The sequence below is a fragment of the Neodiprion virginianus genome, chromosome 2, assembly GCF_021901495.1.
Source record: "Neodiprion virginianus isolate iyNeoVirg1 chromosome 2, iyNeoVirg1.1, whole genome shotgun sequence".
Classification (NCBI taxonomy): Eukaryota; Metazoa; Arthropoda; class Insecta; order Hymenoptera; family Diprionidae; genus Neodiprion; species Neodiprion virginianus.
Window position 1 is genome coordinate 24,462,600 of NC_060878.1, and position 244,149 is coordinate 24,706,748.

At 35.2% G+C, this 244,149-nt stretch overlaps 10 protein-coding genes and 1 long non-coding RNA gene across 24 annotated transcripts; 5 read left to right on the forward strand and 6 right to left on the reverse strand.

Annotated features, from left to right (window-relative positions):
* Nucleotides 1-15,584: 15,584 nt before the first annotated feature.
* On the reverse strand, nt 15,585-123,234 carry LOC124298024 (venom metalloproteinase 3). 9 transcript variants are annotated; one of them, XM_046749574.1, is made up of 18 exons: nt 123,018-123,234; nt 122,052-122,278; nt 67,658-67,755; nt 57,732-57,795; nt 53,784-53,995; nt 47,716-47,805; nt 45,856-46,060; nt 45,579-45,708; nt 45,257-45,386; nt 42,288-42,430; nt 33,854-33,909; nt 30,375-30,501; nt 27,230-27,394; nt 25,558-25,684; nt 24,633-24,737; nt 23,944-24,095; nt 21,447-21,898; nt 15,585-18,640 (listed from the first exon to the last, which is right to left on the reverse strand). In XM_046749574.1, the coding sequence occupies exons 3-18, from the start codon at nt 67,715-67,717 to the stop codon at nt 18,504-18,506; spliced, it is 2,355 nt and encodes a 784-aa protein (XP_046605530.1). In that variant the 5' UTR covers nt 67,718-67,755; nt 122,052-122,278; nt 123,018-123,234; the 3' UTR covers nt 15,585-18,503. The 9 variants fall into 9 exon arrangements, with proteins under 9 accessions (XP_046605530.1, XP_046605528.1, XP_046605526.1 ...); XM_046749572.1 differs by having other exon boundaries at nt 122,052-122,346; XM_046749570.1 differs by having other exon boundaries at nt 122,052-122,367.
* On the forward strand, nt 42,430-45,550 carry LOC124298040 (homologous-pairing protein 2 homolog). The gene is made up of 2 exons (XM_046749597.1): nt 42,430-42,669; nt 43,979-45,550. The coding sequence occupies exons 1-2, from the start codon at nt 42,520-42,522 to the stop codon at nt 44,429-44,431; spliced, it is 603 nt and encodes a 200-aa protein (XP_046605553.1). The 5' UTR covers nt 42,430-42,519; the 3' UTR covers nt 44,432-45,550.
* Nucleotides 123,235-136,184: 12,950 nt separating the features above from the next.
* LOC124298028 (ornithine decarboxylase-like) lies at nt 136,185-168,193 on the reverse strand. Of its 2 annotated transcripts, none has more exons than XM_046749582.1 (9): nt 167,792-168,190; nt 154,311-154,490; nt 153,961-154,218; nt 152,147-152,223; nt 151,863-152,036; nt 147,810-148,149; nt 145,752-145,966; nt 144,808-145,016; nt 136,185-137,740 (listed from the first exon to the last, which is right to left on the reverse strand). In XM_046749582.1, the coding sequence occupies exons 3-9, from the start codon at nt 154,145-154,147 to the stop codon at nt 137,524-137,526; spliced, it is 1,419 nt and encodes a 472-aa protein (XP_046605538.1). In that variant the 5' UTR covers nt 154,148-154,218; nt 154,311-154,490; nt 167,792-168,190; the 3' UTR covers nt 136,185-137,523. The 2 variants fall into 2 exon arrangements, with proteins under 2 accessions (XP_046605538.1, XP_046605539.1); XM_046749583.1 differs by lacking the exon at nt 136,185-137,740 and adding an exon at nt 140,784-140,801 and having other exon boundaries at nt 167,792-168,193.
* Nucleotides 168,194-171,255: 3,062 nt separating this feature from the next.
* Nucleotides 171,256-179,381, forward strand: LOC124298026 (39S ribosomal protein S30, mitochondrial). Its single transcript, XM_046749576.1, has 4 exons — nt 171,256-171,903; nt 176,577-177,175; nt 178,589-178,982; nt 179,107-179,381. Exons 1-4 carry the CDS (start codon nt 171,449-171,451, stop codon nt 179,312-179,314), a joined length of 1,656 nt encoding a protein of 551 aa, XP_046605532.1. The 5' UTR covers nt 171,256-171,448; the 3' UTR covers nt 179,315-179,381.
* An 8,193-nt stretch (nt 179,382-187,574) lies between these two features.
* Nucleotides 187,575-195,905, reverse strand: LOC124298023 (eukaryotic translation initiation factor 3 subunit C). Of its 2 annotated transcripts, none has more exons than XM_046749565.1 (7): nt 195,749-195,905; nt 195,430-195,535; nt 195,159-195,291; nt 194,808-195,083; nt 194,580-194,680; nt 190,935-192,873; nt 187,575-187,834 (listed from the first exon to the last, which is right to left on the reverse strand). In XM_046749565.1, exons 2-7 carry the CDS (start codon nt 195,520-195,522, stop codon nt 187,710-187,712), a joined length of 2,667 nt encoding a protein of 888 aa, XP_046605521.1. In that variant the 5' UTR covers nt 195,523-195,535; nt 195,749-195,905; the 3' UTR covers nt 187,575-187,709. The 2 variants fall into 2 exon arrangements, with proteins under 2 accessions (XP_046605521.1, XP_046605522.1); XM_046749566.1 differs by having other exon boundaries at nt 195,430-195,548; nt 195,749-195,884.
* Nucleotides 195,906-196,786: 881 nt separating this feature from the next.
* Nucleotides 196,787-202,079, reverse strand: LOC124298032 (TBC1 domain family member whacked). 3 transcript variants are annotated; one of them, XM_046749587.1, is made up of 6 exons: nt 201,736-202,079; nt 201,220-201,369; nt 200,349-200,511; nt 198,598-199,165; nt 198,223-198,492; nt 196,787-197,250 (listed from the first exon to the last, which is right to left on the reverse strand). In XM_046749587.1, exons 3-6 carry the CDS (start codon nt 200,495-200,497, stop codon nt 197,134-197,136), a joined length of 1,104 nt encoding a protein of 367 aa, XP_046605543.1. In that variant the 5' UTR covers nt 200,498-200,511; nt 201,220-201,369; nt 201,736-202,079; the 3' UTR covers nt 196,787-197,133. The 3 variants fall into 3 exon arrangements, with proteins under 3 accessions (XP_046605543.1, XP_046605544.1, XP_046605545.1); XM_046749588.1 differs by lacking the exon at nt 201,220-201,369; XM_046749589.1 differs by lacking the exons at nt 201,220-201,369; nt 201,736-202,079 and adding an exon at nt 200,849-201,169.
* A 325-nt stretch (nt 202,080-202,404) lies between these two features.
* LOC124298033 (serine/threonine-protein phosphatase 4 catalytic subunit) lies at nt 202,405-207,903 on the reverse strand. Its single transcript, XM_046749591.1, has 6 exons — nt 207,753-207,903; nt 206,970-207,145; nt 205,971-206,123; nt 205,520-205,771; nt 204,615-204,853; nt 202,405-204,184 (listed from the first exon to the last, which is right to left on the reverse strand). The coding sequence occupies exons 2-6, from the start codon at nt 207,117-207,119 to the stop codon at nt 204,055-204,057; spliced, it is 924 nt and encodes a 307-aa protein (XP_046605547.1). The 5' UTR covers nt 207,120-207,145; nt 207,753-207,903; the 3' UTR covers nt 202,405-204,054.
* Nucleotides 207,904-210,368: 2,465 nt separating this feature from the next.
* Nucleotides 210,369-212,372, forward strand: LOC124298035 (thioredoxin-related transmembrane protein 2 homolog). Its single transcript, XM_046749593.1, has 5 exons — nt 210,369-210,718; nt 211,097-211,277; nt 211,574-211,760; nt 211,830-212,025; nt 212,097-212,372. The coding sequence occupies exons 1-5, from the start codon at nt 210,575-210,577 to the stop codon at nt 212,193-212,195; spliced, it is 807 nt and encodes a 268-aa protein (XP_046605549.1). The 5' UTR covers nt 210,369-210,574; the 3' UTR covers nt 212,196-212,372.
* A 75-nt stretch (nt 212,373-212,447) lies between these two features.
* On the reverse strand, nt 212,448-225,239 carry LOC124298020 (probable ATP-dependent RNA helicase kurz). 2 transcript variants are annotated; one of them, XM_046749559.1, is made up of 17 exons: nt 225,004-225,239; nt 224,736-224,915; nt 224,396-224,668; nt 223,175-223,762; nt 222,753-223,104; nt 222,434-222,665; nt 221,430-221,631; nt 220,308-220,540; nt 219,512-219,735; nt 219,195-219,440; nt 218,912-219,101; nt 218,667-218,807; nt 217,427-217,630; nt 217,125-217,343; nt 216,878-216,975; nt 213,079-213,161; nt 212,448-213,008 (listed from the first exon to the last, which is right to left on the reverse strand). In XM_046749559.1, the coding sequence occupies exons 1-16, from the start codon at nt 225,076-225,078 to the stop codon at nt 213,085-213,087; spliced, it is 3,534 nt and encodes a 1,177-aa protein (XP_046605515.1). In that variant the 5' UTR covers nt 225,079-225,239; the 3' UTR covers nt 212,448-213,008; nt 213,079-213,084. The 2 variants fall into 2 exon arrangements, with proteins under 2 accessions (XP_046605515.1, XP_046605516.1); XM_046749560.1 differs by having other exon boundaries at nt 212,448-213,161; nt 222,774-223,104.
* Nucleotides 225,240-226,096: 857 nt separating this feature from the next.
* Nucleotides 226,097-226,812, forward strand: LOC124298047 (uncharacterized). The gene is made up of 2 exons (XR_006906715.1): nt 226,097-226,197; nt 226,607-226,812. It is a non-coding gene; the product is annotated as an uncharacterized LOC124298047 (long non-coding RNA).
* A 7,393-nt stretch (nt 226,813-234,205) lies between these two features.
* LOC124298037 (farnesol dehydrogenase-like) lies at nt 234,206-239,908 on the forward strand. Its single transcript, XM_046749595.1, has 5 exons — nt 234,206-234,628; nt 237,652-237,778; nt 237,873-238,005; nt 239,347-239,499; nt 239,638-239,908. Exons 1-5 carry the CDS (start codon nt 234,328-234,330, stop codon nt 239,674-239,676), a joined length of 753 nt encoding a protein of 250 aa, XP_046605551.1. The 5' UTR covers nt 234,206-234,327; the 3' UTR covers nt 239,677-239,908.
* The last annotated feature ends 4,241 nt before the right edge of the window (nt 239,909-244,149 follow it).

A 244,149-nucleotide genomic window follows, 5' to 3' on the forward strand; every position in this document is an offset into this window, starting at 1 on the left:
TCGTTCCACAACAACTGGCGGGTCACGCTCTTTACCCAATTTGGCATGATTCTATTGCATATTACGGCAATAATATTACCAGCTCGCCTTATTTCTAAGGTTCGCATATCTGGCTGAAATCTATCTGCGAATATTATGACAAAATTTTCCTGGTTTGCCAAGAGCTTCATCTGCAAAATCGAAATGTTGATATAATAGTTGAAATCATAGTGTTGATGAGGATTATTAATTGCGAGCGGTTGGTTTTTAACGGGATTTGTGTGGTTGGGTATGTCTTCTTGGAGTAGGGGAAGCGTGAGTTTTAAAATTTTTGGAGTTTATTCCTTAAGAAACTATTTGAGTTATAAGGCTTGGTACGGAAATTTCAAGTGTAACGTTCGGAAGCTTGAGGCGTTAAGTAGAAAGAGACAAATATATATGTAGCTGTAAGATTGAACGTGCAAAAGAATGAGATGGGATATATTACAAAGCGTATCCTATACTCGGGGTCTCCTCTTTGTGCGGTGCTTCGTAGTCTGACTGTATAGTTCACTACCTCTGGGCTGAGAGTTGAATGTGTGCGTATGTTTGTACGTGTGTTGTGTGCGTGCGCATTACGAAGTTCTGCCGCAACTTGTACGTTGCTGCTGAGTACAGGGTATGCATGCTTAGTGCATCCTAGATTATCGCCTGGTAGGTGGAATATATCTGCATTTGTTCGGATTAAGTTATAGACATTTTCTTTTTCCTCGGCGTTTAAGTGTTCTAATCTCAATAAGGATTCCAGAAGCTTGACCCTGGCTTTAGCTAAGTTATGAGAATTTTGGACCATAAATAATCGTTTTATTTTCGGGATACTTATTCCATTAGATCGATTTGTGTTTTGTGTAGAGATATTCCGTGGGATTGCGCGCGTTGTCTTCCTTCTGTACTCGTCTCCGATTTTTTTCATATAGGGCATAAATTTGCGGATTCGCGTGGATTTCTTTATTTCTTGTCTTCTTTTATATTTATTTGTCTCTCGGTTTTCATTGTATTGATTTGCCTTTTCTTTAAATATCGACGTGCGTTCGTTTATTACAGCCTTGTTCGCGGTGTCGGTAATATACTGTCCTATTAGTTTGATTTTATTTAATTCATTCGTTGGGGTTTTAATTGATTCGCTCAGGTTCACTATAGAATTATCATTTCTTATGGATTCTTCGGATTCGTCGGAATTATTTTTACGCTTATTGCTCGTAGTTTCATTTTCATATTTCGTGGATTCATTGGGTTCACTTGGTATTATCGTAGTTTCATTATTATTTTTCATGGATTTATCATTATCTTTCATAGGCTCATTGGATTCACTTGGATTTATCGCAGATTCGTCGTTATTTTTCACGGATTCATTGGAATATCTCGTAGATTTATCATCGTTTTTCACAAATTCATTAGATTCACTTTGTATTAACGTAGATTTATTATTATTTCTCATGGATTTATCATTATCTTTCGTAGATTCGTCGGATTCACGTGGATTTATCGCATATTCATCATTAATTTTCATAGATTTATAGGAATATTTCGTAGATTCATTATCGTTTTTCACAGATTCATTGGATTCATTTGGATTTATCGCATTTTCGTCATTATTTTTCATCGATTTATCGTTTTTCACAAATTCATTAGATTCACTTTGATTTATCGCAGATTCGTCGTTATTTTTCACGGATTCATTGGAATATCTCGTAGATTTATCATCGTTTTTCACAAATTCATTAGATTCACTTTGTATTAACGTAGATTTATTATTATTTCTCATGGATTTATCATTATCTTTCGTAGATTCGTCGGATTCACGTGGATTTATCGCATATTCATCATTAATTTTCATAGATTTATAGGAATATTTCGTAGATTCATTATCGTTTTTCACAGATTCATTGGATTCATTTGGATTTATCGCATTTTCGTCATTATTTTTCATCGATTTATCGTTTTTCACAAATTCATTAGATTCACTTTGATTTATCGCAGATTCGTCGTTATTTTTCATGGATTTATAGGAATATTTCGTAGATTTATTATCGTTTCTCACAGATTCATTGGATTTATTTTGATTTATCGCAGATTCGTCATTATTTTTCATAGATTTATAGGAATATTTCGTAGATTTATTATCGTTTCTCGCAGATTCATTGGATTCACTTGGATTTATCGCAGATTCGTCGTCATTTTTCATGGATTTATTAGAATTTTTCGTAGATTTATCGTCATTTTTCACAGATTCATTGGATTCACTTTGATTTATCGCATTTTCGTCATTATTTTTCACGGATTTATTAGAATTTTTCGTAGATTTATCATCATTTTTCACAGATTCATTGGATTCACTTTGATTTATCGCATTTTCGTCGTTATTTTTCATCGATTTATTGAAATATTTTGTAGATTTATTATCATTTTTCACAGATTCATTGGAATATTTCGTAGATTTATTATCGTTTTTCACAGATTCATTGGATTCACTTTGATTTATCGCATATTCATCATTATTTTTCATAGATTTATAGGAATATTTCGTAGATTTATTATCGTTTCTCGCAGATTCATTGGATTCACTTGGATTTATCGCAGGTTCGTCGTCATTTTTCATGGATTTATTAGAATTTTTCGTAGATTTATCATCATTTTTCACAGATTCATTGGATTCACTTTGATTTATCGCATTTTCGTCATTATTTTTCACGGATTTATTAGAATTTTTCGTAGACTTATCATCATTTTTCACAGATTCATTGGATTCACTTTGATTTATCGCATTTTCGTCATTATTTTTCATCGATTTATTAGAATTTTTCGTAGACTTATCATCATTTTTCACAGATTCATTGGATTCACTTTGATTTATCGTATTTTCGTCATTATTTTTCATCGATTTATTGGAATATTTCGTAGATTTATTATCATTTCTCACGGATTCATTGGATTCACTTTGATTTATCGCAGATTCGTCGTTATTCTTCACGGATTCATTGGAATATTTCGTAGATTTATTATCGTTTTTCACAAATTCATTAGATTCACTTTGTATTAACGTAGATTCATTATTATTTCTCATGGATTTATTATTATCTTTCATAGATTCATCGGATTCACTTGGATTTATCGCAGATTCGTCGTCATTTTTCATGGATTTATTGGAATATTTCGTAGATTCGTCGGATTCATTGTCGTATTTCATACATTCGTCGGGATATATTTGATATTTCGTGGGCATATTCTTATAACTAACGGTTGCTTTTGCATTCTCACTTTTGATTTTAAAATTTTGGGTATCTGATTTTAAGGAGTCCTCTGTTTCACTTATTTCTTCCAGGATTTGCGGTGGAATCCTCAGTCTTACTTCCGAGTCTGACGTATTAATTGCATAAAGGTACGCTTTATCATCTCGGTTTGTCACTAACGCGTTCCCTATGTAGACGTTGTCACCTGCGTCTATGAGAGGTACGTACCCTTCGGTTAACTCAGTTTTTTCGAGATTGATACGGATGCCAAGCCGTGTCCTCGATGGAATTACGATAACATCTTCCGGATTTTCGACCTTTTCCTTTCCTTTAAGAGGTTCGGAAATTTCCGCCGTTAAATCGGATTTTGTATAACCGACACACCCATTAGATTCTACATCCAGGAGCGGTAAAACCTCGGTGCCTAGTTCGGTCTCCGCGAGTTTGTCGCAGTTGCCAGTCTGCGCTCTATACGGAGTCGTTTTTTCCTGCTGGTTTAGGAATGGGATTTGTACGTTACCGAATTCTAATGTGCCCTTATCGAAATTTATCTGAGCTCGATTTTCATTGAAGAACTGGGATCCTATTATTCCGTCCTGTGGGATTGGTAAATTTTCCGGAACTATATGGAATTGAGCTTCGGTTCCTATTACGTTTATGGGAACTTCTCCCATAGTTTCTACGCACGCGGGGACTATTCCGCTAAGATTAAATTTCTTTTGTTCGTTTATTTCGATTTCTGACCTTACACAGTTATTTTTTATAATGTTCAAGTCGGAGCCTGTATCCAACATGAAAGTACTCGGATTTTGTAATTCGCTCGCTTCTAATTTGATCGTGGGGATTATACTCTCTGGATTTATGATCGTATTGATTGATTTGTCATCGGAATTTTGAGGCGGATCTATAATTATTTGTTCCATATCGCTTGTAGCCAACGTCGCTAGTTTTCTATCGGTACGCCCTGTATAATAGATAAGGTGCGGTTGGGTATTTTGAGAGCCTCCGAGGTCGCACCGTCGTTCGGCAGGCTCTCCCCGTTTCCCGAAAATGAGACTCGATTTTCTCGCGGTATTTGATTTGATCTATCATTTCGCTGTTTAATTGGACATTCGCTGATTGAGTGACCGTAATTTCTGCAATATCGACAGTTTTCGCGTGGTTGTTCTGTCTGGTATTCGTCAGGTCGGTTCGAATTGTAGGGCTGATAATTTGTTTGCGGGGTATAACGTGTTTGTCTAAATATTTGATTATCGTCGTACTGATTTTGACGCTGGTTTCCCTGTCTGAAATTTGGTTGTGACCTCTGTGGGCTAGGGTCCCTTGGATAAGTTCTTCCGCGGTACGAGTTATTGCTGGGATAAATGTTTCCGCGGTATTGATTGTTCCCTTGATAGCGATTTTCGCGATACTGATTATTTCTAGGATAACCTTGTTGATTAGGGGAGTTCGACCTTCGATTACTGTAATTGTCTTGGTTACTAAAATTCGGAAGTCCCTGTTGCCGATTGGGACGATTTTCTCTTGAATCGTAACCGGGTTGCGGTTGGTAATTTATTTGACGATTTTGATATTTCGGAAATTGATTTCTCGAGTTAGTATTATTTTGAAGTTGGTAGGTGTTCGAGTTACGTCGGGGATCCGAATAAGTATCTCTCGAATTATAATTATTCCGATAGTCTGCTCGATTACCTTGGATGACATAAGTTTGATTCCGAGGTTTACGGTGGTCGTAATAGCTTTTATCCGAATTGTATGTGCAATCGTATTTATCGTGGTCGTTTGCTCCACATACAACGCAATTATATGGTTGAAACATCGCGTAATTTATTGTAGCGTCCTGAATTGTGCTAGGTTGATCTCCTCGTCTGAGTTGGATTTTAATTTTCTCCTGTTTTTCTATTTTCATAGCCGCGTCGACCAGTTCTTTCAGAGTACCGGGTATTGTGGGGATTTTTCCGTCGATTTCAGGTCTTAATCCGCGCAGAAAAGCGGCTTTGCCGTCCGCTTCGGTATTTCGCGTAAAAATTTCGAAATCGTCTGTACGTTGTTCTTGCAAGAATGCCTGTCTTATATTTTCCATCGCTTCGCGTACCCTTGAGGCGTACGTCACGACGTCTTCATTCTGTCTTTGGAAAATTTTCCCTAGTTCACCCTGACACAGATTAACGGATTTCGCTGGTCCATAAAGCTCATTTATTCGCGCGGTTAATTCGTCTATGGTGTCGAACCGTTCGTTCTCGATCACACGTCGAGCTACTCCCTTGATTTTATTACGTATTATTCGCGCGAGGCTTAATTCAACTTGAGGCGGGACCATTTCGCGTGCATCCTTGCATCCCTGCACAAAACTTCTAACCTGGGACGGATTGCCGTCAAACACTGGGACTGCCTCTAAGGCATCCTTAATTGAGATATAATGATAAGTCGGTGCGGGTAAGGCGGTTGCGCCTGTACTTGCAACGGGTTCGCTCACCATTTTAAATTCCTGAGGAATCTTAATATGTGTTTGGGATTGGTTTTCCGAATCAGGCGTTTGAATAAGTATTTGAGTGGGTTTTTCTGTTTTTCTCGAGTTCTCCGGAGAATTTTTATTCGTTGAATTAGAGTTTTGGCTGGAGATTTGCGACTGTTCAGGAGTTAGTCCTGAGGTTCCCGACGCGTTCGTCTCCACTAAATTTTCTAATTGTCCTTCGAATAATTGGGTGCCCTGCGTACTAACTTGTGATCTGAGTCGTCGGTCTGAAGGCGGACTATGTACTACGGCTGTGCGTTTTTTATCGGTAGGAGGGTCTTCCTTTCCCATTTAATGTTGGGATTGCACAATCTTTTGTTAATAAGGTTTATTTTAAATTTTAGATCCCGTGTCGGAGAAAAAGGAGGTAGGAATCGTTGGAAGTTTGAACGGGAGGTATTTAGAAAGAATTTTCGCCTTTTTCCTAATCTTTGCGTCTTCTTCGCTAATCGTTCTGGGTCGCGTTGGGGGCTCGAACAGCTTATTTCTTTCTTTTATTCGTTCTTCTGTATCTCCCTCGTAATAGCAAATATCTTCAGAAGTTCCGATGGTGTGGTTAGAATTCTGTGGTTTATTGAGATAAGGCTCCTTTACAGAGTCTGGGATTTCGTGCGGATCGCTTAATATAATCGGCTGAGTATATTGTTCCCAAAGCTTCGCTATGGTTCCGCGTTTTCCTCCGTTTATTTCGTTCGATTTCGGGAGCATTCGTTATGAGAACAAAGGGTATTTGTCAGAGATTTCGATCAAAGGTTGAAAACTTGGTTCGACAGGGTATTTCGATGAAAACGAGGGATCTCGGTGATACAAGGTCCCAGTAGTTGCGATATTGAAGAAATATTTGAATGGGAAATTTCCAGAGCGGATGGAAAAATTCTTGATTGACTCATTGATTTTTAGGATTTTGGCGAGTTAACGGGTATTAAAATTCGAGTTTGTTTAGTCATTTTATTAGACCGAGCGAGATTAGGATGATTTTCAGTTCGTGTCGGTGGCGCGCAAAAATTCCGCCGTCCGTCGGTCGCTACTCGCGTCACAAAAAGTTTTTCGCGATTATAACGTTTGGTTTCCCGGCCGATGCACCAGAAAATTTTTATATGATATGTGACGTCGGAACGGTACCTAGTGGAAATCTCCAGATGTTAGACACCGGAAACATTCACACGCAGCTACAGCCAGACTCACATCAGTAGTTTGGGTCACCAATTACCGATTAAGTATTGAAATACACCGGACAACGGGCATTCTGTCGCTCTAGTCGAACGAACCGAAGAGGGAGAAATTGTTGGATAAAAAGATTTAATTTGGCTTACCTTTTTGAGAATATTCTGGATGCGATGACTTGTAGATTGGTGAGAGGTTTTAGCGGAATAACTGACTTTAATATTTTTGGATATTTTGACTAAGTTTGGTTTATTTTATAAGTTTTGATATTTAAAAGTCACAAACGCAGAGTTACACAGTGTAAGATCTTAAACTTAGTATGACAAAAAATGGAGTTGAAGCTCGCTAAACTTTTGGGCAGAGTAACGTTGTATGAAAGTTTTAATGCAAAAGGCTAAAGGATTTTACCGCGAGACTGTACCGGAACTAGATGACGAATCTGGAGGTAGAAACACAAGAGAGCGATCGAGTGATCGGTCGCCCTTTTTATAGGGGTCGATCGTTGCGCAGAACGATCCCCCTCTCTAGTTTTTTGGTCACCTTTGCGCACCTCCCCTCTTTTTCTAGGAATTTCTAATTAGGTCACGACATCCTCGCGCATACACGCCCGTTATCTTAGTTCTTTAGCTATTACTATATCGTAGGTTTTTACGTATGGTGTATCGCTGTTTGGTGCGGTGGTGTAGGTGCGTGGACTTGGTTCCGTAGTTCTCCGAACTGCGTGGGCTTTTCGTTGTGGCGCCAGCCCCCTTTGTGGCGCCAGCCCCTTTTGTGGCGCCAGCCCCCTTTCTGGCGCCCCTCAGCCACTTAACTTCCTCCTGCCTACCTCTTAATGTTTTTGCTATCTTGTTCGTTACAAAGCCCATATTTCATTCTGGTTACCTGTCGTTTGTTAGTTTTATAGCTATATCTATATAGAATTACATATGTATTATAGTCGACTACTGTCGTTGTTAACCTGGAGTACAATAGCAATTGTTTATGAACATAGTTTGTTATTTGTTTAACATTATTAGAATCGCGCTGCTGCGAATATCCTTAGTTGTTTGTGTTATAATTATCTTAACAGATTTAGAGTATTTAGTAATTTGATGATTCATAGCTTTAGAGCAGGTTTACATGTGTGCTTTTGTATATGATTCCCTTCTGTGGTTGTTAATTCTTATATTGATATAAATCGGCTTGGAAGCTTCTAGAACGTTTTCGTTTCGTCGGTAAGTTTCCTAATGTATTCTCTAGGTAAGGCTCTGTATGGTTCCACATTGGAGATCTGCATTGCCTTCAAAACGTAGCGCGTGTTGCCTACAATACGGCGTTGCGGAATAAGGTATAGTTCATGCTGGGTAATTAGCATTCACGGTTTGATGGTTTTGCAGTCTCTGGTTTTGTGGGTTATTGCAGCAGTGCTATCTTTACATTATATTGGTTATGCGTTTATCTATGGTTTTACAGTCTTCTATACTCCAGGCTATATAGTAAAGCGTATATTGCTTATAGTATAGCTCTCAGCTCCAAATGCACAAATGGCATTGTTGAGTGCTATATAATAATTGGGTATAATTGTGTTAGTTAATTATAGTGTTAATATGATATATAATAACGCATAATAGTATTATAGTTCTCTGTAGTACGAAGATCTCGTAACATGGTTTTTAAGCCTTGGCTAGTGAATTTCATAGTTATTTCCATCTAGGGATATTCCAAATAGTTAGACAGTTGTTTTAATTTCTTATGGTTACAAGATTCTCGTACTTCGAGTTTGGTTAGTTGATAAAAGTAACATGCAGTAATAATAGTCGATAAAACATACGGACGTTCCGGTCGGATGTTACAAGGGAACTGTGGCAGTTCAGTAATAGTATATTTTGAATTTTATGACTAGCGGTTGGTGATATTTACTGGTCATTTACTGCCAAAGTCAGAGAGAAACCTCAATTGGCAGGTAAAAATAAAATCCACATTTCAGAATAAGCTGCCGCTATAATGCTCTTCCCTACCAGCAATTCTGGCATTTACTTTACCGATAGAATCAGCTCATACCCCCTCAATTGGTCGCCTTTCGTTTACAGCATTTGCCGCTGCGTTCGTGCTTGTCGCTCAAGGACCCTAGATTATACAGGTCAAGGCAGGCGTGGGAAAAAAAAATTAGTGAGAATGCGCCAAATGTTTCGTATGACAATGGTTGCTTTCTATTTAGAGCACAATATGACACGTGTAAACATTTCTGGTCCATTCCTTTGCCCGGATTGGTCGCTTACAATAGAAATTTGTACACTGTGTCACACTGTGCTCTAAATGGAAAGCACCCGCTGTGGTTCTGATTCCCGACTTGTCACAATGATTAACCTCAAAATATATACGTGCTTCTATTTATTTCGTGAACGTCAGGGCACTAAGGACGTAACTCGTTAATGCTTAACCACAAAAAATTGAGCAAGATTGGTCAAAACCACGGGCTTATAGACAGGTCTGGGCATTCCGGCTGTAAAACCGTGCTCGAAAATGAAGCCGATGTTGTGAATTTTCGCCGCTAGCGCTAGTGAGGGAGAGGCCTACTTAGTCCGTGTTCGTCAATTGACTGACAGTACAGAAAATTCGCTAGGACAGAGTCAGAGCTATTCAAGAACTTGGAAGTGCAAAAGAGATAAAAGATTGCTGACAGTACTGTCAGTCAATTTTCGAACAAGGCCTTAGTACGCATACACCGGCCTTGGAGATTGCAGCGCTCCGGTCTTTGGTGCACAAATTGAGAAACACTGGCTTCAAGACGGTCACGCTGCGTTATATAGGAATGGGCTTGGAGTGCCCAGACCTGTCTATAAGACCGTAGTCAAAACCAAAAAGGCTAGAGACAGGAGAACGAACTCGGGTGGTGGGGGTAGTTCCGTTATGACCGCTGCCTGGCGTCGTTGCTAACCGTAGCATACATGCGCAGTTTGGTACTGCGCAGTCAAGTAATTCGAGTCCCCCCGTGGTCTCCCGTCTCTCCTTGCGCTTCGTTCTTGCTTGCTCGTACGATTTAAGGTTGCGTGTATGCACGACGCGCGTGACGCGGGCGACGCAGGCCAGAAACAGAATGAATGTAAAGGTGCGCAGTATCGGAGTGCGCATGTACCCTACGGTTAGCAGCGACGCCAGTCGGCGGTCATATATGGGCCCACCTCAAACTCGCATTACAATAGGAGTTCGGTCACCTGTTCTCTAGCCTTCTTGTTCAAAACTGGTTAATGCGGTAATGTAAGTTTGATATTTTTTGGGCGAACGCGCATAGAACACTTTTGCCCACGTTAAAGTAAGAAAAACTGGAACACGCGTGTCTTGACCTTCCTAATCTAGGGACCTTGCAAATTGCCCGCAGCTGTAGCGCTAAACAGCGTGCCGTGGTTGAAAGCAGTACTAAACAGCGAACCTGCCGGCTTCTAGGCCCTGGTCACCACCCTGGCTGTAGTAGCACCTCCGCGGTGCACGCGGCAGTGAATAAAAAGCACGGTCTTACATACTGGTCTGGCAACGAAGGTAGTGGGGGTGGTTCATTTCACGGCCGGTCATTTATCTCACTTTGTGGCCGCCAGGCCGGCGTTGTGATCGAGGGATGGATAATCAACGCGTGAGCAATGCAGCGCCAACGTAATAATAATTTTCATCCCTACCATTCCTACCCCACGTACATCCCTAGATAATAGTACCGCGACATGGCTATTTCAAACACTAAAAACCACGCACAGCAAGAGAATCACGCCGCTCTGTAGAAAATTGGCTTTGTTGCCAGACCTGTATGTAAGACTGTGTAAGACCGTGACAAAAAGCGGGGAAAACTTAAATTGCTGTTATTATTTGTTATATCTATAACATACTGCAGGCATTTGATGAGTGAATAATATGTTGGAATAAGTTTAAAAAGCAATGTGGGCTGGACAATCTAACCTACTCATTCAGTAGTAGGATCACGAACTCAGGTTAGTACTAATTATACGATCGTAAAGTATGCACTACTGCTCTAACCTGAGGTAACCTAACCTATTACAACCTAATCATTACTAAACTCGCCTTCTAAATTAGCGAGCAGTAACAGGAAACATTTAGAAATATTACTCACAGCTGACGATACTCAAATGTTGAGAAAATCGCGTAGAGCAATAACAAAAATTGATTAATTTTCGGAACTTTTGTCGCATGTTGTGAACTTGCGACAAAGGAGGCAAGTTTTTTTAAAACATTACCGACTTATGTAGCAATTTCAAGCGCTATTTCATTGGTTGAAAATTGGTGCGTACCAGTGATTCTACAGTTATTGATATTGATTTTAAACTGATTGATTGAAAATAATAACGAACAGATTGAACATGAAATTTTTTAATTTTATTCATTTTACTCACTTATATGTATACGACACTATGTTGCTTTATTTATTGCTTTTACATTACTACCTACATTAGACTGGTTAAAACAAAATCGAAAATTTTTTTTTCAATGTCACATGTTTAACCGTTAGAGGGCTAGCATTGTTCCCTTGAAATTCGATATTTTTTAGAGGTTTCATTTATGTATATAAATAGTCAATATGTCCGGCAGAGTTTCCGAGTTATATACTGACACCTAAAAGAGCCAGGCTGGCTCTTTGAAGGTTAATAGTTATAGGAAGGGGAAGTAAGATGCCTGTTATGATTTTATCCCTTAATATTAATATTTACTGATTCCTGAATGCAATTTTTCATTTTCCATCTAGTTAACATGAGAAAATAATTTTAGTTATTTCTAAATTTTGTAGGGCAGTAACAAAGCAAGGTACATAAATGTCTAATGCATATTTTTGGGGGTATTTAATGCTCTACAAAAACGGGCCTGTATAATTTTTTGATGACTAAACTCTTTTAAAATTTATTTAAGGTTAAAGTTGAAACTATTCTAAAAATTCACTTTATTCGAGATTAACAGCAAAAATACCAGATATATCACAAAATACTGTAGATTTGTTTTGTATAGTATTTCAGTCGATATCAAATCATGATATTCAATTAATTTTCAACTTGAGCAAATATATTTTTTGCTAGGAAAGGTGCTTTTAAAGTGGAGTTACATATATTACACATTATTACTCGTAATAATTATAAAATAAATTTACTTAAGTTGGAAATCAATCGAATGACATGATTTTACAGCTATTGAAATGTTTTACAAAAGCAAAAAACAAATATTTTGTGATAAGTTTAATATTTTCGCTGTTAATCTCGAAAAAAGTAAAGTTATACATAATTTCAACTTTAACCTTGAACAAATTTTGAAAGAATTGAGTTATAAAAAAATTGCATTAGCACTTTTTGTAGAGCATTAAATTCCCTACAAAAATATATATATCAGACATTGATGTGCATTGTCTCGGTAGTGAGCTAAAAAATTCAGAAATAACTCAAATTATTTTCTCATGTTAACTAAATAGAAAATCGCGTTCAGGAACTACTAAATATTAATATTAAGGGCTCAAATTATAACAGGCGTTTTATTTCCTCTTTCTGTGACTATTAACCCTTACAACCACACAGGGTAACTAGTGAAATTATTAGCCCCTCCAGTAATTTTTCAAAATAAATATACTTTTTGAATGATCGGCGGATACTGTTATTTTTTGATGGTAGTGGTATTGTTGTGCGGACAATCCTAAAATTTTAGCCTGTAATATTGAAAAATGGCAGAGTTATGAATTTTTTTGCTGATCAAAGCCATTTTTGCTGACTTTTCACATATGGGCTATTCCGCGTCAACCGGATCAGTCATCTCTCAGATATTTTTTTAATTTGGCATGTGGATTGTGTGTGAGGAGTTAGATTTTTGTGCCAAAGCGCGAATCTCATAATGCAAAATTCGATTTTTTATTAACAATAACAAATTAGACTCCCATTTTTTTCAAAAATTCATAACTTTGGCAAAAAATTAGATACAATATATATTTTTTTTTCAAATTACGCGGAAAGCTCCATAGAATTTAAAAAAAAATACGAAATGGTAAAAAAAAGTTGTTATCAATTGTTTATTTAACAATTAATTTTTCAAAGATTTTTAAAACAGTGACTGACACGATCAAAAAATTTTTTTTAAATTCTGACATGTTCCTTGAACTGTACTACAACCTGTGAATTAATTCCAGAGGGGTGTTTTTCTTCGTTTTTGAGTAAAAAATCATTAAAGGTGTCGATGCGCGTGAAATTGCGGCGCGCCGAGTCTCTACGTAATGGCGGGCGGCCGGTTGCCGTCCACCGCTACCCCGCGGTGGCGTCGCAGCGTTATTTTAGAGTCATTTTCACGATGTAGGACATGATTGAAAAATCTGAAAAAAATACTGTACCTTCACAAGGCCTGCTCAAAGCGATAAGTGAAGTTTCAAGAATGTGTTTTTATTTTAAAATAAGTAGCAAGTTATGTAATTATTATCATTTATGTGCACTCTCATGGTGTGTATTTCGAATCTCTGTAATAAAAAAACGGTGAAAAACACATTCCTGAAACTACACTTATCGCTTTGAGCAGGCCTTGTGAAGGTACAGTATTTTTTTCAGATTTTTCAATCATGTCCTACATCGTGAAAATGACTCTAAAATAACGCTGCGACGCCACCGCGGGGTAGCGGTGGACGGCAACCGGCCGCCCGCCATTACGTAGAGACTCGGCGCGCCGCAATTTCACGCGCATCGACACCTTTAATGATTTTTTACTCAAAAACGAAGAAAAACACCCCTCTGGAATTAATTCACAGGTTGTAGTACAGTTCAAGGAACATGTCAGAATTTAAAAAAATTTTTTGATCGTGTCAGTCACTGTTTTAAAAATCTTTGAAAAATTAATTGTTAAATAAACAATTGATAACAACTTTTTTTTACCATTTCGTATTTTTTTTTAAATTCTATGGAGCTTTCCGCGTAATTTGAAAAAAAAATATATATTGTATCTAATTTTTTGCCAAAGTTATGAATTTTTGAAAAAAATGGGAGTCTAATTTGTTATTGTTAATAAAAAATCGAATTTTGCATTATGAGATTCGCGCTTTGGCACAAAAATCTAACTCCTCACACACAATCCACATGCCAAATTAAAAAAATATCTGAGAGATGACTGATCCGGTTGACGCGGAATAGCCCATATATGACTAGTTTTTAGACAGCCATCTATAAATTGACCGATAAAAATCATTAGAAACGTTGAAGAACTCTTCAACAAACATGAAACAATTGGTTCGAAGTCTTAAAACACCCATATATATGTCTTGTACAACCAGGTTTTTTAGCGTGGGGTAATGAGTTATCCCATGTGACCGCTAAAGGTTAAACATGTCACACTGGAAAAGAAAAATAGTCGATTTTTTTTAACTAGTCCAATCTACATATGTTTATACGGCATTATTCTTACATATGTATTACGGTATTCAATTATAGTACAATGCTAATAAAATTAATGCACTTCTGTCATTGAAAACTGTAAATTCGTTTGAACACATGATCATGTTTTAATTCAGGGTTTCAGAAAATACTTCCCTACCGTTTTCAAGTTTACTAATGCTACAGGTAATTTTTAAGGTGCTTAGAAATCAGACATCTCGCTGATCTTTCCATAGAACATTCAAACGAAAATTCCCAAATATATGAATAAAATTAAATTATATACAATTGACTTCTAGTTTTTTGTTAAACTCTCCAAACAGGCTGATTTCCACACACTCCTATGTCCTTTTAACAAATTTTCTTACACTTGAATGTTCAATTGTTCATAAAATAGGTAACTGTTAAGTGAATAAAATTCACTTACTTCTGAAAATTCATTTCGGCAGATTTGAGCAAGAATTTTGATAATCATTTCAAAATATTGTTCGAAAGTTTTCATAATTTTAGTGTGATTGAAAATTCTCTTTCACAGTTATATGCATATGCTTGCAGCTGCATTTCAGAAAACTTAATTTTTAATGTTTCCTATATAATTTCGAATATTGTAAGAAACCTATCCCAGTTTTTCATAATGAGGTATTGTTAGAAAATACACAGAAACGGAAGAATTTCGATTTTTCAGCTTTGGGATACAGATGAATTTCTAAGAAATATTATTTTTTTTCTACAAATGGGTCTTTCTTTCACCTCGAATCTACTTGGTCAAAAATAGTTAGACTGACGAAAACTGAGAGTTTTCCAGATTTTCAATAAAAAAAAAAAAAAGAAGTGTGGAGAAAATCTGATTTCTTTTCAGAGACTTTGCAGAATTTTTTGAAATTATTCAGACATTAGAATAATTCTAACTTCTCCAAAAATAATGCAAAATTTTCGGCAGAACTATAAGAAAAAACATAATATATTTCGTAGAAATATGCAAAACAAAAAAAAATATGTGAATATTTTTCACCAGGGATTACACCTTTGGGGTATATCAACAGACACCAACAAACCGTTGTATTTGGTATATAAACTTTCAACTATCAAAATGTCTAATTTAAAACTAATTCAATATCTTTTTCATTGGGTGATTGTTTTCAGCAACAATAAAGAATTGTTTATATCATAATAATTGTGTAACCCTTTCTGCATGAAAAGTTCAAAGTCAACTGGTCAAAAACGGTCTAACGTTGTTAGTCTTGTAATACTATAAATTCGTTTGTAACCGGTGAATAATTTCAAATGAAATTTGGCCAACTCAGTTCTATATCCAAATTACAAAGGAGCATTATGTATAATTTTTACAACCCAGAATAGTCACACATCGAAAATCCAGGTACATATACAATGAGTTATTCAGTTTTACACTCATTAGTTGCTGACGATGAGACAATCTTTGATCCGAATGAAATATTCAAGTTTATTAAGATACTTCATGAAAGAACTTAAATCTTTCCCACGTAATGATGAAGCTGAGCTAGTAGCCAGAGTTAGCAGCGCAACGTGTCAAATTTTTTGGAAATAGAAAAATGCAGTTCAGTTTTATTCTGGTAATTCTATAAAAGCATTAGGGGTTTACGGTATGTCACAAAATTTGGTCTTTCAGACTTCACTACCTTATGCGAAAGAACATTAGAACGTTTGGCTGCTAATTCTAGCTGTTAGTTTCATAATGTTCCACTGTAGTAATTACATATACGCGCAACTTTAATACTGATACATTCTCAGATACGTTCACAACACTGCATAACTTTCCACGGAGAGCCGGTCAACATTGAAAATTGGTCAGTTTTATTTTTATTTTCATCATTCATACATGTCAGCGCTTAATAAGAAGCCTAAATGGGGAAGCTTCATGAAAGTTTTTTATTTGATATTTTAGTAGTTGAGAAAGAAAAAAACTAGAACACGATTTTTCTTTTTTCATTTGTAACAACGTTGTAGCTGATACAGCAGGATAAAAAAGGTACTATGTGACTTCACCCTTGCTAAAGTACATCTACATATATAATATACAGTGAAAACAGCGAAAACAGCAAAATTCAGTTGCATTTAACTTTTGCAAACATTATTGTTAACGGAAATGAAAAAAAATTACAATAATTTATATATACTCTACTTTATGCACACATAAAAAGTAGAATTTTTTTACACGAAACTTCCCTATTGACGTTCTTCTCTTTAAATCCCATCACCTGCGAATGTGTCTAGTAGATATTTAGATTCTTTGAATATATGTAAGGGAGACCAGGGCAAAGTAGGCAGCTCAGTAAAAAAAAAAAAACATCCAAAATTCGTTGATAACGTTATTCAATATAAAGTCTTTTCCTTATTTCATGAAACAATTCCTTCGTACCTCGACCAGTGCAAAAGATCACCTGGTCCAAAAGGAGTCGTCACATCTGAATAAATGCTATTGAACGTTCAGAAAAAGGATGTTCCAGAAGGTTTACTCGAACTTTTGCGTGTATTTCCAAATTTTCAACTCATGTTATTGAATCACAGAAATATAAAAATTACAAATTAAATGTTAATACGGGAGAACAAATATTAAATTGACATAATGTTAAAATAACACGAATATTGAGTGGGCCTCACTGGAGTACAAAATGGTCGAGATTATAAAAAATTTCACGATATATGTAAAAGATTCTTAATTAAAACCATAAATCAAAAATTTTCGAAGAATTTTTCTTTGCTGAGGTACCCACTTTGCACCGGTCTCTCGTATAATCAGGATATGAATTACATGTATCTATAAATAAAGTAACATACACATTCATTGTTTACTGAGCACCAAGCGATATATCAATGTAGAAACGGATAGGGATTCGTGGTATTTGGGATCGTAAGTGTGTCCCAGGATTGACCGACGCGTTTGTCACGAGGTTCAAGTCAGAGCCAGACGTCGACCGTTAAGGTCATGTAGCACCCCTTGCTTTACCGACCGAACAAACTCACTCTTTTTCTTCCTATATCAAATAAATAAATCTGTGGAAGGGTTCAAATTTCGGCGGTGCATCGCTCTTCTGTAGCGAAATTCAGGAAACTTACTCATATTCCGAAAATCGAAAAAATGTGTATTTTTTTGACACGCGTTACTAATCCCACATTTTCCGCCTTTCAGAGGCGAAAAAGTGCGTAGCGGCGATATTTTGCGCAATTCCGTAAAGAATAAGGAGTAAAATGAGCCATCGTGAGACTGTTTTCATGTGATATTGAGGTCGCCAGACAAGAACTAGGAATTATAGTAATTTCTTAAGTAAACGATGCTCTCACGATCAGCTTAACAATTTTTACCATCGAAATTGTTGTAATTCCTAGTTGTCGTCTAGCGACCTCAATATTGCATGAAAACAGTCTCACGATGGCCTCATTTTACTCTTCATTCTGTCCGGAATTGCGTAAAGTATCTCAACTATGCATTTTTTGGCCCCTGAAATGCGGGAAATGTGGGAATAGCAACGCGTAACAAAAAGCCACACATTTATTCGATGATTTTCGAGATATGAGTAACTTTCCGGAATCCGCTACAAAAGATTGATGCACCATCGAAATTTGAACCTTTTCCGTTCGTTTGTTTATTTATTTATAGGAAGAGAAATGGTGAGTTTGCTCGGTCGGTACAGACAGGAGTGTTACATGAACTTAAGTTCCCTAGCCGGGCGGTCATTGTCGTAGCATTGTCGCAGCTATAATGACCGCACGGCTAGGAAACTCAACATCCGTACGACGTGTGGCTTTGGTTCGAACAACGTGACAGCTACGCCAGTCAATCCTAGGACGGGCTTTGATCTAAAGTACCACGAATCTCTACCAATTTCCACATTGGCATATCGCTGGTTTTCAGGAAAGAATGAATAAACCTGTATACAATATCTTGTATATGATTAAATTTAACAAGACTTTTTTTTTTATAAAAAAATTACATATTATTATACACAGAAATAAATACTATCACACTCGTAGGAGTGGTGGAAAATCTGATTCACCCTTGAGATTGCATGCTATAATTTAGTTTTATTTTTTTGAAACGAATTACGAATTAAAAATAGACATATTATTCAATAGGTTTTGTCAACATAATTTAAAACAAAAAAAAAAAAAAAAAAAAAAAACAAAGGAAAAAACAAAAATCAATTGTCGATGAGTATCGAATCTTCGCTCTTAAGTAGCACAAAGAACTTTTAGTGATGCACAGCAACGTTTTTTCACAGATTGCAAATGGCACAGCCAAGTCCGCAGCCTGCCGATCAACTCTGCGCAGTCACCTCCCGAGTCTATGCATTCATCGCCGCTTGTTTCTGAAATAATTGAAATGATATTCATTTTTTATTTAAACACATTTACCAGATCGCAGCTGCGTATGAATACTCATTAAACTCATTTCAATATATGGTGTAAGCAATAAGTTGAATGGAGAAGAACGCCTTCACTGTCTCGTGGTGAAATGGCTGAAATAAACAGTAAAGTAAGAACAGAAATGAAGAGTGATACATATGTTAATATAGTCTGATATTGGATACAGCGTTTATTGAGTCTTCTGTATAACGCTGATATTTTCATTTTCCCTTAATTCAGTAAAGTAGTTGAAATTACATAGTACTAATAAGAGTTTAGATGAAGATTGCAAACGTGTTGGAAAAATTAGAATTAAAAACTCGTGGCTAATTGTTTATTATTTACGGTTTTGGTCGTCAAATGAAATTGGACTTATGATTACTTTCACGTATCGTGAACATGTTCCACGATTTCATCGAAATATTATAGGAAGACTTTGCATTGTAAATTTGTTATAAATTTAAAATTTTTCTAACAGTGTACACAAAGATTGATTAACAATCATTTCGATAGTGGCCCAACAAAAGAATGAACGCTTTGTTCACTTCTATCCAACTATCATTTTCCACTCTCGGGCCTGAGAAATCCGACCCTGCTGGAAAGTCGGTATTTTTGGGGGGAGAAGAGAACGAAATACGTATTTGCCCACTAAAAAAATTTTATAGCTATTTGTTATTTAAACATCATATGGAAACTTGAAAGAAACACCGCAATCAAGTTAGATGGAACAAAAAAATTGAAAGATCAACTAACGGATAATTAAGCTCGTCTGCTACTGCAGAACTCAGTGTGTAGTTTTGCAACCAATTTCGAAGTGGGAGGAATGGAGGTTGAAATTGACAAAAGACAATTTCGTATTCGTCACGCTTTTGCATATCACCTACTACTTTGCGAGCGTGCTGACCTAATCAATGGTTAAATTGTAAAATACCCAGTAGCATCAATGCTCGCTAATTAATCGCAAATTCAAATTTTCTTTTTTTTGGTACATATTAACTCTGTGGTGAAATTACTAAAAACATTATACAAAGCGATGTATTTTAAATGGCGAAATCAACCCTCCTTTCGCGATCCTATAATTGATTCCACTGGGAATAAAATTTCAATGCCGGGGCCCCGTACAACTACAAACAGCACTGATTGTGCATCATTATGTTTCCTATTATTTTTTAGAGATCCTTTATTTCTGAAATGAGTAAAGAATTGTTATTCGTGTTCAATGTCGTTGTTATATACATATAGATGTTGTGTTACAGCACGGAGAAAAATTGAATTTGTCAGAATGTAGCCAAAAGTAGCTGACACACAGAATGTTATAGGTGAGAATTGTTGGAAATGTTGAAAAAACTTGAGTAGATAATAAATTTGGAAAAAACACAATGAGGATGAATCGGCCGTGCCGTCTGAATTGAAAGTTCGGAAAAGAGAAGCTAACAGTCAAAAAAATTTCCAGCAATGTTATTTGTACCAATGATATTGGACACCACTGAAATAGTATCCATGTTATGTAATAAAAATAATTGTCAGAAAATTTGAATAACTGAAGTCAAGATATCAAGAATCAGAGAGAATATCTAAAAATGAAAATTATATAAATGATTAAACTCTGTGATTTTCAGTCATTCTGAAATTGTTCGGGCTCGTTTTTCTCCTCGCTGTCCCGGTTTCCATAAATTGTGAAATTTACCCACTGTCATGGAATGTCCTCAATTTCAACAACTAAACATTGAATATATGTTTTTTAAAAAGTATCTTACCAAAATTCAAGTTCTGATTCGTTCACAATGTATGTTTTTGTTATTGTAAGGACATTTGCTCTGTTGTGCTATAACTTTGACATATTTCATCCCCAAATGTATGTTTATTGTTTACATTGTATATTTGCTTCACAATATAAAATGGTGAAAAATTGTTAACTAAACGGCAATATATAGCTCATTTCAAGTTTGTTTTGCAACGTTCTTTGAAATCAGTCCAATGACCAATTTGAATTTTGCATTCAAACAAGACACTGACTGCAGAGTCACCGAGCGGCCAAAAATTAGTGAAACTTCCCCATTATCTGAAAATCACAAAAAAAATCCTAACCATATTATAACGTGCTTATGAATAAAATAATCCCAAAAACATTAAAACCGTATAAAAGATGCCAAATTATAACCATTTTGTACATTCAGATAGTAAAACCTTTTTTTCAAATTCTTGGTATTTGAGCTTCTGTTATTCGAGTTTACTCAAAATCATTTCTATTAGCTACATGGTATGGATGTTGTTTCATTCGTGTTCAATATCATTGATGTGAATAACATTCCTCGGGACTATTACTTTTCTACTTTTTACCTTCTGATACAAACGGTACAACACATTCATTCTTGAGGCGGGGTACAGACACCTGGATTGATTCTGATACGTTCGGTATACTTAGAAATTCTACGATTCGCAGTGCTGGATGAGCACCGTTTGCATTACCGACTGCGCGCTGCAGATTGTATTGTTTGCTGCACGCCCTGAGGCGCGCGGCCACTGATCTCTATTGGTTATGTAACAGAAATCAGTGCGCGCGCCGGTAGTGCAAACGGTGCTCATCGAACACCGTCGGTCGTAGAATTTCTAGGGATATTGAATGTGTCAGAATCAATCCAAGTTACTGTACATAGAAATACAGTAGGTAAAGTTGCAGTCATAGAAATTGCCATGCTTAGGTACAAGTATTGTGTTTTGATTATTTCCTTTTGAATGATTATTTTTTTGTAATCCATTCAATCTTACCACGACTATGAATTAGCTGGCCATTAAATGCTCCAATGTTGCCGAATGTTGTCGACGGAAATGAATTTTTATACTCAAAGGGTGTAAAATTAGGATAATTCAGATCATTTTGGCTATTGTAATTCTTTACTGCCGGCGGTATTATTGTTGTTCTTGTTGTTGGGAATAAATTGATAGTCGAATAAGTTGAGTAACCATACGTTTTTTTCGGTAACTCAACATCTGTCAATAAATTCTCTGCGATTTTTTGTGTGTACTTAGAGAACACTTCAGGCGTTGCTTGCGTTTCTGGTGCTCTGAGTCTCGTCGTTGTCGTTGTTGTTGGTGATGTGAATAAATAGGAATATTTAAACGGATTGTTAGTACTCGTGAATGTATAGACATTCGGTAATTCTGGTGAAAAATTATATTTTTGTGGCAAACTGCTGCGTGTCGTTGAATCCCACTGGTACCTGTTTGGCATATAACATTGCAGTATATAATAAGAATTTTTTTTCGATAAGCATCTATTCTATGGAAAATAATATACAGAATCATCAAATCATACTATCGCAAACTTTGCAAATTGATTTACAGATACGGCGGGTGTTGGAGAAATACGTGAAACTTAACCTTCGATAACTTCTGAAATTCATTTCCCAAAAATCAAATATTTTGAAAGGTTAGAAAAATACCTTACTAAAATATGTTTACATTGTTTGAATAAAAGAAATATTGCAATTTTTAATTAATATAAAGCAATATTTCAAAGTAGCATGAGATATCTATTTTACCATAGCGTTCACTATTTTGTTTCATTTTTTTCCTTTTCATACTGAACAACGACATTCTTATCTCAGAAGGCTGAAGAATATTGCAATGTTCATAGCCTCGAGTCATTTATTTGATTCGTTTATTGAAAAAATTGAAGCCTTATAACGATTACGTAGATATGCAAATTTGGAATAATTTCGGCTTTTTACAGTATGTCGGAATTTTTGTATGTTTTTTTAGAGCTTATTGCCAGGAATCTGAAAAATTTCCTGTGCCGTTTCGTCGTGAAGGAAATTATAATTCACAAAGTTTTTGGAAACAAAACTCATTTTATAAAAATTATTTACAATATCAAATTAAGTAATTTGCTACCGATAAAAATGTGAGTATAATATTTTTCTTACAATTAGAGGTCGAACTCTAAGTTTTAACCTTCTAGTTTGACCCAAGAGTTGTCATCGGCAGTGAACGTGTTAATTTTTTTGTGATTCATCAATAGTAGTCTGTTGTTAATAGTTAACCTTTCGAAGCATACATTTTTCTTTGCAGTTAAATTCCTTGAATCTGGACTTGTAAGGGTTTTCGAGGTCGCTGATTTAAAAAATGGAGTCAGATCTGAGAAATTTTCAAAATTCAAAATGGCGGATCCAATATGGCGGACTAAAAATGTGAAAATTATCGGAATGGCTCGAAGATGCACACTTAGGAGTCTTTTTGGGTCACTAAATATGATTGGATTCGCCATTTTGAACCTCTTAATTCTCATTTTGAATTCGTTTCCAACGACCTCGAAAACCCTCGAGTATTTCAAGCGAATCAGTTCAATTTTTATATTTTCAGTCCGCCATATTGGATTCGCTATTTTGAATTGTAAAATTTTGAAACTGGAACCACTTCACTGGAACACTTTGTTTATTTATAGCGCTCATTATATTCGTGGAATCATCATGATTCCTCTTAAAATATCAACATTGACATCTTACAAGTCCAATTATACCGGGACAATCTCTTGAAACTATACATATAATGCGCATGCGCGAGTTTTATCGGCTGCACGGGCAGGCTGGCCACTCCGAGTTTCAGCTGTCAAACCCTGTTTCTGGCGTCGATGTAGTTCATACGAATTTTTAAGGTTAGAATCTCAAACAGTCGAGATAGTGACTCGGAAAGTTGATGCTAATGCTCTTTGAAAATTGGCTTTATTCGAAAACATCGCCGCGGGGCGATTTCACCGACCAATGAGATTGAATTATTTGGCGCATGCGCATTGTATGTATAGTTTCAAGAGATTGTCCCGGTATAAAAAATAATGACAGCGATACCTCAAAAATTGAATATTAATCTTGAATAACGGATACAAAAAAAGGTGTCTCATATATGAGACCCTGTACTGCAAAGGATTCATTTTCGTGAAATTTCTTCTTTTTTCACTACAAGTAATGAGAATAACAAAAGTTATTCACAAATTTCTGTTCTGAAATCGAGCATTTGAATATTGTGCATGTGCCAACCTCGTTTTACCGCACTGTTTGGAAATGGACTCACGCCCCACATGCTTTGAAAATCGAACTGTCCAAGCAAGTGATGCAAACAAAAGTTTTAACGATGAATTTATAATTTCACGATCATCTCTATTGTTTTTATCATTCACCTGATTTTTTTGATCACGATATTCACCGGATTTCATTTATCATAAGCTTTGGTATACCTAAAGATTAATTATTGTTAATTGCCACTGGTTTACCTGTTTTCTGTAGTGTTATAGTTGGAGTATATTGTACGGCTTTGGGGCTCCGTATTGTAGACATTTTCTCGGCGGATATACGTCGGTACATTTTGCGTGTAATCAGGAATTATATTTTCATGTTCTGCTACACATCTTCCATTTAAACAATACTGCGGACAGAAAACAAAATGCGCTACCATACAGTTTCATAATGGTATCATGTTAATTTGTTCAGCTTATCTTTTGGAACACCATTCTTAGATTTTTTCAAAGTTTTTTTTTTATTACAATACAATAAGGCAAAAATCCCCCCTATTAACTCAATTTCTTATTTTCTCATGCAATGTTTTTTCAGTTTTAAATATTGAAACATTTTTGTAGTTTTGTCTTCGTTACAGTTGAGGAAAAATTCTGAAATTTTCACTTTTGGTTTCGATCATTCACTGTACCCATTGGTTTCGGAAGATGAAATAATTTCAAGTTCTTCGATTTTTAAGTTTACAAGTTTTTGTAAAAACATGTGTATTTCATAATGAAAAATTGATTTTTGTTTGTTATTTAGGTTATGTATTACACACACAAGTTTTGTGGAGCAAATTAATTCCTTTTCAATACCAAATTCAATTTTCTAAGATTGTCAGCCAAATTGCATTGAATTTCTTCTCTCAACTCCATCAGTTGTTTGAAAATTGGAGCGCAAGTCTTACCTGCCCATCGCCACAAGGCGATCCTTCAGCTGCTGGTCGATAGGCAACGCAATAACCCGAACCAGCATCAAAACAGAACAATTGCGCACACACCCGATCATCTTTCTGTAATCATACATATTACAGTAGTTAAAATTCCACCCCAAAATCGCCAACAGGCAAGTAATACAATATATTTGTGTCAAAGTTCATTTTCAGTACGATAGGATTTTATGATGGGAATATGATATAAAGAAAATGTTTGGAATCAAATTTTCTCAACAATTGTCTTTTTAGTTTTTAAAGCTAGGACTTTCATACACCGTTCATAAAAATTTAAGGTTCCATATTCACTTTAAAAAGCGTGTAATTTCGAAGACGATCAACTTTGTGAATAATGTATGTAAACAATTTTTCAAAAGATCATTTTGAAGCTTAAAGCATGCTTCAAAATATTTCTTGCATTTTTGATCTACATCAGTTTCGTTCAAAGTTATCTCTTCAAACCTCAAACGAATCTGTTGAAATTTGTGAAAATTAAGTTGGACTTCTAAAAGTTGCATAGGAAATTTTTGTTTTGTCCCACTTCCAAGAGAAGCAATTTGAAGTATAAACGGCCCTTTTCAAAATCCTTCTTTCTAATTTGTTATTGACCATCTATGGAAAAAATTTTCGTAAAACTATGATGAAATCTAACAAAGGTTATATTAGAAGAAGATAAAGACGAAGAAATCATCGTAGACGGGGTTTTGCCTAAGTTTGTTCAATCTGGAAAAAACGAAAATGCTACTTTGAACATTTTATGCCTGCTTTTTTTTGCAAAGCTGAATGAATGGCGCGTTAATTTTTGCAAACAGTATCTGTATGAGAAAAATAAAAAGTAAATGGTCGGGGTCACAGGTTAGCGAATTGGGCATGAGCATGAAATCCCTTGTATTTCACTCACGAAGCATGCACTAGTGCCGCGATCTTTTCGACATTGCGCATCAAGAGATAACAGCTTTCCTGGAAGAACTCTGGGCAGTGCTTCGTCCTCGTGTGGCGCGTTGAAAAGACACGTGGCTGTGTCCCCACTGAAAATTAATATCATAGATTATTATTCAATAGAATTGACGTTTTCTTAAAATGAATATTCGGTGTGTTGTAACCTGCGTGCAAAATAGTTAGACTACCAAGTTCCGATGGACACATTAGACACGTGTGTGTATCGGACGTCTTCTCTAAATAACCAACCTTCTGTGGTCACCGCCAACCGGCGTCAGCTCATAAGGAAACGCGTAATGTGAAAAAATTCAAAAGTCTATTATTCGTTAATAAATATTATGCATTGTAATATGACCTCCGGTGGGATTTCGTTTGAGCTAGACGGACGGATAACATCTTAAGTGGTAACACCACAGTAAAAACATAAAAAATGTACAATTTGTTTTTTAATGGAAGAATAAGTAATACGATAATTATATTTGAGGGAGTTATTAGACATGTATTTAAGTATAATAAAAAAAAAAATTATTATTAACAAATATTCAAAAATGGCGACATCGGAGCCATTCTCGCGAGACATGTAGCACGCAGTGTAACTGGTGCACATTTGAATCTGGAAAACAAAAATCAATTAATCTACATATTAATAGCTACAGAAATACGTAGGTGATTTTTGCTAACTTAATTTAAACATTATTAATTAGCAGATGAGTGCCCTTTCTTTGGTCGAAAATTGAACATTTTCTTTCAAATACTCGCCAATTGCACAAAAATCAATATTTTTAAAATCTCCTACCTATTTCTCTAGCTATAGACATGTGGATTAAGTATTTTTTTTTTCTAGATTCAAATTTATACCAGCTACACTGCGTGCCGTAAAATTCAACATGTCTCGCGGGAATGGCTCCAGCATCGCCATTATTAAATATTTGTTGATAATAATTTTTTGTATTACACTTTAATACGTGCCTAATAACTTCCTTAAAGATTATTATTTTATTACCTTTCCTTTCATCTAAAGAAAGGTCAAAGAAGTGCTTTTCTTTTACTATTACAGTGGTATTACCCCTTAAATATACCACAGGTGCATCGATCATTAATAATCATGTTAATTGAATCGAATAATATTTTATTCCTTCAAAAATCACCAGTCTAGGAACAGAAAGATATTCAACCATGTTTATTGTAATGCGAACATAAAACGCAAAAAAATCTCATTGCTATATAATTTGGGAATTTCAATAATATGCTTATGATTTAGTTGAAACATTTTTTTGCTTGCCATAGCCGTAAATAATTTTTCGTTTCTTCAATTCTTCGAACGAAGATACAATAGAATATGAAGAAATAATTTGAAAAATCTAACTTGTGTACTTGTAATTTTTTTTTTCTATTTACGCCGCGATAAAGTACTCATCAAATCTATGTAACACTGTCAAAATTGTTAAATTATGCATATATCAAAGTCTTTCTATGGTAACTCAATTATTTTTTCAATGAAAAATCAAAGTTTTTCAGAAACATTCTACAAAATTTGAAAACGAAAAGTATATCGCGATCATTAAAAAAATATTTATAACGTCGTCTCGTTGGTAATGAATTCGATGCAAGTCATCGAAGCTGCCAGGACTCACTTTAAAAAATGGTGGAACGACGAGACGCTGCAGTGGGACCATTTGAAACCCTTTTCCGTGTGTCTGAGATCACTCATTATGTAGCCGTCTTCCCAACGACATTTTTCGGCGCCGGGACCACCGAGATAACTTGGTGGTGGAGAACCGTCATGGACAGCGCCAAGCCTAATGGGAAGATTTACAATTAAGTCAAAACGGTCAGCATTGCGGGCAACGAATTTTTCATATTTATTTCTTCTAAAAAAAAGGAGTCAAATAAAATACCAAGTAAATTTAGGGCGTTTTTATATTAGCTTTGAAGATAAGTAATAGTAATAATAGGTAAAATGTTTTTGAAATGAAAATCGATGAAAGAAAAAGAAATATCCGGTTCAGATGGCGTGAAATATCTCATGTACACAATAGATATTTTCGTATCAACGGCGTAAAGTGTTATGTCCGTGATGCAAGCGATATTTTTCGGCCTACCTTGACGTAAAACGGGATTTTATGATTCTGGCACGGATGTAGAATCCCGTTTCCAGCCTACTATGATGAAATGCGAATGCGAATGCGCATGCGTGGAGTACAGAAAAGACCACTTTTTAGTTCTAGGAGTTAAAAGTGGTATTTTTTATACTGTGCGCATGCGCTGTCGCGAACAAATCTGACTTACACGACTCCAACCTCAATTTCGTGGTTCGTGAAAAAATACGTAACATACTCTTGTCAAATAAAGAATCGTGTCCAACAAGGAGGAAACAGTCTTTTCGCCTCGCGTATTTGCAATATCCGTCTTCGGTTCACGTACGACTCATATTGCAAAATCACGCGCAACTTGAAAAACCCGAGTTTGCCTCCTTCATACACAACATACTATTTTGCAAACAATGCAGTTTCTTTACGCCTGTGTCTCTCCAATAGGCTGATTTTTTGTTTCGCATCTTCCCTTTATGATACGTAAAATATCTAATGAATATTGAATTCATAGAATGAAAACAAGCCGTAATAATACTACTTTTTACGCAATTTCCATCACGTTACAAACAAATTCAGTTGCTAGAAGTACCGTAAAATATGATCAAAATTTTTTTTCTTAAATAAAGGCCCTCTCTTATGAATAGTTTCGGTACTAGAGAACACCGAACCTTAAAATGTTCATCCTATTTCCAGTATTCCTTTGTGCATGGAAACTACGAATCAAAAAAATCATTTCTAATAAATAAAACTTGAGCATGTAATCGGACAAGGCCACTCTAAGGTCATGGACTCATCCACTCCTCCAACCTCAATGACTTTACCTGTAGATGAAGTTACTGGTGTGACCTGGTGCAAATAGGTGTTTTTGGTTCTCGGATTAGAAAATCGAGATTAGAGAGCGCCTATGTATACATATGTATGTATATACAGGATGAGTTTTTTACCTTGAGACATCAAAATATCTCAAGAAGTACGCATTGTACAAAGAAATGTTCGAGACTAAAACTGTTTGATTTTGATGGGGAAAACTAACCCCGTAAAATTCAATCCTCCACCCCAACCCCTGAGGGCATGAGGAGTAGTAACTTTGAAATCTTAAATGGAAACCACTATTTTTTATTGCAGATTCAAATTGTCCATGAGAAAATACACAAGTTTTATTCGAAACTTTTTAAATGCCTGCCAGATCACCAGACCTTAGGTCACCGGATTTTTATTTGTGGGGTTATTTAAAGGGTGAATTTTATCAAGAAGTACCAACGACTCGTGAGAACATGATTCAGCGAATCAGAAATGCTTGTGCGAAAATAACACCAGAGACACTTCTCAGTTGTGTACAATCATTCGAAGCGCGGATCAACAAATGCATCGAAGTGGAAGGTCACCATTTTGAGAACTTGATGTGAAAGATCACTCAGAAACAAGCAACCCGATAGTTTCCAAATCGTACTCTTGGAATCGTTTAACACGTACTACTTTATGAAAAATTTGATTTTTAATAATTACAGCGCCATCTGTATCCGATCGAAAAAAAAATTTCGAATAAAACTTGTGTATTTTCTCATGGACAATTTGAATCTGCAATAAAAAATAGTGGTTTCCACTTAAGATTTCAAAGTTACTACCCCTCACGCCCTCAGGGGTTGGGGTGGAGGGTTGAATTTTACGGGGTTAGTTTTCCCTATCAAAATCAAACAGTTTTAGTCTCGAACATTTCTTTGTACAATGCGTATTTCTTGAGATATGTTGATGTCTCAAGATAAAAAACTCACACTGTATATACATACATACGTATACATAGGCGCTCTCTAATCTCGATTTTCTAATCCGAGAACCAAAAACACCTATTTGCACCAGGTCACACCAGTAACTTCATCTACAGGTAAAGTCATTGAGGTTGGAGGAGTGGATGAGTCCATGACCTTAGAGTGGCCTTGTCCGATTACATGCCTAAGTTTTATTCATTAGGAATAATTATTTTTTTCGTATTATGTCTTAGGGGCCGTACTTAAATTACGTAACGGAATTTGAAGAACTTTTCAACCCCTACCCCCCCTGTGTATCAGATCATAACAAAATGTCAACCCCCCCCCCCCCCCGCCCCAAATTGTACGTAATTTTTCGGAATCAAATAACGAAATAGCATAAAATTTTATTAAAATCATTTGTATTTTTCATTATTCTTTTATTTATTAATTATTAATTAATTATTAAGTGTTTTAATTACTGTAAGTTGAGTGATCTAATGCCAAGAGCTACCGCGGCGCGCTAGTTTCAAAATGTTAAAGGTTTGGCTATAACAGAATCTGGCGCGGGAATTCAGTTTGAATTTTTTTATTAATTATCAAAAAATTTTACATTCAATTCAAAAAATTACGTACAAGCATCAAAAGACCCCCTCCCCCGTATCGTAACAAAGTGTAACAATCGAGTCTGACCCCCCCCCTCCCTTACGTTTGTTACGTAATTTAAGTATGGCCCCTTACACAAAGAAAGACTGGAAATAGGATGAACATTTTAAGGTTTGTTGGTCACTAGCGACGAAGCTATTCATAGGAGAGGGTCGTGTCCGCGGAGACTTTTTAAGAATGCCAAGATCTACAACATATCAAAAATCCAGATGATTTCACTAAAACGCAGGGACGCAGTTTTTTTCACAACGAAGATGATCTAGAAGTAAACTTACAAATGTCCAACTTCGTGGGCTGCGACGATAATCCCGCTGAAGCCTCCAGTATCCTCGATAATCGCGACAGAGTTGACTTTTTCAAGACGTTTGTTAACGACGCAGGCTCCACCAACATATGCAAAACCTATACGGGAAGGAGAAATCAAATTAGTCCTACTGAATTATGGGTATCATTTTGCGTTGAGATTCGTGTTTTTTTTTATCACTTGTTATTTCGTTGTTGTTTATAGGCTTTTTATCATTATTATAAGCTTTTTCGACATGATATGTTGAATTAATACCAGAGCAATGAAATTTGTTAATTGCTTTAGCTGCCGTCCCAAACGTTATCACCTGAGATTCGAAAAAAAAGAGTTGCACGAAATATGCCATAGTATATTCTATTTCAAGTGCGGATAGTGACACGTGCTATTTTTTTCAACACCTGTGAAGGAAAGTTTGATTTCAGAACCAACCAAAGTACCACTGAGAGCGCGTAAAATTCCGGTTAGGTTAGGTTAGGTTATGTTAGATAACTTACGCTCAAAGTCAGTGCGTAAAATTGAGTTATCCGAAAGAGCGCACGCGCCAACTTTGCTATACCGCACTTTTTGGGAATGGGGCACTTTACGCACGCTCCATATGCTTCGAAAATCAAACTCCCAAGCAAGTGTTGGAAAAAATATCTTTAAAAATTCAACAGTCTTTTTCTTGTATGAATTTGCCACAAGTATGTGAGTTATAATTCAACTTATTAGTGAATAGAAATATTTTTCGTATTCAAAGTAAATGAGGTGTGTTTTCGTTAATTAATCTCGGTTTTCTCGTTTGGGCCAGGTATTTATCATTGTTAATTGTTTGTAGTCTACTAAATGAGAAGGTTTATTCATTATAATAGTATAAGATTATTTGCAGCAGAATTAGTGACCCGTATACGTTGTATATAATAATAGTTATCTGTATATAATATAAAAGTATTCCCCGTATTATATACCATTATACACAAGTTTTCATTTTGTTGGTTGAAGCAGGCCTCTTTGCAAGCGACATGCATCTGGTTTCAGTTTTTTATCGTAAGAAGGTAAAAGTGTGGGAAGAAAATTTTGAATAACAAGTTTGATTGTATATCAAGTACCTTTGTAACAATAATTTAAGTTCGAAGGAATATGTCGAGAGCATGGGTCAATTATTTTGTACAGATACTTAAATAATATGGCAATTTTTTCCTTTTTTGACTCGATTTGTTCAAACAACTTCATTGTAAATAACAAATATTATAGACTGATTTTTTTCACTGAAATTATAGCTGTTTGATTTTGATGAAGTAATTCAAGAGATCAACATTCAAAATCTATTAATTATTATTACACAATAAAGATTGATTTTCAAAATCGTCGAATTATTATCAAAATTATTATTACGTTGTAGTAGTAATAACAAACTACCGATAGTTACAAATATTATTAATATCAGCGTACAAGGAAGACTGATTTCGAAATTCTGTTTTTTGCGCTCTGCCCTATTGTACACTATTTAGAGATCGGATCACCGTTTACTTTACCTGACAAAAGTGAGATCATTCACACTTTTTGGCTTTAGTTTGTCGAGTAATTGATTTTAAAAATAAATTTCTTCCAAATCATTATTAACTTGGGTACTTAAAGTAAAACTGTCACGACTCCCATCAAGATTAATTCTTTCCCGTTTCACTCACGATCTGAATTTTTATACACTTTCTCCAATGTTATAAAAAAAATTTAAATAATAAGTAAAAAATAGTCATTTCAAAAAACAATATTTTTTGAATTCAATGATAGAATAAAAATCTTACGGGAATAATTGACATTGAATTGATATTGTAAAAAATTGCCCTATTACCAATTATTTTCAAAACTTCATTCGATAGAAATATTTAAAAAATCATCTAATTTAGGAAAATTAGAAAGAACGGTACACTAAAAATGGCGCAATCATAGATATATGTGTAAATTTAGTTCAAAACGTTTCAGCCAAATGTAACGACTGATAAATATCGAGTGACCCATGATCTCAATGTTACCCGCGAATGAGAGAACATTCAAAAACTCTACCTAATTATTGACATTTTTCGTAGTTAATTTCATTCTTTTTCCAACGGCAAATACTGACAATTGTTAGTACGCATTTACGAGTTTTTTTTTTCCTAAATATGAATACCTCGTGTTTTGAGTTCAGTATTACTCATTCCGAGTTTGGATAAAGAGGACGTTCAGTCTCAAAACTTACCAAGCACGGTCCTTATCAGAAACGCGTCCAAAGATGAGAGACATTTATTAAAACCAGTATAGAAATATAGAGTACATAGAATATAAGTGCAGGTAGAATACAGTGAAATGTGAATATTTTATAACGATTTGAAAACTATAGTTTTAACCGTCCTGTCAATACCAATTTCGTTTCACGTCTAGAGCGGGCAGTCAATTGATTTCTAATCTCCGTGTAGTAAATCAGTTGTTTTAGATTTTTTGGCGGTCACAATATCCACATCGAGATATGAAAAAATTCACTGTCGATTTCGATAATTTGGTCTCCATAACTTATGATTTACACTAGATTTTAGTAACATATAATAGCAAGACACTAGTAAAAAAATTTTTATCACAAGAAATTTGGCAAACCGTTTTACTAATTAAACTTCTTCGGGATTCGTTTTGATCGACATATTTTTTGAAAAAATTCCTCCGTTGAAACGATTAAATGGATGAGTTTTTCGAACAAAATGATTTCGAGAAAAGTTTAATCGGACTTTTATTTTGAAATTGATGTATACATTCATTATCGACTTTTTGTGGATTTTGTCATGAAAATCTAATGTGCATTACAAGTTATTATGCCGAAACTGTCGACATCTCGCGCATGAATTTTTATAAATCGTAAATATCAAAAGAGCGTGTCATAAAGAAATGAAAATACGGTCAATCCATCAAACATTTTTGTAAATATAATTCTAAAAGTTTCAGTTGCGGTCACTTTTTCCGAAACAGAATTGAAACTTGCAAATTTATTTCCCATTTCCGTGTTCTTCGCGACAACTGTGATAACGCAGTGCTGAAAGGCAGGCGCATTTTTGCAAATCGTAATGTTTTCGATTTTATGACATTGATTCATGGCGAAGAATCGAGGAAGCAGTTGTAGAAAATGCGATAGGATATCGTCTGCATTATTTATACTATAATTGGCAATATTATGGAAAAGGTGAAAGATTTATTAAACAGAAATCACACTTGCAGTAGCGTGTATTAAACAGAAGTATAACATTATAGAGAACGAGTAAGGAAAAGGTAAGAAATCAGTTGAAATTTATTTGTTGACAGTGAGAAAATTGAACAACGTTCCAGTTATAAGAAAAAATGGATGATTTGAACGAAATTAAAGTATAAAAAGAAAAACACGTGTACGGAGATAAAAAATAAAATGAAAATTTGCAATCGACGTTTGATTTTTATTGAGAAACGTACCTGCAGTTCCTCTATTGCACACGTCATTCGCGTATTGCCTCCTGCACATATCTAATCTGCAACGCAACAACAAAAATGTTCTTTATCCTGTAAATTAAGTATAGTGACTATATTTCGTTTCCCAAAGTCACGAGACAATTTAATTATAACAGTAATAACAACAGTCATAAAAATATTAATAGTGATTCACAGTATAATTATTCCAAGTGCAAATATTTCAGTAATGAAAAAATTTCGTCAATCTCGGCAGCCCGCCTAGAGTCTGAGGAATGAGAATAATGAAAAAAAATTATTATTTTAGCCAATAATCGTACCTGGTGAATACAACATAAAGCTGACCAATGTATTGAAAATTAAAACATCATTTAAACTCGTCAATGTCTGCGCGTTAATCGGATTTTATAACCGTCACTGCAAAATTGTCCTTCAATTACGCTTCGATGGAATTTTATAGTAATATCCATTTGTGGAACCCGATCATCGACAATTTTCAAAACGCTTATTCCAAGTTACAACTATCGATATTAACTGACAATGAAAAGGCTAGAATAGTACTTTTCGTAGCATGCGCAGTGTTGCCAACTTGGTGAGAATATTTACCTGTTTAGCGGTTGGCAGGAAATTTGGCGATTTTGAAAGCAACTTGGCTTTTTTAGCGGGTAATTTTGTGGTTTTCGCCAACTTCACATTTTTACCGGGAAATTTGATGGTTCGATTTTTTTTTTTTATAATGGATTGATATTTACACCATTTTTTTTTTCTGCAAAAATTTAAATAAACACAAAGGAACAATAACAAATGCAAATACACTATACCCACAGTCAAATATGAAACCAAATAAACTAAAACTACAATCAGATATAAACCCAAATAACGAGTCAAATATGATCTCAAATAAACAAACCCAACATCCAGTCAAAACCTCAAATGAACAAACCCCAAACAGGTCACATAAAAATTCGAATGCATAAACAATTATTTGTAAACTTCACATTGACATTTTTCAATTTGATATCAGATACAACCTTTCTTATCATAAAACACAAAAAAATGAAATTGGTTACGCTAGCATGCTCGTTTTCGTAGGGTTTTATGTACGCCTTTTGATTGGTTTGTCGGGTTCGGTTTTTGAAGTTTGGTGTTTTTTTTTCGCGGATAACGTAGCTAGTTCCTCTATTTTGGGTGAGAAATTGTCCAGACGAGTCTAGTGGTTTTTGTTGGGATTTGACAAGGACCGTAGTGGGATTACGACAATCCGAGTTGGCAACACTGCATACATGTAAACTGAGTCTATTCCAGTTAGACCGATGTTTTCACCAGCCGTAGGACGGAGGCGGGTCATGCCGAAAACATCGCTCGAACCGAGAAACGGTTTACGAGCGCATGCAGAGGCATGACATAGTACTTTATGTGGCATGCCGCTAAACTAGGTATTTTTAGAGCAAGGATTATGATCTCAGTACGAGCTGAAGGCGAGCCAAAAGCTAGTACTGCTATCACGCCGTCGAACTAACACGTCGCCATAACCTCAATCATCTCGTGTCGTATTTGTCGACTCTTTCACGCCTGTGCCGTTAAAAGTATTGTATGGGACGCGTCCGTGGACTGTTTTTGATTTGAATAATGATTTCAGTAATAATTTCAATTATTATCCTTGCCCTGAAAAAATCTACCTAACGGGCATGCCACATATAGTAATATTTTATGGCCTAGTCATGAAAAATTTTAAGGCTTAAAAGTTTTACTTCCAATAATAAGTTACGAGTTTTATGTGAAAACGTCATAAACATAGTGAATTTTGATAGCAGAATGCAAAATGAAGAAAATATTCTGTTATGCTGCAATTTTTGAATTATAAATTTTACTTTGAAAGTAAACTATTAACTTGTTTTCAAACGCTCTTAATTATACCGGAGGATTCGGTGCATCTTGTCGATCAGTTTCAACTTACAGCGAATGAGAAACTGATTACGTTTTCGGTATTTGCTGCCATGAAAAAATAAATGGTTGCCTATCTGCTGGTGCTTATCGCTAAGGTTTACTGAATCATTTATCTCCGTTTTAACAAAATTATTACGACTATCGTAAATGTGTTTCCAATTTTTTTCTTCTTAATATTCTGCTTTTAAATACGACTATCTCTTTTGCCTAAATAAAGCAAAAATAGTAATCTTCAAGACATGTGTCGGCAAAAAATAGGATTCCAGATCAACATCTTTTCAAAGTATGAATGTTTAAACATTAAGTTTCTATCGACACATCATGCCTGGAAAAATGTTGCCAAGAATATCAAATGACTGACTTTAGCTTTCAGAAAAAAAAAGGTTTTAACCCTTACATTTTTTCTTATTCAAAGTTAACTTGTATGTTGCGAATTTGAAATCAAATGGCAGCAGCGCACTATTAGTTAGTATAAATGGTGTAACAACTCTTCTTCTTTTCTAATTTACAACATGTTAGTTCAATCGTAGATTATCGGGTCAAAGACAGGTGGCATTAACGTTATATCCCATATTTGAGTCGAGTGATGTTGAATTAGTTGAGTGATATATAGGTCATTCCATGCAAAATAATCCAGCCTGTGAGTCTCTCCTTTTGTTTCCTTTTTTACTCAGAGTCGTCAGCTCAATAATTGAAAGACAAAAATTTAAAAAAAAATAAAAAACTGGACCAAGAATATTTTCCTTAACATTTCTTAACAAATTATTCAAGCTATCTCAAAACTATGATGATTTAATTTTTGAAACGATTTACACAATTTATGATGTAAAATACTGATGTAGGATTCCCGTTCTTTGTATTTTTCCAGAGGGATTTAAACTATACATTTCAAAAATTTCGATACACTTAGTTATTTATACATTTGTGAGTGGTAATTTTTGTTACAATTTTTTATAATTGAAAAATTCAATTTACCATCATAAACCATTTCATAAATAATTATGCCGAAGTTATTGAGTTGAAAAACTGAAGTTCGTCTGTGAGCCATCGAAAAAATCGGAATTCCACTTCCGTTTTGGTTTCAAAGTATAAGTTTACACCGTAGAATTTGCGCGAACTTTTTTTTTTTTTTTTTTTGGAAATCAAATTATGGTTTTTGAAATAGCTCAAAAAATATGTAAAAACAAACTGGTTGTAAAAAACGCTGTATTTTTTTTTGTGATTTCTGCGGCGAGAATTGTTGTACACTCTTAACAAAAACTGATGTTATTTCGAAATTGCGTAACGTTGCAGAAAATACCTGCGAACAACTGTTCAAAGGATCATTTTGAAGATTGGGATATCAACTTCAAGATACTTCTTGCAGATTTGGTCTAACAGAATTACCTTTAAATTTTTGCTACTTCCTGCTAATAGCATATAATAGAAGGAAACCTAAAAATCGGTGGCTCCAATTGAACTTTTCATGTCACGTTAGTTTAGTCATTTAAAAAAAATTTTTTTATAATAAATGTCAAGAAAACTGTCATACAACGCCATCGAATTCGTCATTACTCAATTTAGTAAATGTATAGCTTGATCATGCAAATGACAACTCCGACTTCAAAAACTTCCACGGAGTAAAGTGATTTTTTTCGATTTACGAAACAGCCAATTTGAATTGTAAACTGTCGTATTCCAAATCCTATTTTTTCTAATTTCTCTTACAATTTTTTTTTTTTTTTTGTGGTGCTAATTGCCTAATTGAACAAAAAAAAATGTTTGATAAACATTGCTGAAACGTAACGAAACTCATCGTAGAAGGGTTTCTGAACGATGCAGACCGAATAGGCAAAAAATATTTCAAGACTGATACTCTAAGCTCTAAATGACTTTTTGAACACTTATTTGCATGTATTTTTCGCAAAGTTGCGCCGCATTAAAATTACAAAATTTGTTCAAGTAAAAACGCATGGCTCGCTAATTTTTCCAAGCAATACGCGCAAAAAATAATCTGAAGTGGTTAGGGTCACAGACCGGGTGGTTTGGCATGGAACTCACCATACAATATCATTGTATTATTATAGTATCTAAACTTACAAAGCCCACGCGACAGTTTATTTCATTAGTCTACATGATCCGTACGGTGTCATTGCAGCCCAGTAGTATAAAATATGATAAGCTGTGATGAATGAATTAGATTTATCTTCGGGGTGGTTCAAGTTTCGGCTATATCAAATTTATAAGTTACGAATAAGTTTCGTCGAATTTCTTTTCTTCTACTAAATTGCACAATTCATCGTCTGGCAGCCCTCATAGATAAATCTAATAATTATTGCATTTTACCCGGTTGTTAACTGTTTTTATGTATATACAAATTATTTTAAATAATCTAAAATTCAATCAGCATAATTCCGATATATATATACATGTTTCGGATTCGCAAAATATAAATTAAAGATCGGAAAAAAGCTTAATCGCTAAGTAATAAACCATACCGGCTGTTCCCTTTGTGCAGCGGCCGCCTTTCCTACGGCGGCACATATCATACCTGTTTTTCAGAATAAAAAGATCGAAAGTATGAAATTATTAATTTTATACATAATTATCGAACAAGATATACATTAGGGTTGAAAAAATATGAGTGTGTATATATTATTGTGAAGCTTCCAAATAGGACGATATCTGGTAAATCGATTGTTTAAGTACCTACAGAAAGTTTGAAAAAAATTTAGGAAACGGTAAAAAATAGTAACGTTTTGTGGTGGAACAATTATAAATTGATAAGCTTCCGCTCATTTATTCAGGAGCATGAAATATATCAACAAATGTTAATTTGGTGGAACTATTTTTGAAATATTTCTACAAATATATGATAATTTTTTGAAATATTACCAAATATTTTACAGCAATATTTCAACAATATATAAAGAAACCAAGTTGAAAATATTTCCATCAATGTTACAATATAATTTTGCATTCGTCAGAAATCTAAGAAGAAAACTAGATAATCTTACGTTATTAGCGAATCAAAGAGAAAATAAATGATTCAGAATATTTACAGAAATTGTGCCAAATATTTCACGGTAATGATTGAAGAAAATGTCTTAAAATCATTTTTAAACATTTGTAACAATATTACAGAGTAACGTATTGGAATATGATAAAAAATGTTTGAAAAATATTCTAAAACAACTTTTAACAATAGCCCAAGATGTTTTCCTAAAATATTTCAGTAATATTGTTAAAAATATTCCAGAGATCATAGAGCAAATATTTCCAGGAAGTGTTCGTGAGTTATTGAAATATTTCATGCCCTGCAGATTGTGAAAATTTGAGGGATTCGTTAATTTGTTTTTCTTTCTAATTTTATCACATCTTTGAATAGCATTTCGTGAAAAGAACACCTGGACATTTCTTTCTTGGATTTGCGAAGAGCAATTTCCTAAAAAAACAACATGTTCTGCTCAAGAGATTTCCGTCTTTTGTTCTAACTTGTTTCATGTCATAGATTGACGTTTGAAAAACACCCAATCAGAGGTGTGTACCCATCATGGACTTTTTTTTTTACTACTTTGCTTTTTAATTCGAAAACAATAATATTATTATTTCTTATATACTCTTATTTCTCAATTTTTTTATTACATGTAGCTATAGCATGTGATTACGGAAAGATTCACTGTAAAGGTAATTTTTGTATTTGTAATTTATATTGCATAAAAAAATAAATTTTGATATGCGTATTCCTTCAGAAAAAGTATTCAACTATTCATTAATCACTTGCAAATTTATTATATGGTATGTGCAATATGTATACCTATACAGGTATAATATAATGAAAAAATTGAAAGCAAGAATTCTTGATCATCAGTGATGTTGTGTTAGACTTCTTTACACGTTTGGTAATACCGTGAAACTTCTCTTAACGGACACCTCTCAACAACGGATTCCTTTTTACAATGGACAGTCTAAAAATCTCTAGAAGCACAATTTACACGTTAGTATTGTTCTGAATAGCGGACAATCCTCAATAACGGACATTATTCTTAGTCCCGAAGATGTCTGCTATTGGGAAGTTTCACTGTAGAAAAAAATGAGTTACTCCTATAGAAAATTAAATGATGAAATATCGGCTTGCTTGCACTGTTTATGGAGTGTTTGGATTGAATGCGATTTTTCAAAAGTGGCTGTACGGAATCTACACGGAGAGAAAAAACTAGAGCTTAAGGTAGTTGGGCAGTAATTTTGGAAATCTTTAATTCACGTGAATATTAGTTATGTAATTTTTTGAGTAATTCTAAATAATCCTGTAAAGTTTTAAAATGATTTACCGTTTAGTTACTGAGTTTTTTGATATTAAAGTTGAGCTATTTTATACTGTGTAGATAGGGACTGGTTTAAAAACTGAGTTTCGAGTTGGTTGTTTTAGAAGAAAATGTTTAGAACGGGGAAGAAGTATTGAATAAGATAAAATGAATGTTTAGGAATAATATATCAAATTTTTGCGAATTTTGACCATCATTTAATAATTAAAAACATAATATAAAAAAAATACGATTGTAATTTTGGTTAGGTTGTACATGATATTGCTAAAACACTTTATTTTTAGTATTTTTTTTGCAAATCTCCCATTGAATCGTAACTGATCTGACATTTTGATTTACAAAAATAAAGGTTATAGCGAGGTAAACATTAAAGGTTCAAGCAGACTACAATACAAGAAAATCACGTGACGTTGCTAAATTTATTTTCTATTATTTGAGGAATACAGTGCTCACAATTATCCATCGAATGGCTTTACTGTCGCTACCCAACTACCTCAACGAACGAACGTTGGTGATACCTCGATAGCAAGCTTTTCTTTTAGAATATACTTCTGCGCTGCTTCGGTTCATCGCAAAGAACGGCTCCACGGACAATAAGCTCGGCGTATAGAGAAAAACAACAATGTTAAAGTTAGTAACGTTATTCTAACGATTTATGCTGAGGAGAAACCATTACTTCGCAATTTTGGAATTGTTAGAAATTTAGTGAACCGTAATGAAACAAAATATACTCATATTTTGAAATCTTTGTAATTGGAAAAATGAGAAAACGGAAATTTTTTTTCTGTTTCGTAACGGTATCGTTACAAACATCAATCTCGTGAAAAGTCCCTAGAGTCACTTGGGCTAATAGCAAGGCTGTCATGCACTGTAACCATTGAGTTAACCGAAGGATATTTACAAGAGAGCTCACGGATTTTTGCCGTGAGATTCGTTGCGATTGCTTTTTAAGCGAAGCGTCTGCAGTATAAGAGGCGTGGCTTGAAACACAATCGCAAGGAGCCTCACGGAAAAAGTCCGTGGGCTCTCTTAGAAATATCCTTCGGACAACTTCATTGTTTTAGCGAAAGGCAACGTTGCTATGAATCCAATCGGTTCAGATCTTCGCATGTGCGCTGGTGCATTTAAGAAAAAAAAGGATACGTCGTGCATTAAGGTCATGAAGTACTCCTACCTTTGCCGACCGAGCAAACTCCGCGTTTTTCTTCCTATATTAAATAAACAAACGAACGAAAAGGGCTCAAATTTCGAAGGTGCATCGCTCTTTCGTAGCAGAATTCGGGAAGGTTACTCATATTCTGAGAATCGTAAAAAAATGTGTGGTTCTTTGACACGTGTTACTATTCCCACAACCAAGGAACGCTCGGCCGTGCGCCTAGCTGACCGTGAGAGCATCTTTTATTTGTGAAATTATTGCAATTTGTAATACTTGTATAGCGGCCTCAATATTGCATGAAAACCGTCTCACAATGGCTCATTTTGCTCCTCGTTCTTTCCGAAATTGCGCAAAGTATCTCAGCTATGCACTTTTTGGCCCCTGAAAAGAGGGAAATGTGACAACAGTAATACGTTTCAAAAAACTACACATTTTTTTGACGATTTTCGGGATATGAGTAACATTTCGGGATTCAGCTACAAAAGAGCGATGCACCGTCGAAATTTGGATCCTTTCCGTTTGTTTGATTTTATAATACAGGAAGAAAAGGGGGCGAGTTTGCTCGGCCGGTAAAAGTAGGGGTACTACATGACCTTAAGCCCATGAGGTCCTAGGGAATGGGCGAGACGCCTGCGGTGATCGAACGGCAAATAGTCCCTGTGTGAATCCCACAAATTCTTTTGTATTAAGCTCTAGTTTTTTCTCTCCGTGCATACTTTCACACACAAATTTAACGTGGGATTATTAATATTAACACGTGCTCAGCAGTTTGAGGAATAGTTGAAATCGCATCCTCAACTTTGTGGAAACCAGTACAACAAAAGATTCATCGAATAAATTTGCATACCTAATAATCAAATTTCGAATCGAAAGTTGAATAGTAATGCGAATAGTTTTGCGCTCAAATAAATTTGTTTGCACATTTGTTTTGTAAGATGATTGAAAAATCGATACGAACTACTTGAAGATTGTCGTTTGTTATTAACCGGTATTGATTTTGTGTTTATTTTGTTTCAGAAGTGAACACTCTTACTTTGTAACCGCTACTGCAATGTCGTAGACCGGAAGTCGCCTTTCGCGGAAAAGGTATTTCCCCATATCGGTCAAGGCAGCTGCTGAATCTATAGCATCTCGACCAACGCGATTCTGTTCCAAATACGGCGTAGCGTCTCTACCCTAGAAGAAAGAAGTTTCATTAATTGCGCCAAGTCAAAAACAAGGCTGCGGACGGTTCAAGTCTTCGCTTTACTGCGACGCCCAATGAAATGGCTACGAACGCAGTTTACCAATTTCTCAAAGTCCAGAACAGGCCTTACAGTGCGAACGACATCACATCAAATTTGCAGGAATTCAGTAAAGCCAATGTCCATAAGGCGTTAGACAATCTGGTCGAGAGTAAGAAAATATTCGAAAAGGTGCGTACGTCAAAGTAATCAGGAAAAGGTGGTAAAAAAAATTGGCCAAAAATTATTTATCAAATTATTATATCCGTAAGCTGTTAAGATATGTTTGACAATACTCGAGCTCGTCTAAGTTGCGGATTGCTCAAACTCTGAACGGTGCTAATTCGGTTTATTGATTATTCGGAACTTTGAACGGCATTCAATAATACAAATATACAAAATATTGTAATCACGAACCAGCGTTTGAATATCGATGCAATATTTCTAATGGCTTTAAGATGGTTTCAAATCTAATAGGTTGGTTCAATTCCATGCTTTGAGGCCCCATTTTGTTGGGAAAAATGTTTCCTACAAAATATTTTCGTAGATTTTTTTTAGTACATGGTCTATTCAATATTGAAATCTGTTGATCACAATCAGTAATGACACAACGTTGTCAAATTAAACATTCAACGATAACAGCGTTATAAAAAGATGGTTTCAATGTTTTGCTAGAAAATCTTCTGAATAAAATGAAACATCGCACAGAGAAATTAAACTAATCTCCTGAGTTTTGACTTATTTTGAAGTAATTTGAAATGAAGCTAAGCTTTTGTTTATAATTCCAGTATTCTCTACTTTGATATTGACAAATATATCTTTATAGCTCACAAATAAAACGATTTGACAAATATTTTAGTAATATTATTTGCGCCAGTGATAGTCAATACAAATGAAACAATATTCCTACCATGTAATAAAAATAAATCTGAGTACATTCGAACGACAAAAGCTGAGATATCAATAATTTTCGAAATGATTTTATAATTAGAACGTTCAATAATAAAACCCGAGTGTTTTTTTCATCTAATTCTAATGTTTTTGAGCTTATTTTGCTCAACATAAGGATCTCAAGAGATCGCCGAAAAATTTTTCATCAACAATTACAATGAACCATGCCTATTTTAAAAAAAATTAACACCGCTGAATACTTGATGTAACTCTTTATAATTCTGGTTTTATCCATGTGATAGTTTTATGTTCATACTTTCTCTTTATGTTCTCCGAAATTCATAAACTAATAAATCAAACAGTGTGGAAACACTCTGGCATTTAGTCCCTGTCAAAGTTTATCAGATCTGTCCATTCTTGGTACAGAACAGATCCAATTTTTTCACACCTGTCAAAGTTATAGAAATTACTGTTGATTTGAGTGAAACCTGAAATAATTCATGTTTGCTTTGGACGAATTTCTATTTATTCTCTAATCAGATAAAAACTATAAAATAGTATTGTAAGTTTCTTCAAAAAACAATTATGGATTATTTTCCACTTGTTCCAGATTTATGGGAAGCAAAAAGTTTACTGCATCGTTCAGGATGGAACGCAGGAGCCAGAAGAATTTATGCGAATTCAAAGGGAACTAGACCTTTACTTGCCGCAAATTACTTCGAAGAAACTGGAACTCGAACGAGAGCTTCGTTCAAAAGAAGCCGAACTTGCAGCGCTGAAGTCAAGCTTGTCTCTTACTGAAGCGAAAAATGAAAATACTAGACTTTTGAATTCAATTAAGAAAATGGAAGATGAATTGGAAACCACAATTAGCAAAAATGGATCCGAAAATTTTGGCGAAGTGAAAACATGCTTGCTTAAAAAAATTGAAAATTATACACGCGAGTATTCAAAGAGAAAACGACTCTGTGCTGAAATAATTGAATCTATTCTTGAAGGATTTCCTGGGACAAAAAAAGGCCTGTACGAAGAAATCGGCATTGAAACTGTAGATTTGGGATGATTCGTACTTAAAAAATTAATACTGCTATCTTATTACGATTTTTATTATCTCTTATTTCGCTTTTTCACGACGAACTTGGAGTATATTTATTTTTAGCAAAAAATACTGAAAATGTGTTTTTTTTTTTGTCGTTTAATTCAATATCCTCGACTTTTTTCCCACAAATATTTCTGAATACTTTACAGTAGAGTGTGGAAGTTTCGAAAAATAGTTTCAACAGTTTTTGAGTAAAAAACTAGACTAAACGCAACATTGCAGAACAGTCGGTGACTCGATATTTATATTAATTTTTTTTATTTTAAGCTACGATAACCATCGCACAGTAAATTTTTCCTTGAGATTTTCACTGACAATGGATTATCATGTAACATTTTTGGTAATTTTTTTAATATCATATTCTCACCTGTCCTTTTTATTTTTTATTTTTGTTTTTACTTTGAAACTGTAAAGATTACCGTTCCACAAAGATTCTTCTAATATCTGCAAATTTCCGAAAATGAGACAAGACAAGACAAAAACTGTAGAAAAAAATCTATGGCGTTGAATTCGTCGTAAAAAATTTTCTCGTCTTTTATTAGCTAAAATCATCCTACTTTCCTTTATTCAATGAATAGAAAATTATAATATGTATTTTGTAATTCAAAACTCTTTTCAAGCAGTTTAATTTAGAATCAGAATATAATAAAATAAGATATTTTTTAACGTGATATGACAACCTGAAAGAGTATCACGTATGTTCATATGTTTGATAAATAAGTCGCTGTAAGTTTTTAAGAAAAACAAAAGAAATATAAATTCTAAATTCGTGATTAATTAGTAACTTACTCTTGAAATAATAATACCCGCGATGCTGATGCGAATTTTTGGACCCTTCAATAATTTGTATCTCAAGTCAACTCCATTCCAGAATGAGACGAAGTACCTTTTAATCTGTACATTATCTCCGCCGTGTAGCCTAAGAAAATATTAACGCTCGAGTATTAATTACAGATATTATATGAGAGGAAAAATGGTGACGAAAACTTTTCACATTAAATATCTTCATTTTGTGAATTGCATATTTTTGTATGAAATGAACCATTAATTCTGATAGTACATTAAATGTGAATTTGATCAAAATTTCCGGTTGTAAAAATATTTCATTTACCTGTACCCGTCGTAATCTACGATACACAGGATTTCCGGAAAGATGGCGTATGGCGCTTCGCGCTTTGATCTACTACCGATCGATCGTTTCGATCTAAACCTCTTTCCCAGACGATCAGGCTCCATGAACGCTGAAATACAAAATATTAGATGTAATCCTGATTAGATTTCCAAAGGCACGTTGATTAATAACGCGTATAATTCATTTCTACTATAACATTACTAAATAAGGTGAAAAATGTTCAGAATGGCGGTAATAAAATACTCGAAATACCCACCAAAATCACTGTAATCGTCGTCTTGCAGTGGCTGCGATCTCTTGTAAATGACGTGATGATGTGTGTGCTTTAGGTTTCTTTTCGTACGTGTAACGTCATCCTGCTTTGATTTCCCGTGCTGCGAATCTTGCGAATTTCTCACAACATCTTTTAAAATTCGTTTTGGTAACGGTCGTATCACTAATTCTGACCCTATATTTCCTTCCTGTAAATAATCTTCAAATTATCATCCATGTCTAGGTACATTAATTTCGTGGTTACGTGAAATAAAAAATTTAATTATTTTAGCCATATTTATTTAAGGTAACTTAAGAACGCAATTTTTGCTTGTCTCGAAAGCGCAAAATACGGCCGTGCTGGTTTTAAGGTTATGTAGTACTCCTGCCATTACCGACCGAGCAAACTCACCCTTGTTCTTCCTATATTAAATAAACAAATGATCGGAAATTGTTCAAATTTCGACGTTGCATTGCTTCTTTGTAACGAAATTTCGGAAAGTTACTCGTTTCTCGAAAATTGTCAAAAAAATATGTGGTTTTTTCACACATGTTACTAATCCCACATTTTCCGCATTTCGGGGGCCAAAAAGTGAATAGCTGAGATACTTTGCGCAATTGCGGAAAGAATGAGGCGTAAAATGAGTCATTGTGAGAATGTTTTCATGCAATATTGGGTTCGCTAAACGAGAAGTAGGAATTATAATAATTTCGCAAATAAAAGATGCTTCTTACGATCGTGTGGTGGAATAGTAACACATATCAAAAAACCACACATTGCTTTGATGATTTGCGTGATCTGAGTAACTTTCCTGAATCCCGCTGCAAAAGAGCGATGCACCATTGAAATTTGAACCATTTCCGATCATTTGTTTATTTAGTATAGGAAGAACACGGGTGAGTTTGCTCGGTCGGTAATGGTAGGAATACTACATGACCTTAAAATCCAATATCGACTATCGACATTTGTTATCAGGTCAATGACCTGCTATGAAATTTCGCTCACGTGAGAACATGCTTTTCAACTTTAATATGCTAAAATACGAATGTTCTCTGTCGTAATCGATTTTGTAGTTGAACCAAACACTTTATGCAACATTGAAAAGTGTTCTTTGTTGTTCGGTATTTCCTGGGTCGCCGTCGTCGTGTATAAGTCCATCAAGATTCGGTATCGAGATTGAGAGATGCGGGAGGCGCGTTAAAGAGAGAGTGAAAGTGAAAGGTCAAGACACTTTGAGTCACTGATCAAAGTGCCTTTTAACAATGTGTCTGTGCCCTGTAAATTATTACCAACAACCCGAATCTCCGGTATTCCAGTCCTAACCAACCGATATTTTTACCTATATCGACATATTATTTTTAGATTGCAGAGAAAGCAGACGAATCGTAATTGTTGTAGTATATTTTTAAAAAACGATTCATGATTATTTGACATTTTTATAACAATTTTTTCCTGAGTTATGAACTTTCAGGAGAATTTTTATTCGATTTTTTCAACCAAATATAATTTGAAAACGAAATGAGATACTAAAAACAAGTGAGCATATGTTTTCTTCGTCTTTAGTCATGGGTTCAACAAAAATTACGAAATGAAATTGTTAATTAGAAACAGTTGACCATGAAATTTTACGAAAATTCACAATATGATAAACAATAATCGCGGTAAATTTTTTAGAAAATAAATGCTTGTTTCAACAAACAGCATGAAAGAAAGAAAATATGAAGCGTATCAAAAATTTTGATAACAAAATCTTGTCCGAATTTAAAAATAATGCCCCACCTATTAAAAACACGTTATAAAACTATTGCCTTTTGATACAATGGCGATTCGAGACTGAATTGAGAAATACGGAGCGCAGCTTACCACGAGAACTTTTCCATTTTCATCTCGCCGAAGGAGAATGGACGCCATGTTGCTCCTGTCTTGGTAAATATCGCCTATATCAACGCTTCCCTGGAAAATGAAATAAATTTCATTAAAGGACGCCGCATCGATATTTCAAAAAAACGCAAGGTAATTCTTTGGTCGTGAAGAACGTCGGAGTGAGAAAGAATTTAAATTTAGTTAAAAACCTTAACATTTTTTTCATGACCGATGAAATCTAAGTTTTGAGCTAAGAAAAGCTCCTTAGATAGAGAAAAAACCACTAAAATCCGTTTGTTCGTTCTCCAGATATCGTCCGAAAAAATAATTGATCACACAGTTAAAACTTTCGTAACATGTATACCACCTATTTTTCTTATTTATAAGAAGCGAAAAAATCTGTTCCTCAGAAAATTTACACAACGAAAATTTCAAGCCACGAATAGAAGATGAATGTTTTTTTTTTATATATAAGTTATAGTTCTTTTATTTAGAAGGTAACTGAAAACTGAAAGGATATTACTTTTTAATATCGATTAATTAATTACTCATTTGTTGACATACACACTGTATCAGTTTTTGCAGCCGATTAATTTATCTTGCAGAATTATTCTCAGATTGCGTGAAAAACGCAAATATTGAGAGAAAAATTCAATTTCTGAAACATGTTCAAAACATCTAAAAATCGTCCATACAGTGTTTCCTTACTCAAATATAGGCATTTTGAGGTAACATTTTCATTTTAAAGTGAAGGGGTCAACCATTTGTTATCAATTTTTCTAAAGTAAAACAGCCGTAACTTCTATTATTAAAAATTGTTCCACTCCCGTTCATGGTTTGAAATTTTATTTATTTCCCATGGAATTATTAAAAATAATTGAATCATGTTTTTTTACTCAAAAATGAATGAAAAATAAGTTATTGAAAATGAAACAAATTTTTTTAGTGAACTTTCGTGAGAAAATGAGATTGAAATCTCCTCCTCAAAAAATCGATTCATAGTATAAAAGTGTTTCAAAGATTTTGTCCAGAAAAATCTTCAAATATTTAGAAAACAATTCTGAAGCATTAAGAAGGTTGCAATACCCGTCAAATTTTAGCAAACCTCTGGACCAGTTTGTGTCAGAGTTTTGGATCGCTGTAGAATTTCTAACAGTGTCCGCGGAATTGGGTGAAAATTATGAGAAACGCCGAGAGTTTGCCGTACAGTTTTCATAATCTTTCAATTTTATCGAAGAATAATGCATAGAAATATATTTTCACCCGCAGGTAGAAAACAAAAGTGTTGTAAAAACGTTCTACCTGAAGCGTGAAACCGGCGATAGAGAATCCCGAAAATAGCGATTATAATCATGAAATATATTGCCTAAGGTTTGAACCGTGATATTTAATAACTTTCCGCGTTGCCCAAGGCCATTTGTTTGTACATTTATTATCGGTTGGAGAATAAAAAGAGCAAAGCCGTAAAGCATGTAATGTATGCCGTGATTTTTGTCAACTTTGCCTCGACTCGGGAGTTTCCAGGTGCAGATGTAGGCAGCCGGTATTTGCAATGAAACGTGCCGGTGAATGGTAAAAGTGAAAATTCCGTGGCCAGATGCGTGACGGAAGGAGTGCGCGAAACAAGCGAAGTAGAAATACAAAAGGCTTAAGTAATGTTCCAGAGTGACGTCACAGCTCTTGGGAAGGAAAGAGAAATCTGGCATTCATTGCGAGTTCGATGATTTAAATTCATTTCGCGTAGACGCGTCGACGTTTCCTTGGAAAATATAAATGTCGGATGAATTATCAAGACGTATAATTTCAAGTTTGTAATAATTTATGCACCGAGATTAATTCATTTATATACTCTGCTGAATAACTATTTGTTTAACGAAGGTCGGAAATATTTTGATAATTTTGTTTCCACAAACTTTAATCGTTCGTCATTTTATTCTAATTACTTTCGCGCTGTACGAATAATTTCCAAGATTTGACACAATATTTTACAGAAGGTTTTCTTCCGATGTGTTCAAAGTACCGACTAACATATCGATATTCCAGGTTAATTTTGAGTAAACATTGTAATTTCTTACAAAAGTTTCTCCACGGTCGATTTATAAGGAAGATAGGTAATAATAATTTGATAATTTTTTAGAATACACTGTCTTAAAAATAAAGATTCGAAAAAACAAACAATTCTCCATATGCTGTATTTTTCTTCCGTCGCTATCCGCGATGATTATACAGAATCAGATGCGAAACATTATTGGTAAGTACCGAACTGCTTTTCGATATATAATACACTAGCAGCCCATCCCGGCTTCGCACGGGCATATAATAATATTAAGTAATAATATAAATGTTATTTTTCTAGAAACTCACTGGAAACATTGTGTATTTTCTTTTATTATATTATTATATGCCCGTGCGAAGCCGGGATGGGTTGCTAGTTAATTTTATAGCGTCAACAACACGTAGTAATTATGCCGTTAAAATGTAGCTTATATGACACGTTCGTAGATTTACCATAGCAGCGCCATCTATTGATTACTTACTCAACCCAGTCGAAAGGTATCGACATCTGTTAGAATCATTCGGAGTTAACAGATAATTGTGACTGTCAAATAATAACAGACAAATAATTAGCAATATATTATAATTGCGACTATAATTTGAGATTTAAACTATCCTATCTCTCAAGTTGGATCGAACTGCACATGGTGTGCGTATTTTATTATAATCGGTTAAGTGGTTTAGGAGTCCATTGAGGACAAACATCGTGACACGAGATTTATATATATTAAGATATACGCACAGAGATTTCGCAAATAAAAAATCCAGTTCTCTTTCCTGTGCTCAAAAATCTTGCTCACTCAGTATATGAATACCATAATTCGTATTCCCAATTCACACCTCTTACTTTTGCTAGGTGAACGAAATAGTTTTTTACTTCTGTAATGTAACACATCACGGTGCTAATGCCAAAACGGCTCATAATTATTTTACGCCCTTTTGGCTTTAGAGAGCTATCTAAAGCCAAAAGGGTGCTTTTTTGTTTGCCAATCGTTCCGTAGACTTCTTTTCAAGCTAAAGATTGAAAAAAAAAATTTACAGGGTGTATATCTAAGTTTGAAGCCAAAAGGGCGTATATATTTTTGTCAATATTTAGCTTGAAAACAAGTCTACTGAACGTTGGCAATGAAAAAAAAAAGAAATATACGCCCTGTTGGCATTAGCACCGCGATATAATATTAAAATATGTATATTATGTATCTGACGTTCCAATCGAGCAAGTTTGATCGTGAATTCAAATTTCCATGTTTGAATTTCTATCTTAGATTTCTCTCGATTTCGAGAGTGATACCTAGTTAGCTATTGTAAGTATGAAACGGTGAAATTATGGCTAAATATTGCATTGATTCATAATTTCGTTTGCTACAAGAAGACTTTGCAATTTTTTTTCAATTTCAATCTTTACGGAGTGCGGCGTCTAAACCTTAGATTTGAATCATGTACTTGGCATCAAATCTGATTTTAATATTTTTTGTACATCAAGAAAATATTTTTGCGGCTAGCTATTAGGGCAGTCATAAAAGGTCATTTTTAATCCCGACGTTCTCCGTTCCCCCCCCCCCCCTCCCCCAAATATGCTTCGAATAATTAAAAAATAATTCCCTAATTTTTTTAGATTTTTATCTCAACTCTAATCCGTGCTGCCATAGGGTTGATATTCCCATTTAACCCATTCACCGGAAAAGTAAATCTACCAAACGGACTTCGACGAAATTTCAAATAAAGAGGATTTTTCTTTGGTCGCTGATTACGAATCTGAAATCGAAATTTTGAAATTCAAAATGGCGGATCGAAGAATGCTACCAAGTGACTTTTGGGATGTTTGTCGGCCATATGGGATCCGCCATTTTGAATTGGTAAATTTGCTGTTCCCTTAAAAAGGTTTGAATAAGGAAATCAGCTCTCTGACAGCACGTGTTTGAGTTGAGATAAGAGTCTGAAAAAATTAGGGAATTATTTTTGAATTATTTGAAGCCAATTTAGGGGATAAGACAGTTGAAATTCAAAAATAATCTTTTTAAAGACCGCCCTACTAGCTATTCCCATGTTTTTCGAGATGAAATAGAAATTTATGCAAGCATTGATCGTTTTAGTGTATTTGGCGAATGGTTTTCGCACTTGAGGTGTTTTTGAGGAAACAAGTAAGATTAGTGTACCAGTTATCGATGCTGTCCCAATTATTGACCTTTTTTTGTTGTATCTGTTCGATCCATGTAGTTCTAAAATTATCAAAAAATAAATTGGCAGTGTCTAACCCTCCAGCAATTGGTTTTAGTCATTGTTACGTCCTCCAGACCTTAGATTCTTTTGCCAGACCCTTACAGCTACCTTACACCCTGAATCTTCTTCTCATCATCATCTCACTCCCTCGGTTTCCATACCGTATCAGCAGAATGCTCCCTCTACTTATCCACTGCCACTAACCAGTCCTTTGCATCCTTCCCCCCCAAGTACTTACTCTTAAGTCATTTTTCATTCGGCCAACATCTAAATTCACCTTTCTTCCGATGCACTCTCCATATCTTTGACAATAAATCAATTATATACTCTGATATTGAATTCCTCAAAACAATAGCCGCTCGTCGCGATCTCAATCATTTATCCCGTAACATCATCGAGAAATTCATAATTTGTGCCGTTGATTTATCATTTTGGAAAATGAAAGGGCCAATAATTGGGTCTAAACGTGTCAATAACTGGTACACGTACTTTAATATCTCTATGAGTATACCAGGCGAAAGACTTATGGGATTTGCCTTTCTTGTCCATCTCTTACTTCTCGATCAAAGATATTTTTGGGGTTATGGTGTTTGAGTTGGTAAATAACCTGCTCGCTGATAAGATTTAGATAAAAAAAGGAAAAACTAGGTGCATCTGCATTTGAGTGTTCATTTGCCTGAGACTGTTACGGTATGGAGTATATTATTACTGTACTTGTACTTTCATCTGTGATATATGAATATGTTTTCAAATCATGAACCCTTTCTAATATGCATACTATACATACAGAGTCAGATGCTTATGTTTAATTCTCGGACATTCTTCGTACCTGTGAATTATAATTGTGAATCACGAAGTATGTACAGTGAGGTGTCTTAAAAAGAATTCAATTTTGATTTTTCATTCTCCTACCCCTCACGACTTGAGGTTTGATAGAAAGAAACATCCTCGCGAAGAGGGAGCTCTGCAAAAACTTTTTGGATTTATTCGGTTAGAAATTATAAAAAATCAGCAAATTTAGAATAAACAAAGTATTTATTAGATTTTTTATTCTTTTAATTTGAAGTACAATCCCTGTGATGAAATTTTTCCTTCGAGAAAGTTGGTCATAGACGTTAATTGGCTGTTGACGGGAAGAGAATAATGAGCAGCGGCTTCCACTTAAGCTACAGACCTCCCTCTACGCGCGGGTAATTTGTTCTATGAGAACTCAAGTTTTGAGGGGTAGGTGAATGAAAAATCTACATTTTCTCTTTCTCTTTTTGAGATACCCTGACGCACAGCTTGAAAAAAGTAGGTATACACCGAGAAAACCAAGCATTTGATTTGCACTTATTCGATTCATGTGAAACGGTCAAACTTTGACTAAATTTGATTTTACCAAAACAAACTGTAAGATGATAAATTATTCAGTTGGATTGACAAAGTTTAACTGGATCTGTAAAAAAAAAGCTGTCAACTCAATCGATCATTACAGTGATCGATTCCTCCTGGGCAATGAAAATTGGACTCATTCGATTAAAAAATTATTTATTTCGCAGATGGAAGGAATTATTCCATAAGGTCCATAAAAGTCGTTAGCTAGTTGAAAGTGTGAAATTTCCTGAAACGAATTAAAAATTTCAACGATTTGTTACTTCTTCAAGTCTGATAACTTTCCTTTTAGTCTGCAACGAAAAATTACGTCTCGTTTTTATTGTACACGATACTTATACAAGTCTTAAATCCGGCTAATTGTAAGAAGAACAGGACAAAAACAAAACAATGTAATTAGAATATTTTCTCAGCAGTACCTCGGATACGTCAACGTAATGAAGACCGTCTGGTTGGGAACTGTTTTTCTCGACAGTCCAAATCGGCAGATCCTTCGCAGGTAAAAGGCCACGTGTCGGCTTTAAGGAGAGATTGTAATTTTTTCCGAAAGCTTGAAGCTGCAATTCGGGCTCAGAATTGATGCTCCTCTTTGGCAACGTGTGGCGAATCGGTATCACCTCGTATTCAGGCACTGAAAATGATCGTGAGAAAAAAAAAGTTTTATTTTTTCTGTATATTTATTTGTTCTTTTTTTTACTTTTTTCTCAAGATAATGAATTAAACTTTGTTAGTTGTGTAATTTTCTTCGACGTTCTTGTTATTCGATTTATCCTTCCAATACTCTCTGTCTTTCACAAAAGTGAGTGAATTTTGAAAATTCGTGTTTCGACAATCAGCCATTAAAATCAATTCGGGTTTGTTTTATTCAAAACTATGTAGATCGAGTCTTATTTACATGTTTTCTTACTAACATCTATCAATAGGAAGCATATTTATTATTAGAAGGTTATCTGCAATAACTTTAAGGTTTTATTAGACGGGTATTCTCAACCAAAAGTGAGTCTCGGTGAGAATATTGAACACTTCGCGAAGAGTTAAAAATATGAAAAAATGATTCATAACCAAGTTAATAAGACAATTCGTTTTGAATAATAATAATGCTACAAAGTTGTTAAGAAATTGTTTAAACAAAGATTTATGTAACAAATTTTTAGTGAAATTTTTTGATTTCTACAAAATGAATCTATTGGTTATTCTGAATACCTATGAATTTTTTTGGAATTTTTGGCGATTTTGAATAATTCCGTTTTCCAAAATTTTCTAACGCTATATTTATGAAACAATTCGTTACATACCTCTAAAATTTCTTCAGTGTAATGTATAATCATTTACGAAACCCTATCCAAAAATTCAGATCTTTGATCCGTTTTTCAAAATCGCTGAAAATACCAAAAAAATGCATAGGTATTCAGAAAACTCAATATATTCATTTTGCATGAAATTTAAAAAATCTCATTAGAGATTTGTTACAGAAATTTTTTTTCGAACAATTTGTCAACATTTTTTTGGCATTATTGTTATTCAAAACGAATTATCTGATCAATTTGATTATGGTTGATTTTTTTTGGATTTTCATCTCATTACGATATATTCTCACCGAAACTGATTTTTGGTTGGGAATATCCGTCCAATAAGACCTTAATTACTTTGCTGGGTTACAGGTTTTGCCAACTGATTTACTTCAAATCTACAAACAGTATTTTTGGATAGTTTATCTTCTTTGCCATGACCCCATCTTTTTAGGTGTCGAATTTTTCATTTGTTAATTAAATTAAAAATTCGTATGTCTTGGACGAAAAATCGAATTTCAGCTTTAAGTGGCGGTCATTTTTCTGAAAAAAAATGTAGATCACAGAGAATAAACTATCAATGAATACTGTATAAATTTGTAAAAAACTGGTTGAGCAGTTTTTGAGATGTGGGCACTGCAAAATATGACACCGATCGAAATGGTTTACTTGTTCGATTTACATACTTTCGAATAAAACGAACCTAATTGAATTGAATTGAATAATTGACTGTCGAGGTATAACTTCCCAAAATTCACATTGTTTTCCAGCCGTCCACTCGTATACCTATACTTTATATAATATATTGGGTATTCTACGTAAAATAACCCAGTCTGTGACGCTGATCATGTTGAAATTTCTTATTTTGTTTGATTACACGGCAGTCCTCACCCGAAAAAGTACACAAAATTGTTTTTAAAAATTGATTTTTTCAATAATTTTTCTCTAAAAATTATTCGAGCCCTCTACGAAAACGATGATCAGACAATTTACACAATTTGTAAGATATGAAACGATTATTTCAAGCCTAAAATAAAAAAAATGGGATCCGAATTTTTCAATTTTTTTCAGAAGGATTTAAATTTGTGATCTTAATAATTTCGACATACTTACTTAGACAAGTATTTTTTATGGCCAAATTTTTCTAAGGTTTCTTAAAATTAAATCATAATACGGAAGATACAAAAGTTTTTTCATCTAATTAAGTCGAATTTATTGGGAAAAAAATGCGAATGCTCCTGGAAAAATTGAAAAAAAAAACGGAATCCCACTTTCGGTTTAGTCTTTCAATCTTCGTTGGACGTCTTAGTATTTGTACGCATTTCTGCAAAAATTAAATAATTCTTTTTCAGTTTTCTTGTATAATTTTCACAAAAAAATTGTTAACTCTAGTAGGTCACGCCTCAGTAGTATCGCATAACGCTCACACGGGGTGAAATTCACGACAAACGCAATATGTTGCTTCAAAAATGAGTTCTAAAAATCTAAAAAAAAAATATTTAGTCATTGGTTAAGGATCGCAGAAAAATTTCACTCAGTTTTCCTCACCGAAATTAATTAAAGAAAGTGCCAAAAATGTCGAAAAAAGGTCTTTATTTCGCATGAAGAATTGTGCCACGAGGTCCATTTCCACGACTAAGGGATTCTACGAGGAGTTTGACAAATGTTTGGGGTGAAATTCACCTCCAGTGACCTATTAGGGTTAAAGAAGGCTTTATACACTTTTGTTGATAGTTTATGGAGTGAAGTTTATACCGTATTGTTCACGAAAATGAAAGGTTCGTACAAATGTTGAAAGTGTCCAAGTTTCAAATGTACGTAATTAAGTGAAAAAAGTGTGTAAAAAAATTCTCAAATGATTATTTTGAAGCTAGAGACATAAACTTCAAAACGCATATTGTGCGTTTGGTTTATACCAGTTTTTTTTGCAAAGATATATCTCTTTAAGGCGACTCGCGTCGAAATTATTGAAAATTAACTTCTAACTCAAACGCCTGCATGGTGCAAAATCATTTATTATCCATTTCTGCTCATCTTTTTGTAAAACCCGTTTTTCAAATTTTAACGAACATTGAACGAAATTTCTCGGACAATTTTTTTGCGATTCATGAAAATGAATGATTGAATGATATAGCCCAATATGTAATAACTATCCTGAAGCTCATACCTCGAGCTATAAATCGATTCATCTAACACTTTTTTAAACCAATTGAGGCAAATGCGTTGAAAATGCGTCTTTTTACAGAATACTTATAATTGTGAGAAGGTAATTGTGGGGAATGAAAAAGTGGAAGTCGGTAATCTTGGGTCTTAGGGGTCGCTGAAAGCAATCCAACATCAGAAGTTCAAAATTCGAAATGGTGGTCTGAATATGGTGGACTGAAAATATAAAAATTGCTGATTCGCGCCTATTGGATCCATTATTTTGAATTTTGTAAATTTGTCAGATCTAACCCCATTTTTGAAATCAGCGACCTCGAAAACCCTTATATACCCAGTTTCAAGGAATTTGACTGCGAGGAAAAATTTATACTTCAAATGTTAGTTTTTGTGAACAGTGTAAACGAAAAAAAAAATGGACAAGACAAAATCTCAAATCGCCAGAGTCACAGTAGGCTGGGTGATTTGGCACGAGATACTTCGTCAACAAACACACGTTGCACAACGCCGACTCTAATGGGTCAATACTCTCGCAATTTGCAAATGATACGAATTACGCAGAAATTGCAAGACTGATGGAGATGACATGCGTTGTTTAGAGCTACGAATAGGACATTTTTCTGTCAGTCAGTTAACAGTTTGTCGTCAACGTTCCCACGAATTTCTGACAAATGTCGACGCGCAAATTTTTGCTTTTCGCTATTTAACTGTTCTGCGATATTTGACGAGTAAATATTGATTCATTATCGGAATGATTCACGACAGTTGTATTACAAATAAATTTTGCTTCGCCTTACGAAAAAAAAATAGCGTAAAAAAAAGAAGGAAAAATAAAAAACCGCTGCAATCAATCTTGAGTGTAAATTCATGGGGCACGTATTTATAATTTACGCTTCGACTGTAATTTCAAATCATTACCCAAATCTTGTTGCTCGGTGTGGAAAACTGACAGCATCTCTTCCGTTGTCATGTGTTTGTGTATCTGGAACATAAATAATATTTTATTTTAGCTAAATAAAATTTGTCTTTTTTCATTAATTGTAATAAATTTTAAATGCATTGGGGTGTAAAATAATAATGAACTGTTAAGGCTAGCTTAGCTGCGAAAACATTTCAATTTTGGTATACATGAAAGTTGAAGAGCATCTTCTCGCGTGTACACAATTTCAGACCAGGTCGTCGACCTCGTAAGGTAAGCAAAAAAAAAAAATTCCAAATCGCATATATTTCTGTTGAAAGTCATTGCTTCAAAACAGATATAAATTTTTAGCAGACAGAGTTTATTAAAAAACAAATAGTAAAACTTTGCGAAGTTTCAAAATATCACAGTAAATCATCAGGTTCACATCGGATCGGAGTTGGTGGAACGGGTTTCAAGCAAGTTGATAGTAGGTTACAAAACAGAAGAAATCATGAGATGAATTTTTGCGAAGACTTTGTATCAATTGAAAGGGGCGGAAATAATTTTCAGAACCTTTCAAAAATTTCAGCGATCTTACTTCGAATTTGAATTTCTGATAGTTTTACAGTTCTTTTGGGTAAAACTGTTGAAAAATTTCGCACGATTTCTGTAAGAATATTATAGAAATACATGAATTTCTTTGTAAGAAAATTTTATTTCAGCAGATTTGTAGGAAAACTGATATTTTTGGCAATTTTTAAAAACATTTTCACGATCCTAGTGTTATTCCAAATATTCGTGTACCGATGCGTTCATACTTATTCAAACTGTATTACGAAAAAAAAAAAAAATAATAATTTCGACTGTTTTTTTTAAACTTTCCACTTCCTCTCAGAAATCCATCTCAGATCTTCACAACGTGGCACCGTAAAAAAAATACACAGAAGTACCAGGACTCGGATTTTTGCGGACTTGTGATGTGGATTGAAGGTTTGAAAAAATATGAGCTTTCTCTATAAATTGGTTTGATTTTTCGCACAACTTGGTCAGGAAACCGAAAACTCGGACCTTTTGAGATCTTCATTGAAAAGAGCAGTTTGCAAAGAACCAAAGCAAAAAAAAACACCCTAAAATTTCTTGAAATCCCTAAAACATGTTAAAAATAATTTGTACTTTTCCGGGAATAATATCAATTTTTTCTCAATACTGTCCGAAAACATTGTATCATTTGGAGTAAAAGAAAAATGAGAAATTTTCATTGCACTATCATTCCATGCTCTCGCGTCTCAGGTATCCGACCCTGTTGAGAAGATGTTGGTACCTTAATAGGTTACCAGTACCCATTAGCATCAACGCACACTAATTCATTACAAATTCGGATTTCTTTTTTTTTTTTTTACAAAAATTTAGTCCTGCAGTGGAATAATTATAAATATTGTAAAAAGCGGTGTATTTTGAATGGCGAACCTAACCCCCTTTCGTGATCGTTTCGGGCTAACGTGGAGAATTATTATTTGAAAGAGATTTTTCTTCATTTATTTTGAACTGATTCAGAGGGTGGCTCAGTCAAAATTGTCCCTGGCTTATTTTAAGGATCATCTTAATGTATACTTTCATGTAAGCTTATTGTTGGTTGATCACACTTTTCTAAATAAGCGTAACAGACCTGTAAGAAAAATACACGTAGCTCTCATTCGGTAAAGTTGATAATTAAGGATGAAATTGATTTTTTTTTAAAAATAAAATTGAAGTTATGTTTTTATTTTTGCCTACCTGCTCAAACTGAATTTACAAACTTCATATATAAACTGATTTCATTACAAATAAAATTTTAATATCGGGGCCCGTGCTTTGATTCGGCACTGATAATGGAAAGGTTTTAAATGTCACCTTACAAACGACAATAAAACCATTTTGCATTACAGGTATCGACGGTTTAAATCTTAATCATCGTCTGTGTTTTGAAACTAATATTTATAGCAACAAGTGTATCACACCTCGTCACATTATCCATACAATAAGATGTCAGAATGGCAGACCAATTGGCTTTTTGAGACCAGTTTTCTGGTTAAGAATTGGCGGAATGGGCCATACGTAGTAGGTGGATTCCTGAGGGAAAACCGGCAGAACTTGATTCAATAACATTCACCTGAAGTAGTCATATTTCAAGAGCCGGCGCAAAAAAAGAAGGTTCATAATGCAATCTTCTACAGAATTGATTATCTTGTTGGAAAATTTTAAGGGGTGTCCCCTGAATGTAAAATCAAGTTGAAAAACACGTTTTGTGAAACATCTCTTGAAGCGTGCATCGTACGACAAAACAATACAGATCGTTTTTGTAGATAATAAAATTTTCCACAACTTTCAAATTTTCATTTACAGCATGACAAACTTTTTCATTTTGATGAAAGATTTCAGGAACAAAAAAAAAAAAAAACAAAAGAAAATGTATGGGAAGTTTTATGTTCTACAAATTTCATCATCGCCATTTTTACTATTTCATCAACCGTTAACTACGTATATGTTTGGCAATATCGATTTTGGAAAAAGTTTGCCGCTCTATGTATAATAATCTATCCGCTATAGAGAAAAAAGGACGGTATAAAATTTGCAGAAAATTTTATTACCCATATACAAGAAAGGTTAGTGAATTTCTCGTACGACGCTACGGTTCGGGAGATATTTGATAATACGTGTTCTCCAAGATGGCGGCCGAAGCTCACGCCTAACACTTGAATCTACATTCAGGGAACACCCGAGAACATTTTCCAAACAAGAAAATCAATCCTGTAGAAGATTGCAGAAAAAAAGTCCCTGGCTCTTGGCCTATCACTTGTGCCTAGTTTGCGTACTTGGTTAGGTGTTTCATTTGTACAATCTATGACTGAAAGAGACCTTGAAACAGAAACACAGCCGCGGAGTCTGTGAAGCGATTGGAAACTCAACGCCACCGCACAATGCAGCGAATCGAATCTTTGCACACATCGGTGTACGTATTATGTTTAACGTGTGTTGAAACTCTTGCAGCCAGTTAGTCAATGGCTTCATAATAGGCACGCTGGCGAAATAACCAACGAACTGGGTAATCGCCGAGTTGCGATTCACGATTTTTAACTCGCATTGAGACTCGATTCGTTCGTTAGCTTTTTTTCTTTTCTTTTTTTTTCCCTTATGCGGTTGAACGCTGATTATAGAAAATTATTCATTAAAAAAAGTATACACCAAGTCTTTATATTACGTTATATCAGAATTATGCAGTGGATGTACTGTGAGAAATTTCATTAGTTATAGTTGCTAAAATATTGTAGTGAAATGGGTATCGTTTTGGAAGCGGTTTCAATATCTGTGGGAATTACGAAAAAATGTGGTGCAATCGAGTAACCACCCAGTATGAATATCTATTCTCGTTACTGCCACAAAACTAATTATCATTACGTACGAAGAACTACATCTTTCGGTTTTGGTGAATAAAAGGGGAGAAAAAAAAAACAAAAAAAAAAAACAGTCAAGTACGCTACAGAAACCACAACTAGAATTTTTTTTGGTGTGTATTTATTTATCTCTTTCTGTATTAAAGAAAATATAATATAATTTACGATTTCGTTTCTGAGCATCGCGTCTCCCATTATTGAGGAATTTATTAGAAGCATTCAAGTGGTTTATTCACCGTTTGCAATACTGCGCGACAAATTTGTTTTTCCCCACGCGTAGTCTGCAAAACATTACTTGGAACTTGTCTCATTTCGCCGTCGTGAATAAATATATATATATAGTACAGCAAATAAATATAAAAATTTTAGGTAAGCAATATAAACAGTTTCCTACGGCTGCGTACTGTTTGCGCATAAATTCGCAAAACTATCACCTGTACGTCAAAAAAACATGGATAAAAGACAGACTTTACGCGGCTTCTTTACTTTGAAACCGAGGAAAAAAAAAAAAAATAGAGCCATGAGAAAAACAACAAACATTACATGGGTAATTTAATTACACTTATACCGTGTGCATCTTTGTCAGAAAACTTGCAACTATCACCGCAATAATCATTTTATACATTGTAAAGTTTAAAAAGATAAAACGCGAACGAAAATAGCTATAATATTGATAATAATAATAATTCAACTCGACCAGATCAGACTCACGTCATTTCGAAAACCACCAGCTTCGATAACTCAATTTAATTGATCGCGACTCATTCAAAGTTGAAAAACCCCAGCCGAGTAAAATTTGTGCAAACAATATGCAAATTTAATTCTAAAATATCGAAAGAAATATCAGTGTTAATGGTTTTGCATCTGTATAGTTTAGCTATCCATAATCGGTCATTTATTGAAAAATAATTTGCAATATTTGTGTATAACTGCGTCGTATATTTACTTATTTAGTACAACTACGTTACAACTTTACTTATATGTGTTTTATTACAATGTGATTAAATCGCGGCTCTTCGATAAATATAAATAAAATATACCGGAGAATGGGGTTGAAAAGGTCGGTAAAGCAATAGAACATGACCATAGATTCCGATTCATTGCACAAGAACGATAAAATGCCGAGGTTATCGAGATCTTACGACGTGTGTTGGGTTTTATAGTTAAATAAAGCGAGAGAATGCTTAAATGATTTTGAATTTCTCGAATTTAACGGTGGAAATTTACTACGATTGATGTCGTCTGCTCTGTAACCGTTATTCGAAGACGAGTACAGGACCTATCTTCTTGGTTATTACAATATTATAAATTATACTTGAAACACGGACAAGAGAATCCGTAACAGACGACGAATCAGCTTTGTTTAACCGATCGTCAAAAGCTGGACATTATTTGTTAGAAAAAAAGAGAATTTGAAAAAAAAAAAAACGTTGACGAACCGATGAGGCGCGAATAATTGTTCTAACCTTCTTTCTTCCTTTTTGCCTTCACTCACGGTTCTCGGATTCACCGATAAGTTCACCAAACCGTTCAGTGGGCCAAAATTAAGGGGCAGAACTATTTACGGGAAAATTCATATGTTTGTATAATACAATACTATACAAGTTCAATTTATGTGTTTTTAGTTGAATCCCGGAGCCCAGAGATACTAAAATACTTGACAGTCTTGTTGAGGGAAGTCTGCAGATTAAGAAACCATACGATTTTTTCCAATTGAGTGAGGAATAAGGGAAATAACACAAAAAAAATTGTAAAAGATCCCACTTTTCACATTGCTTCTTCTATAATTTGTATTCCGAAATAAAAATATCCTATCTAGTCAACCATATTCGTTATTCATACATTTCTGACATTCGGAGGATTCAACTTCACTAACTTTAGACTAAAAAGAACAGTTCTATGGTGACTAGAGGGTTAATTACGAAAGAGGTTCGCAGTTTCAATTTTTCTATCAAGCAAGGAGATAGTTTTCTCACAAAACTAGCGAGAGCTAAATTCGGTTACTTATTCTAAGCCTTTGTTTCTCAACTTCTCCGGTTTCCACGCTTTTTGACTGGACTGTACGCCCGACACATGCCGAACGTATAAATCCTTGCGAAAAATGAGAACAGTACATGTAGATAGTTGTAGGTATCCATTACTACCGAGCTGGTAAGGAACCGTTATTAAAAGTACCACATCGTGTGTAAAATAGACTGCAAGACTACGCTTTCCCGGGTATTTGTTAAGTAGGTATTATACCTATACGTAGCACTGCTCTGACAACTGTACCAGAAATGAAAGTGAATGTAGCAGGCGTGCATCTTACTATATTATATTTTTCACCTATAGAATCAGTACACCAAGCTGCAGAGATATAGGAATGGCATTTTAGAGTACTGTGAAAACAACTTTGATGACACAGGTTTGCAACCAAAAAACTGCACGGGTTTTTTTTTTTTTAATGCTGTTTCTTACAGATTTTAACTCACTGAAACGGGAAAAAATATTCAAAAAGTTCCATCGCGTCAGATTTTTTCTAGAACTAGTGTTTGTAGTTTCATTTCGAGTGAAATTCCCGTTCAACTAGAAATCTGGTATCTTATTCTTGTTGATAACAATCCTATGCAAAAGTGATTTCTTAATTCGATTTAGTATGTATTAGAGTGAGACTCGAGAATAAATACAAGCAGGGAAACAGAAAATGGAAAGCGGAAGTGTGTTCGGAGGTGTATCGAAGAGAGGAAGAAAAGGTTTCATTGGGGAAAAGAATGAACATGGAATGTTAAATACATTTCGTAAAGAAATTGTTTGTTTAATTTTATAAGAAATATTGTTTAGTTCATTGTAAAAAAATTGTCGTTTTTTCATTATTGTTATGCTTTTTTTAAACAAAGACATTGTATTTTGCAAGAATATTGTACGCGATGGACGGAAATGGAACTGATTTTTGGTTTCAGCACACTAATAACATAATATTTACCAAAAACGTCTCGTGCAGCTGGAACAAAAATATTTGTTTGCAGACCTGTGTGATCGCTCAATCGACGTTTTCGAATATGCCTAATTCGTAAGCTTCAGATTTTCCTAACAAACGAAACTATTGACGAACCTTAGTCGACAGTTGATCAATTAAAAAAAAAAAAAATTGAGAAAGTACATAATTACACCTGAGCTTCTGGCTTCAAATAAGAGAGCTAGAGATCGTTACTAATCGTAAGCGAGAGCTCGGACTACGACGGAATCCGGTTGTCGGAAGAATCTCGTTAACTTTTATCTCTGGACTTTGCCCATTGGCAGTGAAATTCCTACAGCGGTGTGGGTTTGTATATTATAACATATACGTGACATATTACACGTACACAGTGCCATCCGAAATTTTGGGATCACTTTTGGGGGTTTTCGATCGGGATAAGAAGTTGGATCTCTCAGTCAAAGACAAAACATGAACGAATGATCGAAATCCCGTTTCAAAGTAGAAGAAGGCAGGTTCGTTAGATTTTGAAAAAAAAAAAAAATTATCTCCGACTCTGTTTCGCACTCGTTGCATAATGTTGATCGTGGTTTTTCTCCTTCTTTTTTATTGTGTTGCAGATTTCATACCTTGCAGAATCTCTTTTTATAATATAGACGCCATTATGGAAATACATTTTTCCAAATCACAAAAAGAAATTTCCATTGCTATTAGCCGAGAAATTACACATAACTTTGTAAAAGTATGAAAATGGTAGTTAAGAAAAAATAAATAAATCGAGTTCAACATTACGTTGTGAATGCATAGAGAATCCTTTATGGATCCAAACGTAGAGCCTTGGATGAAATCTACTTTTGAATGCGTATGGCCCCCAAGGATTGCATCGTTATTCATTGTACTTTGGTGGAACTGGATCTGTTTCCAGATGTGCTGGCAGACCAAATGTATTTGTGCTTAGCAATGAGTATGGATTGAAACATTTTTTTTTTTTTTTTTGTAGACAAACTTATTTTCGCCAGAATTTATTGAGGTATTTTTAAAAATGAATCTTGGTGAGTAATTGTTTTGCTGGTTTCTAGATTGCAAAGTAAATTTTTGTCGTTATTTTCCACTCTGATGTACTTGGCGCAAGGTTTTTTGGAGGTGCTTCTGATGAATTTCAGTACTTGTTGTTTGCAAGGCTATTAGTTATGCGTCTAGATTCATCGAAAGTTCTACAACTTATAAAAATAACTTGAACTAGTGTATGACGATCAGGAATGATTTGTTAGTTTTTATTCGCGACTATCAGTTCACTGATGAAAAATTTAGAAATTTGTGTAAAAATTCGTATCGCTAACTTTGCTTGATCGAAGCTTTTCGTACCTTGTGCCCCCACAAGATCAGTTATAATTATACTCTTTAATCTCTCTGCTAGTTTGGCTTTTTTCACGTGGCTATGTTTGGTAAATTGAGCACTCAATGTTATTTAATCGATCGAGCTCATTAAATTTGCACAGTTTCCAGCTACCCAAGTTTCATTAATTATTTAAATGTTTATCGTGGAATCTCAATATTGTCAAAGAATTGATGTTTTGATTAAAGTTAATTAGCCGGAACTTCAAACTGCATCTCGTTTCTGAATCTAACACCACGAAATAACAAATTTAGATGATAAACGTTACATGGCACAATACTTGATAATAAAAAGCAGCACAACATCAAATGTAAAATTATCTTACCACTGTTTGCACTTTTACTTTGAAGAGATCAACATTTAATTGCTTAAAATCAACTGACGCAAAGATTCTCTCTTCCATTGACGTTACCACAATTTAGTAGAAACATTTGATTTTAGATGCTGAAAATTTGCAAATTTGACGCCTTACTAAAGCGATATCATGAAACATCTTTTGACGCACCATGAAGTTTAATAAAGAATTTTCTCGTCAAAATCTACGATAATGGCGTTAAATCCTACGACTGCGTACTCCGAGCTTGGAAATACCTTCGCTGTCCGTGTTCAATTTCACTTCAGTGAAAGCTCGTACATAGCTTTTACATCGCTAGGATATTACTGATATCGCGAAAAATTCCTATTAAAAACCATATTGGCATGAAAACCTCGTGAAATGAGTTTCACTAATAAGTTTCGGTATCGGTTCATCTTGATGTACTCCGTTACGCCTTTACACATCCTTGTGATGTGAAAATAGATTTCTCAAAACAAAGCATTATATATTTCAAACAGTTTTTCACTCGGAGTTGTAATTCTAAGAACATATATTGATCATGAATGTTGTTAAAATAATTATTCGCCAACCTTATAGCTTGAATCACCTGAGACAAAAAGTTCCAACTCATAGTGTAGGAATAACTTTGTTGGATCTGAAACTTTCTGTTTGCTAGTCGCTGAATACAGGTGAGCTAAATTTCATGATCGTGCCAAATGACAAGTCAAGCAGTGAAATACATTCGTTACATGATTACATGACCATGGTAAAATTCAGCGTTAATAAATGTCTGATTATGTTATCACCAATGCCATACCAGAGTGGCCATATTCTTTAAATCTGACTTGTTTTTCTAAAACAATGTCTAATCGGTTAAACGCTCGGTAAAAACTACAGCGCGAGGAAACTGTTTTTTTTTTTGAATTCGTTACACTCGAGTTTATAAATTAAGATGTTTTGATCAACACTTGCCTAATGCGATTGAGTTTTGAGTCGACATTAGACCAAACATCACAAAACTAGTTTATTCCTGACTCAACTGTAGTGGCCACTTTAGTGACCTGAAGAGCGGGACAAAAGTAGCATATGATTCCCTTATACTTTTTTCCTGCATTTACGGCAGAAACGTTTTTACTTCCCGGTTATTTGCTAATGGAGTAGCCACTTTTCGAGTCAATATGGCGGTCGCAGTTAAGTCAGGAATAAAATTCTATGCGCAAAACGGGAATAAAGTCGATTATTCCATTGTTGCGTAATGTACTATTTAAGATCATATGGAAAACGAGAATGCTTCAGCAGAAAGCTTTGCAGTTTTTATTCTTTTACGCGTATCAGCGTAAACTTCGTTGAAACGATATTAGATTTTTCTTGATATGTTAAATAAACAAACGAACGGAAGAGGTTCAAATTTCGACGGTGGATCGCCCTTTTGTACCGGAATTCAGGAAAGTTACTGATATCCCGAAAATCGGCAAAAAAATGTGTGGTTTTTTTCACACGTGTTGCTATTCCCACATTTTCTGCACTTCAAGGGCCAAAAAGTGCATAGCTGAGTCACTTTGCGGAAATCCGGAAGAACGATGATTGCGGAAATCCATCGTGAGACTGTTTTCATGCAATATTAAGATCGCTAGACAAGAACTAGGAACTACCTACATTAATTTCGTAAATTAAAGATACTCTCACAATCAGCTGGGAAGCATCTTTTTTTAAGTGATTGGTTACACTTTTTAATCTATTTATCCATATAGCAGCATTTTGCCATTCTGTTGAGTATCAGTGTAAAAGTAAGAATACAAAAATGTAATTAATCTAATATCTTACGAAATGTAGTGATTTTCACTTACGTTGTAGCCTTGTGCAAGAGTTTGGCTGACCATGCATAGTAAAACTAAAGTGCAAAGCATGATGTACAGAAATATCCCAATTCGGGTGCGCCAAGTTACTGAAACAGAAAAAAAACAGATTTTTATTTGTGCATGCCTGTAAACGAGGAACTGCATGTGCAGAAACATACAATTAGCTTTAAAATTCATGGACGCATAACAATTATTTATGCATACATGTTTGTGTACGACAGTCAATAACAAAAATTTACGCGCAAGTCGAAGCAGTCTTGTTATCGCTAAGAGATGCCCTTGGCGTATACGGTGAAAATATGATCACATATTTCTCTCCATTCACGGTTGACTCCAACATTTGAGAATTTTATTCAAAAAGCTGGTAGGAAGAGCTTACATTTGAGATCTGTTTCGATTCAATCAATAAGGGCGAGCTGAGAATAAATTTGATACATTTTTAATCTCATCAAAATCATCAGTTGGCTTAACAATTTTCATCGTCTGCCTTTCAGTCTAGATGTATAAGATACGCTTGAAAGTTTTATGACTTTAAAGATAACATAGCGAGGCACTGTTCTACACAGAAATTAGCAGTTTAACTACAATTGATTTACCTTGGGACATGTCCCCTAAGGCAGCATGAAGAGTTACCATACGTAACGATGAAATGAAATAAAATAAAGTAAAAAACGGAAGAAGCAAAGAAATAGATGTAAGCATACACAGCAGTGACAGATAAGAGAAAAATAACTAACAAGGAGCAAACATAAATAAATAAATAAAATGCAGAAGGAATGGACCAGCGGATAAAATGAAAATAAAGCTAGACAACAGCATTGTAAGATCGTCGTTTAAGATCGAGAAAACAGGTAAATATGTTGACCTTGAACAGCCCTACCAGTTTTCACCTCAAAAATTGCAGTAGGCAGCGAATACCAATGAGGTTGAAGTTGGTAACGTTATTGTAACGATGCGTGTTTAGGAAAGATCGTTACTTCGCACCTTCAGGATTGTCTGTTTAGTGAACCACACTAAACAAAACACATTTATATTTTGAAAAGCCAACTCATTGAAAGTTACTCTCAAATTGAACAATAGACAAGATTTCCCTGATGTTTCGTTACCGTAACGTTACTAACTTCAGCTTCGAGAATTCTGTAGGTAGCATGCCGTCACAACAAATGACCATTCATAACAGACCGTCCGGCAGAACAACACTTGTAAGCGATGGGTTTACGTGGCAAACGAGACTCCGCAGGTTTAAAAGACTCTGCCAGGTAAGCAGGACTGCCAGAGTGCAAAACGTTGAATAAGTGACACCCGATAAAATAGAGCCTCCTGTTCTGTAGGATAAGTGTAACAGAAAACAACGTCCTATCAAAGTCGAGGTGATGTAACACGGTATTGATCTTATTGCAGATTTTGTAACACGTTCGTTGTAGGAAAGAGTAGGCATCGACACGAGATCAAGACTTTTAACTTCATTAGCATAATTTATACAATGATTTCCGACTATAATAGGAGGTAGGGGAGTGGCATTGAGCTGATTTATAAACCTCACAGTACCACATAACAGCGCCTTGGTCTTGTCGTAGTTGATTTTGAGACAGTTATTCAAAGCTCAGTCAGAAATGGCCAGCACATCCTCAAAAACTCGTCTGACATCTTTATTAATGTTCACTGAAGAAAACGTGAAATAAATTTGAAGGTCATCTGTGTAAAGAATGTGCTCACAATCACACATCACCGTCGGTAGATCATTTAAAAAAATAGAAAAGAATAACGGGCCAAGCACAAACTCCTGAGGAACCCCTGATTTAATTCCAGCCCAGAAAGTAACAGAATGACCATACGAGAATCCATGGCTTATTTGACCTTACCAGTTAGTTGAGCAGGGCTGACTACATATTATATTTACACCGAAAACCCAACTTATACGGATAAAGTAATTCATGCGCTCCAGATAGCCGGCGAGCTGATAATACACAATCGTTTCAAGACCCTTGGAAAGTGCACCCAGAATAAGAATGGAATGGAAATCATCCCACGAGAGAGGGTTCTTAGTTTTGTTGATCGGTTGAACCAAAGGTTCTTCCATAAAAGGGGAAGAACAGAATTAGTAATCGAATAATTACAGATTTCCAGTACAAATGGAAACAGTGATTTCATTACAAGACGCAGATGTCTAGCACTTATGCCATCACAGCCGGAGGCTTTGGAAGTGGATGAAAGAACTAATTCAGCAAGGTAGACAGGCGTGATGTGTTGAAAATAAAAATGTTTACAGTTAAACTCAGAGTCAAGGACAATTGGAACCACAAGGCAAGGAAGACCCGAGGTACTAGTCTGTGCAAAATAGGCGTTAAGACGGTTAGGCGTCAGATCTACAGGAAGCACAACCTAGCGTTGCTTACACAAACCGAAATGTCTCAATTCACGCCATAAGGATCTGGGCGTGGTGAGTGCAGAAAAGAGATGTTGTAACAGGTAGACTCAGTGGCCCGAGTTAGCAGTTGGACGTGATTTCAGAGGGTTTTGTACCTATTGTACAGCACCAAGCACAGAGCCTTATTAAATACTTTAAAGTTATCATTACGTTCCCTCGTGAGACGCCGAATGTAGTCAGTTAGCCAAGAGGCAGGAGTACGCTTAGTGTGACACGTTTTGGACAGTGCGTGATTATCCAAGGTGTCAAGTAAGTGCGTATTAAGCAAGGCAAGCTTATCGGCGATTCCAACTCTATCGACTAATTCCTTACCCAGCACAGAGGTCCTGTTTTGGTTTAACGAATCCTGGTGGAGGGCCTGCGCATCGATCTTCTTGACGTCCCGGTAACTGAACGACTTAGGAGCAGGACGAGGTAACTTAAGCGGGTAGCCAACACAAAATCATTCGTGTCCTGACAGAAACAGAGCACCCGACTGCCCTTGGAATACAATCTTCTCACTATCTTCAACTACACAAAGATCCACCCACGTATAAGAGTCTTCAGTGTAATGCGTAGGCTCAAACGTAACGACATACAAATTATTACACGCAAATAATAGCAGCAATTGCTCAGAGTGGAAGGAGCATGACAAGAGATTCGCATTAAAATCCCCACCAATAACAAGGTTTTGGTAAACATGTTCAGAAAAAGTGTCCTCGAATCCACTCAAACACCCAATCTCACGAAGATGGTACACAACGGAAAACTGTAACTTAGACGCAATTGGAATAGCCATATCCAATATCATAAATTCTGGCTTATGGCAATACTGGCCAGGAAACCTTAGGATTACTCAAGCACTTGGATTAGAATGTACGTATACAGCTACCCTGCCTCTGCAATACATCATCGTGTCGTAAAAATAGTCTCTAAAGTAGCTAGCAAAGTTATGAAAACGAGCAACCAGGAATTGAACGTTAGAGTGGCAGAATTTCAAGTAGCCGTGACAGCGACCAGATGAAACAGAACGATCAGCTGGTGGAGCCAACGGAAGCTCACACGATAAAGAAGGACGACCACTGTTCACACGCAAAGGTCGAATGCCGATAAAGGGCTGCTCAGGCTGAACAGCCGGGAGGTCATCTAAAGAGCGAATCCGTAAAAGCTTAGCTCCAGTATCCTTCTTGAGAAAACTGCCTCACGCCTGGCCCGGAGATATTTGAAGTCGTGCCGCTTAGCATAGCCACGCACCTAGTGCAAGAGATCCTGCTCAGAAAAGGAAAGGGTTTCATGTATGTGACCACGAGATTCAAGGAGAGAACCATCAATCAATTTTGCTAATAACACTCTCATGGCATCCCGGTTTTCTAGCCACACAGATTGCGTATTACGAAGGTGGTAAATCGAACGATTAGCGATATCTGATCTCACAGCAAAAAAGATTCACCCATCGGTTAAGCTTCGAAAAATTATTTTACTCATAAATAAGTTCAATGGTCTGACGATTCTTTTCAGCATGAAAGAAGAAAATGTACATAACGCAGAACAGAATGCTTCGTATGATATATTTCCTTTCATCAGGTATCAAAGTATGCATTATTAATAATTCTCCTACGAATGACTCGAAGAAGACTACATGATTGTTTTCTATGTAATCTAAAAAGGAGTCTTATCATATCGAATCCAACCTCAATGCCTAATTAAAAATACATTCAGGGGCCGGCGATGAAAATATTCTAATTCATACACTGGAGTGTGAAAAATTCGACAACTTCCTCGGACTGTAGTTCTGATGAAGCGTTTAACCTGTTGATGTTAGTTCAGGAAATCGTGTTAGATTTACAAAATATTACCACTGTAGTATGATATTCGTGACAACGTAATCTGATATTTATTAATGCTGAATTCTAGCTTAGATATATATGTATATTAAGCAGCGAATGTATTTCGCTTTGTGGCTCGTTGTTGCGCATGGTCATGAAATGTAACTTGGCGATGAGATTGCTGCTTAGAGGACAGTCTCTAATATTGGCGAGAGATTGTACAATGGTACGTAATGTTCCGATCGGTTTCCAGATTCACATTTACCTCGATCTGGCTCACCGATTGGAAGCAACAACTATCACATCTAGTCATGTTATTCCGACAAATTCTGTTTATTCATTTCTCATCGCACGGGTTGGAAATTTGTTTAGTGCAAAACGATGAACCATCATGAAAACAGAAATCTTAAATGGGGAAGGTGTAAGTCACCTTAAAAATATACAAACTAAAGGAAAAACGTTGAAAATCTATTAATTTGGATCACTCATCAACTTTTATTGCATCAGTTATTTCAATTTATTTGTTACTTCGCACAAACGACACAAGTACTAAATATAATCACAAATACTACAAAAAAACAACCGCTAAAAGCATTAAATACTTCGAAACATACAACATAATATACTTGTGATTCGAAAGTTCATGCTTTGAAAATTGCATGCTGTAGTCCAGGGAATTTGCAAATTGCTTGAATACCTACGGCTATACTCAGTTCTAATATAAATATGTATCGAAAATTTCAACGCAATTTTCTCGAGACTATATTTCTGAGACTTTACCACGATATCTAAAGAACCGCGTGAGATATAAATTTTTTTTTTTTTTAATTCTCATACAGAAGTTGTAAAACACTACAACGCATTAATTATACCTAAAAAGTGCCAGCAAAAATTTGTGCTTACTTTTTTAATAACAATTAACTTAAATTTTTCAAAAATTTTCATTATTTAGACGCCATTTTTTTTAGGATGGTTTCATTTTTCAGGTATAATCTACAGAGGGGATATACGGAGAAGAAATATATTCGAAATTTAAAAAAATCTATATCCGTTCTATTGGAACCGTGGTAGAAGGGGATTTTACGTAATTCGCCTAAATACGTAGGAGCACCGATGCTATTGACCTTAAAATGAATCTCAATGAATTTGCCTACGCTCGATCTTTTCAGCAAACATTTCGTAATTTTCAGGAGCAAAAATTTCCGGACAGACAAAAATACACGTGTCTTCCCTTTTTAAGTATTCTTTGCGTAAAAAAAATGTCGCTCGGTTTGAAGAATACGAAGTCAATTCTTGTCAAATTTGACGTGGAATTGCCTTTATCAATAAACATAAAAAAACCTAAAAGTTCCACTGGTTATGGCAAAAATACTACCACTTGTTTCACATATTATCACATTTCAGTTTTCAATATAGCTATAAATCTAAATTACCTATAGTAATGAATCGAGTTGTGATTAAATTAAGCGATGTCTAAAAAAAAAAAACGTAAAACAAAACGTAAAACAAAAAAGTAATCCTAATATTGATTTCTAAGAGGCACGAGAGACGGGTAAATAAAGATAACAAAAAAACAAGAACAGCGTACAAGAAGAATGCCTGACTAGACATAAAACAATACGCAGATCACTGCTATTGCTAATGAACAAAGTTTGTCTTACAACAATCTCGTGTTCCTGCAATGTGATATCAAATAAGCAATGTACGTCATTATTAGCAGGTAAAAAGAGAGAAAATAGAACAAAAATAAAACAAAGCTCATCGGCAGCGCAGAAAAATAGCAGTTCGAACAACGAAATGACGGTAATTTGATCGTAAACACAATGAATCATCCTACCGTTCTCTCGAGACAATGTTTTATTTTGTTTTTTCGCGTAGTCCATTTTTGTGCTTATTGATTTAAAAAAAAAAATTACATTTTTCCTCGAATTCTCGTTGCGCATATTTTTAGAATTATGACACAGAATTTCAGTGTTAGTGAAATTTCATGGTAATTCAAGAAACGATAAAAAGACCATCATGGAAAGAAAAAAAAACCATTTCATCAAAATGAAATATCATCCAAAGCGTAACTTGGAAGTAACAGGATAAAAAAGAAAATTTCTACAAGTGTAGCTCATAAAATTTCGAGTTCATAAAACACTAGCAATTTAAATTTTTCACTTTTTTAATTTTAATTTTAACAATAAGTTTAATGTCATTTATTTCAACAATAAACGGGATGATCACATCACATAACAGAACAACAACACAGGTAACATAAACATAACAATATAGACTAGAATTAATGAATAGGAAAAAGCCCGAGCAACGGTCAATAATGGTAAAGGAAACGCACGACAGATAAGTTCCATTGGTCATAAACGAGTAACTACTACCTGCAAACGAATGTGAAGGCAGAGATAGTAGAGCCAAAAAGTTTGAGCCAATCAAAGTTAACAACAGCCAACACAAAAGTCTCGCCGTCACTGATCTATTGACCTAACTCACCATGGACTATGCTAAAACTGTTCGTAGTTGCCTCTAAGGGACATTCTATCTATCGGGGACATGAATATAAATCTTATCAACAAACGCAGTACAGCCCACTAAGTTGCTGAAAGTTTTGAAAACCAAAAGAGCATCCGAGTATGTTATACAGGATTCAACAGTGCATACATTATAGCCAACTTAACCACGTTCCCGTTATCGTAGTCCCGGACGGACATGGTCCTCTCTAACCTATAAGACAGGTGCGTCAAAACTTGTGTTGATCACGCTTACTTGCGTTGAACACACTTACCAGTGTTGAACATGCTCAAGCATAACATTACATCACTCTTGGTATGTTGTATGTATGAGGGGGTTGAGCTTCAGCCGCCATCTTGAAAAATACGTTTTCTCAAATATCTCGTGAACCGTGCATCGTACGACAAATACCTTGTTGTAACTTTAGCTATGTTACCTTATCCAACAATAAATATTTATAGTTTTCCGAGGAGGGCCCCTCTCAGGGCGAAATGTCAAACATTGACTTCCAATCGTTTGACCTTCGACACCGAGAATTCCACACATATTGTCAAGATAAGGTCGAGAAAATAGTTAACATTGTACAAAATGTTTTTTTCAGCACTTGCTCGGAAAGTAAGCTTGTTAAAGCCTGTGGAATATACGTAAGGAACCCCATTTCCGAACAGTGTGATGAAACAACGAAACAAGCGCATGCGCGCAACCGAATTGCTCGATTTTACATACTAGGGCTTTCCTTGGCGCATCTGTACCTTCGAATAACTCATTACCACGCACACTGACACACCATTGAGCGTAAGTTACCTAATACCAAACTTACGCGCAGTAGAACCTTCGTTGCTTCTCAAATAAAAGTCCCCTTTATAGGTATTGGATAAAGCAGCATGCGTCAGACTCACAGTAGCATGTGTGAATGGGCGAAATCTGACTCGTGAGATTACAGCGCTTGCCTCTGGCTCGTGCCACCAACTTCATACTCGTATTCATGTGAACGCAGCACTCGCCTTTGTGGCTTAAGTGGCAAACTTCACACGTATCGGAAATCCCTTACTTTCCGCCCTAGTAACACAATATACTATTTCTTTCCAGAATACCTTGGAGCATTGATAACATTATTTTGTACTCGAAATGGCACAACGCATTTACAGAAATAATTACGACGTCATGAAGTATATTTTTCACTAGCCAAATAAAAAGATTCTCAACATTACAATTAGTAATAAAATTTGCATAACTTGTTAAAATCTTCCCATTGATAACCGAATTTTAACAAGTATTCTCTAAGTACGATTTTTATACATCGAGTAACTTGTAATTAATTATATAATTAAAAAAATGCGATCGATCTTCTTCAAATTTTACGTGATTGGGATCAATTTTGCAATAATTTTTACAGATTTTTAAAAGTGGCCAGACAATTCAAAGTTTATCTGTTTCTAACGGTCAAACGGTGTGATGTCAAGAATCAAAAAAATGCGGATGGTTGTACTTGAGAATACCACTAATTATACATGCACCTACTCAAAGAAATTAAGAATATCGGGAATGGTGAAACTCCGTGGTATTCCTCATATACGACATACATAAGATATGAAAAAACACCATGCAACGTACAAATGAATGTGTGCAAAAACCTCCGAATTTCTGGAATTTTTGGAAATTAGTGTAACTAAAATCTGGTCAATTATCGGGAATATTGTCCTGGGAATTTTCAGGTTGACGTACATACCCGCTGCGAGTCAATCTGTTCAACTGCCTTTTACATGTTTACACGAATAGTTTATGTAAATATGTAAATAATATGTATGTATAAATACTTAGCATTCGAATAGAATAGAGTTTTATACATATCGACTCATTGCAATACATAGCAATATTTTTGTCTGCAAGTGTTTGCCGTAAAACGCGTGATTACGTTCGTTTATTATTGTGTCTACGTGTACACATTATATTAGGGCGGAAATCAAGATTTGTACGTATTCCACGACATCTTTATACGTTAACGAACATAAGGTATACAGGTACAACGACTAACGAATTTACACATTCGCGCATAATAATGTAACCGAGCTTTGTCTAACCATTTTACCAAATGGAATAACCCAAGTTTTTCACCGGCATACATAGGGTTTTGTTAATTGTGAACTGTGCCACTTTTCGCAGAATGATTTCAGAAGTCCATCGGAATTTCGAAATTTTTCTCAGATATCTGAGACTTCTTTTTTTAAATTTAGACATAATGCGAAACCCGTGGGTCGAATCACAAAATTTTTTCAACTTTTGCATTCCGTTTTCGATGGCGTAGTTTTTTCTAATATTTTAGTTATCATATTTGACCCGTTTTTTGTTGTTTCATTTGAAACACTTTTCTGCATCAAATAAAAATGTATTGGAGGGTTTTTGTTCAGGATTGCGTATAGAACGGGACTGATAAGCCTTTTTTGGAGTTTCGAATATGTGAACTTATTGTGAGATATTTGGAGACATATACGTTAAGGTCGAAATCGACCATGGCACCCCTTTAACCCTTTGAGTCACAGTGGTAAGTGTTCTGATCACCTATTTTCTATTCATTTTTTGTATATTTCGAGAAGTTTTCAACACGTTTTTTTGCGGTTTTTTTACTATTTCTGATAGTATACTAATAGGTTTTCAATAGCCGAGAGTAATTATAGCGACGGTACCTAAATTATTATTGTTAAAAACAAATTGACTGAGAAAAATTTTGAAAATTGAAGGAATTCATTTCCGAGGAAGTTATCCCTCTACACATGTACACGTTTTACATAAATTATAAGTTTTCGGTAAATTTTGAAAATTCTAGATGGTGGATCCAATATGGCGGATGAAAATTTCAAATTCGACAGAATCCGGAGGTAAAATTCTGGTTTCGGGGGTCGCTGGTTACGAATCTGAAATCAGATTTTGAAAATTCAGTATGGCGATTCCAGTCAGCAGCCCCGAAGACTCCTGCATAAAATTTTTCACCATATTCGATCAAATTTGAAATTTTTGACCGCCATATTGGATCCGTCATCTTAAATTTTTGATATCTGATTTCAGATCCGTTACCAGTGACCCGAAAAACGATAGAATAATATCTTGCTGTAAAAGTTGACCCAGCACAATACTATTTGGCTCAAAAGGTAAAGTTACAAACGTCAAAATCTTCTAAAAATTTTTCTATTCAAACATTCTCGTTCGGCTACAAAAAAATTGCTTTTCTTCCGATTATTTTAGAAGGTCAGGTTTCAACCAAATTAAAAACAGCGAGGTATCAAATTTGTTGCTTTGGCACGGAATGCCCCATGTACACAATATCAGTGTGCAAAAGTTTTAACAACTGCGAATTGCAAATGCGAATAGATATTAGAAGTGCTGGTTCGTTATTATGAATGTCGCATGTTGAGCTACAACGCTGATTGTGAGACACGTGAGTATTGCACGCATACGTAGGTACATACATGCATCATACATACATACGAGTACATACATGCATACATACATACACGTGTTATGTAGATACCTTACACAAACCGATTGGCTGCAGTCGCGAGTAAAGGGTAACTGGTTTTGCTCTCACGCAGCCAAGGAGAAGCTGATTGCGAAGTAGACAACATTTCCTCCCTGTATAAAATATGTGTCATTGTCGTAAATCCAACGATAATTGTACAGTGCGTGTTCAGTTCGTTACAACAGTAATTATCTGTCGATTTTAAACATTTGCTCTTCTACATTTCTCTCCCCAGTGCTATTGTTCCAAAACTCATATTTGTATCTTTGGACCTCTAATTACTGCCGTTAACATTTTTTTTCGAATGTTGAACTTTGCGACTACAAAAGACGGAAAAACCATCTATAAATTATCACCAATTTTTTGTAGCTTTTTTTGCCAAGCGAAATGAATAAAAAGCGTGTCAATTTTTCGATCAATTTGTATTTGTCAAGCTTTCACGTACCTTAAAAAATAATTTTCGTATAAAATTGAAAGTAAAAGATATTATTTTTTCCGTAATGATATTTTATACTTACATTGCTGCCAAATTTACAGACAATTAATTGCTCATTGCAGAGACGTTCGGTAAAAAAGACGCCAGAATAGGATTAAGCAAGATAATGTATTTAGTAGAATAAAAAGAAAAACATTGCTCGTTGCATTGGCCCCTAAATAGCCTGGCAAATGAAAACTATTCTTCGTTTCTTGGTAAGTTGGGTTTACAGAGTGTTAAATTTTCGGTGTATTGCAATGAGAGCGACCATCGTCGTTGTTATAGATGACGGCTGTTAGCCTTTTAAAACTGGACATGATTCGTTTTTGATCGCTTTCAAGCTTTCAGTTCATGTATTCAAATGTAAGTATCACACAATTTGCGTACAGAACCAGGGTTGTGAAATTTTTAGCGAAGAATTAACGAATCGACCAATCATTTTTTATTCTATAATGGAAATCATTTTCAACAAAAATTAAAATTTAATGGCTAATGGGTATATTTGCATTAAAAATGGAGAATTATTGGAACATTAATGCATTAAAAAAAGTAATGCATTACTTACAACCCTGCACAGAACATTAGTTTCTCTTTCAGCTCCATACTTTATTTGCCCCCCACCCGTTATTCGATTGTATAAATAATATTTTCTCCGTCGTAAATAAATTATAGTTCTAATGTAGGACCCCTCAAACGGCTGTAACGACAAACCATTTTTGACTGGTTTTTAAACTGACCTTTTAAACTGAGAAAAGGATCGTTCTATAACTCGATAAGGTCGGAAAATTCTCTTTTTAATCCCAATTTTGTTGTAACTTCAGTACATACCATATGGAATCACTATCGATACAGCCACATATATGAAGAGAATTATCAGGATGTTCGGGGTCAGACGTTGGTCAATTTGGCGTGGAATATCCGGTATAAACTATGCTAGTGAGATTGTCAACGGCAATTCGGGAAAGTTTTTGCAGCAAACTGTTATTTAGATTGAATTTACTTTCACTAAGATTGCACTCGCGTCAGGTTTCGTGACTATCAATTATGACTTTTTTTAGCACGCAACGCACAAGTGATGATGCATATAGGAATGAATCGCGAATCCTGAAATTATGTTTTTCGAAAGGTTCTATTTTTGGACGTGATTTAATTCCCTGCCGAAGGTTTCTGTGACGTACCAGCTGTGGTGGGTTTTTTGGTTTCCGTAACTGCAATGAAAACCGCTCAAATTTCCTCTGAAATTTGTTGAAGAACTCGGAAGAGTTCTGCGAATTTGGAACTTAAAAACTGACTCACAGAATTTCATTGTCAGTGAAATGGGTACGAAGTAATCAATTTCTAAGACTTTTAGCAAAAGTTTGAGAAAACAAATGTTCCTCAGGGAGCAAAAAGAAACGTGAACTCAAAATTGAGGTTACAACAAATCACACAAATACACAGGTATATTCGGATTACACAATGGGTACTAGCGGTTATTTCATCGATAAAGAGCCGTCCAGAAACTACCTAACGCACTTTGGAAGGAAGTTGGAAATCTCCCAAAAATGACGTTGCGTCAGCGTAACGAGAACGGACGCTTGATTTCAACTGCGCAACGCAATTGTCAAGTCATATTATTCAGTATCGAAACTTCGGTTCCGTACAGGTTAAAACGGTAACATAAAGTTAGGTTAGGTATAGTGAGGAATGTACCGATTTAAATATCCCGATATTTATATATGATTATATTATATATTTGTTTAGTAGTTATTTAGAAGATGAAAATGACTTATTGTTCAGTGTGTAGGATATGTAACGGATGTAGAAAAATTAGACGGGTTCTCGATAGGTATTTCTAGAAAACTCAGAGGTTTCTTTACGGCGTCGTCCACGTCTTTGTCTACAGTCTCACGTCGGGGTCATGAATTTTCTGTTGTTGCCACACCTGTAATTAGCTCGAAATCGTGTGCAAAAAACGGACTTTCACATACTGGTTAAAAAGAAGGTGCAGACGTCGTAAGGCCGACATTATTTTACAAGCTCTCGGTAGGAACGTACAACAATTTCGCAGCTGTGATTATAGGTTTCGTGTAATTACAACTTCGACTATCAAATTATTGATTCATTATTACTTATTCCGTAAAATCTGCCCAAGATTTCTGAAATCTAAATAAACCGATTGTGTGAGATTGGGAAAGTTTGATCCAAGGGCGATTAAACATGCGGGAACTTTTAATTAACGTACCTGAAAAAATTTCGCTTTAGTTGCAATGCTGTGCATTTGATAAATTATTTATTATTATTTGTTGATCAATCTTTGTTTGACGATATCTGGAGAAGAAATGAACGGATTTGCATGATTCTGGTCTCAATCAGCGGGGGTTTTTTTTTTAAACGCAGAACTGACCAATTTGTTGACATATTTCAATAAAAAAATTTCATTTGTTAATGTTTTGTAGGCTCTCGAACGCATCCCAGCTGGAAGTTCTTGGGCTGTCACCATCAAGATCAGGCAAATTAATCACTTATTTTCATTACTCGATGAAATTTTATAACAATTTGTAGACAAAAATTCTATCGAAGAGTACAGATCACATTTCTTTTAAATGAAATTTGGCAGTCCAAATACAATACACAAATCTTTTACTACTTTTGCCTCGGACAAAATTCAGTATGAAAATAAAATAAGTGAATAAATGAATCGAATCCGAATTTGAAATAATTGTAATAAAAAATGTTTCTCGTGATTTTCGTCGACTTTTATCACAGCGGTTACTTGGTATGTGTATAATCGCCTTGTTGTTAAAAAAAAAAAAGGTATTATGCGTAGAAGATGTGGAGGAGAAATTAATTATTCGTCGGAGGGAAACGGCAAGGATTTCGTCTGTTTTTCGGGCGAGCGGTGAATTTAGTTGCCGGCCGAATGAAAGACGACTTGGGAATGAATATACCGTGAATTTCTCTTGAAACAAGCCTTTCCAAGCCATGCGGTCACCGCCTACACCAGAGCATGCACAACTTTCACTTTGCAACGAGAGTATTTCTCCGTTACGCTTGGTTCAGGTAAAGTTTGCGGATACATCGTCGCAGACGATGACCGCGTGACATGAAAGGGTCCGTTTCCAGAGGAATTCACGGTATGGGAATAAGGATGTTGGTATGAAACTGACTTGTACTTTTTTCAGGTATGGATTTCGTTATAGTATTGAGAACGGAAGGGGGTTGTTTATTTACTTTATTACAGTTACATGGTATTTTGACTAACGTTATATCGTTGCACTTTCGAAAGATATTAACCTCATTTTTATACAATTTTTTAATAAAACCAAAACCAGCTTAAAGTCCAACATTTCACTTATTCACGATGGAGGTTTGATCGATTTCTGTTACTATTATTGCATGAATATAAAGGATCGCTGTGTCAATTAATCCAGATACCATTATTAATCTAAGATATGAGTTTTCAACCAAAAAAAAAAAAAAAAGAAATCAATTTTGGATGCAATGCAAATGGGTAAAGTATGTCGTAGCCATAGATACGCAGAAAGTTTGAGTCGGTGAACTACTGACTCAATAATAATCTTCGAAAGTTTTTGATTTCATTCCATTCAAGTCTTCGCCTACCAATAATGTCCAATCTGTAGATGTGTTTCGTAACTTTTTCCAGGTATCGAAACTCCATACTCATTGTCAGCACACATTAAGCATGGATTACTGGTGTAGAGACCGAGTTAGCTAGGTGAAAATAAGAATAGGATGCAGGGTGTAGGGTAAGAATGTGGAAAAGCTGGAGGAACGTGTTAATTGGAGGGCTGAACAGTTGACGTAACACAGCCAATTACAATTAGGGTCGTTAATCTGTACGGTAGTTTCATTCCAGGGGGTCATAATTGAAATGATGGCCCGTCTTGGAACAATTATCGAGAATTTTCCTTTTCTTATCTAGTTTTTAAACAAATTATCAAAGTAAAGATGTGCATGTATTGGGAACAACAAATTTGAGTTTAAACTCGAACATTTGCCATCGTTGTTAAGGGTATGTCAACCTCCGTCAAATATGACAAATCTTATTTTAGGTCCGCTTCTTTCTTTTCTAAATAATGAAATCTTTTCAAACTTTCGGAAATGACAGGGTTTATGATTGTGCTCGTGGATCGATTTTGAAAAGTTAGAAACTTGATGCTAACACTACAGTATTTACAGCTAGTTGTCAATTAATTTGACGTTATGGTACACTGCTGCAGCTTAATCAGATATTTTTTGCACTTTAACATTCATTTTCCGAAGTCTTCTTTACTAACCCACATGCACAATCGTGAACCCTATTGTTTGACAAAGCTTGAAGAGATTTCGTTACTCGTAAAGAGTAAGAATTGTAAAATACGATCTGTCTCATTCGACGGAGGTCCAACACCCCTTCAATGGTATTGCAAAAGTCCGGAATATGCTTGAAAAAAAGGTTGTAAAATAATTCGATGAACTAAAAAGTTCTGGTAACTCATAAATTCTGACTGAAGATTGGTGGAAATTTTTCAAACAGTTTTGAGAAATGGACGCACGAGTTTAACGAAAAAATCTAAAAAGTCTTAACTTTTTTAATGTTCCAAAACTGTTTCCAATACGTCTCTGTAAATTTGCCTTCAAATGTCAATTTTCCAAAATTAGTCTCGAATTTCAATTTCTTGATCGGGGCTCTGATCCTGTAAAACACTCCATAAATTGTTCTATCAAGACTAGAAGTGCTCGAATTATCTGATGATCAGAATAAACTAAGAAATAATCAGTTTATAAAAAAGTGTAGAAATTTGTCACACCCACTTAAGAAATAATCGTAATCTTGTGTTTCCGGTACATGATTTTTGGAGTTTCAGACTTACTCAGTTTTATAAGAATCACCAGGTCGTATGTCCCGCGTAATTGATACTCAGATGCATTTAGCCATCTGCTGGTGACGGTATTCATGGAGCTATAATTCGACACTTTTTACCAATCTTTTCACCTTCGTTCGGATGTACAAGATCCGGGGTATCAAATGATATCCGCATTCAAACGAGTGAGTCAATGATCGATAACAACGAAAAGCGAAAGTTCTGATTAAGCCTCGAAAAACTTACTTTCAGAAATGAATTGGTTCTCATCGTTGGTAAAAAAATACGACTGCCCAATTACGATTACGGTATTTGGTTGGGTTTGTTTCATAAGCTCCCAAGCCTATTTAATCGTGACGTTGACCGAAACATTTTCAGTTGCCATTCGTTGTAAAAGATACTTGCTGAAAAAAATCGTTCAATTTCAAACGCTAAAAAAGGGAATCCAATTGTAAGGAAGCAATTTTTCAACATTCATTCACTGTTTTCCTTGATTTCTGTTGTCGAATGAATACCGTTATGCTTTCGTAGTAGGAAATTTTTTCAGTCATAATCATGGAATTAAATGTAAATTTTCTTTTCCTTCTTTTTATCGATGCAGCAAACACGACGTATTCAAAATTAATTGTTTCACGTTATTAATATTGGTACAAATGTCAAAGTTGATTAAATGTTTTACAAAAATGACATAGACCCAAAGAAAGATTCCTTCAAATTTTCAAATTACGAGCCGTTAATTTACTCTCGAGCACTGTTAGAGACATAGAAACGTATTGTTTAAAAACACTTTGAAACATGAGTAGATTTTGTAGGTTTTCAATTTTAATTTTATGTTTGGTGATAATTCAACTTTCTTCATTTTTCACCCAGTGTTACCGATTTTATTAATATTATGTAAAACTTTCGTAGGCTGAAAACTGTACAAAAATGTAAAAGTATAAGGTAAAAAGGACTGAATATTCAAGACTCTAATATGATTGCAAGAAATAAAACAATTCAAAAAATGTAGAGCTTCCAGAAGCGTTACTATGACCTGAACAATTTTCATTCAAATGAAAAATCGAAACGTGATCGAATTGTCGTGGAATTTCCCATACACGATGAATCGTTTCGTGAGTTGAGTTTGTAACGCGATATATCGAAAGTGTTTCAAGCTACATGTGATTTTCTTTTTATGTAATATTTTTTTCTATCTCTCTTTCCAGTTCCATTCGTGCATGACGGTAACGAATTATACCTGTCCACTTGAGATCTTGCTGTTTGTTGTTTTTTTTTTTCTTTTTCGTATACCTGTATGTATGTATATATATATATATATATATATATACGAAATATACCCGGAATGTATATATATATATATTCGAGGTTTGAATTAAACCCAAATATGTGTGAATCTGTGTTTCCAAGCAAGAACACTGGTTCATTAATTATGCAATAACTATACTGAGAACCATAAGATCGTTCGCTTAAAGCACTTAATCGAAACGACGAACGCTTACAGTTTTGCTTACTGAGAATTTTAGGCCAGTAAATTACACATCTTCTCACGCTTCAATCCGCATACAAGAAATTAATCTCTTCAAAAGTAGAGAGAACCACGTCGGGAGTTCGGTGGATGTTTTTTCAAATTTATTACTTCAGGAAGAATTTTTTTCTTTAGACAAGGTACCTTGAATTGCATGTGATAAAACAGTTGGTGAGAATTGCTGGAACGAGGAATACGTCAACTTTCGCTTCAGAGTATTATTTTAAGTTTCTGACAATTTATTTCACCGCACGGTAATAGGAAAGACTTTTTTGAAAAAGCGGATTACACAACCATTTGAATATATATCACACAGTTCTGTTAAACGAAGATTTATAATCTAGTAAAAGTTGTTCTATTTTTGTCAATTTTTTTCATCTATCTTCAGAAAAGTAGACATTTTTGTTCTTTGTTATAGGTACTGCAAGGTCTCGACGTGTTCTATAATAAATATATGATATGTAGTATAATGTATAGCTACGTATAACGTCATGGCAGATATAACTAATTCAATGAGCCAAAACATTCAAAATGCAATAAACACCATGCAGTATAACAATACACGAAAATAAGAAAAAAATTTGACCTCCTGACCAACGCTGTGGAAGAGATAATACATTGTGTTACGAGTGCGGAAAGTGGACGAAATCCGATAAGTGTAGCCAAGATGAGCGTTGTAACCACACTAGTCAAATTTTGCCCGTCCCTACGTACGACACATGATATTTCCAATACCTGTGAAGAAAAGTTTGATTTAAGAAGCAACGAAGATGCGACTGACAGTGCGTAAAATTGAGTTATTCGAAAGTACGCTTGCACCGAAAAAAGCCTTAGAGTATCAGATAGAACACTTCGATTGTGCGCATGCGCCAAAGTTCTTTCACCGCATTGTTTGGAAATGGAGCACTTTACGTACGCTTCACATGTTTCGAAAATCAAACTATCCAGGAACGTGTTTTAACAAAAATTTCGAAACAACAAATTGATAACTTTAAAAGTTCCGTTAACTCACACGGAGTGCCATTAATTTGCGGTTGTTCGATCGATAAGAATATTACACGGATTCCGTAGGAAACTGTTGAGAGATATTTTGAAAACAGTAAACATGTTTAAAACAACACGAAGATTTGGCTCAGTGATTGAAGTCAAGGTTGACTGTAGAAACAGATACGAGGTAGGAAATGCCGAAATGTTTTCCTTTGCTCCTTCGAATTTCAGATTGCACCGCAGATTGTGTGGAAAAGTTGAGACGAAGTATACATCGGTATCTCTTCGATCTCATTGAGAAAATGTGTTGAAGAGTTGAGACATATCATATCACATGATTTCTCAACCCGATTGGGACCGTGAAAACGTCGTCTATATGTGTAAAAGCTGTACGAACCAAAGTATCTGATTATTATTGACAACAATCTTAAGGTAATTATTGAACTTGACGCCATGTTTAACTTAGCTTACACATAGGTTCATCGATATTGTCAATTTCCTTCTCCCTTGCTCCCTGTTTTTTTCTTCAACCTAACTGTTAAAAAGTCGTCTCGAATTTGCGTAAATATCAGTACGACAGTCGTGGTACCGAAGGATCCAGATGAATGCAGATGTTGGTCGCTTCAATTTTTTCGGTAAGGATGTTGCAATGTTTATTCGTTGTTGTAATTGTTGGAAGCATTTTGACAAGAATGATGAGTCTAACCTAGCTACATTATCGTTGCAGTTGCTACCTGGCTTCGCTCTTCTGGACATGAGTCGACTCCGATTAAAAGGATTTGTATTTTTTTTCGCATCGTTGTACAGTTTATATTTAAAAGGGCATAGCCGGATAAGCAGGTCGAATCGGCCCCCGCTGAATTTTTTGTCGGTACTTCAGGGATCAATTTGGACCCAAATGAAAATAATTCAGTGAAAATTTCAGCTATTAATCTTAAACGGTTTCCGAGTAATTGAAAAAAAACCTATTTTTTAGTATTTATTTTTTTTTTAATAGTAAAATTAAAAATTTTTTTTTGCTGATTTGTTTTTAAATACTTACGAGTAAAAGCTGTGAAAAAAATTTTTTTTTATGATTTCTAGACTAATAGCCGATTTTTAAACTAAAAAACAAAATTACAATTATTTTTTTTATGCCTATTTTAAAACATGCAATCACCAAATTTGGACAGAATACGTCTTTTATACCCCTCTGTACTCAGGAATTTTTTCAATTTTTTTGGTTTGGTGCAACGTCATGAAAAAAATTAAAAACCAATTTTTTGTTAATTATTTTATATTTCAACTGCTTAGAAGACTACTTACAACTAATTATAAAATGTATTTATTCATAAAAATATTCATCAAAAACGTAAGTGGTCATCAAAATATTTGTTAATATTTTCGTCAATCTTCATCACTGTCTTCATTAATAACTACACAGCGCCCGGTATTATTGAAAATGCGACTTAAAATTTCTGCTGGTCTTACAATTCTCGATAAATATCTAGCATGTGATAGGTAATAAATAATAGCTGCTACATGCGAACAACAACCAACTGTACGCCGACCGTTGGCACAATCACAGCAATATCGAGAAATTCCGTTAACTCCATTTTTGCCACGATGATACTCAATGAAGCAGCGATATGTTTTTGCATTAATATGCCGAGATCTTACTTGAAATCTAAGAATGTTTTCAGCCGATCTTACGTACTGAAGGCTTATATTATTATCTTCATCCATCATCTCAGCTAAGTATGACACTGCTTGAGAAAGCTGGTATGATCCTGTCAGTAAAATATGCAATTAAGTCGCATTTTCAATAATACCGGGCGCTGTGTAGTTATTAATGAAGACAGTGATGAAGATTGACGAAAATATTAACAAATATTTTGATGACCACTTACGTTTTTGATGAATATTTTTATGAATAAATACATTTTATAATTAGTTGTAAGTAGTCTTTTAAGCAGTTGAAATATAAAATAATTAACAAAAAATTGGTTTTTAATTTTTTTCATGACGTTGCACCAAACCAAAAAAATTGAAAAAATTCCTGAGTACAGAGGGGTATAAAAGACGTATTCTGTCCAAATTTGGTGATTGCATGTTTTAAAATAGGCATAAAAAAAATAATTGTAATTTTGTTTTTTAGTTTAAAAATCGGCTATTAGTCTAGAAATCATAAAAAAAAATTTTTTTCACAGCTTTTACTCGTAAGTATTTAAAAACAAATCAGCAAAAAAAAATTTTTAATTTTACTATTAAAAAAAAAATAAATACTAAAAAATAGGTTTTTTTTCAATTACTCGGAAACCGTTTAAGATTAATAGCTGAAATTTTCACTGAATTATTTTCATTTGGGTCCAAATTGATCCCTGAAGTACCGACAAAAAATTCAGCGGGGGCCGATTCGACCTGCTTATCCGGCTATGCCCTTTGATTGTAAATAAAATATGTGGCATTCCGCGTCAACTCGGTAAACGATCGACCATAACATTTTTTAATTTCACCAAGGATTTTTCCTACGTTAGTACGACCCGTGAAAAGGATACAAAAGAAATTTCTAATTTTTTCAATCACTCGTATCCAATGATTTTTTAAACCCATCTCAAAAACACTCAAAGTGATTTTTATGATACAGGAAACAAACAAAACGTTCGGTTTCCGAGATGAAACATTTTCACGCAAGATTCCGAGTCGGGCTTCGTTTTTTCCTATTTTTTAAAATCATTTTTTCTATTTTTGTGAATCGTTTTTTTATATTTTCATACCTGTTGAAAATCTACGATAAAAATTTTCGAACCAGAATAGCAATAAAAAGAAAATCAGTAATCAAATCGGAGATGCGGTATACATTATAATGGATTTTTGACGGGTTTGAAAATAGAAAAAACAATTTAAAAAATTGAAAAAACAGAAAAAAACGAGTTTCCACTCTGAATCTTGCGTGAAAATGTTTAATTTTGGAAACCGAATGTTTTTTGTCTTGTTTCATAAAAATCAATTTTGGGGTTTTTGAGATGGGTTCAAAAAATCGTAGGGTAAAGGCGAGTGATTAAAAATTGTTGAAATTTGTTTTCCAATATTGTCAAGGCTCGTACTAACGTAGGAAAAATTTTTGGTCGAATGGAAAAACGTCATGGTCAACCGTTTACTCAGTTAGCGTGGAATTCACCACGTACTTTTACAGTTCTGAGGAGAAAACGTAAAATGAGATTTTTGTTTCTCTGTCTCTGACCTACGATATCGAAAGACGTTACTATAAATCTTGGGGTAACTAGTTAATTAAACGCGCGGTGCGATATCTCTCCCCCTCTTTTCCGAAACTCACAGCCAGACGCTCAGCGCCCAGAGTTTGCTCGGTGAATTAAATTCTGGCGCGTATTTCGCACTCGACGAGATCAAAGTGAATGTAAAAACATGTAGAAGCGCACGTGTCAGCACGTGACATCAGCCCCTCGAGGCGTAATAATCATAGTGTAGAGGATAATATTTTATTGATACATGTAGGCCGAGGACCAGCGGCTAACCAGCCGCTTGCGATCCAAAGTCTATTTCGAGCGAAGATTTTCATTTCCAGCTTTTTCCACTTTACATGACTGCAGGCATTCGGAATAGCACCGAACTAAATTTCCTTTCCTCGCTCAGCTATTTAGATAATATAAAATGGCGTTCGCTCCAAGAGGTTACATTTTTTTTTCCATGTTAAGCTGAAAAAGCAAACAAATTTTTTAAATTTCGATCCACTTTCATGTCGAGTGTCACTTTATCGGTTGTAAAATTGTTGAATGCAAGACGGAGAGTTCAATTTATTAAATCATCCGTTTATTGAAGAACGGTATTTATTTTCACCATCTAACTAAACCGATGTTGCCGCAATAAGTTGATTTTTTCATCCTGTCACTGACAAGCAAGTAAGTTTTATCAAATTTCGATCGACTTATATATTAAACCTCACTCGACTTGTAGTTTCAAATCGTTGAACGCGAGAATTATAATTCATTTTGTTACTCCGTAAATTTCAAATTTGGTTTACAATACAGTCTCATTACACCGTTTTACTATTTTACTTTTGCAAATGTCCTAATATTTCACAGTCAACATTTCTCTTTCTTCTCAACAATGTTCCTCCCTGTGTTTTATACAGTCCACGTGATCAATAAAAACGCGCAAATTCTATTTATCGAGAGCGTGGAAAATTCCACGTAGCCGTTTTTATGGCCAAATATCTTTTTTCTCTCGTTATATTAACGTCCATTAGTTCTAAAAATTAAAATGAACGGCAATACGTGGATTGAATAAATTTACTTCTACAAATTCGCCGGCGGAATTGTTGTGTAAGGACAAACCGCAATCTACAGTCACATCAGACTTTACGACGCGACGATTTTTCCCACAGCTACAGAAGAATCAAACTCTCATGGACCTGACTAGAAACCCACGTTACACGTGAAAAGTCGAGAGTAGAAATTACGTAACATCACCCACGTAGTTTGTTTCTCGTATTCGTTATGTGGCTTCATTATGATAAGTAAGTAAGCACGGTGACTAACGTAGATTTGAAAAGGTTGTTTCATTCATGCCTCAAAAATCTCGATTAGAAACGGAATAAGTCACGGAGAGTATCATAAAGAGCCGAATAATATCTAACGAAATTATGGCATTAATTTACCGGCAGAAAATATTCATCAATTTAATGTACGGGGCATTATTTTCGACATCGGACAAGATTTTAGCGTAGAATTTTCGACAGGCGTCGTTTACTTCAAATACATTGTATCGGTCGGAAGAATAATTTGCGATTCTTTCCATATTTTTACGTCGATTTATGAATATGCCAAAATTTTCCTATTTAAATTTTTTAAATGAATAAGTTGAAGGCGAAATAAGATATTGAAATATGTCCAGATGGATTTTTTTACATGTTGGAGCATAGATTCATAAAAAAAGATGTGACAAAAATTTAATGCAAAAATCACTCACTTTTTTTGAATTTTAAACTAATTAATTTTTTTCCATCGCAAGAGTCTCATTTTATTCATTCAAATAAATTTCATCACTATTTATTTTTCCGTGAATTTTAAGCCATGTATCATAATGTGTCGATTGTTCGTTAAGCTATTTATTACTTATTTATAAACATGAATTTCATGGAGTTATTCTCAAAAAAGTTTTATTTCTCATTAGTGATCATTTTATTTTATGATATTTACAGTTGACTAAACAATAATTTAAAAAGCATTTTTTCTCCATTCAGCGAATATAATTGTTTGCATACATTTCAGCTTATCGTTAGCCAAATGAAGTTTGCATTTGATGAAAGATGATTTTTTTAAATTCAATTTATCAATTTTCTCTACGTAATAGTACCGATGATATCGCATTTTTTCAAAGTAAATATGCTTTAAAAATTGTTGTTTTTTTTTGTAACTTTAACTTTCTTAGTAACCGCTATTACGAATTTCTTCTTGCCTCATTTTTCTTGATTTCGGAAAGTTGTATTTTCGTTAAAAAGGTTGAAAAATATTATCGTTCTTCGGAAGAGACTTTTTTATTTTATTCTGGTACAAAATTTACAGATTTTTCGGCCAAACGTGTAGATTTTATCGGAAAAAAATGGCTAGGCTAGTGTATTGGAGTGAAAATAGGAAGTAATATCTACATATCGCATTATACATTACAAGAGTGAAAATATGGGCGCAAGTTGCACGCAATGATGTGTAATATTTACATTGCTGATGCTATCGTGAGATATCATTTATCTTGCTTTCATTCTCTGGGGCAGATTTTGCATATTTAGTGTAATTGATCTTGTTGTTATAATAAATGTCTCCGCGCACATTTCACACACGTACAATGTATAACGTGACTTTAATGTTACAGAAAATGAGTTTTTAACCCTTTAGTTGACCCTGGGACGCTCAGCGTTCCACATTTTGTTTTTTGCAGCTTTTTATTTATGAAACCACTTTTTTAGTAACAGCTGCCGAGTTTTTTGGTCCCACATGATCCCTGAAATATTTCCAGGCATAAAAAGAATACAGAATTTATTTATTTATTATTGCAATAACAGCACGTGTAAACAAATGGTCGAAATTTGTACTTTTTTACGAAAAAAAGTATTTTCTGTTAATCTACCGTAAATGTCCAATTGCCAATTTTTACCAAAACTTGACGAAAGGGTTAATCGGTAATGCTGCCTACGATATACGCGAATAACAATGAAGAAACTTTATGAAATAGCTCAAGGTTTTCACCGGAATAAATAACATACGTATGTGAGTAGGTATCTTTAGACGTAACACTCTATTTACAATGTCTCTAACAATAAGTTCATTCTTCGTTGTTTCGCACGTACTGAGCGACAAGTGAAAGTGTGCAAATTCGTTGCGGGGATTTACAGTAAAGAGCGTTGAGCGTCGCAATTGATTAAATATAAATAAACAAGCAAATGAATAATAAAAGGATGTATCATATACAGGGGGGGGGGGGCAAAAGAAACGTGAGTCATTTTACGCAATCATTTATTTCACGCTATTTCGCTTTCGTCCACGGTAATAAACATCTAACAATTCATTTCTGCCGTGATCACTGATGAATTTTATTTTTTATTTTTTTTTATTGAATATGTATTTTTGTCACATAAACGTTGAATACGAATTTTGAAATAATTAATTGTGTAAACGATTCAGAACGTAATTTGGTATGTTTCTGTAAATTGAGCGTGAAAAATACGAAATTGCTTCGGATTATTTATACGCTACGAGTAATGATTCTTAATGTTGAATTGACCATTAAAAGAAAAAACTGGATTTCAAATAGTTGATATTTGAAGAAAAAGAAGAAGCCTGCATGAAATTACATTGTACGTATCCAGCGGAATTTTTACCGTTTCAGAGTGAATTAAAATTATTAATCGACGCTTGTTTACAATTTTGGTATATGTTTTTGCTTGTATTATACGCAATATAATAATTTCATACGTACTTGAGGTACAAAGAAAAGGTATTTCCAACTCTTGAACATCCATAAAATAACAATCGACAATTTTTTTGTAGATACAGAAATGATGAGATAAATTACGTCTTATATATTTTTGTACAAGATTTAACATTAAAACGGGAATGATGACACAGTTTCAAAAAAAAGTTTCTCCTTCTGTCGAAACGGATGGAAAAATATTGACAAAAGTTTTCCAAAAATATCAAAGTTCGTCAAATAAAACATAACATCTCTGTTGTAATTAAATGAATGGACGTGTAGTGACGTCGACGCTGAGGCAAAACGCCTTAAGCATATTACCTTTTCAATTCAGTTTCTTAGCCTGTTACGGAATATTCCCCGCAATAAACGCTGTATAATTAAATACGAAAAGTGTCTAGGTGAAAAAAAGGAATTCACTGCCAGAGTCACATCGCGACGAATTAGTGAATATTGTAATGAATAGGCCTCAGGTGTTCCACGTTCAGGTTTCTGAAAAACACGTTTCTGGCGTATGGCTTTGCCAGATGTATCTCTCTCTCTCTCTTTCCGAATTCAAGCAAGCCTTGTACAGGGCTTCATTTTCTGCGGGCTAGTGTTCCGTGTATCTTTCAACCTTTGCTTTACTTTATTTTCTGCATGTAAATATTTTCTTTTATTTATCAATTCATCTATCTATCTATCTATCTATCAATCTATCTATCTCTCTCTTTGTCTGCTTGTACTGTTTTTCCCTTTTGTTACTCTCCACGGTCGATTTATTCAACATGCTCATTCGGTAGTTTGGCGAAAAGCTGAATTTTTTTATTTAATCTTGACAAATAACTATCATTGTCAGTCAATCAATCTCATTCTTTCTCTCTGCCTCTCTCTTCCCGTGACAACCGTAATTTCTAATTTTTATAATCGATAAATTCTTAACAATCCCGACATTCTCTCACACTCTTAAATTTTTCTCCTTATCGCGGTTATAGTTTTTTTTCTTATTATTATTCTATCTACAATACAGTACTACGCTGAAAGATCTTTTACTCGGAAGTTATCTTCCAAGTCTGTCACCTTGTTTCTTACTCATTTTATATTTTTGGGTGCCAACCCTGGTATAATAAGATACGTTCTATTCTATATATATATGTATATTATGATAGCTATGTTTTTTGCAAAAGCAAACTTTATGATTAATAAATGAAATTTTGGTTGTTATTCGATGTGTAGAATCAAAATTTATTCATCCAAATATAAACTCAAAAACAATTTTTTTTTTTTTTTGTTCACCTTTTTAACCACTTTGTACATTTAGATGGTTCATTCGGATAGTATGGTCCATTAATCTTGAAATAAGCATGTATAATGCATGGATTTCAAGTATAATCATCCAACCCTAAAAATTCTTGCTTGCTTTATACATGCATATGGGAAATTCCACGCGAACCCGACCAATGTTTGACCTTCACCATTTTAGATTTAGTTCAAAAACTTTTATACGATTATCCTAACTCTGAAACAGTACCTTGAATTATATCAGATTTTTTATCCAACCGGTTAATTATTTATATATTAAAAATTTTTTTTAAATTTCAAAAAACCGTATTTTTCATTTTGGATATTTCAAGACCAGGCCCATGATGGACCGACGTTTTTTTTAATTTTTTGCTAGCACTTGTAATTTTTTTGATCAATCAAAGCGTTTTTTGAACGGTCTGAACATTCTCGACAAATTTTCAAAACTTTAATCTTTCTATTCTTTCACTTCAAACATTTCTAGACTAGTTTTTAGGAATCTTTAGACCGGTTCAATAATGTTTTGGTTGATCAAAAAAATTAAAATCACTGGAAAAAAATAGAAAAAAAATCGGTCCATCATGGTCCTGGTCTTCAAATTGTGTTTCTCATCCGTTTCGAATGTTTTCGGACTTATTTTATTTACCAAAGGAATTTCCAGTAAGTATTAAAAAAAAAAAAAAAAAAACTTTTTCAAATTGATTTTTCCGTTAGAGTAAACTAAAAAAATTTTTCTGAAATTGTACATAATCTAGTAAATTACTTCGCGTCATAATTTTTTGTAGATACATTAAACAGATTTTGTTTTTCTTCAACAGCCAAATTATAATATCACTATTATTATTTACCAAACTAAATCATGAAAATTAAACATTTGAAAATGTCAACGTGACGGAGAAAAGTGTTTCACAATCAGTGAAATCGTAGGGAATAAACTTGCGCAGAATAGAACGACTTGTCTCAGAGTGAAGCGGTACGAATGTATGTGGCATTTTTTACGATTTTAGAAAGACTTATGAAAACTCAGTACCTGATCTGATCTTCGTAACTTCGGTAGTTTTTCCATGAAATATTGATAGGAAAATCACCGCAGCCTGCGAATATATTAGTTTGTTGAGCGCTCAACTTGTGATCATCTCGTGATAAAGTGACGAAAAAAAGTATTGATTTCCAACGGATCTCCTCAATTTCGTAACGAAGCTTGAATTATATACAAAGAATACGTATTTATATATACGTTATACATAGAATTTCAAACTGTGTGCTACGGTTTCCTTACAACATGAAACTTGTGTAAGAACATAAACACCCACACATACGTAGTGCGGAAAAAACACTGTGAAGCAAACGGTTTGTCACGCGAATTTCATAGCCGTATTAACCAGGAAAAAAAATTAAGAAAGCAATAAAATAGACACTGTCAGTAACAGGTTAATAATATATGAAGTTGAGTTTTTAAGACTAACATAGGCTTTTTTTAACCTTTCTTTATTATCCTTATTTCCATCGATAGTGAGAAATGCACTTAACGAAGCGTGCCCATTAGCATCAGTAATTACTTATTTTAATTTCAAACGAGGATATATCATTTATACAGGGATTTTTATGATCACACCGAAACCTAATGCTAAGGTTAAAGTTCGATGAGAGTATTTTATCTTTATTTTATTTTCTTCCCTATTTACCAATCGCAAAAATAAATGGTCACTGTATTTTGTTGCACGACATAGATAGAATTTTTTCACAGTAATAACCTTTCTTGAGTAACTCCAGAAAAAAACTATGAGAGATTTCTCTTCGCTCACCTTGCAAAAGATATCCGTTTATCGGGACATACATACCTGAAAGGGTATGATGGGACTGAAAATGATTATTGTGATTATTGTTGATAAAACCGGTTTTCCTAGGTTTAATTGAATCGGTTTGTATTTGGCGATGTTTTTTTTTTTTTTTTTTTACAGCGATAATTAAAGGTGCCTTTTTCTTCCATTTTTCATTTAAATAACACGTTAAAAAAATGGACAAATTTTTGTATTTTTTTTTTTTCTATCTCGTAAACGGCTCGACTTGTAAACTATCTAAATGCAAATTTTTATAGGAGATTTCACGCTCTGTACAAAAGTACTGAGATAGAATTTTCCTAACTCTAACCGATTACGAGATATTCGTCTATAAACGTTGAGTCAGCTTCAAATTTGTAATTTTTTGTATACTCACAACAGTTTATTCGTTAATTTAACATCTCATTTTATGTAAACACTGATCTTATTTGATAACCTGTCAAGTTTGTAATAAAAATATCATTATATACCGAATCTGATACGTGTAATATATATATTATAAAATACTTAATAGAAGAAGATTTGAGAAGTGAAAGTAGAGGTCTTATCGTTGCAGAAATAGAACACGGAGTCAACATGCGGGTGACATCAATGCGGGATTTAACGTTCTTTAATTAGCGCACACGCTGCAGAGAGATATCAATGCTGCCGCAGAAAGAAACACTCGTCTCTGTCCAGTACCAGGTTTGACCTTCAGGACGGTAATCACCGAGCCCGATTTTGCCTGGCAATAATAATAAGATGCAGGCAGTTCGATAATTGGCGCATATTTTTCAACTGTTTGGAACGCTCAGATTTTTGGATAATAATCTTCGAAGCTGCATAATTACCTAAGCTGTACCAATTGCATGCAGTGGTATTATAAATCAGTGTCATGTAAATATGAATAGATGCAATGTGGATTTAAATACTCACGTTTTGCGGTCGTGACAACAAGTCTGCCACATGGAGAATTCTTTGAAAATCAGGCCTCTTTTCGGAAGTTATTGAAACTAACCCCAACATCGTTGCGACGCGCGATAAAACGATAAACTATTCAAATAATTAAATATATACCTATCTGTAAATTTATGTAGGCTAAGAGAGAAAGATTTCGTAATTTTATATTCGATCGGTGAAAAAATTTTTTCAACCAACACTTCTTCAACGGTAATTTCGACATGGAGTACTGATAAATTTACTTGCTAAAAAATGGAGAACGCGGAGGCTGCGACCCAGTACAATTAACCTATAAAGACTCAAGACGCCCCTCAAAGATCGAAGGACTTGCGTGTCTCACGGAAATTTTTTCACACTATCATTTTATTACAAGAAATTCACACAGCATTTGGAGTGTAATTGTTGGTTGATGTGAGGATTCGGTAAAAGTAAAACTAGTTCTCGAGTGGCGTACTGACAAAAAAGTAAAACAACCTTATGAAAAACGATTCAGTTTTGATTTTTTTAAATTCATAATTTATCGTAGAAAAAAAAAGATGAAATATTGTAGCGACCCATCATGTAACCGATGTTGAAACCTATGAGAATTTTTTCGAAGAATCGAAAACGAGTAGGCTCGTAACCTTTATTGACTAAGCTCGACTCAAAAATGACTGCATGGTAAAATAAAAATGAAGACGTCAGAGAAGATTTTTATTTACTTTTAATTAGTTACATTTGATAAATTCAATCTTTGTTTCATCAAAAATGGTGCAGTTGAGATGACATAGAATGCCTCATACATGCCAGTATGTACGCTTTATTTATCAAATTTAAAATGCAATCTGGGTAGGTACGAAAAAAAAACAAATCGATGCCAATGTATTTTTGTGTAATTGTTGATCATTCACTAAATATCTCCAAATGATTGTAAGAGAACGATCATCAGAGTCCTTCACTCGAAGTTCCCCATTTAAGGCGTGATGTGTTCCCCTTCAAATAACCGATAAAATACACTTATTATTCGTGCCGCTGTACGATGGAAAAATTTAATTGCCTATTTTGATTTTAAGAAGAACCTTGAAGGCGCATAGCTGATGCCGATTTGAAGGCAACAATAATTACATACGGCCGTATTAAAAAGCAAACAATACCCGTGCAGTTGCTCACCGATTATGAAATGAATTAGGCAGATAACGCTCTTTCAATAAATGGCCAAGAAGCTTCGGGATTCAGAGTTTGGGGGACTCAGCCTTCTTCGACTGGCAACCGGCGGTTCTCCGGGTTGTTGCCATCGTTAGTCCCATGAAGTTTTTGTCACCAACGGCCTTGACCCGCATCCAAGAAGCGTAATCCCTGGATACACGCTATACGGTTGATTAAGAGAGACCGTGATGTGATTATACATGGTGTGTCTAGAACTCCTACGACGCGCCACTTTCTTCGAGATCAAAGCCTTCGAGTAATCTTGTACCAACTGTTTGAAGAAATCCCTATATTACTAGGGAATTATTTTTCCAGCGAACGCTACCCTGCTCGGTAACGCCATCGTGTGGAGTACACGACACACAACGGTCGTAACAGTTTGACGGTTATGTATTGTGCAACATACAGGTTTTATTTATGGTGTCAATCGAAAATAGATTATTTCAAATGTTATTCGAAGATGAATATAAGGTTTATAGTGGAAATGGTGTATTCGTGTATTGTGCAGTGTTGCGGAAGTGATCCTGCACATTGCGCAACATTTAATTACCGTAATTTAATTTTAGTACCTCGCACTGATATTCGAATTATTCAATGTTTTAAAAATTAAGTATATTATCCGGTACACGAATCCCGTAACATTGTCGCTACAAGTCAGCAGATACTTAAAAGACCCGCTCATCTTTTCCCCATGCAATTTCAACGTCACAACCATTAATTACTACCGATCTAGGGTATTTTCGAGCCGTTGGTACTAGTACAGGCAATAGGGGACCCGTTACTCTTGCCCATAATGCACTAAATTACAGGAGTTTTTTTTTTCGTAAATAGGTTCGGTATGACGTACGGAATGTAAATACACAAAATCCTCACAAAATCTAAGGGCGGAAGTCCCGCCATTTTGAGAAAAACCGTGTCGGCCTATATCTCCATAACCGCGCACTCTAGGCCCAAAATGATAATGACCTTTATTGTAGATGATGATATTTTCTATCTTTTTTGTTGAATAACTTTTTTTGTATCACTAACTATTAACAACTTATACGACTGCCAAAATTCATTTATTGACTTTTTGATCAATATCTCCCCGAATAATTGTTTAAACAACGAAATGCTAATAATCTAACTTTTAGATCCACAAATTTCCTACAACTTTCCTACAAAGTCCAGTCCAACGCGAGAGAGAAACTTTTTTAGAGAAAGAAGCACTCCTAGGCACACCATGTATACTTACACCACGAGAAAGACCGGAATATACATATAAAGAGAGAAATGCGGGGCTGTAAAGGCGGATGTCCAGAAATCTCACGACTAACAGTTCGCTTGGAAGCGGACAAAACGAAACGACGAAACATGAAGGACGGCTCCGATGTCCCTCCGGTTCCTGTAATTGTGTCGAGGATCATCGCGATGGTTATCTCTCGTGTTTCTGCTCGAGGCCCGAAACCTTGTGGTTGCATGCACCGAGCACAAAAGGAACACCTTCAGATTTGAATTTCACGGGCCCGCGTCGCTTCGAATACACCCAAGGGGTTAACTAGTCATCAGTTTCTGTGTACAACAGGTTTTAAGATTGCACAATTTCAGAAGATTACACATTTAGGATAATCCAAATTATTTTGTAGGATTTCACATGATTTCATGGCATTTCAAAGGATTTCAAAAAACTTTAGGGATTTCAGAAATAACAGACAATTTCAAATGATTTTACATGGCCTCGAAGATTGCAGGGAAACCAAATTCTCTCATATTATGATTTTACAAGGTTTTATTAGGTTACAATGGATTTCTGAGAGTTTCAGGAACTTTGCGTGACTTGAAAGACTTCAGAATCCAGATGATTACAGAAGAATTCATAGGATTTGAAAAAATGTTGAAGAACTCAGGGATTTCATATTCCATGATTTAAAAGACCAAAGATTTCAGATTATTTCACTAGAGGAGATCTCATATGGATTCAAGAAATTTGACGGGACTTCAACGGATTTCAGAAAATTCCAGAGATTTCAAATGATTTAATTATGTTACGCCAGATATTAAGTGTGGTCAACCCTTTGACGCGGCCTACAACAACAATTGGTACGTGTAACGGTTTCACCTTTAACGACTGAGTCTGAACTTCCGAATCACGGTTTATTTGTTTTATGAGAATAGTCACGCGACGTGTTATTTTGCTTCTCGTTACTTCTGAAATCTACGAAAATGACCGAGTTATGCAAAAGATAAAAAAGACGCCGTCGGCAATGGTGTGATTTTTGCATCCCCTAAGGGTTCGTTGCCTCGTAGAGAAGTCGTTGATCTTAGACTCTGTTTTCATCTGTCTGGCAAGCTAGACACGTGTATTCTTTTTCCATTTCACCTTCGCGTATTTTAGGCTTATAATTTTATGCACGTGTTTGTGTAATACGCGAATTATGCCGATGGAACGATTTTGCGAGTTTCTGATCGCCATCTTTTTCACGGGGTCTAAAATCTTTTGGTCAAATTTCCGTTTTTATGTTTTCTTCTTGTCGAAACTCGTTTCGTTGACGGCACCACGATTTATTTTACAGCGAAACGCACATTTATTATTATTAGTGAAAGACGAAGACGATCATCCTTATCGTACGTAAAGGAAACATTATAATATGGTGATTAAAAGCAAGCCGGGAGACAGTATCGCGTATAATAAATGCGTTAAAGTGAGCGTGGCAATTTATGTCGAAAGAAAAATAGTATGCAAATTGGGCAACCATTTACTTGAGTTAACGAACTTGAAATACACTATGTAAAAAAATAAGGCAAAAAATACGTCAACAGTGAACTGCCTTTCTGTATTATACGTAAAACAAAGATCCGAAGACCTAACGCAGAGATTTATTTTCTCTTTGCGGTTAAAACCAGACTTCAGATTTAAAGGATCATTCCTCCCAAGTTTTTGAGTTTTGGCAACGACTGCATGTCTGAACAGACATGCACCGTAGAAGTGTTGGTTGAAATATGGTAAGAAACTGAAGAATATTTTTATACAATTTATGCTGGTTTGCTTGCAGATAGAGATATTATGCTCAACCGGTCTTTGATTGGAGATAATTATTCGATTCGCAATACCACATTGCGAATTTTTTTACTTTTTGAAGAAAATCGCTAATCCTGGAATTCTCAAAAATATTAATTCCTTCAGCATTGTGAACAGAGAACAATTATGTGAATTGCTCACGCAGATGACAGAAATTCACGTTTGCAGGCTCAACATGATCTATATGGTTTCGCCAAATTGATGCAACGACAGTTGTCACGATAATGTGACTCGTAAGATACCAGAAATAAAACCCGATACTCGTTTTATGGAGGTAGATTTATCGCAGCGGCTGGTTTTTAATTTCGTGAATTCCACAAAGCTGTTCGGGAAAAGTCAAGGCACTCACGACAGAACTGATTCAACTCTTACGGTGTAATAAGTAAAAGTAAAAATTTCCTCACTTATCGACGGAGTAGGCAAATCGTATTTTGTACTAATTTTTTCTCCTGTGTATTGAAATTGTTTCGAACTTTGGGAAATGATAAAGTTGAGATTATGGTTGTGTGATCATTGAAGAAAGTTCGGGGAATTCATAGAAACAGTATGTTTGACGTTATAGCGCGCTAATCTACTTCGGAATCCTACCTTTTTTGTATCGTCTCATCAACTTTCCAAATTTTCCTCAATGATCACACAAGCGCGATCATAAATCCCATCATTTTTCCAACACCTGCTCGAAAACTACAGTGCCCCATGTCTGAACGGTGCGGTAAAACCACTATGACACTTGCGCAAGATGAAAATACTCGATTTCCCACACAAGTTATTGCTTTGGCGCATGCACACTTTCGAACAAATCAATTTCAAATACTGTGTCGTGAAGCGTACGTCACAGAACCCCAATTTTACTTGCTTTTAGTGGCACCGTCGTTGCTTTTCAGCTCAAACTTTTATTTACAAGTGTTGGAAAAATAGCGTGTGTCACACGTGCGAATGGGCGATATCTGGATCGTGTCACTACAGCGTTCGCTTTGGCTCATGCTGCAAGCTTTACACTCAATGGAAATTGCCCACTTTCTGCACTCGTGACACGACAAATTCTATCTATCAGGGTGTTTCAGAAAATAATAATTTGTAATTTTCCAAAGTGGTACCCCCTAAAAAGTTTGTTTCGATTGAAAGATAGATTCTTGGACAAGATGAGTCTACGTTATATGGAATATCGTCCTCATATGATTTTTCATTTTTTAACATTGTTTTTTTACCTTCATGAAGATAGTGTGTGAATAGTGAGCAAAAATTTTTTTATCTTGCTTACATTAATCAAAATATCAATTTACATGGCAAAGAACACCCACATTTGTAATATTAAGTCTCCAGTTGATGTTTGAGAAGTGTATCTGACGTTACAATTTAATATGAAGTTTTAATTTAGGAAAATAATATTTCCGTTCGATACATTGTCATGTTACGGATCGTAATCTTCGGTTTGTTGAATTTGTCGGTATAATAGGATGATGCCATATTCTCGTACTAACTGGGAAACTGTCAACATGATTTTTTCGATATTCAAAACGGGGAATCGCAGTAACTAGGATTCCTGATCACCGAAATTTCGTCGAAAACTATCGAGCGGTTTAGGAGATACGATGCATTGTTTACGTAGGGCAAGCATGGTATGTACTTTGAAATTTGTGCCGCGTATTTCAACATACGATGAGTCCTACGGAAATTTCCAAAGTCGCTTCGACGAAACCTTATTTTTAAGAAAGTGTGAGACCTTCCTCTTTTACTACCAAATTCCGAAATTCGTATTTTACACTTTTTCTCTTCCCGAATGATGTAATGTCGGGAAATAACAGCATTCCTGATCACACTTTGTGGTTAAGAAAATGAGCCCAGAAATTTGATCTGGGAATATGAAAAATATGAGTTTCAGCTATGCCATAATCTTCAAGCGAGCGAGAACTAAAAATGGAGGCTGTAATTTCCTAAAGTTTGAAATGACTTCTCTACGCGGTCAGTAAGATGTGAACAAATTCTTACATCCGTATTTACTCTAAGATTATCTAATACCGACTCACACCAGAGGTATTTCACAATGCGGTAAAGAGCCATATGTAATTGGAAATCTGAAAATCTGCCTTCAGTGCGGTGATGATATTTAAGTCCCGAGAGTTCCAACCGTGAATCATCGACAGAGTTCAAAGTTTCAACACTTCAAATATTTGCTTTTTTATTGAATGGCCGATCGGAAGGTCCCAATCCAACCTAAACCAGCTAACAATTATCATTCTCATAATTACAGTATAGCTGACGCTGACTGTTTGGTAGCCGTCGCCAAGCCTCTGGTCGTAAGCTATTTCAGTCTTTTCTTACTACACCGACAATTGTAAGCAATAATTCGTCTTTCCAACACTTATTGAAAAAATTCTTTTTCAACACTGCAAAGACTGATGGCGTGTGTCAAGGTCAGGTACCTTACATTCTTCTCCGCCTTACGCGTGTTTAAACAAATAATTAGTGGCTCTTGACTGGTTACTGCTTCGGTCCATCGCGACAAGCCTATTTATTACGTTGACTAAGCTAGTCTGATGTGTTTCGGAGATCTTTATCATACCGGGATAAGCGACCTGCTAGAAAATTTCTATGTTGAACAGGCATCGGAACTAACAAACTTTGCAGCGGGTTCTCCATCTTTTGAAGAATAACAAAAATATTCCACTCGCCATCACTCAGGCAGATACCTACATAGTTCAAGAAGTGATACTACAACCTAAAAAAGTTTGAAATTTATGAAAACGGTTAAATCGTAACATGCTTCTTATATTAATAGATCATTAATTATTAAATAAGCATCAAACATCATCAAAATGTAAGTGAATATACAAAGTATGCTGCTAAAATAATAATTTAATTGTTTTCTTTTAGATCTTATATATGAGATAAATTATTTCCAATTTGAAACTTTTGTTAGAACTGCGCTTCAGTGTTTGAAAAGGTTTTTTATTCTAAATTCAGAGCAATTTTATAAGCATTTTCATCGAGTCTTGTTAAACCGAAAATATATATGTCTCGGTGCATCTGCAGCTGCTTGTACCTACCAGGAAACGTGCGATTATTGTTTGGACAAGAATATTAAAATAGTTGTTCGCCTTGCGAATATTCTAATATAATTTTATCGTCAACAAAGATTCACATATAGAGATACGATTGATAAACAGACTGCAGGCATAATAACGTTGTACGTATGTACATATTTATGTGCAACATATACATGCATTGCATGCACTGGTGCAGTAAACGATGCAAGGCTTCAAGAAGGAACGGGCGGTAGGGTCTGAATCAGAAGGTGACGAAGGAAAAAAACCATTCAAACACATTTATGTGGTAGCATTATTCACACAAATGATAGTAAACACCCTTACTGTGTAATACGAATAATGAATCTAATTGTCTCGTCCTTCAAAATTACACGTACTGGCCTCGTGCTTGTAAATGTAGCCCCACTTTTAGAACCTTTAACCCTTCAATTCACGCTGGGACGCTCAGCATCCCACCTTTTTTTGCAGCTTTCTATTAATTAAACTACTTTTTTGGTAACAAATGCCGAGTTTTGTGGTTCCATATGGTCCTTCCAATACTTCTAAGTATAAAAAAATATAAAATTTATCAATTTATTCATTAAAAAAATAGCACATGTAAACGAATGGTCGAAATTTATACTATTCCACGAAAAAACCGTTTTCTGCTGATATACCATGGAAATCCAAATGCCAATTTTAACACAAACTCAATATACACCAAATAATTTTCCTTCTTGTTGTTTTTGTCTATCCACCATATTGAATCTGCCGTTTTGAATTTTCGAATTTCGAATCATATGTACGGAAAAATGTATGCGTGAAACGGTTAAATTTTGCGTCACCTGTGCTGTCCTGGCTCGTTCGCACGCTGCGAGTACCTTTACCTTTTGTAATGCCGGTAAAACCGACACGTTAGACACGTCAGTCTGTGCAAGTTCAATAAATAAATTTAATGTGGGATGTTCAACAAGAATGAGCGATCACTTGTGCTACAGGTTAAGGGAAAAACAGTTAGAACTATTCAGGAGACAGAAGAGAAGCGGCGACCATAAGGGACGAGTTCCGGCATCTGAGCGTCGCAACCACGGTTGAGCTAGTTAACTACAAAGAGTTACCATACTCTTTGGTTAACTATACCCGTAGCGTCTGAAAGTCCTGCAGACGTAGTGTGAAAGAAATGAGGGGCATCCATTTGAGTTTTGCAATGTTGGGTTACGTTGTGTTTACGAAGATGTAGCCTATTTCGCGGTCCGGCCGGCAGTGGCGCTGCGGGTTGATTCTGCATTGCCAACATAAATGACTTGTGAATAAGAATTTTCGTCTCTTCAAGCACTGTATATAAGAATGTATTGTGTAGATGATATGTTTACCCTTTTTGTATTCTTGCTTCTGATGAGAAGCCACGCAAGACGGGCAAAGCCGTCTAATAAATGATATGCAGACGTGCAAATCATTAATCACGAGAAGATAATTGTTGAAAATTATCATGGCGGCTAGGTGGTCTAGTGGAGTAACGCTCCGGCTAAGTATCTCTAGACGCCAGGTTCGATTCCTGGCTCCGTCGTTAATTTTTCGAAATCACCAAATTTTCGAATTGTCAATTTACATAGATGACTTGTCCCTAAAAGTAGCCGGTTCAGAATTACTGTCGCCATGTGTACCTGATCGTTTCTAAAATCTTTAAGGTCAGCCTCTCTATTACCCTCTCTGTCCTTCATACACGCTCTCCATATCACATCCAGAGTTTTATTATCAGTGGGTGTTAGCCTAGGATGGGTTGTTCCAACCTCCAAGTAAAGTATCCGTCAGCTAACGGCCAAGTAAATTTTCTACCCCCGCCACTGTTTTACCCACGTTTATCGGGAGGTGAAACAGTTTTAGTCGGTATTTTTTGGATGGTTATAAACTACCGACCGAGTAGAGCCATTTACCCGCCAGATTACGTTACTTGAAAGTTGGAAAAACGCTATATAGTCATTCACCCGCTGAGTAGGCTACTTGATACTTTAAGTAGAGGTTGGAACAACCCGCCCTTAGTCCTGACCGACGCACGAGTCAATTTGCATGTGACCGGATACGGTTTAAATGGGAAGTGGCTTACATTATTAGAGTGAAATAACTGTAGGAATTAATTTTTGCACCTACAAAGGCTGCAAAAAACGAGAAAACAATCGGCTGGGATTGCGTTTTCATTGCTTTCCAAACGCATTCATTCGATCTTAGATATAAATATGTATAAAATTCACCGTAAGATAATACAACCAATATTAATATAATATGCAATATTTGACATTATGTAGACGGATCATTTTTCTGTACCTCGTCAAACATGCCATTTATATGGTTATTCGTGCAAGTTCTGTTCTGGAATCGTGTTATTAGACGAATAGAAAATTAGAAAATGTCAACGTCTCACGAAGTTGAAGTTGGTAACGAGAAAATAAGGTAACATTGGAAAAACAACGATGGATTTGTAACTTTACAATGACTTTGAAAAAGTTGAGTTTACAAAATATGAGTTTGCTTTATGTTATTCATATCAATTGAATCTGACGCAATTCTAAAGTTGTCAAGTAACGATTCACGTTACAAATTTCGATTTCATCATGTTTTGTACGCTACAATACAGTTTGGGTACAATCATTTTTTGGACACAGTATGATTTGATTGGATTAAATGCAAGTAAACTAACTACAGAAATATCTTGCTACTAGGAACCATACACCGCAGGAACCGCTGAGGTTATTTGAGCAAAAAATTGATAAGCAGCTGTACTTATAAAAGGGCCTATCCGAAAGATACGAAAAAAAATTGCTCTACTTTTTGGTTTTCTTCATTTTTCATCGTTTCACGATTTTCTCGTTATTTTTTTTTCAAGTGAGCACGAATGATTAACACTTAATAATATGAGAAGCGAGGATATTCGAAGTACTCAACGTAGGAAGGTAACTTGATTTTTGCAAACAAAAATGCATATATCTTGTAATTTATTGCTGCGTTGACCTATCGTATAACTTTCACGTTCTTGTTGTTTCACCGCAAGGTAACATACACGTGCATACACGTATTTTTCCGCCGAGTACGGATACCAAACGGCTGCTCAGAAACTCCGCCTACTTTTGCCACAGGCAGCTTCGAGTGGGGGCTGTGTTTGAACTTGTAACAGTGGCGCCATACCACGTTAAATTTTATCCCTAAATCTCTGACACCACGTGTCGCAATGGAAACGTTCTTTTAAATACCTATAGTATATTCTTTGGTGGAAGCACATCCCGTTCATGAGTGAGCTAACTGAAGCGCTAAGCATGCTTGGTACATAACCTCGCGGCATTAAGTCTTAGTGTTAAACCAGCGATAGGACACGCCACACGAGAAAAATGTATCTGGCGGTGAATCCACATAGGTAGTTTAGTTAAACACCGTTTACGAATGTGCAAAGCACGCTTAAGAACCCTTACCGTTGGTTTATTTATTTAATATAGGAAGAAAAAGGGTGAGTTTGCTCGGTCGGTAAAGGTAAGAGTACTGCATGACCTGAACACATAACTTCGCCAAGACCCTACCAGTAAGTATTATATATTCTCTAAAATTTCCGTCAAAACCCAGGTTAAAACTTACACGGAGACCGATTTGCTCGAGGGTAATTGAAAGTCGTGATAACCTGGGCTATTAAGTAATTTGCATACAGCCTTCTCAGAGCAATGAGGCTGAAGTTAATAACGTTAGCGTATCAAAATATTGGGGGGAAAAAATCACTATTTTGCAATTTTGTAATGACTGTGAAGTGGTTAAGTTTTGAAAATATGAAATACTTTTGCCGTATTGTAATTTACTGCATCTCGCCTTATTCGGAGCAACATTCTCGTATTGTCTGGGTCTCTGTAAGTTTGCCAGGCACAGCACTAAATACACAACTGTTGTATATATATATGACAGGCAGAACGCAAATGAGGCGTCACACCGATACGACGAGCCGACGCTTAAAACTTTCAGTAAACGTCACGTACTGGAGGTAGTTCACGAGATATGTAAATTTTGATTTCTCCCCGCTTGGCAACGCGCTTGGCACGTTACTGTAATTCAGATCGTATCAATAACACTTATGAAGGAATTATATTAATTCACTCGTGACATTACAACTCAGACATAGCTCGGAAACCATAAAGTCAACTCTGCACGAGATACGAAAACGTTGAACAGTGCATAGACATGATTCGTAAGATAGCAAATCGACCGTGTCATTTTCAATGGGATATCATTTTTGATTTTAGGTTAGCTGCAGATCATGTGCAGATCCCGTAGGCGCAGGCTACATGAAAGCTTTCACATAGATCTGTACCTCAGCATCGATTATAAAATTAACAATGATGAAAAACTATCGGTGAAATAATCTCAATTTGTTCTAAAAAAAATTAACCTAGCAATGAGAAAGTAATCTGTGATTAATGCAGTACGTTCAAAGGTCATGCGGTCCTAACTACCTATATTGCCTCGGGCTCGACGAGTACAATAAGCTTACGTGCACAAACGTGCAGAGTACTTGCACCCAAGTTAATACTTATCAATCACGGATTGGCAAAAAACCGTCTCTAAAGCACAATGCAAGTTCACGCAATACAAAGCGGCTACAATGGTCTTCTCGACGAAAAAAAAAATATTCAGAATGGTTTACACAGATCTAAGGCAGTAAAATGATATTTGATTAGTGCTTTTTGGAATCTCGTACTGCTCCTGGTCGTACCTTTGTAGCTTGTGCAAAAAACGTATAAGACAGAAAGCGGTGTGGAGGTAAACGCTCGTCATGATCCACAGCGATAGGCTGACGAGCAATGAAAATCCTGGAGAAAGAAGTATTTATGGAAACCATCGGAAATGTGTTATTCTAAGAATAGTATCCTGTGATTGGTTAGGTCGTGAGCAGGATATACCTACATTCATTTTCGACTAAAGTCATCCAATGAATAAGTCATAGGCAGGAACGATAGGTCTGAACAAAAAAAAAATTTCATCGTATTATTATTATAATGAATAACAATAATAAAAAAAACAACAGCAGCAGCAACAGCAACAATAAGTATGTATGCACTGGTATATATTTATATGGCACTGATACCTAGGTACAGTGTACGGTATGTATGCACAAGCCTTTCAAAGAATCTTAATTCCTTCCACTTTACTCAGGCGATTGAAAACTTCATTAAAACTTGGATGTGTAATATGTATTTAATCATGCGAGAGTATAAACATTTGGCAAGAACCAGAACGAGGCAATAACGTAATTATGAACGAACTTTCTTCGTAAATAATTTCGTTTGATCAACAATAATTTGAGAACAGATTTTGAAATCGGCCAGAGTTCATAAACACCAATTTTTTCAAATACACTACAACAGATATTCGTCAACAATTACATTTGCATCATTTATCCATATGTACTATAATGTAGGATTTCTTGAATATTGTAGGCACAGTTTGCGGTGGTCGGGTCAGCGAATAAAATCAGCGACAAAATATTAGAATCGGACGAAAAACGTGGGGCTTTAATCGTTTTGAATGTTCCAAGTATAAAATCTTTTTTAAAATCGTTGATATCAAACGTTGTGTTCGAATTTGCTTAGAATTATTTCTATCACATAGTAAGAATATTTTTCTTAGAGTTCACCACAATTGGCGCAAATAACATTGCTGGAAGGTTTAAAAAACGTTTTGTACGTTTTTCTAACTTTTCATTCAAGAGATCCGGCTGATTTATCCTTAAGGAGACGCGTATCGTAAGTCGGAATCTGACGATAAGTATTAAATATGGCGGAATCTTGCAGCAGCTGCTTTGCGCAAGAGAAAGTGCGTAACACTGCTAATTATACCTTTCATAGGTCTGTCTGGATTCTCCGGCATCAGCGCGATATACAGTCTGTATAAATTACATTGACATTCGCATGGTTTTCTCTTTAAATTTTTATACTTTATTTTAGACGATGCGAAGTGTATTTTCATCGTTTACTAGTTGCGGCAAAATATTTCTAACCATTTTGAAAGAAAACGATTGATTTCTTATCACAATATTCAATTACATCTCTTTGATTTTATATTACACTCTGTAATTTTGAATCCGTGACAATTCACTGATTCCAAATTCTAAGTATAAGATTTAATGACTTTTCGCTAATTTTTCACTGAGAACGAGTGCCAGTGTATATACACTGAGTTTTTCCAGTTGTATACTTGTAACTGGGAATCAGTAAATTTTCACTGAATAAGATTTCGAGAGCATGTATGGCTTTTTAGGATCACAATCTCTATTTAGCTGTAATTATGGACATGTTATATAGGTATTGTACACAACATTTGAATCAATCAATCAATTTTATGACGTTTTTGAAACGAATCTTTCTATTCGAATTTTTACACTTTTTGTCGTTGGAATTTTGTGTTACAAAGTAGAGATTTTTGAATATATCATGAAATTTTTAGAGTGGAAGGAATATGGGATCATCATAATTAAATCGATGAAGATATTCCGAAGATCCAGATTTTTCGGAATATATTCTATACTCCTGGAATATTTAAACTGATTCAATTATGCTACAGTTTTCATCTCACTTTAAAAACTTTAGGATGTATTCCAAAATCTGTACTTTTGGACTTGATAAAGGTGAAACAATTTTTTTTGGGCCTTCGCATATACGAACTGAAACTGTAAAAAAATATTTTTTGCAATTCCTGGGGATCTACTTTAAAATGGATTCCATACACCGAAGGACCAGATTCTTTTGCACAAAAATCATCTGGCAATTTTTTTTCTTGATGACAGGAAGTGCTGAAAATTCTAAGGCAATTCAATTTAATTTCAAAACGCGATAACATCGATCAACGTGTTTTTCATATGCGGTAAGGCCTAACGGCCTGAAAATTGGAGGATCTTAGTATCATGGTGTAGACTATAATATATTCAAATTGTAGCGAAATGCAAATTTCAAGTCTAAATAGCCTGCGGAAAGTTGGTGGATCGATCCGTATATACTCACTGTGTACAGATGTGACAGAAAGTTTTCGGTTATTTACCAGGAAACACCAACAACAAATATCGACATTCATAGTAAATTTTGAAGTATAATACTGAAAATAAAATTATTTCTAAAAATTTCTTGAATATCAATGGATGACAAAACATATGTCCGAGATTTTGTAGTAGTTACATAAACTTGTCAAGATCGATTTGGACAAGGATTGAGATTTCAAAAAATACAACTTCTTATACTTAATTTTTTTACAACTCTGCGATATTATCTGAATAATCATTTTTTAAATCTGTGAAAGTATTCGATCAACAAGGAGCACGGAGAACTACAGATGAGAGAAATCTTTAGATACCGAAATGTAAATGCGACTTTCTGAATACGTTCTCTGCAGTTTCAATAATTTTTAGTTCAACTTTATTCTTTTCGACCAATTATTTTCAATTGAAAATGTAATATTTAGTTACGTCTTCTAGCGTAGGATGTTAAGAAAATTTCAAGTTTTTATCCACATTTTTCTCTACCCAGTGAACCTCCTTAATATCTCATAAGGAAAAATGGTCAGTATCTGAAGAAAAACAGTCATTGCAGAGTTTGTCAGCGTATTTTGAGGGCCTCTAGTAAAATTTACTCAGTTTTAAAGAGGTTGATTATAAAAGATCTAACTTTGGCGTGAGAATTATAATCCAAGTAACTCTACGGACCCCGATGATAAAACAATTATCTTCTATGCTTATACACAAGAGCTAACTGTTTTATCATCGGGGTCCGTAGAGTTACTTGGATTACACAGGTCTGCAACGAAAAAACTGCACAGGTTTTTGATACCGTTTCTTATAGATTTTCACTCACCGAAACGGGGAAAAATACTCAAAAAGTTCCATAACGTCAGGTTTTTTTTTTGAACTTGTGTTTGTAGTTTCATTTAGAGTGAAACTTTCGTTTAATTCAACATCTGGTATGCTGTTCTTGAATCTAAAAATCCTATGCAAAACTTTCTTACTTGATTTCTTACTTCAATTTAATATGTATTAGCGTGAGACTCAAGAATAAATACAAACAGGGAAACAGAAGATGGAAAGTGGAAGCGTGTTCGGAGATGTATCGAAGAGAAGAAGAAGAAAAGGTTTCACAGGCGAAAAGAATGAACATGGAATGTTAAATATATTTCATAAAGAAATTGTCTGTCTAATTTTATAAGAAATATTGTTTAGTTCATTGTAATAAAATGGTAGTTATTCATTATTGTCATGCTTTTTTTTCTATGCAAACACCTTGTATTTTGCAGGAATATTGTACTTGATGGAGGGAAATGGAAGTTATTTTTGGATTCAGCCCACTCGAAAACATAATATTTACCAAAAACATCCTATGCAGCTGAAAAATAATTTTTTTTTTTTTTTTTCTTTTGCAAACCTGTGTTACAATCGTCACGCAAGAGTTAGGTCTTGTATAATCAGTCTCTCTAAAGTTAAGTGAATTTTTCAGGACTTTGCAGTGCCGCTTGAAAGTCGTCGTGTACGAGCTAGAAACTATGAAGCTGGGTTGATTCTCAGCTCAGCTGGATTATTACAATCCCGCGCAAGCAAAAGTTCACCAGTTCACTACAGTTCACCCTTCCCTTTCAAAGTCAGCTCTTACTTTCCCCTGATCGGACAACACGGCGGCGGCTACAATCCAAGACTTATACTAGACCCGGATAATAATATCTGTTCGATTAATTCCCTGCAGAAAAAAATTCTTAGAAATTTATCATCACTTTTTTCAGAAATTTCTTAGAATTATGTTATTCTTACGGTCAACTTGAAGGAATATTCCGTATTATTTCTGAGAGGGAAATTTAAGTTATCTGATAGTATGCGAGGTATTTCAACAAAATTCTAGACGGTTTCTGGAAAGAATACATATTCTATCGGAACTTTCGTTTCTCATGCCGAAAATCTATAAAACTCTGGAAGATCTGAAAAACTGGTTTTTTTTCTTTTACACTATTTGTGAGCGATTTGTGCGTGAAAATCGATCCAACTTTTGGAGAAAATTCATATTTTTCTAAACGTCATTTTGCATCATAAATCTGAAAACGTTCGAGTTACGATGATTTTGTGTATTTCCTGACCGTAAAACGTTATGGAAAATTGGAATGGATTTCTGAAAGAAATTAAAACCGTTCAACACACAGTTGGAATTCAATTTTATCAAATGCAGTTGAAAAAATTTGGATGTTTATCTATAAAAGAACATTTACAATAAAACTAGAAATATAAAGAGTTTTTCGAAATTTTTAAGAAACATGCAAGGCTTTTCTACTAACCTACGGAAATGAATTTTCTATTTCGTAATTTGTATATTTGTATGAAATTTCCACAAAATTATCAGAATTTTTTTGAGCTTTCTAGAAAAATTGATAAATCTGTTGGAAATTCAAATTCTGAGTAAATCAATCACTATTCCCGAATTTTTTTCGAATCACTTCTATTCAGATTCATTATCATGATTTTTATTTAGTCTCCTCGATTTTGGATCATTTTGAAAATTCCTAGGATTAATAATCAACTCGTATATTCTGCAAATGATCAGCTGTCCCAATTTTCAAATTGACCAGCCGATACTAATCAGATTGAAAAAAGTAAGACTGATAATTTTCCAACATTCTTATTCATCACTTTTGCCGTAACAGTTGCTTAAGGTGGAGATTTTTTTTTTCGTAATGAGAAACCAGGCATTACGAATAATGAATATTGGTTTCTTGACCTCGGTATTGGTTCATATTCACGAATAATATTTACTCATTACGAATAATGTTGTATTTTTCAGTTAATCTGATCCAACCTAACTTGACTTGACCTCCTGTGTAAATAGAAGACCTAATTTTATCACACGTCTACGATACCTTAAACCTACATTTCTCCAGGTTAAAATCTCAACAAAAAAATCCGTTTTTTTTTTTTTTGTGCCAAGCACCATTTTGTACGCAATACAAATATCAACAACAAAACGTAGCGTTTCATTTTTTTATCCTTGACGTTTTTTGCAAATCCGAAGTCTAAAAATTATGGAGTTTGGGTAAGTCAGTTTCCAACACAACGGTTGTTGATATAATAAATCACGAGGCTGAAGTTACAGTAACGTTAATGTATCGAAACGTTGGAACCAAAATTACTATTTTACACCTTTCGAATATTTGAAGAAGGTGGATTTACAAAGTCTGAGTTTGTTGTTGCCGTATTAACAGTTTACTAAATTTCAAGTAATCATAAAGTCGCAAAATAACGACTTTTTCCAAAGACGCGTCGTTACATTAACGTTAAAATATTTTGAACGAAACTAAAAATTATCAAAAACTCTTCCGCTATCAAAACTAAATACTGAAATTTACGCTATTTTGTTAATGCACCGTTTCAAAAAAATACGAAATAATCGATTAATAGAATAATTTTTAACGATTCAATCGATTTGTATTCAATCGTTTTTTGGACTTGATTAATTGATGAATCGATTATTTTCAGCTTAGTGGCCATCGCTCACTGAGCACATTATTGGTAAATTGGAATCGGTGAAGAATACAAAAATCTTCCGAACTTCGGGGCAATGAATTCCGTTCAACATAAAGACAAAGACTGTTACTTTTAATCCCCCGTCCGAGCGACCCGGACACAAAATAACCGTCATTGAACAGGCGGAAGCAGAGATAAATCTTAAATGTCGTAAGGGAAACGGCGCCAGCAGCCTTTCTACATCCGTAGTTATAAAATAGCGCTGCGGTACAGAATAATAAGATATCAATGAAAAAAAGTGAGACAAAAACAATTAACGAATATAAAAAATGAAATAAATATACTACGATTACAATTATAACTCATACCGATCTCGGCAAGAGAATGAATTGATAAGTCATGCTGTGCATGCAGGAACAAACGTGTCCGACAGCTTTTTCTTGGTTTTTTTTTTTTTTTTTTTTTTTTCATACTCGTTTCTTTTCGCCGCTCTATCCACTTCGTCCATTTTTATATCCACCAGTGAAACAAAAGTGAGTCGGTTGTAGGCTTTGCATATAATATACCTATATAAATACGTGATTGCCTCTACCTGCAAATAGACTGACTATATATATATACACGCATACATACATACAGCTATATGCCACGCAGCAGACCGCAGCAATGTTACAAAATATCAACTTTCACCATATCAGCACTAACATGTACATGTACTGTATAGAATATACCCATACATAAACACTGGTATAAATTTCTACGCGCATTGGTTTATGAAAGTCTCCATTGTACGCAACTTGTATACATTTTACAGGTATCCTACACACACACACACACACACACATGTTAACATAGCCAAGTATACTACGTGTGTCAGTGATCTCTTTTATAGTTCTAGGTACAATACTGTACCTTGTGTGTATATTACGCGAAATAAAGTCTGCACCCGGTATTATCGAGTTGCGTAATGATTCCAAATCGCTAAAATAATTATGGTGCGTTCTGTGCCAACAGGACAAACGTCTGACCCTCACCATGCAAGATCTGAGCCATACTTTTTACACTCATGTTTTTATTTTCGTCCATATCTTTTTTCACAACTGTTATTCAGCAATGCGCTAATTTTTTTCACATTCTCTGTATCAATTAATTTTCAGATTGAAATCTTATTGTTATTTTGTGTACATTTGATTCCAGAAATTTTACTCGCCGTACATTTAATATCGATTTAAGACCCGTCATTTTAACAGAAGTGAGAGTAAAAATTAGGAAACCGATTGAATTTACATGCAAATATGCGTAATGTATGTATACCTATACTGCGGATCAGGCATCGATCATATTGGCATGGAATGTCGATTACATATTTCCGCCTAGCCTACACTTTGAACACGGATTTATGCTGCAGCTTTTTAAATCGCGACTTCGTTTCGCTTTGGGCCCTTGCATGTAAAATTTTTTGACCATAGCGTAACAAGTCGCAAAGAAAGCTAAAATAAATAGGTCGCGTTTTTTTCTACTTCCTATTGAACAAAAATTAAAACAAATTATATGCCTTGGTTCGAAACTAGGCAACAATTGTTCTGAATCGGTGAAATTTAATTGCATCCGTCATTTACAATAATAATCTTTTTTAATGTCGAAGAAAAAATACGATGCTCATAGCTTCGTATTTTAGAAAAATTTTGGACGTTCCTCTTGCTAGATTTACTTTCACAAACTTTCAGAAATGTCAACGGATCTACTCTTGGGTTGTAAAGTTCTGGCAGAGTCTCGTTTTTTTTTCTTTCCAATCTGACAAATTTTAATGGTTTTTATAAATTTTATAGAAATATATCGATATCTAGGCGGAAAAATTAATTTCGGCAGATGTATGGAACAGTCTTGATATTTCTTGTGAATTTTTGAATAGTTTTCTCAATTCTATTGTTGAAAATATTCTTTCACAGATATATACAGATTTTTTTCAGATTCATTTCGGAAAAGTTAGTTTCCAAACTGTTTCCTACTAATTTTCCATTTCCCTCAGAAATCTAGTTTTTCACGACGCGGTACTTTCGGTGTCAATTAGTGATAAAAAATGAAGTTGCGGAAAAATAATTTTTTTTCTACATACATACATACGTATCGGTCCAATGCCTCTACCTCTAACTGAACTCTGTCGTAAATCGTCAGGAAGTCGAAAACTCGGAGTATTCAAAATTTTCCAACAAAAAATGAATTTCTGAAAGACCGTCAGTTATTTTTAGAAACTCTGAATTTTCGAAATCTCCCATACATAATCGGTAAAGAATTTTATCATAAAATTGTCCGAAACCATAGCACATTTACGAGAAATTTCTCAACTAATAATTACAAGATATTTCCAATGATTTTACTTGCGCTGAAAAGGTAGTGGGAATCAGCTGTAAGTATAATCACACTGTTTCCGTCAATTTTTCGATCTTTCTTCAATTCTCATCCATGCACAATTATATACTACGTATATCATTTCCTTGAGTTTCACACAATTTCATCCTTCAAGAGAAAGAAAAGTGAAAAGTACGATTTTTACTCGTCAGTCGGTTCGTACAAGTCAATTTTGCAGGTAACGGTGTCGCGCAGGCTGATTGTATGTCGAAATTAGATCGCTAAGGCATATCCTCGTCGTGAAATAGCCTTGTAATATGGTATAAAATATATATGTACACATATACATGTTTAAATATTATACATGTATATAAAATATAAAGAATGTATACGTGTATATATATATATATACACATACTCATACACACTATATAATGCATTAAATTATACGTATTCGAAACCGATCACCGATCACCGATCACTTGCATTACAAACGCGTAAACGAGAGTTTAGGTACAGTGTCGAGTGCCCGCGGGAATGCATAGTCAACCACTTGCCCAGGCTAGGTCTTAATCTGTATTCAAACATCGTCTTTAGAGCGAAACTTCTGACCTTGGCCCGGCGTGATATTACAGAATAAAAAGACAAACCGTACGTACGATTTCCATCACGACCAGTCGCTGCTTTAACCCTTACATGCATATATACTTTTCCTTACATGCGATTCACTTGAAATTTTGCATGTATAGGCGATAGAATCGTTGATTACGAGTCTGAACTCGAAATTAAAAAATACAAAATGGCTCATCCAGTATGACGGAAAAACAAAAAGAACAGGAAAAATTTTAGAAAAATTCTGTAATATTTTTTGGTGTTTATTATGTTTGTGTAAAAATTGGTATTCGGATTGTCATGGTAGATTAGCAGAAAATGCTTTTCTTCGTGGAAAATTAGTATTTCCACCATTTGTTTACACGTGCTGTTTTTACGATAAATGAATAAATTTCATATTATTTTTTTTACACTTAGAAATATTTCAGGGACCATGTGGAACCACAAAATTTGGCAGTTGTTGCCAAAAGAGTAGTTGATTAAATAAAAAGCCGCAAAAAGAAAAGGTGGAACTCTGAATGTGCCAGCGTGAATTAAAGGGTTAGTGGAATAGCATGTGATAAGTCGAGTCATTCGACTTCGGTATCGTTTTCTAAATCAAATTTATAACCAAATTTGTATTTTCTCCAGAAATCAACGATTACACTACCTACTGCGGGATAGCTGAGCTTAGAATATTAACATTTTCGACAGAGTGCGTGGTTTGGCTTAAAAAGGATTGTCCGACAACCTTACAATGGTGTCCATCGAAATTAGTCTCTGACAATATTTTCAGAAGAAATTTGAACACGAGCCGTTAGTCATTTACAATTGTTGGTAAGCTAGAGTTGTGGTTTTCTCGACAGCTGTGCAGAAAATTTATTTTATACAATGCGAGCATGTTGTACGTGTTTTTTATGCGCGTTCCCCACATACGAAATACCCGTTTCTATGACGGTAGAGTGGGTCTGCAAATGCGGATGCTCAGAGTACGGAAAAGACCACCAAAGTTCGATTGTTAAAGCCTGTGGTGCGTGCGTAAAATCCCCCATTCCCAAACAGCTCGGTAAAATAGCGTTGACGAATGCATACAACGGAAATGCTATATTTTACACACTAAGAGGTTCTTTGGCGCATGCGCACTCTTGACCAACTCAATACTACGCACTGTGTAATTGAACCTAAAGTACCTAATCCAATCTTACACATTTCCAATGTCATCATTGTTATTTCTCAAATCAAACTTTCTTTCACAAATGCTGGAAAAAGTAACGTTTGTCACAGGTGCAGATGGGTGAAATCTGACTCGTACGATTACAGCGCACGACTTGAGCGAACTTGACGCTCTACGGAAATCACCCACTTTTCGCACTCGCAACAGAATATGTTGTTTTCATTTCCACGAAGCTATCTTCTGTGTTTCTAGCCTATGGTGTAGTAATGAACGATAGACAGCCAGACGGGTTGAAATCCGTCAGTTCTTTTTCTTCTGTAACCCAGATATTGATCACGGAATAATAACTTTATAAAACAATAAAAATGTTGTTGGCTTTCGTTTTTGTGCCCAGGTAAGAGATAAAACATATATAACAAAGCAGAATTTGTTATCCTTCAAATGAAATACGTTTGTATTTCTACTCGTATATAATACCGAATACCTACATAACTTACAGTTACGCTTGCAATGTCGTTAGTTCAAGTATTAGTCTAAATACCAGCTAGACAGCTTATAAGCTGGTACGATGCAATTAAATACTAACGTTTTCACTTTTACCATTCTATTAATCGACAGTTCATTCGCTTTTACAATCACGGATCTTTAGTGAAATGATTTCTGCGAAGAGCTTGCATATATAGTACACATAAATATTTTGGCATGACGTGTAATTTGTATACCGAGAGAAATTTTTAGTTACGGGGGCTACATAAACTTTAATTATTTTCATTTTTTACCACAATCGAGAAGTATAGTCCTGGACAAAGGATGAAAATTTGTTTAGTAGTTGTGACCAGAAAATCTAGTATCTGATACTATTCTTCTAGATTATGGTCATTTGTACTATATTTTCTTGTATCTATTGTAATAATTTGATGGTGCAACAATGAATTGATGTTGAGGCCTTATTTGCCTAAAGAAAAAATGTAATAAACCAAACAGATTGATTTTGCGTTGCAAGTGTTAGAAAATGTAATACTTGCACCTCATTTATTTATAATTCTAAAAATATTTAAACAGTTGTTGTAACGATACCCACTTTGCTAAAATTTTATAGTAACTATAGCAAAAAAAAAAAAAATACAAAAGTAAAAATTTGAAGGCAAGGTTTCCCACCACAGTGAGCTGGAACAATTAAGAACTGAGATTCTGTCAATGGAATTCTATCCAATCAACAAAGCCCGTCTCTTGCGCTAATTGGTTAGTTATGAAAACTTAGAAACTGATATTGTCTAACTTCTAGCTAACGGACCTTGCTCCAGGATTTTTGCATGGAAACCGAAGATCCAAAGTTCCTGACTTTGTTAGAGTTTCTTTGCGCTTTTGTCTCCCCCTCGATAGATAATAATCGACTCATTAGACAATTGATACGTGTTGGACCAATCGCATGGGTTATAATAGTCAAGGACGACGAATCGACTGGCAGAAAGAGAGAGCCGGCAGATTACTATCCGCTAAATCTGTTTCTCGTCGTGTTTCTTTTCCTCGCCTCTCTCTCTCTCTCTTTCTCTCTCTCTTTCTCTCTCTCTCTCTATCTTTGTCTCTCTGTTTGTCGTGACCTTCCGACCTTCGGTGAACGTAATGTCTCGACGCGATCGCCAAGGCGCGTAACTCGAACGTGTTGCAGGGTGTGTCAATATCGAAAGTACATATCCAGATTCAAGACGGCGAATATCGTGTACATTGTCGCAGATTTTCTCCATCATAAGACGCACACTATTTACAAATGCACACGATAAGCTCGAATGATGATTTTTTTGTGCTCCTACACCCGTTATTTCAAACACTGGAGTGAAAGTTACCGCGATAGTTTTAAATAAGAGTAAATAGTAACGAGTATGGAAAAAAACGAAAGAAAGAAAGGCAAGAGCATTTGCTCAATTTCTGTGTTGGTTTTCTGCTCAACTTCTTAGCGTCGTTAGTTCGGAATTGCTCCATTGTTATAACATGTAAATGGTGTAACTTGCATCGTAGATTATGCCACCTAATTGTTAGCAGAGAAATGGATTGCGTTATTATTTAATGAAGCCTGAAGTTTTGAAGAAAAAAAAAAAATACAAGTACCGATTATGAAGTTACTGTTCATTCACGCATCCTCGATTCTGTATGATACATGTATTCTCATTGAAGTTGCAGCAACTTATTCCAATGTCTACGCTGAATTTTAGCGGAACTTTGCCAACTCTTGCAGCTCTTGTTGATAAGACTTTCTCTTAATTATTTCTAACATTTCGATCTCACCGTTTGGAAAGTGATGACAATTTTTTTTCAAGTCAAAGTGCCTTGAAAAATTTTGTACATTGAATAAATAAATATCTCTGTGAAAAAATATTGTAGTTTTCTGTAAATTCTTGAGCCAACTGTTTGTCATGTGTTTTAGCAATATTGTGGACTTAATTTTTCATGGCAAAACATAAAAATACTTAATTTCTTTAGTCTTCTTTATTGAAGGCATATTTACATCAAAATGATGTAGTATTCTCTAAATGTTTCTAAATGAGAGATCTAAACTTATCTGCAGAAAGTCATCATTGAACGCCAAATTCCACAGAAGTAAATGATGGCCAAATTTACTGGGAATGCTTCACATACAACATTGTAAATATTTCTAAAGAGATGAAAAGATAGAAAAATATATCTGATGTGTTGTTTGAGAAGATTTTCAAGATCGGATTCTGACGGATTATAAAAATTTTGAATCACCGACTCTGATTACTTTTTATTAATTTAACTGATTATTCTGACGTAATTTGAAGACTTTGGAAAATTTGATGGAAATCTGGTAGAAATTTTTTATATGTACATATTGGCACAAAATTTGCCGAAAATATCAACTTTCGTATATTTCAAAACTTTGTCAAGAAAGCCGCTTGAAATTTCCCTGAAAAATCACCGACTATTTTTATGATGTATCTGTTGTGTGGAAAGATTTTTATAAAGAATTTTCATTTCAATTTTCATCTAAAATTGCCTGTGGATTTCGATTTTTGATGGGGACTCTGAAAAAATCTAAAAACATTTTGTAAAGTTGTCCGCCAATCAAATATCAAAAAGTGTTCGAAAAAGGTGACAGTGACCAGAGTAAGATGTGGAATAATTAGAGCTTTCGAAAAATTGTTAAAATCTTTTTGTACGGTAGTTAAAAAATATTCAACAATACTATTTTACTACCAGGATTGCGTTGACCATGATAAATGGCCCCTGCACCTTGGGTACATCAATGAGGCATTGACGATAGGTGTCAAGACGCGAAATCGAATGCACTGTATTGGATTATTTGAGCTGATCGCTTGGATAAATTATTTTTTAAAACATCAAAAGTCCTTACGTCATTTATGGATTGTGCTATCGGGTGGTAACTGCTGGGGTTCGCTGCAGTATTCAGAAGTCACTCCGTTCCTCATGTTTCGTGTAACATCTCCGCGCAAAAGACACTCAACATTTTCGTGGTTAGCTTGATTTTGGCATTTAAATGACACTGAACCGCCGTCGAGAATCGAGATTCTTTAACGTTTCTTGCTTATATTTTGTTTTTCCGTGATTTATTTTGTTTATCTATATAAAGTGACAAAATATTTGCGCAGAAATTGATTATCTCCTCTTTATATCCAATCACTCGTTCACTATAATATTACCCGAAGAAACTGAAATTCGCACTTCACATCACTTTCTCTCCCTCTCTCTCTTCCAAAATACTATAATTATGTTATCTTTTGTTAAATTTGAAAATACGCTCGCCGTTTATATCTACGCTCTGCGCGACACTGAAACGGATTTTAAACATTACCATCGAAGATTTCTCGCCACTTTCGTGTCGCAGATTTAGCGACGATCATGGGTAATTATCGTCGTCAAATCGGTGAGCACAGATTAACGCTGATTCAATGATTACGCAACATTCAATAATTGACTGCAGTTTCCCCTGGTTCTGCAACTGTTGGTCAGTTAACCATTACGCAAAAATAATAATGACAGATAAACTTCAGATTTTTCTGGTTACACAGTGTGCGAGAACTAGAAAAAAACGGTACAGTGAAAAAAGAAGAAAAAAACGTTCACTAAAGAAAGCTTCAAAAAGAACTGGCTCACATAACAGTCAAAATTTTGTTCGTTATCCCTATATTTTATTCATGCCAAACAGAGGAAAAACATTTTTTTGTAAACAGCGACGAGAAACCATTCGATTTTCAAATAAACCGATTTTTACATAAAACATGCTCGAACTGCTGACTAAAGATCGTAATGTGACCGACGTGTTGGCGCGCGTTTGAATAAGACCAGTGAATACACTTACAAGGCGTTCTCACGCGATTGGCGTGCGTCCGAAAATCGGTAAAGTTACGGAGTCGATTGACATTTTGGCGAGGTTTTATTTTATGTTTTCAAGGTAAACGGGCGCGGAGTTGGATGTGCAAATAGCGGAGGAACTTGGAAAAAATTTTGCCGAAAACCGTCGATGAAAACGAACGAATGCTTGTGCGACAACGGGCTCTACCGGACTGCCGTCTGCGGCATTCACCGACGGCGTCGAAGGTGGGGAAAACCGAAGGATTGCCGCGCTACGGGGGCCGGTGATGGTGTTACCAGCGCACGAGAGAAGGCTGCATGCTGGCTAGTCGCTTCGGTTAGGTTAGGTTAGGTGGGAAACGCAGCCGCCGCAGGCACGTTCGCGCAATTTCGAATCTTGCACTAGGTATGTAACGTACACGCTACGTTCTGACGGATTCGACCAACAGCAAAAATGGGCGCACTGAATCTGGTTTCACTAATTTGCTTGCCTTTTCATTGGCTGAGTATTAGGGAATCTACACTCAGTGCGCACTCTTTCCGTACGTCCAATTTCTCATTATAAAACTGAATTATATCGTACGTGTACGCTACACCGATTATTTCAGATCGAACGGCTGTACGAACGGAACGGGCGCAGGGCCACTCGCGTTCTTGACAAACTGTAAGAGTTTAAAACCGCAAACGATGTGAGGATGTTTAACCCTCTTATGCATACATTATTCCTTACATGCGAGTCACTTGAAATTTCGTGTGCGTGGACTTTTGTGGTCGCTTATTACGAATCTCACCTCGAAATTCGAAAATTCAAAATGGCTGATCCAATATGGTGGACAAACAAAAATCACTAGTAAATTTTGAAAAAATCTTGTCAAATTTTTTGGTTTGTATTAAGGTTCTGTACAAATTGGCATTCGGATTTTTATGGTGGATTAGCAGGAAATGCTCTTTTACGTGGAGAAGTGGAAATTTCGAATATTTGTTTACATGTGCTGTTTTTGCAATGAGTAAATTGATAAATTTAATATTTTTATCAGATTCAAAAATATTTGAGGGACCATGGGAACCAAAAAACTAGGCAGTTGTTACCAAAAAAGTAGTTTAATAAATAAAAAGCTGCAAGAAAAAGGTGGGATTAAACGGTTAAAATTCATATTTCGGTACGTCAACGTTAAATGTAATTCGTGTTGGTAAGGTGGTTCTCTCACTAACCGATTGACTTACCGGATGTCTTATTCTTTGCTAACTTGATTCAAAAAGTAGTGTATAGTTCATGTATAAGAAATTTCGGGACCAGTTATCGGGAAGATAAGAGCAATAAACGATCTAGAAAAATAGTGAAGCCGCACCTTCTGACGCGGAAGTTGTTATGGCCGACCATTGCAGTCTCTCTCAAAATTGTAATTGAATAACCGTCACGATAAAAAACTTGAGACTTACACAATAAACCAGGTATGTTCACTTTGAAATACTAGGATTTTATCGATTAAGAAGTAAATATGAGTAATTCAGACTTCTGAAGTAATATTTGGATGATAAAGTAAGGAAACGCGAAAAGTCGTGAGCGCATAGGTATTTGACAATGTCGTTTTATGTAAAGCCAGTCATCAAAGTCGCACCAGATTCGAATTCATTAGTAGTATATAATATACCACCTATATTTTTCGTCGACATATCACTTGTTCGTCACATTTTGTTTTAATGCATAGAAGATGAATCCATTTAAAAATAAAATTATTCATACACCTTTGGGAAGAGATGCAGTCAGCAGACTGTAGAAAAGCAGAGAACTAATATAGACGAAGAAAGAAAATGACAGCGCTGCCACAGTTCTCATTTCTCAGGAACAAAACAAAGCGTAAATCATGACGACACGGGTTATGATTGTTTTTTTAATTCATTGTTAATCGGGAGGAGGAAATAACTCGTGATTTTAGTGATTAACTCAATTTAATTCATATTAATTCATGAATTTCAATTTCTTTCTCTATAATTTTCGATAATTCACTCTAATACAAGTGAAATTCAAAAAATTTCAATTCATTGTTTTGTATCTTCTGTTAATTCAAATGACTTTTCTTTAATCCAAACTCATTTTAATTCGCTTGACCTAATTTTCCATAATTTAGGTATTTCTCAGTAAATTCTCAATAGTTATCTCGCATCATTTCAATTAATTTTTAATAATTCATTTAAATCTCATTCATCCAGGTGAATTAGGTTAATTCACAAAGCTATTGACACATCACATCAATTCAGCGAGTTATTTTCCCCTCGGTTAATCAGCACAATATTATTGATATTAAATTTATAATTCATAATAATGTTGCTTTAGTGAGAATTGGATATTTATTCGCAATTTTACATAGGTTCCATGTTTAGTACCCACTATATACGCTTATCAGTGGAGAAACCACCAGTAACTGCTTTATGGCCTTAACGGGTTTCAGAGTATCCATAATCGTCGATTTAAAACTCAAAATAATTTAGTAGGAAACTGCTCACTGTGATTATTTGAAAGTGTAACGCGGCCCGGGATTACTTTTGCTATAATTATATCATAAAAATAAACAAACAATACCGAATTAAGTTTTGATGGATCTCTAATGTACAAAAGTTACAAATATTTTGATAAAAAATCTTTGTAAATTACCCGTTCTTTCAGAATTTTGTTTGCTTCACGATCATTGCACAGCGCTATTTTTCATACTGCAATTTCGGATGAAAATACGGATCAAACTACTCTGTGCTAGTTGTCAATTTTTAGCAGAGTTTCCACTAAGGGAAGACATCAGTGAAGATTTTCAATTTTTCGACTGAGTTGAAATTCGAACTCGTAGTAAAGCTTCATAAAGTGAGTGATTTTCACACGGTTTTAATCAACCGTGGTCCACATGTGCTCAGACATTGTTTGGAATAATGTCAAAAAGTGATGTTTTTCAAAAACCCCTGTCAGTACAATTTCTGTGGCAAAATTTTTCAAAGTTTTACGGTTATCGAAGAAACCCAGAGACCAAAACTTGTTATGGAAAATTGCGTTGCGATAAGGTACTACATAATTGTGACCATAAACGGCAATTAACAACCGTTGGACTAATTTTTATGAATTACAATAAATGGTCAATTACGAGTTATAGGCGCAAAAAGATGGTAACTTGTTGGATCGCAATTTCCTTAGCAATTTTTGTTTCCTAGGTTCACCGTTAAGTTTTTTGAAAAATGTATGACAATGATCGTGCTGTCAGGAGCTTTTAGACAAATCCCACTTCTTGACCTTATTTTAAATGATATCTAGATACGTGTGGCACAAAATTGATCGATACCGAGTGAAAATCACTTGGTTTATGAGTTTAAATTTCAAGCAAATAGAAAAATGATCAAGCTTCGCTGATGTATCACCTAAGGAGGCAAAGTAGGTCTTTTTACGTCGAGTATGAGTTTGCAACACGATCGGAAATTAAATATCGCAAATATGTCGAGGGGTAAAAGACCTTGCCTCCGTGGTGCACACGATACTTTAAGTAACAAAAGTATGGTCCACACATTTTTTTTCGGGTACGCGTTTCAATAGCAAATGCGTCTGCGTAGACTACAAATTTAAGAAGTTTCAAGGACTAGGACATTTCGATTTTTTTTCTTTACTTCCGCAAAAAGGACTACCTTAAGTTGGTAACGCAGGTATGGAAAACGCATAAAACATGCCTGCGTTACATGAAAGCATATTGTGTTACAAGAGACGAAAATTGACGATTGCAACGAGTGTGAAGTTTGTGCCTGAGCAAAGCAAGGGCGGCAGTCACACGAGTCGCTATCACCAACTTTCGGCCTCAGTCATACGCGATAGTTTTCATAACAAGTGAACGAAAAGTGGCGGGGCTTTGCGTGGTAGATTTGCGGGACGCAATTGGTTAATGTCTTCTGCGTAGGGACGAAAGTTATACCCCAAGGGCCGAAAGTGACGCACTTATGGACTGGGCATGCGCGAACCTATATTTACGACACTGAGATGAGATTGGTTACTTTCGTCCAGCTAAACTGCTTTTTATAAAAAAGATATTATGTAATCTATAATATTGCAATGCTTCGGGCGTTACTGAGAAAATAATGGGGTTCGTTGAGCGAAAGAAGTGATCAAACAGGCACAAATATATTAAGCCAGAAAAATGCTTTTATTGGCAGCACGTGTTTTCGGTCTAAAGTCCGAAACAGGACTCTTTTACAATAATAAGGGTTGACGTAGCAACCTCATTAATTGTATAACATTTGATAGTTTAGCTGTTTCTTTTATCTACGATAACTACTAAATCAGAAAAGGGGGGTATAACGGCTGATTTCACCTTTAGTAACAATATGAACGTATGTAAAATAGTTTGGACAGTTTAATTACTGTCGAATTGACCACCTTCAGGGTCCATTTGATATGTGATAAGTATGTATATATTTCTCACATTCCTTTTCCCAAAGAGGGATGTGATATCTGATCGTAACTGATTTCTTCCGAAATATTCGAACGAGAGATGCAGGCATGCAGTTATGAACCTGAAGTTAGTGGCTACATGGATTATTGTAGATTGCAAAAGAGTACTGAAGCCTAAGAATTAATCATGGAAATTTAACATCTCCATAAAATCGTCAGCATTGACCTGTACTGCATTGTTCAAAGGCAAAAGAATTTCAACACATCGGCTACTACCTGCGGCCTCTTATACCAATGTATAGCTTCAACTTTAGCTCACAACTTCTGTTATGTTTAAAGACAAAAGAGTATACCTAACAATAAGTAAAATTACGGAATTACTGTAGGATTGCGTCAGGCATCACTGGTCTTGGCCACGATGCTTGGTTAGGTGTCTACTGCATTCTACTAAACCATGAAAACATAATTCAATACTGTTTACGGGTTGCTCATTCATGATTGAGAGTTCCGTAGTCCGTACTCGAATATTATCACACTCTTACATCACCTCTTGTAAACACCCTTATATGATGGATAGCGGTGCACAGCAGTTATTTGACATTACGAATTGGTAATTAGACATCCCATAGACATGGAGCATGGGTAGCTCATCTAGACCGAAAACATGTCTCACTATGTGAAGAAATAGAACGCATTTGCTACCAATATCCAAGTTTCTGATCTTTCTCTTATTTTACACGAAGTAGAAAATTGAGAGAGATGAAAATTGGCCGCATATGGGTTTTATTCCTTTCACTGGACGTACAGCAGGGAAACAACAGGGAAACCCCATGCACTACAGAAAGTATGTAGTCTACGGTATAGAAAACAGAACAAGCCAATGAATGGAAGGCTAACTATAAAGATAGACTTAAGACTGAGGGGCGTATTGTACACAACTTTCAAGTGTCCAAGCGTCGCCTCGTCAGCTAACAGCCAAAGGTTTGACCGCGTCTGGAATTTCCACACATGCGGCGTTATTTATGGCGCGACGCAACCTAAGCCTCGGCTCAGGGGTGAGCCTGCACTTTTTCATATTTTCACCTGTCTTTGCCGCGCTCTCGTAACATACGCATCAAACTAGCTAGCTTTAATCGTTTTTCTTCTGTACCCTTATTTGTTAATCGTCAACATTCTGTGACTTCACCTTTTTCATTGAATAAACTTGTTTGTTATAATTTTTACTACAGACCAAGATTTCTGGTGTCAATTATTTCATTTATCAGCCAACAACCCCACATTGGTCAATTTCACTTGTCTGGTTGTGAATAGCGTATTTCACGTGTAGTAAAGTTAAGGGTGATCGGGTCAAGAAAATAATAAAACGTCGTCAGGATATGATGACACAAATTGGAACGTTTGTTAATCAAATAACATAGAAATCTTCCGTGTAATTAACAACAGACTCGTTTTCAATGTTCCGTACCTCAAAAGACGAAAACGGAAACCTTATACGATCACTTGGTTGTCCGTCTGTCTGTTCGTCTGTCAAGATCCTTGTTCTCAGGAACGAATAGGGATATCAAGTTCACATTAATATCAAATACTAAGGACTACGGTCCCTTGAAGGTTAAAAGATTCAAGCTTCTAAGTCAATGCAATCAAAAGATCCGCTAATTTATGTAACATAATTTGAAAGCCGCAAACTCACTCAACAAAACCTATGGGGTACTTCCTGTTGATCGTCCAGTGTTGCCAACACATTGAATTCTCTCCCACTAAGACGACCAATCAATTCCACTGAAAAACCACTAAACTTGCCCCTGGTGGACTGTATTAAAAATTTTATTTCAATTTAACGCGCGAATATTTGCCTAAAAATAATTATCTTATTTGTATGTATTAAGCGAACATCTATAATAGAATTTGGATCTAATTATTACTTTGTAATACATGGTAATATAACATTAGCATTGGACGTCAATATACCGCTAATAAAATCGAATAAAAAAAGAAAAAACAAATAAACTTCACTGTTATTAGAACATGAATATTTATTATCCATATAAATTGTAACATCCATAAGAAAAAAAGAAAAAAAGATTTACTTTTCATGCTGTCATCTGATGATTAAGAAATTAAAACGTGTAAAAACTGATGACCAACCATACCACTGACAAAATCTACTAACTACTAAAATTGAATTTTTTCTACCGTCCCAGAATAAAAACAACCAGATTTAGTGGAAAACCTACTGAGTTGGCAACACTGTGACCGTCGGGCCGGTGACAAGTAAACCGATTTCTAGAACCCGCGAAAATACCGAAACCAACCCGCTGCTGCTACCTCGCTGCTAGATCCCGAACCCTTCGGCCGCAAGCGGCCGTAGTGCCATGAACCGCCGCCTGGCACGCTCGCCACCCGAGCCAGGGGCCGGGTTCTGAACATCAAGTGAGTTCGAGTTAGTGAATTCTACGGTTTTCCGATTTTCATACTATTATTATAGCCGATGGTTAATGAACACCACGGTCGGTACAGAGCACGGTCTTATAGACAGGTCTGGGCACGCCACGCCCCTTCCTGTATAACGCAGCATGACCGTCTTGAAGCCTGTGTTTCTCAATTTGTGCACCAAAGACCGGAGCGCTGCAATCTCCGAGGCCGGTGTGCAACAATGAAAGGTATATTGGGAAATCATCCACTCAGATACGCTACCTGACGGATCAAATATAAACTACTCTATGCAGGTCAAGCTTAAACTGCTGATATCAAATATAATATGTGAGAAATGTAGTTTAAAAGTGTTAAACTTTTTTTTAAATATTAAGTAATCAATTATTATCTATAAGCTTAGTTATTACTTAAAAACATCTTAAATTCCAATATTTGATCAAAAAATTTAATCATGGAGTTTCCACCACGAGAAAATAAAAATAAAACTTTCTGTTGCGTGTATGGGTGTAATAGCAAGTCTAGTAAGAACAATACAGTTCGATTTTACACTTTTCCTTCGGCAAATTCTAGTTTTGTAGTAATCAAAAATAAATTTGGTGAAGATGAAGTAATTGATCGTCGATTAGCTTGGATAAAAGCATTGAAAATTGGGAATGAGGTTACACAGTCAAAAAAAGTGTTTTCATTACATTTCACCAAAAATGACTTCATATCAACATGTAAGTAATTACCTATAGAATTTCATTTTATAATTATTTGTTTATCATCAATATGAAATGAAATTTTTTGTAGTGTAATATTTGTCAGAAAAAATAAAAAACAATAAACATTAAATTTTATTTTTCATTGCAGCCAATGTTGCGATATTGCACCCACAATTTCATGCGGTGGATCTTTTAAACGAGAAGTTTGGAGACAGAATGCAATTATTTTATACTCATTATCACAACTAGTATCTGATTTCTGTAGGCCACATTTCATTAGATGTCCCGCATCAAGTATATCTTCACCACCAATAAAATTTTTATGACTAGGCTGAGTATTTGCAAACTCACAAATTTCTTGTATTGAAATTTTCATATTTTATTGAATTTTTTTTGAAAATTCGACTTTAATAACTGTAAATAAATACACGCTTTCACATAAGAACACGAAAGCTGATTTAAAAATGCGTTTTAGAATAGTTACTGCTTCTGCCGCAAGGAGAAGCCACGCCCCCGGCAGATTTCCCAATAGGGCAGCCGTCTTTTTCTCCATGCGCTTGCGTGATAAGTAGGCTTATCCCTCACTAGCGCTAGCGGCGAAAATTCACAACATCGGCTTCATTTTCGAGCGCGGTTTCACAGCCGGAGTGCTTAGACCTGTCTTTAAGACCGTGGTAGAGCTTATCGATGTTGAATATTATTACGAAGTGGCACATGCTGTTGATAGAGGGCGATAGCTAAGAAAGGAGAGAAAAATAGATGTTAGTTCTGACCAGCTCCCTGCAACTCTGTGTTTCAGAAAACGAGTCTATGTTGTCACACTCGGTAGAGAGCGTTAGTAGTACAGTTGCGCGGTTTGCGCGATTACCTTTACGGCCTTTACAGAGTGCAACCCGTGCAACTGCACTACTAGCGCCTTCAATAAGAACTAAAATTATGTGACATACTAGGTTACTCTTTTTACTTTTTCGCTCGATCTAGTTGCAGGGGGCTGGTTCTGACGTTTGTTTGTATTAACCATACCTAACTTCTTATTCCTTCTCAAAAAGTTGGGTGTTGAATATACTGTATACTTCTTATTTTAGAGTTATTTTTCGGATAAGTAGTCTGTTATATTGCGTGCTCAACGCGAGGTTACGTTAGAAACCGGCACCACAGGCAAAAAAATAATAGAAAACACACGGGGTGCTAGTGGGTGGGCAATTACCACGAGCAGATAGAGAACGATTTATTAGCCGCTAGATGGCACAGACCGCAACTTCCTGAGCCATACACTATTCAGGAAAGAAGAGATTGACATCACACTCCAAATATCCATTTTCACAAAGATGAACACGAACTCACTTGATGTTCAGAATCCGGCCCCAGAGCCGTGTTTCCCATAAACAGAAAATTACCTATGTTGCCCGGATCTCACCACGTGGAGGTGCAGTGGGTATTTGTGAGTCGAACTCATAGACTTATAAAGATAGACTGAGCGCTCTTATGAGCCGCTTGAAGCAAACATTTAAAGGACATGAATATGCCGGGAGTACTCCTTTCTCTCTCTGACGATATTTGTGGCGGGGATCGAGGCGGTAGATGAGAATAAGGCGAAATTATGCGCCTATATCTATAGCTGTTTCACTTCCAGTGCGCTCTTGTCTCCCGGTATGAAACCGATTGAAAAGAGAGAGCAGTACTCCTGACACATCTCTGTCTTTTATATGTAAGCTTCAGTACCTCTTATAGGAGCGCTCAGTCTATCTGTATAAGTCTATGGTTGATTTGTGATATAATGTTATATAATCCATGTCCATTTCGAGATCCATATTCATACAGAAATTCACAAACACATATACGCACAAAGGCATGCTCTCTTAATTTTTGTCATATTCAGTTCTAACTGAATATCTTCCCTTTCAATCTTTCAACTTCCGATTCACATTCACAGATACGCACACATGTACTCTTTCTTAATTACCATCCTGTTTACGTCTATTCTATTCTGTTTGTTTTTCATTTCTCTCCAAACTTTCAATTGTGGGTTCACACTCACAGCTAGGCCACACATCAACTCTCTTTTGATTTCTATCTCATTTAGTTCTATATATATATATTTGTTTTTACAATTCTTTTTCAATATTTTAATTTTCAGACTTTGGCTTGTACTACTTTTTTCATATTTTTTTAGAGTAACTCTTTCTACGTATCCTTCGATTTGGCTGTAACTCGTATATTTTCTATTCCATCTTATCCGATATGTCCAGTTTTACTCAATGGGAGTATTCCACAATCAATATCAATCGTGTATGCATCAAATTTTTTGTTCGCTCTGTCCTGTATTGTATATATACAAGCGTGAATTTCTACCGAAATGTCACGGCTTACAATTGGTGTAACATTCTTTCGTGAGTTATTATTATATCTCAGACAATGATTTCCGGTCCAGTAATAGCCTATATAATGTCCTAGGCAATTGATCCGATTTGGCCCTTGATATTAGATGACCCCAGCTAGTTTGTACTGCGTTCCATCGGCAAATGTCAAACTTTGCGGCACGTCACGAAGTGCTTCTCTGATACTTCTGTCAGTATCGACATTCAGAAACAAATGTGCCTGAAAAAATGCCTGATAAAGAGCTTTTATCCCCACTGACGTCAAAGGGTTGTAGTTGACGTCTAAGAAAAAACGTCGGTGATTCGCTTCAGTGTAACAATCGGGACACTTGCATCGCACTAAAGGTATAACTCGGTATATTGGCGAACGGAGCTTCGATAACAGTAGTGAGATTGGAGCCCGCTCGAACTCGAATGACATCATCTCTATCTACTTTTTTACTTAATGTCGGTAAAGCGCGTAATATGGTAACGCGTAGTTTGAAAACCTGCGCTACTAGACCTTTTTGTATAAGTATTCCGATACACGTATTGTGACGTGGATTTTTGCCGTCCTTCGGTCACTCGGAGAAAACGCCCGAGAACTTGCGGCGTATACAAAATAATTCGGCGGCCCGCGATGTATGCTGACGTGGATCTTACAAAAGATATCGCGAGATTCTGTTGAGCGCCTGGCGTGATTAATTATAAAACGATACACTCATGGATAAATATGTGTACAAACGAAAAAACATATATATATAAATATATCGTTCGTACCTGATTGTACCCCCCTAGAACATATCAGAAAAATAATACGAATAAGCCAAAAAGGCAAACAAAAATCAAGAGCAAATGGACACCAAAGAAAAAATTATTCTAGGTAATAAACAATGCTTTAGAGTGTAAGTAATGATACGGAATTTAAATATTCGCGGCCTTATTAGGCCACTAAAATGTAATATGAGAGGAGACAGGTGTCGCGTCCCCCTTTGACCCGCGATGCTGTACCATGATTGTATGGCCCAAAAAACGGATCGGCTTGGCATTCGTCCAGCATCGAAGACAAGATTTCAGGACCAATCGTTGACCATAATTTTACCATTATACGTATCTCATTTCTTTAAAAGAATTCCGGTGTTAACCTATTATAAATTTACAGATGTGCCACAGGAAAATGAAGCAGTCTTCGGAATTTGGCATGTGGCAGTAATTTTGGTAAGATTGTAAAACAGTAGTATTTATATTAACTTCTAAAAAAATCATAAATTTTTAGAGCCATTGAAGGCTACAATTTGTACATGCAGACATCTATTTTCGTTTATTTAAAAATATCTATTCAATCAGATCAAGTATTTCGTATTATAATGTACAGTATACGAAGCGAAGTCCAAAAAGACAAAAAAATTAAAAATGACAAAGACTGTGTGGCTTAAAACATTTAATTAATAATATTAAGCATTACTTATCTGAAAAATCAGATCATTGTCATATTTTAATAATAAATGTTTATTTTGCGCTACAAAAAAGGAAAAAAACAAATAAATGTATGAATACTTTTGTCACATGCAGAAAGTTTTATCTTTTTATTTCATGCCAATGAACATCACCCTACTACAATAAATAATACCTTTATTGCAGCTTCTAACTTTTCTTAACCTCAAAGCATGACTGCTTAATTTGAAACTCATCATATAATGCCGACATACCTTACCGTTGGAGAATTGTTAAAAGTCGTATATTAGTGTAACCAGTAATTAGTGTGATAGTAATATACGACTTTTAACAATTTGTCAACGTTAAGGTATGTCCGCATAATATGATGAATTTAAAGTGATCATGTTTGCTTTCATTATCATGAGATTCAAAATCCGCGCGTATCGCAGTGGTGGGAGTCCTTAGTTCCGCCCTGACTCAACAGAGGCGCTGCAAAACTGTACGAAGCTTAACATTGGCGCCTTATGGTGGCTGATTCTATATCCCATCCTCCTTGCTTTCCCCATTGTAACACTATACACTTGTACCGAATGAAATTCGAATATTCTAGACGTGATTACAGTAGCCCAAAACGTCACGACACGAGACTTGCGAAGGTCAACGAATATCCAACATAACATATGAAGTTAGTGTAACGGTAACTTACTTTTATTTTAGTTTTATCCAGCCAGACTTCGTTTTCCTTTTCCGATCACTGTATAAATACAATGTACGAGTAAGTAAATTTTCATTCACAAAAAAATTGGTGTGACATATTTTGATTAGTTGTAATATCCTGTTTTTAAAATATTTTAAACATACAATACTCCGTAGATGATTGAGACATGTCATGGATATTAAAATATTATGATTAAATGAATTTTTTTTGTACCATTTTTATAGCTGAGAAATCGTGAAATAATTAACTGTTAGGTAATCCCTCGGTTCATTCAAAGTTGTTTTATTCATTTAAACTCTGGTTGCATGTTACTAAATAACAATAATAATAATAATAATAATCATAATAATAACGACATTGATCATGTACTAAATATAATACAATTAGAATAGTAATTAATTAAAACTTCATTATCTTTTTGCTTTCTGTGACAGCTGCCTCAATGCCTCAGATAACTAGCTTTCCTACAGATTATCTTTTCTTACGTAAGCTACTGTATAAGCAGCAATTGTATTCTGAATGACATCAATTTTGTTATCCAATATCTTCAGTATGTGTTTTAACATTTCGCTCCTTCTGTGCATAATAATAAATTTGGTCATAGAACTACGCAAAGCCCAATTACAAAAAAAATAACGATAAAAAAATCGTAAAAAAATTGTTGATAGCTACATATATATGTGCAAAAGTGACTATGCGTCATATATTATACCTTGGCGGCTTTACATTGAGCCACAGTATTGTTACACGATACAATTACACTAAGAGTACACATCAAATATAGAACAAACATGAAAAGTATTGAAAAAAAAAAAATTAAAGCAGATTCCCAAGCAATGTTAAAAATTATAAGTGCAACAAAGAATGAACATCATTTAATACATATAAATGTAATTGATTACTTTCACATTGAGAACATCGATTTCATATTTCAGATCACAGAAGTAACCATAATGCTGCTTTGTCAGACTGGTAAGATTTCTTGGCTGAAATGAAAATATCACTGTTGTATGAAAGGTTGTCCGAAATGATGAGATTTCAATTTATTGCGAAATATCTGTTTGTCCTGTTCCAACGTAAATTGTGAACTTTATGAAAGATTTTTTTCTCCAGTTGCTACTCTCAGTATTTTCATTAGCTAATGAGCTTTTTTAAATGTATTCAAGCCTCAACCGGCCGGCTCAAGGTGATAATAAATGAATATAATCATATTAATACGCTATAATATTAATCATAAATCATTTTTGAATTCTTGTGTCATCTTTAAGAAATGTAAGAGATGTATTTTCAAGAATGAGAGATTTTGACACTGGACATAATTCTGATATAAAGCCGGAGCAGGCAAATTTACCGTTGTATATTTTAGGGTTGTTCTTATTTACCCGATGTTGGAATTTAAATTCTGTCGCTCCCTCACCTCTTTCTAAATGAAAAAACAATAATTTTCAGCCGAACGTAAATGTTCTAACTTGATTTTTACCATCCACTGTAACGACGCAAAGTTTTCCATTTAAAATACACGTGATTTTTATCTTCTAGTGTTATTATTTTACTTTCATATTGGAATCAAAATTTTCGTTTTTTTTAATTTAGAAACAAATGAGGGAGTAGCACAATTGAAATTAGATCATCGGGCAATACATAATATATGGTCTCAATGCGAGTGCTTTCCGGTTCACATTCAAAACTAAAATCTATCAGAGATTCTAATTAAATGCTTGCTAATAATTGTACATTACTATTTAATCATAAGCTAGAAGGTAGACTTTTTATCTGCTTATTTCAAGTGGAACCAGAATATCCGAAATATCTACGAAATTTTCATATAAGTAATTAATTTCAATTTTTAAAACAGCCAAATACCCAAGGAATTTTAAAAATGACTTACGGACACACTTGAATATTAGGACATTCAGCATTAGGAATTGTCATTTTGATCCGTGATAAGTTCTCATAAAATTATATTGTCAATACGTTAGTAATGTTTTTGCTGATCAGACTTGCCTGCCTATTGCACTTGAAAGACCAAACACTCTACCTGGAATCATTATTTAAAGACTCGTTTGAAAGCACTAAATTAAGGAATTTCAAAATAGCAAAGAGACCCAAGTAATTTAGCTTGTAATTGATCCACGCTGCTGATGCTCAATTAAATTAGCTGTATCAACTTTACTTGAATAAAAAAATAAATAAATAAATATGGTTCACGTCAATTTGTCAATCACTTTTTCTATAATTGGTACAAAATTGATTGTGAAAGTTTTTAGTTATGGAATAAGTTGTGTTTACAAGTAAATACATGAGACCACGAAAACCATTGCATTGGCTTCGTGTATATGGCGATGCAATAGACACTCGATAACCAGTTGAACACGCCATTGTTTTGTATAAAGCATCGAGCAGTATTTAACGAGTCTTTAGGTTGGAATTACTTTTCTGATTTTTTTTTAATCAATTCTATCGACGTCGACGTAATCGTATAAGAAGGAAGCTGTAGCAACAGGGGATGCAGCCAACATTTCTGGTGGAGCCAAGTCGATCCCGGAATTGTTCCAGGTATCCATATTTGTGCCACCAATATCAAGACCAAGTCGCAAAGTAGCCGGTGTGTTGCCAATAACAAAATGATCTTCGGTGAGAGGAAACGCATCCTTAAGCAGGAGCCTAAACAAAAGAAGACAATATTGTCAATTAAGAAACCGTTAAACAAGTGATAGCGTGCAATATCGCGTGTAAGCTCTGTAAGTGATCGGAATCGATGCTGTAAAGATCAGCATTTCCTGGGGGGTGACTATTCTAAAACATGGATATAGTTCACACCTGACTTCAGAACTTCAAGACCTAAAATGGCTTTATAACTGCAACTGACTTCACAAGAGTTCGAGCAACTTTAATTAACTTAAATGACTTGACAGCAAGTTTTATTTTACAGTGTACATTTGACTTCAGGAGTGGATACCTCCTTAATATTTCCGTAAATTGAAAACTCACAGTGTCAATAAAAGAGAAATTACCTGGCCTGAAGTATTCAGGTCTCGGTGCGGCAATTTGAAAATCTTTTTGATAATTTCAGAGTATCTTTAGGGCACTTTATATTTGTTTCGCACCTCATACTCCACTATTATTAGAAGGATAAGAAGTAAATAGAGAAAATTTTTACGAAACTACTAAATGGATTCAGTTCAGAAAATCATTCACTCCAAGCTATTGAATTCCAAACGAATGATTTGGGTGACTTGGATAAATTCTGTTTGAAAACTTACAAATCTACTAACAATGTGCTGTGAGACTTTCTCAATTTTAGTGTCATCTTCAATTACAAAAGGAAAATGATTGAAATTTGGATGAACAATTTTTAATCAGTGTACGATTTACTCTTAATTTTCATGAAATTTTCGTCTAAAGGCTATAGGACGATAAGCATAGTGAATCGGCACAAGAAGGATATCTGGATCATCATTTGAGGGTATGTTGGTACTAATAAGATACGTTGATTCTGCAAGCTTCAGATCTTTATCTACTTTGGTTTTCGAATAAATCGAAAAAAACAAAATCAGAAAGAAATTTTTTTCTCAAAAACGGCTTGACCGAGTTAAATGCAATTTGGTCACATCATAGAGCTATATAAAGGCTATAAATCGGGAAAAATAACAACTCATAATCTTCATAATAACTATTTGAAACAGGTGATTTTTCTCGAAATTATTTTTTTTCTCTATGATAACGTTTTCGTACAATTTTGAAAATAATTTTTTTTTTATACCTTTTTTGTTGTAGAATAACCTCTCACAAGGGGGACGCCAAGGTTGAGAAATGAAGTTTGGGGTGGGGTGGTGCGTGGTTGCAGTACTGCCCCATAGTGTTACAATGCCCAAGCCATAGGGCTAGATGGCCAGCCATTTACGAGAAAAACGCTCCAAAAGTATCATTCGTACCGTATGTACCCGAAAGTATTCGCTGTTAACCAAGCGGCCCGGTGGCCGAGGTGGTAGCTGGCAAGCATAGCACGCCCAAGGTTCCGTGTTCGAACCCTGCGTTCCTGATTTTTTTTTTCCTTTTTTTCTACTTTCTTTCTTCAAATTATTGTTTATTTGACTTATCAATAAGTTAATTTATTATCATCATAATTATATAATAAATATTTTTAAAAAAATTCTTGCTTCGTGCTTTCAACGTATCCATTTGCTTTTCTTTATTGAAAAATAACTATACAATGAAGTTCAAATTGAAAACTTGTTTTTTTTTTAATATTTATTATATAATTATGATTTTAATAAATTGACTTATTGATAAGTCAAATAAACAATAATTTGAAGAAAGAAAGTATAAAAAAGAACAAAAATGAATCAGGAACAGAGGGTTCGAACACGGAACCTTCGGCGTGCTACGCTTGCCAATTACCACCTTGGCCACCGGGCCGCTTGGTTACCAGCGAATACTTTCGGGTACATACGGTAGGAACGAAACTTTTGGAGCGTTTTTCTCGGAAATGACTGGCCATCTAGCCCTATGGCTTGGGCATTGTAACAGTATGGGGTAGTACTGCATCCACGCACCGCCCTGCCTCAAACTTCATTTCCCAACCTTGGCATTCCCCTTGTCAAATCCACAAATCGATTGAAAAGGTACACCATATTGAGAATAATAAAAAATCCATTTTTTTAATATAAAAACGAACGATTTCGAAAAATTAACGACGGAGCCAGGAGTCGAACCTAGCGTCTAGAGATGCTTGTCGGAGGCTTACTCCACTAGACCACCTAGCCACCCTGACTCTGTTGTCTTTAATTTCTCTCATCACCTGTAAGTTCGAATTTGTTTTCGTGTGCCTGTATTTTCATGTGTTAAGAATTTCGTCTCTTCAGAGCACCATTATAGAATATTAGTGTGTAGATGACATGTATACATTTTATATTCTAATATATAATAATTAATATTATTCAACGATTTTTTCATGTGACTGAAAGTATCTCTGCGTCTAAAAGTAATAATTCGAAGTGTTATATTTGTTCAAAATTCATTAAAAAAAATATCGCGCACTCCAAAACATACAATCCTATGAAGATACAAAAACGTTTTTGACTATCTTTGACCGTGCACTTGTGACTCCAAAGTGCCCGATATTTTTTTGATGAATTCTGAACAAATGCAATACTTCGAATTATTACTTTTAGACGCAGACATACTTTCATTCACAGAAAAAATCATGGAATTATATTAATTATTAAATCAAGACAAAAGTACGAACAAAATTCATTTTTAATTTAGACAATTAATATTTATTACGTTAGCTATCTAACTGCATGCTATCAACTAGTCAACAATTTGAAGCCACAGGTCTGATGGTTTTTCGTCGGTGATAAAATAGTGGTGTTTCCAACATTAAATAAGAGCACCATCTTATGGTTGCCGAACGAACTGATAATTGAGAGGGAACGCTTATATCCTCTAAGGTGTAGTTTCATTATAAGTATGCAAAAGCATAGTATATAATTGATTTTTGAATATTAAAGTATTTTGATAAAAAAAAAAAAATTGTTTCCATATTATTGTTTTGAATATTTTATGCTATCTGCACTTATAAAGTGATCGAATAAGCTTCGTTTCTGTTGTTTCAAGGGTAAAAACATTGAAATAAATCGGTATTTGCATTTAAAAAATCGATTTTTTATTATTCTCAATATGGCGTACCTTTTCGATAGATTTGTGGATTTGAGAGGTTATTCTACAACAAAAAAGGTATAAAAAAAAAATAAGTTTCAAAATTGTACGAAAACGTCCTCATAGAGAAAAAAAAAATAATTTCGAGAAAAATCGCCTATTTCAAATGGTTATTATGAAGATTATGAGTTCTTATTTTTCCTGATCATAGCCTTTATATAGCTATATGATGTGACCAAATTTCATTTAAATCGGTCAAGCCGTTTCTGAGAAATTTTTTTTTTTTGATTTTCTGTTTTCTTCGATTTATTCAAAACCAAAGTAGATAAAGATCTGAAGCTTTCAGAATCGACGTATCTTATTAGTACCGATATACCCTCAAATAATGATCCTTCTTGAGCCGATTCACTGTGCTTATCGTCGTATGGCCTTTGCTGTACACTTTATCGTTATTGCGTATAACATTGCGTTTATAACGCATGTTATGGACCGCCACATCCAACTTATTTGTCGTAATAAATGGTAGCGATGAGCAGTCCCGGCAGACGATATGGTCTAAAATAAAATTACCTAAAATATTTTCATATCCCTTTTGTTTGTAAATATCTGTCCCCATGTCCCGGACTTGTGATCCCTACCCACGAGCGAGCGGCCTGAGGCAATGCCCTTACCGACAACCGAGACAGTCACCAGACCAAGGCCATACTGCCAGAAGGATGCTGCCAATACCTAACTGGCCGTAATCATCTCTGAACACGAGCACGCTATAACTTCCCGTTATCACCCTTGGCAGATGCTTCAATGCCTCAGCCGGAGTATCTGGGTCTCTGTTACATCAGTTCCGGAATATCTTCAGAACCATTGTCAATACTGTCAATCACCAAGACTATGTCAACCAGCTGATGGGACGAACCAAACTGGGTGAAGCCGCCTTGACATCGGGTCACATTCAAACCGATTCTGCTACTCTTGGCAAAATCTACCATCGAAGTATCAAACTGCGGAGTCCCGTAGGTCCGCATTGCAGTCCCATCTACCGAGAGCGGGCGCAAACTCTTCTTTGGTGGGCTAATAACTGCCCCAACTATCGACATTGCCTGGAAGTACTCTTGCTTGACCCTGCTCAAGCTGACGGTTCATTGCCTCTCAAATCATGATAGAGACCCAGAGAAACAGCTGAGCATCGCGAGCGCTGCCGGGACACCTATCGGTGAGCATCTCCTTGAGTCCTCTCAACAAGGGCATCTTCAGACCATGGTGTAAGGAGTAAGGTGTGCTACAGCGCAGCTTTTCAGATGAACCAATAGAAACATTCCACCAGTTGACGTCACAACAGGCGGTCAATTTAAAACTATTGAAAGATTCAAGGTAGATTAAAATGTTACACATGAAACATTGACTGAATTCTTCCATTCACGCATGGCGGAAATGTGAATACTTTTACCTCTGCAGGTCCTACCACGATTCTTACAGCCCTTAACCGAACAGTTTAACATTTGATTGAATTCGTGAAACAATGCGCGTCAAGGCGATGCGTGACTCACCATGTATGTTTATACGTTTATCGAAGTAATAGTTGGGTTATGTTGTAATTTGTACGTACGCATGCGCTGTAGGCTTACTATGACTTGCTGTGACGTCAACTGGTGGAATGCGCGACCTGCTATGAAAATTGGTCCTCTATCAAGCGCAACTTACTCCTCACACCATCCTTCAGACTGTCGCCTATTCCATGTTTTGACGACGCTTTCGAAAAAATGAAAAGAACGCCATAATAGCGTCACTGCTCGTCCTGCTAACAGTACGACCTGACGTGCATCTTCTCTTTATCTTAATTGTCTCTTTACGTTATTTTAATCCCTGTATTTGTGTTTATTTTGCCGTACGGATTATTAACACCATTCATTTGTAAGTAGGCTTTCGTTATCGCTGACTCGCCGAGTTATTATCTTTGAGATTAGCTAAGTGAAATTGTCCTGTTAGAATAAGATGCCACCAGTCGAAGCCACCATTGTCGGGCTCTCGACCGGTTGTTTTTCTCTCAGTTTTCGTGTGTTCATTAGCTTATGTTAAGAGTTTCATCTCTTCTTCTTTCGGGTATAAAATAATGTCTTGTATTTTGATTGTTATTATATTATCGTCTGTATCATCCCTGCCCTCTGTACGTGTGTTACAATGCATGTATTTGTAGTATGAGTAGCGTCTTTTTATTATTTCGCCCACATCTAGCATTCATACCATATATTTGTGAACCGTCATTGAGAAATGTTAGTTTAATGCCTTCGCAGATAAATTGTTGATACGTGAATCCGTGTTGCTCACAGGTGATCATCACTTTAATTTTTGCGCAGCGTTCCCTGTCAGCTATTTATATTTGATATTATTCCCTCTTTTCCCTGTTTAACGTCTCGATTATTGTCTAGTCTGTATTTTAAGTAAATATTCGATTTAATAGTAGTAATAGTAAATTGTTTCCGAATAATTATTTAATACGGAGCTTTCATTTCGTGTTGTAGTTGCTCGTTTGTCATTTATAGTCACCCATAACACGTCTCTTTCAAAGATTCGTAACGGAAATTATTATTTTATTATAGACGTAAATTATTCTCATTCTCTTGTTTGAGATATACAAGGTAAATTTGATGTATTTTCGTTTGATTATAACAATATACTTTTCCTTCTCCCCACTCTTCCTGTCACCTTCCACGACGCGCCAAGGGGACTCAATTGTGTTTTATATTATCGGCTGATAGAAGTTGTATACAAAAAGATACCATATTCGAGACCTGTCTTACCTACCTTCCAAAAATTCCCTACTTTATCTACGTATTTTATTTCATTCATCACCCCCATCCTGCTGAGCATCCTGCAAGATCAAGGTTAACTGCCGAGAGCAGCTGATCATCTTCTTTTCGTTTGTGATTGAAATTGTCTTCATTCTTGAACATTGTCTCTTGGCCATTACGGCACCCAACAACATTCCTACTTCCTATTTTATCCTTTCTTAAATAGGTTATACGTTTGCTTAACTTCATACACTTTCAGTTATTTCCTTGAGAGTTTATTGTGTTGCACATTGCAGGCGTTTGCTAGCGCTCATATTCCCTCTAGTTTCCCATATGGTGAGTATGGCCGTTACATGTTATACATTCCTATGATGTCTGAATAGTGTATGAAATTTTGCATGGCCAAAACTTGGATACTTGGAAAACTTGGAAATTTTCCATATCAAAATAACTTTGCTGATTCAGATCAAACTGGGACAAGAAATTGAGTATGAGATGAATATGTGACTTTTCAAATCTACTAACGACTTCATTCATAAATGATGCAACTCCATAGATGCTTTAGCTACCAAATTGCAAAATGTGAGATCTTCAATGCCGTTTGACAGGACATTTAATCTATTATAGAAACATTATCTTGCTGTATACTTCTTCTTCTAATGCTATTTGATATTTTTTGATTTCTCAGTTTTCATTGTTTACGCCCAATTCTATACGGAATTAAAGTTAACGTATCCCTTATGAGCAAACTGCACAGTTTTGTCAACAACGAGCACAGTGTAGCTGTAAATTAGTTTAGAAATATTCTCTTGACGATTTTAAGTTCATGATCAGGTAGAATTGAATAAAGTACTTCGTCGGTAATGGTCAACTCCAATAAACGAGTTTTATTTTTGATGTATTACCCAGACCCAGTCGACCATCTTCAGTGTACTACACAATAATGAAGTTAGCAGTTTGATGGGATCATTTTTTTTGTTTATCCGCATATAATATAAATCTAAAGTTATTGATCCAAACATTAATTGTGTATCTAACAGCTATCACACTATTCGTAATAATCAATGAACTTGATTTTATTCCCAATATGGGATGATTTATAGGTTAACCCTCCAGTCATGTATTAAGTATTAAGCTGATGTTTGTTGGTATAACATTTGACCTCAAGTGTAGGTTACTTGAGATTATTGGGTTCCACCGAAACGTTAAAAATATTCTAAACAAGTTGACCAACACTGTGAAGTACTCCATTTAATAATCTGCTGCTTGAAGTAAAAAACTTACCAAACGCTTTCATCTGCAACAACATGGACCTTAGGCACAGGAAATCCATTAAACTGAGATGCGACAGGCAAAGTATATGCACCCATATTTTCGAAAATGATCCATTCTCCCAGATCCATATCTTGCAGTAAAACATTTTCAACAACTTGGTCAAGGCCATCACATGTTGGTCCCCAAATACTTGACTGAATCATCTTTCCGCAGGCTTTCTGTTATAAAATAAAATTTGTTTAGACACTTTTCCCCATTTATTCTTTATCGTAAATACTGACGATGTACTGTGAGTATTTGATAAAACAGACTTTGACATGTTGCTAAAAATGACTAGATGCTTTTTGCCAATTCAGCTAGGTTGGCAGTTATTGTGAGAGCCACAAGTTGGCTTCCTTAAAAATTCACAGTAGTCTTACATACCTTAAATGCGGATATCAGAAAATAGAGAAAAGGTAAAGAACTTGTATTACCATAGTGAACTTTTTTGGAAATGTAATCTCATTATCAAAGTAAGAGCAGTTTCATCAAGTTCCGACAATAACGAGAATTTTTTTCGACAAATATGTCTACAAATACTCAGTAATTACACTATATTTCGCGGACAATCATCAAATCGCATAATGTTATTTCGGTTCGTTATATAGAAATGGTGCACTATAAATTTTGCCCAACGAAGTGTGACATCAAAATTTACTGAGAATTTAAAAGCTTTTGGACAATTCTGTTACTTTTTGCAAATACATCGAAAATATCACTTTTCATTCTTAGATTGCAGAATAGTTATGCATTTATAATACTTTCAAGTTTTTTTACCATCCATCATCTTTTTCTTGCAATCATTTACATTTCGAGCTTACTGTATTTTATCTCAATTGTCTTCAAAATTAATGTGGGTATTTTGAGTGTCGAAATAAAACAAAGAATTATTTAAATAATTTAACAGTAACAACCTTGAGTGGAAGAGGAGTGACACGTCGATGATCGTACAGAAGGCAGTTGAAAGAACCGTAAACCCCATCATTGATGTAATACATTACATGTGTGACGGTATTTGGTGATGTTGGATCTTGGCGCACATATCGCTTGCTATGGATACTTGTTGCCAGAGTAAAAGCAGAAGCCACGTAGAAACGACCAGGTTCAGCGATGACGTGGACATCTTCAGCTGCAATGATAAATTAGTCGAAATTGAATTATGAATTTAATAAATCATCTGCTTAGATTGATGATAGAGATAAGGATTTATGAAGTGTAAGGTGAAACATGATAAAAGAAAACTGCAAGGGTGAAAGTGAAGCGAATCAAGTTAAATCTGATTAAAAAAAATTCTGTAATCCAGAAAAACAATATTGAAATACTAAAATTCAACTGTAAACACCTTGTAACTATCAATATTAAGGACATGGAAATGTGTAAGATATTTCACAATTCACAATTTTTTAAAGAAAATAATATGAGTAAATCATGCTTAAATGGCCATGAGCCATTACTATTCGCATTTGATATCATTTGTAAATGAATTACACTGGAATTTCGTTTATACATTTTTCAAAAGGTATGGCAATTATGACATATAACTGACATCATTAGAGTCAATTTATTCCCAATTTGATATTAATTCTCAATTTATGATTCAAAAAAGCTTCATAATATCATTTCGTTATTGCATTTGTAGCGAAATTGACTAATATCGAATAATATATAAGGATACCGAATAATATATAAATAGAAGGATATGAGCTGTAACTTGAATTATCGACTGTATAAAATCTGTATTCATTAGTTATTACCATGTTCCACATTTCTTCCACATTTTTTACTTTTAGACCACCGTGATTTGATGAGCTTTAATCTCCTCAAAAAGTCCTAAAATGTTGTGCCTATATCTGATATATCATCTATACAAAGTTCTAATCACACGTAGAGAATATATTTAATCAGTTTCGCGGTATAAAGATTAATAATGTAGAAAGAAAATTTTATCTCAAAATTGACGTTACTGACATGGTAGTTGAAGGGCACTTGCAGAATCCATTCCGAGCAGGGGCACTTTTGGTATGTTTACCCAGCTATGGCCATTCATTGGATTCAATAATATAAATATGACACGTCTCGCTATTAGTCCACTCTATCCGCAAACTATGAGATTTCGACTCTTGCGTTTACGATGCATTTTAGCTCGCGTATTTTTGTTGATTATAAAATGTAATAGCAGGCACATGACACATTAATCTTGATTAAAACATCAACTGTGTTTATAACATTTGAGTAAATAGAAAAAGGAGCTACCGACAAGTAACGTACAAATAAATATTTTTTGCCTGGTCTATAGGCATAAACTACCAGGTCCACGTGAATTCAACGAACAAAACGAAAAAAACTACAAGTGAGAAACGTATGAACGGGATGTCACTGTAATAAGAAATTTTTTGAGACCGATTTTTTTGGAGTTCGTTCGCAATAAGAATCCAGAATATACAATATTTATGATTTACATATGATGAACCTATGATTCAGCAGAAAGACATTAGCTATTTTCATTCAAAATAAAGCTCATTGTCAGATAATCTGCAGCGAAATTATTTACAAATAATACAAGTTATTCTTCATCAGAATTGGCCAAACAATACGGATTTTCCAATGAAATGAAAAATGGTAGGATAATGCAACTTCTCTGACGTTGTTAAAGTAATGAGGTATTTAACCTTAAAATTAAGTGTTTGAAAATTTTTCCCCATACTTATGGTAGTTTGTTTAGTCAGATTTAACTGGATTAACTATAGTGATACTTTTCAAAGCTCGACTCGTTCACGTTTTTGTTGACTGTACGTCGCATACATCCTTAAAGAGATTAAACAGAGTTCAACGTTTAATCCACTTATCTGACGACAATATTTTGAATAATTAGACTAATCATATATCAGATACTTAGTTCCTACACCGATAGCATGGAGGATTTTTTTAGCATCTTCAAAAATAGTAAACCATCGATAGCAAAGATTTCTTACTTGGGAAGCATTCCACTAATGCCTCATTTATGACTTCAGCAATTTTGTCGATGGAAGTTCCTGTGACTCCTGGATAACCACCTCCAAGATCAAGTAAATACGGCTTGAAGCCAAGATCCAAAGCCAAATTGAAGAGAACCCTGGCGTGACGTATGGCTCTCTGGAAAACAGGAGGATCTTGACAACCGGATCCCACATGAAAGCTGATTCCCACCACATTCAGTCCCAGCATGCGGGCGATATGAAGAAGCTTTGGAGCTTCGTGAGTTGGATCGCAGCCAAATTTCATACCTAACAGGCATTGTGCAACTTCAGCATCGCAGCGGATACGAATCACCACCTATTCACATTAAGGACAAAAATTAGCTTGTATTTAATTTTGATGATCACTGGCAGTACGTTAACTTAAGGATCAACAGAATTGAATCAAAACTTAGAAAAGGAGGAAAACGGTTAAAAAATCTCCAGTAATATTAACCGTGCCAGTGATGGTGAAAATGAATGGATTAACATCCTTACTGATGAAACGAAGTGATTCTGTAGATAAATGAGTGGCTTAGAAGGAATTGTTTTATGTTAAGGCTATCATTTTTCAGTTGTTTGTAATATCGTTTTTGAGAAAGTTGTGTTAGTAAAATTTAATTTTATTTCTTTATAACTGTGAGTTATTTTAATCACTATAAATTGATTAGCTGCAATTCTTACTACAGTAGAACTCCAATATATTCACTCTACGTATTGCGCAGTAAAGTAAGGGCATTGAAAAGAGTAGGTGAAGCAACTTCCCATTCAAAGTAGGGCAAGTCGAATTTAAATCGTTCGAATATACATATGAGGGATTCTCCGTCAACTCAGCCACTTTTTTTTCGACCATCTCAGATCTGCCCCATAATTGGTTATATCAAAGTACTACTAAAAGGTACTCTATGCGAATTTTTTCAGCTTTTTTAATTCATTATTTGAGAAATTGCCGTTTTTTTTTCAAATGAATATATCTCGGAAACTTGAAGTAACTGAAAAAAAATGACTCTACATAAAAGTTGTAGTTTTTTGTTAGCTTTCGAGAGGAATTTTTGAAAAAATTTTTAACGTTCCGGTAACGCGGATTTTTTACCAAAAAAGGAAGAAATTATTTTTTTTATTCAAAAAGGACCCTTTCTTTTTACTGGAAAAATTACAGAGTTTTCCAATATGTGTGACAATATCGCCAAAAAATCGCCAGAGTGGCACAGATCGAGGTTTTAGGGTAAAAAAAATGAAGCCACACAAATTAATTTTTTTTATGTAGTCATTTTTTTCAGTTACTTCAAGTTTCCGAGATGTATTCATTTGAAAAGAAAACGCTAATTTCTCAAATAATGAATTAAAAAATCTGACAAAATTCACATAGAGTACCTTTTAGTAGTACTTTGATATAACCAATTATGGAGCAGATCTGAGATGGTCGGAAAAAAAGTGGCCGAGTTGACGGAGAATCCCTCATATAGGAGTTCTGCTATATGTAATCTAAAAAGGTGATGATACACCAGTGAAATTTTTGTAATTTTTCATACTTATATTTATTGAAGCGTCAGGATTCGGAAAATAATTCCCCACAGCCAATCGGCCAGATGGCCAGAAGTTATTGAGAAAATCCATTTTGAAGTATTACGAGGGTGGTATGAACACTAAATAGTAAGCATGCAACGTGGCCTATGGTTCATCGAGTAGCCCACTATTTTTGGTTTTTCAAATTTCCTTTTTTTATTAATTTTTTTGCTTTTGCTTACCTCTCGCTTGAGAAGTCGGGTTTATTATTGAAGATAATAATTCTTGACTAACAATATTTCTGATAAACCATATACACCATTAGGTGGCTACTAAGTACTACTTTGCTACGTTTTCTCATGCAATTCTTCTACTGATCTTTCCTATCTGGTACCCTTGGACTTGGTTGTTGGGTTTTTGTTTATTGGATAAATTGCCCTCGTAACATCTAGCCACGTTTTTCTCGTCAACGTAATGAAGCCGTACGTCAGAGAATAAAAATTTCTATTACACGTCGATTCTTAGGAAGGACAAACAGACCCTCTATTGTGCAACGAAATTTTTAACAACGAAAGGCATCTACCAACGTGTATTGTAAAGATCATCCCTCCGAAATCTTCCTCTCCGGTTCAACAGTGCGACGTTTATTTTTATAGGCAAGTAAAAGAATTTATAAAGTGACTGCAGAACTGCGCGTACCTAATGGAGTAAGATTGGGAAATAAATTTCAGAGAGGATTCCCTAAAGATTCAATGCATCGTACATAACCAGCTGTCCTTCTCAATCTTTGATAATATGATGCGGTACGCATGGTTTGTATCCAAACTGTGCGATAACAGGGACATTTTTCTTAATTTCAACACAGTGTGTTTTTCGATAGACATTCAAAAAAAATTAAATATTGCCCCTGTAAAAATGCGTGCTTTGTGCAGTGTGCAAGGTGCCGTAGATTTTGTTTTCCTAGCTTCAACGATGAATATCACCCAGGAGCCTGCGAAACCCCGACTACAGAGTGAAAATATAAATTGCGATACATTGTATAATTAAAGTTCTTGCGTTTAATGTTTGTAAATTGTCACGGAAATAAAGGACACATCAATTTCCCAAAATTCTTTTTTCAAAGATTTTCTCGAAAACTTCTGGTCATTTGGCCCAATGACTGTGGGGGCATTATTATTTGAGTCTTGATGCTTCAGTACTACAAGTATGAAAAATTAAAAAAATATCACCGGTGTATCATCCCCTTGTAATTAAATCTAAGTAAATTCGAATGACACAAGATATTGAAAACTTGAGAAACTATTTGCTAATTAGAAAGTTAAAAATGATTGGATTCCATAATTTGTGTGAAAAATATTCTAGAAATCTATATGATAGCATAGCTACAGCACACGAATGTAATATTTGACAACCATCTATTGTACCACAATTACAAAAATGTATTTTTACCTAATTTTGAGACGAGTAATAGCGAAAAACATTTCCGGCAATCTCTGAAAATTAAGCCGCTTAAGGAGCTTGATGAAATGAATATCAATACTTTTCGTCAACTTGATTGAGAGATAGTAAAACACTGAGTAGTTATCGAATGAATATATCAGTAAGTTACGATCATTTTTATAGAAAAACGATGAGACAACCTAAAATGATGAACATTAGCTTATAATCAGGTAGCTGATTTGTAAAATTTCACTTTAGTACGACTCATTTTGTATAGTAAAGTTTTTTTTTGCAAATTCACTGAGACAGATTTTTTCAATAGTAAATTCAATACTACTATCTGTTCGTGAAAATAAATGTCAGCGCAATTTTAAACAAATAGTCAATTTGACTGACCTTCACAGAATAGCTTAAAAACTTCCCGCTTAGATGCATTTTAAGCCTATAATGCATCAACAAATGAAACATTTTTCATTTTATTTTATTAGATTATTTACATAAATTAAAAACTACTGGACTGATGATATCTAATACCTAATCGGTTCTAATTTAATAAAGACAATCGAGATCAAAATCATCCAAATCCGTTCAGTTGCTCTCGAGATATCATTGAACAAAAACTGATCGTACACACTTTCTCTTTTTTTCTCTGAAGTAAAAAAGGAGTAGAAAGTTAAATATTGAATAATCAACAATATTAACGAGATGAAGCAAAGCATCTGAGATTGTAAATGCTTGTTTTTTGAACAAAATGAATCATTGGATAATGAAATTGACTGAATCTATTCATTTTCTTCTATTTCTAAGTGATTTGATAGGATTCATTAATATTATAATTTTGAAATATCATTGTAGCTTGCGAATGTGATAATTAGATAATTACTCAAGGCGAGTATATCGTAATAAAATGAACGAAAAAGTACTAATTTGTAACTTACCAACCTCCTCAAGATACAATAACTAGGTTTATCATCTTCATTAATACTCCCAATGAGTAGTGAAACAGATAATTGAGTAGAAAATGTGAGGTGGTCAAAGTTTTGCATCACATCTAAAATTGAATGTTTCCAAAAAAGTATTACTGACCTTAGCAACTGGATGCAGCTTTTTAATCTTATGAAGTTCACTCTCGTTATCAGCAGTCATGGTATCAACACCCATTGCTGAAGCATGACGAATATGAGAGGCAGGTTTGGTCGGATTGGCAAAAATGATTCGAGAGGAGTCAACGCCAATACCCAAAACCTTGTTGATCTCAGACTGTGGAAGGATACAAAAAGCAAGAATTGCAAGAATTCAAAATTACCTTTACTGTAAAGCATATTACATTGAATACAATAGTAATCAAATAAACCAGAAACCAATCTTACCTTTGATGCACAATCAAATCCAGCACCAAGGGCGGCGAGTACTTCAAGAACTGTGAGGTTATCGTTGCATTTTACAGCTGAAATCAAAAGAATTTTGAAATATCAATTGAATATTGGATAACACGATTAATACTAGCATATTTGAAAGTCGCATTATAAATGTAATGCAAATTTAGACAATGCCCAAGCGAAATTTTTTTTTAGATACTTTCAGAAAGGTTCATGCAGGTTGAGATAGGTAAATTTGCACCAACTCTTTATCAATGTGTATCGATGGAATTTCAGTACTAGATCTGAAAAAATTGTCAAAACCAAATTTTTTACTTTTTTAAATGTATATTATGTATATAAGTGTATGGAATAGGACGTTTGCGACTGTTAAAAAAATTGTGAAAAATAAAATCTTGTTATTTGACAGTGTTTTTAGCTTGTTTGAAGGAGAAAGAAATTAAACAAATGGTAGAATAAGCCAGTACCATAAATATATGGAATTCAAAATACATCACTTTAACGGTTTACGTTAACGTCTCCAGATGCACCAATAACGAAATCATACTCAAGATTGTGAAATTCTAACAAGCTCGAAAATAGCCAAACGTAAGAAATAAGTGTTTTTCGATTTTTCGGTATGGACCCAAATTTTTACCATGTCCAGCATTCTTTTCGACTTCCACCAAGATCGGGTCGATAGATCTCAATATTATTTATATCCCATACAAAATTTAGAGTTACTGCCTAATGCCATCGAGATAGAGCATTTCGATAAATTCAGGAAGTTATAAAACATCAGGATGACTCCATTTAAATCAAGAAAAAATTCAGATTCGAAAGTTTCAACTGTACTTTCGTAAACTTCATTTTTATTCATAGCAACTTGTCGAGGAGGTAATGCAAAAAATATTTTTCAGGTTTTCCCATAAACGAGACAAGAGTAGCAGGGATCCGAAAATTCTGTTTTGATAGTTTTTTTTAGATTCAGTATTGAACTGGTGTCAATACAGGTTAATAAACAGCGAGTTTAGAAATAAAGTATAGTGAAATATCAGATATACATTTTTCAAGGCATAAGTCAATTATGACATGAAACTGAGAATAACGTTGAAATGGATTTGTTTTCAATTTATGATTTCAAATAGCATCATGATTGTCATTTTGTACACACTCGTAGCATAATTGACTAGTACTATCGAATAAATATATGTCGGATGTAACTTGATCAACTCTATGACATCTTTATTCGTTGCTCGTAGCATAAATACATAACGCAGTGAGTTTTCACATTTATAAAAATGCATAAATAAAAAGTTACTGTCAAACTATCAGATTTTGACTCTTGCCTTTAAAATACATTTTAGCTCATGTATTCTTATTGATTGCAAAATCTAATAATATGTACGATAGATATCAAAATGCAAATCCTGATTGACACATCAGCTGCGATTAATGTTCAGGTGAAGAGAAAAAAGCACGAGGGACTGGAATAAGTGTTGTACAAGTGGGAAAATCATAAACTATTGATGTGAAAATTGAACTTTTTATATGGTCTATAAGCTGAAATTGCCAGTTCGAAAAAATTTGATGTACAACTGAGCATCGTATAAATGAGGTTTCATAGCAAAGCATGCACATGTTGGAACTGTAATTCGAAAACTGCTGTTGAATATTTGATCTCAACAATGTAACGAACTTGAACCTTGCAAGATATTAGCGATGTTGATCTGCTGTAGATGGGAACAATTTGAAATGACAGAAGCCAAGAAAGAAATGACAAGATATAAACAAATTCTATCTCGAATGTTAGTAAAAGTGTGTACCATAGTATGGCTCAACTCGAGGCAACTTTTCTTTCCAAATTTGATGCTTGCGAACGATGTCTCCGATGTCGAGAACATAAAAGGCTTCTTCTTGCACACCACTATTGCTGATGTCTCTGATAACAGTCATAACATCAGCAGAACTGTCCAGAACGTGAATGCGTTCGTCACAATTGGTGACCTTCATGATTCTGAATTTATTGATAAAGAGGAAAGGTTGCTGAATAATACGTAGCTCTGTAGGTGCTAGGCAGCAATCTGTAATTCAGAGTAAATGATACTCAATCACCACATATTCGCCCCATCAGATTTAAGTTCACTGATTTTTTTTTGTGAGTAAAAAGACATACGAGGCAGCTGTCAATGAGAGACGGACGTTTCGTCAGGAAGCAGGTTAAAATAAGATTGTAATCAGCGAGGAGGTGCTAGCAAAGCCACGGGGGCTCTGCGTTCAATGCCAATTTCCAGTTGCCGCTGCTGATTAGTGGTCCACCAGGAGACTGGCCAACCAGCCTATCGCAGATACAACCCTGAAACATTTGAAAGTCAATCTATAGCTCGTAATCATGGCTATGTTAAGTGGATGTTAATTTGCTCACCCAACGTTCCAATGCATATTTAAAATACGCTAACTATTAATTTACAGTTATAATTCTTGTACGTAATCTTGCAATGCGCTAAACAGTTGTTTTCATATTTACCAAAGATCAAGATTGGAAAATCATGTAGATGAAATTGTTTTTGAAGTTCTTAGATAATGAAAGCTGATGCTTATTCAACATTTGCAGCATTAGCTTAGTATTTTCAATTGTTATCGTGAGGTTGAAGTTGCTGACAGTAGTGCAATGATCCATTTATATGGAAAATCGATACTTAGCAATTTTAATTTAACTAAAATGCAGTGTACAGTGATAAAGTCAAACTTACTAGTTCATATTTTACAAACTCAATATCATTCAAAACTTGTCATGTAGTGCATGTTTGCCAAAGTTTTCGTTTTTATCAACTTCAACATCGTTAATTGCACAGGCACAGAAAAAAAAGTGTGTTGACCAGCAGACCGGATCACCATATCTATATATTTTTGGACATGCTGAATCCAAATCCGATGTTGATTTTGCTCCATTATCCCAGGATTTTGAGTACTCCAGCCTAAAACATCCATTTGTGACCACTAACATTGCAAGATTTTTCGATGCACAAGTTAGAGTAGAACGCCTCATACATCATTTAAAATCTGGGCGTGAAGGAGCAATTTCGAGATTGGATTCGGAATCAGCATGTCCACAAAACATACAGTTGGTCTAGTCCGCCGGAGAAAACACTTTTTTTAATGTTGTTTTTTTTTCCGTGTTATCGTGGTTTCTTAATTTGAAATTGTTGTAAAACACAATAAGCACTCAATAAAGTTGTAAGTAAAACAGATGAGGTTAAAAATATAAGAAAATTAAAAAATAGATGTTTCTCAATAGTGAATTTCGAAAATATATTTTATAGAGTTCTTCAAATATGGAAAGTCGAAACATAGAAAAGTTAAAATGCTGAATGTTCAAAACAAAGAGCTATAATATAGAATTTATAGACTGACTACCCATTAGGGCAAATCGACAAAATCGATTTTGGTGCTAGTTCTACATAGTATTAGAAACATATTTGCATAATTGAATCTACTATAATAAATATGAAATACTACAATAAAGGGTGAGAAAAAAGTATGGAAACACCTGGATAATTCAATCGGGGTAGTAAAAAAAAAAAAAGATAACCAAAGTCAAGCCTAACTTAATTTTCAACAAGGACTTCATTTGTGACCTTGCATTTGAACAGGTCAACTGTTTTCTTTTAAAAGGAAACTCCTATTTTTGAATCCAGAATCAACAAAATCGGAAAATTTTACGTAAAGTTCGCACGTAAATGTATCTCTGCTTTTGATCAAAGTTACGGCCAACGGTCAATTGGGAGTAAAAATAAATGTGAAAAAACCACCCCAAAGGGAACATAATTATTTTAACCGCCGATTTCAATCTACATCTGAATGTAAGATTTTGCACTTTTTTCAAATTCATAGTGAAAAATAGGTGTTTCCGTTGTAAGTTTTTAACGGGGTTCCTAACCCAAGAGCGTTGTATAACATTAATGATTTTCAAAATTGTATGGGTTCGGGAGTAGAGGAAGTACAAAATTGGGTAAATTGGTTTTAAAGGTACGCAATTTCAGCTTTAATTGAAAAAAAAAATCAGTTCATAACGTGAAAATTGTGGCTGCTATTGCCACTGAAGTCATCATGTGCAATAAGCAGCGTTGTAAACGGCAACCATGTTTTCAGCCAAACGGTGGGTCTGAAAAACAAAAACCAAAGATCACTTTGAAGGCTAAGGTACCCTCTATCCTCCTATGGAACCGATTTTCAATAATGTGAAATTTATTTATAAGTTATGAATTTTTTTTATCGGTAAGTCACATTTTCTGGATTTTAAGCTGTGTTTTCAGCTGTATATTTTGAACGGACAGACGGATTCAAAATCCGTTCCATAGGAGGATAGAAGGTACCTTAGCCTTCAAACTGATTTTTTGTTTTTGTTTTTCAGATCCACCATTTGGCTGAAAACATGGTTACTGTTTACAACGCTGCTTTTTGCACACCATGACTTTAGTGGCGATAGCAGCCACAATTTTCACGTTACGAACTTATTTTTTTTTTTTCAATTAAAGCTGAAATTGCGTACTTTTAAAACCAATTTGCCTAATTTTTTACTTCCTCTACTCCCGAACCCGTACAATTTTGAAAATCATTAATGTTATGCAATGCTCTTGGGTTAGGAACCCCCTTAAGTTAACTTTCGAATGACCTCGCACTTTGACCTGGAAGTGAAGTTTTAGGACATGATCAGATCCGCCTGACCAAACTTGAGAACTTTTGTTTGAAATATCTTTCACGAAAATGTATATTCTTAAAATTAACCTTATTTATTAGTCCTATTTTGACTTCTAATTGTACCCCTAGGAGTCACTTTGTCCAATAACAGTGAAACATATCAGTACGTAAAAATTTCGGCTCTTCTGATTCTGGACGCAAAAATAGGGGTTACCATTAAAAAAAAGTCGACGTTAGAATTTTGGCTCAAGGTCAAATCCAAGGTAACAATCGAATTCCTTATTGAAAATTACGTAAAGCTTGACCTAGGTGGTTTTTTGGCCATCGCCGTCGCATTATTTAGGTGCTTCCATACTTTTACCTTATCCTGTATATCGACGAATCCTATAGGAACAGATGTATTTTGGCGGGCCATTTAGAACAGTCGTATTGCGCCGAGAAGTTTAGAACAGACGTATTTGGAAAGACGCTACAGTAAGTGTAAACAAAGCTCTATACACATCTTATAGAGTCAACTGAGGTACATCCATTCTAAATTTCTCGGCGAAATACGGTCGTTCTAGATACCCTACCGATATACATCTATTTTCATAGGGCCCATTGATGTAAAGTTGCAGCAAACTTTGAAACAGAAGAAAATGTCAAAATCGTATGCATGCGAGTATCACGAAAATTTTTCAACTTTTAAAGAATTACACCCTTCCAGTTGTCATTTCAATTAAATGTGTTTTAGTTCTTCGTTCATATACCAAAACATCACCCACTCTATCTTACATGCACTCCTTTCACAAAGGAATTAATTAGCTACAATGCAAGTACAATGCTCCCTGCTTATGTCGCGGTGTCCGGGACTGTAGGGGAATAGAAAAACAGGAAATTATTATTTGTAAATCACCAATGTCATTCACATGCACGTAATTGTTCACATGTATAGAAATGTTGATGCAATATGTAATTATCATTCAATATTTATATTTCCATCTGGTAAGGACTATCGTACTATGAAAGATTTGTCTTCTCAAACACTACTACCACCAAAATCAACTGATAAAGCTACGACGATTTCGAAGTACCTTGTTCTTAATTCTACAACAAAGTTACGCTTACCTAGAATAATAAAACAGCAAAAAGTCTCACATCAGCAACAAGTAAGAAATTTAAAACGAGGGAATTGTCTAAAAGAAAACAAATTGAATCGTCGAAGAACGTGTTGTCTAAGTTGAAACAACGTAACAAAGTCACGTATGAAGATCTGGATGTTTTAACAAGTATGTCAACCAAAAATGTACTGAAACGTGTAGTAACAAAAAATAAGCTTGGCATACTACCAAAGAAGTTTGCACCTGAGCTACGCTCTTTTGCTTTAACCTTGCATTATTACTCACTAAATGCTCACAATTATCTACGTGAAAAATTTGACTCGTGCTTGCCGCACCCTAAGGCATATTTCAAGTGGTATAGATCAGTGAGTTGGGAATCTGACTTTAACACTGAATCGTTCAATCCCATCAAAGAACGTGCCAACATGGTAGATCATTTGTTGATTGGTTGTCTGGGTTTTGAAGAGATGTCTTATATGCCAGCACGAGTACGATGGACAGTAGTCTAGCGGCTATGAGGATATGGGTACTAATATAGCTAGCGATACACAAACCATTGCCAAAGATGCTCTAGCGTTTTTGTTTGTATGTATAAACAATTCATGGAAAATCCCAGTCGACTATTTCTTAACCGGTGGCAGAAATGCGCATCAAAGCCACTCTCGTCCAACAGTGTTTAACCATGCTACAAGAATCTGGTGTAAAAGTGATATCCCTAACATTTCTATGGTAAGACAACTCAGTCTCAGTTGGACGACCTTACTACTCTGCAACCAATGTTTTTGCATCCGGTGACATTGGGAAAAGTGTACATTGTTCCAGATCGTTGTTACATGATTAAACTGGTACGTAACATACTGGAGGATTCGAAATGTACAATCATGAATGGAAATGGAAACTTGATTTCATGGAATTACATCACAAAGATCCATAAAATACAAGGAGAAGCACTTCATTTAAGCAACAAGTTACGTTCAGGCCACATAGCCTATCACACACAAAAAATGAAAGTGAAATTTGCCACACAGGTACTTGGCACATCTCTTGCAAATAGTTTTAAATTGTGTAGAACAAATTTGCAGCTCGGTTATTTTAAAACCTCTGCACCCACCGAAGAATTTCTTGAATTATTCAACAAACTCTTTGATATATTCAATTCGAAAAATTTGACGAAGGCAGGCTTCAAAAAGCCAATCCATCCCGAGAATATAGCAGAATTAATCACGAAACTTGATGCATGTCGGTATTACATATTAAGTTTAAAACAAGGTGACACGGGACGCAGTATTCTCAATACACAGTGCAAAATGGGCTTCTTAAGATTTTTAATCTGTATCGAATGTCTCAAAGGCATTTTCCATGCACTGTGCGAATAAAAAATGAGTACTAACACATCTATATACCAACATACAAGTTGAACCAAAATTATGGAGTAATTTTTTTTTGACTGCATTCACTTACATGGAGGTTATCATAATAATCCCACAGTCCGACAATTTAAAGCAGCTTTTAAAAAATTGCTTATACATTCTGAAAATCGAGAATCAGACGCATGCAATTGTATTGCGCTATAGAACATATCAATAACCAGAGGATATAACGAATTCTTCTACACCTGCTGCTCAACTAATCGGTAGTGACCCGATATTCGACTTAAATAACACTTCTACTGTTCTCAATGATTATTTGTATCTACCTTTTATACGAAGTATATCAGAATTTTCTGACAGGATTATTGTATATATTTCCGGTTTTGTCGTCAAACATCTGTAATCTGCGAAATAAGTGTCAACGCTTTGTCGGGTACTGAATCAGATCCAAAAAGTACTCTGATATGATTGAAAAGTCGAGGTGGTTTGTATTACCTATCAGATAGTGTACAGCGTACTTTTTGTGCAGTGGAAAAAGTGATACGCAAAGTGGTTGGAAATTTTTAGAGACAATTCTCAGAAGACTATTTGTCAACTTGTGTACTGTCAAACTTGATTTAAATGAGCAGCTTGTTCCATGATTTACATGATCATTTTCATGATCAAATGGCCTTAGAGAACTATTTGACTTCAGCGATTGGCCAGACATACGTGAAAATTAGACTGTATTACATTGGTGAAAAAACTGTAGCTGCGGCACCTAGTGATAGGCATACATTCAATAAACTAGAATTGTTCGGAGTTAGTGAAAGCTGTCTGTACAAAATGCTATTAGTTATGCTACTAATACTTTTTCTGAGGCTATGGTTTTTGATGCTTGTGACTGTGTTTCATGTTATTTACAGGTCTGCACCGGATAGACTATACGATGTTGTTCAAATTGTTTCTAATTTTGTTACATATTTTTATAACTGCATGTTATTTAATATCCATACTTAGTCATCTTGTACTTATACTTATTATACGTACTACACTCATTTGTACTATGGGGACTTCGATTTTTGTATGGCCTTTGGGTGAGGGTTTTTCTCACCTTCTGTAAGTATACATTATTCAAATGTTTGCACGTAATGCACGTAATTCGCACGTAATAAGATCCATATTGCTTTTAATTTCGTCATATAGGTTTGTTGTGGTGTCATATTATTATCCTTTGTAAGTAAAATTAAAATTGTGCATATGCGCTTATTTCGTCAATTACTTTTCACCTAGATTCCCTACAACCACGCTTATTTACAGATATTTTGCGCTGGGTTGGAGTTAATTTGGCGCTACCTTTGACTGGGAAACTTCATTTAGATCCAAGGTAATGTTTACCATGGACAAGGTAAAATGTTCTATGCCCAAGGCTTAAACAATTTTGATGTAAACACATGTTATATGCATATACAATTTGTATATAAAAAAAAGTTATAGCTCACTTTGCTTTCAAATAGAGATATAAGTTTGGACCTGATTCAAATAAATTGAATCTTAAATAGTGCAAATTTACGTCACAGATTGGTGATTGTTAGATAAAAATCATAATTTCTCTACCCTGAATAAATACTTTAGAGAGCCGTTACGTTATACAGTTGAAATTTTTCATTTAGTCAATATTCATATAATTATCAAAAAAGATGACCATTTCGAAATAAAACAATATAAATTATTATTCAAGAAAATAAGACACTAAAGTTAAGCTTATATTTATGAGTAAGCTCCTTTGATAGTAGTTATTATGTAGGGTGGCTGGTTTGAAAGTGGCGCGTAAATAGCTCCTATCAAGATGACTGATCGACTCGATTCCCCTTCCGTCTTTTGGGATACCTCCACAAGCGGAGGCTTCGTCCATAAGTCTGTGTCTATTCCTAACTTCCTAAGTCCATGGTCTAGTTAGTTGCAATGGCTGCGATTAGAAAGAGAAAGCAGGTCTGTTTAGATCACGGCCTTACATACAGGTCTTGCAACGAACGTGGTGGGGGGTTGTCAGTTCACGTTCGAAACAAAAGTACAACTTATGGCCACAAGAGCGGCGCTAAGAGTTATTCATAAGCTTATTATTATTATTTGACGGAACCCTAACCAATCTTTTTGATACTCATACACAGTCATACATGTATATGAATGTTTACGGCGAAATACAAAACAGCTTCGAGCGAAATTAATTACTTTTTTTACGGAGCACTTCTCTTTCACTGATTTTCGACCCGTGTTGCAGGTCGGAACCACACAGGAATTAGTCGTCATTGCATATCTCTCTCGTGTTATTAATTTTAATCACAGTCATATGCTATTCGAATATAACCTTACGTTGTAATATCATTCATATGTCTATGAATAACTGACAGCGCCGCGTAGTGGCCAGTAGTGGCAAAAAAAATCTGGACAATAACACGGCTACTCCCACCACTCAAACTTCAGTTGCTTGCAAGATCTGTATGTAAGACCGTGGTTTAGATCTTCGTGCTCTTTCTAATAGCGAGACACTTCCACTTGTACACATGCCCACAGCAAGAAATGATGATCAACCATTAAATAGGACGTACACTAAATTGTATGCTGAAAAGTAACAATATTGCAACGCAAAAATATGGCACGAGTAGCTTTTAGTTTTTTAAACAATTATGCTTGTACAATTAAGGTTATGAGAGGTGTAAGTTGCTGAGTTATTTGTGGCCATCAAATAGCAGGCACAATCTGAAAAACGTGCGTGCAAAAATGTATTATGTTCGTCTAACATGATAGAATATTTGTTTACAAGACAGAATTTGAAAATTTATTTCACTAATACAAGTCTAACCATCAAGCAAGTATTCATAGCTTGACACAAGAAAATGTGTATAATGCAGAACAGCATGCTTTGTAGGATGCATTTTTATTTTACAATGGACGATGGGACAGAAACAAGACTTGAGATACGAAATTGAAGCAGTATGTGAATTAATAATCCTCATGCAAACGACTCGCACAAACACTACGCTGACACGCATAATAGAAAAAAACTTCCAGACATATGTATCATCATGTAATCTTAAAAGTAGAATTGTGATGTTAAATCTAATGTTCATTTGCGAATTCCAATGCATTCAGCAAGTGTTGATAAAAATTATTCATTTCCAGATTCAAGTGTGGTAAATTCAAAAAACAGTTTCAGTTTTGACTGAGTATTTAACTGTATGGAGATTGGTTCAGAATACGACCAATGATGATAATGTAATCAGATATTTATAAACGCTGAATTTTAGCGCTGATATGTATATTATGTAGCAAACATATTTTACTGCTTGACATGTCGTTTGACGGGATCATGAAATATAGCTTGGTTATAAGTGTTCTACTTAGAAGACTGTATCTAATATCGGCACTAGATTGTACCATCATGTATAATTTTCCAATGAGGTTTCAGATACATATGTACCTCGACCTGTGCTCAGCGATGTATAAGCAGAAAGCTTCACATCCAACAAAGTTATTCCTACACTTCTTGTTTATTCGTTTATCATCATATGATGGAAATTTTTATGTGATGCGATGCAAGCTAGAAATTTGGCGAATATTAATTTCAATAACATCAATGGTTTAATATATTCTTTGTGTAATAACTCTGAGTGAAAAAATATTCAAAATGTATAATATTGTTTTATGTCATTTATTTTAATGTCAAGAGAATAGGAAAAGTGTAACAGAGTAAATAAAAATAACTAATTAATACCAAAACTCATTAGCGTGACAAGGATCTCATGTCAGTATAGTTGCTATAAAAATTTTTCCCCAAATCAGTAATTCCCTAAAAATCAAAACATTCTTTCTAAATTTCAGATACCACGAGCTTTCACTCAATTTTAATCGACACTTCTGATGTATGGATAGCAAAGGTATTTTCAAACTTGGAATGGCCAGTCGGAGGATACCATCATCGCAGAATTTGATCACAGAATACGTCGTTCAACTTGACGGTGCATTAAAGTCATTTTATGTCGCTTTTGTAAGGTGTCAAATTTGAACATTTTCAGAATCTAAAAACGAGTCTGTCTACAAAATTATAGTAAATACCAATGCAAGAGCAAATGTGTTCATTGAATGAGTTTTATGTATGTAAATGTTGATCGCTTTAAAGTAAGAGTTCAAACGATGGCAAATTAATTTCACATTTGACACTGTGTACCTTTTTTCTACCAAGTCTTGTATTACGTAACATTTGTCAAATAAATTTATCATTTCATGGTGCTTGATTCAGAAGCGAGATATACCTGAAGTTCCAACCGATCGACTCTGATTGAAACCTCAATTCTTGGCTAATATTGAGATTCCATGATGAATATTTAAAGAATTAATGAAATTCCAGTAGCTTTGAAATCTGAAAATTCCATAATCTTGATCGATCAAAGCTTCAGGTACATGAAGCCAGACACATAACACTGAATGCTCAATTTATCGAACACAGCGAGGTGGAATAAGTCGAACTAGCAGAGTACCTCGTACCAATTATAACTGACCTTACAAGACACAACGCAGGAAAAGCATCAAACAAGCAAAGTAAGTAATATGAATTTTGGCACAACCTTCTGATTTTCTGCACAGAGAACTGTTTTGACAGCATGTAAACCATATAACCAGGTCTGGTAGCAGTCAAGTCGTCTTAAAAAAGTTACTCAATTGTAACTCATCGCAATTAAATATTACACAGTAATTAAACGATAGATGCTATCACACTGTTATTCATCTTATCAGAAATACCTCTATTTTCAATTATATCACTGTATACGGGTTTTCCTTGTTTTTCATGTCTTTTTCCATATTACAAAAATGTATCACTGTACACGATATTTAGTAAATAAATTACAAGTGAACAATGACTCTGACTTATGAACTTATTGTCCTTTTAGGCAAAACATTTCGATACAGAAGCAATGAACAATTTGATGACAGTTGATTTTCTGAAATCAAACTAAGGCTAATTTTTTTGCTGAAAATAATATAATACTTGACAAACTAAATCTTGTCTAGTAGGTATCGCGTAGAAAAAAAATGGTGCAACCAAATTGGAAGGTCCATTTATGTATTTGATAAAATGACTAAATAAGTATCTTACAGATTTTCCATCTATTTATTTCACAGCGAGATAATATTTGGGTTTATATTTTGCAAACTTTACAATTATTCGTTCATGTGATAATATCGGTTCTAGCTGACCAGAGCGCACTTGGGAACATCAGAATGATCATACCACAAAAAATTTTAAATTGAATTCATACTTTATGAAAAAATGGATGGATTCTCGTCAATACGCTTAAATCGGTGACGTGTCATGTAACTATTTATTCTTGCAATAATGTTGCTATCTTCAACCTCAGTAAATAACGATATTTCCTAATTGTGCATTAATACACTAATGTTACCGTGTTTTGATTTAATGAATTCCAACCTCATGATCAGTCTTATTTGTACCCAATTGTAACGGGACTACAAACCTGGTATAATATAAACATTTTCCGCAATATTGGACTATGCCCTTAACAGACACTATATGTATAGAATGCGCTATTTGTATAGTAACAATTACCAAAACTGTGAGGAAAATTAGAAGTGCGATTTTGTATGAGCTATTCAGACAGAGTAAAAAGTTTCACAAAATGAAGCCAAACATATGCATATTGTGAAAACCTAACTCCTTCAAAGTTGTTCCAACATTGAAACATAGCAAATTATTTCCTAAATTTTTGTTACGATAATATTACTAACCTCAACTTGCAGCAAAGGCATGGTTCCCAAGATATTTCAAAACAAATTCCAAATATAATAATAATTAAGTGAGAGGGAAAATAAATTTTACTTGGATAGCAGATACAAAATCGCATGGTTCCAAGTTTTGAAATTTTTTCATAAAGCCATACTTTGCCGATTTCTCTCTGGGGGACGAAAAAACTATTAGTTATTTTTGTGATAAGAGCGAAAAAAAAAATTTTTTTACAGCCTATTGACTGATGACATAACGTAACAGAAAAGCAATGATTGTAAGAAAGAGAACGAAGAAAGACACACCTGATTATGGGACTCAATTCTCGTGCCTTCCTATCACATATACAATGAAAATCTCCCCATATAGTGTATTCCCGCGTAGCTTCAGCTGAACTAATCGAAAGTTATAACGAGGACAATGAAATATTCTATATCTTGGAGGAACAAAACACAATAGAGGAAAGTACCACGCTTCAGAGATTGAGTGCTAGTAGTGTATCGACAATTGAAGCTATTATTTATACTATACAAGTTTTACAAATATAATGATAAGCATTATCTGGCTGGCTGTTCGCACTTCGTGTAAACGTCATAGAATGACAGTTATCTACAAGCCATCAAGTACATGGTTCATAGAGTTCACAGTTGGCGTGCGAGGCATGCTTGTATCGTTCACAAGGGTCGCATGTCCGCTGTTTCAGAAGGCATTGAAAAATTTTGCAAGGAGTACACTGGATACTATGATTGATTTCTAATTTTCATTCTGTAAGGTTGAATTTCGAGGTGTTAATGTATTTGTAGCGAAGCTATTAGGAATAAAGAATCGATACTTCATAAGTGTAAATTATTCCAATTTACAACAGAAGCTCCTATGATGTAAATATTAAACGTGGATAATTGTGATTTCTTGTTCATCTTACATCACATTGAAGATATGAATTTCAACCTTATGCAAAATTATAAAATATATTGCTCACAAAAATCACTGTATATCTCTCAGGTATACCTGAAAAAACACGTGATTTCAAAGCTAAACAACTTTGCAACAAACAGTAAAATTTTGATAAAAAGGATTTTCAAGATGGCAGTATCACCTTCAAGATGCATTTTACTGAATTGATTTGTATTATTTAAAAACCCTTCTATGGTAACTTGTGCGTTAGTTAGGCAACTGTGTATCAGCATAACGTTTAACACGCAAGCGATACATAAAAACGATGATATTTAGTATCGCGGAATAACAACCAGTTCAGCAAAAGGATTGCTGATAAGATTGAACATGAAAAAAAAGCGATAACGGTAATACATTTCACAGTCGAATTTCAAAGATTCAACCATGTTTCTTCTTACAATAAATCTCAACACGCATTGTATAAGTAATGTAAACAATTTTTGTAACCTAACTTTGATTCCAAAGTTTTGTTCTAAATGCAAAAAAAAAAGGTAGTGTACAGACAGCCAAGAATGGCTGCGCAGTCTGTAGTCGTAAACGGCAGCGTGGTTGGCAGCTCAGAAATTTGTCTTCTTTTAATTAAAGTACTTTCTGTTATATATCATCCGTAAGTGAGCAGATGGTGCAGCAGCCAAGGTATTAGCCCAGTGAACTGGCGAAGATTCGAGACTTGAGATGGTCAAACTTATTTTTATAATTTTTTTTATTTCATGGAGCAAGTTCCGCATTCCTCAAACTCTCGTTACAGATTTAATAAATTATCGTGCTTTATCGCTAATACGCACGAGGTAACAACTATGCTATTGGTTTGCAGCTGCCAACTGCACTGCCGTTTACAGCTATCAGATATGCAGTCGTCGACGGCTGCATGACCAGAGCCAGAAAAAAATTGAAATACAGGATAACATAAATCTCTAAAATGCTAAATGACAACAATTTTGCTACCTACTGATGAAGTTTTTTTCTTATCTAAAATACTATAGAATGAAAAAAACAACGCATTCGAATTAAACATAGAATAATATATTGTATTAGAAAAATTTACTGCCATGTTAGATGCTCAGTGTAAATGCAAAATGACAAATGAACTTAACGGTAGGTATGCACTATGTGAATGGATGATAAAAATGTGACTACAAAAAAAAAACATGTAAAAGATTATAAGAGCAGCTTCGTATTAGATTTCATAAAGGCCAAATTGATGCAACATATCACTAGTCCGAAATTATGTCTAACAGTAAAATCCAAGATTCTTAGATAAGAATAAGCATATGTGATAAGGCGAGAAACCCAATTGAACAAAATGATTTCAACAAACTATTAAACATTGCCATTGACAATGAAATATTCTCATTGATATGTCACTGCAATAAATTGTTGAAGGAAATAGAAAATGAACATGGAACATGTTGGATCAACTCTGAAAGTACAACTTATCACGTGGATTAATAATTTCTAGGTATGTGGTCAATGGACAAGCTAGTGTAATGGTGAATACATCAACCACAAACATATTGTCGTTATGTAATGCACTCCTGGTTTGTTAGTTCCTGTCAATAATATGGTTTGAATAACGAATTTACAATAAGCTAAGTAGATTGACTGACGTCGATTTGATGATTCATTGGTTACATAGGGTAGTTCGGATTTCACATGATTTGTAGAAGTTGAGTTGAACGACTGCTTGACATTGCCGAAACACAGAATAGAATGGAGAAAAAAAATGTATTTAGCAAAAGAATGAGGTGGTTACCTTAACAGAAGATTGCCACCCTACGGGTTGGCTCTTGGTTGATGACGGAATGATGGAAGTTTTCGGTGACTGGTTCCCAAAAATCAGTCAGTAAGATTTGGAGGAAAACGATATTATTCCGCGTCGAGACCAGTTGTTGAGTTCACTGGCGATGGACTTTTGACCAAGTAATACGGGACAAAACATTCGTTTGCGATATGCGAAACTGCTAGGTTGCATACACTGACATAATGTGAACCTTGCAATGTTGGATATACGAGATGCGATTGGAAAAAAGTCAGAAATATCACCCGAAACGCGAGCCTGCCTTCCAGCAAATCACAATTGCGAATGGCCGACTGCGGCCGACTACCTCGAAATTCTCGTATGCACGAGTAATCATGGAGCAATTGGGGATTGTGGCAAAGAATATAGAAACACCTAGAAGAACGATTCTATTGTCCTTCTTCTACTTCTCTTTCATCCGCCGTTGGGTATATAACTCTATGTAGACACTATCCTGTGTAACATCCGTAGAGTATATATATACTACGGGAGGGGTTGACTGCAGATATACCTATACATGTATCTATCTTTTACAATCCTGTTATCTCCAGACTATATGGTATAGCGTAAGTTGCTTATAGTGTAGCTCTTAGTTCCGAGTGCGCAAATGGCGTGGTAGCGTTATATAATGATTGGACATAATGGCGTTAGTTAATTATGATGCTAATATAATAATATTATAGCACTCCGTAGTCCGAAGATCTTGTAACATGGTTTTAGGCAGCCCCCTGACACCCACCACTGCTCGTATACCAAAAAATTGTACGCGTCTTGTCCCCGTTTTTTAGTTCCTCTACGTGGCGCTAGTAGTAGACTTCTGACACGCTCGCTGCCCTCGCTGACCGCGCGCAAGCTCGTCAGGTAACTACTAGCGCCACTAGTGGTTGAAATTGGCGGCAAAATCGAGGAACATTTTGCGAACCACTTTTAGGACCGTGTGTCAGGGGACTTTGGGGGGGGGTTTAGGCTTTGATCAATGACTAACCAAACTCGAAGTACGAGAATCTTGTAACCAGAAGGTATTAAAACAACTGTCTAACTATTTGGAATATCCCTAGGTGGAAATAACTATAAAATTCACTAACCAGAGCCTAATGACGTTTTCGAGTAAACGCTCCTCCAGGAGCGAGTTTTGTGTTCGAGTGAAAACCGAGCAGGTTGAGTGTAGCGACTGCATGTTCGAGTGACGGTTGAAATACTAAAACCATGTTACGAGATCTTCGCACTACAAAGAGCTATAATATTACTATACATTATTATATATCATTACCATATTAACACCATAATTAACCAACACTATTATATTCAATTATTATATAACACTCTACAATGCCATTGGCGCATTCGGAGCTGAGAACTACACTATCAGCAACTACGCTATACCATATAACCTGGAGAATAGAAAACAATAAAATCATAGATACATATATAACTGATATGATGTAAAGATAGATGCACTGCTGCAATAATCCATAAAACCGGTGACTGCAAAACCTTCAAAACCGTGAATACCAATTATCCAGCATGAATTATACTATCCTCCGTAACGCCGTATTGTAGGCAACGTGCACAGCCGTTGAAGGTAATGCAGATCTCCAATGTGGAGCCATACAGAGCCTCATCTTCAGAACATATTAGGAAGCTTAACGACAAAACGATTGTACGTAAATCAATTCGCGGGATGATCCTGTAAGGCGAAACAACCAAACAGAATTACAATTAACGTATCAATACAGTAACAATCAACCCTTTTAGGTGAACAAGGCTTATACCAGTTTCGAGGTAAGAAAACATATCCCTAGCTCCTTACAGATATTGCACGACCACGACGACAAGGAATAAACTCAACGATGTATACGTGGCAACGCCCAGTAACAGGCAACCAACAAACATAAGAGCAACATTCCAATATCTTCCAAGCTGATCTACATCAATATAAGAATTAACAATTACAGAAGAGAATTATACGAAAGCACATACTATGTAAGCCTGCTCCAAAACTACGAATTATCATATTTTTAAACACCCTAAATCTGTTGAGGTTGTTATAACACAAACACCTAAGAATATTCGTAGCAGCGCAATCCTAGTATTAGCTTTAATATTAAGTAAATGGCAACTATGCCACATAAACAATCACTATCGTACTCCAGGTGAATAATGATAGTAATTAATTATAACACATATGCAAATCTACATATTTACACGCTATAAAACTAACAAAATAACAAGTAACCGATATAGTAATCTTAATATATAGAGTTTGTAACGAACAGGATAGTAAGAACATTTAAGAAGTAAACTATGGCTGTAGAACTCAGCGCATCGTGACTCCGAAAGTGCACAAGCCACTAACGTCCGCGACATATGACACCACGAAACATGGCTTACCTGTAGTGCACGTGCACTGTGATCACCATATTAAGAAATAGCAGCTGAAATCGGCCCCGGTCATATCGCCTACGAAAAGGGGGGAAGAAGCACGGTGGCCAAGGGGGCTTGCTGCCGCACCACCGCATCAACACGGCGTTATACCATATATAAAAAAGCTCACAATATAGTAATAGCTAAAGAGCTAAGATCAGGGGCGAACATGCGACGAAGATATCGTGCCCTAGTTTTAATTCCTAGAAAAAGGGGAAAGGCGCGCAGAAGTTGACGAAGAGTTAAAGAAGGGGATCGTTCTGCGCAGCGATTGATACCCATAAAAACGGTGACCGATCATAGGATCGTCCTCTTAGTTTCTACCACTAGATTCGTTATCTTGTCTCGGTACAGTATCACGGTAAAATCGTTTTGCCTTCTGCATTTAAACTTTTCCTACGAAGTTACTCTGTCTAAAACTCCAGCGAGTTTCCAGCTCCATTTTGTCATATTAATTTAAGATCTAACAACTAAGTAACCCCACTGTTTGTGACTTGAAATCTGAACTTACAAAATAAATCCAAGTTAATCAAAGTATCCAAATATATTAAAATCAGTCATTCCGTTAATTCCTCTCATCAATTCGTGCTGCAATTCATCACATCCAGATTATTCTCCAAAGGTAAGCCAATTTAACAAACTACTCTTTCCTCGGTTCGTTTGATTATAGCGATAGAATGACCGTTGTTCGGTGTATTTCAATATTTTATCGGTAATTGGTGACCCAAACTAGATGTGAGTCTACCTGTAGCTGTATGAACGATTTCAGTGTCTAGCATCTGAAAATTTCCACCAGGTACCGTACGACGTCAGAATAGTAAGAAGGAATAAAATATACGAGCGTTTCGGTCAGATGTTACACCAGAACGAGTGAAGCCGGAACTCTGATGGGCGCTGTCAAAAGTAACTAGATTTCCGCACAGAACGGTTTCCGGACCATGAGTTTAGCGGCCCCAGTCACAGTAGTGGAAATGTTTTTCTAGGTACCTTTATAGTCCTTGCTAATACGGCACGTAAGGGATGGAACGTGGTTGTAACGAAAATGGCAAGGAATCGTCCTGCGTACTAGCCTATTTGCCCTTACGTACGAGACCCTGTTTATAAACAATAGGAACTTAAAGTTGAAATGGTGTATTCGACACTTTGAAACTTAGCGTATAATCAGTTTTTCGCAGCAAAGTGAGCGAAATGTCGTTGATAAGACTTAACCCACAATCGTGCGTCAGATTGGTTAGAATTTGTTACCACGGCAAAAGAGATTATTCCGCCGTTACCCAAAGTGAGGAATGTTCGGAAATTCCACAGTATCCACAAATTTACGATGTATCACCTAAAGGAAAAATAAAAACAAAGCATGAACGTTTTCACCAGGAAATTCAAAATCTAAACACAGTTGAGGAAAAATTGATGAAGATCAACATGCCTCGTTACTACGGTTGGCGATGTGTAAATGTGTGTGAATCGTCCATACCCTACAACGCGGAATTAATGGCCCAATATACTACTAGAACACACATTGTTAAAGAACCAGGTCTGCCAAAATATTATGACCGCATTATCTCATCCGATAAATTGGACGCAGCGGTACAACAGGTTAAAAAACGGATCGAGGATGTTATTTTATTTGAACACATTAGTCACAAGTATGTATTGCCTCTGATCATATTACTAATCTTGATAAACATTCACTCTTCTGAATTTGTATAACGAATATTTTCAAGGAATACATGGCAATCATCTGGAGTGAAAACTTGAAAATGATAAATGGATGGATGAATGATGAGTAATAATACTGTACCGGAACATTGTCAAAAATTTATTAGTTCTTAATACGCCTAGAAAAGTTAGTTACATTCTATTGAATTTTAGATAATTCTAAAGTTGTGCAATAACGATTTCTTCACGAAGATGAGTGAGTGGGCTATAAAATCAGAATAGAATGTTCGGTAAAGGAAAAAAAAACCATTCTGGTAATTGAAGAGTCTGTTTGCACTACATCATTGATCTTTACAGGACATTTTAAACACACTAAATAATTATTTGTCTTGAATTTTTTGCAAAAATTATAATGGGCGAACGATTATTTGCCAGAATTTTCATAAATGACCATATTCTATCATAATCCAAAACCACGTCCAAAGATCTGAACTATACTCTCTGTATCTGTTACACAGCAGAGATTGTGTTTCTGAAATATTCTATTCACACAAAAATTGGTGTGCCTAGGAAACTTATTCAGTATTTTTAATTTTGTCTTAATAATTCATGAGACACGAACATTTAGTATATGTAGCGTGTCCTGTAAAGGTTCGTTCTGTGGAGCCAATACACACAGTGCTTGGAAACTACCAGTAATTTTACTTGTATCAATGATGGTAAAGATAAATATAACAAAACCCCTACTACGTAGTAGAAATAAATCTGCATAAACTCCAACAACGCAAGCTGATGTATAAAAAATTTGCAACCAGATCTTATTATTGTAACGTTCAAAATGCTTAAACTCTGGTGCTGATTATAATATATTTGGACTTATTTTGTTCACCAAAACAATCTGGAGATTTCCCGATAAAAATGTTATTATTTGTTATCTCTGTAGTGCACATAAATAGATCCATGTAAGTACAGTACAACACAGGTGTTTGTCTACGATTACATTTGCACGTTGAAACTGTACTGTAATGCAAGATTTCTTAGTTGTTTTTCAGATAATTTGTAGGGATCTTGTCTATGCTCAGAAGAGACCAAAAATATTAGAATTGAATAACAAACAGAGTTTTAGCATTTAGAATGGTTTATTTCCCAAATTTTTTTCAAATTAGCGATATCTTGGATAGTGTCACTTGAATTTGCTTAGAATCCTGCCTTTTACCAGGGTGGTGGCTTACTGGAAAAACTAGGAATAGTTAGGGAATTTTGTGGATTGAACAAAGTGAGAACAAAATCAGGTAATTACGTTGTTCCATCGAAAAATAAATTTTTTTCTTGGCTTTTTTCTCAATGATTTAAACGCTTCAGTTGTGTTTCACAAATTCAGCCAAACTTGCTTTTGGAAGTAATATTGTTAATTTTTTATGTTTACCTCCCCTTCTTATATATAAATCTTAATATATATAAATCTCGTGTCACGATGTTTGTCCTCAATGGACTCCTAAACCACTTAACCGATTATAATAAAATACGCACACCATGTGCAGTTCGATCCAACTTGAGAGATAGGATAGTTTAAATCTCAAATTATAGTCGCAATTTTATTTTATTGCTAATTAATTGTCTGTTATTATTTGACAGTCACAATTATCTGTTAACTCCAAATGATTCTAACAGATGTCGATACCTTTCGACTGGGTTGAGTAAGTAATCAATAGATGGCGCTGCTATGGTAAATCTACGAACGTGTCATACCTATAAGCTACACTAGCAACCCATCCCGGCTTCGCACGGGCATATAATAATATAATAAAAGAAAATACATAATGTTTACAGTGAGTTTCTAGAAAAATAACATTTATATTATTACTTAATATTATTATATGCCCGTGCGAAGCCGGGATGGGCTGCTAGTATATTATATATATATATTAATGCACCGTTGATTTCAAAAACTGTTTGACATTTTGTAATTTTGGTGTTATGAGGTTAGGGAATACTGAAATTTTTGGCAGGACGAGTCAATGAATTTATTGTAGCAAAATCTTTCCTGATTACATATTAAAGATATTATCAATTTATTCCAGTCCACTATCATTTTTGCACATAACTCTGCTGGAAATTTTTGTGTTAATGTTTTTGTTACATTCAACATTACTCACTGAAACGTGGTATAGTTAGAATAAATCGTCATGTAATTCTGAAGCTCATGTTATTGGCTCATTTTATTGAAGTTTAAGAAGTTCTGAATATTTTTATAAAGGCAATAAAATAAGAACGATCTGTTGAATTTCATCGTCATTCATGATTTGCTGCAGGTTTAGTAATTCTAAAGTTGCAAAATAGCAAGATTCTTGACAACCATTATTTTGTCGTGGTTAAAATTTATGTTTAAACAACATTTTTTCTGAATAGGATAATACGATTCAACTTTGTGTCTAGGATTACGTTTTTGCTCCTTATTTTGTACATAAAGTTATCATCTTCATTTTACGTTTTGGCCTTTCTAGATAGCCTTACTTTACATTGCCTTATTTTAATCATCGCAGGTTTGTTTCCCCCCTAGTTTTATAAAGAACGTCATCACATAGGTGACCGCCTTCGATTTTTTTCCAATTTTGATAAGTTGTAGAGCATCAAAAATTACATAATATGTACGTAATATGTATCTTATGGGCTATAAATCATGATTAAGGGGCAAAATAATTAAAGTTGGTCAAATCAATGGTCAGTTCTACGGATTTACTCAGAAACATGATAACAAATCTAATCAAGGTGCATCACTCTGTCAAAACCACATTTTCTATTTCACGCATAGCATGACCGCCCAGTTTAAATGAACGAAACTGTATTAATCAGAATAAAATGTTATGCTGTACATGCCCAAGCGTTTTTTCAGAGCACTGCCATAGGGGCGTCGGCAACCCCTTTATCCCCAACTTGCGAGAGATAGTTTGTAATTTATTTTCACTGTGACTACGCAGCTGTGAATGGCTACATGGCTGATAGCCATGAAACACCAGCGCAGTTATTACTTTGTGAGTGTGTTGTGGTTTCAGACAGAATACAATAATTTTTTGTAATTGTTGTAAGATATAAATAACAAAAGAAGTTTGATCCATCATGGTCTCAAACCGAAGTCTGCAGGTTTACACAGTAAAATATTATCTGACAAATGTATTACAATTTTACATAATCCAAATGAAAAGTTCATGACGATACATTCTATTTTTAAGGTTGTGCTTTGTAGCATTACCCATGTACCACTGGTATAATGCTTGTACTCGATGAGGCTGAAGTTTGTAACGTTGTTGTAATAATCAACGTTTTGGAAAATCGTTATTTCACAGTTGCAGAAATGTCTGAAATTCAGTAAATCATATTAAAGCAAAATGTATTAATATTTTGAAAACTTGACTGCAGCAAAGTCAATACGACTTTGCAAAATAGAAATTTTTCCCCCAAATGTTTCGTTAGGTTGACTCAATTATAAAACGTTATGACTAAAATTTACATGTAACTTATTACATTATTTATTTGGTAAATTCAATAAAATATTTTTTAAAAATCATACAATAAATTACAAAAACGCGAATTATTAGATATACTAGATTAAAAATCGTATAAAGATTATATAGTTCACTTTATAATTTTTGGACTAGTGCATCTAATGATTCCTGCTTTTGTATTTATTTTTAATCCTTATTCCTATTCTATATCCACAATGTTTATATTTTCTCTTCGTTATTTATTCCATGATTTTTTATATATTATATCAAATTCAAAAGATAAGTCATGCAATAAATTACACGTGAATTTAAGCTATAACTTTTTATGTTATCACATGATCATTTTCAGTAAGGTGAATTTTTGTTGATGGGAATAGATGGTTCTTTTGAACTTCTCACTCCTCAGTTCATAGATGAACACCTGGTATGTGTATTGTGTATGTACGTGATCAATTTTACCTCGAAAATATCTCTAGAGCAATTAAATGGATTTTACTGATTTTTATATCAATCGACATGGGATTTCTTAACTCGCAAAAAATTGAAATTTGTATCTTATCAGGAGTCCACCAATTTATGAGTTCGAATGAAGAATTTTAGAAAAATTTAATTTAATCAGTGGTTTGAGAACAAATCAACCGATTTCGATGTATGGGATCAATTAATGCTGCTCTACTTAACTTACAACTGATTAGATTTTGGATCTAATCGGTTTAGTAGTTTTTGAGTTATGTGAATGTTGGAATTTAAAGAAAGTTCCAACCATGATATCTCGGAAACGGATCACTAGATTTTTATAATTCTCAGCTTAACCGACATGGGTTTTTGTAACTGATTACATTTTGAGCACAATCAGTTAAGCTATTTTTGAGTTATTTACAAAAATCAATATTATCGTCCATCAATAACTCTAGAACAAATAGAACAATTCAGATGGCTCAATTTAACTAAGAATGTATTGGACCATTTTTTCATGCATATCTTCTTCTTATATTTAAATCAATCATTAATATCTCTTCAGTTGAGATTCATGGGACAAGTTTGCTGGTAAAATTGAAATAAAACATCCTGTGCTTTTGGCACTCTGATTGACGTGAATTTTTATGTATTGTCATTGTTTGCCAAGAAAGCTTTACAGTTAATGTATTTCGTTTCAGAAAATATAAAGAATTGGAATTGATCGATGCCGAGGATCACAAAGCAGCTGTTGATTCCATGGGTGACAAACTTGTCGGTCAGATTAACAGAATTATACTAGCTACCTTGTCATCAGAATCACCACATTTATTGGAAGCACAAGTCGATTACGAACCTCGTATCGAAGCTTTTTGGTGGTCGGGAGGAATGTGGCCTCCAAAATACATTGTAAAAAGAAAAAAGAAAACTTATCTTGCGAAGTACGCTGAGGACCTAGTTGACCGACGTATCCAATACCATGGAACTCCTACTTTACAACTCAGGCATGAATTTCCACTGAATGAAATCGTCAGTTTGAGTGAATCTGAAAATCCGGACTTTATAGTCCCAGAATTCCGATATGACCCTCGAGTTATTGGCTACAATTTAAAGGAGTTTCATGGGACGAATATTCCTGGGTTTTGGCCTGGCGATAAAAACGAATTCGGTATCATGTCATATCACAGACGTGGTCACATTGATGCTCGAAAATCTTCCTTCAAGGATGAGAATGAAGCCTTGGATGTTCAAGCTGTATTTGCATCCTATAGTTGGCTTCTTTCACAAGCATGCTATCAAGGTAAACTAATCATTGCTAGTAATTCAAACGAACGTATGAAGTGTTTATTTATTGAATTGTTCATTTGTAAATATTACTCGGGTGAAAGCCCTTCTGTGTAGGTACAATTGAATTCAGAAGGAATAGTAAAAGAGAAGAAACCGTTTAAAAAATTTTCAACAATGTTATTTGTACTAGCGATGGTGATGGCGAATGAACAACACAAGCTAAGGCATGAAAAATTTAAGAAAAGATTTCATAATCAGAATTTTCAAAAATGATTAAAATTTGGTGTTTAAGATCCAATAAAGTTTTTGAGCTAATTTTGCTCGCTGACCAGGTACTCGTAAATTGGTTGAAAGCTTTGAAAAGCAAAATTTGATCTTTTCTTTTAAGATTTTCGCTAACCATATCAATTGCCTCATACTGCTGTTTAAGTTTAAATTTATTTTACCAAATTATACTCTCAGTAACACTAGGTTTTGCTTCTACATAAATCCAAGATTTGATATTCATTCTCCAGTTTTTCGGATTTTATTATAGTCAAAATTTGAATGATACCTCGTTTCACCGTTTTATGACAGCGTTATGAACAAACGTATTCGTATCAGTTATTATTCGTATCATGGATTCAAACCAGCTATACTCAATATGTTAACCAAATAAGTGAATAAATAAAAATACCCAGTCTTGTAGAGTATTTTATCGAATTGGTTTTTCACTATATTTGCTCGCTTAATACATTCTCGCGATTAAAATGTTTCTTTCACCTACAATTTCATATCGAGTTTGCAGAAAAGAACAGTAGATCACTTTCCACTTCTACCAAGGTTTTGTTTTCCTATTTCATTCTTTACCTTGATCACCATTTTTACAATTTGGTAATATTCACCATCGAACTACTATTAGCAAATAACTGTCAGAAGTCCGGCGCTTCACACACGTTATGGTAACGCCACAAAGAAAATTGTCGCATAAACTCCGTTGTACCAAATTATGATATACAAGCATCGCATTCTTTGGTAGTATTACTATAATACAATCTCATTTTCACAAAGAAATGACTCTGTTGTTCCACTCCAGTAAGCATGGATGTTCTTTGAAAAGTTCACAGACTCGTTATACAAAAAAGTCCAGCAATCGTATCACTTACATTTTCTACTGTGGGTTTGTACCATAATTGTATAAAATTGTTTCTCAGGGGAATTAAAGAGATATTGTGTTCAAAATATGAGATAGCAGAAGTGGATGTAGTCATTGAATATTTTGAAAACAAATAGACAGTCACAAACAAATTTTATTTTTGGATTTTGAATCTTCAAAATACTCAATGAATGTAAAGCTCTACCATCATTTTTCGACTTTGAATAGATAGATAAAAACCGAAATATTCATAAGTTGTATCTTACCTTGATATGAATTGATTTCTTGCAGGTTTTTCCACATTCAATGACTTGACATATCCTCTAGTAACGCAAACTGTAATCTCAAATGGACAATTGTGGTCGTTTTATGCATACCAATTGAATACAACAGTGATGCATTCAGAGTATGCAGATGAAAACCCTAGGAGGAATTTATGTTGGAAAACAGGACCCTTGAAGTTGTTTGAGACGATCGCAGATGGAAAGCTTGTTGGATTCAATGATGATGTATTGAAAGAATTGATCAAGTTTTATGGAAATACACCGCAGAAACGGAATGGCGTTAATATGACGCCATATTTGGGTGATGATGAGAAAAGGGTCGCGGATATAAAAGATTCAGAGAAGAGAGAATGGCTTGAAAAACATTACAAACATATGGTCAGCAATAGGCCGAGACATAGGTGAGTCTCTTATTCTGTAATTTCAACATTTATTTCATGTTATGCAATACGATAATTGAGCGTGTATCGATATTACCGTTTGTTCTTAGTTACTAAAATTTATACATCTGCTTGTTTCTACTAGGCAAAGAGAAGAAATTGATTGGTGGGAACGAATTTACAAAATCTACTTCAACACAAGATTCATGGACAGTAAACGAAAACAGTGGGAATTTGGTAAAACGCATTCTGGTCGAAGATATGATGATCATGCACCTGAATATATACCAAAAGTTTTGAGGCCTGGTGGACCCAAGAGTAAAATTAAATTCAGAAAAACCTATTATCCTTGAAGGTGTGCTGAGAATGATCTTTGTTGGTTATTTTGTCACATGATGTAATATACGTTAGTAAGCCGAATAGTTTTGTACCTCATTCTGTATCCCAATTAAGATAAGAACATTTAAGAATGATATTAATATTGATAATGATAATAATAATAATCACTGCTAACATGCCACATTCGTAAGAGTGTGTTTCCAGTAGCTTGTATCTACAGATCAGTGGCTTGTACGGAAATCAAATTGATTCCGACACGTTCGATATCCCTAGACCATTTACGATTCACGGTGTTGGATGAGCACAGTTAGCACTGTCGGCTGTGCGCCGCAGACTCTTTGCTGCTCGGCCTGAGGCGCGCGACCGATTGTGCAAACGGTGCTCATCCAACGCCATGGGTCGTAAAATTTCTAAAGATATCGAATGTGTCAGAATCAATCTAAGTTACTGTACGAGATAAGGAAGGGAATGGTCATCATCATTATGCGTCTTAAGATGTTCTATAGAAATACCAGAATTTGCATAACAGGTAAGGAAAATTGCAGAAAACTTTTCCCAGGTGTAGCCAGACTGATTTCAAACCTCAGGTTGCCGATTCGGCGTCTTACTGACCTCTGTAAAGCTGGACTCCCACTTGCTAAAAAAAAAAATTGAAAAAAATCATAGATTAAAGAGCTACTTATGAGCTCTGCAATGTCGCAAACTGCGATTTTTGAGCTCGTTTTTCTGTGAAAAAATCAATTTTGAAAAGTGGGGAAGTGAGGGGCATATTTATATGCATAATTTTGCATATCCTGTTAGCTCCTAAATCGCTGAACATATTGCCATAAAAAATGAATTCGCTGCGATGAATATTAAGGCGATTTTTTTTTTTTTGGTTTATCATCAAGGGTTGAAAATCAAAAATTGTTACCAGTGGTATTTAAAAGCTCTTGAATCACGCAATATGCTAGTACTCATAATTTTGACTTTTTTTTTGTTCCCGTCCTGATAGGGCGTGTACATATCCATACGGGTTGTTTCTACGGCATTGTTTCCAACGTATATTAGGAGCTCCTAATTCTCACGTATAAAAATAATAAATTTTTTTTTTATTCGGGGGATACTTCCCGGTAAGCCCTCCCCCCCACTTTTCAAAATTGATTTTCTCGCAACAGAAAGGAGTTTAAAAATCGCAGTTTGTGGCATTCCAGAGCTTACAACTAGTTCTTTCATCTATGATTTTTCCAAATTCTTTTTAGCAAGTGGGGGGCCAGCTTTACACCAGCTTAGCAGCGCGGAGAGGGGAGGGGAAGTTTAGTGGCGAGAAGGCACACACTCGATACGCTACGCAATTCTAGAAAAAGAAAATTAATCAATATATTCTGCAATCAATGCGATACAAAAGAAAAAACAAAACACTCAGTTCGCTCTTTGCGATAATGAAAATGAAAAATATCCAATAAATCTTACATCTAATTGCGTTAGTCGCACTCTCAATAATAAATAAAAATTGCCAAAACTCGAAAACAAGAGATGACTCGAACGCGCTAACCGCGATTGTTCTGTACTAAACCAAGGAGCTAATTTAATCACAAATTACTTAATATCTGAAATCAAAAATAATTATTAATTTAATAACTTTAACTTAAGGCGACTAATCGCGATGCATCCGAAACTCTATTTTTGCGAAATGTGCGATCAACATACAACTTATCCGATCGCTCGCACACAGTGATACGTGACCTACACCAGCGATGAGACTTTTAAACACGCTAGCGTCACTAGACCCCGTGGAGCGGAATTTGGCTGCATGCAATTTAAAAGCGAAATGACTATATTCAAAACTGTGACTACTCTAGATTTTCAAAAAAAAAATTGACTCTATACGTTATTGCGAAAACTCAAGCTACGGCAATCAAAAAAGGAGATCGGAAAACGAATTTCGAGTATCCTAGTAACGCAATTACAAAATGGCAAACCATCAATCGGTGCGCCGATCTAAATCAATCTCGAAATTGCTTCGCTAGGAATTAATAGCGCTTACCGCTTCGCAGCTACACCAAGAATCCTCCAAGTCAATTTTCGAACTTCAGTTCAGTTCAATAGCAAACGCAACAAACTCTATTCCACTAATACGTTTCTAGACTCGACTTCTAAATTTTTATCCTCAACTCGAATAACGACAGGACTCAAGTGAAGAGCTTCGCTACGCGAAGGTGAAATTCGAATATAGGCGCTATCAGTCGCGAAAGGTTCCCCAGATCTTGTTGGGTTTCGGATTACGAAATTCTGAAAGTCTAGCTTATCGCTAACGTTGATTTCCGCTGTCGCGGAACGCTGATTGACTCTCGGGCTTGACGGCGCTCCATCATTCGGCAGTGGCATGGTGACAGCTTCCCGAGGCTGGACGATGCTGGTGTTCTGCGGGAAGGCTACGACTCGCTAGCCAACAACGGGAATATCGTTCGCCTCAGAGCTCTTCGTTGGCAATCTTTCCGTAGCCTCGCGTAAGGCCTTTCGCTCGCGGTGTAGCCTCGCTCCTGTCACTACTTCATCAGAATTCTCCGCTACCGTTATCACAAGACGCTGTCGACTTTGCCGTCGATCCCATGTCTGATGTCGCATGTACTTGAAACAAAAATAACAAAAATCCTGAAATGTCTTATTTTTTGGCCCATAAAATGTCCCCACTCGGAGTTTCAAATACGTGACCCTCGTCCTGGCGCTCTCTTTTGAAATTGCTATTGATTACTACCGCGAAATCCCTATTTCTGCGTTCCGCCTAGGGTTCGGGGAGCTGTTTGTAACGCGCGTCAATAATGCCACGCTACAACATAAATGAAATAAAATATAAATAATACATACAATATATACAGGGTGTCCCAATTGAAAAGACGCATTACATTTCCATCCGACCTAATGGTTCATGTAAGGGTTCGTCCAATAAAACACCGTTCTCACTAGGATTCGCGATAAAAGTGTTACGTTCTGGGAGGAACGTCGAGAGAAATCCTTTATTCAACCTGTCTCGATCTGGAACTTGCGGGTCGTGCCAGCTATCACTAGGCGTGATTTGAATAATTCGATCGACACACTTTAGTTTAAAATACATCTTTATTAATAATGATATGGTCTTTATATTGGTTTTCGAGATATGGGTTTTTTATATGGGTTTTTCACTTGATTAGTGCACTAAAGTTTGGAGTTTCTGAATATAAGCGTTCTATAGCAGACTGGTCTATGACGTTTTTTTGGTTTCGGGGTGCGCAATGGTTTCGAAGTCTAAATCGGTTCCGTTCCTTTTGATGTCTGAAGTGATTCTAATTTGCAACTGTCTAATTCGAAAAGGATCTTGAATAGTGAGAGGTCTAGAAGAGACTCCTGATTGGTCTTTGGATACGTCAGTACAAGACGATTGGTCTTGAATAGGCCAATCGGTGCAATGCTGACAAGATAGTTCCAAGAATGCAAATTTGAATTTTAAGAATGATACTTTGCGAACTGCTCGTCTCGTCTTCTCTCACGTTCCTTAAGTTTGGTCAGTGAGAGTTCGCGAGCCTGAATTGAAATTGAAGATATAAAATAAAGAAATGAAAATGATACATGAACGATTGTCGGTGCGAGACCATTGCACACCAAGACGATAACTAAATCTATATCTATATGGTTCTTAAAGGCTATGGTACGAGTATGCGTGCTCTCTTATGATAATTGCACGTTGGTAGGTTACGATACAGAGAGGGTGCAGCCATGATTATCGGCTGAGACGTAACAGGCCGATTAAAAAAAAAATTTTAACACACTTAATGATTTTGATCAAAATTCCCAAAAATTCGCGAAACTTCTATTTTTCACTAAGAACATTTCAACATTTCTGTATGTTTGGATTTAGAAGCAAACTCAGTCCATGTCAAGGCCTTTGTTTCTGAATACATGTATTAGAAACCAGCCGACCGCTCGACTATAATAACGCTCTAACGATCACCAACATCGATCGCACGACAACAATTGGTAATCCGGCTTTTGAACGACGAAACACAGCTCAGATCACATTCTGTGTTCGGTGGTCAGCGATTGTGGTTGTACGATCTGGAGCTACACTAGATTTGCTATCAGCGTTTACCATTCTATTCAATCTCGGGTATCTTTTTTGATTACCCTTGTTTTCAATTACGAGGTTTTCTTTCCCTTTCAACTGTGAGTTCAACCCAGATAATTTATGTTATTTTCATTTAGTTACCTTATTTCTGTTCACTTTCATTTAGTTTGAAAGCCCAGTGCTCTCATTGAGAGACCAGTTCTCTCTGTGGATTTGAGAGCTCAGTGCTTTCTTTTAGAGACCAGTTCTTTCACCCTTTAATACAATGTACCTCCAGTCTCAATCGTCATACCAACACCAGAAATAAAGTTTATTTTTTGCTCCAAACACACACTATACCAGTTTCATTATGAAGTTGGGAAAAAAGTTGAATGTAATAAAAAAGTATGCAAAAATCGGTTCATAATGGAACTGGTCTAGAAATGTTCTAACTAAAAAATAGAATTTTTGAGCATTTTTCGGTTTCGGACCATTTAAACCATCTTCTAGATGATCAAAAAAATCAAGTGTTGAAAAAAAAATATTTAAAAAAATCGACCCATGATGAGCACAGTCATGAAATATTTGGAATAAAAAATAGTTTTTGAGAATTTGTCGAGAATTCTTAAAAGGTCTTTTTACAAATCACTCTAAATATTAATGAATAATTAATCAGTTGAATAAAAAATGTGAAAAAATTGAGGATACCGTTTCAGAGTGGAGACAAATGCAGACAAAATTTTTATCGAAATAAAAAACGGTAAGGGTCAGACGTTAATTGGGTTCGTATGGAATTCCCCATACATACGTATATTTCTATTGAAAAACGCGGTTTCCCTTAGCCTGCCCCTAACGCTCAAAGGGCTAGGCACGGCGCTGTACGTAAGGGTGACTTAAATCACCGTACAGTAATGTTGACCGTGAAGTTTACTTAGCAAACAATAATGCGCAATGGCTCATCCTTATTCCAACATCTATAGCTGCATTACAGCGGTTTGCGAGGGATGCATTGTTACCGTCCATGATTGTATCATTGTATTTTGTTGAAGAACCTTTGTTACACGTTTGTCTTCTAAGCCACTTGTTACAATTTTTCGATCAATATATCTTCATAAAAGGATCTCAACCCGTGTATAATAAGTAAAATAAATGTATAAATATGTATTATTATATTTCATACATTTTTTTGTAAATTTGTGACGTGAACACGAATTGTGCTAAAAAATTTTAAATTGTGGATTATTTTTATTAATTGAAAACTATAGCACAAAATAAAAATACTAATATAGGAATTAGAAATTTCGAGTTTTAGCGCGCGATCAGGCTGGTTGCTATGGAATAAGCTACACAATGATAATTTCAAACGTTTTCTGTCAATTTCGCAGAATTTTGTATGACTCGAAATCCTTTTAACTGATTTCAAGTAGAATTATGGATGCGGTTAGCGTATTTTAAGTCGTTTCGTATGGCTTCTAATCTTTTCTGCTCAATTCTTGCGAAATAATCTCATGAACACAACAGTCATTAAAAGAATTTCTTTAATTAACCACCTCATTTGAAACCTTATTGACAACCGCCATTCTTGACTACAAAAGAAATTTTCACATTATAGCACTGCTTGCTCCAAATGAAAACAATTGGTTAAGTTCTGGTCTTTGAAATTAATCTTTATATTTTCGCATCTATCACATGACTAACAGTAAGATTTGCAGTATTCATTACTGATTGCCGTTAATGGTACTGACGCTCAAGTTCGATATTTTTTGAACGCCGTAAACGTTGAAATTCTTTTTCTTCTTTGATCCTACGATAAACTTTTGAAACCAATTTAAAAGTAGAAAATAAACTAGATTGACTAGAAGTAATCGAAAAGAACTTATGTTATACAAAAACGAATTGAATTGTTAGTCAATACGAGTTACAGTTATTCACAGAGAGCCAAATATAAAAAACATTCGTTTTACACGTATAAGTTAGATGTACATGATACTAGAATATGCATCCAATGTCGAACGAGGCATTCCAGTGTTCGATTAAGGGAGTCTTCTACTCTAAGAGAAATTTTTATACTATTTTTACAACTTTTCTGAAAGGAAGCTGTACTGTTCTCTTTTTTTACGTATTTACGCATATTTGAAGGACGTTTTAAAAATTTTCTATTGAAAAAAGGATTATAAATAAGCGCTATCTCCGATATTAAAAGAAAATTGCTTCATGGTTCCCACGATTCCGCGTTTTATTGTCATCTCAGACAAAAAAACCAAAAAGATTCTTAATCTGCATGAGTTTAGCTCAAGCAGGTATTGGAATGCATAAAAACATGAAAAATGGCGTAATTTTAAAGAATTATCAACACAAGCTCCCTGGACTACTGTATTCGAACGAGGTTCCAGTGTACCTTTTTTACAATAAGACTGACGGATTAGAAAAAACTACAAAAAACTGGTTTTTTTATTGCATTTAGGCATCGTTTGAAAGATTCTTAGTGACCAATCGATTGTAATTTTTAGTGTGTTATTTGTGATAACAATATCAGAAATTATATCAAAATGCAGCTCAATGCTAATTATTTCGAAGTTAGTACGGTCATTATATCCGAAAAAAAAGCAAATAAATGCAAATGAACCAAGAAAGCTGATTTCCTATATTATGTAGAGGTAGCTTAGAAAAGCTTAACTTGAAATTTTCGACCAAGATTTCATATGAGCTTTCTCCGCCATCTTGAAAAAAAGGGTTAAATTTTTTTTTTTTACGATAACTCGGTGCTTCGTCGTGATACGAAAATTGCGATTATATACTTTTTTGTCGCTTTTTTGACGCCCTACAATTTAGGTTATATGAATTTTTCACCTACCGTTGATTGTTGTTGAGATATCGAACGAAGAAGTAAAAAATTACGAGTTTGAAACCTGTTTTTTGCTGTGTTGTCCTTTCTCGTGATATATATCGAAAAAATGTCTATTATCAAACTTGTAGAGAATTCTAATACCTGAAATATATTTTTTTTTATTTTTTCTTTAGACAAAAATTATGACTCGTAGCGCGCCGTCAAATCCAATTAGAGATGAGGATTTCTATAGGGCTCTACTTCTTTGAATGATTCTGTTATTTAATAAATCGAATTCAAATCGCTCCGATTACACCAAATACTACAGCAAAGGTGCTAAGATTCTTCAATTTTTCCGAATTTCAGTAGTCCCTGAACTTTTGCCACCAAACTTACAATATTTTAACCACTCTTTAGGACTAACGGCGCCTTAAATTGTGTGCCAAAGGAGGGAGGACATGATAATAGAACATTATTTCTAAGAGCAAGTTTTACCGAATTTACGGCGCACAATTGGAAATTCTAATTCAATTGATTGAGAGGAAAAACGAGAAAAAATACATTTTTCGCGACGAAAATACGTGATTCTCCAACTTTTACCCAACTTTTCCCGATTGACGAATTTTTCTGACTATTCTTGGTTTTCCCAGTCTGTCGCCATCCTGTATTAATATGAGTAATTCTGTTTTACTACCATATGTACATATTAAGGCAAACATTTTTTACCGTTTATCCCAACGACAATCTTACTAAAAAGTGCAACATAACGTTTCACTCAAGACCGGATGTCTCAGTTTTCACGATATAATCACATGGTACATGTATAGAATGAGAAGACATTGCATTAATAAATCTACAAAGTTTTATAATTTATCCATATGTATACCCGAAGAATTTAATATGTGAAATTACTTGTAATTTGAACTTTTTGAACCAAGATTATTGAGCCGAATGTTGAGTTTGTGACTGTACAAAAAAAAATATTCGTGGAAAAGATACAGTAAGGGGGAATGGATGACTGAAAATATTTGACGATCATCTGTATTACGTGAGCAAACTCCTAATATCAAAAAATTGAATTACTTACAAATAATATACCGTATCAAGTCTCAGTCCAAACTTTATCCAAGTTACTTCTCAGATAAATATCTTCAGTCACATAACATTGTTGTAAAGAAAAGTGGTTGAAAATACGTAAATAAAGAATTCATCGATTACCTAATGAGTTGAAATTATTCAAAAATACTTCATAGGTACTTTTAACATACCATGAGAAATATGAATACGTATTTTAGAACGCACAGCAAAAAATATAATAATTTTCCAGCACCTGAATCTAACAACAAATGCGCATTTGAAAATCGAAACGATGCATTCAAATTCAAAATGAAATAAGTCAAGATTTTTTATCGTCGTAATGATTTTATACCACATCAGAAACTATGAATGTACAGCGAAGTTTCAACCGAGGCAATTATTGTATGTGTATTTAATATGTAGCTCTGTATGGTGGAATAGTAATTTAATAATTGCGATTATCTTCACGATTGCGATCGCGCCTTTGGCGACCCCAATCTTGACCTTGGCGATTGTAATTCTGACGATCACGGAAGTTCCCTTGATTGCCGCTTCTTGAGAAGAAGTTTCCTGTAACATGAATAGAGCACTTTAAAGATGAATCGGCCAGAACGTCTAAATCACTAATACATCTTAGTATTCTGCAGAATTTTTCGCATAAACTGTAATGATGCGACCGATTCCTTTATCATATATGAAATTTAGAGTACAAATAGTACTTTCAACAGGAATAATTTGTGAACCTAGAAACTTTCACTCTTAGTTGGATTCCAAGTGAAAAAATGGTACTCAAGAGAGAGTGAACAGATTCTATGTCTCGGACTATTAATTCTGTATATATGGTAGTATAGAATAATAATTCGGTATAAGAAGATACGCAACGATCGAATGATTTCAATTTTCCGACATGTTTGCATAAAAGGCAGCGACACGTCAATACGATGTACAGGGGGCATTTCATGACATTTCGATCAAGATTCTACGTCGATTTCTCATATGAACTTTACAATTTTTTCCATAACAGTATATAAAAAACGCAGTCGCAATTTTTTCAGAACTTTTCGACCCAGTGTATCTGAAGTATGATTTAAAAACTGAAAGAAAAAATTCACTTTCTAAAATCTGAAAAACTTCAGGAAAATACAACAAAATTTTCAACATTTATAAGAAGATGAAGATTTCATAACTTCAAAAGATAAATAAGAAAAATTAAAGAACAAAAAATTATTATTATTGGATTGCATTTTTGACGTAAGAATGAACATTAAAGCTCATTATAATGAGCTTTTATGTTCGTTTTTGCAAAAAAAAAAATGCAATCGAATAATAATCATTTTTTTTTCTGATTTATCTTCTGAAGTTATGAAATTTTCATCTTCTAATAGGTATCAAAAATTTTGTTATATTTTTTAAGACTTTCCTGAATTATTAAAAATTTTCGAAAGTGGATTTTTTTCAAGTTTTCAAATCATACTTTAGATATGCCAGATCAAAAGATTCTGAAAAAAATTGTGATTGCGTTTTTCGTCATGTATTATCATACAAAAAATTATAATGCCAATCGGAGACATTGACGTAGAATCGTGATCGAGATGTCATAGAATGCCTCATAGTCCTAAATCTTGGGACACAGTTAGATCAAAAAAGTGAAGGAACAATATTCTACAATATCGCTGTAGCTAATCTACTTACATATAACTAGAAAAGCTCACGTGATAGAATTTTTTTTAGTAAAAAATTTATATTTCGCGTTTGACTTACAATTAGACGAACAATAGCTCATTCTATTTGTAAATAACTTCTGCACAAATTTTCTGAATTAGACTGTTGATGTCAATAATTTATTTTTAACTGAATCATAATTTTATCATCCGTAAATTATAACGATTGTACATTATCGGATTTTTGTTGCGAACTGACGAGCTCGGAAAAAATACTTTCCCAGCCAATTTGTAGGGAATTTGTTAACGGGTGAAATACGTTACTTTTCATTAGAATAGAAGACACTATATTGAATTTTTCATTGAAAAAAGTAAAATAAAATGATTAGTCTGAGACTGTCAATAACGAGTTGTTCACAGTTGAAATTTAAAGATTGTTTTCCGACACCTGCTTGAAAAGTTTGATTTTCAACGCTTGTGGAGACTACGTCAAGTGCCCTATTTCCAAACAGTACGGTAAAACAATGTTAGCGCAGGAGTACAACTGAAATGCTCAGTTTCACGTTAGGGCTTTCTTTGGTGCCAACGCATTTTCAAATAATTTAATTTTATGCACTGTGTCATTAAGGGGGTGCCCCAGTCGATTTCGATATTGACGTATATATCTCCATGTACCAAAGTCTACGTATCTCAAACGCAAAAAACGGCTTAATAGCACCATTTTATACGCAATTCTGAACAAAAACTCTTCAATACATCTTTATTTCTGCATCAAATGAAAACGTTTTGTTTTTGTTCAGAATTGCAAGGGGAATGGGGCTTAGAAAAGCCCTTCTTCGCGTTTGAGATACGCAGACTTCCATATTTGAATATGTACATCAACACCGAAATCGACTAGGACACCGCCTTAAACGTAAGTTACCGGACCGCAATTTCACGCCCTGTCAATGATACCTTTGTTCCTTCTCAAATCAAACTTTGCTTCACAGGTATTGGAAAAAATATCGTCACACGTACGGATGAATAAAATATGATTCGTGTGATTACAGCGCTCGTTTTGGCTCAAGCTGCAAATTTCACACTCACCGGAGATCACCTACTTTCCGGACCAGTAACACAATATACCATTTACGAATCACAAGTATATTTTTTATTTAGATTTAACTTGATTGGCTTTACTTGCCCTTTTGAAACCCTTGCTTTCTTACGAGTTTGATTTGTTACTATTTTGACTTTACTGTACATCTCATTACATTCTTAACAATAACTCAGCTGAGGCGTCTGAATCAAAAGTTGGGAAAAGAACAAAAATCCGCAGTAATGTTATATGCGCCAATGACGGCAAACGCGAATGAAATAATATTCCTACTATGTCACAGTGGATGCGAGCAAATTCTAACAACACCAACTAAAATGTCAACAAATTGAGAAAATATTTTATTATTGGAATGTTTAAAACGATCAATTTTTGGTGTTTTTTTTTATCTGATTCTAACGATTTGGGCTCATTTTTATCGCTAATCAGATCCCTACAACTTTGCTGAACAAAGATTAAAAAACTTGATATTATAGTATAATTACAACCTGCAACTGTAATTATTGACAAACATTTCTTTCAGCATACTTATACAAATCTGTTTTTGTCCACTCTGATGATAACCATTTGTAAAACGTTTTTATTCAATCTCTGATGAACAAAACTTTGGAATTGGCTCAACAACAGACGAGATTGTGCATTTTGTACGTTCTGATTATAAAATCCTTTCTCAAACTGTTAAGAACTTAACTTGTGTTAGTGAGATTGGTTCAGATTCATTTCTTTTACATGGTCGAATAGTTCTATCATTTGTGTTTACCGTCATTGATACAAATAACATTGCTGGAAATTCTTTAAACAGTCTTTTCCCATTTTCCAACTTTTGATTTCTTCTCAATGCCAACAGTGTAATATAATGAATACAAATTTTTATTCATAGATACAAATAATCTGATAAATACGAAGATATTACCTTGCTTCAATTCGAATATCCTGTCATTAGAATCAACGAAATTGTTGACTTTGTCAGTGAGCTGCAAAGCCAGGGATTGCAAACGGCTGGGTTCACTGCGATGCATCACAACTGTCTCCGTCGGGTCATCGAGCGATGCCATCAATTCTTCATTAATTATCATCTTACTGATAATCGAGTGAACTACGGGGCGCTTCAACTGGAACATCTCTGCCAGTGTCGGCATTGAAATCGAGTCATAAACATGCGAGTAAGTGAACAAATAAGTTCGCAGCGCTTCCTCCTGTATCAGCCTTGTCAACATGGCCCGAACCTTATCGGTTTGATAGAAAAGATCCCAAACCTTGGCGTTCATTTTCTCATTGATGATAAAATTGTTGCAGGCAGCCCAGTTTCCGTTCCGCATTGCTTTCGCAGCGGCAACAACATGTTCCCTCATCGATTCTGGCGGACCGACCAAAGACTGTCTCTCACTAGATCGCAATTGTTGGTAAAACGTTTTAGAAATCATTCTTCGCCTGGCGTCAAATTCGTGCGCAGCCATGTAAGGAATTTCAATAAGCATAGCAGACACGAGGTAAACGCATTCCAGCAATTCGAGATTGATATGCATGTGGAACGGCATTTGACGCTGCTTCTCAATCTTCTCCTGTTCTTTGCTTCGTTCGTGTTGCCGCTGCGGCAGCAAGCCTTGAGCAAGGAGCTCTTTAACTTTACCAGTCATCATCAAGTCAACCAAACAATTATGAGCATCTTTGATGTTTGCATGTCTAAATGCACAAAGTCCAAGATGAGCCATCGTTCTGTTGTACAGTATTTGCGTAGCCGGATCTGAATGCTGAATGGTTTCTTGCAAATGGGACATCAGTATCAGATCTCGAGCTTGGAACCAATTGTCATGAAGCGCATGATGGTAAATATGCGAAAGAATAGCTCTGGTCCGCAAACGATCTGTACCATCTTTTGCATAGACAAATTTGCACAATTTTTCCATAACTTGAACCGACGTTACGACATTGGAAGCAATTTCGCCATCCTTCTGTTTCAGCACAGTCGGATCAAACTTGTAGTAAAGATGTTCGATCTTGCGAAGGTAAATCCGACACAATTCTGATACTACGCTCTGCCTCTCCAGATACTCCTGCACCTTGTCTATAATCGTTGATACGCGTTTTTCGTCCTTCAGTCGCTCGACGTATTCGTTGCTGTGCGGATCGCACTCTTTAAGCAGCTTGGTGAACTCCTCGTCCAATCTCTCCACCAGAGTCAGCACGCAACCATGCAGCTTGTACGGCGGTGTTTCGTATTCTTCTGAGTCTTCAGAGACTGTTTCTGCGATTACCATATCTGGAGTGCTCAGAAGCATGTCTAACATCTCCGATATGCGCTCAAGAAGCTTTGACCAGTATTCAGGTTTCATCGCATCGGAAACTTTTGGGTTATAATCAAATATTGAAGAGATTATAGAAAACTTTATCTTGACGGCGACGGCTGGCCCGAGATTATGAGTTTCAGCAATCGACTGCAGCTCATGAAGTAGTTCGATCTGCTCTCTTCTGTCTGTTCGCTTTTTACCGCGTGCAGCTATCACCTCAGTTAGTTTCTTCAACACGGCCTGCACATTTATCTCAGCATCCTTGGCGAACATTTTAGGCTTTTCTGACGGTATTGCCACACCTCCTTTAACAGTCTCCCATTCCCCCTCACCGTCGTCTTCATCACGTCTCTTCTTTCTCTCCTTGTCTTTGCGCTCTTTGCGTTGTTCTTTCTTCTTTGCCTTATCTTCGTCATCATCTTTGTCTGTTGTTTTCTTTATGAATCTTTCGCGAATGTTTGTGTACTGGCCATCGTCATCGCTTGATGTGCTATCACTGTCAGAATCACTTCCCCAATCTTCGTCGCTGTCGCTGGCTTCCTCACCGTCGATCGTTGGACCTTTCTACAAACGGAAAAAAGTCATGAAAACAATAAAAGACATTGAAGTAGTTGTGAGGCAAAAAATCGACCCTTTTTTCAATTTTATTTAAGGGATCATCAGTGTGAAATTTTCAAAAAATCTTTTTTTTTTTTTTTTTTGCACTATCGGATAGTATACACTATTATAAACATTCTCCCAAATTTTTTAACGAAATTCGAATTATTTCAGTCACTACAGCATTTCTTAGAGAAAGGGAATGTGATATCTGCCGCGTTTGTCTCCCCGTTCAACTGTTATTCCTTTTGTCTTGTTCCTACCAGCGCGTGTACGTTCCTGCAGGAAATGAACAATTTAAGGAAGCAGAAGGAATATTGTATGGACCTGGCATCGCCGATTGATCGTAATTAAACGATATATCTACAATTTTCTAACTTCAATCTTTAAACGCGTTTTTCTCGGAATGGTGTCCACTCTCAAAGGAAGAGTTTTCAAGCTATCCATTTGCAATTTTGACAGAACATTCTTTACGTCATTCTCTATCGTGCTATGGGAGCTTTTTTTTTTTTAAATCTTTCAATTTTTTTTTACGAAAAACCGTAAAAAAAAAAAACTGAATTCGATACGTTTTGTTCAAACCGCCGCCATTTTGTCAAATTAAAAAAAAAAAAAAGCGTCCATAGCACGATAGCGGCTGTCATACAGATTAATAATCTTTTTGCAATTTTTGTTTCAGATCAGGATTAAGACCGCAATCCTGGACACCATGCAGGACCTTTTTTTTGAATCGGACTTTTCCATAATTTAAAACAATATTAAACAATAAATAAATCAACTTACAAAAAATCATTTTATATTCTTCATCACTGCCTTGATGTGCAAAAAAAAAAACCAAACCGATTAGTTTATCCTAACCATAAAAAAAAAATCGCGAAAATCAGTAATATTTTGGAGGATCACACTGTAATGTCCCTTAAAGATAGTCGTACATTGCGTATTAATCAAATTGTTATATTCCAAAGATCTCTTTCAAAACGCCAGAATAGAAAATACTGGAATTCTAAACATAAGATTAGATATGGCTGTTTTATTTCAAATTACTTCTAAATAAATAGAACTCTAGTAAATTTTTCGATTTCACAATACATTGTTACATTTTAATCAGAAGATTATTTTCTACACAGTCACTAAGCCAGATAATTTTTTTTAACTAGTTAATTCAATATTGCCATTAGTTGATGATGAATACTACTAGTGCAATATTATGTAACTAAATATTTAATGATGCATGATTACAAAAAAAAAAAAGTACTTCAGTAACTTTGCAGACAATAGTTTTCTAAATGAAATTATTGGTTCTAGAATGAAATCAAACGAATCTACGAGATTTTTAAACATTTCAATGCCTTTTAGAAAGCATGGATACTTATGCTTTTGTTCATAATTGAAGTATATTCTATTTTTAAAGAAATCTTCGTAGCTTACAAATATAATGATTTGATAGACTCAATGAACGACTATTTCATAATAAAATTATTGTAACGTATTGATTTTCGACCAACCAACGGTCTTAATTAATGCGGTAACGTGACCACGATCAAACCCTACAAATATAATGAAAATTTGATAAATGCTAAATGAACGACTAATTCATAACAAAATTGATAAAAAGTATCAATTTTGGCCAACTAACGAGCTCAATTAATACACTAATGTAACCATGTTCAAACCTTGAATTTCGAAACATCAGGAGCATTTGCTTCTGCTGAACTAGCTTTCTTGAATGCGTTGGCACGATCTTCTTCTCCATCCGACTCCTCAGCCTCTTCAGCTATGTGATCATGTTAAATATTTAATAATATGTAACATTAACTTGCTTTAGTTGAGTAACTAAATTATATCTACATATTTCTCTGCGTTAACACTGTAATATTCAACTCTGATAATCGAAACTGCACCTTTTTCTTCCTCATCTTCATCTTCCTGGTCAGGATTCTCTTTGAACTTGGTAATATCCTCCTCAAAGTCCTTGATATATTTCCGTATCTTCTGGCGTAAAGAGGTGAGTGATTTGGAATTATTTTTAGACATATTCTTACGATCTTCCCAAACATCAGTAATAAAATTCTCCAACTCGACTAAACATCGTAAGTAAAAATGTGGCGTCTGGCCATTTTCCTCCTTGGCAATAACTGGCAGTGCCTTTGCATAAGCTCGCGTCAACTGTTCGAAACCTAGAACCCACAACACCAGCGTTAATTTATTCCATACAATCCCGAACCATAAGGTCGCGTAATACTAATACTTACTTGTGAGCATGCTGCTCATATCCTTGATTTTTTTGTAATTTCTAATCAGTTTAATCAGATTTGTGATTTCTTCATAACGCTTCTCTTTTGTTGAGCGCACAACACGCTTTGTTTCTTCCTCATCATCACTGAACTGTAAAGAAAATTTATTCGTTTACAAAGGTGAGATGCGTGATAACCAAAACCAGACAATCGAAGTCTGTTTGTGTCACATAACGGTAGCGAACTTCAACGTGATTTAAGGTTAGATTAAGGCAAGGTTGAAAAATACCGTATAAACTGCCCCTGTGGGCCTCTGAATCTGTTCCTCCTCAGACGAGCTGTCAGACTCGGAGTCCGATCCGGTGGCGAAAAATCGGCTCATGATTAGACTGAATCTGTGAAATTAAACTGTACAAATGTATCACTGCTGATTTGCACGGCTTACAAATGAGTTGTCAAACACATGGCACAGTAAAATAGACTGCTTTGGCCTGATTTTAAGTCCTAGTCACAATTTGGGGCCGTAATATTTAGGAGAAATTTGATCATCCTACAGAGGAAGTCTTTTCTTTATTATACAGACCGTAATAACTCGTTAATCAATTTACCTGTGATCGCCTGCGAAGAAATCCCCTTACGGGTAGCCGTTCAATGTAAAGAGGCCGATCGCAACCACGATCTTACATACAGGTCTGGCAACGAAGCTCAATTTTCTACAGAGCGGCGTGGTTCTCTTTTTGTCCGTGGTTTTTAGTGTTTGAAATAGCCATGTCGCAGCGCTGCTATCTCGGGATGTACGTGGGGTAGGGATGGTACGGATGAAAATGTGCCAATAATAATATTATTATTATTAGGATGGCGATGCATTGCGCACGCGTTGATTATCCATCTCTCGATCACAACGCCGACCTGGCGGCCACAAAGTGAGATAAATAACCGGCCGTGAAATCAACCACCCCCACTACCTTCGTTGCCAGACCTGTATGTAAGACCGTGATTGCAACGAAATAAGCTTGGCGTCGACAATTGTAACCTGTAATAAAATAGATATACATAGACGCGGGTACGTCATTGAAATTTCGGATCATGTCAAATTGTCAGACAGTGTACACCACCTAGCGGATTTTTTAACAAGCTGTTGCAATGGCGATTGTTTCGCGGTTTTTCCCAGTGGGTCTTTCGCCAACATACATTGTTACATTTACATGTATGAAATACATAGAATAAGGATTACTAAAAACTATGTAAATACTGTACACCGACTCGACGATGGTGAAGTCTCTGCAACCAAGTACATACATACCTAAAGTGTGCTCACGACATATGTAGAGATGATGACATGAGTGAATTTATTCTCAAAGAATTTTCGACTCAGTATCTCGGGTCCTAAAATGTTGCATTGATTATTCACTCATTACTAATAAGTCGAATTTTTTTATTGTGATATATTCGTATAAGATACGATTCATTTAAAAATACAGTACGGTATACAAGTTTTGTTTCGCATTTTTTTGTACATAAATATTGACAATGGAGCATATAGTTTAATAATAATAATAATAATAATAATAATAATATAATGATGATACAGCACAATAAAATACTTTGTTTTTATATTAAATAATATGATATAGCTATAACAAAAATATTGTGCTTGTTTTGTATTATCAACAATCGTAATAACAATGTGAATAGAACAAAGGTACTAAGTATGTAATTTATCTACTGCGGGAATGTGCATAAAACACCGTGTTTTCATTCTTCAACATAGATTATAATAATTAATAACATAATAATAATTAATAACATAATAATAATAATATGAATTAATATTTCAATTAACTATGATGAACAGACTTCATACTCTGTGCATTACATATACATGCATACCTATATGATATACTTGTGGAAAAGGCACATCGTATTTCAGGGAATATGTTCAAGAGCTTTTCTTGATAGCTGTTGATTCCATTTTCATGCTTTCTTTTTTCAATCAGTCAGTTCCGTTCATCGTAGGCTGCGGAGGTGCTTGGTCTTTCGATTTTCTACGAACCACTTGCCTCTGGTGCTCATATTCAAAGTCTTCTTCACTCAATTTCAGTCTATGAATCTGTATTGGAGTGAAATATGGATATCATATACTAACAATAAGTGTTCTTTCCATTCCGAATGAATTTTTACTTGTAAGAAACTCATTTCATTACCCTATTTGTGAGTGTCTCTAAAGGTGACACTGCCACTTCAGGACAATCGATTAAAATCTATGTAGAGATGTAGTGCTCTTTTATTGCTAATTTCTTGACAAAATTTTGACTTTCTTGCATCAGTCGTTTTAGCAGAATGGATGGCGATACTAGGTTGAAAAAAATTGGCATTAACATGAGTAAAAAATGAAAATGAAAATAAAATAAAAATGGTATGTTTAGCTACTATTTAGTTGCTTGAATTTCACGAAGAAATACATGTGAAATTATCAACTCCCAGCTTGGATAACTACCCCTGGTGTAGTGAAAATATGAAACTACACAATATTCTTTATGTGAGCAATATCGCGATCGGTATTTACTTTTAGAATTAGTTGCTTTGTCAAAATCGATGGCATGAGTTCGTAACTCACCTGACGTTGGCCGAAAGCCACCCCTAGTATGATAAACATACGAAATTACGCGAAATATCTTTCGTTCCGTATTTTTATCACACTAGTAATGGTTTTCGGCCAAATGCACGCAAGTAACAAAATCACGCAGTAGTTTTACAGAGTAACTAATTCTAGAAGTAAATACTGATCGCGTAATTGCTGAAACGGATCTGTATACTGGCCAAGCTGCAGCCTAAAGGTTAAGCAACTAATTAGCAATTAAATATACCATTTTTATTGTATTTTAATCTTCATTTTTTATTTGTGACGGTGCTAGCTTTTTTCAACCTAACATCGCCATTGAATTTGTCAAAATGGCTAGAGTGACAAAGTCGGAATTTTGGTAACAAAAAAGCACTGAGTCTCTACAAAGATTTTAATCGATAGTGCTCAAGTGGCCATGCCTTTAATGACATAATCTGCGGAATAGTGTCAAAATGTTACCTGATTCACGAGCATCTCCTCCTCCATGAGCTGGTGAGGAGGATTCCTCAATTGTTGAAGAGTTTCATACATGGTTGGACAGTGTTTGGTGAGAGTCGAGCGGCCCAGACAACCCTTGAGCAAAACTAGTCCAACTTTGAAGATAATCTTTACTCCTTCGCAAAGAAACATGTCCCAAACACGCAAAATGCTCTCCCAGGGTAATGTTCGCGTATAAACGCATAGAAACCATTCAGTCATGTACAAAATTGGCTCCATCTTCTGTTTCTTCTGTAATAACAAGCGACAAGCATCCATGAGAATTTCGCAGTTTACAACCAGAAAAACGGAAAAACCAGGATTATAACTAATGTGTGTAACAAATATCTGACTGACCAAATGTTTGTAAGCAACTGGAGACACCCTCTTTAGAAGTGCAAACAAAATGTCTCCGTCACGCTGCAGTGTTTCCATGCCTTGACTGTAGTAACCCACTAAATACTTGTCGCAGACCGCGACGAGACACCAAAAGGCCTGTACAGCGGGCATATGCATGAGTAAAAATGCTGCGATGGGTGCCTGAGCTTGACAGTAGCCGACTTTGCTGTTGAGAATGGAGTAGGCCTTGAGAACTTGGAACAATTCTTGTTGGCCAGGTGCATTCTCAACAAACATTTCATGCTGAGGAAACTGCCGGTGAAGATCCTTCCGTATATCTTCAATGTACTTTGGATCTCCAGGTCTGGCAATCAGCTCTGCATATAAGTGCGGGTTTTCATCCATCAGCAGTTTTCCTCCGCAGAGGTAGAGCCATGCACGTGGCCTCACAGATGGTGGTATTCCCTTCCGACATCTCTCTCTGACTTTGCGATAGTTTGCTGACATAAAGTTGTTCCATTTTCCCAACATTCGTAGCCATTTTCGCTCCCTTCGAAGTATTACCTCTGGCGGCACAATCTGTCTTCTGTTCGAAAAATAATAATCAGTAGTCATTAGGCAGTTATTGAATATCTGATGATATACACTTCACATTTCGATTTACAAGGCTATAGAAGGAAGTAAAGGTTCAAGTTCTGAGCAGATTTTTGAACAGGATGTCCAGTGATATCAGAATAAATGATTCCCGTATAATTTCCGTATATTTCTGATTATTTTTTTCAAATATGTTTGCTCCCGTATATTCGTATATAATGATTTCTATGGCGCTTGTGTGTTGTCATGATATAATTAACACTGAACACCATCATATTCTCTATACTCCAACCAATCTACATTTTGACTTTTATATGTTTCTACTTTCTATGTTTTAAAAATTTTTAAATTACAGCGATATTCTGAAGAAGTATTAATTTTTAAAAATTCGTTTTTCTGCAGGTGAATGTAGAAACAGCAATTTAATTGCAAATTCCCAGTTGCTGTGGAAAATTCCTGTATAATTCTTGTCTTTTCAAGGCACTTTAATTCCTGACTTTCCAAGAATTCCCGGTTGCTATACAACCTGTTAAAAGACTGTTTATTGCTTGCTTTGAAAAATAAATGCAAAATATTTGACACCACTGGAGAAATTCTGTGATAAGTGTAAAAAAGAATAATCAATTAAATTTAAGTAAACGTGTTCGGTTAGTGTCTTTTTCCTTCAAAATGAATATTTGAAGGAAAAATTATACTTTAAACGATTTTTTGCAAATAAAAAATGATCACAGTGAGAAGCCAAATTCTATAGGATATAAATTTACATCACAGGGCAGTTTTTTCTAGGATACAGCGAGAATTTATTGTCCGTATCAATATCACAACTGGTAATTTGATCATCTAGCTTGAGGATAAGTTTCACCAGGATATAAAAAAAGTAAGTCTGAGGAGAACTCTGTGAGATGGATCATAAGCCACCTTTATTTACTGTATGAAGTGGCGGTTATCGGGATTAATCATTCTTTTTATGAAATATTGAACTAACAATCAGTTTATCTTATCCTGTTTCGTAATAGGGACTTCCCCCACTCTCAATCATGTAAGCATCGTAATAATAACCAAACTTATGTCAGCGTAACAAGAATATTTCCACCAATTTTAATATTAACAAAATTAGTGGTAAGAGGAGAATGAAATTGATTGAATTTTTGCGGATTATTGAGTGTCAATCTTACGGTTCAGGACTATACTGCGCTCCTCCCAGAAAGCCATGCCTGTCAGGTACAGTTGAAATAACAGATCCAGACTGAAAGATGCTGCTCGCTTCGGACCCCGAGTCTCCGTTTAGGTCCTCCTCATTTTCCCGTGATCCCGAGGCAGCCATAGCATCTTTTTAGCCTGAATATAAATGGCTGGATATAAAAAAAGCGAAAGTAGTAAGCCTAGTGAATGATGAAACGAATTATTCATGCTCGCAAAAGAACTTTCCAATATCTAGCAAACTGATATTCAAGGTCTACCGCTGCTCTTATCGAACATTGAAATTCAAATTCGTCTGCTCGATATTAACGCCATATAATATTCAATTTCAAGACTCCACAGAAAAGCAGAAAGGATTCAGCTCTACAACATTTGTTGCTGTTATGACGAGTCACGGAGTTCGTTCATAAAAGACAAACATGCGGATATAAGACTGAATTTAAGTATGCAGCAAAAAATGGGGGAATGAAAACACCTTATTTCGTTGCAGTTAATGAATGTAGGTGGTGCAACCTGCAGCTATCACAGATTAAGTACCTTATCACGGGTGATAATAAACATAGGCAAGAAATCAATTAACGATATTTAACTCGGTTGAAGAATTGCTAGGAAATCATGCAATTCACCAAATAAATAACCGTTTCCACATCACAGACATTAATGTAGATGGACAAAGCAAAGGAACCGCCTTAATTTGACAGTCGCCGTCGTGTTTGTGCGTACGGATCCGCTGTATTTACCAACACCGAACACGCGTATGCGAACGATTTTTATTTTTCCCCGTTTTCCGCTTCTTACTTTCTGCTTCATCACCGTTAATAAATTAAAAATATTGAATATACTTGCCCCGTCGATGATTTTCACTAAAATCATTCACATTTGCAGAAACACGCGAACATCACAGCACAATGCGATATAACTTTTCATCGCTGACTAGACGAGTTGCGAATTTATTACCTACGGTCTAAGTTATTACCAGGGTTGCGTTGAATTAACCTGAAAATTTATTATTCGTAAATGTTTTTTGCTTGGTTAGTATTGTGATGCTTAAATTCGACGTGTGTGCGAACTTGGGAATTTAACTCGACGATGATGTCACGGTGTAATTTATTATTTATACAATTATTTTATCGATTGAATTCTTGAAATCGAATCGACATAAGTCCGCGGTTAGATTGTCACTCGAGAAGTAGACGGGAAATTTTTTATCTTCACACAATACCGAATGCACGGGTAATTTTAACATGGTCGATTATAACGATCATACAATGGATTGTAACGCAAATTCCAATGACGGTATGAGTATGACGATAAGCTGCTGTAATACGTGGTCGAAGTATATTGTGGAAATTTATTACTTACACCGGCTAGCTACTGGAATTTCGTCGTAGATCTAAAACTTAATCTTACCGACCGAGTAACTTTTGTATGGCCTGCACACACTTCTCGATTATCAGATCTCACTGCGATGGCGATAAAAAAATTACTCGGTCAAAAAAAGTAATATAAAATTACTTATTTAAGTAATTCTCTTATGTTTTACTTGTCTCACAATTTTTTTTCTCGAGAGTTATTGGCAGATAATTAACATCCACCCACTTGACACATTGTACAATTAAAAACAACAATTATGATTTTATTTTCACTTTATCTTTGGACAAGTTTTTTTTTATCCCTCGTCCAAATTTTTTCATTCGTATTTGAGAAGAATTTTCTCAAAAGAATAATATTAGATTATAACTTTCACAGAAAAAGACGTACAAATGTCCCTTTATTTACATTATTAATAATAGCATTAATAATAATCGTAGGATTATGACCACAACGAAAAGAACCAAGTAATTGTAAAAATTATTCTTTAATTTTATTGTACCACTGTTACGTACAAACTAGTTTAAAATAAGTCTACAATAGTCGGTAAAAAATAGTTACTACCTAGAACGCGATTAGCTCTATTTTACGAATTAAAAAACAGGCTCTAGCAAGCATCAGATAATAATATACCCTTTGACAGTACGTAAAAAGTGATAATTACTTTTACTGTTTATTAAATGAAGTGGTAGGCGTATTATTACAATGACGGATAAGTCAATATTGAAAAGAAATATCAGTTGACATGTGACTGGGGAATTGACATTACAATCAATTTTATCGCTAGGCAGACTTTCAAGTTTGGTTCATTGATCTCATAACGACTGTTATTCGAAAAGTATGTATTTATGTATGTATGTATGTAACGCAATTTTAAAATCACCCATTTGAACAGACCTTCCGGAATATATTGGATTTGTACAAACTTTGTGACCGATTACGTAAATTGGGTGTAATGCGGAGAGTGAAAGTTTAAAATCACATTAACATTCCATTTAAATGCTTCAAATTTAGATACAGCATGATCCTGTCTGATCGAATTCACAATCAATATATTTTCACGTAGATATTCTTAATATAATGCATTTATTATTCAATATCAAGTCCTATAACAATGGACATTGAATCATAGATTTTGGGCCAAAAGCATCCCTCGCTGTAAATTGTAAACTCACAATAACTTCACAAGCACATGTGCTTTTGCAGATGAATGGGCCGTAGAGACTGCATTAAACGTTCGCAGAAGATAAGAAACCATTCAAAAATATCCAACAATGTTATGTGCACCAATTGTGGTAAACGCGTATGAAAGACCATTAATATCTGTGTAATGGAAATCAATGTGAACAAACCGAATAACATAAGCTAAGATATCAACAATTCAAGATAAAGTTTTATAATTAGAACGTTAAAAAACAAAACTGAGTTTTTTTTAATCCGATTCTAATGTTTATGGCATTATTTTTTCATCATAGAGATTTCTAAATAACCTAGAAAAAATGTTACTTCAAGTAATCCTCAGAGTGAATAAAAGTATTTTTATATAAGTACGATATAACAGATGTTCGTCAACAGTTACATTTGTGTATTGTAAGTGTATACTAGAATGTGAAATTTCTGGAATGTTTTTCACACAATTTGTGGAATTTTGGACAGCTAGTACAATGAGCACAAACACATTAGAATTCCATGAAAAACATCAGAGTAAATTGATTGAAACACTATATTTATGCAACCTTTTCACTTCATCAACCTTATTGACGACTTTAGTGTGTGATCCGAATTTGCTAATAATCATTTCTATTACGTAGTAGGGATGTTGTTTTATTTGCGTTTGCTATCATTGGTGCAAACAATATTGCAGATTTTTTGAACGAGTTTTTCTCTTCGACTGACTTTTGACTTAAGCACTAAGGCTCATTGATCCGAAAACAAACGTATAATCGTTTCCTTTCGCAAGATTTAACGACATTTTGGCTACAAAATGGAAAAACCCTTTACGGACAGGACAAATTTGATACAACAAATGCCAAGATTTGTTTAAAACGGTGAAATCCAATGCGGAATAACATGGTGAACTAGAAATCGCAAGATTGGTAAATCTGCTCGGAAATACGTTACTTCATATTGGTTTAATTAAGACTATTTTTCTTCCACTTAGATGCTGTTTACAATTAAACTCTGACCGTGTCATCGTACTAAGCCGATGCATTCAAAATTAGTACAATTTCAGCCAACGTAAAGATACGAACTGACTCCGAGTCGAGGTTTAACTGCAGTGCAGCACGTTGCTTGCCAAATAAGTCAATCTCACAGAAAGTAATCAGCTTGAGGCTTCTTGCTCGGAATTCCTCGACTCTCTTGCGGTGCTGCTTCAAATATGGTAAAATCTCTTTGGAGGTGTTCATTCAGTTCTAATATCGCTGCTACGTTACCACATCTGTATGAAGTAAGAATGCAACATTTAAAATTGATCAGTATTGAAATAAAAAAATTCCATCTGTCTGTCTATTAGAGTATCGGGTTCAGTGTGGTATTACTGTTGCACTTTTGTGTCGATAAAATCTCGACAATCAGGAAAATGATTGAAATGTGTCTTTTGGCATTACGCTACGTTTCAGATATTTTCAAGGTAGTAGACTATGAAGCTGATTGTAAGGTCAAAAGTTTGAAGTGGTAAGGTGATATCAGACAACAAAAATTGAATACCTGTCATCAGAAGCTTCTATGAAATATAAGATTTATCTCTGAGAAAATATTTTTAAAACGCATTCCCAATATTTTGATACTCTTGATTGAATACTGTTGTTAAATTGTATAGAAGGGTATTACAGTGACTCAATGGTTAATTATATAAGAAGAAAAATTACCTGTAGCAATAGTTTGGCGCTGACCAAACCGTAAGGACTGTTTCATTAAAATGCCACTTGTACCCTTCCATGACTAATTGATGGGCTCGACAAATCATGTCTATGTCATTAGCAGAGTTGAACTGTGCAACAACGTCGCTACCAAACAAATATCCAGCGCCTCGAGGAGAAACGCCCCATCCTTGCGTATCCTCAGGATCTGACCAGAGCAAATCACACATTGGACCGTCGTGTGGTACCTGAAATTATTGTGAACGAATTGAATTGAATTCGTGGTGGTGACAAAATCTCAAGGTAGTTGGTCAGCCATAAATGAATACTTTTCATCAATTTTATTGCAAAATAATTGTATTCAGAGTATTTATGCAGATATTATATACATATGGTGAGAAAATCTCTTCAAAAATACAAAAGTAGAAAATACTGACATGATAAACAAAAGCTTAAATATCGCTGCGTTGTTTCGAGTTACTTCAAAATCGGTTAAAAACTTAGTAGATTCGCTCGATTTCACTCGATGATGGCTCATTTTATTCAGGAGACTAATTCCTACAAATTAACTAAAACATTTTTTTCACCTGATGCAATCCGTGAATATCTAATTTAACGACATGAGGAAAAAAGAAAATTTATTTCAGTGACTTTGTAGAAAATGGTCTTACGAATAAAATGAGCTTTTGTGGAATGAAATTGAATGAAGCTACTAGATTTTCAACCATTTTCAAATTAATTGAAATAAACCATCAATATGTAACCTGTACTTTATAGGTGATTGCAGTATTTTCTATTCTCGTTTTTTCAAAGAGCTCTTCTTAGCTCTGAATATAGTAATTTGATAAATGCTCAATAGAATTTGCATTGACGCTAATTTTTAGATAAAGCATAATCCGTATTAAACAACATACCTCTTGTTTCCTATCTATTGTCCTAATTTGGTCCAGTGTTTGAATACTAGGCGAAAGACCACCGTGAACGCAGAATATCTTTCCATCGATTATCGCCGACAGGGACAGGTAATCAAATATCTCTGTGCAGTATCGCCACACTGTTATGCTTCCATACTTGCGCAAGCATTCGTCATAGAAACCATAAACCTGCGTTATCTGTCTCGATTCATGATTACCACGGATCAGGGTTATTCTGTCGGGATAGCGAACCTGCAAACATTGTTATTCACGATTTGAAAATAAAAAGAGTCATAATTGTGTACACTGGATAACTTTCGTTAAATTTTTAACTCTGATATTTCGCTTAACATATTTATTATATCATTTATTTAATACTTATTTTTAGTAGTTTTTAATGTATAGTGTGTAATCAATATAGCTGAAGTTTCTTGTAAGAATACCATCGTACTTTTAAAGCAAGAAGAAGCAAGAATGTTTCAACACTGTAAAATCCCCTGTCAACAAAATCGCCCATGAAAAGGTAGTTCGTTTCAGGAACATCGCCACCCACTTTGAACAACTCTTTTAGATCATAAAATTGTCCGTGTATATCACCGCAAACCTAAAAAATATAAATTTATGGTTAATCTTGTTGGAATGAATTGCTAACCAATTCAAAAGATTAAAAGAAAAAGTAAAACTTTGTATTCATCAACAAAAAATTTGTTAATTTGTGAATAATCTGCCTGAGACATTTTTTTGAAGCAATTTTTAGACTGGGAAGTAGATCCTGGAGAACGATAGGTTTTTAGGAGTTGGAATTACAGAAAAGTCTAGGATTGACTTTCAATAGGCAAAATCGTTTTGATGTTCTTCAGCCTATTGATAAAAAATTTTGCAAAATGTGGAAAATTTAAATGATAAGAAGAAGGTACATGCCAAATTCTATGAAAATCAGGATTAATATCAATTATAGGAATTACGAACTCTTGCAAAGTGTATGACATCTCCATTTTGTAACTGTAATTCATGAAATATTAGAATTTTCTGGCGATTTTTTCCTTAAAGGTTAACAATTGTATAATGAAAAAAATTAAGTCATCAAACGAACAGCTAATATTGGCTGGGTTTAAGAGAAAACAGTGGATTTTTATATTTACTGCAAGGGAACCCGTGAAATTAGTGTTCTTAACTCCTCAGAAGAGAAAAGAAACGTTGAGTGTTCTGTGTAGAATTTGAGGACCAATATGCAGCCTACAATTGTGTTCTCAATTCTGCCATCAATATTTAGGTGAAATACATTTTGAGAATCGTACAACTAATAGAATCTTGTTGTAGTAATGTGGTCTTCACTTTAAAAAATAAGTTAATGAAATTTCAAACAGATTTCTGATACGCTTCACGCATTTATAGTGACTTTGGAATTCATCGAATATTGGCACATTTACGGGTTCAACGACCAACTTACAGTAACGGGTGAGTCGACTCGCTGCACATTACTTTCTTCGATCAGGATTTCCCTAGCTTTAGCACAGAGAGCCTTAACTTCGGCTTCTTTGATAATCTCGCATTTTTTCAGCTGTTCAATTTGCCGATCCAAATCACTGGAATCGGACATTGCTCCGTTAGTTTACTGCTCCTAAACTGTAAACATATAAAAATACAAATAAAATGTTATATAGACATTTTTACTTTGTTGAAATTTCTGGTTTATAAAAGATCAAACTTTGCATACTCTAAAGGCAGCTAATAATGCAATCTAACCTGAAATATTGAACGCGGTGTTCCAAGTTCAGTTAAATTGTTGAATAATCATGACGGGCCAGTTTAGGCAGATATGTTTGGGTTAGGTAAATTGTGAGGCAGATTGAGGTTTTTGGTCTGAAAACGACCTGAGGTAAAGCACTATGATTACATCGAATACAAAAGCAGGTTAGTCAAGGAAGATATGAACGGACACAAGTCGCGTAAAGATATCGAGCGATTTTTGAAACAGCAATAAGATTAGGTAAATAATGAAATAGAAGGATGTTTCACAGTACGAGTGAAATAGCAGCCAAGATACGGTAAGAGCATTTCGTTAAAAAAAACTGAGTTTCTAAGTGAAAATAGTTTATAAATCTACTAATTACGATGGATATACGAGAACCTGCGTGTTTAGTGTAATATCGCAGCAAAACACGGAGAAATAAAAGCACTAAGTGCCAAGCATGCAGCTCATGGACAGACTGTAAAATACTAATTCCCTTACCGTCTAGATGAGGAACGGATTATTTTTCGACGAGACTCTAATCACTCGAAGAAGCTGGCTTTTCTCACCGTAATCTCCTGCCGGTCTCCATTTATTTCCGACAATGCATTGCGTGGTGCGCGCGTCGTTCGTTGCAGGGAGACTAGAGTAAAGGAGTGGACACAGCGTGCTTCAGAAATGAACACGAAATCCCGGCCTAAAACGGCGGCGCTGCGATCAAAAAGATCGTAGTCATATATATATATATTTAGATCAGACACACTGTTACTACTTATTTTCTAACCTCAATGTGGCAAAATTCGTGCAGTGTTTATGTTTACACGTGTAAAGCTTTTTGTTATTAATGTGCAGTGTTAATTAATTTATTATGTTTATTAAAATGGGTGTATCAAATTTCGTTGAATAAAAATAAGCTGAAACATTAGGAATCTGTAATTTATCATTTTCGCGTAATGAATCGAGAGAAGCTCAGGACAATTTTGTCCCGTTATTTTATGAAAAAAAAGTTTTGACAATTCTCGAAATAGTCTCCTTAACTTCTAATATACTATCATTTAGGTGCGTCACTTTTCATTCTACTGCGCAAGCGCGGATCGGTCACTTTCATCGTGTGGACCACGGTCTTACGTACAGGTCTGGTAACTCCGGCACTTTTGAGTGGTAGGGGGTGTCACCGTTAGTGAGGCACACGGTCTTGTTTTCTATCCATCCGCTAGGGGCGCCATTGGCCCGGGGTATGATAGATATAGATATATACCGATAAGATAACCTGCTCATCGAAGTTTTTGACAATTCATAACTCAGTGTAAAGTGTGTAAACGGTGGATCATCTACACAAGATCTCAAACTGTCTCAAAAGTTGTGAGCCCTCGCTTGATGTTTATGGATTTTATTGACTTAAACATTTGAGGATTCTGTTAAAATAAAACAATTATCACGCCCGCCATGGAATGCTAGTAAACATCTCAATCATTTTTTATTCGCATCTTTCTTCATTTTTGAGTGTTATTCAGGATTGTTGATTCCGAAAAATCGGCTGTTCGGATCTGATTTATGATTGGCTCACCCCAAGGGGGCAGCGCTGCAGACGGCGAAGACGAGAACCACGGTTTTGCCTCATTATCTGAGGCATAGCTCACCCTACTAGTTTTGCGGACCTGTAGGTAAGAGCGTGGTGTGGACTAATTTTATTACTATATTTACGATCTTTTCGACCTATGTGATGCTAATGGTAAAGCGGAGAACTAATTGAAGAACGGGTTTTTGAGGACGCCGTTACTACTTATTCTCCTATGCTGTGTCCATTCCTTCACTCTAGTCTCCCTGGTTCGTTGGTAATGCTGTTGCTACTATGTATGGCGTGTTGCCTGTTCAATACGTGTCTCCATATCAAAGTACCGACGGAGTCAGCACACAGTATTTCATTTGACAAGAGAACTGTGACACTATTCTCTTGTGAACACGGTCTTATAGACAGGTCTGGGAACTCCGGCTGTAAAACCGTGCTCGAAAACGAAGCCGATGTTGTGAATTTTCGCCGCTAGCGCTAGTGAGGGAGAGGCCTACTTAGGGCGTGTTCGGAAATTGACTGAAAGTACTGTCAGTACTGAAAATGGTATAGTCCAAGTGACGTATACTGTCGATTTTCAATACTGACAGTACTTTTAGTCAATTTCCGAACACGCCCTTAGTCACGGTCTTACATACAGGTCTGGCAACGAAGGTAGTGGGTGTGGTTGATTTCACGGCCGGTTATTTATCTCACTTTGTGGCCGCCAGGTCGGCGTTGTGATCGAGGGATGGATAATCAACGCGTGCGCAATGCAGCGCCAACCTAATAATAATATTATTATTGTTATTGCAAGTAATGAATCGTTATGAATGAAAGTAGTTAATATAAATATTAGTATGATATAATTATTATGGATGATATATGTATGGAGACTAGAGGCAAAGAGTATCATCTCCGTTTCCTATTTTCAGCCGTCATTATTGAAATTTATGATTTACTTATCAAGTTATGGAATTCTTGTATCGCTTGCGTTTGAATTAATTCAGGCGGTGACCTAACCGAATAAACCACCAAGCTTGATTAAACCCCAAGCGGGGCTATAACTTAAATGTTAGAAAAAAATGTAAACAAATTATCTATATCAATCTCGTTTATTTTAAGGAAAAAAAGATATAAATATCATATGTATGTGTGAATAATAAATCTACGAAGGTAATAAATGAAATAAACGTATGTTGTTTAAAGATACGGTGTTGTTTTTATTAGTTAACCAATTTCGATAATTTTTTACACCGTGGTACCGCACATGGTTTAACCATCTTTTTTTTTTTAACGCAACAGCGTTTTACGCGTATGTAAGACCGTGAGTATAACGCACGCGCTGATTTTAGGTTATATGCTTCATTTCAAATATAATTTCGGTCGCACATTTTCGTCCTTACCCCACGTACATCTCTAGATAGCAGCGCCACGACATGGCTATTTCAAACACTAAAAACCACGGACAAGAGGAGTATTACATATATGAAGAGAACCACGTCGCTCTGTAGAAAATTGGCTTCGTTGCCAGACCTGTATGTAAGACCGTGGTTAAAAGCCGATGAACACGAACGGTACGAATCCACGATGCGCAGGCCCGAATTTCAAACTCTGCGCAAACTTGAATACATAAGCCACAAGCTAGATACGATTTTCGTGCCGTAGACCCGGGCTTAACGTCGCCCACGGCCCAAGTTGATGAAAAAAAAACCCTGTAATATCTGCGGATAAGACCACATAACCTATTCAGACGCAAGAAATCAATTGAATAATGTCGTTCAAAAAGGACCTGTTTTTGTTAATAAAACCGTATTACCTAGTCAATATAATCATCAGTCTTTCTTACATCGTTGCTAAGCGCTTACCCGTCTTGTGCAATTACTTATTTCTACAATCCGAATGTGAATTAAGTGGGGTATGTGTTGTAAATTAATTGAAATTGGCCTAACGTGAATAATTCCTGTTTTAAGTTATTCATTTTGCAATACTGCAAGTGATGCAAAAAACTTGGAAGTAAAAAAGAAATTTTAGTATATGCTCCATTAATAAGATGATTAAGAGTACCCTTTACCTAACCAACGGTAGTTAAACCCATTTCCCATTGTGTAGGCAAAGAATATGAATCTACACTGAAAGATGTGTTTGTGCGGTAATTTATTCTCGACTCATGGAATTAATGTCTGTTGAGACAAAGACATGGTTAACTCTACAAATACTAAGAGCCTTAATTGTTCCTATTTATTCCGTACGCAGTAATAAAACGTCGGTGCAACACTAACTTTTAATGTTCCAGCGAGAAACCGAGATCCTGTTTTTTCTGATGATCGTAATAATGATCAGAACCCGCAAGGCAGGCAGTGTTACCATGATAAATTATCTATCAGCCAGTTTTATCTATACAAAAATCGCGAATTTGATTCTCTGGCTCCACGCCGATGTGCGAATGGGAATAATCTTTGGAATAATATTCATTTGTAAGTATTTATTAGTGCAAAATCTCTTTCGATTACTTTCGCAACACATGAACTTGGCAGAAAATCTATGGTGTGAAAATTTGATTAAACTGAACAAGGATAAATAACATTCAAAGCATTTCTATTTCGGAGATTTTACTGCCCAGAAATATTCAATGTATTAATAATATTGTCAATATTCCATCTAATATTGTCCAAAAAATTCTCTGTTGAATTAATTTGCTTTAAAGATTGAAATGAGACACGTTGTATATATTAGAATATATTTTGCTTGACATATAATCTTTTTGTTTAAGTGTGCGGACTTGTATTACCAGAGCCGACTTACCAAGGTCCTGAAAACGTTGTATATTTGCGTGCAGCTTCTGGACTCCAAGATGAACTTCAAAGAGATAACAGGATCATTTGGCTGGTTGCATTTTACACAGTGTGGAATCCAGCTTGCGTGAACTTTGCTCCAACATTTTCACAATTATCTGCAGAGTTGGTATTTTCATAACGTCACTTGTTGCTAATCTAAGTTGGGTCAATGATACAAAATTTATATCACAGGTATGCTTTGGACAATTTGAAATTCGGTAAAGTTGACATTGGCAGATATCCAGATGCAGGAGCAAAATATAACATCAGTGACTCTAGCATGAGTCGGCAGCTGCCCACTCTAATACTTTTCAAAGAAGGCAAGGAAGTACAAAGACGCCCTCATGCTGATCACAGGGGGAAACTGCAAAAGTTTCTTTTTTCTGCTGTAAGTACAATTTTTATTAAGTTTATTTTATGTTTGATAACGTATTAAATTGATGTTTATCCAATTGGCAGGACAACATCAAAGCAGCGTTTGATCTGAACAACATTTACAAAGAATGTAAAAATAATCCATTGAAAAAAAGAGACAAGAAACTGCTGAAAGAAGAATAATCTATTATTTTCAATCAACTCAGACAGCTATTTATAACAGCTTATTATCTGTTGATTAATTTCTTGATATGTACAAGCTGCATTATGCAAGATGACTTCGTGTGTGCACTTCGTAGGATTTTCTTTTTTATGCAATGCAATACTGTACTTGTTACTGTATAACTATGTGAGATGATATGATGTGACAAAAAACTCATAATTGAACGAATAGTCAGAGAATTTCGCTCTTGATTGTCCTTTTTGCGTTACTGGCATTCTACAAACGTGTGTAATACACGAATAAAATATGTAAATAAAATATTTACATAGAGTTATACAGATAAATAGAAGAAGCAGGCAATACCTCTCAACAAATAGTATTTACATTACTTTGCTATAAATTTACTGTGCTTTGTGGAATCAACATGTTCTATTAATTATTATTTTGGATAAGAGTATATTGTGTGAAATTAGCTATGATACTGCCAACAATTCACAAATTATTATTATTAGATAGCGTAGGGATGTAGCTAGAAAAATAGAATTGAGAAGAAATAGTTACAATAAATTTATTGCTTATTTATTATATCAAAGAATGACGAATACAGAGAAACAGTGTAGTCATTAGGTTTATTCAAGTTCATCGACGGAAAATTTCGTGGTATTCACATTACCATAAAATTGAATTAGCTTGTAGTAAGTGAATTGTGATTCACTACATCTGATTCTAAAATTGTGATTACATACAATAAATAATTACTTACGGAATAATTTTGAGTGTATCTTACAAATAATCTTCAGTATATATCATATTATTATGATAGCACCCTGCATCTGCAACAGATTCCAGTTATAACACTGGCAAAGCAATGGTTATAATCCTTTTGATTGCATATCTCCGTACCATATCCTATAACGGTGGCCAAAGTATTGCAACTTCATTCTGCGCCGATTCTGGCAACCACTTTTGGTATGCATTCAGAAGAACTGAAACACATTTCAAAAATTTAATTTTGGTTGATGAATTCACAGATATACCGGTCGTCGAGGGGTTAATCACTCGTGAAATCTTTGAAATCTTCTGAAATCTCTTGAAATCATTGCAATCTTTTGGAATCTTTAGAAATCATTGTATAGGCTCCTTGACGTCTTATGAAATCTTTTGAAATCTTTTGAAATTATTTGCAATTCTCCAAAATCTTTATAAATCCCATAAAATCGTCTGAAATCTTTTGTATTCATCTAAAAATTTTTAAAATTCTCTGAAATCTCTTGTAATCTTTTGAAATCATCTGAAATCTTCTGCACTCACTGTAGCCTTAAAATTAGGTATACATGAAATTGATGAGTGATCAACTCTTTGGCAGTCGTCTTTTGGCCAATACATAATTTTTGTACCCCAGATAACACGTGTGTAAATTGTACAGCAGAAAGATAGCAATGGTTGCAGTGCAGTTCTAGCAATATTAGAACAAGGTGTGTTCTGAGATGCTATAAAATTTCAAGAAAATCATTCTTAGTAAACGCGGCCAGCAAAATATCTGTTAAATGCAAGCGAGTCTTGCTGTACATCAAAATAATAAACAATTATTTCTGTATATTTGCTGCAAAAAAAAATATCTCACGAAAATTTTTGGTAAAAACGCAACAACTGCAGCAAACGAAGCAGATTACACACTTCATTATCTGAGACTATCAAAAATAAAGTTGGGATTGTTATATGCTTTAAATTACATAATTACAATGATTGAAGATTATCTGCTAAAATCTGTAACATTTCTCTACCAAACTGTACACATTTTCAAAGATTCTCAAATATTTGATGAAATGAAGAGAAATCCAGAAAATGTGGTGAAATTGTAAAATTTAAAAAAAAAATTTCACTCAGCAGATGGTCCGCAAAACATTCTTTAAATTTTCTTGTACTTCTTGGCATAAATTTCTCAGAATACCTATGAAATTCTGTGAAATGTGCCCAAAAATCTCCAAACACTTCAAACTTTGCTAAACCAAATTCATACTGCAGGGATGTGATTCTCTGTCAATTTCTACAATTGCTGTAAATGTTTTTCCTTATTTTTTCTACAACTTTGTAATTTTTCTCGAGAAACGATTGATGTTATTCAAATACGAATAAACTCATTCGGAATGAACGCATATCTCTGCTAAGTTTTTCTAAATTTTTCTAAATCTTAAAGTACTTTTTCTCCACAATTGTCTAGTAGTCTCTGCAAATTGTTTCACAATATTGAGATTCTGACGGACTATCATCTGTAACCCAAATACTACATTTCTCTGTCAAATTTCAACAGGTTTATCTGAATTTTTTCAAATTATTCTTCAAGCTTCTGAGAACTTGTGCAGTTTTCCGATGTAATTGCATATCGACTAAACAAATTCGTTCAACCAATCGAAGGGTCATTTTCAGTTTGCTTTTAGTTAGAAGAGCATGTGGAACACGCGACTATGGAACATTATCAGACAATCTCATGTGTTCTTACGGTTTGCACAAGTGTGAAAAATTTGCAAAAATTTCCATACAAAACATATACATATTTTTAAATGAAAAATGAATAGACTTTGTGTTGAACAGTTGCAGAAACTGACCGAGAAATTTTACAAAGTGCAAAAATATTCAGAAAAATTCAACATTGTTGATATACGAGGAGTCGATCTGGAGAATAAAATTTGGGGTCTACAAGAAATACTCCGCGAATTTTAGTGATATTCATTAATTTTTAGGGCAAAACTCAGAGAAAGTTCTCTAAAAAATCTCATAAAATTTTTCTGCAAAACTCCACACGTATTCCATAAAAATAAAATTTCCAGAGAATTTTTTCAGATATCTGACAGTTACATAAATATTTTCGCCAGGCATCTTTAACTCGAAAAAGTCGCACTTGATAAAATTGTACATGCTATATCAAACCCAAATATCCACGATATTTTTTTTGTTTTACCAAACAATAACGCTAGCAAATAATATTTCTGTGACTAAATTACCACCATTTGCAGGGAAACATTTTCTAGCGTTGTTCACATAAAAAAAAAAAAATAAGAATGAGAACACAATCCGAGGATGTATAAGGTACAGGAACAAAACACAACACTGGCAGGCGAATGGATCTAAGGATGAAGAGACTTTGAAAAAAACGTGCAAAATGCAAATGGCTGTAAGTAACAATCTTTACAAGGCTGTCTGTATCTGATTTACACAAAAGTTGCAGATCGGGGTTTTCATTACTGGTCCGATGATTCAATCGAAGGCACTTGATTTCAAGAAAAAATTAGCTCCCAAACAATCATTCACAGCCAGTACAAGATGGTTACAGTAATGGAAGCTGCGATATGGAATGCAGCTCAGTAATCGTGGCAAAGACCAGGGCCAGCTGACGAATTGAGCAAAAATGATCACATGAAAAAATTCACGGGGACTATCGAAAACCAATAATTAACAGAAGAACAGATATTTATCTGTCCCAAAACTACTTTTTGTCTAAAATTTCTGCCAATGACGAAACCATTTGTCCATACTACAAGCAAAGAACTTCAAGATTGTGATAAAAAAGAAAAGATCGAGTCACAGTTTTGGTTTGTTGCAACATATTTGCGACGTTAAAACTTCCACTTTTTGTTATAGCGAATTATTCAGCAAAATCGCCGGCACGTGAATTACGATAATTAGTGATGAGTGAGCTATAAAAGCCAGAAGAGCACTTGAATGGATAAGAATTTGTTTATTGACTGGTTTCACAATTTCTTTATCCCTCGTGTGATAAAATTTTCGGAGCAAGAAAATTTTGCTTGTTAATCGAGTTTGCACCATCGCATTATTCAGAGAAAATTTTGGAGCGTGACAATAACAAGGTAATATTTTTACTCTTCAATGAGGCGTCACCAGTTCAGTGATTAAATCGGAGAGTATTGGAAAGTTCGAAACGGTATTGTCAAAGCATATTGAAAAATATCACGATGAACAATGCAAATTTTTTGAATGCCAATGCGTGGGAGAAATTCACGTTTTTCTGTATAACGGAATCATCAAAGAATTTGGTCAAAAACAGCGAATTTGCTCCAGTACTGGACACAGAGTATAATTCATTAGTCGGTAAAATTTTGGTCAGACTGAGAAACTTAACGTATTATGCCAACTGTCACAAAGAAGATAAAGAAAAATGGTTAGAAGGAGATTTTGTTTTCAAGCATTTTTCTGACAATTAAATTATCGCTACTATATTAAGGCAAGAAAACGACAAAAAAGAAGAAGCAGAATCGCTGGATCAGTTTAATGATTGTCTGATACAGACAATTTTTATTAGAGAAGCTATGCATAATCTCAAACAATATCTTTTGCGGAATTTGTAAATATGGCAAATGCTGGTATATCACTTTACAATTGAACAATTCTTAAACATAGATTGGAAAAATGTGAGACAGCAATAAAAACATTTGACTAGCGTAATGTAGTGAAAAGATCTTCTAATGTTAAATTTGGATGACAAATATTATTCACGTCTCTTGCAACAAAAGTGTACAACTGATTAGTAAATACACATAACATTCGTATAAAAATTTATAAAGTTGTTCTGTCTTCAAATGAATGCATTTTCTATTGTTTGTTTGTTTGTTCTTTTTTTTTTTTTTTTTTATACATATAAAAATATATATATATATTTCTCAACACTGCTACAAGGAGTACTTACATTTCGAATCCGTTTTCCAAATGTGATACAGTTGATCTTTTGACGAAACTTGATTAGCCATTAGCGCTTTTGTGATTGCTTCAGTTCGCGGGAGTAATCTATTGATAATTCATAAATTAATATTCTACATCAATTTTCCAAAGCAGATATTATACCTACTAAATTTTTAGTGTTCGGATTACAAGAGAGGAAACTTATTTTATTAGCCAAGCAATTTCTGTTACACTGAATCAAAATATCAACTCACTTTGCCCATGTCTTGTTCATTGTGCCAGGTGTAGAAAGTAGCAAGGAAGCAAATCGTTCCAATGCCGGGCAAACTTGACCTTCCAAAAAAAATCGGGCAAACCACTTGATACCTTCCAAGGAATTTGGATACTCTACTTCAATCAGCGGCAGTTGCCATCCACCTCGACCGAATGTCCCTGTTACATGGCACATCACCTTTCCCGTTCTTGAATCGTACCTGAGATTGCGAAATGCAAAATTTGAGAAACTGAATGGAAGTTGAAAGATCAATCTGCCAAGTGAATAAGAAATTGAACTCACCTAGGCGGCGGGTCGCTCACAGGTTCGCTCAGTTGGCATAAGGATGTGGCAAATTTTGGTAACCATTCTGGCTGAATGGCAGTAATGCCTCGCATGTATATTTTATTAGTTTCATAAACCTCCTGGTAAACTACCCATTCAGGGTAAGTTTTTTTTAGAACAGACGAAGAATGCATGAACACTGGATCTTCCATTTCTAAACATCTGAAATGAGGTTTCAATGTTTTTCAGCTTGCATCAAGTTTTATTATATATTCTATAGATTGTTATCGTCACCCGAGTAATATTCTTTCCCTTATGTAATGACGCGTGTTTTGCAGTTCTAACATGTGGACTTTTATGAATAAATAATTAAACAAATAAATTTCTCATCAAATTCTGTCCAAATACAATTTCTAATAGAATATGAGGCTGTTTCGTCTGAAGGGAACATATTTCTTTTCATTCTGACCTGAACAATTTGCTGTACAGATCTTTATAGAAGGATATATTCTGGATGCAAATTAAAAAGGAATGCAAAGTTTTCTCATCTCATTAATGTGGGGTATATGTAATTGTTTTTCAATTCAATACCATTCAGGCGCATTTAATAATACAAATTTGATCCTGTAGGCATTATAGTGAAAATTAATTCTCTATCAATCCAGCTGCTGACCAAAATTTCCAGGCTGACTGGTTTTGAAGTTATAAGTCTCCAAAAAATCAATTATATGTAATAATTCATTTTTGAACATCATTAGTGGCTAAACTATAGACTTTATGATAAAAATTCAAATTACGAATTAGTAGGCAATGCAATTGTTCATAATCATGTCTGCAGAGTGAAGTACATAGCTGCAACAATTGACAAGTTATTTTAGTTTTGTAATTGAGATTTGTGTAAATATTAATCTTTAAATATTCTTAGTGGCTGAACCGTTGACCTTACGACAAAAATTCTAACGACTATTTCGGCAAAAATGTACTTCATCATAAAATGCTTTTGAATCAATTTCGTATTGTTAATTAAATGTGGCTGAATGGTAACTTTGAAAACAAAAATATAATTTACCTCGTTTTATTAAAAAGATAAATTTTCGAATTTTGAAAGCCACCGTTAAAAATGAGATTCAAGGAATATCATTGCGGGAAGTTTTTTTTATTGCCATGTTTTCCAGGTCTGTGTGAAAAGAAATATGTTTCCAAATGTAAACACCGAAATGGAATATAATATCACAAGTCAAGCAAACGTCGAGCATACCTGTATGCATATTTCCACTTTACTTTGTCGTGATCTTCCTCAACTTCATCTGGAGAAACTTTGCGTGCAACTTGATTTGCCATACCAGAAAGTAGAATTTGCCTAAGTAATTTGGCTTGTGTATCCGTCGGAGGATTCATTCTGTATCAAACGTTAAAATGAGTTGAATTTTGAATTTAATACTCGCAATTGAGTTCAACTGTAACATATTTCTGATTAATTTTTAGACAAACGTGAATGTTTACCTCGGATTGACATTCAAATCCAAATCTGGTATATTTAGGACTATTTCATTGGTCAGTTGTTGCCTGAGTTTTCTAATTTCTGTCACAGCCTTGTATCGTAGTCCATTTTCTTCGCAAAACTTGACTATCGTCCCTTTTGACCCAGCATATTCTGCAGCACCAACGGCTCGAACTAAGACCATCGCATCCCCTGAGCAAGAAAATTACAGTAAAATTACGAGTATTATTCAATGCCAGATTTTTGAACCTGTCTTTAGATGAGACGTTGTTATTTTAAACCAACCCAGAAGTAAACTGTTCCCAGTTCCTGCCCAAGTTCGACGTGTTTGATTCCACTGATTCTTAGTAACGCCTTGAATTGGATTTGATTCAATCAACACTTCTTGCACAGACAAAGCAGCCACCAAGCAAACTGTGTATTGTAACAGATCGTGCTGCTGTGATAGCGCCAGCATTTTACCAAATCGAGGTGCCACTGGGAACGCTGCTATGCTGTAGCCAAGTGGCGTTACTTTGGCACAATATTCATCTGTCAAATAGAAATTGGAGATTTATATAGATTTCATTGCACAAATCGCATCCTCTTGTGTAGCCACTCACTCTCTTTGCCAGGTTTAGATTGATCTAGAGCTCCGAGAATGCAGAGACGTTTTTCAGCACATTTCAATTGTAACACATCTGGTGATGATGGGAATGGAAAATTGACGACTTTATCAATATTCATGACTTTCATTTGCAACAACAAGTCATCTACCGGTTTCCTCTGTATTTCAGGCATAGAAAATTGCTCAAACTGGTCATTAAAAACCGCTGATGAATATAATCTACAACAAGACACAACATTATTTTTTCATTAATTGAACAGCGAACAGTCTGTGTCGAATGACTCTTCTATTCATAATTGAATAGACTGCGATGTCAGATTGAAAAGTTAGGAAAAGAAAAAAACTGTTTGCCAAATCTTCAACTATGTTATATGCACTGAACGACAATGAAAACGAATAATACGACATGCTTAACATGAAACAGAAATAAGTCAGAGTAAATTTGAATAACACAAGATAAAATGGCAATAATTTGAGAAAAGCTTTGGTAATGAGAATGTTCAAAATGATTTTTAAACTTAGGCGTTTCTATCCAATTTTACTCGTTGACCAGATTCCGAAAATTTGCGTAAAAATTTACTCTGAAGATAACTGGTTGCAAAAATTTGTTTAGGCGATCTCTGAATATCTATGATGAACAAAATAAGCATGAAAACGTTAGAAACGAACATAAAACACCAAAGATCTATTTGACCATCATTAGCGCAAAGATATTGTTAGAATCTTTTTAAGCAGGCTTTTAATTTACTTTCGATTCAGACGATACAGACAATTCAGTGTTTATTTTCAACCTGTAACAATGTCCCGGTCCAGTTCTACCTGCTCGTCCAGCCCGCTGGTTAGCAGCTGCTTTACTAGTGTAACATACTTGGAACGCATTAACACCCGTCACTTTGTCGTATAATCTGGTCTTGCAGCGGCCGCTATCTACAACGTATTTTACATTCGGAATTGTGAGGGAAGTTTCTGCAACATTTGTCGATACAACACATAATCGACAGCCTTCAGGTGGTGGATCAAATACCTAACAAAGGAAAATATTTTCAGGGTGACGTGCGAAAAATGTTGAGGAATTTGAATTGGAAACAGAATCTTGCTGCTTGTAAACAAACTTTCAGCCAACTTTTCACGGTCAAAATTTTGATTTGCCCCAAACTTAAATACGTGTAGTGTGCATTTAGATATAAAAATGCTCCAATTTTCGGGCTTTCAGGTTTTCCCGTTTATGAAAAACTCATTGATAAATTTTTTATAGTTTCGAATTGAACATTCATCTTCGAATTTCTCAGTTTTTATGTCATCTAATGCATGTTTTGTACACACAATTCCGATCTTTCCGATTATGAAATAGGTATATTGTCACGTATATCTTCAACTGTCGAACTAACACGATTTTTTCGACATATTCAGCCTCCTATATGCAAAGGCCTAGCAAATAGATTGTTTTTAATTATATGTCAAAAAGTTAACTTTTTGTAGTAGGGACATCTTGAAACCTTCAGACTAAAATAAAATGGCTCAAAATAGAACCGGTATAAATATTACAGAGATATAGAATATATTCAGAAAATTTGAGATCCCTGAAATATTCATATCATTTCAATTATGATGGAATATACAAGAAAAAAATGAAAATTCATTTTCGGTCCTTATAACATACAGGACTAAAAATTTTAATTCGAAGACAACGGTTTGTGTCAAAAACGTGATGAAGATGGTCAATGTGTTTCTTGTAATAAAGAAAATTGAAGGATTTGAAAGTTAAAAGCCTGAAAATTAAACGATTTTTACACCTTAGTGTACCCAATAACATATTCAAATTGCATCGAAATCGAAATTTTCACCCTAAAAATCAGACCGAAAGTCACTGGATCGGCCCATATAGGACAAAAACTCGAAATGCATCGACGCACCCTTGCTTGTTTGTAACTCGGAAGAAGCGAATACAGTGGTAACACCCACATTGGCTGTGTGCACGACAGTCCCATAAGATTTTGTAAATCTTCTTCTTCATCATCATCATCATCATCTTCTTCTTCTTTGTCTTCTGCATCCCGATTTTCTACTGTATCGAGTAGATCGCCCTCAGTATCATCTGGAGGCATTACAGCATAACTGAAATGTGGTTACAAGAAATATGAATCCAAGCAGTGAGGCAATCGGAAGTATATTGCACTTCCTTTCACTAGACCATGAAGAAAGATTCAGAAAAATTTTGCCACATTTATAAGATACCATTACAACAATTATATGAAAAAGCAGATGGAAAAAGAATTTTTTAAAACAACTAAATGAATTTAGATGAAACAAGTATTTCTCTACAAGATTTTGATTTCCAAAGAAATTACATGACTGGTAACACAATTAAGTATTCGTCAGGGATCTGATGTGTCATTTCTCGAATCTTATGACCACCTTTAATTACGAAACAGGCAAATATCTGAATTTGCAGGGAAAATTGATGATTGTTGTACAACTGTTTCTCAATTTGCATGAAATATTTTATTAGAAACAGAATTTTTCTATCATTCCCCGTCATTTTTCATTGACCAAACTTCAAACAGTACAATAACTTCAATCATCTAAATGAAATTGAGAAAAAAAATCACATTGGCGATAAATATATGACACAAAATTTTTCAATTGTCGCTTTATAAAAAACTTCCTAATGCCGGTATTTCACTCACAAATCTACTAATGACTTCATTCAGTTAATTCAAATCATTCAACTTCATCGATATCTTAGCTTCTGCATGCAAAATCTAATCTTTAATTATGCAGCGAACTTATGATTCTTTCGAATTTTACGAAATTATAGGACATTTATAGGACAAAATATGCAATTTCAATATATTTTTGAAACCTTTTTCAGACAGTCTATGACTGCACCAATCTTATTGCCTAACAATGCACCTACTTATCAAGATTAAGTTCAGGGAGTTTGACCTCCTTCAGCTTTTTTCTATGTTTCCTGGCATTTTTTACCACTCGATCCATATCCAAACCCTCGTCTGACTCGCTGTTGTTGCTGCTAGGTTCTTTCTCTTGTTGGATTTCTTTTACTTCTTGTTTTTTGAGCATGAATTTTTTGTTTCTTAAAGGAAACGCTTTACGTAGTTTGCGCACTATTGTGTTTACTTCCTGCTGCCCTAGAAAAGTGAAGCAAACGTTTTCCACATAAGTAAATAGATGTGAAATTTGTCAAGTGTGAAAAAATATTGCACAAAAAATCGCACCTGTTAAGAATATAAGAATACCGCCATCCGGCAGCTGAGTATGAATCTTTACTGCCTTGTACAAAGCATCCTTCACGTAATTTTGACTAGTCCTTTTATTGAAATGTATAGTAACAGGAAACTGCCTTGATTCAACTTTGATGACTGGTGGTTTGACTTTGAAGAGTTTAGGATTTTCTGTGAAGTCTTCGATGCGCAATGTTGCAGACATTACAATTAATTTCAATGGAGATTTCCTTTTATTTCGCAAAGGAACGATTCGCGACAATAAACCAATCAAGATATCTGTGTAGACACTTCGTTCGTGTGCTTCATCCAAAATAATAACCGAATATTTGTTGAGAAGAAAGTCCTAAACGGTATTGAAAACAAGATTATCTCAAGTCCATCCGATTGTTTGTATCAAGAAAATACCCACGTACGCTTTGAATTTCCTTTAGCAATACACCGTCGGTCATGAATTTAATTTTGGTATCAGAAGTAGTGTTGCCTTCGAATCTAATGAGATACGACACTTCTTTAGATGACAGATTCATTTCCTCTGCGACACGTTTGCTCATAGAAATTGCTGCGACTCGTCTCGGCTCTGTGACACCGATCATTTTCTCTTTTGCATAGCCAGCTTCATACAAGAATTGTGGCACTTGGGTCGTTTTACCACTTCCCGTTTCACCAGCAACAATCACCACAGGATTGTCATTGATTGTTTCCATGATTGACTGCTCCTCCGCTAAAATGGGAAGCTTCAGCCGTGCAGTCTGAATTTCTGGCTTGCGATCCAACATTACAAAGACAGCTGGTTTTCGCTGCACTGGGTCAACATTGTTCAATGCAACTTTTTCGGTGCGAATTTTATCTCGGTTTTTATCTGATGTTGTATGTGGTTTATCTACTATAACATCATTTTTTACTCGTTGAAGTTTGCCATTTACACTTTCTTCGGCAGGTTTAATTATGCTGCACGACTGCTCAAAGTCATCTTCACTTTTGGTTTCATCATCACTAGATTCCTGAAAAAATAATCGATACATTAAGAGGCAAAAGTCTCATTACAGTTCTGAAATTTTTTTTCAGTTCTAATTTTGAAGCTGTTTCAGCTGTTCAGTTACATTTACAAACAGTATAAATCAAAAGGTAGATTCATAGGTAGATAGCAAAATGATTCTATTCCAGTTTTTTTTATTCGGTTCTAATGGTTTTGGACTTGTTTTGTTATCTTCGGAGTGGATAAAAATAAGTTTGTGCAAGCAACATATAAAAAATCTTCACCAATAACTAGATTCGTGCATAGTAACTGTATTTTAACATAAGGTTTCTTGAATGTTTTAGACGATCAGTGAGAAAATTGAGTCAAATACATTAGAATTCGATGACAACCGGGAAGTTTGAGCATTTTGAAGCATCTAATTCCAAAACCTTTGCTTAAATTGTTAATATTTTGGCTTGTGGTATACAGATTTGTTCAGCTTCTAATACAGCATAGGAATATTATTTCATTTCTGTTCATCATCATTGACTCAGATAACACTGCTAGAGATTTTATCAACAGTTTTTCCTCTTTTCCTAACTTTTGATTCGAATGAAGTAACCCATTTATCTTAACAGGTATATAAGTCAGTTGGTAGCAACAAATTTATCTCTACATCAAAGCCGACGATGTTGGGATCAAACTGCGTATTTTGTTTTCCATCTGCACCAAGAAGAGAAAGTCTGGTTTGTTTGGCTCCTCTGATAGCATTCACGATTATTTGTTCCTCTTCAGGCTCAGACGTGAGTGGTTTTGGCTTGAGCTCCTTGTCCACCTCATTGAAATGGCGCTTTAAGCCTCTCGTTTGTACAGCCGCAAGTGTTGTGTACTGTTTGAGCTCTTCTTCCGAGACTTGGACTTTAGCTAACTTGTCCAAAAGCGTTGCCCTCTGATGAAATGATACAGTTATGTTGTGATTATACCAAAAGAATGTAAATGAATGGTCGATATCTTACATTGGCTTTCTTTCTTTTTCGATCAACAACTTTTTCCAATTCCTTGCGACGTTTTTTCGAGAGCAAACGAGTTGTGGTAATTTTTTTATCTTTGGATTTAGTTTTCCTCTTTTTGCTTGGGATAACCAAAGCATTACACTGGTCATAACTCTCACGTTGAGATCCAATGTCAACTGCTATCTGTTTGATTAAAAAAAGCGATGAACAATGAGGCTCATTTATAAACAATATTTGCATTACTGTCATACTGGTTTTTATTTGTACGTACCTTTTTGGTTAAAGTATCGTCAATTTCAATTTGCGTCACCTTCCGTGCCTTCCAATTGTATCCTTTTTTACCCATGATTATTTAAAATTTGATTTAAAAAACTTGAGCACAACAGTACAGGTAACGTTGATATATTTAGGTTAAGTTAGGTTAAGTTAGGTTAAGTTACACATGATTTTAGGTTATGTTATTAGTTGCTTTTATTTGTCAACCACGTGGGTAACCGCCAGACGCCACTAATCCACGGCACTAATTCCAGGAAAGAAGAGGGGAGGAGATATAACTCCGTACTCTTTCCGATGGCTTCGACCACGGTCTTACATACAGGTCTATGCGATAGAGTGGAAGGTACCCGTATCGCCCTGTTGCAGCGCTTCTAGTGGCTCAGAGGAAAAATATAACGCGTATGTGTAGCGTTAGTGTAGATGTGATTGTGTTAGTGTTGTCGGTGCGATGACGCGTTGTCGTAATATTTGAGTAAACATTGGGTAACAAACGAACATTTTTCCAAAGATACCAATTTATTGTGACGTCAAATTATGTTACAATAACAAATATATCAAAAATCAAAGCATAAATAATGAAGAACAAGTGACGTTTTTCGCGTTACCAAAAAAAGAGCAACTGTAAGTAAATCCGAATATATAACCTCACTTTCACGGGAATGTTACGGGTCCCCACGTATCTTCGTATATTATGAAAACAAATGTACATCATAATTTTTCATAATACAGGCGCAAAAAATGGCTTGAGTTCATCCAAGCCAAGAATCCGAACCGGCGAGATTTTCGTGTATGTAACAAACACACCCAAGCACACAACAAACACTTTGAGCCAAAGTATATCTAGAAAAATATCCACGATGTTTACTAATGCGTGATCCAGTTCCAACATTAAATGGACCTGTTGACGGTAATCATCGCTAAGAACAGCTGCATGCAGAGTCTAAGGATCTGCAAATTTTGGCTCAAACAAGCTGTGTTGCAATAACAGGTAAAACAAATCAGTATCATTGGCTCTTGCAAACAAATGCAAGCAATTGTTTTTGCATTTACATTAAAATTTTACTTATATTGAAAAATTAAATTCCGGACCAACCACACGTCAGTGGAATTCCATTGGATGATGTCGTACTCTCAAAAGAAGGACCTTCGACTACGCCGTATAAAGAAAACAAGAACCCAGATATTTGTGGTAAGACTGTAAAAACGTATTGATAGGAAAATCAGCGAATGAATTTGTACAAACATTTAATTTAATTAATTGGAAGTTCACTCAGAATTCAAGAGCAGGCATTTTCTGCAAATTGTACAGTTAGTTAAAATTGACATTTACTTTATATTTATATTTACTATTTCCAAAGTATACACAATTGATATTCAAAATATACGTTCACTATACATATAAATAACCAAATCTGAACTTCCGAGTTATACAATTACTAAGTTTTGTACAAAACTTGAAAATGAATTGAAATAAAACATACAAAATCACCAACATTTATGGTTTTATATGATAAAGGCAATGAATTGACTCTTTCAGTTCATTGTATAAGCCTTTTGTCATCTGTTAGCATATTCATTTATATTCTCAAATTGTCTAGGTCGACATAGGTACGCCAGTTAAAAGATCTACAGATGTTTACACAAGAGACACATTTTATGTAACCGTTATTTACGATACAGTATTATGTACCGATATAGATTTTTATTAAGATTTGACATCATTGTTTACGTTTTTTAAATATAAGTACTTTTTTTGATATTACGTAATGAAGATTAACTATCTAAATATATAATTTCGATACAATTTGTTTGATTTGTTGCCATTTATTTTATTAATTTTGTCTTACACTAAATTCACACTAAATTCATAGAAGAAATGTGTATGTACGATGCTTACTTTATGTTTCTGTGTCTACGGAAACATATTTATAGGTTACCAGATTTGGAGGAAAATTTGAGATGGTTCTATAATAACAGCGTTGACTGAAGAATTCATTGCAGAAAATTTATTATGAGAAGTTTTAAGAATTCTTCAGTAAACGATAGTACACGTACATTCCGAACATGTCTACATTCCCCGGTTTAAAGGCAGCGCCAAAATCGTAGTGGGGGTACTTTACTTTTCCTCTGAGCCGCCAGAGCGTGCTGAAAATCGAGGTACGCTTTTATACATTGGATCTTATGGGCCCTTCCACTCTATCCCATACACTTTGGGGTAGGGATGAAAATGTGCCACCGAAATTATATTTGCTGTTGCGTTTAAAAAAAAAAGATGGTTAAACCATATGCAGTACCGCGGTGTAGAAAAATTTTCGAAATTGGTTAACCAATGAAAACAACACCGTTTCTTTAAACAAGATACGTTTATTTCATTTATTACCTTCGTAGATTTATTATTCGTACATACACATGAAATTTATATTTTCTTTTCCTTCAAATGAACGAGATTGATATAGAATATTTGTTTACATTTTTTTCTAATATTTAAGTTATAGCCCCGCTTGGGGTTTAATCAAACCTGGTAGTTTATTCGGTTAGGTCACCGCCTCAAACGCAAGCAATACAAGTATTCCATAACTTGATAAGTAAACTATAAATTTTAATAATGACGGCTGAAAATAGGAAACGGAGATGATACTCTTTGCCTCTAGTCTCCATACATATATCATCCATAATAATTATATCATACTAATATTTATATCAACTACTTTCATTCATAACGATTCATTACTTGCAATAACAATAATAATATTATTATTAGGTTGGCGCTGCATTGCGCACGCGTTGATTATCCATCCCTCGATCACAACGCCGACCTGGCGGCCACAAAGTGAGATAATAATCGGCCGTGAAATGAACCACCCCCACTACCTCCATTGCCAGACCTGTATGTAAGACCGTGGTCAGAAGTCTACTACTAGCGCCACGTAGAGGAAATAAAAAACGGGGACAAGACGCGACCTCCGTGAAGTTGGCCCCCCGAAGTTGTTATTTTTAAATCTAATTAATGCAATTCGTTTGAGAATCGTTTGAGAGGGTTCGAGAGTAAAGAAAAATCGTTTGAGAGTTAGTAGTTTTTCCGGAAAATTGATTTTAATTTTGGGTGTGAAGTTGGCCCCCATATTTTCTATCTCCTCAAAAAATGGACTTGGACGTTTAATTTTTTTTTTAATCTTTTGAGAATCGTTTGAGAGGATTTGAGAGTAGAAAAAAACTGTTGGAGAGTTAATATTTTAATTGATATTCCATAATTATTGAGTGATTGATTTCCCCATGATTTCCCCTAGTTTCCGAGTGCTTCCGGCCTGCGCAATAGATATGCGCGGTGTATCTAAAATCAGCTGGAGGCTGGTCGTGAGTGTTCTGCGCCAAAGAAACTAGCGTTTCTGTTTCATCGTGTGTTCTCCAGTAACAAAATCAATTAATCCTTCAAAAAATTGAGCAACATTCCAACGAGAGCAATAATGTTCAAAGAGCGAAAGAACTTTTGAAATAAAGTCGTATAATAAATTTATCCGACGTTTTTTCAATGATCTTGCCAAACATCGTCGAGTTGTGAACAAATATTGAAGCTTGTGGGAATTCAGGGGTTATAAACACAGGGAAATGATACGTGATATGGTGAGAACTAAAAAAAATGACGTTTCGAGCACGGTCCAAGATTTACAAGACCTGAGAACACAGAAATCTTGGGGTAGACGAACAGGAACATCGCTGACATATATCACAAGCCCATCGACATTCTACGTTTCTTCCAATTATGAGTGCATTATTCCTTATCTGCAAGTAAATACCAATTTTGGCGTTCTATAAAAGATTTCACTTTCTGTTGCACTGCGTTAAAAAGATTTCGTCAAGTTTCCCGTTTTCGACGCTCGTGTCTTTTTCCAATAGTTTCATCCAATTCTTCTCTTACCATTGGTGTCATTGAGAGAAAATTGCTCAGCTTCGTCTCCATGTCCATCTCGTACCCGTTCGATTTACGATAATCCGCATCCTCGAAACTCATATCTCTTCGTCAATCTCGGTCGCCACAGCTGATTTCAGACGCAGTGCGCAGACATGTTGCGCATATACAGTGCGCACACACAATGCGCACACCGGAAGCGCTCTAATCCTAGGGGAAATCGCACATTGAATAATTATTTAATATCAATTAAAATATTAACTCTCCAACAGTTTTTTTCTACTCTCAAATCCTCTCAAACGATTCTCAAAAGATTAGAAAAAAAATTAAACGTCCAAGTCCATTTTTTGAGGAGATAGAAAATATGGGGGCGAACTTCACACCCAAAATTAAAATCAATTTTCCGGAAAAACTACTAACTCTCAAACGATTTTTCTTTACTCTCGAACCCTCTCAAACTATTCTCAAACGAATTGCATTAATTAGATTTAAAAATAACAACTTCGGGGGGCCAACTTCACGGAGGTTCCTGACACAGGCTGCTAAAAGTGGTTCGCAAATTGTCCCTTGATTCTGCCGCCAATTTTCACCACTAGTGGCGCTAGTAGTTATCTGACAAGCTTGCGCGCGGTCAGCGAGGGCAACGAGCGTGTCAGAAGTCTACTAGCGCCACGTAGAGGAACTAAAAAACGAGAACAAAACGCGTACAATTTTTTAGTATACGAGCAGTGGTGAGTGTCAGGGGGCTGGTCAGGGGGCTGCTCCTGCTGTCTATTCTTATACCTATGTCCATTGATATATGCAAGGATATATATCAACATACATAAATAAATAAATAATTACATAAACTGAGGAGTTGAGAAAATCCCGTACAAAAAATATTATGTATGCCTAAATTATGCAACGAAAATATAAGTATCAATCAAATACATGAATCTGTATCGTTTATATTTACCTGACAATATCAAAATTTTTATAGGTGACAGTCGCATCTCGAAGATGCGATTTTTTACGTAATCAACTTTTAGCGGCAAATATTTTTAAAAAATTTTGAACTACTTCATTTTCAGTTCTAATCGTTTTAGGAATGTTCCTACGGAGAAATTTTTTTGCTTTGTAGAGCATTTTTTAAATCATGAATTGAAAAATTCAATGTCTCAAGTTTTGAAAATGACCAAAAATTTCTGAAATATTTTTCTCTTTGCTAGAAGCACGTTGAAGATATGTCGAAGGCCTATTTTAAGAGTTTTCCAAAAATTTGGAAGCGGTAATCGGGTTTTAATTAAGAAAAATTACGCAAGTTCTTGAATACATGTGAAAATAAATAATGAAAATGAATCTATCATGAGGTTCGTTACAAATTAACTGAAATTAAATGAAAGTCTTGTGGGTTCATTTCATATTTTGATAAGCTGTTAACATTGTCGTTCAGTCATACAACTTTTTGGAAATCTGACGAAACATAGCTCAAAAAAAAATTTTACCTTTAGCATAATATTGACGTAAATATCAAACCATATTTTTCTTCTCAATTGTTGAAATGCTAAATAGTAATTATTATCAATTCATAGTTTCTCAATGTGCTAAAAAGGACGAAAAAATCCGACTTTCACAGGACAAATATTGTAATGTTCAGAATGATATAAATAACATTATTGAAAAATCAACGGCTGTTTGTCAATGACTGATTTTCAAGGGAAATCGTCCGATAGCTTTCAGGTTATTAGATCCTGTTTCCAACGCAACATTATCCACAAAGTCAATTTTTATCCTATCGGCTGTACGTACTATCGTTATCAAAAGGTACTCATAGTTATAATCTGCTACATAGTTATACCTTGCACTGTTGCACATTTGTCTAATTTCGAGAGGTGAGAATTAACTACGTTGTTACGTGTCCGAAAGGTGCAGTTGAAAAAGTTTAAGAAGCTGTTAAAAAAGAGACACGTGGTTTGTAGCCACCTACAATAAAAAGAGTACCGAACACGGTAATCGAAAGTAGTATAGCAAGAAGGTAACCCGAGATTCCATTTGCACGAATGTAAAATTGAACATACAGATCACTTTGTCACAAACCATAATCATCCATACCATATAAAAATATTTCACAAAGTACAGGCACGTGGCTTTGGAATTTAATATACATGTATCAGAAAAAGTAGAAACCGGTTGCAAAATCTTTCAGAAGCTTAGTCTTCTGCGTTCAACGATTCTTTGCTCAACTTTGAGAAAAATTACCAGCGCTAACTATTACCAACGATATGTTTTGGTTTGCAGAACTATGCAAAAAATCTGAGAAACATCAGAAACGTGCGCTCCACGTATTACTCAAACCTCGACTTAAAGTAATGAAATTTAAACATTTCTAAAATCTCGAAAGACTTAAACTGCTTTTAGTCAATTATATTGACTTCGGTTGCTAACTTTATGGACCTCACACGACTTCAAATCCCCTGCCTGTCAACCAGGTCCTGAACGGCAACTTGCAAAAATGTAAGACGGGTCACGCCATTCAGGCGCCGGGTTGCTGGTCGGTGCGTTGGACTCGGGTCCGGCTTCACCTGGACAAGGTTTTCGGCAGTTTCCCTTGTCTGTCGTGCAAATGCAGGTGTTTCTACCTACCACTGCCAACCCCCTGCTCTACTCTACTGTTAATTAAATGTATTGCAAATATAATTATAATAAATAAAGGATTATTATTATTATTAAAAAAACCGTCGATACAAATTTGATGTTTCTACTGACCAATGTACAATGTTTTGTAGAGTTCAGAATTTATAAATAAGGTTCGTGTGGATAAACATGATCAATACTCTTTGCCGCTGTTACTTCTGATCTCTAAGCGGGGTCAAAAATAATAGCACACCAGAAGCAGAACGAAATACAATAACTTTATTTTCTTGGATCACCGCATATCATGGAAATATGTGATAATACTGGACTAACCACAAAACGATATGCAGTAAATGAATTGTAAATATCTCACGACATACGTGAGATATTTAGATTTTGGCAAAAAATGTTACGGCAAGCCCTGGTCTCCGCTACATTCTGTTCAGACGTGAGAAAAATATTGAAAAAATACGTTCTGGGAATGTAGTTTCGCTATGTGTGTTGTATAGGCGGTCGAAATAGACGTTTTCATCGCCTGATTAATTTGTACATGAAGTGATTTGACGTCACAAGTCTATCACTGCTTTATCAGTGCCAGCGCCGGATTTAGTCGGAGGGCAACCTGGGTAATCATCCGAGGTACCAAGGCCAACGAGTGCCGCACGCTAGCACAGCACCTTGACCTAGGAATCAATCAGGTAAGTAATAACAACACCACCACATAACAAGAAGAAAAACTTAAAAATTGGGCTATCGCCGATCTAAATGTGTAGCTGATAATGCTATTCATCTCTTTCATCACCTTGTCAAGGTGAAATTTTGTTTTAAGTTTTTGAAGTAACAAAACATTCCGATACATGTATGATGCATGTTCATCGAATGTTTCCATTGCTTTTGTTTCTGGCTTGGCTGCGTTATGGATCATTTTCATACTACCTGAGTGAGCACACTTTTAATTTCTAGAGTTGCAAGTAAATTGCCATAGATTCTGTTACGGCAGTTAGGTTGCTGCAGTATGATGATAAAAAAAAAAATTTTTACGAAAAACAAATCCCTCAGGCAAGAATAGTTGATTTTGTACCAAGGAGGTAAAGTAGGTATTATTACGCCGAGTGTAAATTTGCAAATGGACAACAGTCTTTCTATACCGCAAATCTGCCATCTCTTTTTATAATATAGCGCTGACTTTTACATTGAGTTGGTTCGCAAATCCCGTACCCTTAGATTATTTAAACAGTCTGCGCGCTCTTACGGGGCCGCTGACACTGAGACAGATAGTCTTACAATTAATTTCATAAGATACCATAATTTTAGGCCCTGAATATAATAGGCGCCCTTTTCTTGGCTGAGAACACTGATTTTGTTCGCGCTTCGTGAGTAAAATTCTCGCTAATAATAAAAAATATAGGGCGCTGAAGAACATCTCGCCCGGGGCTCTCGGTTAACTGAGACGGCGCTGTTCGGCGCAGCTTTTATCTTGAACAAAACCTGTGTCTCTTTAGTGGTTCATATATGCGAATATACTACCGCAGCCGAAAAATGCCAATTCATAATCTCAGGCAGTAGGTATAATAATTTTCTGCAATGTTTCATGATATTAAGCAATATGACTACTCGACAAGCCTTCATAGAGGCTTATTGAAGTTATCGATATTTTTAAAGTGTTTGACGAGAGCTGTGCTGGATTTCTGATAGTCTGTTGATCATCTAAACCGAAGACGTTTCGTAATATTGAACGATGCGTGTGAAAAATTATCTGAAAACTTCCAAGTATACCCTGGTGAAAATTTTTACAGAAATTGGAACTTTTTTTATTATTTCGTACAAAATTGTAAATACGCATAGTTTTTCACAAAGAATTGTTAATCTTCTTAAAAAATTGTAGTGTCTTGTAGATTTTTTACTGAAAAAATACAAATTTACATGAAAATCTACAAGTTTTTACTAAAAACTATGCATATTTACAATTTTGTACGAAAATAATTTTGCACAAAATTGTACGGAATGTTCTAATTTCTCTAAAAATTTGAAGTAAATACTAGAAATCATTTTCCTCAGGATATATAGTCGGTGACAATTCACATACCCAATTTGTCAAAACATCTTTGAACCAGCAATTATTGAAAACTTTATGTGCAGGCCATTACATTTGATAGCCGAAAGTAACCGAAAATTAGGTAGTGTCGATTAGGTGACGTTTATAGATTTACACCACGTTGAGGATCGTAATTATGGTAATCCCCAAGTTTTTTAAATGATTTCTTGTAAATTGGAACTAAAAAATCTGTTTTGTAAAAATATTTTAAAACGGATGTCTGAGTGAAGAAATTCATTTTCAAATTCAAGTAGTTTCCTTTTCACTGGCAATATGAATAGCACAAAATAAATATAGTCCACCAGTGATTGGAGTCGAGGCAGCAAATGTCTTTACGTTTAATATTGAAAATAATACCTACCTGTAACTATCCTGATTCTATGATATTTTAACCCGACAAAGTATAAAATGTGTCGGTATAAATCGACATGACTTTTCTGTTTGAGAAAAACTCGCAGCCTTCTAATTGAATTAGTGACGCAGCGATATTTTACACAATACAGTGCAGTCGATGGAATTGTTATTATTATTATACAGTATCTACTGTTGTAGCCAATAAGAAGGGGATTCTGTATTATGAGCAGTGTGGCTGACGAGCAGTATACCTAGCTATAATATATAAAACGAGCGCAGTAACTCAGGCCAGTCGTAGAATTATCATATGTTTAGTTGTACGAGTAAAAGGTGTTATTTTTAAATTTGCGATGGATCGGTGGGCAGGAAAAATCGCTCTTGTTACCGGAGCTAGTGCTGGAGTCGGCGCTGCCACGGTTGAGACTCTCGTTCGAGAGGGTCTCACTGTTGTCGGCATAGCCAGGCGAGTGGAGAAGATCGAAAAACTTGGTGAAAAGCTAAAGGACGCGAAAGGCAAGCTCTGGGCGAAAAAATGCGACGTCACCAAGGAAGAAGAAATCCTGGAAGTCGTCGAATGGATCAAGAAAACACTCGGAGGCATCGACATCCTCGTTAATAACGCTGGGATGGCTCATTTTGCATCAATTTCCGGTAAGCAGAACGCGGTTTTCATTACTGCAACTAGCTGTGACCATATTATGAAGCTATGCAGTCGTCTATGAACAAATTTTCGAATCATCTAAAAGCGAACTGTCTCATTTTTTGATACAATTAAAGAGACTTGTGTTTCGTGATTTCAATCATTAGTTATTTTTGGTGAGAAAATCGGCGTTAAATTTTTGAAAGTTATTTTTAATTAAATACTTCCACCCGTTATTGGCCGTTCTTGAAGAGATTGGAATTTTTAAGGAGCTTGTGAAATTCCCTATGTATTGCGAAAACATCATCCGACTACACTGACAAGGAAAGGTATTAATTAATTCTCGAGAAATTATATCAATTTATTAAGCTTAATTACTCGGAAACGGCTTGTCTGACAAAAATCTATAATCGGACCTTTTTTGTAGGGAATTTAATTTTATAAAGGGATAAGTGAACATAAATTTTTTCACTTCAATATTTCGACAGTTCTGACGTATAACATCAAATTATTACTAAAAATCAAAAATAGCCATGATAGACCTCTTAAAGTTAATATTAAGGGCTTAAAATTTCATGAAATTTTTTTTTTGCCATACTGAATGATATTCTCAATATATTTTTCAAAAAAAAAAATAGTCAATTCTTTTGGCCCAGTCTAGGTATCAAGCCCCCCCGATTTCGTTCATTTTAGAATATACTATTCTTCATCGTAGAAAAAAATAGGGGATACATGTTTTTGCGTTTTTCGAAATAATATCACACAGAAGGTGAATTACCCCCATACACGCGCAACCCAAAACCCATCAAATTGGTACTATTTTGCTTCAGTTCATCTTATTTAATATTACAAAGCTCTTTTTAAGCAACAATTAAGGTACTTATTTGTTCAGATAACATTTGGTTGCATTAATGACAAAAACTATCCTCCCAAATTTCCGACCGCCTTGTTGCAGAGTTGATTTGGCAGTCGTGAAATCTTGTGGCGCCCGGTATTTCAAGGATTTGTGAGATCACTGGAATCGATTCTGACTTTGAAATTTTATATTCATCACATAATGGATAACACGAAAATACAGCAATGTGATATTGTTAGCTTTATAAACCGAATACAATTAATGAGGTAGACAGGGGCGTATTTTATTTTATTTTGCACGAAAAACTCAAAATCGCGTGTCACGATCTATTATCTGTTCTTTCAAATGCAAATAATTGAATTAAAAAACATGCAATAGTTTTTTAGTTATAAATAATTCGTAATTTACAACTTTTATAATTTTCGACCATTTAACTCCATCGTAATCGGATAGAATGCATTTTTCATTATTTGCCCTAAGAATTATCCTCCAATTGGTTTCATTCAAATATCTCAACATTTTCATGAGAAACTGGAAAACGACCACCGAAAATGTCCAACTTTGGGGGTTGATTTCACTCCTTTAAGCCGATTTTCCGCCGATAAAAAAATACGGATCGCTTATAATTCGATTGAGAATAACATATCCTAAAAATGAAATGGCGGGGGGGGGGGGGGGGGGGGCCTCGATACCTTTCCTTGTAAGAGAAGGAATGTCGGGTATTTGACCATTAAACGATAGTAGTAATTTTAACTGTAAAAATAGTTATTTTGTTTATTCTGTATAGTTCATTCGACCATTCTGCACAGTCAAGTTGACTATTTGAGACGTTCAAAAATATTGTTAATATCGACATAGTTGATCCAGCTATACGTTTCATTAAAATAATACATAGAATTATGAGTTCGACCGGACTTGAGGACTCTGGCGAAAATAATTTATACGTCAAACTACAAAAAATTGGCGGTCGTAGAAAATCTTAAAAGATTGTAGATAATCGTGAAAAATCGATGAACAAATTTCTACGAACAATTATGAAAATTGCATGTTGAAAGTAGATTTGATTTTTTTCGTAGAATTTCGTAGAAAACCATGTAAATTAACGAACAATTATGAATATTTATAACTTTCTACGAGAAGTAATGAAACTTCCATATTGGAAGTAGATTTAATTTTATTCGCAGAATTTCGTAGAAAACTACGAGTCTTAACGAAAAATTATGAATGCCTACAACTTTTTATGAAAGATGATTTCATTTTCGGACCAAAACATTACAAAGTTATCTGCGTAGAACCGCGTTGCAGTTTATAGAAAAATACTTTCTACTAATAATTATGAAAATTCACAATTTTCTGTGAAAACTAATTACAATTTCGGACCCAAGCCATCCGCTAGATGTCGCATCTCTCTCACAAGGAAACTTATTGCAGACAACTTAAGTACCGAGCAAAATTTTGGTGTATTTCCGAAGATTGATCTTCTTATCTTTTGAGTACGATCTAGCAGGACTTAGAGAATCTGTCGTATATTTTTGATATCATCTTCTCTCAATTAGGTGAGTCTATTGATAAAAAAACTTAGCTAAGGATACAATGATCTATCAGAAATGATGAACTTTCACAGAAATTATGACCATGCACAGAATTATAGAGAAGTAAAAAAACTGCGATAAATTACGTAAAAGTCTGATAATCTCTGGAAAATTCCACGATGAAACTACGAAATTGTTCGAAATGAAGTAGAAAATCGTAGAAAAGTTTCGTAGTTTGGCGTAAAAAAATTTAACCAGGGGAAAGATGCTCCAAGTGCACTTGTACCATTTTCGCATCACGCGATTGGAACTTTTCCAGCTACCTGCAGCTACAATGATGAGCACAAGATGGCCCAGACGGACTTTAACTAGCACAAACGATTGTTTCACTGAAACAGGGCAGTTTCAAGTGTATGAAATCATGCTTAGTTCGAATTTATTAAATTTGGAACTTTTACCCTTTTTGCACACGCCCTGTCAAATATGAGTTCAAGAATGGCATACTCGATATTCGGATGATTTGCAATTTCTATCTATCGAGGTCTGCATTCTATCATATGGTTCAAGTCAGCTGTTGTTAATCAACTGGCCCTGACTTACTGAGGCACAGTATTATTTTTGAACCCAATATCAAATCACCTTACAGACGGAGATACGGAGGGATTTCGGCGGATTTTGAACGTCAATGTCCTGGCAGTCGCTATCTTCACCAGGGAAGCTGTACGCTCCATGAAGGCGCGTCAAGTTGACGGTCACATAATCAACATCAATAGGTTGGTTTACTTTGTTCTCTGACACTTTGAGGTGAGACTTGGTTGTCCTTGGTTATCTTCTGGTTGACGATAAGTCGTTGACATTTTTTTGCAGTGTTTTGGGTCATGGGGTTCCCGAAGTAAGCGACAAGTACAGTCTATACCCAAGTAGCAAATACGCGGTAACAGCAATGACGGAGGTGACGAGGAAAGAGTTGATCAAAGCCAACGCCAAAATCAAAATAACGGTAAGTGGGAAGAAGATGTACACAAAGAAGATTATGAGATATCTCAAAATCACTGAAACCTCGTCCAATCTTGTCAAAGCTTTGAAATCCTTCAGAATCATTTAAATCTGTCTAAAATCTCCAGCATCTTGTAAAATCGTTTGGAATTCAGTAAAACTTCGAGATCTCCGAAATTTTTGAGATTACACGGACTTGCTGAAATCCCTGAAACCTTAATTCTGCAATTAGTTGAAATCGAACCCTGGCGAAAATAATTTCTACATCAAACTACGAAAAATTACCGACTGTAGAAAATCGTAGAAAATAGTGGGAAATCTTAAAAAAAGTGTAGAAGGTTGTAGATAATCGTGAAAAATAGTAGTATTTTTCATTAAAAAAATACAAATTTTTACGAAAAATTATTGAAAATGACATATTGGAAGTAGATTTAATTTTCTTCTTAGAATTTCGTAGAAAACTGCGTGGATTAATGAACAATTATGAATGTTTACGACTTCTTATGAAAGATAATTTCAATTTCGAATCCAAACATTAGGAATTTTTGCCTTCGTAGAACCTCGTAGAAATTCATCGAAAAGTACAAACTCCACAAAAAGTTACGAATTTTCACGAAAAATTATGAATATGGATAATTTTCTATGAAAACTAATTACAATTTTGGATCCAAACCATCCGCTAGATGTTGCACGTCTCTAACAAGGAAAACTTATTACAGACAAGATTACCGAGCAGAATTTGGATCTATATCCGAAGACTGATCGTGTCATGTTATAAGTACGATCTAGACGGATTTAAAGAATCTGTTGTATATTTTTGAACTCATCTTATCTCAATTAGGCAAGTATGAGGGGGAAAAAACTTAGCTAAAAATACGAAAAATTATGAACTTTCGCAGGAATTATGACCATAGGATTACAGAGACGTGCAAAAAAACTACGATAAATTACGTAAACGTACACTAATCTACAGAAAACTACGGTTCTGTACGAATATCAAGACCAAAAAGTTCAATAAATTACGCCAATACGATAACCAATAAAAATTAAAATTTTTCACGAAAATCTACAATAATGTACAAAAAATATATGCATTTCTACGACAAATGAACTCAACGGGTTAGAGCAAATTACAGAAATCTACGATCATCTATGAAAAAGTACAATATTTTGCGGAAAAATTCGGTGCCAAAACTATGCACGTCACCGAATTATTCTAGTTAATCGTGGAAATTTTTGTAGAAAAATCGTGAAATGAAATTCGTAGTTTGACGTGGAAATTATTTCCACCAGGGAAATCTATTTAGTCCCATAAAGTCCTAAAACCCATTAAAATCTTTTATAGAGCATCAGTCCTGGTCTTATCAGGACAGAATTTTTGGCTGTTGCCACCACCGAGGCAGTGGCTGAGGCGGTTTACAGCCAACGACCTATATTGGATCCAGAAGATGTAGCTAACGCCATCGTCTATGCATTAGGCACTCCACCGCATCTCCAAGTATGTACCGATAATAAGATTGCTAATTATTTTCGACTTGCCACTTTCTCAGTTTTCTTATAAAGTATTGTTTGAATGTCTCCATTGCAGTCCGTATGTATACATAATTATATCACACTCAAAGCTCTCATCTCTTAGGTATGTGAGCTGATATTACGCCCAGTTGGCGCATCATGAACGAATTTCCGGTGGTTATGAAACTGGAGCTGTGACCGCAGGATACTCGTACGGCACGATCGAATGCATTCGTTCCAACTTATAATTTTAACTCGAATTGACGGTCATCATGCGAGCTTATTATGCGAATACGCGGGTAAATCTATAAATTTGCAAGTCATTGAATACACCCATATAATTATATGTATTGTATGGATTTTGTATTAATAAAAATTTTCGAGAAAGGAAAAAACACAAGCGGATAAATTAGGCCAACTAATTCATTTGCTCATTAATGATATCAAAGATCTGAATTCTTATCATTGTCGATGAAAATGGACGAGTAACAGACATTAGCAAATACGTAAACCAGGTAGCATATTTGTCGAAATTTCGACTATCATTTGACTAAGCTTGGCCAGTATAATCTCAACAGATGTAAAATTTGACTTAGCGTTGGCAAAACGGTCACTATATCTGCCTAAGATGTGATAATGACTGTCAATAAGTCAAAAGTCGAAGCTGTGCCAAACATACATCGACGAATATACTGAAAAATATCAAGTCAAGACAACGTCAAAACAAAAGAAATCGCCATAGTGAATGTAACAGGATACGAAAAAATATTTCACAGTTTTGCTTGACTACTTCTGACTACGAGTATATTGACCGTACATTGATAACCTAGCGGACATTCGTGAACGCATGGTTGACATGTATGTACATACTTGGTGAACTCCTGGCTTGAAATGTATCCTCAAGGTCCCTAGATTATACAGGTCAAGACACGCGTGTCCAGTTTTTCTCACCATAACGTGAGCAAAAATTTCTATGCGCGTTCGCCCAAAAAATATCAAACTTACATTACCGCATTAAGCAGTTTTGACCAATTTTGCTCAATTTTTTGAGGTTTAGCTTTAATGAGTTGCGCCCTTAGTGCCCTGACGTTCACGAAATAAATAAAAGCACGCATATATTTCGAGGTTAATCCATAGACTTATAAAGATAGACTGAGCGCTCCTATAAGAGGCACTGACAATTACATATAAAGGATAGAGATATACTGGGAGTACTGCTCTCTCTTTTCAATCGGCGTCATGGTGGGAGACAACGGAGCAGTGGAAGTGGAACAGCTATAGATATAGGCGCATAATTTCGCCTCATTCTCCTCTACCGCCTCGATCCCCGCCGCAAATATCGTTGGAGAGAGAAAGAAGTGCTCCCGGCATATTTCTGTCCTTTAAATGTTTGCTTCAAGCGGCTCATAAGAGCGCTCAGTCTATCTTTATAAGTCTATGGGTTAATGTGAGTAAGAAGTTTCTTCTCTGCATGCACGATGTATGAGGAGACTCTAATGTGTTGATATGTTTACCCTTTTTGAATCTTTGCTTCCGATGCGAACCCCGTAAGACAAGCAATGCCGTCTATTGAATGATATGCGGATGTGCAAATCATTAATCTACGAGAGAATATTTGTTGAAAGAATGTAAATTCGAAAAATTGGTGATTTCGAAAAATTAACGACGGAGCCAGGAATCGAACCTGGCGTCTAGAGATGCTTGACCGGAGCCATAGGGATGTACGTGGGGTAGGGCAAGGGTAGGGATGAAAATGTGCCACCGAAATTATATTTGAAATGAAGCATATAACCTAAAATTAGCGCGTGCGTCATACTCACGGTCTTACATACGCGTGAAACGCTGTTGCGTTTTTAAAAAAAAGGTGGTTAAACCATGTGTGGTACCGCAGTGTGAAAAAATATCGAAATTGGTTGACTAATAAAAACAACACCGTTTCTTCAAACAACATACGTTTATTTCATTTATTACCTTCGTAGATTTATTATTCGTACGTACACATGAAATTTATATTTTCTTTTCCTTCAAATGAACGAGATTGATATAGATAATTTGTTTACATTTTTTTCTAATAATTAAGTTATAGCCCCGCTTGGGGTTTAATCAAGCTTGGTGGTTTATTCGGTTAGGTCACCGCCTGAATTAATTCAAACGCAAGCTATGCAAGTATTCCATAACGTGATAAGTAAATCATAAATTTCAATAATGACGCCTGTAAATAGGAAACGGAGACGATACTCTTTGCCTCTAGTCTCCATACATATATCATTCATAATAATTATATCATACTAATATTTATATCAACTACTTTCATTCATAACGATTCATTACTTGCAATAACAATAATAATATTATTATTAGGTTGGCGCTGCATTGCGCACGCGTCGATTATCCATCCCTCGATCACAACGCTGGCCTGGCGGCCACAAAGTGAGATAAATAACCGGCTATGAAATGAACCACCCCCACTACCTTCGTTACCAGACCTGTATGTAAGACCGTGGTTTACACCGTGTCATATTGTGCTCTACGTGAAAAGCATTCATTGTCATACGAAACTTTTGCCGCATTCTCACTAATTTTTTTGCCCACGCGTGTCTCGGGATGCTGTAACTCTCTACCGACAATTATCGCTGTCGCTTGCATCGACGATGCTAGCGACGTAGGGTGATTCTGTCACTTAGACGTAACGATATTTATCGATGCAAAACTACTCACAGGCGCATTGATAAATGTCGATAGATTTTCAGCAAATTTCACAACGTCGCAGATTATTTGTTAATGCAAACAAAATCTGTATCTTTGCCGTGATCTTTCCTCGCGTTGTATAAAAAAACTTTTCTCCGCCTAATTAAAAATGGAAAAGAATGGAACAGTGCAAGTATACTGAGCCCAAACAGTTCCAATGGTTTTAGCTACTTTGAGTACTATTAACTATATAAATTTTTCAATGCTCAACTAAACTGATTTGGAGAAAAGGCCTTATGTCCTCTGTTGGTCATCTATTAATGATTAGAATCACTTTATCCAATTAATTTCTAAAATTCAGAAATAATTTTTTAGGTTACTTTAACTGAGCCCTCTTCATAAGTCTATTTTTCAGCATTGAAAGAATTGATTAAATACTATTACTTAATCAGCTCTTACGATATCTTATAAATCGACTTGTATATTTGGAAAGATATAGGGCGTGTTCGGAAATTGACTGAAAGTACTGTTAGTACTGAAAATGGTATAGTCCAAGTGACGTAGACTGTAGATTTTCAGTACTGACAGTACGGTCAGTCGATTTCCGTACACGCTTATAGAGGATTGAGTCAACGTAACCTTAAAAGTATGTTTTTGAATTTTATACAATTACTTGGATAATGAACACCGTTTTATAGAGAACGTTAAAACGATTATATTATTGTGCTGAAAAAAATGATTGCTTTTTAAAGTGGATCTTCATATTCACTTGCATAATGAGGTTTTCAATCCTTTTTAAATCTCAATACTATTTTGAAGGCTAGAGAAAAATTCACGCGCAACACATTGACACGTTGTTGCACCAATACTATCGTCCACTGTGTCACTGATTATCGTTACGCCTTAGCGAGACTTCCATATCCATCGCTAGCCGACCGACAATTATCGTAACCTAACGATTTGAACTAGCGACAAATATCGTCAACACCCGTATTCATAGTCTGACCTTATCTCAAGGATAAAGGACGCCTTGATGAAGGCTTCCTTGAATCTCAGAGGCGTCCTTGTTTCATAGTCACAACTTGGTTCCCCTTCCAGAAGGAAAACATATTTAGGGATATGTGATTGCTTATGGTGGTAAAACTGCTGATCGAAGCGCCACTTGGCTATATTTAAATCTAAATTAAACCATTGTCAAGTTGCGTCGGTGATGATAGTGTATAACCTCAAAGAAGTTAACCTGTGACTGGCTGTGATCCTGTGTCATACGGGTCATAAGTGCATAGACGCCAAGCGCAAGCGCAAGCGTTGGCTACATGAAATGAAACAGCCGATCGCAGTGCCGAAGGTTTCCTCAAGGAAGCTCGAGACCTGCCTTGAAAGAAGGAGGCCAATAAGGCTCCTTGTTCTGTCGAGGAAGGTCTATGAAACGTGAAATGAGGAACAAGGAATCCTTGTTCCTCAAGGAAGGACTATGAATACGGGTGTAAGTGCGTCGTACAGAATCACCACTAGCGACAATCGTCGATAGGAGGCGTTAACGATAGCGATAATCGTCGCTAGAGAGTTACGGAATCCCGCTACTGTATAATCTAGGGACCCTGGTTATAGCCAAGGTTACAGCACCGTCGGCAATCTGTCGTTGCGTTAATGTCTATGGTTATCGAATAATTTCACCGAGTTTCAAACAGCGTTGCCAGATCAGGGGATTTCCCCCTAGATTTATGGGTTTTTTGGAAACATTAGGGGGCATTCAGGGGGAAAAAATGTTTGGGGTATTTCTTAGGGGAAGTCAAATTCCCGTTTTTTTTGGCAAATCGAGCAAGTGAGGTTGCCAGCCGTATGCCTAAACCCAAAATAACCCAACACAACTAGATACAACTCAACCCAAACCTGAACCCAACATAACCCAACCCAACCAGATACAACCCAACCCAAAACAATCCAA

What these genes read in the sequence shown, in the direction of transcription:
- LOC124298028 (XM_046749582.1), bottom strand. Translation starts at nt 154,147, where the DNA reads ATGAAGGTCACCAATTGTGACGAACGCATTCACGTTCTGGACAGTTCT. An exon ending in ATTAGTGGAATGCTTCCCAA is followed by an intron (nt 145,967 to 147,809) that starts GTAAGAAATCTT and finishes TTATCATTGCAG; the next exon opens with CTGAAGATGTCCACGTCATC. An exon ending in GTTGCAGATGAAAGCGTTTG is followed by an intron (nt 137,741 to 144,807) that starts GTAAGTTTTTTA and finishes TCTTTTGTTTAG; the next exon opens with GCTCCTGCTTAAGGATGCGT.
- LOC124298033 (XM_046749591.1), bottom strand. Translation starts at nt 207,119, where the DNA reads ATGTCCGATTCCAGTGATTTGGATCGGCAAATTGAACAGCTGAAAAAA. An exon ending in GAGTCGACTCACCCGTTACT is followed by an intron (nt 206,124 to 206,969) that starts GTAAGTTGGTCG and finishes TATATTTTTTAG; the next exon opens with GTTTGCGGTGATATACACGG. An exon ending in TGCTTCTTCTTGCTTTAAAA is followed by an intron (nt 205,772 to 205,970) that starts GTACGATGGTAT and finishes CAATGTTTGCAG; the next exon opens with GTTCGCTATCCCGACAGAAT.
- LOC124298024 (XM_046749567.1), bottom strand. Translation starts at nt 109,011, where the DNA reads ATGACTTTAGTCGAAAATGAAT. An exon ending in GCCCACGAAGTTGGACATTT is followed by an intron (nt 27,395 to 30,374) that starts GTAAGTTTACTT and finishes TCTTCCCATTAG; the next exon opens with GCTTGGCGCTGTCCATGACG. An exon ending in GCGGCACTAGTGCATGCTTC is followed by an intron (nt 24,738 to 25,557) that starts GTGAGTGAAATA and finishes GTATGATTACAG; the next exon opens with AAAGATGATCGGGTGTGTGC.
- LOC124298035 (XM_046749593.1), top strand. Translation starts at nt 210,575, where the DNA reads ATGTCGTTCAAAAAGGACCTGTTTTTGTTAATAAAACCGTATTACCTA. An exon ending in CTTTGGAATAATATTCATTT is followed by an intron (nt 211,278 to 211,573) that starts GTAAGTATTTAT and finishes TTTTTGTTTAAG; the next exon opens with TGTGCGGACTTGTATTACCA. An exon ending in TTTTCACAATTATCTGCAGA is followed by an intron (nt 211,761 to 211,829) that starts GTTGGTATTTTC and finishes TTTATATCACAG; the next exon opens with GTATGCTTTGGACAATTTGA.
- LOC124298026 (XM_046749576.1), top strand. Translation starts at nt 171,449, where the DNA reads ATGTCGTTGATAAGACTTAACCCACAATCGTGCGTCAGATTGGTTAGA. An exon ending in TTCACAAGCATGCTATCAAG is followed by an intron (nt 177,176 to 178,588) that starts GTAAACTAATCA and finishes GATTTCTTGCAG; the next exon opens with GTTTTTCCACATTCAATGAC. An exon ending in AGCAATAGGCCGAGACATAG is followed by an intron (nt 178,983 to 179,106) that starts GTGAGTCTCTTA and finishes TGTTTCTACTAG; the next exon opens with GCAAAGAGAAGAAATTGATT.
- LOC124298023 (XM_046749565.1), bottom strand. Translation starts at nt 195,522, where the DNA reads ATGAGCCGATTTTTCGCCACCGGATCGGACTCCGAGTCTGACAGCTCG. An exon ending in CTGATGTTTCGAAATTCAAG is followed by an intron (nt 192,874 to 194,579) that starts GTTTGAACATGG and finishes TTCCGTTTGTAG; the next exon opens with AAAGGTCCAACGATCGACGG. An exon ending in GATATTCGAATTGAAGCAAG is followed by an intron (nt 187,835 to 190,934) that starts GTAATATCTTCG and finishes TTCATGTTACAG; the next exon opens with GAAACTTCTTCTCAAGAAGC.
- LOC124298037 (XM_046749595.1), top strand. Translation starts at nt 234,328, where the DNA reads ATGGATCGGTGGGCAGGAAAAATCGCTCTTGTTACCGGAGCTAGTGCT. An exon ending in TCATTTTGCATCAATTTCCG is followed by an intron (nt 234,629 to 237,651) that starts GTAAGCAGAACG and finishes ATCACCTTACAG; the next exon opens with ACGGAGATACGGAGGGATTT. An exon ending in GCACTCCACCGCATCTCCAA is followed by an intron (nt 239,500 to 239,637) that starts GTATGTACCGAT and finishes CTCATCTCTTAG; the next exon opens with GTATGTGAGCTGATATTACG.
- LOC124298040 (XM_046749597.1), top strand. Translation starts at nt 42,520, where the DNA reads ATGGCTACGAACGCAGTTTACCAATTTCTCAAAGTCCAGAACAGGCCT. An exon ending in GTAAGAAAATATTCGAAAAG is followed by an intron (nt 42,670 to 43,978) that starts GTGCGTACGTCA and finishes CACTTGTTCCAG; the next exon opens with ATTTATGGGAAGCAAAAAGT.
- LOC124298032 (XM_046749588.1), bottom strand. Translation starts at nt 200,497, where the DNA reads ATGGCTGCCTCGGGATCACGGGAAAATGAGGAGGACCTAAACGGAGAC. An exon ending in GCGCAGTATAGTCCTGAACC is followed by an intron (nt 199,166 to 200,348) that starts GTAAGATTGACA and finishes TTTTTCGAACAG; the next exon opens with AAGACAGATTGTGCCGCCAG. An exon ending in AGGAGATGCTCGTGAATCAG is followed by an intron (nt 197,251 to 198,222) that starts GTAACATTTTGA and finishes ACTCCAATACAG; the next exon opens with ATTCATAGACTGAAATTGAG.
- LOC124298020 (XM_046749559.1), bottom strand. Translation starts at nt 225,078, where the DNA reads ATGGGTAAAAAAGGATACAATTGGAAGGCACGGAAGGTGACGCAAATT. An exon ending in GAAAAAGAAAGAAAGCCAAT is followed by an intron (nt 224,669 to 224,735) that starts GTAAGATATCGA and finishes TCATTTCATCAG; the next exon opens with AGGGCAACGCTTTTGGACAA. An exon ending in TTGGAAAACGGATTCGAAAT is followed by an intron (nt 213,162 to 216,877) that starts GTAAGTACTCCT and finishes AATGTGTTTCAG; the next exon opens with TTCTTCTGAATGCATACCAA.